The sequence below is a fragment of the Symphalangus syndactylus genome, chromosome 17, assembly GCF_028878055.3.
Source record: "Symphalangus syndactylus isolate Jambi chromosome 17, NHGRI_mSymSyn1-v2.1_pri, whole genome shotgun sequence".
Taxonomy (NCBI): domain Eukaryota; kingdom Metazoa; phylum Chordata; class Mammalia; order Primates; family Hylobatidae; genus Symphalangus; species Symphalangus syndactylus.
The window spans coordinates 14696910-14941072 of record NC_072439.2 but is presented as its reverse complement, the minus strand read 5'-3'; the positions used below and the strand labels follow the sequence as shown (position 1 = coordinate 14941072).

General features: G+C 55.0%; 1 protein-coding gene across 8 annotated transcripts; it reads right to left on the bottom strand.

Moving 5' to 3' along the window:
- Nucleotides 1–52665: 52665 nt before the first annotated feature.
- On the bottom strand, nucleotides 52666–237285 carry KDM4B (lysine demethylase 4B). 8 transcript variants are annotated; one of them, XM_055251365.2, is made up of 24 exons: nucleotides 237168–237284; nucleotides 189254–189336; nucleotides 171954–172119; nucleotides 165076–165251; nucleotides 163823–163937; nucleotides 158371–158564; nucleotides 135252–135301; nucleotides 129673–129776; nucleotides 124658–124795; nucleotides 96409–96605; nucleotides 87974–88075; nucleotides 87341–87540; nucleotides 75768–76237; nucleotides 75125–75245; nucleotides 72190–72368; nucleotides 70689–70911; nucleotides 68922–68998; nucleotides 68583–68638; nucleotides 68189–68297; nucleotides 61840–62025; nucleotides 61580–61744; nucleotides 61153–61272; nucleotides 55772–55864; nucleotides 52666–54919 (listed from the first exon to the last, which is right to left on the bottom strand). In XM_055251365.2, the coding sequence occupies exons 3-24, from the start codon at nucleotides 172092–172094 to the stop codon at nucleotides 54743–54745; spliced, it is 3393 nt and encodes a 1130-aa protein (XP_055107340.2). In that variant the 5' UTR covers nucleotides 172095–172119; nucleotides 189254–189336; nucleotides 237168–237284; the 3' UTR covers nucleotides 52666–54742. The 8 variants fall into 8 exon arrangements, with proteins under 8 accessions (XP_055107340.2, XP_055107341.2, XP_063476765.1 ...); XM_055251366.2 differs by lacking the exon at nucleotides 87974–88075 and having other exon boundaries at nucleotides 237168–237285; XM_063620695.1 differs by lacking the exons at nucleotides 52666–54919; nucleotides 55772–55864 and adding an exon at nucleotides 55878–57301.
- Nucleotides 237286–244163: the final 6878 nt, after the last annotated feature.

Sequence of the window (244163 nt, the reverse complement as noted above, 5' to 3'; positions counted from 1 at the left end):
CCACACCCAGCTAATTTTTTTTTTTTTTTTTTTGTATTTTTAGTAGAGACAGGGTTACAGGGTTTCACCATGTTGGCCAGGCTGGTCTCAGTCTCCTGACCTCAAGTGATTCGCCCACCTCGGCCTCCCACCAAAGTGTTGGGATTACAGGTGTTAGCCACCGTGCCCAGCCTTAAAATACATTTCTAAATAAGGTATGTGTTAAATCAATGTAATCCAGGTGCAGTGGCTCATGCCTATAATCCCAGCACTTTGGGGTGAAGATAGGGAGACACTGCCTCTTCAAAAAAAAAAAAAAAAAGAAGAAAGAAAAAAGAAATCAGTGTGAAAGTTACAAAGCTTTTCAAATTGAACAATTCAGATAGTACATCATGAGATGCATAACCTGTGGGATGCTGCCAATGGTGTGCTCAGAGAAAAATTCATAGCCTTGAACACATTTACACTTTTTTATTTTGAGGTAGGAGGGTCTCACTTTGTTGCTTAGGCTGGTGTTGAACTCCTGGCTTTAAACAGTCTTACTACCTCGGCCTCATTACTGGCACCAGCCACTGTGCCTGGCCTCTTTAACACACTTAAAAGAAATTTTGAAAATAAGTCAACTTTAAAAAGTTCATGAACCAAATTTTCAATCAAATCACTAGAAAATAAACTCAAATAGAAAAAAAAAAAAAAATCCCAAATAGAAAAAAAAACAAAGATAAAGATGGAAATAACTTTCTTTGTTTTTTTGTTTTTGTTCGTTTTTGAGACAAGAGTTTCACTCTTGTTGCCCAGGCTGGGGTGCAATGGTGGATCTCGGCTCACTGCAACCTCTACCTGCCAGGTAAGAGTGATTCTCCTGTCTCAGCCTCCCAAGTACTTTGGATTACAGGCGCCCATCACCATGCCCGGCTATTTTTTTTGTATTTAGTAGAGACGGGGTTTCACCACGTAAGTCAGACTGGTCGCGAACTCCTGACCTCAGGTGATCCACCCGCCTTGGCCTCCCAAAGTGCTGGGATTACAGGCGTGTGCCACCGCACCCAGCCTGGAAATAACTCTTAATTGGGCATTTTGATATAGCTCTTTTGCATTGACAAGATCAAAAACCTTTTCTTTGAAAACTCCAAAAACCTTAGGCAAAGATAATAAAAAAGAGAAAGTACAAATAATATCAGAAAAGTGGGGATAGAACACATTAGAGATGAAGCTTTTTTTCTCTTTTTGGTAAGATAAGTATTAGGAGAGCTAAGGAGGAAACAGACAGGGGCAGTGGGGGCTACCGGTAGCAGAGCTGGTATGCGAAAAATCCCCTTCTCTCCATCCATAGGATAGTTGTAAGGACAGACAGTGAAGAGAGAAAAAGATGGGGAAGCTGGGCGCAGTGGCTCACACCTATAATCCCAGCACTTTGGGAGGTTGGGGCAGGTGGATCACCTGAGGTCAGGAGTTCGAGACCAGCCTGGCCAACATTGTGAAACCCCATCTCTACTAAAAATACAAACATTAGCAGGGTGTGATGGTGCATGCCTGTAATCCCAGCTACTCAGGAGGCTGAGGCAGGAGAATTGCTTGAACCCGGGAGGTGGAGGTTGCAGTGAGCCGAGATCACACCACTGCACTCTAGCCTGGGTGACAGAGTGAGACTCCGTATCAAACAGAAAAAAAGATGGGAAGAACCATGTATTATAAGAACTACATTTCATAGCCTCTGAGTTCTGAATTTAAGTAGGAGAGGAGAAACCTCTTCTTAGTGACACACTGTGAGACAAAAGGGACAGAAAAGTCTTCTTTTTGAGACGGAGTTTTGCTCTTTTTGCCCAGGCTGGAGTGCAATGGCGCAATCTCGGCTCACTGAAACCTCCGCCTCCCGGGTTCAAGTGATTCTCCTGCCTCAGCCTCCCAAGTAGCTGGGACTACAGGCGCGTGCTACCACACCTGGCTACTTTTTGTATTTTTAGTAGAGATGGGGTTTCACCATGTTGGCCAGACTGGTCTTCAACTCCTCACCTCCAGTAATCCACCCACCTTGGCCTCCCAAAGTGCTGGGATTATAGGTGTGAGCCACCGAGGCCAGCCTGGAAAAGTAATTCTAACCCAAGCCTGGTCCTACGTGAGTCATCTACAAGTTTACCAGCAGGCTCTCCTGCCCAGAGAACTCCTACTCAATTCTCATGGTCCAGTACTAAAAGCCCCTCTAAGAAGTCATTTCTTACTTTACCTTTCTGGGCTGCCTGAGCCTCCCATCCATCCTTCTAGCCAAATGCCAAGGCCACTGAGGCTAAAGTGTCTCGATAGGATCTTGCCCTCCTTACTGGGAACTGAACAAAGAAAATCTTTAGGGAAAGTCAGTGTGCGTGTGACCTTCAGCCCTTGAAGTGCTCGTGGCTATGGCAGAGGTATGTGATAGCAGACTTCCTGGAATAACAGGCCCCTAAGGAATTTCCTCAACCCACAGACATGGCCACCAAGACTGAGCCTTTCCAGGTGCCTTGGACCTACCACACTTACCATAACATCCGCCCCCATATTTCTCATGCGGTTTCATTTAATTCTTGCAACAATGCACCATTGGACAGATAAGAAAATTGTGGCTCGGCCAAGTGTGGTGGCTCATGCCTGTAATCCCAGCACTTTAGGAGGCTGAGGCAGGCAGGTCACCTGAGGTCAGGAGTTCGAGACCAGCCCAGCCAATGTAGTAAAACCCCATCTCTACTAAAAATACAAAAATTAGCCAGGTGTGGTGGTATGTGCCTGTAATCCCAGCTACTCGGGAGGTTGAGGCAGGACAATCACTTGAACCCAGGAGGTGGAGGTTGCAGTGAGCTGAGATCATGCCACTGCACTCCAGCCTGGGTGACAGAGTGAGACTCTGTCTCAAAAAAAAAAACCCAAAAAAACAAAAAGAAGAAGAAGAAAATGAAGGCTCAAAAAGAGGTCAGGTGTCATCCAAGATCAAAAAGATGGTAAGTGGTGGAGCGTGTACTTGGGGCCCAGGTCTGCCTATCTCCTTTGGCCTCAGTGAGGGGGACGGTCAGGGTATCTCTGAGCACTGCCTGATTAAAGTCAACACTGGCCACACTCGAGCACAGTGGCTCACGCCTATTATCCCAAAGCTTTAGGAGGCTGAGGCAGACACATCACTTGAACGGTCAGGAATTCAAGACCAGCCTGGGCAACATGGGAAAACCCTGTCTCTGCTAAAAATATGAACATTGCCCAGGCGTAGTGGTGAGCACCTGTGATCCCAGCTACTCAGGAGGCTGAGGCGGGAGAATTGCTTAAACTCAGGAGGTGGAGGTTGCAGTGAGCCAAGATAGTGCCACTGCACTCCAGCCTGGACAACAAAGCAAAACTCTGTCTCAAAACAAACAAAAAAAACATTGGCCACATATGGCAGCCCCAGGCTAGGAGACAGAGAGCCTGGAACAAAGCCCCATTCCCACCTCAACAACACGTCAGAGGCCAAAACCTCCTCGTTCTCTGAAAAGTATAAATGCCAAATACAAAAAAAAATTAGCCAGGCATGGTGGCGGGCACCTGTAGTCCCAGCTACTCGGGAGGCTGAGGCAGGAGAATGGCATGAACCCAGGAGGCAGAGCCTGCAGTGAGCCGAGATCGCGCCAGTGCACTCCAGCCTGGGTGACAGAGCAAGACTCCGTCTCAAAAAAAAAAAGAAAAAAAAAAGTACAAATGCCGTCAATAAATACATACCCTGCCCCTAACAGTATGGTTTGAAATGTTTAAAGCAAAACATGCAAAGGAGAAACCGACATCATCACAGTTATGCTAGGGGATGTGAAAACTAAAAGATCAAGCAAAATTATAAAGATCTCAAGGAGACTAATAATCAACAGCAAACTTGATCACATACCCCTTCGCAGGACTTTGTACCCAACGAAGAACAGGCATTTTGTCCAAGCACTTGAAGTCATCACAAAAACAGACCATATATGAGTACACGAACAGAGGCCCAACACTCAGCCCTCGTTCAGCCATGATGCAATCAGATTATAAATCAATGATGACCTATGGCCTCTCAAATCCACAGAATTGGAAATAATAAAATAATGAGTTAAAGACATGTCAAAAGGTAAATCGCAAAATATGTAGAACTGAGACCTGGCACAGTGGCTCACGCCTGTAATCCCAGCACTTTGGGAGGCCGAGGCAGGCAGATCACCTGAGGTCAGGAGTTCAAGACCAGCCTGGCCAACATGGCGAAACCCCGTCTCTATTAAAAATACAAAATTAGCCAGGTGTGGTAGCACGTGCCTGTGGTCCCAGCTACTCCAGAGGCTAAGGCACAAGAATTGCTTCAACCTGGGAGGTGGAGGTTGCAGTGAGGTGAGATTATGCCACTGCACTCCAGCTGGGCAACAGAGCGAGACTCTGTCACAAAACAAACAAAATATGTAGAACTGAATGACAAGAGTACTCTGCAAATTGAAACCTGTGGGATACAATGAAAGATACACTCAGAGGGCCAGGTGCGGTGGCTCACACCTGTAATCCTAGCACTTTGAGAAGCCAAGGCGGGTGGATCACCTGAGGTCAGGAGTTCAAGACCAGCCTGGCCAACATGGTAAAACCCTGTCTCTACTTAAAAAAAATATATACAAAAATTAGCTGGACGTGGTGGCAGCCACCTGTAGTTCCAGCTACTCAGGAGGCTGAGGCAGCAGAATCGCTTGAACCCAGGAGGCGGAGGTCGCAGTGAGCCAAGATTGCACCACTGCACTCCAGCCTGGGGGACAGAGCAAGACTCCATCTAAAAAAAAAAAAAAAAAAGATACACTCAGAGTTAGAGTTAAATGTAGTCTTAAGGTCTTAAGTATGGCAGCACTTTTTTTTCCTTTTTTGCCATTTATGGAATGCTAAAAATAGACAAGCAGTCAAAGAGGTTCTCAGAGGGAAATTCATAGCCTCATATGAATTTATGAAGGAAATAACTGAAAATAAACTAGTTAAACTTTCAACTCAAGTATCTACCAAAAGAACAAGTAAACACAAGGAAAATCAAGAGAAAATATTATGAAAATCAGAAATTCATGAAATGAGAAGCTACAGCAGCACCACCACGAACAAAAAATAATATTAAAATCTGAAGCTGGGTGCAGTGGGCCATGCCTGCAATCCCTGCACTTTGGGAAGCCAAGGCAGGAGGATTACTTGAACCCAGTAGTTCAAGAACAGCCTGGGCAACAAAGGGAGACCTCCGTCTCTACAAAGTAAAGAAATTAGCCAGGTGTGGTGGCACATGCCATGGTCCCAACTACGTTGGGGGGCTGAGATGGAAGGATCACTTGAGCCCAGGAGGTTGAGGCTGCAGTGAGCTGTGATTGCACCACTGCATTCCGGCCAGGGTGACAGAGACCCCATCTCAAAGAACACCCATAAAAAAGCAGACCTCTGGCAGGAAGTCAGAGGCACAAAGGAAAAAACATTAGGGATGACAGGACCAATCACTCTTACCAAGGAGATATGTCATTTATTTATTGAGACAGGGTCTTGTTCTGTTGCCCCAGCTAGAATGCAATGATATGATCATGGCTCACTGCAACCTTCACATCCCAGGCTCAAGCCATCCTCCCACCTCAGCCTCCCAAGTAGCTGGGACTACAGACATGCACCACCACGCTTGGGTAATTTTTGTGTTTTTGGTAGAGACGGTGTTTTGCAATGTTGCCCAGGCTTGTCTCGAACTCCTTGACTCAAGCAATTTGCCCAGCTTGGCTTATCAAAGTACTGGGATTACAGGTGTGAGCCACTGCACCCAGCTAAGGAGATATTTTATTTTATTTATTTATTCTTGAGATGGAGTCTTACTCTGTTGCCCAGGCAGTGGAGCGATCTTGGCTCACTGCAACCTCCGTTTCCCGAGTTCAAGCAATTCTCTTGCCTCAGCCAGGTGCCTCAGCCACCTGAATAGCTGGGACTACAGGCATGCAATATATATATATATATATATATATATATATAATGTATATATATATTATATGCATATTATATATATATATGTATATATACATATATATACACATACACACAGAGATGGGGTTTCACTATGTTGGCCAAGCTGGTCTCAAACTCCTGACCTCAAGTGACCAACCTGCCTCAGCCTCCCAAAGTGCTGGGGTTAAATGTGTGAGCCACCACGTCCAGCCCCAAGGAGATATTTTAAAGGATGAGAGTATACTACATATATACAATTTTATACCACTAAATATGTAAAATGATACATTTTAAAACCTAGGCAATTAATATCAATATAAACTGAAATGTAAAAAAGTGAATAATCTTAGAAAGTAGTGAAATGAGGCCAGGAGTGGTGGCTCATGCCTGTAATCCCAGCACTTTGGGGGCTGAGGTGGGCAGATCACTTGAGCCCAGGAGTTCAAGATCAGCCTGGGCAACATGACAAAGCCCCATCTCTACCAAAAATACAAAAAATTAGCCAGGCATGGTAGCACACACCTGTAGTCCTGTAGTCCCAGCTACTCTGGAGGCTGAAGTGGAAAAATCACCTGAGCCCAGGAAATCAAGGCTGCAATGAACTGTGATCATGCCACTGTACTCTAGCCTGGGTGATGGAGAGAGACCTTCCCCTCCCCCCCCCAAAAAAAGAGAAAGAGATAGAGAAAATAGTGAAGTGATAGTAAAGATCTATGCCCCATACAAGGCACCTTCCCAGATAGTTTTCCAAGTGCGTTTTGCCAAATCTTCAAGGAAGAGATGATTTGCACCTTTTGTAAACTGTCAGCTTATGAGGTGAAAAAAGAGATGGTACCTAAACTGTACGAGGGCAAACTAAGGAGGAAAAAAGCACATTCCACTTATGTGCCTAGATGCAAAAAGGCCAACAATATTTCAGCAATGGAAATCTAACATCTCATTAAAAGAATACAATTATGACTCAGACAGATTTATGGAATGCAAGGATAGTTTGACTTTAGAAACAGTGAGAACAGATTGGTGCTTTTGGAGGACAAGTTGAGAGTATCTAGTAAATTAAGGATGCACTTAATTTTTTCAGTCAACAATTCCATTCCTAGATATGCATCTTACAGAGACTCTTGCAGATATGTCCAAGGGGACATGTACAGATATGTCAAGAGTGGCATTATTTGTCATTAAAATATTGGAACCAAACTAAATATCCATCAGGAAAATGTATAAAGAATTATGAAAGTCCAGGCACAGTGGCTCATGCCTGTAATCCCAGTGCTTTCGGAGGCTGAGGCTGGCGGATTACTTGAACCCAGTAGTTTGAGAGCAGCCTGGGCATATAGTTAGAACTCATCACTACAAAAAATGTTTTAAAATTAGTTGAATGTGGTGGTATGTGCCTGTAATCTCAGCTACTCAGGAGGCTAAGGTAGGAGGATTGCTTGAGCCTAGGAGGCAGATGTTGCAGTGAGCCAAGATTGTGCCACTGTACTCCAGCCTGGGCAACAGAGTGAGACCCTGTCTCAAGAAAAAAAAAAAAAAAAAAAGGCCAGGTATGGTGGCTCACGCCATAATCCCAGCACTTTGGGAGGCCCAGGTGGGCAGATCACCTGAGGTCAGGAGTTCAAGACCAGCCTGGCCAACACAGTGAAACCCCGTCTCTACCAAAAACAGAAAAAATTAGCTAGGCATGGTGGTGGATACCTGTAAAGCCAGCTACTCAGGAAGCTGAGGCAGGAGAATTGCTTGAATCCAGGAGGTGGAGGTTGCAGTGAGCTGGGATTGTGCCACTGCATTCCAGCCTGGGCAACAGAGTAAGACTTCGTCTCATAAAAAGAAAAAAATTATGATACAGGCACATGATGGAATACTATACAGCAATGAATATAAAGCCATTAAAACTATACACCATGACCTGAACAAATCTCAGAAATATTCTGAGCAAAACAAGCAGATTTCAGGAAGAAAAGTTACAATGCAATTTCATCACAGAACATTTTAAAACCTATAAAGTAAACACGTATTAATTGGGGGGAAACACTATAAGCAGCAAAGATATAAAAACTCATCTACATGGCAATACTACCTAAAGTAGTCTATGATTCAATGCAATCCCTGTCAAAAATCCCAATGACTTTTTTGCAAAAATGGAAAAGCCACTCCACAAATTCATAATGAATTACAAGATAATCCAAATACCACCAAATAGTCAAAATCATTTTGAAGGAAAAAAAATACCGTTAGAAAACCCAAATTTCTCCATTTCAGAACTGACTACAAAGCTACAATGATTAAAACACTGTGGTACTGGTGTAAGGACAGACACACAGATCAATGGAATAAAATTGAGAATCCAGAAATAAACCCACGCATCTAAGGCTAATGGACTTTTTTTTAAAAAAAAGGAGGGTCTCGCTCTGTTGCCCAGGCTGGAGTGTGATGGTGCAATCAGAGTTTACTGCAGCCGCCAAATCCTAGGCTCAAGTAATCCTCCAACATCAGCCTCCCTAGTAGCTCTATGTACCACCACCAATTAGCACCCAGCTATCTTTTTTATTATTTTATTTTATTTTATTTTTGAGACAGTCTCACTCTGTCACCCAGGCCGGAGTGCAGGGATGTGATCTGGGCTCACTGCAACCTCCGCCTCCTGGGTTCAAGCAGTTCTCCTGCCCCAGCCTCCTGAGTAGCTAGGATTACAGCTGTGCACCACCACACTCGGCCAATTTTTGTATTTTTAGTAGAGACGGGGTTTCACCAGGTTAGTCAGACTGGTCTTGAACTCCTGATCTCATGATCTGCCTGCCTCATCCTCCCAAAGTGCTGGGATTACAACTGTGAGCCACCGCGCCCAGCAGCACCCAGCTAATTTTTAATTTTTTTTTTGTAGAGACAGGATCTTGCTATGTTGCCAAGTCTGGTCTCGAACTCCTGGGCTCAAGTGATCCTCCTGCCTTGGCCTCCCAAAGTGCTCGGATTGCAGGTGTGATCCCAGCCTTGGCCGGTTGATTTTTGACAAGGGTGCCAAGACCATTTAATGAGGAAAGAATAACTTCTTCAACAAATGTTGCTGGACCAACTAGGTATCTATATGCGAAGTATGAAATTGTACTTCATACCATATACAAAAAGTAACTCAAAATAGGTCAAAGTAACTCAAAACAGTAACTCAAAATAAATGTAAAATCTAAAAGCTAAAACGTCTTAGGAGGCTGGGTGTGGTGGCTCACGCCTGTAATCCCAGCACTTTGGTGAGCCGAGGTGGGCAGATGTCCTGAGCTCAGGAGTTCAATACCAGCCTGAGCAACATGGTAAAAACCCATCTCTACTAAAAATACAAAAATTAGCTGGGTGTGCGGGTACATGCCTGTAATCCCAGCTACTTGGGAGACAGAAGAATCGATTGAACTGGGGAGGCAGAGGTTGCAGTGAGCTGAGATCACGCCACTGCACTCCAGCCTGGGAGACAATGCAAGATGCTGTGTCCAAAAAAAAAAAAAAGAGAAAAGCTCACCTTTAAACAAATTCAGGGCAATTGTTCCTTCTGTGCAGGAGGAAGGAGAATATATTCAGCAAACGGTACATAGGTAAATGCAATAAAATGCGTATTGTTGGCTGGGTGCGGTGGCTCACGCCTGTAATCCCAGCACTTTGGGAGGCCGAGGCAGGCGGATCACGAGTTCAGGAGATCAAGACCATCCTGGCTAACACAGTGAAACCCTGTCTCTACTAAAAATACAAAAAAATTAGCCGGACATGGTGGCGGGCGCCTGTAGTCCCAGCTACTAGGGAGGCTGAGGCAGGAGAATGGTGTGAACCCAGGAGGCGGAGCTTGCAGTGAGAGAGCCAAGATCTCACCACTGCACTCCAGCCTGGGTGACAGAGCGAGACTCCATCTCAAAAAAAAAAAAAAAAAAAGTGTAGTGTTTGATTTTTTTGGTTGGGTGTTAAGTATATGGTGTTCATTTTATCTTTTTTTTTCCCCAGATAGAGTCTCACTCTGTCGCCCAAGCTGGAGTGCAGAGGTGCAATCTCGGCTCACTGCAACCTCCACCTCCTGGGTTCAAGCAATTCTCCCGCTTCAGGCTCCCAAGTAGCTGGGACTACAGGCATGCACCACCACGCCCAGCTAATTTTTGTATTTTTAGGACAGACGGGGTTTCACCACATTGGCCATGCTGGTCTTGAACTCCTGACCTCAAGTGATCCCCCTGCCTCGGCCTCCCAGAGTGCTGGGATTACAGATGTGAGCCACCATGCCAGCCCATTATATCACTTATTAAGATAAATAAAAATGTAACAAATTATAACAAATATTTGCAAATCTTTTCCATAATAAAAATACCATAAATCAATTTTTAAAATGCTTGGAGGCAACATTTCTTTTTATTTATTGATTTATTTTGAGACAGAGTTTCACTCTGTCCCCCAGGCTGGAGTGCAGTGGCACGATCTCAGCTCACTGCAACCTCCACCTCCCAGATTCGAGCGATTCTCCTGCCTCAGCCTCCCAAGTAGCTAGGATTATAAGGTGCCTGCCAACATGCCTGGCTAACTTTTGTATTTTTAGTAGAGACGGGGTTTCACCGTGTTGGGCAAACTGGTCTCGAACTCCTGGCCTCAAGTGATCCTCCTGCCTCTGCCTCCAAAAGTGCTGGGATTACAGGCATGAACCACCGTGCCAGGCCAGCATTTGATTTTTTTTTAAAGCATGTTTAAAATAAACACTCAGCAAACTAGGAAATGAATTTTCTCAACTTGAGACATTAACTTGATAATGCTGAAGCTTTTGAACAGAAGTTGGCAAACTTTTTCTGTAAAGAACCAGATGGTAAATATTTCAAGCTCTGCAGGCCAAAAAGTCTCTGTTGCATCTGGTCACCTGTGCCAGTAAAGTACAAAAGCCATACACAAAGTGAATGGGCATGGCTGTTTCAATAAAACTTTATTTACAAAACCAGTGGTGGGCTGGATTGACTCAGACCATAGCCACTAAATTAAATACTGAGGCAAGGGGCAGGGCGCGGCGGCTCACGCCTGCAATCCTAGCACTTTGGGAGGCCGAGGTGGGAGGATCGCTTGAGCCCAGGAATTTCAGATCAGCCTGGGAAACATGGGGAGACCCCATCTCTACAAAAAATCTAAAAATTAGCCAGGTTTGGTGGTGCACACTTGTGGTCCCAGCTACTCGAGAGGCTGAGGTAAGAGGATCGCTTGAGCCCAGGAGTTCAAGGCCAGCCTGGGCAACATAGCAAAACCCTGTCTCTTAAAAAATGAATAAAATAAAATTAGCACAGAGGGCCACAGTGAGCATAGGATTAAAGAGGAGTGAACGAAACTTTAGTTTTTATGGCACTGTTTCTGTTTTTATTATGAAAAATGCTTTTATATCGTAATTGTGTCATTAAAAACAAATCTAAAAAATAAAGGAACAGGGCCGGGCGATGTGGCTCAAGCCTGTAATCCCAAGGCGGGCTGATCACGAGGTCAAGAGTTCGAGGCCAGCCTGGCCAATGCGGTGAAACCCTGCCTCTACTAAGAATACAAAAATCAGCCAGGCGTGGTGGCAGACGCCTGTAATCCCAGCTACTCGGGAGGCTGAGACAGGAGAATCGCTTGAACCCAGGAGGCGGAAGTTGCAGTGAGCTGAGATTACGCCTCTGCATTCCAGCCTGGGTGACAGAGTAAGACTCCATCTCGGAAAAAAAATAAATAAATAAAGGAACATAGCCAGGCACAGTGGCTCAAGCCTGTAATCCCAGCACTTTGGGAGGCCAAGATGGGCAGATCACTTCAGATCAGGAGTTCGAGACCAGCCTGGCCAACATGGCAAAACCTCGTCTCTAAAAATACAAAAACTAGCCAGGCGTGGCGGTGCACACCTGTAATCCCAGCTACTTGGGAGGCTGAGGCAGGAGAATCACTTGACCCAGGAGGCGGAGATTGCAATGAGCTGAGATAGTGCCACCGCACTCCAGCCTGGCAAAAGAACGAGATGCCATCTCAAAAAAATAAATAAATAAAAATAAAACCAAACATAAAGGAACATGCTTCCATCCATCTCTGCTGTTATAGAGTCAGCTTACCATAGGCAGAGAGAAGCAGCCACAAGAATGAGACGGAGGCCAGACATGGTGGCTCATGCCTGGAATCCCAGCACTTTGGGAGGCCAAGGTGGGAGGATCACTTGAGCCTAGGAGTTGGAGACCAGCCTGGGCAACATAGCAAGACCCTGTCTCTATAAAAAATTAGCCAGGTGTGGTGGCATGTGCCTGTGGTCCCAGCTACTCGGGGAAGTAAAAGAATCTCCTGAGCCCAGGAGGTCGAGGCTGCAGTGAGCTATGACTGCACCACTGCACTCCAGCCTGGGTCCCAAAAAACAAACAAAAGCCTGAGACAGAGCTATATCTTGCCAGCTATGCTGTTTCTCGGGGTCCTGCCACTATCTTATGAAAAACAGCTTCCATTTATTGAGTGACTACCCGTAGTACTTCACAGCCCTCTGATATAATAACATTTCCATTTTGCAGATTAGTAAACTGGCACAGAGAGGTTAAGTAACTTGCCCAAGGTCACACAGCCAGGAAATACCAGAGCCAGGATGTGAACCTGGACCTCCTGGCCCTAGAGTCTTCCCTACCCTGAACAAGCCACAAGGCCATGGAAATTCAATAGTGAACAAGAGGCCAGGCACAGTGGCTCAAGCCTATAATCCCGGCACTTTGGGAGGCCGAGGCAGGTGGATCACCTGAGGTCAGTAGTTTGAGGCCACCCTAGCCAACATGGTGAAACCCCGTCTCTACTAAAAAATACAAAACTTAGCCAAGCATGAGGCCAGGCGCCTGTAGTCCCAGCTACTCGGGAGGCTGAAGCAGGAGAATCACTTGAACCCAGGAGGCAGAAGCTGCAGTGAGCCAAGATTGTGCCACTGCACTCCAGACTGGGCAACAGAGTGAAACCTTGTCTTGGGGGAAAAAAAAAAATGAACAAGACATACTTCCTGCTTTCATGGGTTTTGTTGCTGAGTGAGACTCAGGGAAGACAATTTCAGCAATTTCAATTCTTGGTGCCAAGAGCTCTACCAGGTGGGGCATGAGTGGTTGTGGCTACATTGGTGGGAGGACATCAGGAATGGCTTTCTCAAGGTGCACAGTGAATAGGATTCCAAGATCTTCCTAGGGGAGGGGGGGTGCAGGGCAAGGCTGTGTCTAGAGGAAGCCACAGCTCACATGAGGACCAGTGACAAGAGTGTGCCATTTGAAGACAGTGTTGATGGCTACAAACTCACTGGTCCCACCATCTACCCCAGTTTTATTAATGTGGTGGGAAGCCCAGGCAGGTTGATAAGGCGCCGTCTCCTCTGAAGGTTAGTTTATATATATATATATATATATATATATATATTTTTTTTTTTTTTTTTTTTTTTTTTTTTTTTTTTTTAAAGAGACATGGTCTTGCTGTGTTGCCCAGGCTGGTCTCAAACTTCTGGGCTCAAGCAATATTCCTGCCTCGGCCCTTCCAAAGTGCTGAGATTACAGGCGTGAGCCACCATGCTCGGCCAACAGTTTATATTCTTAAACCTTATTTTAAAGCCCAGACGTGGTGGCTCATGCCTATAATCCCAGCACTTTGGGAGGCCGAGGCAGGCAAATCAACTGAGGTCAGGAGTTCAAGACCAGCCTGGCCAACATGGTGAAACCCTGTCTATACTAAAAATATAAAATTTAGCCAGGCATGATGGTGGGTGCCTGTAATCCCAGCTACTTGGGAGGCTGAAGCAGAAGAATCACTTGAACCTGGGAGGTGGAGGTTGCAGTGAGCTGAGATCATGCCATTGTACTCCAGCCGGGGTGACAAGAGCGAAACTCCATCTCAAAAAAAAAAACTTATTTTAGAGACAGAGTCTCACTCTGTTTTCCAGGCTGGAGTACAGTGGCACAAACATGCCTCACTGCAGCCTCCACTTCCTGGGCTCAAGCGATCCTCCAGCCTCAGCCTCCCAAAGGGCTGGTATGACAGGCATAAACCACTGTGATTAGGGCAACTGGCTTGAAGTTCAAGTCCTTGGGCAGGCAAACTTTTATTACCATAATTTTGTTTCTTTCATATTTATTTTTATGGTTATCTGACTCCTAGAGCAGATAAAGCTCTATAAAGTCTCTTCGTGGATTCAAAAGAAAAAGTCTGATTGGAACTCTGGCCGACCAGCCAGAAATCGGGAAGTGGCAGCCCAGACCACTTTAGGGGAACATTCTGCTGAATGAAGTTGAACGCGAACATCGTCCTGGAAATGAAAATAATTCAATAACACAAAAAATCTCCAAAGCCATTTTCTTCACTTGCGCAGCCTGTAAGGGCTGAATTCATTAAAATCCAGAAGAAAGAGGAGGAGAGAAGGCCAGGGAATTCTAATTTTCTCTTCGCATTTCAATCAGGGCAGACAAAAGGGTGGCTGCAGCCAGGAGGGTTTCAGGAGAGGCAGCCCCCACCCCCGCTGTCCCCACCCCCGCAGCCCCCCAGACAGAGCCAGCAGCTGGACTTTAACAAAGGAAGGCACCAAGCTACTCTGCCTTGAGGCTTTGCGCACAGAGTCTTGGCCTTTTCAAACAGGGCAATGGCTGAATGGCTCTCCTGAATAGCCAGCCTGGCTGTGTTTGGGGGCCCAGCTGAAGTTTCCCAGCTCTGGGATGTCTGGGCCGGCTTAACCCCCTCCTCCCTCCTGTCAGAGGCATGTGAACCAAAGCAACTCCGTCTTGAATAGGAGTTGGGTAAAATGAGGCTGAGACCCATTGGGTGGCATTCTCAGACAGTTAGACGTTCTTTTTTTTTTTTGGAGATAGAGTTTCACTCTTGTTGCCCAGGCTGGAGTGCAATGGCGCCATCTCGGCTCACTGCAACCTCCACCTCCCAGGTTCAAGGGATTCTCCTGCCTCAGCCTCCTGAGTAGCTGGGATTACAGGCGTGTGCCACCACACCCAGCTAATTTTTTGTATTTTCAGTAGAGACGAGGTTTTTCCGTGTTGGTCAGGCTGGTCTGGAGCTCCTGACCTCAGGTGATCCACCCACCTCGCCCCCCCAAAGTGCTGGGATTACAGGCATCAGCCACTGAGCCTGGCCAAAGGTTAGATGTTCTAACTTACAGATTGAGATAACAGGTTGGCATAAGATACAGGTCACTAAGACCGTGCTGATAAAACAGGTGGCAGTAAAGAAGCTGGTCAAATCCCAGCAAAACCAAGATGGCCACGAGAGTGACCTCTGGGTGTCCTCACGGCTACACTCCCACCAGCATCATGACAGTTTACAGATGCCATGGCAATGTCAGGAAGTTACCCTACATGGTCTAAAAAGGGGAGGCATGAATAATCCACCCCTTGTTTAGCATATCATCAAGAAAAAACATAAAAATGGGCAATCAGCAGGCCTCAGGGCTGCTCTGTCTATGGAGTAGCCATTCTTCATTCCTTTCCTGTCTTTTGAGACACAGTCTCAGTCTGTCACCCAGGCTGGAGTGCAGCGGCGCGATCTCGGCTCACTATCACCTCTGCCTCCTGGGTTCAAGCGATTCTCCCGCCTCAGCCTCCTGAGTAGCTGGGATAACAGGCAAGTGCCAACATGCCCGGCTAATTTTCGTATTTTTAGTAGAGAAGGGGTTTCTCCATGTTGGCCAGGCTGGCCTCGAACTCCTGACCTCAGGGGATCTGCCCATCTCGGCCTCCCAAAGTGCTGGAATTACAGGTGTGAGCCACTGCACCCAGCCTCCTGTAACTTAATAAACTTGCTTTCACTTTACGGAATCTCCCTGACTTCTTTCTTGTGTGAGATCCAAGTACCCTCTCTCAGGGTCTGGATCGGGACCCCATTCCTGAAACACTCCCGCTATGGGAACCCTTAAATAGGACCCTGGCAGGAGGGTGACAGAGCTACGGGGACTTGCAAATTGCATCCTGTCCCTGGGTCCTCCTGGCACCATCACTCCAGTTTGAGCAGCCTGTAAGCGCGATCCCTTTTGGTGAACAACCCACTGCACGACCCCACACTTCGCACCCACTGTGAGAGCTAGAATCCGAGTGAAAAGCAGATGCAAACAGAAAAACATGTACTCACAAGTGCTGGTGAGGGTGTGCAGATACAGGAGTCCTTGTCCACAGCCAGCGGGAGGTAAAATGATGGGGCTACACTGTGGTGGAATGTGGAATCTCGCTCTGTCACCCAGGCTGGAGTGCAGTGGCGCGATCTCAGCTGACTGCAACCTCTGCCTCCCGAGTTCAAACAATTCTCCTGCCTCAGCCTCTCAAGTAGATGGGATTACAGGCACCTGCCACCATGCCTGGCTAATTTTTTTGTATTTAGTAGAGATGAAGTTTCACCATGTTGGCCAGGCTGGTCTCGAACTCCTGACCTCAAGTGATCCACCCGCCTCGGCCTCCCAAAGTACTGGGATTACAGAAGTGAGTCACCGCACCCGGCCATGTTGGCACCAAAATTTCTACGTGAATGTTTATAGCAGCATGATTTGTAACAGCCACGATATGAAACCAATCAGAATGTCCAACACAAGAATAGGCAAAGAAAACAGGGTCTATCTGTAAAATGGAATCTCATTCAGCCACGAAAAGGAACGAGGCTCTGACACAGGCCACAGCACAGATGCACCTTGAGGACCTCACACTCAGACGCCAGACACAAAAGGCCACAGAGTGTATGATCTCACTTCCATGAAATGTCTGGGACAGGCCAATCCAGAGACAGGAAGGGGATTTGTGGCTGCCACAGGGTTGGGCCGGGGAGGGAGACTGGCTGTTGATACGGATGGGCTTTTTTTTTTTTTTTTTGAGACAGAGTCTCGCCCTGTCACCCAGACTGGAGTGCAGTGGTGTAATCTCGGCTCACTGCAACCTCCACCTCCCAAGTTCAAGCGATTCTCCTGCCTCCGCCACCCAAGTAGCTGGGATTACAGGCGCACGCCACCATGCCCAGCTAATTTTTTGTATCTTTTTTCTTTCTTTTTTTTTTTTTGAGACGGAGCCTGGCTCTGTCGCCCAGGCTAGAGTGCAGTGGTGTGGTCTCGGCTCACTGCAAGCTCCGCCTCCTGGGTTCACACCATTCTCCCACCTCAGCCTCCCAAGTAGCTGGGACTACAGGCACCAGCCACCACGCCCGGCTAATTTTTTCTATTTTTAGTGGAGACGGGGTTTCACCATGTTAGCCAGGAAGGTCTGGATCTCCTGACCCCGTGATCCGCCCGCCTCGGCCTCCCAAAGTGCTGGGATTACAGGCATGAGCCACCGCGCCTGGCCAATTTTTTGTATCTTTAGTAGAGATGGGGTTTTACCATGTTGGCCAGGCTGGTCTGGAACTCCTTACCTCAGGTGATCCACCCACCTCAGCCTCCCAAAGTGCTGGGATTACAGCACAGCGCTGCACCTGGCCTTTTTTTTTTTTTTTTTTTTTGAGATAGAGTCTTGCACTGTCACCCCGGCTAGAGTGCAGCGGCGTGTTCTCAGCTCACTGTAACCTCCGTCTCCAGGGTTCAAGCAATTCTCCCTGCCTCAGCCTCCCAAATAGCTGGGATTACAGGCACCCTCCACGACGCCCAGCTAATTTTTTGTATTTTTAGTAGAGATAGGGTTCCGCGATGTTGGCCAGGCTGGTCTTGAACTCCTGACGTCAGGTGATCCACCCGCCTTGACCTCCCGAAGTGCTGGGATTACAGGCATGAGCCACCACACCCAGCCAGGGCTTCTTTTTGGGGTGATGGAATGTTGTGGAATTACATAGTGTGATGTTTGCACACTCTGTATATGCTAAAAAAACATTGAATTGTCCACTTTAAAGTGGTGACTTTAATGCTATGTAAATGATCTCAATTTAAAACAGACTTTCAAATCTCCCGGGACCTCCCAAGGCAAACTCTTCACTCCCCAGCTTCCCACCATCCCATTCTTGCTGTCCCACCTCTGGGCCTTCGCCCAAAGCTCTCCTCTCTCCCTGTCCAGCTACCATAGCTCTCATTTTGGTGTGTAGTTACTTGGTGAACATCATCTTCCCTCCCTGAGACTGTGGAGTCCCTAAAGTCAGGCACCTGGTCCCTCTTGGGGAGGAGAGGGAGACAACAGGAAGCCAGACAGGGTCTTGCTCGATTGCCCAGGCTGGAGTGCAGTGGTGCGATCATAGCTCACTGCAACCTCGAACTTCCAGGCTCAAGCAGTTCTGCCAGCTCAGCCTCCCTAGTAGCTGGGACTACAGGCATGCACCATCACACTGGGCTTTTTTTTTTTTTTTTTTTTTTTTTGAGACAGAGTTTCACTCTCTCGCCCAGGCTGGAGTGCAGTGGCAAGATCTTGGCTCACTGCAAGCTCTGCCTCCTGGATTCATGCCATCCTGCTGCCTCAGCCTCTTGAGTAGCTGGGACTACAGGTGCCCGCCACCATGCCCGGCTAATTTTTGGTATTTTTTGTAGAGACGGGGTTTCACCATGTGAGCCAGGATGGTCTCGATCTCATGACCTTGTGATCCACCCGCCTAGGCCTCCCAAAGTGCTGGGATTACAGACGTGAGCCACCGCACCTGGCCTTTTTTTTGAAGATGGGGGTCTCGCTATGTTAACCAGGCTGGTCTCGAACCCCTGGCCTTAAGCAAATCTCCTGCTTTGGCCTCTCAAAGTGCTGGAATAACAGGCGTGAGCCACCATACCTGGCCTACACCCCAAATATTCTCGAAGCATGCAGCTGCGAGATCTACCATGATACAAAACCTGCCACAAACCAGCTATGAGGCTCAGGGAGACGCAGGGATCCGGGGAAGTTTTCCACAGTTAAAAATGTCCGCAGATCCCTAAAATGACCAAGGGCTATCCTAGCAGAAGCACCACCTGGGCAGAGTCCAAGAGGCTGGGTCAGGACGGAACTGGGCACTTCCCCCCAACTTTCCTTCATCTCCTCCTCTTGAATTCTCCCTCTTTCAACCTCCAGCATTTATTTTTTTCCTAATTGAAGTTATTATTCCAGCTAGATAAAAACAACCTCCAATTGTGGTCCAGGCTTTTTATACATATATATAATCTAAGTAATGTTTAGGATTTTTTGTTTAGAGGGGGAAAAAACTAATTACATCTTTGAGGGAGGAGAACCATAAATCATAGATTTACGATGGGAATATGAGCGACTCAAGCCAGGCCCACAAGCCGGCGACAACTTCTTATCTCATTACAGTTTAATTAAGAATGATGTTTCAGCATCTTCTGTTTCATTATCATCGGGCCCAGCTGACTCCTAATCTTTTTCTACCCGGCATAAAGGAGGGTCTGGTCTAAGATGTGTGCTAATGAATTTACAATTCTCTCTTTGGGGAACTTTAATAAAATTAGCCCGTGCAGAAGATGAACATAGATAGGAGGAAACTTGTGGAAGGAACACTTGCTTTCAATTCCTGGCGTCCTGAGTAGAGGGCCGGTGGGTCCCCCGGGGGACGTGGAAAACAGCAGGAAGTATGTAATGGGCTGAGCCATGTAATTTAGGCTGCGCTTCACTCACTCCCCTCCTTTCTCTGCTTGAGCACCTACTGTATACCAGGCTCCAGGCTGAGTGTCTCGGATACCACAAGGCTGGATTTTGTGCCCAGTGGGAAGAGATGGGTGGGGGGCGGGGGGGTCTTGCCATGTTACCCAGGCTGGTCTCGAACCCCTGGCCTTAAGCAAATCGAGGCAAATAAGAGAAGCCCTAAATTGCCTGCAAATCATGGTTATAAAGATGGCCATGAGAAGTTCTCCAAAGGCGAGCCCAGGGAGGTGTGAGGATCTGGAACAGGGGCTCAGACCGGAAGACAGCAATCGGGGAGGCTTCCTGGAGGAGGTGACATTTAAGCTGAGATCCAAAAGGATGAATAGGAAGGAGTTGGCCTGAAGGAAGGGTGAAAGTGGTTCCAGGAAGCAGCCCAGAGAAAGGCTGGCAGGATGGATGGGGGCTTGGTGCATTTGAGGAATTTGGGAGTGGGGAGTATTTTGCATGAAACAAGTTCGGAGAGGCAGAGGCAAGAGACGGAGGATTGTCTCAATCCATTTTCATGGCTCTAATAAAATACGTCAGGCTGGGTCATTTATAAAGAACAGAAATTGATTTCCTCACCGTTCTGTATGTCAGGCAGTCCAAGATCAAGGTGCCGGCAGGTCAGTCTCTGGTGACGGCTGCTGTCTGCTTCAGGACGGGACCTGGTTGCCGCGTCCTCTGGAGAGGAGGAACGCTCTGTCCTCACAGGGTAGAAGGGCAAAAAGAACCGAACGTTCTCGGTGCTTCTTTTATGAGGGCCTTAATCTCATTCACCTGGAAGGTGTCGTCAGGCCCCAATCACCTGCTACCTGCTCCACCTGTTAATACCCATCACTTTGACCATTAAGTCCCAACATGTGAATTTTGGAGGGGGCACATTCAAACCTCAGCATGAGCCGTGAGGGCCACATTGAGAGGCGTGTCCTGAGAACAGTGGGACGCCCTGGAAAATAAGTCAGTCACTGTTAAATTAGTGGATACGGCCGGGCGCCGTGGCTCACGCCTGTAATCTCAACACTTTGGAAGGCTGAAGTAGGCGGATCACCTGAGGTCAGGAGTCCGAGACTAGCCTGGCCGACATGGTGAAACCCCATCTCCACTAAAAATACAAAAATTAGCCGGACGTGGTGGAGGGCGCCTGTAATCCCAGCTACTCGGGAGGTTGAGGCAGGAGAATCGCTTGAACCCGGGAGGCGAAGGTTGCAGTGAGCTGAGATCGTGCCGTTGCACTCCAGCCTGGGCGACAAGACTGAGACTCCATCTCAAAAAAAAAAAGAAAAGATAAAATAAAAATAAATTAGTGGATACTGCAGAGGCCCTGATCACAACGCCTGTGCTCACCTAAACACAGTAATTAATGACTGCTGATTGCAAACACCAAAGTCAGCCTGGGGGACTTTCTCTGCCTGCAGAAGCAAGCTCAGCCCTGTGAGGGTGAACTAGGGGTGCTGGGGAGTTTCTGACCCCCCACCCAAAGCCCACCGTTCACTCACCCCTCACAATATGAATGTAAAACTTCATCAGGATGTGCATTGGAGGCTGGGTACAGTGGCTCACATCTGTAATCCCAGCACTGTGGGAGGATCGCTTGAACCCAGGAATTCAAAATCAGCCTGGACAACATAGTGAGACCCCTGTCTCTATAACAAACAAAATTAGCCAGGCATAGTGTTGCACGCTTGTAGTCCCAGCTACTTCAGAGACGGAGGTGGAAGATTGCTTGAGCCCAGGAGGTGGAGGTTGCAGTGAGCTATCACGCCACTGCATTCCAGCCTGGGCGACAAGAGTGAAACTCCATCTCAAAAAAAAAAATGATATCTGTGGTTGTGTGTGTATGTGCGTATGTGTGAGTGTGGTGTGTATGTGTGTGTATGTGTGTGTGAATGTGTGTGAGAGTATGTGTATGTGTGAGTGTGTGTGTGTGAGTGTGTAATGGAACAATCTACTGTTTCCTGTATGGAAAGCCTGAATGAATTTTTTGTTTTTAAAGAGAAAGATCGATACATGAAAAGATGTTGCACAGCATCAGCCATTAGGAAATGCAAGTTAAAACTAGAATGAGATACCACGTCACACCTGTTAGAACAGTAAAAAATAATGACACCACCAAATGCTGGTGAGCACGTGGAGAAACTGGCTCTCTCCCGCAGTGCTGGTGGGGCTGTAAGAGGGCGTGGCCGCTGTGGAAACAGTCTGGCAGTTTCTCCAAAGCTGGAACATGCAACTCGCATACCACCCGGCAATTGAATACAATTCAGGCACCCACCCTGGAGAAATGAGAACATGTGTTCATGCAAAAAATAGCACACACACATTCATAACAGCTTTATTCATGATAGCAAAATACTGGAAAACCAGAGGCCCTTCTGTGGTTGGATGCTTGAACATATGGCAGCACCTCCATTCCATGCCTGGAATATTACTCAGCAAAAAAAAAAAAAAAAAAAAAAGACAAAAGATTGAGACCTGGATGGACCTCAAGAGCATGACGAAGTGAAAACAGACCAGGCACAGTGGCTCACGCCTGCAATCCCAGCCCTGTGGGAGGCTGAGGCGGGAGGATCACTTGGGGCCAGGAGTTCAAGACCAGCCTGGGCAACATAGTGAGAGCCCCCATCTCTACAAAAAAAGTTTTTAAAAATCTGGCCGGGTGCGGTGGCTCATGCCTGTAATCCCAGCACTTTGTGAGGCCGAGGTGGGCGGGTCGCCTGAGGTCAGGAGTTCAAGACGAGCCTGGCCAACATGGTGAAACCCCATCTCTACTAAAAATATAAAAATTAGCTGGGCGTGGTGGTGGGCACCTGTAGTCCCAGCTACTCAGGAAGCTGAGGCAGGAGAATCGTCTGAACCCAGGAGGCAGAGGTAGCAGTGAGCCAAGATTGAGCCACTGCACTCCAGCCTGGGTGACAGAGCAGGACTCTGTCTAAATAAATAAATAAATAAAATTCCAGCACTTTGGGAGGCTGAGGCGGGTGGATCATAAGGTCAGGAGTCCCAGACCAGCCTGACCAACATGGTGAAACCCTGTCTCTACTAAAAATACAAAAATTAGCTGGGCATGGTGACGCGCACCTATAATCCCAGCTACTCAGGAGGCTGAGGCAGGAAAATCACTTGAACCTGGGAGGCCGAGGTTGTAGTGAGCTGAGATTGTGCCATTGCACTCCAGCCTGGGCGACAGAGGGAGACTCTATCTTTAAAAATAAATAAATAAATAAAATTAGCTGAGCGTGGTGGTGCATGCCTGTAGTCCCGGCTACTCAAGAGGCTGAGGTGGGAGGATTGCTTGAACCTGGGAGGTTGAGGCTACAGTGAGGATGAGGCTACAGTTAGCTCTGATCTCGCCACTGCACTCCAGCCTGGCTGACAGAGCAAGACTGTCTCATAAACAGTAAAAGCAGTCAACCTCAGAAGAGTACGTGCTCTCTGATTTTATTTATATGATGTTCTCAAAATGGCAAAACCAGAGAGAGAACAGATTAGTGGTTGTGATGGGACAGGGAAGCGGAGGTGGGATGTTGAATATAAAGAGGTAGCATGAGGGTGACCAGGTGCAGTGGCTCACGCCTGTGATCCCAGAGAGAGAGGCTGAGGCGGCCGGATTACTTGAGCTCGGGAGTGTTTGGAGACCAGCCTGGGCAACAAGGCAAAACCTGTTTCTACAAAAACTACAAAAATTAGCCAGGTGTGGTGGTGCGTGCCTGTAGTGCCAGCTACTCGGGAGGCTGAGACTGGAGAATCACTTGAGCCCAGGAAGCGGCAGTTGCAGTGAGCTGAGATTGCACCACTGCACTCCAGCCCGGGCAACAGAGCGAGACCCTATCTCAAAAAAAAAAAAAAAAAAAAAGTAGCATGAGGGAATTACTTTGTAAAGATGGAACAGTTCTGTATCTTGATGGTGGTGATCGTTACAATTTCCTGGATTTGATATGCCCCAAGGTCATATAAGACGTCACTATTAGAGGAGGCTGGATGAAGGGTATCTAAGGCTATGTACTATTTTTGAAACTTCTTTTTTTTTTTTTTTTCTGAGACGGAATCTCTCTCTGTCGCCTAGGCTGGAGTGCAGTGGCGCAATCTCAGCTCACTGCAAGCTCACCTCCTGGGTTCACACCATTCTCCTGCCTCAGCCTCCTGAGTAGCTGGGACTACAGGGGCCCGCCACCATGCCTGGCTAATTTTTTGTATTTTTAGTAGAGATGGGGTTTCACTGTGTTAGCCAGGATGGTCTTGATCTCCTGACCTCGTGATCCGCCCGCCTCGGCCTCCCAAAGTGCTGGGATTACAGGTGTGAGCCACCGCACCTGGCTGAAACTTCTCGTAAGTCTATAATTAGTCCAAAACAAAAAGTTAAAAAACAAAAACAGAGAGATTTGATTAGCAGTGGATTAAAAGAGACTCTTGGGGAAACTAATAGAGCCTCATTTTATTCTTTTCTCTTTTTTTCTTTTTTTTTTTGAGACAGGGTTTTGCTCGGTCTCCCAGAGTGCAATCAGAGCTCACTGCAGCCTCAACCTCCTGGGGTCAAGCAATTCTCCCACCTCAACCTCCTGAGTAGCTGGGACTACACACATGTGCCAACACGCCTGGCTTATTTTGTAATTTTTTGTAGAGATGAAGTCTTGCTATGTTGCTCAGGCTGGTCTCAAATTCCTGGGCTCAAGTGATCTCCAACCTCAGCCTCTCAAAGTGCTGGAATTAAAGACATGAGCCACTGCGCCTGGCCTTCTTTTTTATTATTACTATTTTTATTTTTTTATGCTTGTAAAAGTGTCCCCCCTGACTATTTGTGATGCAAAATCAAAGTGGCAGGGAAGGGTGTGGGATTGTTCTAGCATGCAGTTTGGGGGGAGAAAAATATGGCAATATTTCCCCCTAACACTTCATAACTTCTTTGTTCATTCTAAGCATTTGCACATAGTTGCAATGGTAAATGAAATGGAATTGACAGTAAGATAAAGTAAAGCAATTGTATTTTTTTTTTTTTGAGACAGGGTCTCACTCTGTTGCCCAGGCTGAAGTGAAGTGGAGCAATCTTGGTTCACTGCAACCTCCACCTCCTGGGTTCAAGCGATCCTCCTGCCTCAGCCTTCCAAGTAGCTGGGATTACAGGCACTCGCCACCACACCCGGCTCATTTTTCTGTATCTTTTTGTAGAGACCTGGATTTGCCATGTCACTCAGGCTGGTCTTGAACTCCCAAGCTCAAGCAATCTGCCTGCCTCGACCTCCCAAAGTGCTGGGATTCCAGGCGTGAGCCACTGTGCCCAGCCAATTGCCTATTTTGTTTTTTAAGATAAAGTCCTGATGGAGCCTGACTGTTGCTTCAAATTCTGGCGCCCGATCTGTGTGGATTCTCTGTCTGGCAGTCGTGAGGCATCTTGGATCCCATAAACTCTGAGCTCCACAGGCGAGATTTCCAACTCCAGAGCGAAGCCTGTGGCGATTGCCTAGAATAGAACCACAAGCTCACATTTTTCTCCCCTTCCCAGACCTCTCCCTGAAACCCAGGAGCCTCCACAAATGCTGGGATGTCTGGCTTCCAGGATGAGCCTGAACGGGGATAAAAGACGTTCTAAGTACAGAGAAACTGGATCCCTCATCCTTTGCTGGTGGGGATGTAACATGGTATATCCACTCTGGGAAAACTCTTAAAACCCAAAACACTTTCCACATTATCCAGTAATTGCACTCCTGGCATTCATCCTAGAAAAATGGGAACGTATGTCCATGCAAAAACCTGTCTACAAATGTTCATAGCAGCTTTATTCCCAACAGACAAAACCTGGACTCCACCCAGGTACCCTTCAATGGGTGGATCGTTGAACAAACTGTGGTCCATCCACACCACGGAATACTATGCAGGGCTAAAAAGGAAGGAACTGCTGATACCCCCACATACCCCCTGGCTGCTCCCAAGCCGAGCATGGTGGCTCATGCCTGTAATCTCAGTGCCTTGGGAGGCTGAGGCAAGAGGATTACTTGGAGCCAGTAGTCGGAGGCCAGCCTGGGCAACATAGCAAGACCCCATCTCTACAAACAAATTTAAAAATCAGCCTAGTGTGGTGGTGCACACCTGTAATCCTAGCACTTTGGGAAGCTGGGGCAGGAGGATCACTTGAGGCTAGGAATTTGGGATCAGACTGGGCAACAGAGCAACATCCTGAAGAAAAAGAAAGAAAGAAAGGAAGAAAGGAAGAAAGGAAGAAAGAAAGAAAGAAAGAAAGAAAGAAAGAAAGAAAGAGAGAGAGGAAGGAAGGAAGGAAGGGAGGAAGGGAGGAAGGGAGGGAGGGGAAGGAGGGAGGAAGGAAGGAAGGAAGGAAGGAAGGAAGGAAGGAAGGAAAGGAGGGAGGGAGGTAGGAAGGAAGGGAAGAAGAGAGGGAGAGAGGGAGGAAGGAAGGAAAGGAGGGAGGGAGGAAAGGAGGGAGGGAGAGAGGAAGGAAGGAAGGAAAGGAGGGAGGGAGAGAGGAAGGAAGGAAGGAAAGGAGGGAGGGAGGAAGGAAGGAAGGAAAGGAGGGAGGGAGGAAGGGAGGGAGGAAGGGAAGAAGGGAGGGAGGGAGGAAGGGAGGAAGGAAGGAAGGAAGGAAAGGAGGGAGGGAGGAAGGGAGGGAGGAAGGGAAGAAGGGAGAGAGGGAGGAAGGGAGGAAGGAAGGGAGGGAGGAAGGGAGGAAGGGAGGGAGGCAAAGAGGGAGGGAGGGAGGAAGGGAAGAAGGGAGGAAGGAAGGGAGGAAGGGAGGAAGGGAGGGAGGCAGGGAGGGAGGGAGGGAGGAAGGGAAGAAGGGAGGAAGGAAGGAAGGGAGGGAGGAAGGGAGGAAGGGAGGGAGGCAGGGAGGGAGGGAGGGAGGGAGGGAGGGAGGGAGGAAGGGAAGAAGGGAGGAAGGAAGGGAGGGAGGGAGAGAGGGGATGGACTGAGGTCTGTGGTCTTACACATGATAAACCCTCCCAGCAACAAACACCCAAGCCAAGCCCAGGTGGTTTCCTGGGAGACTCTGCAGAGACCCCAGCGCCGAGAGCAAACCAGCTCAGGGGACCCCCTCCCACAACTCCCAGGTCTATGTCAGTTTCCTGGAGACGAGGTTTGGGAAACACCGCCCGGTGCAGCAGTGAGCGACCCCGGCAGAAGCTTTACTTCAACAATTAGCCTTGCCAAAAGTAAGGTGGACCGAGGCGCCATCCGTCATGGGCTAATTGTTCTTGCTACACTCTGGGTCCTCTTGGCTGGCACATGGCCACGCTGCACAGATGCACAGAATGATGGAGGCAACGTGACCAGCAGAGCTGATGTTCACTGCGCCGAGGGCTCCAGGTGGGCCGGGCCCAGGCCAACACCGCTTCCTCCTCAAACCCACTCTGACAAGCTCGGCATCCTGACCTTCGCTTTGGCCGAGCCTTCTGCTGACAGCCCTTCCCCGCCCTGTCCTGTGACGCCCTTTATAGTTTGCTGCCAGTCCACACAGGCTATTTACGTCTCAGTCTGGGGGTATGTTTTCAGTTAAGTGCGGAAAGATGCCTGAAATCCTTCGAGGCTTCATGGAGAAAGATGCCTCTTTCTGAGACCGGGTCTCACTCTGTTGCTCAAATGCAGTGGCAAAATCGCAGCCGTCCTTAGCACCTAAGGCACCCAGAGAGATGGGCATCAGGAGGCATGGAAGGCTTCCTGGAGGAAGCAACATCCAAGCTGAATGCAGAAGGAGAAGGTGGGGTGCCTGTAGTCCCAGCTACTCAGGAGGCTGAGGTGGGAGGATTGCTTGAGCCTTGGAGGTCCAGGCCACAGTGAGCTATGATCATGCCACTGCACTCCACCCTGGGCAACACAGCAAGACCCCATCTCAAGGAAAATTGCATCAATAAAAGAATGAGCAAAAGCTTGAATATTATTAAAAATTGTTTTAACGTAGAAACATTTTTAGTCTATGGGCCCTACAAAATCAGGCAGTGGGCTGAGTGTGGCCCAGGGACCAGAGTTTGCTAACCCTTGTTCTATTTTGTTAAAGTGTTGGTAACTAAAGCGTTTATATGTACAAAACTATCGAGTTGTATGCTTGCAATTAGTGCACTGTTTTGTTTTGTTTTTTGAGGTGGAGTCTAGCTCTGTTGTCCAGGCCGGAGTGCAGTGGTGCCATCTCAGCTCACTGCAACCTCCGCCTCCCAGGTTCAAGAGATTCTTAAGCTTCAGCCTCCTGAGTAGCTGGGATTACAGGCACCTGCCACCATGCCTGCCTACGTTTTGTATTTTTAGTAGAGAGGGGGTTTTGCCATGTTGGCCAGGCTGGTCTGGAACTCTTGACCTCAGGGGATCCACCTGCCTCGGCCTCCCAAAGTGCTGGGATTACAGGCGGGAGCCACAGAGCCTACGCTGATTTTTTTTTAAATGATGATGATGATGATAGATCTGTGATAAAAGCTTGGCCTTTCTGTTCCCTGGAACAGCATCTGAGCGCTCTGACTCACAAATTGCATGGACACTTGGGCTACCACTGCGGGACAATCAGCAAGAAAGGAGAGGACAAGCAGCACCCCCATAGCTGCGCCTTGAAGCCTTACCACCACCACCCCCGCCCCGGCAAGAACAGTGGACACAGGAGACTTTTCCACAGAAACACCCAGACACACAGCAAACACTTTTTAATCCGACAGCCGCAATGGCAGAGGAGATATTAGTGTCCTGTAAGATTTGACTCAATTAATTAGTTCCCAAATATCAGCCTATCCAGGCAAGCAAAGGAAAACAGAGATAAATCCCAACCCAGCCTTGCTTCATCTTTTAAAGGCAATTAACTCTTAGTTATTAGCTTTTAATTAGGGAGTAATAATGGCCTCATTAATACGTTTTATTATACTTGTCACCAGGCAGCTGTTCCAAACAGATCCTATTATCAGATGGTGATGGCCCCGGTGTCAACCACGCTGATGCCGAGGCCGTGGCTCGGAGGCCGCCCTCTGCCCCTTCTCCAGAGGGGCCAGGGCTGGGCCATCAGCCCCACCTGATGCTATCACTGTGACCCTTTTCAAGTGACCCCCAGGCCCTCCAGGGTCTCTTGATTTCCACTCCTGTCCCCTGTGATAAGCCGAAGGTCCTGTCTGGATCATCCTGCTGCCCTACCACGGCTGTTTCAGACACACCAGCTGCCACTAATGACCCTAACTGCTTCCCTCACCTATGCTGGGTCTGGTCTCCCCTCTGTCCTATGATTAGGTACAAGGACAGCCACTGCCACTCTTTTCTTTTCATTCCTTTCCTTTCTTCCCTCCTTCCTTCTTTCTTTCTTCTTTTTTTTTTTTTTGAGACAGAGTCTCGCTCTGTCACCCAGGCTGTAGTGCAGTGGCGCGATCTCGGCTCACTGCAAGCTCCGCCTCCCAGGTTCATGCCATTCTCCCGCCTCAGCCTCCCGAGTAGCTGGGACTACAGGCACCTGCCACCACGTCCAGCTAATTTTTTATATTTTTAGTAGAGACGGTGTTTCACCGTGTTAGCCAGGATGGTCTCGATCTCCTGACCTCGTGATCTGCCCGCCTCGGCCTCCCAAAGTGCTGGGATTACAGGCGTGAGCCACTGCGCCCGGCCTCTTTCTTCTTTCTTTCTTTTCTCTCTCTCTCTCTCTCTTTTCTTTTTTGTTTTCAGGGTCTCATTTTGTCACCCAGGCTGGAGTGCCACGGTGCGATCTCAGCTCACTGCAGCCTCAACTTTCTGAGCTCAAGCGATCCTCCCGCCTCAGCCCCCCAAGAAGCTGAGACCACAGGTGCATGCCATATGCCCAGCTAATTTTTTTTTTCTTTTTTTGAGATGGAGTCTGGCTCCTGTCGCCCAGGCTGGAGTGCAGTGGCCTGATCTCAGCTCACTGCAACCTCCGCCTCCCAGGTTCAAGCAATTCTCCTGCCTCAGCCTCCTGAGTAGCTGGGATTACAGGCACGTGCTATTGTGCACTTTTAGTACAAACGGGGGTTTCCCCATGTTGGCCAGGCTGGTCTTGAAATCCTGACCTCGGGTGATCTGTCCAGCTTGGCCTCCCAAAGTGCTGGGATTACAGGCATGAGCCACCGCGCCCGGCTGTTTTTTTGTTTGTTTGTTTGTTTTGTATTTTTGGTAGAGATGGGGTTTCATTATGTTGCCCAGGCTGGTCTCAAACTCCTGGACTCAGGCGATCCACCCACCTCAGCCTCCCAAAGTGCTGGGATTACAAGCGTGAGCCACCACATCTGGCTGATTGCCACTTTCTTTCTTTCTTTTTTTGAGACAGAGTCTCGCTCTGTTGCCCAGGCTGGAGGGCAATTGTGCGATCTCAGCTCACTGCAATGTCTGCCTCCCAGGTTCAAGTGATTCTCCTGCCTCAGCCTCCTGAGTAGCTGGGATTACAGGCAAGCACCACCACGCCCAGCTAATTTTTTGTATTTTTAGTAGAGATGGGGTTTCATGGTGTTAGCCAGGATGGTCTTGATCTCCTAACCTCGTGATCTGCCCGCCTCGGCCTCCCAAAGTGTTGGGATTACAGGCGTGAGCCACCGCGCCCGGCCCAATTGCCACTTTCTTTAGAGAAGTTCCCATGCTGGAAATCACCTTAGCATAGGTGTCCCTGGTAGGAGAAATTTCCATGAGACTGAGTGAAATTGGAGGGTAAAATATCACAAAATCCCCCCAAGAGCTGTGTGCATGAATGAGTTCACAGTTGCTCCAACTGCAATTGCCAAATGTCCATCAACTGGTAAATGTATAAACACACTGTGGCCCATCAATACAATGGAATACTACACAGCCATGAAAAAGGACTGCACTTTAGAAACATGGCTGTTGTTGGCCGGGCGCGGTGGCTCACGCCTGTAATCCCAGCACTGTGGGAGGCTGAGGCAGGTGGATCATGAGGTCAGGAGATCGGGACCATCCTGGCTAACAAGGTGAAACCCTGTCTCTACCAAAAATACAAAAATTAGCCGGGCGTGGTGGCGGGTGCCTGTAGTCCCAGCTATGTGGGAGGCTGAGGCAGGAGAATGGCGTGAACCCAGGAGGCAGAGCTTGCAGTGAGCCGAGATTGCACCACTGCACTCCAGCCTGGGTGACAGAGCGAGACTCTGTCTCAAAAAAAAAAAAAAAAAAAAAAGAGAAACATGGCTGTCGTTGGGTGAATCTCCAACGCATTGCACCAAGGGAAAGAAGCCAGACACAAATGATGACATTCTGCACAATTCCATTTGTATGAAGTGCTAAACACGTAATGCTCACTGATAGTGAGAGAAAACAGATCTGTAATTGCCGCTGAGTATGGAGGGTTGACAAGGGACTATTCTGGAGGGAGTGAAATGCCCTATATCTTGTTTTGGTTATGCAAGGGTATGCATTTGTCAAATGTATCGAACCATACCACTGAAGATACGTTTATTGACTAATATGTAAATAAGGTCTCAATAAACATATAAAAAAATATTAGATGGGCCAGGCGTGGTGGCTCACGCCTGTAATCTCAGCACTTTGGGAGACCAAGGTTGGTGGATCGCCTGAGGTCAGGAGTTTGAGACCAGCCTGGCTAACATGGTGAAACCCCATCTCTACTAAAAATACAAAAATTAGCTGGGCGTGGTGGCAGACACCTGTAATCCCAGCTACTCTGGAGGCTGAGACAGGAGAATCTCTAGAACCCAGGAGGCAGAGGCTACAGTGAGCCAAGATAGAGCCACTGCACTCTAGCCTGGGCAAGACAGAGCGAGACTCTGTCTCAAAAAACAAAAACAAAAATTATGGGCTGGGCACAGTGGCTCATGCCTGTAATCCCAGCACTTGGGGAGGCTGAGGTGGGAGGATCACTTGAGGTCAGGAATTCAAGACCAGCCTGGCCAACATGGTGAAATCCCGTCTCTACTAAAAACACAAAAATTAGCCAGGTGTGGTAGCACACACCTGTAATCTCAGCTACTCAGGAGGTTGAGGCACAAGAATGACTTGAACCTGGGAGGCAGAGACTGCAGTGAGCCAAGATCGTGCCACTGTACTCCAGCCTGGGCGACAGAGGGAGACGAAAGAAAGGAAAGAAAGGAAAGAAAGGAAGAAAGAAAGAAAGGAAGAAAGGAAGGAAGGAAGGAAGGAAGGAAGGAAGGAAGGAAGGAAGGAAGGAAGAAAGAAAAGGAGGGAAGGAAGGAAGGAAGGAAAGAAAGAAAGAAAGGAAAGAAAGAAAGAAAGAAAGAGAGAGAAAGAAAGGGAAAGAAAGAAGAGAGGGAGGGAAGGAAGGAAGGAAGGACGGACGGACCTGTGGCTGCCACATGGTAACTCCTGAATTGTCAATTGCTAACTTAGCCTCTAATAATAGCTGCAGGCCAGGCAACAGGGTTGAACATCTAATGACCACCAGGTAAAGAAGGAAGAAGGGCCGGGCACAGCGGCTCATGCCTGTAATCCCAGCACTTTGGGAGGCCAAGGTAGGTGGATCGCCTGAGGTCAGGAGTTTGAGACCAGCCTGGCCAACATGGTAAAACTCCATCTGTACTAAAAATACAAACATTAACTTGGTGTGGTGGCGGGCGCCTGTAGTCGCAGCTACTTGGGAGGCTGAGGCAGGAGAATCACTTGAACCCGGGAGACGGAGGTTGCAGCGAGCCGAGATCAAGCCACTGTGCTCCAGCCTGGGCAACAAGAGCGAGATTCCGTCTCAAACAAAACAAACCAAAAACAAACAAACAAAAAACTTTGTTTTGGGGGCCACAGAGTAATTTGGGGAGGGTGGGTGGGGTCAGTCCGGAAAGGGGACCAGCTTGGGGAGCAACCAGAAAGGCCCTCGCTACCCAAACACAGTTTGCTCGGGAACCACAAATCCCACACTGCTTTATTCGGCAAAGACTGTCCACAATTTATCTTCTCATCTTCTCAGTGAAGAAAACTACAGACATTACAGCAGCTCCATCACCCTCATCAGCTGTGGGACAAGCTGGACCGCGGTGACAAGACTTTGCTCTTTTCCCACGGAAGGATGTTGGCATTCCTGGAAAAAGGTGCTCATAGGTGTTTGGTTTGCTTATTTGTTTGTTTTTTAGACGGAGTCTCGCTTTATCGCCCAGGCTGGAGTGCAGTGGCGCGATCTCGGCTCACTGCAAGCTCCGCCTCCAGGGTTCATGCCATTCTCCTGCCTCAGCCTCCCGAGTGGCTGGGACTACAGGCACCTGCCACCACGCCTGGCTAATTTTTTTGTATTTTTAGTAGAGACGGGGTTTTACCGTGTTAGCCAGGATGGTCTAGAGCTCCTGACCTCACTATCCGCCCACCTCAGCCTCCCAAAGTGCTCGGATTACAGGAGTGAGCCACCGCGCCCGACCTGTTTTTTGTTTTTTTTTTTCTTTTGAGATGGAGTCTCCCTCTGTTGCCCAGGCTGGAGTCCACTGGGGCAATCTCGGCTCACTGCAACCCCCGCCTCCCAGGTTCAAGCAATTCTCGTGCCTCAGCCTCCTGAGTAGGTGGGATTACAGGCACGCGCCATCACACCGGCTAATTTTTATATTTTTTGTAGAGATGGGGTTTCACCATGTTGGGTCTCAAACTCTTGACCTGGCCAGGCTGCTCTGAAACTCCTGACCTCAAGTGATCCACCTCCATCGGCCTCCCAGAGTGCTGGGATTACAAGCCTGAGCCACCATACCCAGCCCTCACATGCATTCTTGAAACATGAGTTTTGAGATGATATTTCTTTGTGACACCAATAACGCCACCCACACCCACAGCGGTTATTTCAGGCTTGTGTCGTGGGGAGGTTTTCAGTTACTAGCACAGCCTGGGGCCATCCCTTTGGAGCTGACAGTCTTAACTCTGAGGACAAACTGGGGTTTCCGGAAAAAAATGAAGCTTTTGCACAAATGGCTCAGTCACCAAGGGTGCGACCTTTCGCTGATTCATCATGATTTTCTTTTCCTGTTGGAGACAGACACAGATGAGTCATTGTGCAGTATATTTAAAAATTCTATCTAAATGCTTCAGATAGGGTTCTTTGCAGGATTTAGAAAATTTTTATTTTATTTCTTTTAAGACAGGATCTTGCTCTGTCACCCAGGCTGGAGTGTGGTGGTGTGATCATAGCTCACTGCAGCCTTGAACTCCTGGGCTCAAGAGATCCTCCCGCCTCAGCCTCCCAAGTAGCTGGGACTCAGGCATGCACCATCACACCTGGCTAATTAAACCATTTTTTTAGTAGAGGCAGTCTTGCTATGCTGCCCAGGCTGACCTCAACCTCCTGACTTCAAGTGGCCCTCCCTCCTCAGCCCTGTCATTTCGGGATTACAGGTGTGAGCCCCACCACTCCCACTCCCAACCATTTTTTTTTTTTTTTGAGACGGAGTCTTGCTCTGTCACCCAGTCTAGAGTGCAGTCGCGTGATCTCAGCTCACTGCAACCTCCACCTCCCGGGTTCAAGCGATTCTCCTGCCTCAGCCTCCTGAGTAGCTGGGACTACAGGCGCCCCACCACCACACCCGGCTAGTTTTTTGTACTTTTAGTAGAGACGGGGTTTCACCATGTTAGCCAGGATGGTCTCATCTCCTTACCTTGTGATCCGCCCTCTTCAGCCTCCCAAAGTGCTGGGATTACAGGCTTGAGCCACTGCACCTGGCTTTTTTTTTTTTTTTTGAGACAGAGTCTCACTCTCGTTGCCCAGGCTGGAGTGCAATGGCGCAATCTGGGCTCAGTGCAACCTCCACCTCCCAGGTTCAAGCAATTCTCCTGCCTCGGCCTCCCAAGTAGCTGGGATTACAGGCGTGTGCCACCACACCCAGCTAATTTTGTATTTTTAGTAGAGACAGGGTTTCACCATGTTGGTCAGGCTGGTCTTGAACCCCTGACCTCAGGTGATCTGCCCACTTTGGCCTTCCAAAGTGCTGGGATTACAGGCGTGCACCATGACATGAGGCCTTTTTTTTTTTTTTTTTTTTTTTTCAGACAGGGTCTCATTCTTTCACCTAGACTGGAGTGCAGTGGTGTGATCATAGCTCACTGCAGCCTCAAACTCCTGGGCTCGAGTGATCCTCTTATCTCAGCCTCCTGAGTAGCTGGGACTACAGGTGCCCACCACCACGCCCAGTCCACTTTTTGATTTTTTGGTAGAGACGATGTCTTACTCTGTTGCCCAGGCTGGTCTTAAACTCTTGGCCTCAAGTGATCCTCCCGCCTCAGCTTCCTCAACCGTTGAATTCCAGGCATGAGCCAACACACCTGACTTGGTTTTTCTCATTTATCAACATCAAATGTAAGAGAAGAAAAAGCTGGGTGTGACCCCTGACCCAGATATCGGCAACTGACGCTGAGCTAGATGGATGCAGGAACGCAAAAGATTAAACATCAAATCAACCTTCTCACTGACGGGAAATGGTCATCATGGAATTTAAAAAATAATATGTTTCAAGACAGTTCTGACAAAAGGCTTTTAATGGAATGAGAGGATACTCAACCTCGCTCGTTCTAAGAGGAATGAATGTTTAAGCCATAATCACATATCACTTTTGATTTATCAAACAGATCACAAAAACGTGGTAACAGCTTACATCTGGGTAGGTAGCACAAAGTGCACACCCTCCTTTACCGCACATCGGGGGTGCACAAGGCATTTGGGGTGACCTGGCTGCAGGATTAAAAGTAAAATTACAGGCCAGGCACTGTGGCTTGTGCTGTAATCCCAGCGCTTTGAGAGGCTGAGGTGAGAGGATTGCTTGAGCCCAGGAGTTCAAGACCAGCCTGGGCAACATAGTGAGAGCCCTATCTGTACACAAAATTTAAAAATTAGCTGGGTGTGGTGGCTCTGCCTGTAGTCTCAGTTACTTACTTGGGAGGGTGATGTGGGAGGATTGCTTGAGCCCAGAAGGTTGAGGCTGCAGGGACCCCTGATCACGCCACTGCTCTCCAGCCTGAGCAACAAAGTGAGACTCTGTCTCAAAAAATAAATAAATAAATAAAATAAAATAAAATAAAATTACAGATACTTCCATTTGGCAACCTCCCCTTTTGTTTCTTCAGGAATTTGTTCTAGAGAAACACGCAGATGCTAACATGCACAGAGAAGCCGGCTTTGCTGTGGCTCATCCATAACTGGGAGACACTGGGAACAAGTCAGTTCCCAGTTAGAGTTCTAACTCTGTCTCCCAGGCTGGAGTGCAGTGGTGCGATCTCAGCTCACTACAACCTCCACCTCCTGGATTCCAGCGATTCTCCAGCCTCAGCCTCCCAAGTAACTGAGATTACAGGCGCCCACCACCACGCCCAGCTAATTTTTGTATTTTTAGTAGAGATGGGGTTTCACCATGTTGGCCAGGCTGGTCTCGAACTCCTGACCTCAGGTGATCCACCCACCTCGGCCTCCCAAAGTGCTGGGATTACAGGTGTGAGCCACCGTGCCCAGCCTTCTCAGCTTCTTTTACGTCTCCTTTTGTTTGCTTTCTCTTCCTCTCCTCTGACTCCACCCTGCACCAGCCCAGTCCCCTCTGCACTGGTCCACCTGTTCCCGTCCTCACTGGTCCACCTGTTCCCATCGTCACTGCTCCACCTCCACCAATCCACAGTCTGTCCTCCCTGCAGCAGCCAGTAGAGGGCGCCTGTGAGCACCCGAGTCAGGTCCTGTCCCTCCTCTGCCCACAGCCCTCCATGGCTCCCAGTTTCCTCGGGGTCACAGCCTAAGGCCCACAAGGCCTTGCACGACATGTCCATCAGCTTGCTGTCCTCGCCTCCTTCCTCTCTTCCCCTAGCTCACTCTGCTGCAGCCACAGGGGCCTCCTCACTGTTCCTTCAGCACACCAGGCACGGTCCTGCCCCAGGACCTTTGCATGGGCTGTGTACTCTGCCTGGAGCTCTCATCCTCCAAATACACACTTGACTCACTCTCTCCCTTCAGGTCTCTGCTCAAATGTCACCTTCTCAGTGGCACCCTGAACAACCTATATATTTAGGTTAGTGCAAAAGTCATTGTGTGGTGCAATGCACTTTTGCACCAACCTAATACAGTTGTTCCCATCACCGTTAGTTTTCTTCTTTCTTCTTTTTCCTTCTTTTTCTTCTTCCTCCTCCTCCTTTCCCTCCTCCTCCTCCTTCTTCCTTCTTCTTTTTTTGCATAGCACGTACAACCTTCAAACCTGCTCCCCAATTTGGTTATTTATCTCATCTGTCTCCCCTGAGGGGCTGTGAGCTGCTGTAGGCAGAGATTTTTCTTTTTTTTCGCCATATTTGCCCAGTGTGGCCCAAGCTCCTGGGATAACACCAGGAAAGTGAAGGTGTTTGCTGAGTGACTGAATGTAAACTCCTTTCTCTTTGCTATGGTCTGAATGGGTCCCCGCCAAAGTCATGTGTTGGAAACTGATTCTCCAATGCAACAGTGTTGGGAGATGGGGCCTTTGGGGAGGCGTTCAGGATTTGTGCCATTATAAAAGGGCTTTCTGGAGATTTTGACCCCTTTCCCCTCCTGCCTTCTGACATGTGAGAAGGTGGCATTCAAGACATCATTCTGGAAGCTGAGAGCAGCCTTCCCCAGAGGCTGGAGCCTTGACCTTGGACTTTCCAGCCCCCAGAACCATGAGAAATAAATCGATGATCTCTGTAAATTACCCGGTCCATAATATTCTCTTGTAGTGGCACAAAGGGACTAAGCCATTCCTGCTCCCTCTTAGGTGTAATGTGACTCATTTGTAAGGAAGATCTGTCCCTTCTCTCTCCATTTAGGTATTCATTCAATTACTTATAGCAGTTTGGATATTTATTTTATTCTCTAGGTGATAATCTCACACTGTCACTAATTTTATTGTTCAAATTGTTTCAGCTTCAGCCACTGGGAGCTGCTTCAGTTGGGTCTGGTGTCCTTTCTACATATCTGTGCCCTTTTTTGAGCATTTCCTTATTTTCTGGCAACATAAGATGCTTCAGGTTTATCTTGTGTTTTCTATTTTTCTATTTTCCTTTTTTTTTTTTTTTTTTTTTTTTTTGAGACGGAGTCTTGCTCTGTCGCCCAGGCTGGAGTGCAGTGGTGCAATCTCGGCTCACTGCAAGCTCCACCTCCCGGGTTCACGCCATTCTCCTGCCTCAGCCTCCTGAGTAGCTGGGACTACAGGCGCCCGCAACCACACCCGGCTAATTTTTTGTATTTTTAGTAGAGACGGAGTTTCACCATGTTAGCCAAGATGGTCTCGATCTCCTGACCTTGTGATCCGCCTGCCTCAGCCTCCCAAAGTGCTGGGATTACAGGCGTGAGCCATCGTGCCCAGCCGTGTTTTCTATTTTTCTTTCTCTCTCTCTCTCTCTTTTTTTTTTTGTTGTTGAGATAGAATCTTGCTCTATTGTTCAGGCTAGAGTGTAGTGGCGCGATCTTGGCTCACCTCCTGGGTTCATGTGATTCTCCTGCCTCCTGAGTAGCTTGGATTACAGGTGCCCACCACCACGCCCAGCTAATTTTTGTATTTTTAGTAGAGATGGGTTTTTGCGATGTTGGCCAGGCTGGTTTCGAACTCCTGACCTCAGGTGATCTGCCCACCTCGGCCTCCCACAGTGCTGGGATTACAGGCATGAGTCACCGAGCCCAGCCCCCCATCGAATCATTCATGTAGGCTGGGTATGGCCAGTTTTAGGAGGCCAAGGTGGGAGGATCGCTTGAGCCCAGGACTTTAAGACCAGGCTGGGCAAAAAAGTGAGACCCCTATCTCTACAAAAAAATTAAAAATTAGCTGGGCACAGCAGTATGTGCCTGTACCTTGTCTTGTGTTTTCTCTGTCTCAGTCATAAAATCAGTAATTCCTCCCCTGGTTCCTTTTATTGGAGAATGGTATTTAGATCGGGGTGCTAGTATGCTCACTGCTATTGGGGTATCAGATTAGCCATGTATATACACATCTTTATTTATTTCTTCTTAACATTTTTCTTTTTGTAGGGATGGGGCTGTGCTATGTTGTCCAGGCTGGTCTTGAACTCCTAGACTCAAGCAATTCTTCCCAAGCCACCCTAGTCTCCCAAATAGCTGGGATGACAAGTTTGAGCCACTTCACCTGTATTCATAATATAAATATATATTTATATATTTATTTCTGCATCTATATGTACTATTTCTTTCTATAACATCTATCTATATATATATTAGAAAATCATGGATTGATACGGACACTTCTGATTCCAACCAGCACAATGTTCATTCTAGCTGCTTCCTTTACCCTTGACGTATTTGTAACTTTTTTCACTGACAGAGAGAAACCTAGCTCATCTACAGTTAATTCACTCATTTGCTCAATTGCAATATTCACATATAGTAATTACAGAATGGCTAACCCATGAGAACTAGATTTTTGAACTACAGTATAGTGTTGATATATAGGTATTTTCATTTTTAGCCTAACAGTATCCAGTGGAAACATCGTTTCCCAAATTTACTGAGATCAACTCCATTCTTCCCCTCGCTCTTCAGTGTGGTTGATTTTCATTTGTAGTGCAGTTGAGTTTATGTTTTACAATTTGTTTTCCATTTGGAGTACACACCACATCCTTGATTTTAATTAGTTATCTTTTAAGGTATGTACAACATGACTATGATTTTTGAGTCTGAACTATACCAAATGGTTCTCAGAGAGTGGGTCCCTCTTCATTTCTGCTACTCTCTCTTTTCCCATACCACTCCCAGCCTCCTCTTTTTTTTTTTTTTTTTTTTTTTTTTTTGGAGACGGAGTCTCGCACTGTTGCCCAGGCTGGAGTGCAGTGGCGCAATCTCGGCTTACTGCAAGCTCTGCCTCCCGGGTTCATGCCATTCTTCTGCCTCAGCCTCCCGAGTAGCTGGGACTACAGGCACCTGCCACCACACCCGGCTAATTTTTTGTATTTTTAGTAGAGACAGGGTTTCACCGTGTTAGCCAGGATGGTCTTGATCTCCCAAAGTGCTGAGGTTACAGGCGTGAGCCACGGCGCCCAGCCTTTTTTTTTTTTTTTTTTTTTTTTAAGAGATGGGATCTGTCTCTGTCACACAGGCTGGAGTGCAGTAGCACAATCATGGCTCACTGCATCTCTGACCTCCTAGGCTCAAATGATCCCCCTACCTCAGCTTCCTGAGTAGCTGGGACTCCAGCTGTGCACCACCACATCTGGCTAATTAAAAACAATTCTTTTTCAGAGATAGGGTCCTGCTATGTTGCCCAGACCGGTCTCGAAATCCTGGCCTCAAGCGATCCTCCAACCGTGGCCTCCTAAAGTGCTGAGATAACAGGCATGAGCCACCTTGCCTAGTGTCCTAATTCTTTTAAATCATTTCCCACCTGCCCCCTGTAGGTAACCAACATCCTTAGTTTCTTGTCTATCCTTCCCGTATTTCTTTTTCATTGAGGTGAGATTCACATAAAGTTAGCCATTTGAAAGTGAAAAATTCAGTGACATTTGACACACTCAGTGCTGTGCAGTCACAAATTCTCTTTAATTCCCAAACATTTTCATTACTCCCCAAAGAAGACCCTACGCCCACTAAATAGCCACTCCTCATTCCCCCGGCCTCAGCTGCTGGCAACCTACAATCCCCTTCCTGTCTCTGTAGATTGACCTGTCCTGGACATTTCATAGAAATGGGATCACAAACTGTGTGGCCTTTTGTGTCTGGCTTCTTTCACTGAGCATGATGCCAAGGTTCATCCACGTTGTAGCCTGTGTCAGACCCCCATTCCGTTTAACAGCTGAGGGATGTTCCATTGTACGGATGGACTACATTGTGTTTACACATCCATCAAACAATAGACACTTGGGTTGTTTCCACCTTTTGGCCACCGTGAATCATGTTGCTATGACCATGGTGTGCAAGTATCTGAGTCCTTGCTTCCAATTCTTTTGGTGTATCCTGGAAGTCAGATTCCTGTGTTATACAGTGACTCTGTGTTTAACTTTTTCTTTGAGATGGAGTTTCGCTCTTGTCACCCAGGCTGGAGTGCAATGGTGCGGTCTCAGCTCACTGCAACCTCCACCTCCTGGGTTCAAGTGATTCTCCAGCCTCAGCCTCCCAAGTAGCTAGGATCACAGGTGCCTGCCACCACCCCTGGCTAATTTTTGTATTTTTAGTAGAGACGGAGTTTTACCATGTTGGCCAGGGTGGTCATGAACTCCTGACCTCAGGTGATCCACCCACCTCGGCCTCCTAAAGTGCTGGGATTACAGACATGAGCCACCGTGCCTGGCCTGTGTTTAACTTTTTGAAGGACTCAAACTATTCCCAGGTACTTTCTTAACACCTGGTAATGTTGATGCTGGCATCTGTCTCCTCTAAAGGGCATGGGCTTTGTGGGGCAAGGACTTGCTGTATCCTCAGTGTCTGGCTCCCCAGTGTGTGTGTGTGGGGGCATGGGAAAAACTAGCACAGTGCAAGGGCTCAGTAGCAGCTGGCGGAATTGATAAGACTGAGAGGTGAAGCCAACTGGACTTCCTGGGTTGAGTGGGGACTTAGAGAACTTTTCTGTCTTACAAGAGGTTTGTAAAATGCACCAATCAGTGCTCTGTAAAATGGACCAATCAGCACTCTGTAAAATGGACCAATCAGCAGGACATGGGCAGGGACAAATAAGGGAATAAAAGCTGGCCACCCCAGCCAGCAGCAGCAACCTGCTTGGGTCCCCTTCCATGCTGCGGAAGCTTTGTTTGTCTTCATAATAAATCTTGCTGCTGCTCACTCTTTGGGTCTGTGCCACCTTTAAGAGCTGTAACACTCACCGCGAAGGTCCGTGGCTTCATTCTTGAAGTCAGCGAGACCACGAACCCACTGGAAGGAACCAACTCTGGACACATCTTGGGGGGCTTGTCTGGGATATCACCTCGCAGTGAGTACCATCGGACCTATTTTGCTTCTTATTCTGTTCTATTTTTCCTCAGAATTCAGGGGCTAAACACCGGGCACTTGGCCAGTTAAAAGTGACTAGCGTGGCTGCTGGACTAAAGACACTGGTGTCAGGCTTTCTGGGAAAGGGCTCTCTAACCACCCCCAACTCTTCGGAGTTGGGAGCGTTGGTTTGCCTGGGACCAGCTTCCGCTTTTCCTGTATTTCCAGGCTGAGCCAAGTGTCGACAGAGAGGAAAACCATTTAGCTCCAGGGCCCTGACAAAATTTGGTTGACCCTGCAGCCATGAGCAGAATTCTCAAAGTCATGTCACCCAAGAGAGACTTGCCCATTTATCCTATCTATCCTGACCCTTGCCTCCTGGGTTCTAATGCCTGTCAGACACACTTCCTCCCGCCTCTCCTCTCCGAGGCCAGTCCTGCTTCTAAAAACCACTCCCTGTCTCTGGTGCTTTTCTAGTTTCTCCTATAAGAACGATTTCTAGTATAAATTTCAGGACTCTGTTCCTTTCTTTAGGCACCCGGGCTCACCAATCAGAAAGACATAATCTTTGCCCAAAGCCCTGTCAGTAGGGAGACTATCTGGAATTATAGGATCCCTCCTCAGACTAGCAGGCCTAACAAAGCCTATTCCCAAAGCTAGGATATGGGGAGCCTCAGAAATGACATCCTTCCTATTCACATGATGAGAAGTGAGCACAAAAGGCATCACCCTAGAGATCCCTTCCCTCTCTCAGGGTATGGCCCTCCACTCCATTTTGAGGCATAACATCTTTATAGAACAAGGGTAAGGTCCTAATACTAACAGGAGAAAATGCTTATGACTCTAACAAGTTTTTGAGAATGTGTTGGTAAGGGCCACTAAATCTGATTTTTTCTCAGTCCTCTTTGTGGTCTAAGAGGAAAGGCAAGGGTGCATGTTTTCGAGAATGCACCGGTAAGGGCCACTAAATCTAACCTTCCTCGGTCCTCTTTGTGGTCTAGGAGGAAAACTAGTGTTTCTGCTGCTGCTTCGGTGAGCGCAACTATTCTGATCAGCAGGGTCCAGGGACTGTTGCAGTTCTTGGGTGGGGGAGGGGGGAAACAAACCAAAACTGCGGGTGGTTTTTCTTTCACATGGGAAACACTTAGGCATCAACAGGCTCACCCTTGAAATGCATCCTAAGCCACTGGGACCAATTTGACCTGCAAACCCTGAAAATGAGGTGGCTCATTTTTTTTTTTCTGCACTATGGACTTGCCCCAATATTCTCTCTCTGATGGGGAAAAGTGGCCACCTGAAGGAAGTATAAATTACAATACTATCCAGCAGCTTGACCTTTTCGGTAAGAGGGAAGGCAAATGGAGTTAAACACCTTATGTCCAAGCTTTCTTTTCATTGAGGGAGAATCCACAACTATGCAAAGCTTGCAGTTTACATCCCACAGGAGGAGCTCTCAGCTTACCCCCATATCCTAGCCTTCCTACAGCTCCCATTCCTATTAAGGATAAGCCTCCTCTAATCTCCCCCGCCCAGAAAGAAACAAGCAAAGAAATCTCCAAGGGACCACAAAAACCACTGGGCTATCAGTTATGTCCCCTTCAAGCTGTAAGGGGAGGGGATTTTGGCCCAATCTGGGTACATGTCCCCTTCTCCCTCTCTGACTTAAAGCAGATCAAGGTAGACCTGGGAAAGTTTTCAGATGAACCTGATAGGTATATAGATGTCCTACAGGGTCTAGGGCAAACCTTCGACCTCACTTGAAGAGATGTCATGCTATTGTTAGATCAAACCCTGGTCTTTAATGAAAAGAATGAAGCTTTAGCTGCATCCCAAGAGTTTGGAGATACCTGGTATCTTAATCAAGTAAATGATAGGATGACAGCCAAAGAAAAGGACAAATTCCCTACTGGTCAGGAAGCCGTCCCCAGTATGGATCCCCACTGGGACCTTGACCCAGATCATGGGGACTGCAGTCGCAAACATCTGTTGACCTGTGTTCTAGAAGGACTAAGGAGAATTAGGAAAAAGCCCATGAATTATTCAATGATGTCCACCATAACCCAGGGAAAGGAAGAAAATCCTACCGCCTTCTTCGAGTGGCTATAGGAGGCCTTAAGAAAATATACTCCCCTGTCACCCGACTGTCTCGAGGGTCAATTGATCCTCAAAGATAACTTTATCACCCAATCAGCCGCAGATATCAAGAGAAAGCTCCAAAAGTGAGCCCTGGGCCCTGAACAAAATCTAGACACATTATTAAACCAGGCAACCTTGGTGTTCTATAATAGGGACCAAGGGAAACAGGCTGAAAAGGAAAAGCGAGATCAGAGAAAGGCCGCAGCCTTAGTCATGGCCCTCAGACAAACAAACCTTGATGGCTCAGAGAGGACAGAAAATGGAGCAGACCAATCATCCAGTAGAGCTTGTTATCAGTGTGGTTTGCAAGGACACTTTAAAAAAGATTGTCCAATGAGAAACAAGCTGCCCCCTCATCCATGTCCACTATGCCGAGGCAATCACTGGAAGGCGCACTGCCCCAGAGGGCAAATGTTCTCTGGGCCAGAAGCCCCCAACCAGATGATCCAACAACAGGACTGAGGGTGCCTGGGGCAAGCGCCAGCTCATGTCATCACCCTCACTGAGCCCCGGGTATGTTTAACCAATGAGGGCCAGGAAATTGACTTCCTCCTGGATACTGGTGCAGCCTTCTCAGTGTTAATCTCCTGCCCCAGACAGCTGTCCTCAAGGTCCATTACCATCCGAGGAATCCTGGGACAGCCTGTAACCAGGTATTTCTCCCACCTCCTCAGTTGTAATTGGGAGACTTTGCTCTTTTCACATGCCTTTCTTGTTATGCCTGAAAGTCCCACACCCTTATTGGGGAGGGACATATTAGCCAAAGCTGGAGCTATTATCTACATGAATATGGGGAACAAGTTACATTTGTTGTCCCCTACTTGAGGAGGGAATTAACCCTGAAGTCTGGGCATTTGAAGGACAATTTGGAAGGGCAAAAAATGCCCTCCCCATCCAAATCAGGCTAAAAGATCCCATCAATTTTCCTTATCGAAGGCAATATCCCTTAGGGCCTGAAGCTCATAAAGGATTACAGGATATTGTTAGACATTTAAAAGCTCAAGGCCTAGTAAGAAAATGCAGTAGTCCCTGCAACACCCCAATTCTAGGAGTACAAAAACCGAATGGTCAGTGGAGACTAGTGCAAGATCTTAGACTCTTCAATGACGCAGTAATTCCTCTATATCCAGTTGTACCCAACCCCTATACCCTGCTCTCTCAAATACCAGAGGAAGCAGAATGGTTCACTGTTCTGGACCTCAAGGATGTCTTCTTCTGTATTCCCCTGAACTCTGACTCCCAGTTTCTCTTTGCTTTTGAGGATCCCACAGGCCACAGGTCCCAACTTACGTGGAAGGTCTTGCCCCAAAAGTTTAAGGATAGCCCTCATCTGTTTGGTCAGGTACCGGCCTGAGATCTAGGCCACTTCTCAAGTCCAGGCACTCTGGTCCTTCAATATGTGGATGATTTACTTTTGGCTACCAGTTCGGAAGACTCATGCCAGCAGGCTACTCTAGATCTCTTGAATTTTCTAGCTAATCAAGGGTACAAGGCATCTAAATCAAAGGCCAAGCTCTGCCTACAACAAGTCAAATATCTAGGCCTAATATTAGCCAGAGGAACCAGGGCCCTCAGCAAGGAATGAATACAGCCTATACTGGCTTATCCTCACCCTAAGACATTAAAACAGTTGTGGGGGTTCCTTGGAATCACCGGCTTTTGCCGACTATGGATCCCCAGATACAGCGAGATATACTCTAGAATGTAGACCCAGAGGGCAAATACTCATCTAGTAGAATGGGAACCAGAGGCAGAAACAGCCTTCAAAACCTTAAAGCAGGCCCTAGTACAAGCTCCAGCCTTAAGCCTTCCCACAGGAACAAACTTCTCTTTATACGTCACGCAGAGAGCAGGGGTAGCTCTTGGAGTCCTTACTCAGACTCGTGAGAGAACCCCACAACCAGTGGCGTATCTAAGGAAATTGATGTAGTAGCAAAAGGCTGGCCTCACTGTTTACAGATAGTTGCGGCGGTGGCCGTCTTAGTGTCAGAGGCTATCAAAATAATACAAGGAAAGGATGTCACTGTCCGGACTACTCATGATGTAAATGGCATACTAGGTGCCAAAGGAAGTTTATGGCTGTCAGACAACCGCCTGCTTAGATACCAGGCGCTACTTGAGGGAACGGTCCTTCAAATACACATGTGTGCAGCCCTCAATCCTGCCACTTTTCTCCCAGAGGATGGGAAACCAATCGAGCATGACTGCCAACAAATTATAGTCCAGACTTAAGCCTCCCGAGATGATCTCTTAGAAGTCCGCTTAGCTAATCCTGACCTTGACCTATACACCGATGGAAGTTCACTTGTGGAGAATGGGATACGAAGGGCAGGTTATGCCATAGTTAGTGATGTAACAGTACTTGAAAGTAAGCCTCTTCCCCCAAGGACCAGTGCTCAGTTAGCAGAACTAGTGGCACTTACCTGAGCCTTAGAACTGGGAAAGAGAAAAAGAATGTGTATACAGATAGCAAGTATGTTTATCTAATCCTACATGCCCATGCTGCAATATGGAAAGAAAAGGAGTTCCTAACCTCTGGGGGGAACCCCCATTAAATACCACAAGGAAATCATGGAACTATTGCATGCAGTGCAAAAACCCAAGGAGGTGGCAGTCTTACACTGCTGAAGCCATCAAAAGGGGGAAGGAGAGGCAGGGAAAGACCAGCAGAGAGGAAAGAGAGAGAGGCAGAAAGTCAAAGAGAGAAAGAAAGAGATAGAAGTAGTAAAGAAAAAAACAGTGTACCCTATTCCTTTAAAAGCCAGGGTAAATTTAAAACCTACAATTGTTAATTGAAGGTCTTCTCCATGACCCTATAACACTCCAATACCACCTTGTTGTCAGTGTAAACAGGGGCGTAGCCTGAAAGCACTGAGGCCACTGACAACCTGTAGCTTTCCTATCAAAAATCCTTAACCCAGCAGGTTTCCTAACAGGGGATCTAAATCCTAATTACCATACAAAGTTCTGACCAGACCTAGGAGGGACTCCCTTCAGGACAGGACGATAGATGGTTCCTCTCCAGTGATTAAGGGAAAAAGACACAATGGGTATTAAAATTGCCTAATAATTGGTATGCTCAAACATGAGAGCTGTTTGCACTCAGCCAAACCTTAAAGTATTTACAGAATCAGGAAGGAGCCATCTATACCAGTTCTAAGTTAATATGGACTGAGCGAGGTCTTATTAATAGCAAAGAATAATTGAAATCCCAAACTTACAAGGCTTTCAACAAAAGTGAAGTTTGCTTAAAGTTAACAACAGTGTAACATGTATTATCCTAACTTCTAATCTTGTGGAAATCAGATCCTATCAGTGCCCCTCAAAGCTCAACTCCGTCAGCACACAGCCATACAACTAATACCCCTACTTACAGGGTTAGGAATGGCCACTGCTACAGGAATTGGAATAGCAGATTTGTCCACTTCACTATCCTACTACCACACAGTCTCAAAGGATTTCTCAGACAGTTTGCAAGAAATAACAAAATCTATCCTTACTCTAGAATCCCAAATAGACTCTTTGGCAGCAGTGACTCCAAAACCGTCGAGGTCTAGACCTCCTCACTGCTGAGAAAGGAGGATTTTGCACCTTCTTAGGGGAAGAGCATTGTTTTTACACTAATCAGTCACGGGTAATACGAGACGCCACCCGGCGTTTACAGGAAAAGCCTTCTGAAATCAGACGATGCCTTTCAAACTCTTGTAACAACCTCTGGAATTGGGCGACATGGCTTCTCCCCTTTCTAGGTCCTGTGACAGCCATCTTGCTATTACTCGCCTTCGGACCCTGTATTTTTAACCTCCTTGCCAAATTTGTTTCCTCTAGGAGGGAAGCCATCAAGCTACAGATGATCTTACGAATGGAACCCCAAATGAGCTCAACAACTTCTACCAAGGACCCCTGGACCAACCCACTGGCCCTTTCACTGGCCTAAAGAGTTCCCCTCCGGAGGACACTACAACTGCAGGGCCCCTTCTTCGCCCCTATCCAGCAGGAAGTAGCTAGAGCGGTCATTGCCCAATTCCCAATAGCAGTTGGGGTGTCCTGTTTAGAGGGGGGATTGAGAGGTGAAGCCAGCTGGACTTCCTGGGTCGAGTGGGGACTTGGAGAACTTTTCTGTCTTACAAAAGGTTTGTAAAATGCACCAATCAGCACTTTGTAAAAATGCACCAATCAGCACTCTGTAGCTAGAGGTTTGTCAAATGCACCAATCAGCACTCTGTAAAATGGATCAATCAGCAGGACATGGGCAGGGACAAATAAGGGAATAAAAGCTGGCCACCCCAGCCAGCAGCAGCAACCCACTCAGGTCCTCTTCCATGCTGTGGAAGCTTTGTTCTTTTGTTCTTCACAATAAATCTTGCTGCTGCTCACTCTTTGGGTCTGTGACACCTTTAAGAGCTGTAACACTCACTGCGAAGGTCTGCAGCTTCATTCTTTTTTTTTTATTTTTTTATTTTTTTTGAGACGGAGTCTCGTTCTGTTGCCCAGGCTGGAGTGCAGTGGTGCGATCTCAGCTCACTGCAAGCTCCACCCGCCAGGTTCACACCATTCTCCTGCCTCAGCCTCCCGAGTAGCTGGGACTACAGGCGCCCGCCACCACACCTGGCTAATTTTTTTGTATTTTTTAGCAGAGACGGGGTTTCACTGTGTTAGCCAGAATGGTCTTGATCTCCTGACCTCGTGATCCGCCCACCTTGGCCTCCCAAAGTGCTGGGATTACAGGCGTGAGCCACTGCGCCTGGCCTGCGGCTTCATTCTTGAAGTCGGCGAGACCACACACCCACCAGAAGGAACCAACTCCGCACATAAGACCACGGTTGGTGAGGGTGGGAGACAGCCATGACAACCCTGGGCTAAGTCCTGGGCCATCTGTACTAGTTGCTACATCATCCTCCGTGGCTCTCAGACCTGCCCATGGGGGATCCACATGCCAAACTCATGCCTGTCCTTCTGTCAGGTCCTCCCTCCAGAGCCTTCGCCTCCAGGGTCCTTCCAGAGCCTGACTTCCACCAACACCAGGACTCACAGAACCCCCTGCCACTTCCTGGGACCAAGATCATATCCTTACCCTCTCAGGGGAGGTGGGAGGTGGCAGTCACAGGACCAGGCAATTAGGGTTGGGGCTACTGATCTGTGATGGGGAAACAGACATTGCGGTGGTGGCTTGACTAATGGCCCCCAAAAAGATCTGTCCACATCTTCTTCTCCAGAACCCTGGGCTGTGACCTTTTCCTTGAAGAGTGCCTGTGCAGATGTAATTAAGGATCTTGAGATTTAGAGAGCATCCTGGACTATCTGGGTGGACCCTAAGTCCTATTACAAGTGTCCTTATATTAGACACACAGAGCAGACATGGAGAAGAGGAGGAGACGGGTGTGTAACCCCAGAGGCAGAGACTGCAGTGATTCAGCCACAAGCCCAGGAACACCTGGGGCCACCAGAAGCTGGAAGAGGTGGGGAAGGATCCCCCTGGACTCTTGGGAGGGGGCAGGGCCCTGCTGACACGTTGATCTCAGACTTCTGGCCTCCAGGGCTGGGAGAGGATAATTCTCTGTTGTTGAAGCCGCCCAGTTTGCAGCACTCTGATGAGTACAGGGGGCGAGAGGGCAACAGGTGTTCTGGAACCAGCAGGGGCCCTGGGAAGAGGTGGGGGACACAGAGACTCTTTTCAAATTCCCGGTTTGGCACCCACACTTTGGGCTTTGTGTTTCTTTTTTTCTTTTTTTTTTTTTTTGAATCTTGCTCTTGTTGTCCAGGCTGGAGTGAAACGGCACACGCTTGGCTCACTGCAACCTCTGCCTCCCAGCTTCTAGTGATTCTCCTGCCTCAGCCTCCTGAGTAGCTGGGATTACAGGCACTCACCACCATGCCTGGCTAATTTTTTTGTATTTTTAGTAGAAATGGGGTTTCTCCACGTTGGCCAGGCTGGTCTCAAACTCCTGAACTCAGGTGATCCACCCACCTCAGCCTCCCAAAGTGCTGGGATTATAGGCGTGAGCCACCGCACGCGGCCGGCTTTGTGCTTCTAAAGCAGCTGCTGGGGCTGGTGGGGGTGGAGGCTGTCATGGCCACAAGGCCCCCTCCTCCTCTGTCTGGAAGCTGCCAGGAAGGGGAGTATTTGTCCCTGTCACCGAGTTAGCTGGGAGGCACGGATGCCCTGAGACACCCACTCTTCCGCCCACCTCCTGGCCGTTGTCACCTCTCACACTACCTGCAGCAGCAAATAATTCTTATTTTCTCCATTAACAGAGCAGCAACGCTGAGTAAATCTAATCCATAAATAACCCTCCCCAGGCTGCTGCCAAGGCCCCAGGCGTGTCCCCCAGCCTCCTTGTGTTCTGTGCCTGGTCTATGGGGCCCGGGGAGTCCTTGGGAGCTTCTCTCTCTGATGGTCATGACCAGGCTGTGACTCTGAGTTCCAGAGCTGCCTCATGGGGCCAGGGGACAACTTGAGGTTGTGGGAGGAGTCGGGGTGGTGGCCACAGGGAGAAAGGGAGACACGCCGGGATCTTAGCACCATCATGGAAGCCGTGAATCTTGACCGTGGCGGGTGGAAGCCAGAACTCTCCATTGCAGAGGGGGAGGGAGCCCGATCCGTGAATGGTGGGGTTGGTAGGGGGCAGCTGCAGGGGTCAGAGGCTGAGTGTGTCAGGCTCTCCCCGACCCCAGCAGTTGGGCAGCAGGTGGCCCAAGGGTAGAGGGCAGAGTGCCCCCAGTGGGTCGGAAGGATGGACAGATGACTCGAAATCCCCGGTCAAAGCCTCCTTTATCCACCTGCTTCTGCGGGTGGCAGTGGGGGGAGTTGGCTGCCCAATGTCCACCTAATGGGGAAACTTTCAGAGCCAAGGTGGACCTGGGCCTGAGGGGCTGTCCCTGTGGGGGAACATTTTGTCGCAGGCATAGAGAAAGGGTGGAGGCTGCCACCACCCACTTCTAAGTCAGGGCTGAGCACCTGTTTTTCTGTAAAGGGCCAGATTCTAACTGGCTTTGCAGGCCAGGTGGGCTCTGCAGTGACTCTTCAGGTCTGCTGTTGCCAGGTGCCAGCTGTCATATGTAAATGAATGGGCATGACCAATGTGCCAATAAAACTTTATTGACAAAAACAGGTGGCGGGCTGCATTTGGTTGGAGGACTATAGGTTGCCAGGCCTTGCCCTAGAAGGTGCCTGCTCTCAACGCAATGTACCCACAGCCTGAGTCTCTGATCTGCCATCCCATGGGGGGGTCATATCTGTTTAAGAGTCCCTCTTTAATAAAAAGGGTGTCCACTGACAACAGTCTGGTGGTGTGTGACCGACCACCACTTACCCTCCATCTCTGACCCCGTTCTTGTCTTTCAGAGCGTGCGTTAAAGATGTATTTTTGTTTTTTTTCCCCCTTTTCCTCAGCAGTCTTCCCAGAGCCTGGCACAGGGGTTGCATAAAAATACTGCAGCTGGGATAAATGAACCAAACTCGGGTGCTGATTACGGAGTCTCACACGCTGCCCTGAGATACCAGACCTCGGCATTGGGGTGCCCACCCTGGCCTGAGTGCAGACCTCATCGGCTCCGCACAGTGGCACTTTTGGGGACCTACCCACTCATCTTTAATCTGCTCAGCAGACGGCAACGGCCTGTCCCGAACTGCCTTCCCGTTTTAGAGCGTTTTGGAGAACACTGAAAAGGACGTTGCAGGCACCACCTGCTCCTGCCACGGCCCCTCTGCCAGCTCAGGGAGGCTCGGGGATGCTGACCCATCAGTCAATGCCACACAGGGCCCGGGACGGGGTGGGGGCCACCCCAGAGGCTTTGGTTTCAGGCTGTGTCTGTCACCGCACACAGGGAAGGCTCTCGAGACAGAGAAAAGAGGGGCACAGTCTTTGTCGGGAAATCGCAGCAGGTGGAGCATCCAAGCCTCCTGTGGCCATAAGCTTCACCCCACCCCGGATCCCTCCTCCCCACCTGCAGCAGACAGGGGAACTGAGTCCTGGCAGTGTTGAGAGGATGCTGGGGGCGGGAGGGCCCCAGAAAGGAGACTCGGTGCTGGGGGCGGTCGGTGGACAAAGCTTTTGTCAAGGGCACCCTCTGTTCAGGACACAAGCCCTCGCACAGCAGGCAAGTGGATACTCCTTCGGCAGAGGGAATGCCGGGACCCAGGGAGGGATGGCCTGGCCGCATCCCCCCGAGCCCTGGCTGCTGCACCTGGGTTCCTCCGGGTGTCCCAGGCCCCGTCCCACCACAGACACCCAGGGCCCAGTCCTGGGTCCCACCCCACCTCCACCCACTCCCTGCAGGTGACTTCGTCCTCTAGTTCCAACACCTGCCAGCTGACAGCCCCTGACCGCCTGCCTTGGGGCAGCCTCCCCAGACCCGGCATCTTCACCTGGACGTCTGGCGTTCAAATCCAATCCCCTCCCAGCTTAACACCTCCTTCCAGGGGCTCGGGTGATCTGCAAATCCTATTGGCTCTGCACTGAAAATGCATCCAGAGTCCACCCACTTCTCACTACACCTGACCCCTGCCCTGGTCCCTGGCTTCTACCCTTATCCCGTCTCCTCCCCACAGCAATCACCAGAGGGCGCCTGTGAGCACCTGAGTCAGGGCCCATCCCTCCCCTGCCCACAGCTCTCCATGGCTCCCACCTCCCTCAGGGTCATAGCCCAAGTCCTTCCCGAGGCCCACAAGGCCCTGCACAACCTGCCTCCCCTCCTCCCCCTCTCCCCCTCCTCCCTCTGCTCCAGCCACAAGGGCCTCTTCATGTTCTTACAGCACACCAGGCACAGGAGGGTCACCTCCCTGAGGGAGGCTCAGGTCTCCCGTGTCCCCTCTGCCGACTCCAGGCCTGGTGGGGCTGGGCACTGAGTGAGTGACCCAGGCCAGGACTGCTGGGTCCCAGTGGCCATCCAGGGCCGTGAGCCCCAGCGCCTAGCAGGTCCGCCAGCCACCACCACCACAAGCGACGCTTTTGGGGCTCAGGTGTAACCAGAATCGGGCTGGGGACAGGGACAGGACAGCTGCTGGCTGGGACAAGTGAGGCCAGGCCCAGGCCTTCAGGGAACTGAGGGGGAATCATGGGGTCCGCTGCCCCAGCCACCCAGCCTGGCCACAGTGTGAGGGGCATGACAGCCGCTGCGTGTTGGGGACCCTGGAGAGTGGGAGGGGAGGGACATCCAGCTCTGGAAGCAAACCTTCTCCCGGGAGAACGGGGCGCGGGCAGCCCCACCCCAGGGAGGCCCCAACATTGGTCTCCCCTAGCACAGGCTCAGAAATGAAGACACTTGCCAGGGCATGGAACGGGGTTTCGCAGCGTTCATGAACCTTTAATTCATTATGAACCTAGAGGCAGGGACATTAGGCAAAAAATACAGCGTATCCTTCATCTCGGGTGGGGAAAAACCAGGGCACTGGGTTTTGCCGCGTCTTTGCACAGAGTAAGACACAGAGATACCTTTGTGGGGAGAGCGTGCAGCTCCGGCCTGCCCTTCTGTGGCCCATCTGCGCAGGCCGCCCCGGAGCCCACCAGGGGATGAGTGTGACCCCCAAGGGACAAGGGCAGCAGGGGCACCCGTCCGCTTCTTTACAATATAAATAGCATTTTCAAACAACGTAAGAATACAGTGTCAGCGCCACGCCGGGCGAGGGCTGCGTGCAGAGGGACACCTCCAGGTTTTGGCTGACACCCCCCGACCTCCCCGACCCTGGCCCTCTCCAGGGCAACCGCCCCCCTCCCACACCAAGGAAATGAAAGGCTTGCTCCTGCCTAACACTCTCTCCGTCTTCCTCAGTCCTCTCTAGCCCGGGGACCGTTAGGACACTTTTATAATATAAACATTGCTTTTTTTTTTTTTTTGGAGACAGGGTCTCGCTCTGTTGCCCAGGCTGGAGTGCAGTGGTGCAATCTGAGCTGACAGCAGCCTCAACCTCCTGGACTCAAGCAATCCTCCCACCACAGCCTCCCAAGTAGCTGGGACCACAGGTGTGCACCACCACACCCAGCTAATTTGTAAAAAATTTGTAGTGATGGGGTCTCACTACATGGCCCAGGCTGGACCCAACTCCTGCCTCAGCTGTTTTTTGTTTTTAATACAAGCAAATTATCCCCTCCATCCCTCCCTGGGGCAGGAGACAGCTAAGATGGGGAAGGCTCCCCAGAGGGGTGCACAGCTAGCGAGGGAGAGGCACCCGGAGAAGGTGCTTCCCAGCCTGGGCTGAAGGCCATTTTTTCTCTATCAGCTCAACCCACTCCTAAGAAGCAGATTCCCCTCAGGTGACAGCAGCGTGGGCGGGTGGAGCGAGGACACCAGGCCTTGTCCCTGCTCGGAAGCAGGCGAACAGGACCCTGAAGGCCTGCCTTGGCCCTGTGAACCCCGACCTGCTCAGGGTTGCACCCCGAGCTGGGAAGCTGTCCACACTCACTACCAACCAGAAGGGCCTGGGGGCCTCCCTCGCCCTGAGCCATGGGAGGTGCAGGGGTGCTTTGTCTGCAAGGAAGCCTCTGGAACACCTGCGTTTCTCTCGGGTGAGAGAAACAAAGATAGACAAACCCCAGGAGAGTTTATTCTGCAAAGGTGGGCGCAGATGGAGGGAGGCCCCAGACCCCGGGGCTTCCCCGCGTCAGGTGCACAGGGGCGGCCGCCAGAGAGCCTGGGCCTCCCCCCAGCAGGCGCAGAGTGGGGACAGGCACTGGCACCAGACCATCAAAGCCCAGGAGCCGGGGCGAGGCGAGAGCGAGGCCGTGAGTGAGCGGGCTGTGCCGAAACCAGGGCGTCCTGCCCCCTCCCCAGGCTCCCCCTCCAATTACCAGGTCTCTTTCCCTGCCTGCTCTGTAGCCAAATCATAATATTTTAAAACAACAACAAAAAAACAGTGAGATGCTCTGACCTCTCAGAGAATCCTGGTTCTGGGAAAAACAATGTGTTTGTTTTGTTTTTTCTTAAAGCCACAAATCTAGAAAACAACTTTGGGGATATTTTCCTTTGTTTTCCTTTTTTCTTGCTTTTTTTTTTAAACAATATGTATTTATAGAAAGAGCCTCACAAAGGTGGTTTATGTACAGAAGTGACAATCTCAAAGGTTGCTCAGTAGGGCATTGCAGTAGCACCTTTTCGAGAAGAAGAGAGCTTACATGGTTTAAAATTCTGAGTAGTTGAGTGGGGTGCTCCCCCGGCTGGCCCCCGAGCCCGCCTGGCCCTGCTCCCTGAGTCTGGGGCCGCGTGCGGCGTCCCGCTGGCTCCTGTCGCCCTAGGGGGCACCCGCGGCTTGGAGGTGGCCTCTCGGGGGTCGGGGACACGAGGACAGGAATTCACAGCAAGCGAACGCCCGGGGCATGCCATGGCCTCCCCGCCGGGCTGAGGGTCGCCTGAGCGGCCAGCTGTCCTAGAAGGGGGCTCCGGGCCGGCCCTGCGCCTGCAGGAGGCTCTCCACGAAGGCCACGTAGTCCTGGCTCCGCCCCGAGTCCTCCGTGGCAAGCGGGGTGCCCACACGCGGGCGCTTGGCGGCCTTGGCCTCCTCCCCCAAGAAGGTGGGCTCCTGCGGTGCCCCCGTGCTCAGTGACTGTGGGAGGGCGGAAGCACAGCGGTTAGCATGGTGGAGACACTCTGCGGGGGCCCAGCCACTGTCTACGGCCTCTGAGAGGAGCCGGCTGGACAGAGCCCTGATGGCTGTGGGGGCTGCTCAGCAGGCTCCCGTTTTCGTGTGAACCCCTGATCCTGCCAGCGGAGGGGCCCTGCATTCGGCCCCAGCCTCTGGCCCCCTAGTGGGGTGGGCGCCCTGGCTGGGGCTGGGACCGTCCATCTGGCAGCTCCCATCTGTCTTCCGAGGGACCCCTCTGAGGCTGAGCAGCTGTGGCCAGGACCAGGAACCTCCCCCACGGGCTCCGCCCCTCAACACCTCGCCTCTCCATTAGAAAGAGAATAAAGGAAGCCCATGAGGGTTGCGGGAGCGAAAGCTGGCGCTGCCTCCAGGACTCAGGCTCCCGTTTAATAAGGAAAAAGCTCAGGAAAAGCTTTTTTAAGCCGACAACTTGGGTGCCCGTACTTCGCCTGTGCCCCAAAACCTGTGATGGTTCAGAGGCCGCCCTGTGCAGGGTCGGGCAGCATGGGTCCTGCAGGGCTGGGTGGGTCTGCTCTGCATTCGTGACAAGGGGAGGGGCCGGGGCTTCTCCAACCCTCCCTCCCCACATGAACGGCATCGCCCAGGAGCTGCGCGCCCGGAGTCAAGACAAACGAAGGGTCGCCTGCCAGGAGCCCGTGGACCAGCTGTGCTGGGGCGGCCGGGACCCCCTTCCAGCAGAGGTGTAGGAGGAGGGGGTGGTCCCCGCCATTGGAAGACACAGTCTGTGCCTTGCCTCGTCCAGACGGGCTCCCTGAGTCACCCGGAGCCACCAGGCCGGCCTCGCGCACTCACCAGCCGAGAGCGGACCCTCTTGGGCAGCTCCTCCTCCAGGGTGAAGATGTCCCCACGCTTCACCGTCAGCTGGGACCCGTCCTCAAACTCCACCTGCAGGGGGATGTGGCTCTCAGGGGCCTGGCACTGCCAGGATGGCAGGTGCTCCAGGCAGGCCACGGCCTCAAGAGCTGGGAGGCCGGCCCCCTTGGGTGTACAGGGCCTGCTAGAGGCCACATGCAGCCGAGCTGATGCTCATGTCCACCTCTGACACCGCCTGCAGCAAACAAGGATCAGGCGGAGGGTCCCGTACCATGGGGCAAGGATGACGGAGGACGGGACAGCCTGGGGCAGAGGCAGGGGCTCTGCAGCTTCCACATGGAGACAGAGCACTCACCCCTCACCTCCTCCCAGCTCAACAGACATCTGTCTCCATGAAGACACAGCCCCAGGACAAGGCAACAGAGTCACTGGTGGACACAGAGCCAGGCAGGAGGCGCAGCGCCCTAACAGGGCCTGGGAGGCAGGGGAGGCCGGGCAGGGGGAGGCAGGGGCCTGAGCTCAGGAGCCCCCAACCAGAAGGTGAAGGACAGGGTCCCCAGCTTATGTGTGGCCCCCTGAAAAGAGCTCGGTCACCTCTTCCCTTCAACTCAGACACAAATCGCCCCCTTCCAGCCTCCCCAGCTGGTGCCTTGTTCTAGGCAGCAGATGCCCGACTGGCAACGGGCACTGGGAGCACCCCGCTTCTTCCTCATTAAGCTTGGCACCAGCTCAGGCTCGTGGAGATTCTCTCAGGGGCCCTCTGGCAACTCAACACCGTCCCATGAAGGGCGTGCCACAGAGGGGTGTGTCTCCAGGCCCACCTCATAACTGCGATAGGTGCCGTGTTCCCAAGCCAGGAAAGGTGCTGGGGTCACTCCCCGGCCCTGACCGCCGTTTTGCTCCAGGGGGAGAAGGTTCCCATAGCAGAGGGCTCACTTTTCACATTTAAAAACTCAAAACAAGCCGGGCATGGTGGCGTGTGCCTGTGGTCCCAGCTACCCAGGAGGCTGAGGTCGAGGCTGTAGTGAGCTCTAATTATGTCACTGCACTCCAGCCTGGGTGACAGATCAAGACCCCGTCACAAAACGAACAAAATGCACACATTAAGACCATCACAGAAGTGTACAAAAGTCACACACTAAGACCGTCACGGAAGTGTACAAAAGTCACACACTAAGACCATCACAGAAGTGTGTCTGGGGCCAGATGCCCCAGGTAGTGTGTAGGGCGGGGGCCCGGGATCGCAGCACCTCCCTAAGGGGGCACGGACCCTGCCTCGAGGCAGCCAAGCCTGCCGGTCCCTGTGACTCCTCCAGGGATGGGTAGGGATGGACACAGATGTAGGCCCTGGAGAGAGTGTCTGCTGTGGGTTCCACAGGCCTCTTGGCCGGCACAGGTGGAAGGAGAAGCAGGGCTGGGAGTGCCCAGTGTGGACTCTCGGATGGCCGGTTGCCTCTGGGCCGTGTCCTGGGATGACAGCACAGATCTCTCGGGGATGTGTGGAGGAGCCTGCCGGGAACCAAGGACATGGGTGCCACCTTCTGCCCCGTCCCGCCCATCTCATCTGTAGAGGAAAGCCACTGGGAGAAGGCCCCTTCCCAGCGTCCGTCCAGTGAGGAGAGTCTGGGTGGAGGAGTCCTGGTGTCGGAGCTCCAGCACCCTGGAAAGCGATTTCCACTCCCGGCGTGGCCAGGCTCTGCTTTGCCATGAGCAGCGGCAGGTTTTGGAGGCTCCGCTTTGCCACGGGCAGCAGCAGGTTTTAGAGCTCCCACCCCAGGAGTCTCAGGGTCCACCTGCTGCCTTTCCCCAGCTCCCTGGCCCCGACTCGGCCTCTCGGCTTCTGGCAGGCGCGGCACACAGTGATTCAGGCAGGCACAGAAGCAGCCTTGCCAGGAGGGGAAGGCGCGTTCTAGAAACTCAGCGGAAACTGGCTCAGGTTTCTGGGTCAGGAAGACTGGGGAGATCCGCCCTAGATACTCAGGAGCGCAGCACCGCCAAGGAGGATGGCGCTCACACTGCCGGGTCCAAGTGGGCTCCCGGGGAAACTTCTATGCCCGGGTCATTTGGGAACTGGGGGCTGATGGGAGACTCAGACTGGTTTCCTCCCAGTGGCCTCCCTGGAACCTGCTTTCACTATGAGTCTCCACAGGGCGCGCTCTGAAGGCGGCGTTTGCTTTTTAACATTTTGAGAAAACTGGATATACTTGCAGCTACAGGAAATCAGAGAAGCGTGTGCCTTGGCCCAGGCTCCCTGTGGCAACGTCTTGCCCGGCACTTCTCAGAAGCATCTCGAGGGGTCACGTGCAAGGGAAACGTGTTCCGAGTGTTCCGGACAGGCGGGGAGGCTCTTGGGGCCTCGGCATGTGGGGGTCTCATCCACTCAGCCCTGCTGTCACCTGGGCCTGCCCCAGCCCTCCACCCCCCTGCTGACCAGGCCTTGGCCTCGGGGCAGGCAGCTCCAGCCCCACCTCCTTGGCCACCACACAGCAGGCGTTTGCAGAATCGTGGGATCGAGGTCCTGCCATCACCTGCAGCAGGCATGCACTCCACGGTGGCTTGCTGGCTTCCAATACCACCCATTCCTGATTCCACAGCCTCTGCCCCCAACCCCTGAGCACTCTGGAGATGTGACATCTTTTTTTTTTTTTGAGACAGGGCTTTGCTTTGTTGCCTGGGTTGGAGAGCAGTGGCGTGATCTTAAATCACTGAAGCCTCAACCTCAGGCTCAAGCGATCCTCCCACCTCAGCCTCCCAAGTAGCTGGGACTAAAGGTGCGTGCCACTATGCCCAGCTAATTTTGTTTTTTTGTAGAGACAGGGTTTTGCTGTGTTGCCCAGGCTGGTCTCGAACCCCTGTGCTCAAGCGCTCTGCCCACCTCAGCCTCCCACAGTGCGGCGATCACAGCATGAGCCCCCGCGCCTGGCTGGCGTCATCTCATTTCTAACTGTCTCATTAGCTTGGCTTCCTTGGGGTGAGCTCCCCTGACGCTGGCCCTGCCTGGGCTCTGGTGACATGACAATGATCCTGGGGGCACTTCCTTCGCCACCAGGGCGGGGGCTGCGTCCGGCGCCTCCTCTGTGGGATGTTGTCAAGACCCACCCTGAGTCTCCCTTGTCATTTTCCAGCATGGCTGTGCTGTGTACGTTATAAATGGCTATTTATCTATTCGTGTGTTTTCTATCATCTTCATAGGTTTCTTGAGGGAGGGAGAAAGACTGGCACATGCTCAGCCTGATCTCTGGAGCAAACTTCCATGGGGTTCTAGAGGTCCTGGCTCAACCTCCCCTCCTCCGAGTCCAGTCCGACCTGCCTGGGCCGGACTCTGAGGCTCCTGGGGCAGGTGGAGGGTCTTGTCACTGTCACACACACCCCACCCATCCTGCCGTGTACTACATGCACCAGACTGCTTCCTGGCAGAGATTTTTTTTTTTTTTTTTGGAGACAGGGTCTCAGTGTCACCCAAGCTGGAGTACAATGGCTCAGTTACAGCTCACTGCATCCTCGACCGCCTAGGTTCAAGCGATCCTCCCACCTCAGCATCCCGAGTAGCTGAGACTACACGCGCACACTACCATGCCCAGTTAACTTTTAAAATTTTTTGTAGAGATTGAGGGGGCGGGGGGGGGGGTCTCACTTTGTTGCCCAGGCTGGTCTTGAACTCTTAGCCTCAAGTGATCCTCCTGCCTCGGCCTCCCAAAGTGCTGGGATTACAGGTGTGAACCACTGAGCCCAGCCCGGCCTGAAACTCATAACCTGAGAGAAAAGCTGCCAGGTGATCTGAGCGGGGATTATTCTCTTTTGCTGCTGCCTGGGATGGGCCAAGGGGTGCAAATCAACCTTGCCCTTGGACTAAGCCTAACACAATCAGGAAGTCCAAGGAGCTGCATGAGCCTCCCCAGGGAAGGCTGGAGCTGAGCAGAAGTGACAGTGTCTGGAGATTGGTGGTAGCTCCCACAGGGCTGGCCATGGGGATGGCTTGTCCCTGAAACCACTCCGTTCTCAAGGAGCAGGGAAGACCCTGCAAGGTCCGAGAGCGGTGACCGGGTGGGGCTGGCCTGCACGGCGGGGGGTGGGGGGTGGGGGGGGTCCTGGATGCTCAGTGACAGGTCCGAGAGCGGTGACCGGGCGAGGCCAGCCTGCACGGCCGGGGCAGGAGGTTTCTGGATGCTCAGTGACAGGTCTGAGAGCGGTGACCGGGCGGGGCTGGCCTGCACGGCGGGGCCGGGGTGGGGAGGTCCTGGATGCTCAGTGACACTCAATCAGTTCAGATCATTCAGGTCTGGCGGGTGATGCGGGACCTTTTCTTAACGCAGCCTCGGAACCATCACAGGGGTCGGGGTTTTCACCTTAACCGACACCGTAAAGAGCTGAACTCCGATGTCTAGAAAGAACTTGGGGCTCAGGGTGCGAGCTGAGGCCGGGACATCACCGGCTGACCCGCCGCGTGACCCCAGGTGACTCTGAGTGAGGAGTGAGCCTTCGTTCCCACTCCTCGAATGGGGCAGATGTGACTGGAAGAGACCAGGTATGGCCTCCTCCCGGGAGCCTCGAGCCAGGGGAGCTCAAGGGAAGTGTGGCACCAGGCTTGGGAGCAACGCTTCTAGCTGCCGGGATATGGGCAGCTCTCCTCCTGAAATTCCACACTTTTATTTCATTTAATTGTTTATTTTTGAGGCTGAGTGCTCGCTCTGTCACCCAGGCTGGAGTGTGGAGTACAGTGGTATGATCTCGGCTCACTGCAACCTCTGCCTCCCGGGTTCAAGCGATTCTCCTGCCTCAGCCTCCCGAGCAGCTGGGACTACAGGTGCCTGTCACCAAGCCTGGCTAATTTTTGTATTTTTAGTAGAGACAGGGTTTCACCATGTTGGCCAGGCTGGTCTTGAACTCCTGACCTCAAGTGATCCGCCTGCCTCGGCCTCCCAAAATGTTGGGATTACAGGGGTGAGCCACTGTGCCCAGTCTAAGATTCCACACTTTTAAATAATTTCTCTTCCACAGCCATGAGAAGAAACTCACTACCAATTTGATTAAAAAAAACAAAAAAACCCAGGGGTACTGAGCTGTACACTCCAAAACAGTGAAAGGGAGAACTTATGTTAAGAAAAACTGAGAAGTTGTCTCAAAGGGGAATGTCACCCAAGTGGAGGCCCCTTTAGCTTTGAAAACAAACCAGCCCTGTGCTTCTAACTCAGGCAGGTGAGCCAAGGCTCAGCCGGGCCCTGTGGCCCTCACTAACCATGGCCCACACCCGCCAGTGCCCCAGGCAAAGGCACCTGGGCCAGGGGTGTGATCCTCCTGTCCCCGCACCTACAAGAAGAGCTTGGCAAAGGCATGGCGGGGCTGCCAGGCCCCCCGCTTACCTGGTAGATGTGGCTGGTGACGGAGGAGATGAACTTGGCCTTGTAGAGGTTGCCGTCAGTCCACCGGAGCTCCACCAGCTCCCCCTCGGAAGGGGGTCCCAGCCGGACACAGTCCCTACTCTGCAGGGAGAACAGGCGGGAGGTGAGGTCCTGGCCACACTACGCTGGGGGCTGTCGCTGGGTTTTAGACCCTCTCCGCGCTGGCAAGTGAGGTTCTCTGCCTGAAACCCCAGAGCCGGCTGCGGGGGCCTGGTGTAGCAGGGCGGTGCAGGGCCCTGGCTGAGGGTCGCTTTCTGCTTTGTTTCTGCAGAACACAGTGAGCGGTGCTTTTCCTGAAGGGGCCTGGGGCCTGAGGACAAGGGGACCCCATGAAGGTATCTGGAGTCAGGCCACTCCCAGCTTCCCCCGGCCCCGCCCCACAGCTCACCGTGATGCTCTCGGGGTACAGGTTGTCACTGTAGGAGCCATCGTCGAAGTTCACTTCGTAGCAGGTCTGCGTGGCGGCACCGATGACGCGACAGCGGTAGTACAGCCCGTTGCGGTTCTTGGTGATGACCACCTGGCCTAGAGACACGGCCCTCAGGAGCTGGACCTGGGAGGATGCGGAGGGTGTGGGGGGTGGTCAGCGCGGGCGTCAGTGGGGGCGGGAGCCAGGGGCCGGGGACAAAGAGGCGAGCAGGCACTCACAGCGTGACCCCCCGACTTGTGCTTGAGGCAGGTGATGGAGACCACGTAGGGCCAGTCGTCCGGCTCCATGAGCACGCCGGCGGCGTGGGCGCAGGTCACGTGGAAGGACGTGGAGCAGTGCTCGTAGGAGCACTGGATGCAGGCACCCGACACCTTCTTCATCCGCTTCCGGCAGTACACGCATTTCTGGGGACGGGGACACAGGCAGGGGCATGGGGCTCGAGCTTCCCTAGGGACCCTGGGATGGAGGTCCCGGCCCCTCCTGGCACAGCCTTCAAGCGAGGCATCGCGGGAGTGGCCCTGTGCTCTGCCCAGCGAGGGTCCCCCTCTGCAGCCCAGAGCCCACAGCCTCCCTGGCCAAGCCCTCCAGACCCACTGACCCAGCCTCCTGCTGCTCAGCCCCCGGGGAGTCCTCTCCCGTTCCCCCTGCATGTCACTGACTGCTAGGACAGACACCGAAGAGCCCCATGTGGTGTCGCTCAGCCAGAGAGGAACCACGTGGTGCCCTGGGGACACGGAGGTGAGCACAGACCGTGTGACCCCGTGATCTGCAACCCCCCCGGGCAGGCAACCCCCAGACACAGGAAGTGGGCTTGTGGGCATACGGTGGGGGATGGGAGCGACTGGTAATGGGGCCCATTCTTCATGGGGTGATGAACTGTTCTGGAATTAGATGGTGTGATAGTTGGCACAACTCAGAATGTACTAAAAAACATGGAGTGGCACACTTTAGAATGGTTAGAGTGAAGGATTTTTTTCTTTTTTCTTTTTTTTTTTGAGACAGGGTCTTGCTCTGTCACCCAGGCTGGAGCGCACGGTGCGATCATAGCTCGCTGCGGTCTCCAACTCCTGGGCTCAAGCGATCCTCCCACCTCAGCCTCCTGTGTAGCTGGGACCACAGGCGCGACCATCACGCCTGGCTAATTTTTAACTTTTGTAGAGGTGGAGTCTTGCTATGTTGTCCAGGCTGGTCTCAAACTCCTGAGCTCAAGGGATCCTCCCGCCTTGACTTCCTAAAGTGCTGGGATTCCAGGCGTGAGCCACCGCACAGGTCATTTATGTCGGATTTTAACAAGAAGCCCCCAGAGAAGCCTACGTGGTGAGGAGGGAGCACCGGAGCCACTTGTCATCCCGAGAGGCTCCCACTGCAACACCTGCCCCAGCCAGCACTGGGGCCCTGGCGGCCGCCACACCCACACCGGGCCCAGCTAAGCATTTAATAAGTGGCACCGTCACTGCTCTATAAACCATGTTCAAAAGCCAGATAAGCCAAGGGCCTGGAGCAGCGCCGATCGACAGCATCGAGATCTCGTTATTAAACTGTCAATACCCAGTTCTCCCATCACACAACACGCACCAGGCAGTGCTCCAGCACGGCCTCCCCCTCCGGCAGAGTGGCCGGTGTGTAGGAGTGGAGGCTGCGCTCGCTGGGGGGCCTGGGGGTGGGGGAGAGGCCCCACCTGGACACTGTCAGGTGGGGTTGCTGAGCCATCTTGAACATGTCACCCACAGGCCTCCACCCCTCGGCCCAGGCCCAGGAGAAACCCAGCCCCGGGGCAGCCTGGTGCACAGCACCATCCCCTTCCGCCCCGTAGTGGCAGGCAGCCCGTGACCCTGCATCTCCACGTTGTGAAGAGCGTTGCCCCAGGACCCATGGGACCATTTGTCAGGAGCTGCGCCTGGGGCCGAGGTTGCCCAGAGCCACCCCTCCTAAGGCGAGGTCGGGTCACGCCAAGCGCTGTGGCCACAGGAGGTCGAGCAGGCGTTCTTGACCGTCACTTCCCTTCCTGGCAGCCGCAGTTTGAAGACCCACATCCAGTGCTGGCCTGGCCCAGGCCAGTGTGGGCCGGGAAGTCAGGGTCTACGGCCCTTGGGGGGCCTGGAAGGGCCCAGGCACTGGTGTTTGGTTCGAAGTTCCCGGCTCGGTGTCCTTCCTCGGAGGCCACAGGGCTGTGAGGACAACGCAGGGTGGGCTTCGGAGGTGTGCAGGGCACCACAGCCTGGAGGAAGCAGGTGGTCACCGCTAGGTACTACCCATGATGCTGTGTCCTCAGCCTGTCACACACTGAGGCGCGGTGGCTGTCCAACAACCTGCTTTCACAAACAACCACAACCCCAACCCCTGAGGAGCAGAGAGCCCCTCCCTCCTGACGAAGCCCTGCCCTTCCAGGCAGGACTGTGGGCAGCGGAGAGAGCTGGTGCAACTGCCCACCCCTCCTGCTGCCCTGGAGTTGCCTCCTCCCATCCCAAGTCCCTCCCAGACCCCCCAGATCCTCCAGGGAGCTCCCAGTGCTTCTGCTCGCTGCCAGGAACCTGCCAGCGGTAGGTGAGAGGCTTCTCAGCAGCACACGCCTTGAGAACCTGGTGGTAACTTGGCCCAGGCGGGCGGCCAGCCGGAGCCCCCGACTCACCAGGACTGCCTGGAGCCCTGAGCCGGTGGCTGGGGAAGTCCTGGAGACAAACTGATGGATGGGTAACCAGGAGTGAGTGCCCCATGCCTGCAGCCTGCCCGTGGCCCACGAAGGTGGCTGGGCGAGCAGGAGTTAACCGCCACCTCCTTGCAAAGCTCCATTAAGCAGTACAAGCGGGCCTTGTGTAAAAGGATTTTTAATTCATCGTTACAAGCACCGGTAATGAAGAGGCTGCGTTCTGGAAATGTCAGATGATCCATAAGGCGTTGGGGCGGGAGGATTTATCACTGCACTGTGCACCGCACCATCACTCCACCTGAATCATGAGGACTTTTACGCCCACGTTTGTGGACTGAGTCACTGGTGCCTCAGAAGCATCACCCGCGGGCTGCCGGCTTCCTAATCACCCGGCCGTGCCCGGCCAGGCTGGTGTGACCCATTGCATGCTCCACTCCACGAACGAGGAAAGAGGGCTCCCCTTCCAGATGAGCCTCTGTGACTGCCCGCACGGCCCCACCCAGGTGGCCCAGCACCTGTGGGCTCCAAGCACGGCATCCAAGCCCACCAGGCTCGTGGGCACCTCGCACCAGTGCACGGGAGCCCGGGCTTTGTGGCTGGCATCAGTCCCACCCTCGTGGGTCTCCCCAGCAGACCCACCCTGCTGGACTGATGTGTCTGCTTCCAGCCCCACCTCCACATGAGCCTGAATGTCAACACCAGGCACTGTGTCCGTGGCTGGGAAGATAAACCAGGCAGGAAAAGCAGGCAGGACGCTGCTGGGTGCTGCTGGCTGCAGGCCCAGCCTCCAGGGGCCCACGAGACACATGTGCAGAGGCCGGAGTGCACGGGGACAAACGTGTCCTCCCCATCAGCGCTGCCACATGCATAGCCCTTAGTGGGGACGTGGCTCCAACAACGTCTGCATTTCGCTCTCCTCATCTTTTTTTTTTTTTTTTTTTTTTTGAGACAGAGTCTTTCTTACTCTGTCGCCCAGGCTGGAGTGCAGTGGCGCGATCTCAGCTCACTGCAACCTCCGCTGCCCGGATTCAAGCAATTCTCCCGCCTCAGTCTCCCGAGTAGCTGGGATCACAGGCATGTCCCACCATGCAGAGCTAAGTTTTGCATTTTCAGTAGAGACGGGGTTCTTTTCTTTTTTTTTTTTTTTTTTTTTTGAGACAGAGTCTCACTCTTTCACCCAGGCTGGAGTGCAGTGGCGTGATCTCGGCTCACTGCAGGCTCTGCCCCCCGGGGTTCACGCCATTCTCCTGCCTCAGCCTCCTGCGTAGCTGGGACTACAGGCGCCCGCCACCTCGCCCAGCTAATTTTTTTTTCTGTATTTTTAGTAGAGACGGGCTTTCACCGTGTTAGCCAGGATGGTCTCGATCTCCTGACCTCGTGATCCGCCCGCCTCGGCCTCCCAAAGTGCTGGGATTACAGGCGTGAGCCACCGCGCCGAGACGGGGGTTTCATATGTTGGCCAGGCTGGTCTCGAACTCCTGATCTCAGGTGATCCACCCGCCTCGGCCTCCCAAAGTGCTGGGATTACAGGCATGAGCCACCGGGCCTGGCCTCCTCATCTTTCTGGGCCAGATCCCAAGGCTCTGCGGGAAGCTGACTTAAAGGGCCAGCTGAGTGTCATTTTCCAGCAGGCGTGGACAGCCCCAAGGGCCTTGTGCACAGGTGGGCTACAGGGTGTGCAGCAGACAGCCCTGCAGGGCTGCAGCCCGGGCCATCATCGGCCAAGCCCCTCCAGGCCCCAGGCTCCTCACCTGCAGAACAGACAGTGCAGGATGACCCCACAGGCTCTCACTGTGTGGATCAAATGCAGTGGGTGACCCTGGGGGCCTGGGGGGACGAGGCTGCAGATTTGACAAGCCCTGAGAAGCTGCTAGTGCTCAGACGGGGTGGTCCATGCTTTAGGGAGTGGGCCCAGCTCACACCACTGCAACCCTGCATGGCGGGGACTGTGGCAACCCCACAGCACAGAAGGTACGGCTGAGGCACAGAGAGGTCGCGGAATCTGTCCCAAGTGCACAGCCAGCTGGTGGCCAGCACTGACCACTCCCTGACTGCCCTGTGGCTCCAAGGGGTTCCCCAAAGGGGGGCCATCATTGCTGAGAGCAGGAGGAAGCTTCAGAAGACCCCACGACGAGGCCCCGCCACGCCCAAGGAGGCTGCGCACATCTACAGGGGGGCCTCAGTGTGCGCCACGAGTGGAGCGGCAGAGATCCTCGAACTCAACCACAAACGGCCAAGCAACCCAGGCACAGAATGGGCAAAGGAGCAGAACACACGTTTCTCCAGAGATGGCCAACAGGACTGTGCAAAGATGCCCAGCATCACTGACCACCAGGAGAACACAAATCAAACCACAGCGAGACCACCTCGCATCTGCTAGGGCGGCTGCTACAAAAAAGTCAAAGGTAGGTGTGGGTGAGGACGAGGGGAAGAGGAGAGCCCTGCACCCTGGGGGTGCGAATGGGAGTCTGTCCAGCCGCAAGGGAGAGCAGTCTCCTCCAGTGCTAAAAACAGAGCTGCCCGACAGTCCAGCAAGCCCACTGCTGGGTCTGCATCCACAAGAAATGACATCAGAATCTCCAAACCACAACCACACTCCCACATCAGCTGCGACGCAACCCACAACAGCCTGAAGGTAGAGACATCGGCGGGTGCCCCGATCAACACAACGCGGTCCATCCACACAGCAGAACATTACTCAGCCATGAAAAGAAGGAACTCTGGCCATATTTGGTTGAATGAATGTGGATGAACCTCGAGGACATTATGCCAAATGAAAGACACCACTCGCGCCTGTAATCCCAACTACCCAGGAGGCCAAGGCAGGAAGATCTCAAGGCTAGGAGTTCCAAACCAGCTGGGCAACATAGTAAGACCCCATCTTTTAAAAAAAAAAATTGGGAGTTAACCTAATTTTTTGGCACGTGCTTGTGGTCCCAGCTACTCAGGAGGCTGAGGCGGGAGGATCGCTTGAGCCCAGGAGTTTGAGGCTGTGGAGAGCTGTGATCACACCACTGCACTCCAGCCTGGATGACAGAGTGAGAGACCGTGTCTCTTAAGAAAGAAGCCAGTTGCAGAAGAATAAAGACTGTACAATCCCACTCACATGGGGTCTATAACACAGGCAAACACACAGAAGCAGAGTGCTGGGTGCTGGGGTGGGCGGAGGGAGCTGCTGCTTAGCACGTGTGAAGTGTCAGTTATACAGGACGGGTGAGCAGGTCGCAGAGCCCTGCTGCCCACCACTGGGCCTGTGGTGAATGCTGTACTGGACCTCCAGTGCTTCTTAAGAGGGCAGATCTCATGCTAAGCATTGTTATAATTTTTTTTTTTTTTGAGACAGGGCCTGGCTCTGTCGCCCAGGCTGCAGTGTAATGGCGCGATCACAGCTCACTGCAGCCTGGGTATCCTGGGCTCAGGCGATCCTCCCACCTCAGCCTCCCCAGTAGCTGGAACCACAGGTGTGTGCCACCACGCCCAGCTATTGCTTTTTATTTTTTTATAGAGACGGGGTCTCACCATGTTGCCCAGGCTTGTTATAATTATTAGAAAAACAACAAAGATCAGACGGCCTGGTTGTGTCGGGGCATGTGCGGCGCCTCTGCTTTTGTGGAAAAGTGGAAGCCGCATGGGGTGCTCGATTCTGCAGAGGATGCCCCCAAGGCCGCACCTGACGGGGCCTGCTTATCTCTGGCACCCTTGGTGCCTTTTGACTTTTGTACCTTGCACCTCGGGGAACGATTCAAAAAATAACACCCCTGCTGAAGTTGGGGTCACTGGCTTCCTGAAAGCTGCCCACCACCCCCATGGAGACACAGAGCTTGGAGGAAAGACCGCTCCACATCGCCCAGGTGGGGAGCCGAGCCTGGCCGGCAGCCCTAGAGGCACGGGCAGGGTGGGCCTCGACCGCAAGGACCTACCAGCTTCCACCGCTGCTCGGGGATGGCGCTTATGTCCACAGGGTGGCGCTCAATCACGTTCAGGAAGCGCGCCTCGGGGACTGCGATGGCGCAGATCACGTGGATCCACCTGGGAGGGCAGGTGGGGCGGGGTCAGGTGCGCCTCTGAGGACCTGGGCTGGTCACAGAGGGGCTTGGCGTGATGTGGCTGTCGGCTGGGTCATGGCCTGGGCACCTTCAGGGAGGTCACGGCAGGCATATGCTCCTCCTCAGCCCCGGCCACCCCATCCATGACACGGGGCGGTTATGTGGAGGTGATGGCCGACCCCTGGGCACTGGGGTCACACCCTGCAGAGCCTCAGCCCAGGGTAGGCTCCCCTCTGGCCCTCCAGCCCCCACGCACGGTGCCACCCACCTCCTATCGGTGGTCATCTGCAGCGCACCTCCTCGCAGGTTGCACAGGCAGCACTCCTGTGGAGACCAGACAGCCCTGGGTGAGCAGGGCTCGGAGCAGGCTCCCCACACACTGCTTGGGGCCTGATCTGCCAACCGTCCCCAGCCCATGGTCCTTATATTTCAACCTAGCAGCCACCAAAGTGACAGGTGGGAATCCCTTGGGTTCCACCCCCTCAGGGCAGAGATGAAGGAACCCAGGCCCATGGAGGGGGAGACTGCACCCCAAAGTCACCCCGCTGGAGTGGGGCCGGGGCCCAGGCCTCTCAGAGCACCACCCCCACTTCGGGCAGCGAGTTACCGCAGTCCAGGCGTGGGCCGCGCACCGGGAACACGTCCAGCCTTCATTGACCAGCTCGGGACGGATGCCATAGCAACCTGGAAGACAGCGGGCGCTGGCTGAGATCTGGGGGGCAGGTGAGACTTGGGGGGCCGAGACTCAGGGGGAGGGGCCAGGTAACTCGGGGGCCAGCGTCCGTATGTGGAGTGGCGAGGCCTCCGCACGCAGCTGCAGCATTCAGAAGGCGTGCTGTTGCCACCCTCTGAGCTTCAGTTCCGGCCACCGCATGTGGGGCGAGAGAAAGGTCTGGAAGCTACTTGTGTGGAAGGAGGACGCAGGAGTGGGAGCAGGGCCCCCTGAGCTCCAGCTGGGTCTGCCGCGCTCAGCCTGGTGGTGTCTTGAGGGCCCCTCCTTGTTGAGGGTCTGCACGCCCAACAGCGGCTCCTCCTGTTGTGTCCAGAAAGGCCAAAGCCACAAGGGCAACTCACTGTGGGATGTGGCCCTGGGTCTGGAAACGGGGAAAGGGCACGAAAGGCCGAGTCATGCCCCCAGAGCGAGGGCGGGGGTGCCGCCTGCCCCCCAGGGCTCTGCCTCTGCTGGGGGTCACTGCCCCGCAGTGTGGAAGGGGCTCTCTGCCAGTGCTGGTGGCCCACTGAAGAGGCTGGGGGCGGGGACCTCACTGCCTCCAGAGCAGCGGGGTGGTAGGCACGGCTGGGGGTGGGGGCACCTGCTGGGGTAGCCCTGGCTGGGGTGGCCCGGCTGTGGCAGGCCTGGGACCCTCAGCAACCCTTCCTCCAGGAAGTCCATCTGCCCAGGGGCACGTCTCAAACCCAGGCCCAGCAAAGCAGAGTGAAGAGCCTCCCGGCCAGGAGACGGAGCGAGCCCCCAGGCAGGCCCCCGCCAGGAGGAAACTGCCAGAGATCTACGGCCACCCGCCTTGGCCAGGGCCACAGAAAATTAAACGTCTCCAGAAAGCCCTCCTCCTGCCCTGGAAGTCCAATTCCTGCCACTGCCCCCCGCGCCCGGGAAAGAGACAGACATCCATTTTCTTGTCTGTGGCCATGGTCGAGCCTCAGAACTGGGGAGGGGTCCCCAAGAGCAGAGATAAATCAGACGCCCTGACCACGCTGCAATCTCACTGTGACCATCGGTTTCAACCACGGCCGCAAATCACAGGTGTAGCGGGTGCCTGAGCCCCTCCTGTCGCCGCCCAGGCCTTGGGGAAGACTCGGCAGAACTGTCCAGAAGGCCAGTGAGGAGGAACCCTGCCTGGGCCAAGGTCAAGGGCAGGGATGTTTGCCCCCAAAAGCTGCTTGGCAGAGACAGCCATTCTCACGGAACACAGCCTGCAGAGAGATGGGGTGCCTGGCCCATTTCTTGCTCTGGCCCTAGGGTGAGCTTCTGGGTGTCACAGATAGGGCGGGATGAGCCCAGTGCCCCCTCGGAGCAGTGGCTTCCTTCCACCAGCACCTGGGCCTGCACTGGCGTCTTCTGGACGCTGGGGGCAGTGGAGGCCCTGTCCTGCCCCCGGGTGGCATGCAGTCACCCAGCCCTTCCATGGCCACAGCCTTTCCCCCTGCTCTAGATGGTGGGACCACGACGGGAAGGACGAAAAAGTCAGAAATTGCAGGAAGTCACCAGGGGAGGCCCCTGCCCTGGCCCTGAAAGTGCAGCCTGGGGATAGGGGCCGGCGTGGCCCTCTGCAGGGGAGGATGGAGCCCCCATCGGCACCCCCACCAACACCCTGAGGGAGGGTGCAGCTCCTCTGGGCCCCACAGCGGCACTCACTGGCATGGACCTGCAGGCAGCACTTGCCGCAGGCGATCAGGGGGCTGGTCCCGTCGTCGCCGATGTAGGAGTTGGCAGGCAGCGGCTCCGTGTTCTCGCCGCCAGAGGTGAAGCACATCTCGGGGATCAGCGGTCGGGTCTTCTGACCGCTTTTGGAGGGCAATGTGGCCGAGGAGCCCTCTCCGAGGGAGGCTGTGTGTGCCTCCTTCTCAGTCTGTAGGGCCTGTGGGGGAGAGGGGGCCTTCAGGGGACAGAGCCATGTGTAGGGTAGGCGGGAGGGCGGCGCAGACCTCTCTCAGGGCACCTGCCCCAGGCTTCGACACCCCCTGGCTCTGGAGGGGGAGGTTGGGGAGATGCCCAGAGCCACCTCGGCCCCTCTTCTCACTCCTCCAGACAGTCAGGATCCTCTAGAAAGTCAGGATCCCCAAACACTGTCTGACCCTGTCCCCAACCCGCCAAAGACCTTCCCATGAGGGTCACATCCAGACACAGAGCTCAGGCTGGCCTGCATGGCCCCTGGCACTGGGGTATGCTGGGGGTGGTATGACGAACGAGTCTCCACACTCTGCCTGGCAAGGGGAGTTAGAAAGACACATGTCTGAAGTCGCGTTCCCAGCCCTGTGGCTCCCAGCAGCCTCTCTGGCCTCACAAAGGACAGCAAGCACCTGGAGACGGTGTCGGCTGTCAGGTCTTGTTCGTCTCAGGAACCAGAGCACTAAATCCAGCTCCCAGCAGCAAGGCCCCAAGACAGGCTCGCCACCCTCGGCACAGCACCCTCGCTGGCTCTGTCCACCCAGACCTGGCCAGCACACAGGCCTGGGGGGGTGAGGTCCCCAACCCAGGGCAGCTCTGCTGATGCCTGGATGTGCTGGGCATGGGGCTAGCAGCTGGGAGTGTGAAGCACGTGGGCCAGGTCCTGTCCTGGGGAGGCTGCACGCCCAGGGGAGAAGAGGAGGGTGGATCCAAGAGATCTGAGGACAATGGCTGGGCTGGGTGCTGATGCCTGGGATAGCCGTGGGCAGAGGCCAGCTCCCCATCTGGGTGCAGAGGACAGGCGAGGCCAGCATGGAAAGAGCACCAGAAACAGGACCTCAGCCAGGTGCCCAGCTCAGCTAGACAGGGCAGGCTTTGCGGGAGCCCCGCCCGGCCACCCAGGTGTTGTACCCGGGCCTTCACTGCACCCCCACACCACCCGCCCCCTCTCAGTGCCCCCCAGGCATGGGCGCTCCCTGAGGGCAGTGACCCCAAGCCTCTGCAGCCTCCCTCTGCCCCATCCACCATGGCTCATGTTGCAGATGTGCATGTTTGTAAGCTTCATTCCAACAAAACCCAGAGACCAGGCTCTGCCTACGGCTGTCAGGAACAAGCCCTCACAACTCGGGGTGCTGGCCAACACCCTGCCCTGCGTGAGAGAGGGAGGCGTGTGGGGTGCCTGGTCCCTTGCCCTCTCCCACTGACCCTGCCTGGGGTTCTCTGGGACCCGTGAGGCCCGCCTGCCCACCTGGCAGTAGGGGTAGAAGAGCGTGCAGATGGCGCAGTAGGGCTCCGTACGCGCAGCCGCCGCGTTGAACTTCCTCTCGGCCTGGAAGCTGGCCGCCCTGTTCTTCCACTGCAGAGACAGCAGCGGCCTCAAGGCTTCCGGGTCACTCACGTCTTCCTCCCCGGAGAAAGGGGATGCCTCTAGAAGAACAGAGAGGAGAGGGAGAGAGACATTTGAGCCCCCTAAAAACTCATCCAAGGAATCACCCCAAGTGCCCAGGAGATGGCCCTGGGTCTACAGCCCTGGCTGCCCACAGGGTCCCTGGCCCATAGCTCCCCCTCCACCTGCCTCCTGGCTGCGCCATTCTCCATGATGCCCATCAAGCTGACACTGCAGCGTCCCATCCCATCAACAGGAGGGGGCACATCTGTCTCAGCCAACTGCCACCTGAGGCTAGACCCCCCAAAGGTGGTTCCTTGAGCCCCTCCCCCAACACCTGGTTCTCCCTGGACATCCGGAGCTGTCCACTCACCCGGGGCCTTCCGGGCCAAGGACCAGCCAAACTCAGTGCCCAGCCCTGCCCCGGCTGCCCTACACCCGTCCTGGGGTCTGAGTCTGCGTGGGGGCGTCGGCAGTGACCAGCCGAGACTCAGGGACACTGTCCTTCCTGTCTTGGGCGGGCACAGACTCCCTGAACTCAAGGGAGGTGTGGGAGGAGTGTGGCAGGGACTCAGGAGGGGCTGTGACCAGGGCTAGGAAGCCAAGGCAGCCCGTCCTGGGAAGAGCTGCATTGACGGGGACATTCTCTGGGGAGGCAAGTCTGCTGCTGAGAAGTCGCAGCGGTCTCTCTCCTGCCTGTCGCCTGTTCCCATTGGACTCTAATGGCCTCCCCATTGCCAGCTGCCGCACCCCAATCTCTCCAAGTCCCCTCCCTGCATCTCCTGTGGACACAGAGGTGCTGTCCCCAGGAAGTGGGGTGCCCATTCCTGTGGCCCAACCCTCAGCCCAACCTAAAGGGGAGCCTGGGGTCCTGCGATCAGCCCGGCTGTGGCACTGCCCCTGGTTCACCTAGAGGAGGGCAGGGCAGGGCAGGCTCCCCGAGGTGGAGGCCGAGGACTCCCACAGTGGACTCAGGAAGCCCTTAGGCCAAGACTCCTCTGAAAACCCAAACCAGACAGTCCCGCCAGCTGAGCCCAGGGAAGGCCCTAAGTGGCCCCAAGGCCCTGGGGATGAGAACGGAGCCACTGGCTGCGTCTGTCACTCACAACCCCAGGATGCCTGGGGTTCTGGGGCCGTGATGGTCCCACAGGCAAATGCTCCAGTCTCACCAAAGGGCCACAGTGGGGTGTGGGGTGTGGGGGAGTCCACGGAGGCCCTGGAGGTGCCTTCTGGAAGGATACCTGGGTAGAAGGCAAGGCCCCTTCCCAAGGCAGCCCGTGGGGCCCTTGGTCATTCCTCTGTCCCCTTGCCGATTCCACCACTCCTGGGGGCTCCCGCCCTGTGATCCCAGGCGCTTCTAGAACCCTCCTCTCCCCACCCCTCTAATTGCATGCAGGATGAAAGACGCCATCCAGACCATTTTCAGATTCTACATGCATCCCCAACGAAAGGCCAAAGCGGAAGATGAAAAATGGGCTTCGCAGGACTTCTGCACACAAGACAGCGGCTTCCAGCTGAGGGTTAAATCAAAGATTCCATCTCCTCCACTCAAAGCCTCGTGGGAGCCTTTTGTTCCAACCTCTCCGAGCCCCGGATGGCCTGTGCTCAGCCCTGGGAGGAATCTTCCATGGGGAGGCACGAGCTCCCCAGCCCTGAACCGCCCATCGTGGGCAGCCCAGCCAGCAGAGCGGAGCCGGGCATCTCTAACAGCAGCTGCCTCCCCACATGACCACCTGCCCCGGTGACAGCCTGTCCTGGCTAACTGCTTACCCAGGGTGACCACTTATTGGGGCGACAGCCTGCCCTGGGTGACTACCTACCCTGGAATGACCGCCTGTCCTGGAGTGACCACCTGCCCTGGGTGACCACCTATTGGGGTGACCGCCTGCCCTAGGTGACCACCTATCAGTGGTAACAACCTGCTCTGGGTGACCACCTATCAGGGTGACCACCTGCCCTGGGTGACCACCTATCAGGGGTGACAGCCTGCCCTGGGTGACCACCTATCAGGGGTGACAGCCTGCCCTGGGTGACCACCTACCCTGGGGTGACCGCCTGTCCCGGGGTGACCACCTGCCCTGGAGTGACCACCTGTCCCGGAGTTACCACCTGCCTGGGTGACCAGGCTGGGTGAGAGGTTTTCCTCTGGTCATGCAACTTGAACACAGTGGACTTCCCCCTGCCCCCGAGGCAGCCGCAGTACTTTTGAGAACAGACTTCTACTGCTGGCCATTTCTAGCAGTGGACGTGACTGTGAGGACGCTGGCACTGGAAACAAGCTGGAAACTGGGAGAGGATGTATGTTGACCCCGCCTGGGCTCTCAGGCCCCACCTGGCTATCCCGGAACTCTGACCCCATTTCCATCCCCTCCACCTGGTAGAGGTGGCCAGCACTTCTGCCCCACCCCCGTGGTTCCCGCCATGCACACAGTCATGCTCTGTCAGCACTCTGGAGAACATGAGCAGCCATGGGCAACGAGCAGGTCCGAGGCTGTGAGAGGGAGGAAGTGTGGCCTCGTGCACCTGGCAGCCGGCGGGGGCACCCAGCCCATGCCTGGGGGAGGGGGTGCTGGCAGGAGCCGGGTCTGCATGGAGCATGCAGTGCCAGGCCTGGTGATTCCAAGTGCCAGCAGCCCCCATTTTACAGATAAGGCGGCAGAGCCACAGAAAGGCCTGGGTTCAGGGGAGGAGACCGGGGGAGTGGGGGAAGGAGGCCGCAGGGGAGCCGGGGCCCCCCCCAGCAGCAGCAGAGCATGGAGCAGGGCCAATGAGAGCCAACTTGGGGACCCCCACTCACCCTCGTCACTTGAGGCCTCCTGCTTGACTACCGACAGCGGGGACCGGGTGGGCGGCCGGCCCAGGGGATGGCGCCGGCTCTTCTTGATCTCCATCTTCAATTTGGAAAACGTGGACGGTGCCTGAAACACACAACAGGCTGCAGTGAGGGCCCTGCTACAGACTCCTGGGTGGGGCTCGGCGTGCCTGAGGCCTGAGTCTCCTCCTGTGGGGTGATGGTCCCAGCAAATGGCCACGGAGCTCCTCTGTTCTCTAAGTACAGATACCCCACCTACTCTGTGAGAAGAGCCACAGTTCCCTGTGAAACCAGCAGGTAGCCTTCCTGCCCCCTCCTCCCTGCTCCCCTCCCCCGCCACCAGCTCCCCTCTACTCCACCTGCCCCCCTCCTCCCCACCTCCCCCCTCTCCTGCCATCAGCTCCCCTCTGGCCCACCTGACCCCCTCCTCCCCCCCATCCACCCCACCTGCCCTCCTCCTCCCTGCCTCCCCCACTCCACCCCACCTGCCACCCTCCTCCCTGCCGCCCCCGCCCCACCCCACCTGTCCCCCTCCTCCCCCCATCCACCCTACCTGACTCCTCCTCCCTGCCTCCCCCACCCCACCCCACCTGCCCCCCTCCTCCCTGCCTCCCCCGCTCCACCCCACCTGCCCCTCTCCGGCCCGGGCTTTGGTCTCCATGCGACTGGCCCCACTGCTGGCTGCACCATCCTCTGGCCCCGTCAGCTCCATGGGGGAGACTGGTTCCTTCCAGGTCGGACCCTTCTGGGCAAAGTGCTCAAAGGCCTGCTGGCAGGACACGTGCTCCTGGTTGAAGGCTGCCTTGCCTGGCCGTGGCACCACGTACAGCATAGGGATGATGGGCCGAGGCTTGGCCTCTAGCTCCTCGCTGGGCACCTCAGGGGGCACGACATTGAGGGGCGCCGGCAGGGGGTTCTCCTCCGTGGCCGCAGGGCCCGGGCCCAGCACCGGGGGCTCCAGTGGGGATGGCAGCCACAGCGCCTCCTCTGAGGGGAAGTGAGCAGGCGGGGGTGGCAGCTGCGAGGGCAGCAGGCCGAAGCTCTTCTTCTTCCGCTCGCTCTTGGCCTTGGTTGGCCGTAGCCTGCCCCTCCCATCCTCTGTGGGGAGAGGAGAGGGCGGTCAGGGAGGAGAACTCGGGCTCAGGTGCTGGTCCCACGCTCCCCAGAAATCCCCCAACCTTGGCTGGGATGGTCGAGGGCTCCTTCTAGCCCAGAGAGGCCACATGAACATGGGTGGGCAAAGAACACAGGCTTCGGGACACCTCAGATCACCGCAGGGGCACCTGGCCAGGCACCCCCAGGCCTTGGTCTCCCCAGCACGCACGCGCAGCAGCAGTACTTGCCTGCCAAGGCCTGTGAGGACCCACCAGGTGTTGCTCTAGGTCCCTTCTGGGGTCATGGCAGGTGGGGAGACGCGTCACCAAACCCAGCCGGGGGAGGCTGCTCTGTCTTCCAGGCTCCCACCTGGGTGGGCCGTGCCAAATGGCACTTCCCCGGGTGAGGGTGGGGGAGAAGCACTTTTTGTGTTCTCGTGTATCCGAATTATGTACATTTCTACTGTTGATGTGGAAACGTTAAGGTTTTGCTTCTGACGAAAGTAAAACCTTGAACAACGCACAAAATCTTAATCAATGAAACCCAAGCCGGCAGTCACATGAGCGAACCAGGAGCGTCAGACGGGCCTGCAGGGTCCGACGCCCTTCTGCGTGGAACTCCCCGGGGCCAGCACTGAGGCAATTTCCTGACAGGTGACTCATGTGTTTGATGGCATTTTACTTTGGGGCCAGGACGGATGTGCAGTAAATCAAATAAAACTGGGATGGGCAGCCTGGCTGGCTGAATCACAGCCCCCAGAGGCATGTGGGTCCCAACTCTCCTGGATATGTGGATGTGGGACATGACAGAGGGACATGGGGGACTCTGGCAGCGGGGACTCTGTGGATGGGACTGAGTGAAATGGGAGGTGATCCTAGATGATCCGAGAGGCCTGATGTCCTCACAGGGCCCTCACAAGATGAGGTGGGAGGGTGAGAGTCAGAGAGACTGAAAGAGGCTGTGCTGTGCTTGTGAAGGGAGAGGAAGGAACCCAAGCTGAGGGATGCAGGGGCCTCTAGATGCTGGGAAAGGTTTCTGCCCTGGAGTCCCCGGGAGGGCCTGGCCCTGCACACAGCTCCATGTGAGCCCAGCGGGGATCTGTGTCGGGCTGTGGGAAGCTCGTGCCAGGACAATCCCTCTGAGGGCCCAGGCACTCAGGGTAAGTTGTGGCACGGCACCTTGGAGCCCTGTCCTCGAGAAAGACCAGCCTGGCCGCACAGCACACGGTGGACCCCAAGACACCGTGAGCCCTGGAGCCCCGGGGCCCTGCCTGCTCCATCTGGAGAAGGGGGACAGGGGCTCAGGCCCCCACCTGTGTGTCTCCAGGCCTTAGGGCTCTCGGGACATTCTGGAAGGAGGAACAGTGGTTGATATCCAAGGGATTCTTGGGCTGTGGGGCTTTCAGTGCTAAAACTGGAAGGTCCTAAACAGATCAGGACGAACTGGTCACTGCTAACATTTCACCACCTCCACCTCCCCCAACAGGCTGGAAAAATAAGGAAAAATCAAGAGAAGAAAATTCATCTCTGCACACTAAACTGTTGACCATGTAGCACTTAACGGGGTCTGGTTTGGAGCACAGCGCCCACATCTCACCACTTGCTATAAAACCCACCACGCGCTGCCCCCAGCTCCACAGTCCGTGATGCCAGGACCAGTGGTAAGTGCTGAGAGCCTCAGCGATGAGGCTCCCAAGGGCTGGGGGTGACACTTAACCCTTGACCCACGCTGACCCCAGGAAGGGTCAAGTGAGAACCCTCCCACAACAGACCCTGCAGCCAGGAGGAAGCCACACTGCCCCACACACTCCCACAAGGGGTCCCCAGCCCCCAGCCTCCCCCAGGGGTGGAGGTGGCCCTGCCCTCCCTGCTCCAGCTCTCCTCCCCACACCCACCCCAGCTCCATCTGCAGGCTTCGGGGACCGCCCACGGTGTCCTTGGCAGGCACATGCCCACCTGTTTTTCAAGAAGGACAGGCGAGCAGCCATAAGGCAAAGGCAGCCCCTGTCACCGCCCTGGCCCCCACCCCTGCTAGTCCTGAGCATTCTGGGGCACTGGGGGCACTGGCCAGGCTCCTCCCTGACCTCTACCCCGGCAGGGGAGCCTGGAACACCCCCAGGTCCTGTCTGGCCTTGCAGGGAGTGCAGTCTTCCCCTCCGCTGGTATACGGGCCCCCCACTGTTATATGACCCCCCCCCTCCACTGTTATCTGGACCCTCGGCTGTTATCTGGACAGGGGAGGTAAACACTGGACACAGCAGACTGGCTGGTGTGGGAAGAAATACTTTTTCCCCTGCGGATGCCAGAGGGGAGGCACCCCCTCCCTGGAAGGCTGGGGGCGGAGGCATGGAGATGCGGAGGGGAGGGGCTGGAAGCTTCACCACAGGAAGCTGGAGCAGCCCGGGCAGGCTGCGGAGGCCGCACGCCTCACCCTGAGCGCCTGTCAGGAAAGCCACTGTCCGGCGTGTGTAGAAGGCACTTGCGGACTAACAGCTTTGTCTCCCTAAGGAAATCCAATATTCCTTCGTCCATGATAGTGCTGCCCAGCCTCACTCAGGGCAGCAGACCTGATCTGTGAGCCCATCCAGGCTCACCGGGGACTGGGCTCAGGCACCCCCCACCGCTGGGCCGGCTTCCCAAGCCTGGGCCACCCAAGTTGGGTTCAACTTCAGGGGCGGGGGCTGGCGTGGGATCTGGCCCAGGAGGGCCCCACCTGGGGCATCGACTGTCTCAGGAGACGGGGGAAGATTCCAGGATACAGCCTCATGTCCTCCAGCTGCAGGGCCGCTCAGGGCACACATGAGGAAGTGGGGAAGGAGGCAAGGAGGAAACGCTCATTAGAGTCCCCAGCTGGCACCCCCACCCACCCCTCACACACAACAGGCAGCTCCGCTTACAGGGGACTCCAGCCGGGGCTGTGGGGGCCAGGGACAAAGAGCCGGGCTGTCCTCACACACAACAGGCAGCTCTGTGCACAGGGGACTCCAGCCGGGGCTGTGGGGCCAGGGACACAGAGCCGGGCTGTCCTCACATGAGACCACAGGTGTCTGCTCGGGTGGTCCCTGGGGAGTCCCTGCCTAAGGGGCTGGCGTCCTCCCCCTACCCACGGGGCCTCCTGGGAGCTGAGGGGCAGCTGGTGCGACCGCCCCAGGCCCTGGTTCTGCTCGGGAGGCAAGGCTGGGTGGGAGCTGAGGCCACCATCAGCCCCTAGGCCTCCCGGGGGCTGCCCTCTCACCAAGGGCCACACCAAGGGCTCTCTCCCTCCTCCTCCAAGGACAGGGACGGCCCCAAGTCCCACTTCCCCACAGCCCTCCCTGGTCGGCTGCCTGGTTCTGTCTCCTGGAGGGACCGGGCATGGGAGACAAAGCGGGACATCATTTGAGCCTCGGGTGCCCGGCTGATGGGTGCCGCCCCATCCCGTCTGGAGACAGTGGTGAATGACAATGGCGGCAGCCTCAACACACTCCACACACAGCCCGCGCCTGCTGGCGCCTTGGATTCTCAAACTCGCAAGAACAAGTTTCCAGCCCTCTCCCCGTCGGCTCCCAGGCCCTGGGAAGCAGACACACAGGGGACCCTGTTAGAGGGAGATGCCCAAGGCCAGGAAGGACACCCCGAAAGACGGCGGCACACTCCGCAGCCATTCCTCGGGGCTCTGTCCTTGCCGTGGGCCATTCCGTGGGGCTCTGTCCGTGCCATGGGGACCACATTCCACAGGGACCTTGGCACGCCGCTCACCTGCCTGGCCTGAGGGAGGGGAGAGGGGTGAGAGGCTTCAGAACAGAGCAGGGACCATGGTACAGATGGGGCCCAGGATGCGCCCAGGCCCCCGAGGGCAGCCAGCTGAGGCCCTGCTAGCACTCTTTTTGGGGGAGAGGGAAGGTGTCACAGCGGAACCCCCACCATCAGGGCTCACTAGCCTGCCTGGTAGCAAGGCCACTCCTCCCCAGCGCCGGGGTTTCCACCAGAGCCTCCAGCAAACCCCAAGACAGGCCCGAGGCCCAGGCTGCCCTGTGGAGGGGGCAAGAAACCCCCCATTTCCAAGGACACCACTCTGTTCCTGCTCCGAGGCTGCCGAGATCAACCCACCAGCTGCAGCCTGGCTTATGGGGCCCCTCCCTCAAGTTTCGTGCTTGGCTGCCATGCCTGGGCCAACCAGCCCAGGTCTCAGGGGCTCTCTGGCCACCCCCTTCAACACTGCCACCCTCCCGTGCTGAACCCACAGCTGGGTGCACCTGACGGTCCCAGAGACCTGGCTGGAATGTGCTGGGGGGTCCCCAGGCTGAGCTCGCAGCCCCTCACTATGGGCTGGGGCCACCCTCCAGACATGGCAGCCTTTGCTTTCTGTGTCCTAAAACCAGTCACCAGCCATGAGGCCTCTCGAGAGCAGCACTCCAGGGCGAGGGGAGGGGAAGGGCTGGGGGCTGGCTGCCGCACTCACCGAAGCCTTTCCACCCTCTGGGAGGCAGGACGGCACTGTGCCAGCCCTCCTGGGTCCCCATCCTGGCTCTGCCCCCCAACCCTGTGTGTCCTGCACTTCAGGCCTTCTTTCAGGAGGCGAGGCCTCCCCGCAGGCTCAGGAGAGGTGGACGAGGCCGCCTTCCTGCTTTCTGCTTGGTTCTGGGGTTAGGGCTGGCTGGTGGGGCTGCTAGTCCCTCCTAGCGCTGGGCAATAGAGCGGCCGCTCTTCCCAGACCTTGAAGCAGCCAGTAAGAATAGGGTAGGGGACACCAGTGGCCACTGGGAAGCAGCCTCTCAATCGCCCCCCCAGGCACCTCTCCTCCCGAGGGGCTTCCTCCCCCACACTGATGCCTCCTGGGCCCTGTGAGCAACAGGTTCCAGCCCCTTCCCAGCTTGTTCCATACGAAAACACAAAACCCCACACCCCACTGCCAGGCCCTGAAAGGTGCCTCAGCGTCATAGCTTTTAGGGGGTGAAACTGGCATTCAAGGAGGACCAGAAACCGCTTTAGGAAATCTTTCACGCAGCCCTGTGGCATTCATTTCCTGTCGTGCCCCTGACTGTGAACATGCATTTATGAGACAGTCGAGATAAATCCCTTGTCCAGAGCCTCCCGGTAATGCGGGCTCCCGGGAAAAGGGCTGTGTCCAAGAAAATGCCCACCCCTTCCAGATTGGTCCTTCTCAGAAGGAGTCTCTGTTGTGGAACAGAGATAAGGGTGTCCAGGTCGGGGGGCGGGGGGGTGGACAGCGCCAGTCCTGAGCCCTCCCTGGGCAGAGACCCTGACGTGGCACCAAGGTGGCCCCTAACCCTCCTCGCTGGTCCTTGGCCTTTCTGTGGGGGCTGACCCCTTCAGAGACCTGTGGAAGCCACAGGCCTCAGAGATGCACCAGGCCCAGCCTCCTGGCACTGTGACCATTGCACAGGGTGTGTGGACCCCCGGGGATCTCGGGAGGGGGTGAGTTGCCCTGTACATCTTTAAACAGGACGGTGAGTGACCAGGCCAGGGCCTCGCCTAGGCCAGGCAGCTGGATGAGCCATTGGTTTCCACTCCCACCCACGCAGTGTAGGCTTCTCTCCAGCGGGCAAGTTCCACTGTCAGGGGAGGAAAGCCGCCCATCCAGCCAGGACCACGCATGGGGAGGGGAGACCAGAGGAGAACCAGGACCCCCTGGTTCAGGACCTCCCTGAACCTGAGTCTCTCGGAGGCCAAGGCCATGGTGAGGCCCAAGTGAGAGCAGGTAACGCCGGGCTGGGGAGGGTGTGGCTGTCTCGTCAGTGGGCTTGGGAAGATTATTAAATAAGTTAGTCACATTAATGAAAAGACAGCTGGGCACAGTGGCTCATACCTGCAATCCCAGCACTCTGGGAGGCTGAGGCAGAGCCCAGGAGTTCGGGAGCAGCTTGGGCAATATAGCGAGACTCCGTGTCTACTAAAAATTTTGAAAAATGAGCAGAGTTGCGGTGCACATCCACAGTCCCAGCTACTCAGGAAGCTGAGGTGGGAGAACTGCTTGAGCCCAGGAAAGCAAGGCTGCAGTGAGCTGTGACTGCACCACCGTCCTCCAACCTGGGGGACACAGTGAGACTCGGTTTCAAAAAAAAAAAAAAAAAAGAAAAGAAGGCTGGGCATAGTGGCTCAGGCCTGTAATCCCAGCACTTTGGGAGGCTGAGGCGGGTGGATCACCCGAGGTCAGGAGTTAGAGACCATTCTGACCAACATGGTGAAACCCTGTCGGTACTAAAAATACAAAAATTAGCAGGGCATGGTGGCGGGCACCTGTAATCCCAGCTACTTGGGAGGCTGATACAGGAGAATCGTTTGAACCTGGGAGGTGGAGGTTGCATGAGCCGAGATCGTGTCACTGCACTCCAGCCTGGGGACAGAGCAAGACTCCATCAGGAAAGGAAAGGAAAGGGAAAAGAAGCCACAGTTCTTTGCTAGCCAGTTGGGTAAACCAAGTCACAGGAGCTGGTGGCCACCCTTCCTCCAGCCAGAGGCTGGCCAGCCCCTGGAGTCTGCTCAAGAGGGAGGAAGACACCCGTGGTACTGGGGATCCTTGTGACCCTTCCCAGCACACCCCACTGAGAACCCAGGCCAGACTCTGACCAGCCAGCTCCACTCTGTAAAAGCTTTCCCAGGACTGGGCCACTTTCCTCGCTGCCCAAACCCACAGGTGGCAGCGGCGGTGGCAGCCTGCCCCATTTCCCCCACCGCGCTGGCCTGGGGAGGATGCGTGTCCTCTTGTCTCTGCCCTCCTGAAGGGCCCATCAAGGCAGTGTCCCAGCTCAGGGTCACAGGGGCAGTTAACCGGTGGGCTTGGGTGGGCCCGGGTCCCCAAACCCAAGCCCGGATCTTTGCCTGCTTGCCTTCCCGTAACTCACCCCTCTTCTGTGAGACCACACACAGCCCCCAGCACCTTCTGACTCGTGAGAAGGGCAGTTTCACAAGGCCCAAGCTCAAGGTGGCCCACGCAGCCCCCCACCCCCAGGGACCGCAGCCCAAGCCCAGCCCACTCCCGCCCGCCCGTCCTGTGGGGAGAACGGTCACGGCTCAGCCATCTCCCTGTCCCATGCCAGTCCTTCCAGGGACATCCCACAGTCTGCCTTGGAATAGGCCCTGAACTGCGCCCATGCGCCCCTCGCCTGGGGCTCACAGTCTCCAGCATCAAACAGACTCCTGCTCAGAAGACACGAGGCCTGGCTACTGGAGCCAGCCCAGGAACTCATCCTCTACCAGGGCGACCCACGGTCAGGCACCCGGCTTGCCTGCTGCAGTCTGCATTATTTCTGAGGGTTTCCCAGACCCCAGAGGCCCTGCAGTGTAGACACAGGCTCTGCAGTATAGACACAGGCCCTGCAGGATGACAACACAAATGGGCACCTGTGTCTGCCCCTGCCCCGCAGGAAGCCCCTCGCCTGCTGCAGAGCTAAGTCCCTGTGCTGTTGAATGGTGCTGCAGTCCCAGCCCCCAGACCTGGGGTGCCGCCTTTTTTGGGAAGGGCGTCACTGCAGACGGAATGAATTATGATGAGACCCTTGGGGCGTGCCGGGCCCAGTGTGGCCGGTGTCCTTAAGAAGCGGGGAATCTGGGCAGACACACTCTGGGAGAACACGGGAACGCAAAGGTGCCGCCTCCAAGCCCAGGACAGGGGCCTGGGACAGGTCCTTCTGGGTCTTCGGAATGGGCCAGCCCGGCTGACACCTGGACCGTGACCTTCCCGCTTCCACAGGTGTGAGATTGTACATTTCAGCCATTTCAGCCGCCCCATCTGTGGGCTTTAAACAAACGGAGCACAGCATATGAGAAGCCCTGTGCCACGCGAGGTCGTGTTCAGGAGCCACAGGGTGCGGAGCAGTGACCTCCAGCGCTCATGCCTTCAGGGCAGACGAGGGTGTCAGGAGGCGCTGATTCCCTGTCCCTCTCCACCGACGGAGGTTGGTTAGTTTGCCTGTCCCTTCATCTGCACAGTCCTAGTGCCCCCCCCAGCAAGGGTCTCTCCAGGAAACGTGCCCTGAGGGCAGCTCTGGGTGTGCAGTTTGCAAACGCTCCACTTCTCTGGATGCGGCCAGGTCCGTCTCCAATGCAGCTGGACTCACGCAGGTCCCAGGCAGCAGGGGACTGGGCTGCCCACTGCACCGGCTTCCAGGGCTGGGCACGGTGGGTGTTTCCACGTCTGGTGGTCTGAGGAGCACACAGCAGTGTCTCCTCAGCGCTTCCCAGAGCAGGCTGGGCTCATCGGCCTCAGGGGTCTCCTCCTCTGTGCTCTCTTCCTTGGGGGGCTGAGCCCCTCCTGGTCCTCACGCATTCTTATCTGCTCTTGGTCGGTGACGGGTGGCGAGTATCTTCCCTATCAGCTTGTCTTCTCACTTTCTTAAAGGTTCATCCTTCAATAAACAGCAGTGTATTTGAGGGGTCACTGAATCTGTCCATCTTTATCTTTCTGGTTTGTGCTCTTCAATAAAGAGTCACTTAGCCTTGGGTTATGAAGATACTTTCCTGCTTTGTGTTTCCAGTCTGCCAGTTCTCTTTTGACAGAAATGCCTACACATGTGGCAGGCGGAGGAATGACCCCAAAGGCGTCTGCATCCTTATCCCTGGAGCCTGGGAATCTGTCCCCTCCCGTGGCAGAAGGAACATTCGGGTGGGACTGAGTGAAGGACCCTGACACGGGAGAGCATCTGGGAGACCCGGGGACCCAGGGTCCTCACCAGGTAGGAGGTAGGAGGGTAAGAGTCAGAGAGAGACTGGAAGAGGCTGCACTGTGGCTGTGAAGGGGGAGGAAGGGGCCCTGAACCAAGGGATGTGGGCGCCTCTAGACACTGAGAAAGGCAGGAAACAGGTTCTCCCCTGGAGCCCCCAGGAGGAAGCAGCCCTGCCCACGGCTTGATTTTAGCCCAGTGAGGCCTGTGTCAGACTGGTGACCTCCAGAGCTGTGAGAGAAGGAGCGTGTGTTGTTTTACACCACCAAGGTCATGGTCGTTCATTTCAGCGGCCACAGGGCACTCACAGAGGCCGCAGTGTGGACAGGGGGAGGGAGGGGACTGAGGTCTCACACCACATCCACTGCTCCGGGATTCCTATTCCTAGACCCTTTGCCATCTTTGCTTGGGTCCTGAAAGCTCTGTGGCAAGCCCTGCCTTCTGGAAGGGCGGCCCCGGCCTCTTGACAGGCCTTGGGCTTTCATCCGCCTGCATTTACATCAGCAAACCCTGCTGGGATCCCCAGTGGGGCTGCACTGAACCTGCAGAGAATGTGGGGGAAGCCGTTAGTTGTCTGCTCAAGAGCTCTCCTAACACCTGGTACATCCTTCTGTTTATTTAGGAATTCCTTCTTATTTCCAAAAAAAGCCTCTAATTTTCTCCATAAAGATCATTTTTTGGTTAGGTTTATTATTTCTGGTTGCTAGCACCGTAAGGGGCATCTTTGGGAGCCATGTTTGCTGTGAGCGGCTCGCAGATGAGGGGCGAGATTGGGTTTCTGTGCCCGTCGCTCATCTCTGGCAGCTCCGCTCGATCCCCAAGTCACCAGGCGGCTCCGCCCGTAGACTCGCTTGCTGCTTCTCAGTAGAGAATCGTCGCTACATGCGAACGGTGCCACGACAGCTGTGCTTTTCCCTTCTACCCACGATGCCTCTTCTGTCCTCGTCTTGCCTCCCTAGGCCGGAAGACCCTCCTGAGGCGTGTGCGGAACAGACACAGGGCCCACATACCCCACCGGGTAAGCGGCGCGTCAGTGGCAAACTCACCCCCGGCCTCTGCTCTTTCCCCCAGGGACGCTCACTTTTCTTGCCTCAGGCCCACAGGCACTGGCCAACTGTGACCCTCAATACCTGCCCCGTGTAAATGGGGAGGGCAGGGCCGTGCCTGCCTCCTGGAGTACCGCGAGTGCCACGACCCCATTATCACAGATCAGGCGCCCCACGGCTGCCCCTGGCAGGTGGGAGGGACCTCACATCTGCTGAATGGCACCACAGCTGGGCCTCTTGCCACGTTCCAAGGACAATATTCACCTTGGGCACCAGCACGTCCTGGAGACCTGACGCCTCGGAGGCAGACCAGGTCATGCTGGGCTCACACAGAGGGAAACTGAGGACTAGGACCCTCTGGAGAATGTGGCCCCCATGACCTGGGCCTCAGGCACTATGGCCAGGGGCAGCCCTTGGTGGGAGGCAGGCTGGCCGGCACACCCCACACACCTGCTCCCTGCAGGGCGCCCGGGTGGGTGGGAAAGGGAAGGGCTCCCAGTGGGGGGCCCTAGCTGGGAACAGCCACTTTGCGCGGACTCCCAAGCAGCTAAAGCTCTAAATTGAGAAGATAAAACCCAGTCACCAGAAACAAAATGCCGTCAACCCTGGAACAGGAACCTTTACACACTCACAGGTGGGAGTTCCACAGCCAAAAGCTCCCCCTGGAGAAGGGAATGTTTCTGAGGCTGCCTCCCGGCCCCCCGCACCCCGTTCACAACTGCTGGTTCACACTCCTGTGGGAAGGTGGCTACCCCCTGTCTTGCCAGCCCTGGGAGAGTGGGGGGGCCCGAGGGCAGGTGGGAGACCTGCTCACGGGAGCCCCAGCTCACAGTCAGGACCGGCCCTCTGCTCACAAGCGACCACGGCCGCTGCAGGCGCATTCCAGCATCTGGGCCATATACAGCATCCCATCTTTTATTATTATTATTATCTTTGTGATACTGGGTCTTGCTCTGTTGCCCAGGTTGGAGTGCAGTGGTGCAAACACGGCTCACTGCAGCCTCAACCTCCCACCTCAGCTTCCCAAGTAGCTGGGACTATAGGTGCAAGCCACCAAGCCTAATTAAATTTTATCATAAATAGAGACACGGTCTCAAACTCCCGGACTTAAGTGATCCTCCCACCTTGGCCTCCCAAAGTGCTAGGATTACAGGTGGGAGCCACTGTGCCTGGCGTCTTGTTAACTGCTCTTCTCAATTCTGGGGAAGGAGGCACTTTTCTTACGGCATCCACCTCACAATGTCTATTTTCACGAAATGCCCCATCCTGGCAAGAAAGCCGCTGAATTGGATTCTTACAAAGCGGGGACTCTGGCTGCAGCAGGCACTGGTCCCTTCTAGGAGATGCCCACGGGGGTAGGAAAGCAGCGGTGCCAGGCCTGGCCCGGCAGGGACTGACCTTCTGCGCCCTCAGCCTCCCGGCCGTGTGGCAGTGGCTGCGGCTCCTCCTCCTCCTCCTCGGGGTCAGCCTCTGGCCCAGCCTCCTCCTTCACGCTGCCCCCAGCCTCCTCCAGGAGCGCCGCCCCAGCCGTACCCTCCCCGGGGAATTTGGGGTCTTCGGGCTTCGGCTTCTTGGGCTGGCTCCGTTTCCGGTGAGACCTGGAGAGGGAGGTTTATCAGGCAGGAGGGGAGACCAGGCAGGGAAGAGCCGCAGGTCTGTGCACTCTGTCCGGCAGCACGCAGCCCCCGCCCACCCCCAGAAGAGTGCTCCATGAGCAGGGTCCTCCTGGCTGGAGGCCGGGGGTAAAGGGAACCCTGGGTGGGGTTCTGCTCTTGCAGGGCAGGAGCTGTGTTGGGAGGAGAGACCAAAGGGAGACGGGGCAATGGACACGGTGGGAACGGTGTCAAGCGGGGGACGCTGATGACAGCTGGAGATGGGAAGCCGACTGACACCAGGTGGGGATGACGGGTGGGACAGGGCGGCAGAAGCCGCGTGTGCCACGGGACAGAGACACAGGGAGTGTGAGCTTCGAGGGAAACAGCAGCTCATGGAAAATGCCTAGATGACAAACGGAATGAAAAAGACACTTACGACAGCCCCGGCCTTTTGGTCTGCTCTTTCTTCCTCTCTAGACTTGGTTTCCTCTCCTCCTCAGTCTTTTTCCAGTGTCTGTTTTCTTTCAGACTAATTTGTCTAGAATGTAAATTTCACGGGTTTTTTCTCTAGGACTTCTGCTCAATTCCCCAGGACGCCTGGTCCTGGGCACCTGGCTCTGTCCCCGACTCCCTGGGTTCTCTCTCTGCAGCCCGTGAGGCGCATGGGAGCCCCAGCTCACACTCCGCTGCTCTGACCTGTGCCCACACCCCAGGGCCTGCCAGGGCCTCCTCTGCGCCCTGAGCCCAGGATCTGTTCACAGGGCAGGCGTGGGCCAAGAGGAGGTGCATCCTGTATGCCCAGCCTGGACACTCACAATCCCGGGGTACATCGGGGAGGTCCCGGTCCCTGCACACCAGCCCCAAGTAAGGGATTCAGCCTGAGGTTTACAGGCTTGGCTGAGCTAGGACTTCTTAGAAATGGGGGGGGGAGGGGGGCGCTGAAAAAGGGAGGAAAAGTGACAGCCAGGTGAATGTGCAGCTGAGTGGCCAGGGCCTCACACCAGGTTCCCCCGGGGACCTCCAGAGTCTTTCCAGGAAGGAAGCAAAAGCTTTTTGGAGACGCAGAGGGGGTGGCTCCCCGGGGGCTCAGGCAGAGGCCGGAAGCGCAGACAAGCCTAGGCCTGGCTGGTCACTAGTGCCTCCCCCGGGCGTGTGATATCTGCACCTCCTTCAGGCCCACCCCCTGCAGCTGCCCTAAGCCTCGGCCTGGCCAGGGGCCTCACTAGGCCATGAGCTCGAGGCCGCACAGCCAGGCTCCCCAGTGGCCTCTCTCCTTCCCCAGTTGAGATCCAGCCACGTCAAGCCCGCCAGCAGCCAGGCAGAGCTGGGAGTGCCAGTCTTTCCGGGACAATCGCCAATGCTGGCTGCGGCTTCTGGGTGCTTCCCGTGTCCCCTGTCCCTGTGGGCTCAGACTCGGACACCTCAATCTCACGGGGGTCCCTGTGGCAGCTGCCCCTCCAAGGACCAAGTGGTCACCACGGTGGGGCAGGCTCATCTGACGGGGGTGGGGTGGGCCCGCTGGCGGGGCTTCTGTCACCAGGACCTCCTCACCTCTGCCTGAGCCAGGCTGTCACATGGGCCAGCAGCAGCCCATGCTCCCTGAGGACACTTGGACCTGACCCCTGCCCACCACTGCTCCCAGCCACTCTGCCCGCCCTGTGCTCCATGCTGGCTTCTGGGGCACCTTCTCCAGGAAGCCTTCCTAGAACACTAGTCACGCAGGCCCTCCTTGCTCCTCAGCTGCCTAACTCGCTAGAATCAGTGCTCCCCGATGTCTGCAGCATGGCCCACCACAATGACTCAAGGCAGAAAGCGGGTGGACCAGAGGCATGGCATCACACAGCATGGTGCACACAAGGTCGCTGCGGGGCAGCCTGGCGGCGGTGGGAGGCAGGCAGGGGCGGGCGTGGGGCCAGAGTCACTAACACAGGGAGCAGGAGGTGGGTGGGGGACACGGGAGCGGCCTCTGCCCTCCAGAGAACGTTCTCCACAACAGCAGCCCAAGGACGGCTCCGGGCAGGCAGCCTCAGGCTCCACTCGGGGGCTGGGGAAATGCAGGTGCCTGCCCCACGTGGAGACAGCAGGCTCAGGAGGAGGAAGCTTCAGACCGGCGCTGGGGTGCAACTGGCTCTTGTCACCACTGTCACCCCAAGGTGGGCTGCCCTTCTGGTCTGGGAATGCCCCAGGGCTGTAGAGCCGGGATCCCACAGTGGACCCACCCTAGTCCCAGACAACACCAGCAGAAGGGCGCCCTCCCATGCCACTCACCTGGCATCGGCTGCCCCCAGCTCCACAGCTCCTTCTCCCACCCACTGCAGTCCCTCCCTCCACCCCCACCCTGAAAACCCACCCTAGAGGTTGCTTCTGACCATGGCCCTCCCCAGCTACAGCCTTCCAGGGGCACCCCCACAGCCTTCAAGCCTTACTGTGTCTGCCACAGAGGGCCCTAGGACCATCCTGGTACCCAACCAGAGCTCTGGGGCCTCATCCTTGCAGCCCAGCCCTTTCCTACCTGCAGCAGTGCCAGGCTGAGACCCCTGGCTCCCACATTACATGGAACTGGGTAGGGCTCGATGCACAGACACAGCAGGAGGGGGCACAGACACAGCAAGGGGAGCACAGACACAGCAAGGGGGGCACAGACACAGCAAGGGGGGCACAGCCCATGAGAGAGGGGCAACCATCACTTGGGACATCTGTGGGGTCCTAAGAGCATGCCTCTTCCTGACCCTGATGCCTTCATCCCCCTTGTTCCTGGGTCTGGCTCCCGGCACAGGTGCTGAAGGTGTGGCCATCCTTGCTCACCTCCATGACCGTCCCCTTCTCTCCCTGCACCTGCCACCGTCTTCCACTGCAGCCAAATTCCACATTTACGCTTTTATGCCCCATAAACAATGTGCATCCATGAGCCACAGAGCAACTCGGGCCGCATTCCCTGCCCCCACCCTGGGGTCTGGGACTGGCCTCCTGCTTTGGACGCCTAGCTTCCTTGGTATCTCTGAGCTCCCTGCCACTGCTCTTAAACTCCTGTTGGGGTCCCCTATGCAGGGTGTCCCCTTCTCTCCATGACACCCCTGGGGGTCTTGGTTCCTTCTCCCATGATCTTGAGACTCCCCTTGACTCTCCTGGGTTAGATCTTGTTTCCGCAATCCCATGGCTTTCTCGGTTTACATTCTTTTTAAGCTGGAGCACATCCTGCAGCAGCTTCCTGAGAAAGGAGGTGGAATACGAGACTCTGTGCGTCTAAAAAGATCCTTATTCCCCTCACACATTTCTTGACAATTTGGCTAGGTAAAAGATTTGGGGAGAATTATTCCTCTTCTGACTTTTGAAGGCCTTTTTCCTTTGTCTTTTAGCTGTGGCATTAAGACTGTAAATCCAATGCTAATACGATCTCCTGTTCTTTTTTTTTTTTTTTTTTTGTAGAGACATCATCTTGCCATGTTGCCCAGGCTGACCTCGAACTCTTGGCCTCAAGTGATCCTCCTGCCTTGGCCTCCCAGTGCTGGGATCACAGGCATGAGCTACCATGCCCAGCCCCAGTCTGGTGAGCTGTTTATGTGATCTGTTCACTCTGGAAGCTTTCAGGGCCTTTGTTTAATCCAGGAGTTGTGAAATTTCACAGCCGATGCATTGTGGTTTGGGTAATTTCTATTCTTGGGTGGACTTTTTAACCTGGAAATGCAAAGTCTTTGGATCCGGGGACACTTTTCTTTTCTCTTTTTCTGAAACTCCTATCAGGGGCTAGATTTCCTGGACTATACCTCTGACTTCCTGATCCTTCCTATCTTCCAGCTCTGTCAGTCAGTGCTGTGGGAGGGGCTTCTTCAAGGGCCTCCCTGTCAGTCAGTGCTGTGGGAGGGGCTTCTTCAAGGGCCTCCCAATCCACTGTGGGCTTGTCTCTTCTCTAGATGGTAACATCCGAGAGCCACTCGTTCCTGGAATGTTTCTTCTTCACAGCAATGGCTCTTCTTCCATGATGCAAAGTCCCGGCCCGCTCCAGGGCCCTGCACTCACTGCATCCTCTTTCCTCGGAGCTCTGCCCTTCTTTGCTGTGCAGGCCCTGCCTTTGCCATGGGAGCACGGCCTCCAATGTGTCGGGCCCCCTGGCCATTGATCCCTCTGTGCACGGTGCCAAGCCGTGTGTGAGATGGGCCTGGTGAAGGCAGTGGCAGGGGCTGCTGAGGGCAGGAGCCTGTGACTTTAGGAGAGCCCCAGTATCAGCATATGTGGCTTTGCTCCACTGGGCCCCTTTGTTCTCTGGCAGAGGACCCCCACCCCCTCTATTGTCTCTCCTGGCCTTGGGGGTGGGGGGGATGTGAGGCTGGCAGCTGGGCCCCACTGCCCACTCCAGGAAGGCACCTCCCTTCTGCCCGGAGCCACCCACTGTCTTCTGCTGGTTGCCCCCACATCCCCCCAGCACCCCCAGGGGCTGCCCATGTCTGCCCGCTGTGTCTTTCTGCGGCCCCGTGGTAAGTTCCCCTTGCAGCCCCCCAGGAGCTGCCCAGGTCTACCCACTGTGTCTTTCTGCCACCCCGTGGTGCAGCCCAGCTGCTCCCTGCTGGCTGTCCTCCCGGTCGCCGGCCCATGGGGTCTCCTGCCCACCCTTCCCTGCTTTTCAAAGCCTGGAGACGTGCTCAGCTGCCACTGCCCCCTCTCCCGTTCTCTGCACTTCACTCTCTTGCGTTCCAGTTGCGTTTCAGGAGAGAGTGGAGATAAATAAGCACTTAGCCTGCCAGGCTTAACTGGACGCCCCGGGCTCATTCCTATGAGCCAAATATCGGGACGCAGTCCAGACAACTGCACTATATTTCCAAGGTGGAAGCAGGTGTCCTTTGCAGCTTGTATGGCAGCAGGCGGGGTGGACGGCCTCCGGCCCTGTCACCCAGTAACGTGAGGCACCTGCAGCACCCAGAGTGGGACGGTCAGCTCTCAGTGCCACGCTGGCTCAGGGCTTCTCACAGGGCGGGGAGGACTGGGAGGCTGGCCCCAGGCTGAGCCCTCAGAGCCGCCCACCCCCCATCCAAAGTGGCCCAGTGCTCCCTGCCCCCAAGACTAGACCCTGTGCTGAGGAATTTCACCTTTGAGGAAATGAAGGGCAGCTCTAGGAAAGAGACAGGAGACAGCGAGTGAGTCCCTGAGGCTGCACACTCCCTGCAGGGGCTGGCAGGTCCCTGTGCTCGTGAGGTTCTGTCCCTGAGGGCTGAGGTCCCTGTTGGTGGGGAGGGCTCAGGAATGCAGCTGGGGTGCGGCAGCCCTGACAGGAGTCGGGGCCAGAGGCGTGGTGATGTCCTGCACTGGCGCAGGGGCGACAGGCCAAGGCAGAGCCGGAGGGGACAGGCAGCACGGAGCTTGGAGGGGTAGGGGAGACGAGGCCTGGGCCCAGCCAGGCTCACAGAGCAGCAGTGGGCCAGGGAGGCTGTGGTGAGGCAGGTGCACAGATGTCCTGCAGGGAGTGCGTACCTGCTGGAGCACATGCACATGGCGCTTCTCGCGTGGAAAGAGTTTGCGTGGAGGAGCGCCGTGTGGGTGCCGGAGAGCACTGTGAGGGCTCCGGCTCAGGCGGGGCACCAGAACGCACAGCGCCACCGGGAGTGGGGAGGCTGAGGGCACCCGCCAGGAGCCAGGCTGCAGTTTTAGGCGACCCATCCATCAGGGGGAAGAATACAAACAGCCCCCAACGCTTGCCCAACGAGATTTAGTTCCGGAAGAGACCCATGTAAGGTGTCAAGCGGGGAGTAGACCGTGTCCTCTGAGCTCAGGCAGCTGTGCCGAACCATCCACACCCCACGGGGCACCTGGTAAACACATGGGGGCCGTCCCACAGCCACGACGAGGGCAGGGAAGGCTGGACTGCACTGGTGCGAGGGCACGGCGCCCACCCTGACGCCATTCCTTGGTCTAGGGCAGGGGTTCCCACCCGGGGGACTGGGCGATGTCTGGGGACATCTGTGGTTGTCACGACTTGGGGAGCTCCTGGCATGGAGTGGGTGGAGGCCAGGGATACTGCTCATTACCCTGCAGGGCCCAGGATGCTCCCCCAACCAGAGAAGGATCCAGCCTGTGTCCACAAGCCCCTTGTCTGGGAGATAGACCCAGTCCACTGTGTCTCCCGATCCAGCCTGAGCCACAGATGCTCAGACAGGGCTGCCCTGGCCCCAAGATATGCCCTCAGGGAGGGAGCCTGGCTCAGGGGAAAAGGCAGGCCACGTGGAGAGGGCACTGCTCAGGGGGAACCGACCACCACCCCGGTGGAGGGAGGGGCAGCTTGGGCTTTGAAACGTGAGTCACCCATCTGCCTCTCCAGAGAAAAGCACCCCCCATGACTTAAAAAAAAAAAAAAAAAAAAAAAGTGAATCAGCCTTGTTTTACATACTGAAGGCTTTAAAGAAAATTATATCCTTGGGAAGTTGACTTCATTTGTTATTCGGGCTCGCTGCTGAGTGAAGGCAGCCCCCAGGATGGCGGCATGGGAGACGGCGGGAGGGGGGCTCCTGGGAGGAGCAGGTCGTGACTAGAAGCGAGGGGGCAGCCGGGGCAGGGAGGCCAGGCCACGCAAGGGCTGGTTCTGGGGGGTCCACTTCCTGCGTGCAAAGAAGGTTCCGAGCAGCGGTGAGTGCAGCGGCTTCCACATCTCCTCCTGGCAGGCACTTTAGACGGCCTCTAGTCCCATTCCACTCCTGGAACGTGGCGCCAGTTTATTGGCAATCCGCTCTGTTGACCAATTAGCCTGAGCCACAATCAATTAACCATTATGCAAATAGCACGTCTGGCTGGGCCTGGGCGCTGGGGTGCACGAGCTCTGTGCTGCGGGGGCCGCCTGGAGTAGCCTCACCAGGAGGCAGCTCTTCATGAGGAGCACGCAGGAGGCAGGAAATCAAAAGGACAGATAACAAGAGCAGAAGAGACAGATTCACCTTGGCAGGGCTGTCAGGAGGGGCTGTGAAAACACTCGGGCGGAGGGAACATTCTCCGAGAGAGGCTGTGAGGTGGGGAAGACAGAGGAGGCCGGGACAGACGCCCAGACCGCCCAGGAGTCCCAGACTCACAGACAGATGGATGTGTTGAAAAAGAAGGCGCCCAGTTAGAGGAGAAGGTTCTGGACCAGAAGTGACTTTTCAGAAACCAGTTCCAAGGCCTGTTTCTGCAGAGCGTGGTGGGGGGCCAAGGCTGAGCCACCCCCAACCTTGGTGCTCAGTAGCTGGGTCTCATGTGGGCACCATCAATCGCCAGCTGGGACAAGATCAAGGCAGCAGTGACTGGATGGCTGCAGAGGGAAGGCCACTGCTCAAAGGGAAGGGGGAGGCTGCCCCCACACCAGGGCCACCACTATTGGCTCAAAGACCAGACCTGCCAGCAGCCTGTCTGGGTACGACCCACAAGCTAGGAACAGTGTTTACATGTTTTTTTGTTTGTTTTTTTCCTGGAGAGACAAGGTCTTGCTCTGTCATTCAGGCTGGAGTGCAGTGGTACGATCTGGGCTCACTGCAGCCTTGACCTCCCGGGCTTAAGTGATCTTCCCGCTTCAGCCTCCTGAGTAGCTGGGACCACAGGAGCACACCACCACACCCAGCTAATTTTAAAATTTTTTGTAGAGATGGTGTCTCAATATGTTGCCCAGGCTGGTCTCAAACCCCTGGACTCAAGCAATCCTCCTTCCTTGGCCTCCAAAGTGCAGAGATTACAGGTGTGAGCGACTGTGCCTGGCCAATGTTCACATTTTTAAGTGGCTCAAAACAGAAAAAGTATCATATTTGGTAGCATGTGAAAATCATGAGATCCGGATTTGAGGATCTGTAAACAAAGCTTCACGGACACAGCCACGCGCATTTCTTCACTGTCTATCATCTGCAGGGGTCTTGAGTTGCCATGTGGAGTCGAGTCGTCAAGACACAGAAGGTCTGGCCTGCAAAGTCGCCAAGTCACAAATGTTTGCTCTCTGGCCCTTACCAGGAGAAATCGGCTGAGCCCACTCTGTGCTGTCCCTCCCGGCTCCAGCTCGTGCTCAGGGGCTCCCTGAATGTTCCTTGGGCACCAAACAGGAGTGAGATCTGTCGACAACTGTGCCGAGGGCAGCTCAGAGCCCTGGAAGCCTGGACACTTCCCAGAGGAGGGGCTGGGGAGGCTGGCACTCGCCTTCACTCTGGGCATGAAGTGGATCTCCTCCTTGGCCGGGACCTGCCTCCGTGTCCCCACGGCCTCTTGCGGTCGGAAGTCAAGAGGCTGCAGATGCTTTGCCCTCTCCTCCAGGTGGATGCCAGATACCTGACTGGGAGGGTCTGTGTGGCAGTGGGGACCCCAATGCACAGGGAGGGGTTCTGAGTGGGAGGAGGGCATCCAGGGTCATGCCAGGGGCCGGCCTTCTGCAATCCTCTCCACGATCTCAAATCCAAGCAGCGCCACCTGATGCCCTGTGAGTCCTTGCAGGGGACCCGCCTGCTCTCAGCGCCTGGGAGGGGTCCGAGTAGCCGGACAGCAGAAATGCGATGAGTGAGAGGGACACGGAGCCATGTGGCTGGTGACTCTGCCAAGGCAATGGCACGGGGCCTGGGGCCGCCCAGGGTCAGCCTCCTGGCGGGGACATGACAGGGAGTACGGGGAGCCCACGGGTGTGAACGGCACAGATACTGCCCGCCAGAGCAGGGCCCACCCACCCCAGCAAGGCGAGGCCTTGAGAGAACACTGCCTCAGACTCGAGGAGAAACAGAACAGGAGGAGGAGGATGAAAGCGGAGGCGGGGTGGGAACAGGAAGAAAGGGAGGAGTGGGACACAGCCCGGAGCCTCTGCCAGTGGGAAGGGGCCTGGGCCACCCGGCAGGGCCACCCTCCATCACGCTGGGCCAGTCACACGGCAGTCCCTTGGCAACTCACCTGCGGAGGAGCTTGGCCTTCAGCGAGGCCCGGGACGCACTCCAGGAGCTCAGCTCAGGGCTGGTGAGCGCCGTGGGCCGCGTGTGGTCCAGCACCGTGAGGTCCTTGCCCTGCTTCCACAGCTCGTAGCGCTCGGGCTGCAGGATGCGCACGAACACGTCCATGGAGATCTTGACCATGTCCTTCCGGCACGTGCACTGTGGCAGGAGACAGGCGCCTGAGCCCTCGCACCGCACCTGGACGGCTGGCTCCACACACCCCACCCCAGAGCAGGTAGGGCCCACAGCCCGGGCCTCCCACACCCCATCCCACCGCTGAGCTTTCCACTTGCTTCTAGGACATTTTTCTTTTTGAGACAGGGTCTCACTCTGTCACCCAGGCTGGAGTGCAGTGGTGCAATCATGGCTCACTGCAGCCTCAACCTCTTAGGCTCAAGCGATTCTCCCGCCTCAGCCTCCCAAGTAGCTGGGACTACAGGCACCAACCACCACATCTGGCTAATTCTTAAGAGAATTTTTAGAGATAGGGTCTCGCTATGTTGCTCAGGCTAGTCTTGAACTTCTGGGTTCAAGTGATCCTCTTGCCTCAGCCTCCCAAAGCCCTGGGATTACAGGTGTGCACCACCACTCCTGTTCTGTTTCTAGAACTTCTATCACAAGTCAGGAAATGGCATCCCCCAGTTGTGAGTCCCTGGTTTGCCTCCGTGGAGTTAGAACAGCCACTGAGCAAACACCCAAGAGAAATGGGGGCTGGGCGTGGCTCGATGAGGGGCCTGAGGTTCAGGACTGGGCACTGTCCCACGCACAGCTGTCCGGAGACCAGCGAGGCTGAGGTTCAGATGCCTCCTGTTGGTTCAGGCAAAAATCTCCCTCCCGTCAGACGCGGGTGCCCCCAGATAGGTAAAAATGGATACGGAGTATTTTATAACAGCAATCGTTCCAAGAGGGCTGGGAAGAAGGGAGACAACGGCAGTCCCCCAAGAGCTGAGAGAACCAACAGGAATCCCGGAATGTGACAACGGCCCCTCCTCAGGAGGCCTCACGAGGTGGCCCACAGGCTCCTGCGCACCTCACTTGACTGCCTCCAGCTTGCAGGGCTGGAGGGACACCAATGTTAACGAAGAAGACACTGAGGGTCTGGGAGGCTCAGGGACTCAGCAGCTAAGAAAGGACATTAACGTGCCACGTGCTGCGGCCGGCTTGCCTGGGGTCTTGGGGGAATTGAGCAAACACCCAATAGGATGGCCCCTTGTGTTTGGGAACCTCAAGCGGGTGGCAAGGATGAGGTGAAGTCCCCTCCAGCTGCCTCCCAGGCAGACCTGCCACCCTCACGCCCTCAGTCCTTCCCAGGTCACTGTTCTTGGTGGCTCTGCCGCTGCATCACTTTGGTCACACTGGGCACTGTGAAGGATGTTCTGCAGGTGACCTGGTGACGCTCAACATTTCAGGGACTTGGGGCCAGAGAAGCCAGGCCCCAGGGGGCATGAACCCAGATGCCCAAGCAGCGATGACCACCATGGCAATCAGATCCCAGGAGGTGGCCAGGAAGCTCTGGTCTGTCACTTACCTACTGGGACGAGGCTGAGATGGGGCTGGAAAAACCCCAACCTCAAGAGGAAGGGGGAAAGGGCAGGGCTGGCCAACTGTCACACAGGCCCAAATGCTAAGTGTTTTCAGCTTCGAGAAACTCTGCACCGTGCCTCAAAAGCATCACGGACGATGGGCAAATGCACATGCGTGGCTGTGTGTCAATAAAACTTTACTGATAAACAGAGGCCAGGGCCAGAGTTGACCCGCGGGCAGCAGTTTGGAAATTCCTGGTCTAGACTCTAGGGGACAAAGTAGCCCCTGGGAGTCTCCACAGGCATGAGGGAGGGCCATGCGGAAGCTCGGGGTGTGGGGGGCAGAGGCACAGGCCCCCCCTCTGAAGGGGGCACAGACCTCATCCCCTGCTGGGGAGAGGCAGGCCCAGGGACCACGTGCCAGACACAGGCTGCCCCTACCTCTGCCAACCCTCATCTCAGCCTCAGAAGCCCACAGGGAACTTTCTGCCTCTCCATCAAACAGGCACAGGAGAAGCCCATTTCCAAAAATCGTGAGACACTCTTCTGTTTCAAGTACCTGTCTTGCTGTCACCACCCGTGCTCAATGGGATGAAGGAAACGGGAAGGGAAAGACTTAATTCAACGCGACTATTCCCCTTGCCCTGACAAACCTTTCCAGGCGGCCCGCACTTTGCTTGGAGACACTGACATATTTACGACCCCAAATCTGACGCGGTTGGGGACAGCGGAAACCTTCCTGTGGAATTTCCTGCAGCTCGTGCCTCCCCCCACCTTACCCCGTCCCAGGGGGACCATGGAAACTTCTGCTGGATCCAGGAGCAGGGGCTTGGGAACAGTTAGAGCCCTGCCATGCTGAGCAGGAGGGAATATTTATGGCCCAGCAATTCCCAGCAAACTCAATTCATTTAATGAAAGATAGCGTGGGAGAGAAAGGCTGGTGGTGTCATTTGGCCGTGGAGTGGCAGGAGCACAGATGGTGCCCGCGTTTCAGACTCCTGGCCAGGCCGACTGCCCCGGCATCCCCATCCACAGCAGCTTAGGGGATTTGTATTGAGCAGCTTTGCAATTGCTTTTCCTTAAGTAATTAAAAAAAGCACCTGTGTGCACCCGTGAATGGGGAGAAGCAGACACGCTCCATGGAGCGCATTGCCGCGGCCTGGAGCCTGGCCTGAGCCCCCTTGCCCGGCTGGGGCTGGCCCAGCTCCAGATGCATCCCCTGCTCCGGGGGCTGATGCCACTGCCAGGACAAAGCTACTGGTGCCAGCCTGCCCACGGCTGGACTGGAAGGAGGTGGCGGCTGGGAGCATTCCTGCAAGTCTCCACGTGGCTCTGCAGGGAGCTGGGGAGCCAGGACACCCAAGGAGCAAACAGCAGGAAGGAGGCCAAGCCAGTGGGTCACAGGGAGGGAAGCACAGCCTCATGGATCAAGGACACAGAGCAGTCACTTCTGAGTGCTGGGCAGCTCAGCAGGGCTGCAGTGTGGGAGAGAAACCCGCTAGGGCTGGTGAGGAGACCCAGCTCCCCTTAGCAGCAGCCTCCTGCCGAACATGCCCAGCCCCCACTGCGAGCCACCAACTCTGGCCTCTTGTGATGGGCTGTGCGCCTGTGGGAGCCACGTGCCCATGAAAAAGGTGATTCAGGCACGTGAGGACTTCTGTGGGCTGTTCTACTGTGGCTGGGAAAGGTTCAGAGCAGGCCGGAGGGAGCCTCACCACAGAGTCCTGGGGCAGGGCAGACCTCGCTGTCTATTTTCATTAGCGAGGCCCCTGACTGCTCTCACCACAGCCCTGTCTAGCTCCCCACTCTCTGGGACACACGTGTCTGTGAGGCTGTGCAGGAGTGACTGGAGGGGACGGGCCCTGCCCGCTCCAATTCCTGCTCCCCGACTTGGTGGTCCTCTGTCAGCACTCGCGACAGATCAGGCAGGCGCCATCCGGGGGAATCTGGCTGTGTCATTAGTTTCTGATGGAGAAATCAGGCACAAACAGGGCAAGAGGAGGTCTGTGTGGCCCCCGAAGGCCTAAGCACACCCCAGGGCCCTGTGTCCCATTGTGTGGCGTGATACACGCAGCCACTAGAACCGTGTGTATGGGTGAGGCCGCCCTGAGAGCTGCTGGGGAAGCTGGGAGCGTCTGGCCAAGGCAGGGTGGCAGTGCCCCCTCAGTGCTGAGCAGCCTCTGGGTACAGGTGGAGGTCCGAGACCAGGAGGTGGGGACTCAGGTGAGGAATGCGGAGCATGAAGCCAGGGTCCCACCCTCAGTCTCCACTGAGGGTCTTTTTTCCCAAATACGACGCATTCTCTGCAGTCACGGCCCTGGGTTGCCCTGCCTTGGGGTCAGCCTCTCATCTACAGGTTGGGCCCACCAACTGCAGGCTCTCTGCCCCCACCACTCTCCCCAACCCTAAGATCCTGGTCTCACCGCTCTGCGCTGGGCTGGAACCCATAAGCTTCTTCTGGGTCTCAGCTAAGGCCAGCAGAACAGAGTCTCAAAGCAAGGCCACCCCTCTTGGCGCCCCAGACGCCAAGCAGAACTGGGTTCTTAGACAGCGCTCATGTCAGGGGGCGGCCTGACCACCCTGCCAAGTGCACCGCTGGGGGCCTGGACAGTGCCGCTTGCCAGCGAATCAGCAGAGGCTTCACAGTGCTCCTGCACGCAGGAGACACGCATTGCCCAAAGCTAGCGACAGCAGAGGCAGGGGTGGCTGCTGGGTCCTGCGGAATCCCCCAGAGGAGGAGGGTGGGTCAGCACCACGGCCCCTACTTGGCCCCCAGTGAGCATGGAGCAGACCCTGGCAGCCTCAGGAGGATGCAAGGAGGAGCTGAGCAGCTCTTCCAAGCTGCAGACGATGGGCGGAACGTGGATCTTTGCACACTCCAGGCAAGCTTGTCCCTAATCTCCCCCTGCTAGCAATCTTGCCTAAGGAAGGAAGGAATTCAAAGATGTCCTTTGCTTTTATACTGAAAGACAAGTACGCTTGCGCACATACACACATCACAATGACTCTAACCAAACCATTCAACCATCGTGGACAGACTAAATAAACAACACGGAACAGGGAGGCGTGCGCTGGGGAGATGCAGTCTACAGGACCCTTTCAATGACAGAAACGTCCTCAGGATGTGTCTGTTATCTGAAGAAACACAAAATGCACGGTCATGAATATAGCAAGAGCCCAATTATGGGCAGAGGTCTCTAAAGACAGGGAAATGCATCAAAACAATAACTGTGGTTCTTTCAATTGTGGGATTAAACACTTCTGCGCTACTTATTTCTCTAAATCTCTTTATTGAAAAGGCATATCATCTAAGGCGGGCCCATGGGCCACATCTGGCCTGCCACTTGTTTTGGTGAATAAAATTTTATTGGCACATAGCCATGCCCATTCGTTTATGTATCACCCACAGCTGTGTTCACGCTACAAGGGCAGGGCTGAACATTCACGATGGGGAATGCACCGCCTGCAACGCTGCAAACAGTCACTATCAGGTCCTTTACAATAAGTTTGGGCTGACTCAAATGGTGGCTCACACCTGTAATCCCAGCACTTTGGGAGGCTGAGGCAGGAGGATCGCTTGTGGCCAGGAGTTCAAAACCAGCCTGGGCAACATAACATAGCAAGATGCTGTCTCTACAAAAATTTATTTTTAAAATTAGGTGAGTGTGGTGGTGCACGCCTATTGTCCTAGCTACTTGGGAGGCTGAGGTGGGAGGATCACCTGAGCCCAGGCGGTCAAGGCTGCAGTGAGCTGTGATCATGCCACAGCACTCCAGCCTGGGCAACGGACTGAGACCCTGTCTCAAAAGAAAAAGCTTGCTGAAGCCTGACTTAAGTCATGAAGTAACTTTTCTAGTGTAACTTGCAGTGTAACAGCCTCGGGGTGAACACCACGTCCCACAGACCAGCTTCAGCACACTATGGGAGCCATCGCAGGTGTGTCTGTATAGACATGGGCAGGAGTCCCAGTTCGTACGGAGCGTGGCAGCGGTGCACGCCCCACCACAGGCTTCCGGGCCTCTGACTGCCCCTGCCAGGAAGCAGCCCAGCTCCAGGCATGGAGAGTCCCAGCCTCCCGCTCTGCCCCACTCTTGGTCCTGTGCCCTCTGCACCATCAGCCCATGGTGGCCATGTACTGTGGGCACGCTGCCCCCAGAACTCAGGGGCAGCTCAGGGAGCCGGGCCCACTGCACCTCAACCTCATGGGGACCTGGATCCTGCTGCCCGGACAGAGCCCAGGGGGTGCAATTCTCCCAGCCTCACCACCTGACCCAGCTCTAAACTCCCGGAGCCCACGGACTTTGCACATTCCGGCTGGGATGGCCCCAGTTGTCTTAATGAGCCCAGACACTCATACATGGGAGAAAACAGCAATTCAGGTTCCTGAAATGACAACTTCAGGACCTGGAGTCAGGCTCTGGTTCTCCCAGGTTTGCTGAGACCTGCCCAGGGTCTGGGGAAGAGAAGAGGCACGGCCTGAGAGTGAGGTCTTTTGTTTCTAATTTTTGGGAGGTGTGAGGGTGTCCATTTTCTCACTGACATCAGTTCCAATACATTCCACCTAAAAGCAGTCCAATTCTGGAAGCTCCCGAGGGACATACATGAGGTCTGAATCCTGGAAGTGGCATTCCCAGACAAAACCCCCTTCCAAGACAGAGCATTCCTGTACCTGCTCTTCGCCAGGTTCAGAACTGTCTGGCTCACAATTGAAAGCACATTTTAAGGACCTTTAATTTCCCAAGATTTTAGTTGCTAGGAAAAAAAAAAAAAGGTACTGATCTTAGATTAGGTTCTGCAATTGTGGCCATAAAAACCCAGAGCAAAACGGTTTCCAACTTTTAGCTCAAAAAGAGTCACGTCTCCCATGTCTGAACTATTATAGGCTCTGAATTAATAAGTCTGAATTAACATAGTTTTACCGTGCAACGTCGGGCCCCCGCCCTGAAGCAGCTCACAGTGTAACTGGGAGACAAAATAAGCACATATGAGAAGCCAGGGGACCCAGGAGCAGAAAGGGGCAGGTGTCCAGGAGCTGCACCGGCATGCCTGCTCGTCCTGCTGCTGTCGGGGTGGAGGTGCACCAGCCAGAGCGAGCTCCTCTGCTTCTTGGGGTCCTGTCAGTGGGACTCATTGGCCAGGGATTCGGCCAGCCTCCCTGCCACCTGCCCAGCAGCCACAGGACACTTTTTCCCAGATAAAAAGGGGAGGGCCAGACTGCAGGCAGCCGTGGGGAGGGCCCCTCCTTCTGCCCCCACCCACCCCATGATGTGCGGGTGGCCAAGCCTCAGGAGCTTGGAAGCCACTCAGAAGGTGGCTGGCCTGCCCTGGTTCTACGGGAGGTGGCCGTGCACCCCCGTGCCCCATGTCACCTCCTTCAGGACCAGGGCAGGGTGGGGAAGAGGATCGGGAAGGGAACAGGGTGTAGAGCGAGCCTCACAGAGCAGAAGCTGGGCCCCCCAGGCTCGGGGCCGTTCCCTCCATCCTTCTCCAACAAAGACCCTCCTGACATGGCTAACATGAGTATCCACTGACAGATGCCATCACAGACCCTTAAGAAAAACCTGGGGTGGAGAGAGGGCCTAGCAGGAGGCTCGACCAGCTGTTGCAGCTGCTTGCAAATGACAGGCCTGGGATTGATGGCCGTTGAGTTCAGGGGACCTGGACTAACCTCAGCACTGCTGCTGCTGGCTGGCCCCTGTCACCTGGTGCCCAAACACCAAGCCAAAGAGCTGGAAGCAATGCGGCCATCACCTGCCCCTGAAGACTGACGCATCCGACAGCCCGATATTCCCGACGCAGGCCTCAGAGGACCCGCTGCTACCTTCCCAGGAAAATGAGAAAGCGGGCGGGGCTGCTGGTTTGCCTCTGGTTATGCAGAGCGAGACCCGATGCAGAGATAAATAGATTTCTTTTTTCCAAAGCATGAAAAAAATAGAAATAAGAATGTCGATGGGCTCGGAGCCGGCAGCCGCACAGCCCAGGGCCTGCTGCAGGACGTCGTGCCAACCGAAATTGGCTTGTGTGGTGCCTGCTGCAGAGAGCAGGGGAAGGGGTCAGAGAGCTGAGGAGTGGCCAGGCCTTCCCGGTGCCTGCAGGAAGCACACACTGGCCCTGGGCTCTGCACACTCACCGGCCCCACTGGCAGCAGTGCCTTCCAAAAGGGGGTGCCACCAACTGCCCCACACATCCTGCCCTGTCCTGCAGGCCATCACTAGGACTGGCCTGTGCGGGAGGGGTGGGTACGTGGTGGGCAGGGCCGTAGTTGGGGGGGGTGACTTTGGCTCCATCTTGCACTCCCCAGGGCTTTAAAGTGAAATAAATTTAACCTTTTCATAGGAATAAATATTAATGTCCAATAAAACTTGGAGATCTTATTACTTAGCATCGCCACAGCACCAGACGTGGAGAGCTCTTCACCACTCAGAGACTGCTCCCAGGGAGGCCAGGGGAAGGGAGCGGGGAGAGAGACGCTGGCGTCAGGGGCGGCATCCACAGGCCGCAGCACCCTCTCCAATGGGCGGGGCGGGTGCTGCACCCATCACCTGTCACCCGTCGCCTGCCACCCATTGCTGGTGAAGGGAGAGCCTGAGGGGAGCCAGGGCCTCCATTCCCTGCTGTGGTGCGAGATCCCTCCCAACACCAACAGTAAGAGACCGGGAGGGGCCCCAGAGGCCACACCGACCCCGGCCCCATTCCTTCCCTGCTCCCCTGGCCTGTGGAGGCTCAGCCCCTCTCCCAGACTTCCCAGGGGTGTCCAGCTCCACCCTCCCCCAGGCTCCGGCCTTCATCCTTGGTGACTTCCACATCGGTCTGCTGACCCTTCAAGGGAGGACCCCTAGAAGGCCCCACTGCCTCCACTCCCTGCCAGGCAACACCACGCCCCTCCTGGGCAGCCAGAGGCAACTGCAGGAAGGAGGCCACGCTCACGGCTCCTGGCTCTAAGTGACGCCCTGGTAGGCTGGCAAGACCACACCACCCATCTCTCTCCTGAAGCCACAAGAAAGTGCCTTTAGGGAGGACACACCTGCAAGGACAGGGAGGATGGAAAAGGAGATGACGGCAGGCTGGGGGTGGGACATGGCGAGCAGATCGACAGCCACCAGGGAGCCATTCCCAGCAGAGACACAGACGGTGGTGGCAGGCGCACACGCCACGCCTCACGGCCCAGGATCCGCTGGAAACGAGGGTGGAGTTGCTCAAAACAGAGGTCTGAGCAAGGACTGCTGGAGCACCCGACCCCTCCTGGCACCCTGGCGGCCGCCTGCCCCTCCTCGCTGGACTCCCTAGGCTCATTTACTGGGGAGGCTGGAGAAGGTGGGTGTCTGGGCTGGGGACACTGGGCACAGTGGAGGATGTGGGTGCCACCCTTAGGAGCCCAGGCTGGTGGCTGGAGGGCTACTCCCTGTTTAATCTGGCCAGCCCAAGGGGAGAGACCCAAAGGGCCTGATGTGGGCCCCCTCCATAACAGCCCACCCGGATCTCCCCAGGGAAGGCACTGAGTGAGGCCCTCCCCGCCCTTCCCCTGCATCCACAGCCCACCTGGATCTACCTGGGGAAGGCACCGAGTGGGGCCCTCCCTGCCATCCCCCTGCATCCACAGCCCACCAGGATATCCCCGGCGAAAGCACCAAGTGAGGCCCTCCCCGCTATCCCCTTGCATCCCGAGCCATCGCCAGCATCCATTGCCCACTTGGGTTTTTTGGGTTTTGGGTTTTTGTTTTTTTTTTTTTTTTTTTTTTTTAGACAGTCTTACTCTATTGCCCATGCTGGAGCTGGAGTGCAGTGCGGTGGCGTGATCACAGCAGTGCACTGCAGACTCCAAGTCCTGGGCTCAAGCAATTCTCCTGCCTCAGCCTCCCAAAGTGCTGCATTACAGGTGTGACCCACTGCACCTAGCTCCTCACTAGTAATCATTACACTAGATCATTACCCCCAAGCATCAGAGAGATGGGCCTGCACCATGATCCCCAGAGATTAAAATAAACAATCAAAACAAAAAAAACTGGTAAGAAACAGAAACAGAGGACAGAGAAGATCTTTTCTTTTTTTTTTTTTTTTTTTTTTTTTGAGATGGAGTCTCGCTCTTGTTGCCCAGGCTGGAGTGCTATGGTGCAACCTTGGTTCACTGCAATTTCCGCCTCCTGGGTTCAAGTGTTTCTCCTACCTCAGCCTCCCGAGTAGCTAAGATTACAGGCACCCACTGCCACACCCAGCTAATTTTTTGTATTTTTAGTAGTGACAGGGTTTCACCATGTTGGCCAGGCTGGTCTTGAACTCCTGACCTCAGGTGATCCTCCCGCCTCGGCCTCCCAAAGTGCTGGAATCACAGGTGTGAGCCACCGTGTCTGGCCAGAGAAGATATTTTCAAAAAGAATTTAAACCTATCGTCAATCAATATGCTCAGAAATAAAAGATACTACATCATGAAAGAAGAACACGGCTTATAACAAAAGGAATATCCAGAGGACAAAAAAGGGCAGAAATGAAAAACACCAATAAAAACACATCAATAGACAGGTTAAGTGAGGAAGTTGAGGAACTCTTCCAGAAAACAAATTAATAAAACAGACAAAGAGGCCAAGTGTGGTGGCTCACACCTTAATCCCAGCACTTTGAGAGGCCAGGGTGAGAGGATCACTTGAGGTCAGTTCAAGACTAGCCTGGGCAACATGGCGAGACTCTATCTCTACAAAAAATTAGCCAGTGTGGTGGCACACACCTGTGGTCCAAACTACACAGAAGGCTGAGGCAGGAGGATCACTTGAGCCTAGGGGTTCGAGGCTGCAGTGAGCTATGACTGCACCACTGCACTCTAGCCTGAGACTGTCTCATTCCAGAGTGAGATCCTGTCTTGAAGACAACAACAACAACAACAAAAAAGACAAAGTAGAAAATGGAGGTGGGGAAGATAAAGAAAGTAGAACACTTGTTCTGAAAGCCCAACAGCGAGTGACAGGAGTTTGAAATAGAAACAAGAAAGACAGGAGAGCAAATAATCAATGAAACCACTCAAGAAAGTTTACCAGAATCATAGGAAAGGTTGGAAAAGATGAATGGAAGGGCCCAAGGAGAGGCAAGTGACAAAAATCAGACACATATCAGGTACCCAATGAGGGGACTTCAGGACACTTGGGACACAAAGAGGGTTCGATAAGCTTCCAGAAGGGAGAAAAACAGGTCCCATACCAAGGATGAGGAATCAGAGGAGCATCTTTGTGCCAGCAGCACTGAATGAGAACCATGGATGGGTGTGGGCTTCAAAGGGACTTCAATACCCAGCCAAACTATCTACCACCCAGACAGCAGCTTTTCCTGCACAAGTTCTTCTACTTTGTTGCCTAACCATCCTGTGGAGTTTTGGTTTCATTTTCAATTTCTGCCCTTTCCTTATTTCTCATGGTTCTGGAGGCTGGAAAGTCCAAGATTAAAGCACTGGCAGATTTGGTGTCTGGTGAGGGTCACTTCCTGGTTCTTAGATGGTGCCTTCTCGCCATGTCCTCCTCTGGTGGAAGGGGTGAAGGAGCTCTCTGGGGGCTCTTTTATAAGGGCTCTGATCTCCTCCATGAGGGTGCCACCCTCAGGCCCTGTTTTCAAATGAGAAAAGTCTCAAAACTTTACTGCCTGTGTTCCTTTCTCAAGAAGCCCCTGGAGGGTATGTCTCTCAGAAATGAGGTCACAGCAGGTGTGGAGGCCAAAGCAACTCCATCTTGGATGCTAACCTGCCATGTTGGCTTCTGATTAACCCCCATTCTGGGAAGGCCTCTGAGACTTCCAGTTCATCTACCACTCCTTGTATAAGAGCAGGTACTTACTGTAAATCTTGCCCTTTGGTCAAACGGCCCTGAGGTTTCCATATTTCAATTGTCTTGCACATCCCCAAACAACCCTTCCCTATGGTATATAAGCCCTAGGTCTGGGGGTGATGGTGCAGGGATCCACCATCTTGTCTCACTGCTGCCACCCAAGACACAGACATGGCTTCTCTTTGTAAATCCTTATTAAATGTTTCTCTCTGAGAAACTGAATGCCAGCCTCTTTGGCCTCTCAGCATCCTTGGACTTTGGAGTAGATTTGCACAGACCTGCTCATCATGTTTAAAGAGAAAGGAAACAAATGGGCCTTCTGGCACCCCACAATCCTCTCCACTGCCCACTGCTACCCAGTGTGTGCCCACCACTACCGGAACCGGAGGTTGTTCTATGTGACCTGGTTCCCCTCAAAGTATCTCTGCCAAAAGGAAAGAAAGCAGCAACTAAAGGCTCAGAAATCCACCCTGCACATTCCTCGGAGGCAGGGATGAGGGAAATGGCATGTGAGGAAGTGACTGTGATGAACCTTTTGTCTTAGTCCATTATTGAAACAAAATACCATAAGCTGGGGGCTTATAAGCAAATTGCTTATTTCTTATGGTTCTGGAGGCTGGGAAGTCCAAGATCAGGCACCAGCAAGATCTGGTGTCTGGTGAGGGTCACTTACTGATTCTTGGCATCTTCTCACTGAGTCCTCCCATGGTGGAGGGGGCAAAGGGAGCTCTCTGGGGGCTCTTTCATAATAAGGGCACTGATCCCATCAATGAGGTCATCACCCTCATGCCCTCATTGCCTCCTAGAGGCCCCATCTCTTAATACCATCACCCTAGGGAGGGGTATGAGGACTCAACAGATGACTCTGAGGGGACACAGACCTTCAGTCCATGGCACCTTTCTAGGGAACTAGATGGACCAACCTCATGCTGCCAAGGGTTTTAAATGAGATAACACAAGCAAACCCCATAGGCTGGGCAAGTCAGGGCCACCAAGGGAGCACTTCCTGTTATAAAGCAAGATCTGCCAGTCGCCTACAAGGGAACAGGCAGGGCAGCCGTTCTCCGGTCTGAATTCCCAAGCCTGTCACTCTAATCTAATGCCTGAGATTATGCCTTCTGAGCCATAATGATCCCATGCAAAATGCCTGAAATCCAATGAAACTGGTGTGCTTTTGTAAACTGTAATAAAAAATAAAATAAAAAACATACTGAATGCCAGACCTTCCTTTAACATCATATTGCAAAACAAATCCGCTCCCCAGAGGCCGAGTCCCCCTGCTGTTAATGGGGCTTCTACTGACCATGTACTACACACGGAGGCTGCCACTGCTCATGCAGGAAGCCCCGTGGCCACCAGCCCTGGCCCAGCTGGGGGCTGTGTCTGCCTCTGCGTCCTGCCTTGCTCTGCAGGGCTCATGGGCTGCACTTGGACAAGCACTTCTGAAGCCCCTCCTGGCGGGGCTCGGGCAAACACGCAGAAACCTTCCACAGAGCTTGACAACTCCCGACTGACATTTGAGCCCCCCATGCCTGAGATCCAAAGAAGCTTGGGGCCCCAGGTCCACGATGGCTCTGCTGAGCTCAGAGGAGGAGGAGGGTTCACATCTCATTGGTGGCAGAGGGGAATCATCCTCGCTGGGCACCTCCCACAGGAGAACTCCGAGCCAAAACGAAGACAGAACTCATAGACTTTCTGGAACAGCCAACGCTGCACCCAGTACCCAGCTCCAGAGGAACAAAAGGGAAGGTGGCCAACGTGCTCTCTGCCCTGAGGCCCCAGCCTCCTGACACACAGGGCAGCAGTCCTCTGCTTTTCGTGTCAGTGACATCCTACGCTCCCTGCTCTGCACCTTGCCTTTTCCATGGGGCACGTCTGGGAAATGCTCCCCATCAAGACAGAAGGAGCAGCTCCACCAAGGCCCGCACAGGCCAGGCACGGTGGCTCACACCTGTCATCTCAGTGCTTTGGGAGGCCAAGGCAGGAAGATCCCTTGAGCTCAGGAGTTCAAGGCCAGCCTGGACAACATAGTGAGACCCCAACTCTACAAAAACTACAAAAAATTAGCTGGGCATGGTGGTGCAATACCTGTAGTCCCAGGTACCTGGGAGGCTGAGGTAGGAGGATTGCTTGATCTCAGGAGGTCAAGGCTGCAGTGAGCTATGACCGCACCACTGCACTCCAACCTGGAGTTTTTGGAGACTCTGTCTCAAAAAACAAAACAAAAAACAAAACCACGAAGCCTGGATGGCTGGCTGATGCGCCATGTGCGGCTTTACAGCCTTTTACTACATATTCACGAATCCTGTGTATGGTGAGATCAACATCTTTTTTTTTTTTTGAGACAGAGTCTTGCTCTGTCACCCAGGCTGGAGTGCAGTGGCGCGATCTCAGCTCACTGCAAGCTCCGCCTCCCGGGTTCACGCCATTCTCCTGCCTCAGCCTCCTGCATAGCTGGGACTACAGGTGCCCGCCACCGTGCCCAGCTAATTTTTTGTATTTTTAGTAGAGACGGGGTTTCACCGTGTTTGCCAGGATGGTCTCGATCTCCTGACCTCGTGATCTGCCCGCCTCGGCCTCCCAAAGTGCTGGGATTACAGGCGTGAGCCACCGCGCCCGGCCGAGAGCAACATCTTGGTGGCTTTGGTTCCTGCTCACCTCCTTCCCTTGGCGACTCTTCTTCGTGAACAGGCGCCACCCCCATTACCCGATGGCCATGGGGCACGTGCCTCGTCCTTTTCTCCCCGCCCTGCTGACTCCACACCACACATGCCGCCAGCCCATGCTCTTTAAAGTGTAGATTCTGATGGAAGCCATCCTGTGTGGCCTTACAAGCCCTTCCCTAGCATGGGATGTTTAAAATCATTCGCAGGTTTCCCTCAGCCTTCTCTGAGCTATTAAGGCAAACCCAGAAACGGAGGGACACTTCCTCCACCAGGCAGGCGCCATGGCAACACGCGCTACCACCACCACCACCAGGGAGGCACCACAGCAACAGGCACCACCAATGTCACCAGCGACTCAAGTATAGAAATGCCGCATCGCACAGAAGTGAGAAACTGGGGTTTGGGCAGGGGCACTGAGATCAGCAGGAACCCCAGGGGTTCCCCAAGCCTGTGGAGACCTGGGACCGTGCTCCCCATCCAAGGTGACACCACTGTATGCTGCCAGGAGTCCGGATGGGGTAGGGTTGTGAAGATTCCCCACACCATAGCCAGGCGCGATGGCTCACGCTTGTAATCCCAGCACGTTGGGAGGCCCAGGCAGGTGGATCACTTGAGGTCAGGAGTTTGAGACCAGCTTGGCCAACATGGAGAAACCACGCCTCTACTAAAAATACAAAAATTAGCCAGGTGTGGTGGCGCACCTGTAGTCCCAGCTGCTCAGGGAGGCTGAGGCAGGAAACTCACTTGAGCCCAGGAGGCAGAGGTTGCAGTGAGCCGAGATCACACCACTGCACTCCAGCCTGGGTGATAGCGCGCAACTCAACCTCAAAAAAAAAAAGACTCCCCACACTGTACACCGGCCCTGTGTGCGCCTGTCTGTGGCCTACATTTCCATAACACAAGGACCTCCTCCTAAAACAAGCTCCCTGTGAAGCTGACTTTTCGGCAGCCTGCCCCTTGGTGGGGTGTACACTCTGCCTGCCAGCGGCTGGGGTCTATAGCACCCACTCTATAGACTGGGGGCCCCTGCCAGGGTCTGATTCCCAGGGAAACACACACACAAACGACATGCTCGCACACAAGCGCTGCACACACTCAAGCCTGCAGCTGTTAGGGGAGGGTCCCCAGGTTGAGGAGTCTGACCTGGCTGCTCCGGGCCCTCTCCCTCCTCCTAGCAGGCTCTGCCCCGCCCTGGCCAGCCCCTTGCGATCTGATCCAGGTTGAGGGGTCCACCCTGGCTGCTCCCAGCCCCCTCCCTCCTAACAGGCGCTGCCCCGCCCTGGCCAGCCCCTTGCGATCTGATCCACACTGTGGGGGCGTCCGGCACTGAGGCTCGTGGGCCCCCAGCTCTCAGCATGCAGCAGCCTGGCTGGCAGCATCATCGCGGGACCCTGGCCACCTGCAGACGCGGTGGGCTATCGCTGCTGCCCTGGAGCCCAGGGGACTCATCTGCCACCTTTCCCCTGATTTAAACAGTACTGAGCTTTCACCAGAGGCCATCTCTTTTTTAAAAGCCTGAACAGATATTAGAGTCTGCTCATGTAAAACAGTAGAGTGGCAGAGAGAAGACACAGCCACCAGCCTAAAGAGAAAATGATTATATGTGGTCCAATAAAAACCCAAATAGCATCTGACCACGGGGATCATGAATGCTCTTGTCAGCTGCGGTGCCAACTCCCAGCCCCCTGATCCAGGAACCAGGGCGGAACACTGAGGACGATACCAGCCACCAGCGGGCGGTTCCACAGCCGACGGCGACAGACATTGCATGGCTGGTGCTTGCCCTGCTGTGGACAGGGATGGGGACGGGTGGGGGCCTTAGAAGCAGCGATCCTGGTGTGGGGAGGGCACAGCATCTCATAGCTGCCGACGCGACATCTATGGCTCAGCACGTCCCATCCCTCACGCGGCCCCTGCCCCGCCCCTGGTGCCGACCCTGAGCTGCAGACACCTGCACGGGACGCCTCGGCGCCGACCCCGAGCTGGAGACCCCTCCACGGGACGCCTCGGTGCTGACCCCGAGCTGGAGACCCCTCCACGGGACACCTCGGCGCCGATCCCAAGCTGGAGACCCCTCCACGGGACGCATCAGCTGCACTGCGACAGGACTGTCTGTGGTGACGGCGATGACCTGCACCTGCGCTGCCCAGGACACGGCTGCCAGCCCACCTGGCTATTAGCAAGGGCTTGACCTGCGGCTGGTCCAACTGAGGAGTGGAGGGTTCATTCTATTTCATTTTGGTTAATGGATACGGTGCTATGTGTGGCCCGTGGCTCCCACACTGGAAGGCAGGCTCTGATGCATCTGAACACCACACCCAGTCCTGGCTCCTCCACGTCCCTCTGTGCGCTCCCAGCACCACCGCACACCTACACGCCCAAGTCCCCACCCCTCCCCTGTGCCCCCACCTCTGTCCTATCACCAGGTCCTACAGGCACCACCCCTAAAACACAGGCCCGCGTTGTCCCCTTCTTCCCATGCCCACAGACCTCATGCCCGCCCGCCTAGATGGCGGCCATCCACGCCGGGCTCCCTGCCCCATGTCTCCCATAGTCCCTTCTCCAGCCGGTGGCCCCTCACCCTTGCTGAACTGCCCAGTGCCTCTCCCCGCACACGGTAATGAAATCTAACTTCAAGGGCCCTTATTGCAGCCCCCGACCTCTGACATTTGGCCTCTGCCAGGTCCCCCACTCAGGGACCTCGCAATTTCCGTTCTCCCCTGCAGTGCTGTTCCCTGCGCTCCTCAGCATCCTGCACCCAAGGCCTCACAGAGGAGCTTTTCTGAAGCAGGGTCGTACCAGCCGTCATCAGTGCGTGATTTACACATAGGATCAGGGCCTGCTGGGGGCCAGCGTCTGGTGTCCTTAGAAGCAGACAAGAGGACACAAAGACAGGGAGGAGGGGCCGCGTGACCATGGGGCAGAGGAGACGGTGACACCCCTGCAAGCCAAGCAGCCCTGAGATCTCGGCCAGCCCCAAAGCCAGGAGAGGCAGGGGGGTCTCCCTGGCGCCCTGAGGGGGCTCGGCCTGCCACACACCCATCTCAGCCTCTGCCTCCAAAACTGCCAGAGGATACATGTCTGGCGCTTTCAGCTGCCTGGGCTGTGGACCGGGCTACCCAGGTGGCAGACACACCAGGCCGCAGCTGCAGCGTCCCTGCGCCCTCTCTAGGAGCAGAAATTCCTCCTCCCACCCTTGTTTGTGTCCTGTCTCCTCCCTGGACCTTGATGGCCTCACCCACTGCCTCCCCAGCAGCTGAACAGTGACCTGCGCGGTGACCACTGCCCAGCAGACACCAACCGGGGCGAGTGGCGGTCACACGCCTCTCACAGCCATCTCGACCATCTGTCTCGGGTGGGCGTGGGTGGCAGGTGCCTTGGCACACAAAGCGTTAAACACCGAGGAAGGGGCAGAGGCGCCCACATCTGCGCTGACAGCTCACAGAAGGCGTGGGAAGGACGAGCGGGCCCCCTGTTTCTGATGTAATTATCAGCGCTGCAGCGAGGCCGATAACAAACCAGTTCATTAGGAAACCTACTGGAAGTGCTCGGCAGCCGCGTCAACAAAACAATTAGGCGCCCGCTCCCAGGGCTCCCTGGGCTTCAGCCTCGGGCCATTCTTGGCACCACAGAGAGCGGCTCCCTGCCCCTCCCGGCCAGCCAGGCCAGGCAAGGTCAGGGGCGCAGCCTTCCATGCTGCCCACATATCCACCAGGTGCCAGGGGAGGCTCCGATGTCCCCTTTGGCCCTCCCTAAATGAAAGTAGCCTTGAGTCTGTCTATCAGTGTTGTGAGCCCCTGCAGGGATGTGACAAGCAGGCAGCTGCACGCTGACCCCGGGCCACCAGGACCTGCCCTTCTCCTCCACATGCTGCCCTGAAGGGGCCTCAACAGCCACAGCAGTCCTGCTTCAGTGCCAGGTGCTACCCAAGTGCTGTTCCATGTCACTTCCAACAGCCCTAGGAGGGAAACTGAGGCAGAGCACTAGGAGGGGAGGGTCTGAACCACAGGCCCCATGAAGGGTCACACCTTGGGTGGGGAGAGGACACGTGGTCAGGGGTGCAGGGGCCTGGCCTCCCCTGATCCCTCCTTGCCAGCAGTTGCCCCTGGAGGTTCTCTCTCACTCTCCGGGTTACGACTCATCCACGATGGCCGAGGAACGGCCATGAGCTGGGATGCCCTGAGATGGGAGAGGAGAGAGCTCCACCATTTCTGACTCAGGGCCAGGCCCCGCGAACCCCCTCCTCCGACTCTCCTGCTTCTCCGACGGCTGACCCCTGGGCTCCCTCGCCGGTGCCCCTCGAGGCGGTCCTGCCTCTGCCTGACCCCATAAGCAGACTCGCTCCTCTGATGCCAGGCAGCATCCAGCTGCAGCCCCCGAACCAGCTCTGTCCATGAAGGATGGTAGAGAAGACTGGGGGCTGCCAAGCTGGCAAAGGCCCTCGAGCCACACATGAGCCTCGGTCTAGAAAAGCCCCCGACCCTCCTCTGGGGGGATGTGCCCCCCGGAGCTCCTGGGCAGCAGAACCGGGGGCATTAGAGGCAGTGATCCCGAAAGCCGAGTGCAGCGGGAGAAAGGAAGGAAGGGCCTGGCAGGGAGCCTGGAGACCCAGATGCCTTCAACGGGTGGCCCCGCCCCCATGGGAGTGGATGTGTCTGCGGATGTTGTGGTTGAAACAGCTGGCTTGGGGTGTGCCTGGCATGGAGTGGGTGGAGGCCAGGGGCACTGCTCAGCACCCTGCAGTACCCAGGACAGCCCCAGCCCAGAGAAGGATCCGGCCCCAATGTCCACAGTGCTGGGGGAGAGACTAAACGAGGCCTTCCTTCCAGACCACCGCTCTCCTAGATCACCCTCCGCACCTGCAGCATAAACACGAGGCCAAGAGCCGGCACGGGACCCACTCATTCTGACCTGGCCCGGGACCCGCTCCGCCTGGTCTTAGCTGCAGATTCTCCCCACGCTTCTGCGTGACCGCGACACCCCCTAAACCCACACATGGGAAGGGGCCCCAAAGGCCTCACCAGGGTCAGAGTGACAGGGAAGATCTGGGAGAAGGAGCAAGGGAGACATATTTCACACAACAGTTTGCGGCACACACGATGCGTCCAGTCCCGCAACGCCATAAATCAATCAGAGGCTCACTGAGGCAGGAAGCCAAAGGCAGGGCACAGGCCGGCTGTGGGCTCCGGCGGGTCAGAGGAGTGGCTGGAGTTTCCCGCACCTCCGTGGGCCCTCCTGCCTCCCACCTGCCTCCCACCCTTCCCCAGCCCCCGCCTTCTGCCGCCTCCCCCTGGGCTCCCTCCCGCTGGGCTCCGGGTTAATCACCCGGAGCAGGCGGCCTCATTACCAAACAGAAGGAACACACAGTTCTCTCAGGCAGCAGAAACAATTTGGTTTGAATTTTACAGTAATTAAGTTCAGTACACCCCAGGGCTGGGGTTTTAGGAGAGGCCTGGTTCCTGCCGGAGCCCCCATCCCAGCCTGGATGTGGGGAGGTGGGAGGAGATGGGTGGCACCGAGTGGGCCGTTTCCAGGAACAGCGCCTCTGGGGAATCCAAGTCATCGTCCCCTTCCCAAGCTCAGCAGAAGCTCTCTCTCCCTGCCAGACACCTCCAGAGAGCCCGAGATGTCCCCGGGGAGGCTGGCACACAGCAGGCCTCACCCACAGACAGCTGGCAGGGAACCAGTTAAGAGCGCGTGCGTGGCTCCCCAGCCTTCCAGCCAGGCTTCACATCTCTCACGCTCTGTTTAATCCTCAGTCAACTCTCCCCGTGGCAGGGGGGTTTCGGGACGCCACTGAGTCCCGGGCTCTGGAGGACAGACCCTTGTCTATCGGCACCAGGCGCCACCCACCACAGGGCCAGCCCGGCCGCGTGCTGAGCTAATCTAACATGGCGTGCAGGCTTGTAGGACTAACTTGAGTTCAGCGTGAGAAAGGCAGCTGCGTGCACATTTTATTTCCTTGAGTGAAACGGGAACATCCTTTTGATCTGCTCCATTAGTAATCCCACTACAAAGCCTGCCTGCTGGAGCACATGCCGGGGGATCCTGCTCTGAGACACGGAGCCGCCGCCTTGGAGGCCCCTCCAGCCGCCCCCACCGGGCTGTGCACAGGACATGTGCCCAGGACATGAAGCCACTGGCCCAGGAGACACCTGGTGGGCAGGGAGGGTGTGGGCTCCCAGATGCCCCATCGGCCTGTGCCTCCAAGTGGGGCAAGGGAAGCAGAGGAAGGTCTAGGGTGTGCTGGGCCCGGCCTCCTGCTGTGTGACCTTGGCAAAATCACTGAACTACTCTGGTCCTCCCAAGGTGACAAGGCCCAGAGTCGGCACTTGACGGAGGGTGGTACTGTTGGCGGGGGGCACCCACAAACGCAGTGGGGAGAGGGAGAGAGAGAAAGAGAGACAGAGAGGGAGTGGGGGAGAGAGAGAGGAGAGAGGGGAGGGGAAGGGGGAGGGGAGGGAGAGAGAGAGAGAGAGAGAGAGAGAGAGAGAGAGAGAGAGAGAATGTTACCACTGAGGCAACTCTAGTTGAGAAAAGAGACCTCTCAAAATGAACCAGGTACTGCACCCTAAGCCTCAGCCTGGCAAGGCCAGGGCATGCAGCGAGGCGTGTGGCTAGGGAGGCAGGCAAGCCTGTGTCCTCCGCACTCTCACCTCTCCGTGGCAGACCCAGGGGCTGGAACCCCTCCACCACACACGGCAGGTGCTCAGCAATGCTGGGCTGGGCTTCCAGGACCTTCCACTCTGTCCTCTCTCCAGCACTGCCTCGCCTGCTCGGTAGGGAGGAAGGGGTCCAGGCTTTGGGGGTCTTCACAGTTTTTGTGTTTTTGTCTTGTTTCCCCCTTTTTGTGGAGAACGGGGTCTCACTATGTTGCCCAGGCCGGTCTTGAACCTCTGGAGTCATGCAATCCTACCTTGGCCTCCCTAAATGCTGGGATTAGAGGCATGAGTCCTGCGCTTGGCCTTTTGTTTGGTTTTTAACTCTCATTGGGAAAACAAACCAATGAAGCAACAATAACAAAAGCCTTTTCCACTTGGGAACTGTGGGGTGCCTGCTCAAGAAGCACCTAGGAATGGCTGACCCCACTCTTCCCTCCCCAGAGCTACACTCCTCTGACTATGAAAAGAGGAGTATATAGGGTTTTTTTTTTTTTTTTTGTACAAAAAAAGACAGAACCATATTAAGAAGTTAGTGCGTATTTTTAAGGTATCCCAAATTCCATGACATCAAACTAATATTAACCAATACTTGGGCAAATCTCCCTTTCCCAGTTTGAGAATCACAACCCTACAAAAAACGGGAATCACAATAGTCACAGTCCACAGCCTATTTTTTCCCTTAAAGTTGTCACACTCATCTCTCCATGCCCAAAGATACAGAGCAAACCCCATGGAGCAAACCCATTTTCACGGCTGCATAACATTCCACTGGTTCAACCCATCCCCTGGTCATAGAACTTTCCATTACAACAAACGGGGCTACAGATATCCCTGGACATGGAACCGGTATGCACGTGTTCCAGAGACAGAACCGCCAGGCCACAGGAGACACACGTGTAACCCATGGCAGACGGCCTTCCAGAAAGGCTGCCTAGTTTTTATTCTGGATTACTGTTCCTGATTTGCTGAGAACTGATCTGGGGGAAGGCTGTTTCTGGACAGTTTCAGTGAAATTCATGTGCCCTACAATTCACCAGGTGTGCAACGCAGGAGCTTGTGTATTCACAGAGTGGGGAGACCATCTTCACCATCAAAGGCAGAGCATTTTCATCCTCCAAAGAAAACCCGTCCCCATCCGCTGTCACCCTCCAGCCCCCACACTCACGCACCCCTTCCTGCCTCTGAGCCCTGGCCTGTCCTGGACATTTCATAGAAATGGGGTCTCGCACGGTGTGGCCTCTGGGTCTGGCTTCTCTCACTGAGCGGGGTGTCCTCAGGGTTCACCCACGCTGGGCCTTGCTCCTTCTCATGGCTGAGCAGATGGCAGAGATGGTAAGGTCAGCTCCCACTTCTCTTTGTTTACCGTATTCCCCAGTTTCCAACAATGCACATTCTTCCTTCTGTATCTGCCCCAAGGGATGTGTGGATGAAGCTGGCAGGGGCGTCCTGCTCCTCTGCCTCTTGAGGATGTCAAAATCTCCCACTGTCATCCTGCCCCTGTAACCACAACCCACTCTTTTGTGGCGGGGGGTCCTGGCCTGTCCCCTGCAGCCTCAGGGCCCCCCTCAGGGACTTCGGTGGTCTCTGCTCAGCCCTGGCCCACAGATGAACGGCCTAGGTTTTGATTAATTATGGAAAAGCCTGCCTACTTATCACGGGTAGAGCTGAGGGCAGGGGCAACCTCCCCCCATTGACCTCTGCTCTAGATGGAAGTCCAGCCCAGCGCTCTGCTCAGATCTAGGGGCCAGGGGAGTGAGGGTGTGTCCAAGTGATACGGGCTGCGTGGTCCAGGTATCATGGGGGGAGTTGGAGACAAAGCCCCGGCCGAATTTTTACACTCACTTCCCTTTGATCAGAGTGGGTTTTTGCAGGAGCTGCTAAGAGCTGGATGTGAGCTCATCTGGCTGATGGAACCGTGCTCCAGAGGAAGCTAAGCCGCCGGCTCCCTGCTCCTGCAGGTATGGACGGTCACCCTGACAATGATGGGCCCTTGGGAGCCCTCAGATGCCCAGGGCCTACCCGAGTTGGCAGGCACATCCCACCCACGAGGAAACAGGCTCCCTCCCGCTCTCTGGCAGGCAATAAACACAAGGAATGGGCTTCTTTCCTCACAGGTGGGCGTGGAGCAGGTTGGTAAAGAACTTCTAGTTCCTGAGGGGAAAGCAACCTCCTAAAAGATGTGAGGTTTCCACAGAGGAGACTTAAACCTGTGCTGCCCGGTGCCCTCACTCCCCAGACCCTCTGAACAGCCCAGTGCCCTCACTCCCCAGACCCTCCGAACAGCCTGGTGCCCTCATTCCTCAGACCCTCCGAACAGCCCGGTCCCCCTCCGGAGACTCGAGCGAAACGAATGAAATCCCAGCCCCGAAGCCAGGGTCCGTCCTCAAGGTGGGAGTTTGTCAGGCAAGGCAGTGGCCAAAGTTTCATGGCTCTGAGATACTTAACACCTGTGCGCTTAAGGGACGTCGCACACCGAGGCTGCAGACCACTGCAGAGCTCAGCCGCCTTAAGTTGGGAAAAAGTGGCACAGAGATGAACAGCTCAAATGGAATACTCAGAGATGGGGGCCCTCGGCAGGAGAGGGGAGATGCCGGGAAACCTGGGCCTAGGAGGCTACACCAGCAGGGGAGTCAAAAATGACAGTGGCACTACCTACCCCACTCCCCAGAAAGAGACGACTGACCTCGAAAGTGGCCCTGGGCAGCAGCTCTCACTGGGGCCAATCCTACCTTCAAGGGACGCTGAAGGTGATGTCTGGGGACCTCTGCGGTTGTCACCACTGGGATCCAAAGGTCACCAGCCCCGAGGGGAGCAGGTCCATGACACCAGGCGTCATAGGGGATGAGCGGGAGTGGAGAGCCGGGGGTGGGGACACAGCCATACCTCCCCCACACAGACACACAGGGCCACCAGGCCTCCTCCTGCCCCGAGAGGCACTGACTGTGTCACTGGCTGCACAGATGGGTGGCAAGGGTGAATGCCCGCAGACCAGCTAGAAAGGAAAGACACCCATGGGAATAAATCCCACCCCCCTCGACAATGGCCTCCGTGTGCCCACGGCATTCTGCTGATGGGGAGTGAATGAGGCCGTGTTTAGGCCACAAGTGCCGGCCTGGGCTGCTCCACCCCACCTGTGAGCTCAGGCAGGCGCCAGCCCTGCTGCAGAATACGGGAGGGGAGAGCCCCAGGTTGCCTCGTGTGTGTGTGCACAGGGCCCTGAAAGCTCCACCAGGAGGCTCTGGTCCACGGCTGTGTATCTAGGTAAGCCACCCGCTGCAGGGAGATCGTATTTCTCTGGGATTTTACAGCCAGGGGGAGCCTTGGAGAGCCTCTGCCCTGTGGGGGCAGACCTGGGCCGAGGGCTGGGCCTCCTGCCTGCCATGGGGCAGCCAGGGATGCTCCGCAGGCAGGTGGCAGCACATCCATGGCACTGATCTGGCCTGCTCACGCCTATAGCTGCTGGCAGGCCCATCCGGAACTCCAGAGGCAGCTGCACTGGCTCAGGGTGTGGTGAGGCGGTGGGGGCCGACCTGCTTTCGGAGCAGCCCCTCTGCCCACAGAGGCCCTGGGGGCTGGGCAGGGGAGGAGGTGGCTGTCCTGCGAGCCGTGCACCCCTGCTGGGTTCTGCAGATGTGGAGACAGGCTTCCCCTGCAAGGGCCAGGCAGCACACGCCTCTTGCCTTTTCGGAACTACTCAACTCCGCACAGCAAAGCGGACGCAGACGCCACCTCCATGCCAGGGTGTGGCTTTGTGCACAGGATGCTCATTTACGGAGTGAGATTTCAGTTTCGTCTGGCTGTCACAGGTCACACATCCTTTTAATTGCCCTCCTACCACAACCGTTTGAAGACGTAAACCTGCTGCTCAGTTTGCAGACGGCATAGCGTCGGCCTGCCAGATCCGAGCCTTAGCTTGCCAACCTGTGAACACAGACACCCAAAATTCATAGGGCCCGGCCAGGGCAGGAGGGTGGCTTTTTACCTATCAGCTCCTGAGCACAAAAATGACAGAAAGGGGACAACGAGGTGGGGGGGCAGGGGTCCCTAGGGGTCAAGGAAGGTGAACAGCCAACAAGCAAAAACGTCTCTAAGCAAATTGAGGGGTGGAAAGCCTCCTCTCTGGCTCTCTTCTGAACAATGTGCTCAAAACAAAGTGGCCCCAAATGCAAATGGGACGGGGGAGCTGAGCCGGCCAGAGGGACACCAGAAAAGGGGGGTTCTGGGCTGCCCCTTCCCTCCAGTCTGGCTGCACACAAGATCTGGACAAGGCCCGAGCCACACCTGACCTGGACCGTTTCCCAGCCTTTTAACGCTCCTCTGTTATCTGTGTGGCGAGATGCTCTAACAGCCTCTCCAGCTTGGGCTGCTTATGGGAGAGAAAACCCTGCCGGAGTCAGGGGCCAGCTGCCCCACCAAGAAGTCTGAGAGCCACCGACCCCCCTGATGGCCACAGAGGCCTTGTGGCTAATGACACTCCCGGCGTAAGGCCCTCGCTGCCCAGGCCAGGCCTGACTATATCAGGGGTGCCTGAGCAGGGGCTGGGACAGCGGGGCTGGGGGATCCAGGAGGAAGCCCAAGCCCTGGGCGCCTGCCTGGAACCCCTGGTGTGTTTTGCGTGCTGCACGCGCTTGTTCAGCAATTTCACGCTACATCGCCTGACAATGGAAGCGTGGAGCCCAATCTAAGTCTGCACTTCCCAAATGCCACTTGTTTGTGAACACATGGCTGAACCCCAAATTGCTTTTAATATCTGGGCAGTCCCCACCACCTCGCTGCAGTTTCAGCTCCGACAGCACCTCCAGGACAAGCCCAAGGCCTGGGACTTACAGCTCAATCTGCTGCTGGGCTGGTCACAACACCCGCAGTGTCCCCACGGTGGCACAAACACACAGACACATGCCCTTTCAACATAGCAACAGCCCCAAGATACTTAACTACTCCTTTAGACCAAAAAGCCGAAATCCCAACTTCTGGATCTCTCTTCCTTTAGCAAAACCCACAGTCTTCACTAGAGACATTCGAGATTTTCTGAACTGAGTCCCGGGGGCATCTCTCAAGCCTTCCCTGCTGTAGACCCCTGTTCTTTTTCTAAACTGGATTGAAGGCAGAGAAACAGCCAGAAAAATAAAGGTTAGCTCATTCGTCCAGACCGGCGCAGCCAGGAGAGATGTCACACAGGCCACCTATGCTGTCTCCATTTTCCCAGCAGCCAGGAGAAAAAAGCAAAAAGAGGTGGTGTGCTGTGGTGGCTCACGCCTGTAATCCCAGCACTTTGGGAGGCCGAGGTGGGTGGATCACTTGAGCCCAGGAGTTCCAGACCAGCCTGGCCAACATATTAAGACCCTTTCTCTGTAAAAGGGTCGGCGGGGGTGGGGAGTAAAATGAAACAGGTGAAATTCATTTTTTTTCTTTGAGACAGGGCCTCACTCTGTTGCCCAGGCTGGAGTGCAGTGGTGCAATCATAGCTCAGGGATGCCTTGACCTCCTGGGCTCAAGAGATGCTCCTGCCTCAGCCTCCCAAAGTGCTGAGATTATAGGCATGAAGCCACCATGTCCGGCCAAAATCCATCTTAATTATATATGCATATATAATTTATATATACAAATTATGTTATATATATAGTTTATATAATATATAAATTATGTAACATATATAATTTATATAATTTAATTTATGTATTTTATATAAATATATAATACATATAATCATATAATATATAATACATAAATTATATATTATATATATAAATTATATATTATATATACAAATTATATATAATATATACATACATATATTTTTTAGACAGTTTCACTCTTGGTTGCCTAGGCTGGAGTACCAGGGCACAATCTCAGCTCACTGCAACTTCCACCTCCTGGGTTCAAGTGATTCTCCTGCCTCAGTCTCCCAAGTAGCTGGGATTACAGGCGCCTACCACCATGCCTGGATAATTTTTGTGTTTTTAGTAGAGACAGCGTTTCACCATGTTGGCCAGGCTGGTCTCAAACTCCTGACCTCAAATGATCTGCCCGCCTCTGCCTCCCAAAGTGCTAGGATTACAGGCATAAGCCACCGCACCAGGCCAAGGGCTGACATCTAGAAAATGCCGCGAGAGTCAAAGAATCCGGATCTGGCCCTGTGGTCTCTCCTATCACACCTCCCCCATGTCTGGATCTGAGAAGAATCTGCTGTTTGTGCTGACCCCGGCCCTGGAGGAACTGGAAGGCTCCGCATTGCGAGGGACGCTGGGAGGAAGTACCTGCTCTCACTCTGGCCAGCCCGCTGCCCCTGCCCTGTTGCATCAGGAGCAGCCACGTGACCCCGAACCAGAGGGAGATGCCGGGAGGGGCTGAGGCTGTCTCTGCGGGGAAGACAGAGGGGCTGTGAGGAGCTGGGCTGTTCGATGCTGCCCAGAAACAGCAGCCCTGAGCCAGGGCCATGTGGCCGAGCCTGGCCTGCTGGGACAGCTCAGTCCTACTTGGGGGCGGCTGGGAAAAGCACGCAGGTGACTTCAGGGACAGCCCTGGGAGGACGCTCCCCAGCCCCCAGCCCCCAGCCCCAGACAGGCAGCCAGGAAAGGGCTAGACCTGTGGTGCCCAGATGGCCTCCTAGCTGCTTCCCTTCCTGGGTCCCACACTCCCCTTTCTGAGGCTTAGGGTTCATAAGCCCCGTCCACGTCCCCGTCACTGGGACCCCAAGGCAGAGACCATGGGGGAGGGGGTGGCCAGTCAAGGCAACCCCGTCCCACCTGTGCCCAGCAGCAGCTCTTGTGGGCTTCCCATCCATCCAGTAGCCTCCCACGCCCTTCATGTGGTCAAGAACAGCCACACAGATGGCTGTACATGGCGTTAGGAGAGTGGGGAACAAGCGCTCAGTTCAGACGCCAATTGCTGGCCAATAATCGGCCTTCTGAGACCAGGAACAAGAATCACCAGAAAAAAATCAAGCAAGGCCCACTCGCTACAAGTCCTCCCACGGGCACGCTAAGCTCACCGTGACCTCCAGGGACCCCGCCAGCAGGAAGCACCCAGGCACTGGGAGCTGGGGGGCTGCCACCGACAGGGGAGCAGGGAGGGATGGGGGCAGATGCCTGAGTGGGCTCCTGAGTGGGCTCCTGCCCGGCCAAGTGGCCCCCAGGAGAGAGATGTCAGCAAACAACCCATCCCCGGGACCATGATGGCCAGGAAATGCCCAGGAGCCAGCCAGCAGGGGGGACAATGGTGCCGGTGGAGGAAACACCCCAACCCCTAGACCCAAGCAGCCAGCCATGCCCAGGAGGCCCACGCACGCCGCGGGGTAGCTGGTGTATGCAACTTGCCGGAGATGGGCCCGGGGCCACCATCGTCCACCCAACCTGCCCACCTCCTCTCCAGTCTTTGAGGTAATGAGTGCTCTGGACAAAAGCTCTCTGAGGAGCCCGGAATCAGACCCTGGTTGAGAGCCCAGGCCCTGGGCTCAGCGAAACGGCTGCTGGACCAGCTATGGGCGTGTGGCTGCAAAGGCAAAAAAGAGCCTCCTCCAGCCCTGCTGGGACCTGTTCCCAGTGGGCAAGTTCTTACCTGAGTGGCCACTTTGCCGTAGTCAATCCACCGCAGGGTGGCGAAGTTGGTAGATTCTGCGCAGTTGAACCCGTGATTGAAGCCGGCGTGGTAGCCGTAGGGAAATGTGATCATGAATTCCCCAGCCTCCTGTGTGATCTGCAGAGGGAAAGGGGACAGGTGAGGGCAGGGCCACCAGAGATGCACCAGGGGACGGGGCACAGGGACTTCCCAGCAAGTGCCAGGGAGCCTGGCTTATGAGCCAAGGAGGTTTCATGAAGTCAAAGGTGATCCAGGGACTCCAGGGCTCCAGCCCATTTCCCACACGGCTCATGAAGGACATGATGAGCAGCTGCAGCCACAGCCACAGCTCTGCAACCTCCACTCTGCTCAGCCGGGCCCCTCCAGCCCCAGTAGCCCCTGCCCTGCCCCAAGGCGGCCGTCAGCATCACCCCAGTGGGAGAACCGCAGATGGAGCCATGGCTGGATGCAATGCCCGTGGGGGTGTCTCCAGCCGGACCTTCATGGGGAACGATGGGGGCCTCCTGCTTTGGAGGTGGCTGAGTCACATTCACAGTCACTGTGACACGTCCTGAAGCAGCTGGGGCTGGTTTCGGGGCAGGTGGTGCTGACAGCAGCTTTAGAATGCTCTGAAGACAAGACACTGCATGAGCTCAGGACACCTTCTGCCCTCGCATGAGAAAGGAACCACCACTGCACATGCAAAACACGCCAGGAAGGGGCCTGCGACCCGCCGCCATCCCAAGCCGTTTTTCCATCGTATACCAACAAGGGGGTGTCCACGAGGTCATGGAGATCCAGAAACACTTGCACACCGGGGACAGGACCTGACACCACAGATCAGCACCCTGGAGAGCGGGCCGATGCTTCCAGACCCAGGTCCAATTCGGATGGTCGGCCCATTCGACTTTGCAGGTCTCTGAAGCAGGACCCCCTAAGCTGAGGAGCCAAGCCGTGCGTGGCTGGGGTGGGGCCCATAATGACCCCAGATCCAAGGTTTCCCAATAGCCACCCCAAGGCCTGGAAGAAAAGACAGGGCTGCCTACCAGTGCTGGGGGGCTACAGCCTCGTGCCCTAGGAACCCTTCCCACTCTGGGGACACTCGAGATGGCCACACTGACCCCCCACTCTCTGCTCACTGCTAAGCCCGTTGATAAAGCCTTTGAAAGAGGCCCATCCAGAAAGATCGACAACAAATTTGGAGTGATGGCTCCCACCTGCTATACCTTGGGGCTCGGGCCAAGGGCTTCTGGGAGGTGGGGCTGTGGGCCCAATCCACAGATGTGGAAACTGAGGCTCACAGACTAGAATCCTTGAAGTCAAGTGGGCTCCTCGTCTTTATTTAACATCCAGTAAAACGCAGGGATCACAGGCTGCTCGGAGTGCTGAGCATAACCACTGATCCAGACAGGAACAAAACATGCCGGGCCCCCGGGCACGCCTCCCAGCAGCCCTCTACCAGGCCATCCCCACCCAACCACGCACGCACTCTCGGTCACCACAGACCTCGTTCCCTCCTAGCGGTTCACATGAACTGCGTTGTACAGCAGGGACACGTGCCTGTTGTCTTCCGCCCGGTGCGCATTTCTGAGATTTGTTCCCACTGTCGTGTGCACCAGGCGACCGCTCCTTTTCATTACTAAACAGTACTCGGTCATGCGTGGATCTATGGTTATTTATCCTCCTGTTGACGGATGTGTGCGCTGTTTCCAGTTTGGGGCTCTTGTGAAGAAAGCTGCTAAGAACACTTATGTACCAATCTTTCTGGAGACATGTTTTCATTTCTCCTGAGTAAATATGCACAGAGTGGCATCACTGGGGCACAGGGTACATGCTTCCGTTTCCAAGAAACTGTTGAACAGTTTTCCACGGCCATGGCACCGCCCTGCATCCACCCCGGCTGTGAGTAGCGTGTGGCTGCGCCCTCCTCGCTGGCATCTGGTGGTGGTGTTCTGACGTGGCCGTCCTGGGGCTGACGGCGTCTCCCAGCCGGCTGCCTCCTGACTTCTACCGACGCTGGGCACGGAACCATGGCTTTCGTTCCTGCAGCTCCTTCGTAACGCGTCTGCTCAAGCCCCTCACCCCGCATTCATCGGGCCGTTTGTTTTATTATCTCTGATTTGTAGGAGTTCTCAGGCCTGCTGATCATTACGTATTCCCCCAGAAAGATGGGCAGACATCACTGGATACACTGAAGTCACCAACAAGCCGTCAGAACTGGCGAGGCTTTCAGAAGCCAGCCACGGCGTCAGACATCAATCAAAACCGACACAGCTTGGAAAAACGCCAGTCCTTAAGAACACTATGATTTTTTTTCAAATAATTAATTGCACCAATCAAGGGAAGTCAGTGTGCATTAAGTTATATTTTTAAATTCCCATTCAAGTGACAGCCACGTGCAGCAGAACGAGCACGCGGCAGAAAATAGGGGTGGTGGGGAGCACACGTGGCCCCAGAGCCTGGCCCCCACCGTGCAGGACGTGGAGTTCTCTGGACTGGCTTCTCCCCACTACGCTGGGAGCTCCGTGAAATGAAGGGCAAATAAAATTAAGGTTTGGGGCTTTTTTTTTTAAAAAAATGTAATTACCAGGCCAGGCATGGTTGCTCACACCCTTAATCCCAGCATTTTGGGAGGCCAAGACAAGGGAAACGCTTATGCCCAGGAGCTTTAGACCAGCCTGGACAACAGAGTGAGACCCCATCTCTAGAAAAAAAAAAAAAAGTTAAAAAGGTAAAGTAAATGTCATTACTGATTCCTTTATCCTACTTGAGCTGGCTTCGGAAAGCCTTTTCCCTGACTACCTGCTCTAAGGCCAAGTGACGGCTCCTGTCTCTCCCCTGGAGAACTAGGCCTGCAGGCATGCGTCAGGCAGACGTCAGACTCAGAGCCTTCAGGGATCCAGTTGGGCCCCCAGAATGCCAAGATCGAATGGGGGTGATGGCAGCAGAGAGCCAAGCTCTCATGGTGTAAGGACCTCACTCCCCCAGCCCTCCTGTGAACCAAGGCCTAGAACAGAAAATGCACTCGGTTAGGACAAGAAGATTACATTCCTGCGAGGAAACCTGCATCCTGGCGGCTTCATTCCGCGCTCACGGTGTCTGTCCCCTGTGTCACTGCTGTCAACATTATCCAACAATCAATTAGAAGGCGTTGGGATGATGAATAGGCTTTGCGGCAAAGTCATCAGTGGTGACAGGACGCAGCCCCAGACGCCAGGCACGGAGAAAGCCCGGAACTCGGTTTCCTCTGCAAGCTCTTGCAGAATAAATGAGGGAGTCAATGGCAGACTACAGAAATACACACTTTTAATTATTAAAAAGCTCTGCTATTGATCGGCTTTTTCTCCTAGAAGTAAATACCATTACAAAGATTTATAAGGGGAGTGTGGGGAGTCACTCGTTTGAAGGCTGCCAGGAATTCAGATGAGGGGACCCACGCTGCTCTCTGGAAGGGACGTTCATCTCGAGCCCGCGGTGTCTGAGGGGCTGAAGGACGGTCCCCAGGCTGGGCGGCACAGGGTGCTGCTCGCTGCAGTGGGACAGGGGCCTTCACTGTGGCAGCCTCTGGAGAAACCGGCGCCTGGCCCCGGCAACCAGCTGGGGGTGTGGGGGAGCACAGCTGTCCTGCCTGGAGCCCGCCTGCTACCATGCGTGGTGCCAGAAGCCGCTCTGGGGCTGGTGGTGAGCCACCTTTGGCTCAGGTTCAGGAACTTTACAGACAAACTGCAGTGCGATAGACGCTGACCTGGGAGTCCAGGCCACTCGCCACCTGCCCGCCCCTTCAATGGGCACCCCCCTACAGGAAGCACCACTTTGGAGAAGGTTTTAGACAAACCAGCCAGAAAATCAGTATTTCTCACTTCCCTGAGCAATGCCATGATCTGTCTGGTTTTGCTGGTAATGAATGATGTTCCAACCAGAAGACGGGGGAGAAAAGGAAAGGCCAGAAACCCGCACTTCTCCGAGCGAGATCTGAGCTGTCTGATGAACGCCCGCGGCGGCTGGGAGGCAGCCTCTGGGTTGCGGCCCCGCCAGGAAGAGCGGATCCCTGATGTGTGAGCTGATGCTTTGGCGGTTTGATTGAAATGTCACAAGCAATTTCCGGCTGGCTGACACTCAGGGCCTCACCACAGAGCATGCTCCCGAGCCTGCACATCACTCTTCCCATGGAACCTCATGAGCTGGGCTCCCCAGCTGCTCCCCACTCCTGCCCAGCACTCGGGGCTGCGGCCCAGACTTGCCTTGCAGGTTCCTGGCATGTGCCTCTCACCTGGACAGAGCTGGGGACATAGGCCTAGACTCTCCCATGTACAAAGGCTTCACGGGGAAGGAACTGCCTCGAGTGGGTGTAGTTGCTGAGCTGGACCCTAAGCACAGCCTGCTCTGCTCCTGGGACACCAAACCCCAGCTGTCCATCAAACCAGGTATAGGGAGGCCCCACCCGTCGGCCTCAGGTCTCCTCCATCACAGCCTCCACCAGCAGCCCCTGAAGCAGTGAACTGAATGAGTTCACAGTCTTCACAGTGCAGGACAGCCTGGTATGTCATTTCTAAACAGACAGTTCTCTCCACGGCCGGGTGACGTGGGCCATGGGGTGCCTGAGACTTAGGGTGTGGCCTGGGGTGGTAGGAACCAGGTTCCCACCTTGCACGGGGCGAGGGGCCCTGCCCTCTGTTTCTTTGGTGGCTTCCCGCCAGGTCAGCAGGGGCCACCCCTGCCCTTCCACCCCTACAGCCCCTGCAGAGGGGCCTCTGATGGCCACACCCAGGAAGAAGTTTTGGTTTGGTTTGGGAGGGGAGGTTAACACCCCGCCAGACTCAAGCTCTGCCGTCTTCTCTCCCCCGTGGAAGAGCTGTAACTGCTGAGCCATGCGGCCCTCCTCTGCCTTGCTGATCACTGTTCTAGAAACTTCTTCAGGGTTAAGCAGCTTATCTCCTGGGGGTATGTGTGGCCACCTGGGCTTGGGCCCGGTACCCACTCCACCCACAGGCGTGCAGGCCCCGCCCCGTACGCACCCGGCTGAAGGGGATCCCGTACTTCTTCAGGATGATGGGTGAGATGAGGGTCATCTTATGCCGCAGGAAGGCGTCGCAGCCCTGCGAGCTCCCGGGGAAGAAGCCTAGGGCGGAAAAGGCAGACATCAGTCTCCCGGGCCACAGCAGGCCTGGGTTGGTGAGGATGCTGCACTCTGGGCAGGCTGGCTCTTTCCTCCCATGGAGAGCAGGAGTGTGGGAGCACAGAGCATGGCCAGACCTGCCCTTGGTTCTCAGGGCCCCAGTGCCTGCAGGTCGGGGGGAAGGAGTGCACAGGAGCCGCCCCACAGTGCCTTGCTGTGAGCTCTGCCAGTGGCAGACAGTGGTAACACCCTCTGGCCTCTGCGCAGTGACCACGCGAGCAGATGCCTGGACTCGTCTCTGCCCAGCGGCGGGGGCAGCCAAGAGCCTCCTCACCAGGCGAAGGACCAGGGTTACTTGTGTGACAAAGTGCCCACCCATGGCATACACTTGGGTCCCTCACAGGGCGCAACTATACAGAGACTTCCCTCCGACCTCCCCCGAGACAAAATCCACCATATCACAGCCCACACGGTTGCTCAGTCAATGAGAGAGCACGACCCTGGGGAAAGGACGCAGTGTGGCAGCTCTCCTCTCGGAGCTGACGTTCTAGAACCAGACCAGCCAGGGACGGTGGGGAGTGAGCAGTGCTGCCTCCCCCTTGGGCACCTGCTTTTAAGGCCATGAATGAGACTGTGCACCTGCCCCACACACAGTACCACAGGTGTCTTCACTCACTGCACAGGTGAGGAAATTGAGGCCCGGGCCACCAACCGACTCACCCTCGGCCACAGCACTGCCAGGAAGTGGCAGAGTGGGCCTGACCCCGGGCTGTGGTCGGAGCTCATGACCTCTTCCTGTTGGGCCGCGCTCAGCATGGCGGGCTGCATGCACGTGTGTGGGGCTGTCTGTCTAGGAGTGCGCTCTGCAGCTAACTTAAATCAGCGCCTGGAAAGCAGGCACTCACACCAGCGGCTCGGCGCCTTCCCAAACCTCACAGCCAGGCTGGGCGCGGCGGCTCACACCAGGAATCTCAGCACTTTGGGAGGCCGAGGCAGGTGGATGCATCTCTTGAGGCCAAGAGTTGGAGACCAGCCTGGCCAACATCACAAGACCCCATCTCTACAAAAATAAAAATAAAAAATAAACCAAGCTTCCTAACTAGCACAGTTCAGGAACGTTTCCAAATCACAAGGTGAAGACCCGTGCATTTGGGGGGTAAGGTAAGGATGCCCTGGCTTCCCGGCAGCAGCTGCTGAGGCCCAAGCCCCTCGGTGTGCAGCACAATCCCTGTGCCAAAGGGACTTCCCTGAAGCAGCCGGGCCCCTGGAACCAGCACCGGGGGAGCCAGACGGGCCCAAGCCAGGAAGGGCAGTTCAGGGAGGGGACTCACCGCCTCATCTCAGGCACTTCCTGCTCCACCACCCACTCTGCAAGTGGCAACAGGCAGGAGGCCGGTCCAGGAGGCAGGAGGATGGCGGTCAGGTGTGGAACAGGACGGGCGCACCCGGGTGAAGCCCGGCTCCAGCACAGACTGCGGAGCCTAGCACCTGCTCCCCACCAGGGCTGCTGGCTCTCCCCGGGCTGTGCCTGCGTCCCCTGCCCTGTGACGGTAGAGAGGTACTGCCACGTGAACGACAGAGGTGTGGGGTGTCATGCCTGCAGCAGACATGGAACCCACAGGCGTCCACCTCCTGCCAGGACTGACCAACAGCCTCGGCCAGCCCGAAGGCCCTTCTAGAAGCCTGCACAGACCTCAAGCGCCTCCAGGACGGGACACACACCCAGTGGGTCATTGGCGGAAGGCAGCACAGGTGTGTGCGAGAGCACCAGCACACGGAGGCCCAGGCACACGGGGAGGCGGGAGGGCGGGGCCACGGTGCTTCTGCCGACACCCAGCCGCTTAGACACCACGGTGAGGTTTTGCAAAGTATAGGGGTTTGCCGAATCCAGCAACTTTTCTCTGCACTAAAAGCATTTCAATTAGAATTATGACTGCCTGCCACCCGGCCCGCCGGCCTCTCCGCAGTTCCTCTTTTTAATGCACAGTTTAAGTGGCTCTCATTAAAGCTCTAACAAAGGCGCACATTTTAAGTGATTAGCACCAATAAGGCGCCAGCACATTAATGCTCTCTCCATGGGCTCCACAACTCTCCCGGCGAGCCCATTTGGAGCACAGCTATTCATTTTCCATATTAATCGCACACCCCTTCCACCGTCCCAATGATGGAGCACATCGCCTCCCCCAAAAACAGTCTGGGAGGGGCACCTAGGAACACAAGGGGGGTCGGGTCGGCTTTCCCCAGCACTGCCCCATCCTGCCCCCAGCTGCCATCCAGAAGGGGAGGGCAGGGCCCTGAGCCAGAGGCCACAGGGAACTCAAGGCGTTTCCACGCAGCCGTAGGCATCTGACACATCCCCCCACCTTCCTGATCCTCCTCGGGGTTCAGAGCCAGGCTGGCTCCCAGAATACTGGAAGCTGCTCTGCCCTGCTAAGGAGTGACTAGGGTCTCACTCTGTCACCCAGGCTGGAGCGCAGTGGCTCCATCACAGCTCACTGTAGCCTCGACTTCCCAGGCTCACGCTATTCTCCCGCCTCAGCCTCCTGAGTAGCTGAGACTACAGATGCGCGCCACCACGCCCAGCTAATTTTTACAGAGACAGAGTCTCATTATGTTCCTGAGGCTGGTCTTGAACTCCTGGGCTCAAGCGATCCTCTGACGTCAGCCTCTCAAAGCACTGGGATTCCAGGTGTGAGCCACTGCACCTGGCCAGAGTCCATATTTTCTAAGAACCCCTGTGAAAGCACCACCAAGAACTAATTCTTCCCTGGCTCCCCCTCACCCAGCTCAGGCACTGAGCCCTCTGCACACCTGGAAACCAAACCAGCCCTCCAGGTGCCTGGCCTGGCCTCAGGGTAGAACTGGTCACATTCCAGGGAGAGAGGATGTGGCAGTGCTTGGGGACAGGGGTGGCCCCGCCAGATCCTGCCTGTGGCCTCTTCAGCAGGCTCTTGTCAACCTCTGCTTTTCTAATGCAGAAGTTGCACTGGGTGAGAAGGGAGGGGACAGTGGCTAACTGTAGTCTCCGTTAAATATGGAGGGGGAGAAGTGGCTGGCAAGGATGGGGTGGCCCTCTCGGTCTGGGCACCAGAGAGCACCAGGAGGGGCCGCCTGGGTGAAGCCCGGCTCCAGTATAGACTGCGGAGCCTAGAGCCTGCTCCCCACCAGGGCTGCTGGCTCTCCCCAGGCTGCGCCTGCACCCCCTGCCCCGTGGCAGTAGAGAGGTACTGCCGTGTGGATGACAGAGGTGTGGGATGTCATGCCTGCAGCAGACAAGGAGCCCAAAGCTGCTCCCTGACCGCTCAGTGAGGTTTTCTTCTGTGGCTTTCTAAGTGTGGCTGGCTGAATAATGGAACTCCAAGGCACCCACATGCTAACCCCTGGGACCTGTGAGTGTGGCACCTTCCATGCTGAAAGGGACTTTGCAGATGGGATTGAGTTAAGGATCTTGAAGTGGGGGAGCACCCTGGCTATCTGGGTGGTCCGATGTCTTTCCGCGGCTCCTCAGAACGGTGAGGCAGAGGGACTTTTGGTTACAGCAGAGGAAAGTGAGGAGACCAGAGACAGAGGCTGGAGTGATGCGGCCCAAGCCAAGGGATGCGGGCGGCCTCTAGACGCTGGAGAAGGCAGAAACGGGTTCTCCCCTGGGACCGAGTCAAGGGATGCGGGCGGCCTCTAGACGCTGGAAAAGGCGAGAAATGGATTCTCCCCTGGTGCCTCCAGACGGAACTGGCCCTGCCTGCACCTGGGTTTTAGCCCCTTAATGTGCATTTTAGACTCCTCACCTCCAGAACTGTGAGAGAATAAATGTGTGTTGTTTTCAGCCATTAATTCTGTGGTCATTTGTCACAGGAGCCTCAGGACGCTAATACAACGCGGGGAATGTTTCTTTAGCTTATGTCTTCAAAGTTGTTTTGGAAATTGGTATTAAAAAAATACAATGGGAGAAATGCTTTAATCTGGCTTTTCTTTCACTGCTTTAGTATGTAAGTGAGCTGGACCTTTGCTACAGCCTGTCTGTGACTGCAGAATTTCTACTATCAGAAGCGTGCTCCTAAGACCAGGGTTCACCTGTGCATAAGAACGGGGTCCAGGTTTCCAATAGAAACGCTAAAAAATACAAAGAGCAAAGCCCTGGGTCCAGAAGCCAGGACAGCACATGCCAGGAGAGGGCCCAGCCCGCTCCCCAAGGACTCGCTTCCCCTCTGTCCCCGCCACCGAATCTACCGCGCTTGGGCAACATTTCCTGCACAGCCACGCGACTCCTGGCGCGGTCTCTGGGACAGGAGACCCTTATTTCCCTAGAAAGACTGACAGTTCCCATCTCCAAAGCCAAAAGCCCACGGGAAGGGGAAGAGAGCGTGTGGCAGGCATCCTTTGGCTCGAAGGTTTGGAAGGGACAGAGGACGGCAACCAGGCAGTCCCGGGAGCCTGTACTGAGGCTAGGCGAGAGCTCCTAGAAAAGCCGTGGCTGTCGTGTGCTGAGCTGCCCGACGCTGTCCCTGAAGGGCGAGGTGCTCAGACAGGGCCCTCTCAGCGCTGTCAGAGGAACAACGGGCCCTCACTGACCCTCACCCCTCACGCACCCCAACCTGTCCACCTGCCAACCCAGAGGAGCCAGCTCTTGAGCGGCTGGGAATGGACCAGCGGGAGGGAGGAACTGCTTTAGCCAGCCGTGTCTTTTCATGACTTTCCAGGCACTTAGGAGCAGTGAGGTGTCATGAAACTTGCACCCCTGTTGGGCTGTGACATCGGCGCCGACATGGGGACGCTGCCCAAGTGCCTCAGGGCTCGGTGGTCAGGGGAGCTCAGGGTGGCCCCACCCCGGGTGTCTCCAGCTGTCTGACTTGTTTCCAAGTATCCCACAACCTGAGGATCTGGCACTCCCTCAGGCACATGTTGGGACCCTCTATGACAAACCCCTTCTTTCCCAAGAGTCCCCAGCGAGCACATGAATGTGAGCTGGTGGCATCGCCCGTGAGGACATTTGCCAAAGGTGTCCAGGTTGGGTCCCAGCAGAACAAGGGCAAACACCATGCGGCCACCATGTCAGCTCCCCGGCAGGTGAGTGGACTGCTGGCTGAACTGTCTCCTTTCCTAGGCTTTCTCGGAATTAGCAAGGGCACAGGGTGCGGTCAGGTGATGGGAGGAAAACGAACACAGGCTGCCCTCCCTGGGCCCTGGCAGCCTTTGACCAGACCCAAGAAGTCTGCGCTAAGAAAACTGGAAAACAGGAATGTCTGGGCATTCTGTGCGAATTTCACAAGAGACAAACTGCACAGCAGAAGGGCGTGAATCTGACCACGAGGGTGGGAGGAAATGGAAAAATCACACAGTAATGGCTCAAAGAATGTCACCACTCCCCAAAACCCAAACCCAGACCACAGCAGAGCCCGGGGGACGCCAGCTGCTCTTCCCCGCCCACAGTTACCTCCCACCCGGTCCCAGGTCCCCGGGGCCCTCAGGGCAGTCACCTACCGATGGCCAGCCGCTCCAGGCGCTTGCCGTGCTCTGGCGGGATGGCGTACCTGCGAGAGAAGGGAGGCACGTCAGAGGCAAGATCGGTGGCAGCCACGCATGGGGGTGTCCCTGGCGGGACCAGCCTTGGGGAGATGCAGACAGTGCCCAGAGCAGAAGCAAAGTGCAGTCGTGGTCAGGGCTGTGTGGAGGGGATGGCCAGGGCCAGGGGTGGGGGCTTTCAGGACGGAATCCGTAAGGAAGCGAGGGGGGCGGGTGGAGGAGCGGGGAGTGAGGACCATGGCTCAGTGGCTTGTGACACACTCAGAAAGCCAGGAGTGGGGATGCTCCCAGTTAATCGGCACTCCACCTCAAGGAGGCTGAAAAGGCAAAAAATAAAAGTACTGGACTGGAACTGCGGGTGGCGAGGGGACCCTGGGGGGGCCAAGTCTGGAACAGGAAGCATCTGGGGCCCCTGGAGCTGCCAGCCCGCTCTCCAGGCCCACGTCACGGTCTCCAGGCCTACGTCACCTGTTTCCCGGCACTGGGAGCCAACAGGGAAAAAGCAGCTTTGGAAATGAGAAAAGCTGCATTTGTCACCGACTTTGTAAGTTTTATTTTTACACATTTTACATTTGAAAGATCACCAAGGCTCCATCATGAATAAGAAAGACGTTAAGATGAAAGTGTGCAAACAGAGGAAGCGAAGTGGGGGTGGCATCCCGCTCATGCCGTACCGGAAGCTGGAGACCTGCGACGCTGGGGCTCTCTTCCCATCAGGGAAGGTGGGCACCAGGAACTGCAGCCTTGAGGGGGAGCGAGAAGCCCCAATGCCAACGGGGACACCACCCAGCCCACTCCCGAGGCCTCCGGCAAAATAAAAACCTCAATTTCCAAGCGAAGGGGACAAGGACAGGGCCTCGGGGACTTGAGGGCGCACTGCTGAGTGCCAGCTGAGGGTGGTCAAGTCCCATCCTCGACCCCCGCTCTAGAGTAACAAGGCCAACAGCTCCCGTTCTAGAACAGTCACACAGATGAGAGGACACATGACGTGGTCTCTCCCCCAGACCCTCCCAGGGCAGAAGCAAGACAAGGAAAAACTCAGAGGGTGGGAGATGGCCCCTGCTCCCCTACAGCCCCTTCCAACCGAAAGGCCACTTTGTTTTTTAATGAAATAAAGAAGCCAGGCGCGGTGGCTCACACCTGTCATCCCAGCACTTTGGGAGGCCGAGGCAGGCGGATCACCTGAGGTCAGGAGTTCAAGACCAGCCTAGCCAACATGGTGAAACCCCTCCTCTACCAAAAATACAAAATACCAGCTACTCAGCAGGCTGTAATCCCAGCTACTAGGGAGGCTGAGGCAAGAGAATCGTTTGAACCTGGGAGGCAAAGGCTGCAGCGAGCCAAGATGGTACCACTGCACTCCAGCCTGGGCGAGAGAGTGAGACTCTGTCTCAAAACAAACAAACAAACAAACAAAAAGGCCGGGTGCAGTGGCTCATGTCTGTAATCTCAGCACTTTGGAAGGCCGAGGTGGGTGGATCACAAGGTCAGGAGTTTGAGACCAGCCTGACCAATATGGTGAAACCCCGCCTCTGTGAAAAATACAAAAATTAGCCGGGTGTGGTGGCAGGCACCTGTAATCCCAGCTACTCAGGAGGCTGAGGCAGGAGAACTGCTCGAATCCAGGAGGGGGAGGTTGCAACGAGCCGAGATTGCGCCACGGCACTCCAGCCTGGGCAACAAGCAAGACTCTGTCTCAAACAAATTAAAAATAAATAAATAAATAAATAAAAATAAATAAATAAGGAGGCGGCAGGAGCCAGAGAAGAGGCGAACATCACGGAGCCTCTAATCTAACAGGACACAAATAATTAATATCTGGGCATGCTCCCAGGGTCCCCAGCCGAGGCGAGCCCAGCATCTTCAACTCTGTCATCCTCAGAGAGTCTTCCATTGTCTGGACAGAGGTGCGTTCCCCTTTTTTAAATGGGCTTTTATCGTTTTCATAAAGATGAGAAAAGTTAATCCCAATCCAAAGCACCTTTGTGGGATTAAAGACCCCTCCACACAGGGAATGAAACACTCCGCTCCTTCTGGGAAGATGCCGGGGACGGGAAGGAACTAATTTATGGCTCCAAGGCTGCGATGATTAATGCCGTATCCCCAGCCTACAATGCTGCTCCACTTAATTACTGCCTGTAATTGGGAGTTGTAAAGATAAGATTAATTGAATCTGGCGAATGTTAAAAGTTTAATACATTGGAACGTGGCTCCGGTGTTATCAGAAAGCACAGACTGCGGGACGCTGGCCCAGCCTTCAGAGGAACGGCCCCCCGAGAAACCACAAAGGACTCTTGGACAGGAGGCCGGACAGCCACGGAGACTTCTGGGCTCTGCCACCAGCAGCACCCAACAGCGAGCTGCACCTCCCGCCACCCGGAACAACCCAGTGACGGCCTCGGGGAACAGAAGACCTGATGCTGGCAGACCTGCCTCCCAGCCACCCCCAAGGACACAGGCAGAAGAAAAACCTCAGTTTCCAAGAGAAAGTGCCAGGACAGGGCTTTAAGGACACACAGAACTGAGTGAGGCTGGAAGCGCCACACTCCATCCACACAGGGCTGAAAGCACGCTCACGTTCGCTTAGGGGAACAACCCCAGGACGGGGGACTAGAAGGTAGCCTCGGGGCCTGCTTCTCACACCAAAGCTCTCTGGGTGTCCAGAAAAGCCCAGTCCAAACGACGGGGTTGCGACGGCACTGGTGGGCGAGCCATGGAGCTGGCGGATTGAAGCAGATGCATGGCAGAGACCCACAGTCACCACAGGAGAAGAGACTCAAGGAGCCTTCGGGCCTCCCACAGGGGTGTCTCAGCAGGGTCCTCTGCCCAGGCCCCCAAAGAGCAAAGAACGCACAGCCTCCTCCTCATAATCCCTGCTCGGGGACATGCTGGGGCATCCCCGACATTTGGCCTTGGCTCTGGAGGAAAAAAAAAAAAACAGGCAAAAGCAGCTATTTGGGTTGGAAATGTTTGCTCACTAAAGCTCGAGGCAGGGGGAGCATCTGTCTGGCTATTAGCGAGCAATTTCTCGGGGCTGTAAAACCAAGTCAGGTTTATTGGCCACCGACACGGGGAGGCAGTTTGTCTCGCTCCCTGGAAGCTCGGTCCCCATCACAAGGTCAAAATTCACGGCCAAAATCAATCAGCTTTGCCTGCCTGCGACCCCAGGAGGTCTCTTTCTGGACATGACAGCCCTGTGTGCCTGGGTGGCACGGGGCTCTTGCATGTTTTCTGGACAGACAGCTGCCCAGGCCCTCTGGCTCCTGTGCAGGGGCCACTGGTCCCCAGCCTGGCCTGCTCCCAGCCTTCCTCCACCATCCAGCTCTGAGATGCTACCGGCTCCATGTCCTGCACGGGCCCTGCCCACAAGCCCCCAGCATTCCCTCCCTCCCCTCCCTCCCCCATGCCAGCACCACCTCCTGCTGATACAAAGGCCCCCACACCAGCCTCTCTGTCCTCTGACTCTGTCAACCTCCCCGGGACCCCGCAAGGGCTGACCACCTCTCACCCTCTAGAGCCCTGGAGGCCAGGTCATTGCACGTGTCCCTCCCTTCTAGCATCTTCAGAGCACGTCCCCAGGACTGGGCTGTGTGTGGCTGGCCATCTGCAGCTATCAGCTCTCCCTAAGCCAGGGGCAGGGTGCAGAGAGTCTGAGGCCCAGCGCACAGGAATTGCTGGAAGGAGCTGCAGAGGTCAAGACAAAGGAAGCAGGAAGAGCGACTCCTGGAACCTGGTGGGTCTGTGCAAGGCAGAACAGGCCGCGGGGCTTCAGAAGGCAGAGTCAGAAATGTTAAGGGGGTGGGGAGACTTAGCTCAGTGCAACAAGGACTCTTCCAGCAAGCTAAGCTCTCCGAGCACGGATCAGGTGCCCTGGGGTGTGTCTGGGCAGGGGCTGAAGACAGCGCCGTTGAGGAGGCTGCCAGGTGAGCCTTCGGGAGGGAGGGGTGGCCTGCACAGGTCCCTCAGGTGCCCCCACTGCAGGCCCCTGGCCTTGCCTGGAGAAATCTGGTTCTAAATCAGGGCGAATGCAATTAGGATGTGCCCCTCTGAGGACTCGCATCGGCCAGGACGCGGGACGCGGGACCCAGGACCAGGACCCAGGCATCGCCACTCCTCTGCACCACTGTCCATAGCAACCCCCGCGGGGTCTCCATCTCCGTGTTCTCAAAGCCCTGCCTGTCTGCCCCCCTGTACCTACTCCCTCTGTTCTGGAATGCTGTACACCAGTCCTTCTGGAAGACAGTAAACCACAAAGTCATAGAAACTCAGCTCCGCATCTCCAGCCCAGGCTCTGGAGCCATCTACCTGGTAGCCACCTGGCGCTGGCCGCAGATGGCTCCACAAGCTCCGTGACAGCCACACGTGGTGGTGACCAGAAGGTCAGGAAACAAACCCAGGCATCGGACATCCTTTCGGAAAGTCAGTCATGTGCAAGCCAAAGCGGCGTGGGTGAGAAAATAAAATGGGAGAGACAAGCACCATGACGTGGCCCCTCTGGAGCTGGGGACACGAGATACATGAGGTCACAAGATGGTTAACAAACAAAATGATGGTCCAGCAGTGTACCAGCTCCTAGGCCCGTGGGGAGACACATGTGAGCTGGCACGGTGACCTGCCAACGAGGACATGAGATCTGGAAGGAAGGACACCCCGGTGCGGGGGCAGTGGGTGGGCGGGCACGGGCAGGTGGGCAGCCCCTGGACCCTCTACCTTCCCAGGCTTCTCTTTAGGTGTTTTGAGTAGTGAATGTCACCAACCTTACACTTACTGCCACCCAAGAAAGGCAAAGCTAAACGCCTCAAAGCCACCCACAGGGCAAGAGTGGGGGCCGGGCCACCTCTCGAGGGGCTGGGACCCAGAAGCAGAGAGCAACTGAGGCTGAGCCCTGAGGCCTGACACACGTGAGTCTGACCGGTGTCCAGAGACACTGGTCACACGGGAGGTCAGGATTGCAGCAAGGACTGGGCCCGACGTGGCAGCAACGAGCCGCATGTCCCTGTTTCAGTGCCGGAGCCAGAGGGTGGGGACGCCCACCAGGCTCCACCAGCATGCTGAGACCAGGCCTGAGTCCAGGCTGGCGGCAGAGCTGTCCAGGGGATGCTGCGAGGCCCCGACAGCCTTGCTTCTTCTGCTTGGGCAATTCCCCAGGGGCTCCTGGCGACGGGTGGGCGAAGCTTCGCCATGGGCCCCAGAAGCCCCCGGCCGTGCAGAGGAGGGGATGGATGGCGGGCAGCTCACGAGCCAGAGCCGGAGCCGGAGCCAGAGAATCAAAGCAAAGGCGTTCTCTGCAGGCAGGCTCTCCCCTCCAGCCAGGGAATGGGCCACTGTCATCTTGCCGCCACGCCGGCCTGGGAAAGAGTCTTCTGTCCGCTGCAGAGGATGCTATTAATAGTGTAATTTCTTGGTGTTTTGTTTATTCCCCCGGAATGGCTTGATGGATGTGAATAATTATCAGACTATAAAAGCCAGCAAATGTGCTATTTTCTATCGCTCTAAATCATCAAACAAATAAAGTGTGAAACAGCACTTTTGAATATAATTTTCCCCTCTAATGGCTTAGAATTATTATCAAGAACAATGAAAATAAATAAGCAAATGCCTTTCAGTTAAAAATTAAATGAGTGTGTCAGGAAAGGGAACACAGGCCATCCTGGGCAGCCGGGACCTGCCAGGGAGCCCCTAGCTACGATGATGACGAGCAGACGGGCTTGGGGCCGCACAGGCCAGGCCACCCCTGGGCGCCATCCTACAGGGCCCTAGCCTGAGGCGGGCCCACGTCTGGCTCCATAAAAGCGTGGCCCCCACTGGTCTCTGCAAAGCGGGCGCTGTGGCCCCTCCTGGGCTGGGTGACGCTGCGCAGTGGGGCTGCCAGCTTCGCCTGTAGGCACTGCCTGCCTAGCTGACGCCCCAGCACCCCCAGGGACCCTGCCTGCCATGGCCGAAGCACACTGCACCTGACCTCAGAACCCGAGGTGGAGGAGGTAGGTGTCCAATATCCCGCCCCCTCACAGCCTCTGCCTCTCCCAGCCATGGGCAGGCAATGCCAGCAGGGCCGCTGCCTCTCAGACGAGCAGAAAACCCGAGATCGGGGCAAAGTCTCTGGATGAGGGATGTGATGCTGGCGATGGCCACACATGTCCCCACCACACCTGCCGGCTGCCCCAGGCTCCCTACCTGGGCCTGGGCGGCACTTCCACAGCGACCAGGTGACTCCCGGCACCCTCTCCCTCCTACTGCAAGCGGAATGGGCTCCTTGGAGGCTCTCAAGCCAGGACTCTGTGGCCCTCACCTCTGGCAGTGGCCCCTGCCTGGCACCATCTTGCTTGGTCCCTGTGGATGGCTCCGAACCGGGAGATGGGACATCATAGTGTAAGTTTTTTTAAGATTCGTGTAGCTTTCTCCCAGGTGACAGTGGCACTTGGAATCCATTCCATGGCCCAGCCTGACAGCTCCTGCCAGAGGAAGCTCTTGGCAATTAGGTGCCGGGGATGAAAACGCTCTCCTCCCTGCCCCCCGCCCAGGAATGTGTGCCAAGAGCAGGGGTCCGACCAAGAGCCCTTCAGAGACGTCGGCGCAGCCCAACGCGTGCTGGAGGGTGAGGAAGTTAATTTCACAGTATCTGCACGGGCCTGGGCAGACGGGCCTTCACCATTTAATGCGCTATCATCGCAGACACAGAACCAGGGAGGCAGAGCCTGTGCACGTCACGCTGGAAGTACCCGAGACCAGGTGTCAGGTTGGACAGAGGCCACCTGGCAGAGTGAGCCGCCCACACAAGCCCAGGAGGGCCACGGCAGATCCAAATGCCAGCGGCGTCCCCAGGACCCCAAGTTGCAAGCAGAACAGAAAAGCCATGGTGACCACCACCCTCGCAACAAAGCCCTATGGTGGCCCTGGCTTGCGACCCAGCAAGACGGCTCTGGCACGCTGCCCTGTGGCTGGCACAGGCCGGGAAGGAGAGCAAGGCAGCTACAGGGTGGGCTTCCTGCGAGACCCAACAGACAGCTGCTGTCTCAGCCCCACACCCACGCGAGCCCCTCCACCGACATGCAGTCCCAGAGCCAGCTAAAGACGAGCCAGGCCAGGGTGCTCTGCTCCTCAGAGCCGCACGGTGACCGGGCCAGGGACGCACAGGTCTGTGTGGTGACCACTGTGCTGCACCGTGTCAGCTCCGTCCACAGAAATTGCCAAGTTCTCTGAGCGCCTTCTATGTATGCTATGGATAAATTACGCTGCAAACAAAGCTGTTCACAGGAACCTGAGGACCTATTCACCGCACTGACGACACAAGGACCAGCGAGCCACAGTCCCTGCCTGAGTTGCTGGGCTCAGTGCCACAGAGGCACTTGGTTCTTCAGAGTGTCTTCGGTGCTGTGGAGTCCAGGGTGTCCACCAAGTTAGCACAGGCCCCACCAGAAACCCTGAAGAGACCAGGTCACAGATGTCCTCTCTGGAAAAGGCACCAGCCCAGGTGGTTTTAATGAATCCTACCCGATGACCTTCATCTAAAGGGACAGTGCTCATGTACACACATGGCTGGCAAGCAGTAGGGAAGATCTGATGTTACTAAGCTCGTTTGCTGAATCTGGCATATTTTCCAAATGGATGAATAAATGAACGAATGGGAAACCCTATCACCAACAAAGAACACACAAGCAAATGATAAGCCAGTCCCACATGGATGTAAAAATCCTAAATACAGTATTAGTGAGTCAAGCACAGTAGGCTATTGCAAGACCAAGAAGAGTTTATCCCCAAGGTTGCAAAGACATTCCAAAAATTAATATCTATCAAAAATTCCAAAGCATTTGGTACAAAAATTCTCAGGCAACCAGGACGAGCAGGGACTCTCCCACTATCACCTTCACGGCGAGGCAGGAGAGGACACAATCTGCCCGTCATCACAGCACACACCACACTGCACTAGAGACACTAGCCAATGCGATATATCAAGAAAAAGACAAAGGGTTTACCAAGCAGAAGGGATAAGATAAACTTCTTAAAATCGTAATAGAAACGTCTAAGCAAGGCGTAATGGTGCGTGCCTGTGTTCCCAGCTCCTCAGGATGCTGAGGCAGGAGGATCACTTGAGTCTGGGAGGTTGAGGCTGCAGTGAGCCATGACTGCACCACTGCACTCCAACTCCAGCCTGGGCAACAGAGGGAAACACTGTCTCTTAAAAAAAAAAAAAAAAAAAAAAAAGTTTAATTATAAGTTTCTACTTAGGAAATCTAAGCAAACAAACAAACTGGTAAAACTATAGAATTAAACACAGCCCAGCAAGGTGGCAGAATTTTTAATTAAAAAAAAAAAATCAACAAAAAGAGGGTTTCCTCTACAGCAGAAAGAACATGAACAGAACACTCTAAACCCACCAGGGTAAACCTGTCCCTCGTCTAGGATGGAGCAGGAATTCTCGCCACAAACAAGGCCACACACAGACCTGGTGGTGCACCTGCCTGCTGTACTCACAGGCTCTGACCTGGGAAGCCGGCGCCCACCTGGGTAAAACCCCTCCACACCCCTGCAACAGCGCATGGGGACGGGCGGGAGGAAGGGCAGGCGCCAGAGCTTACCACGTAGTCACCAGCAGCAGGAAAGGCATGCTACCGACGGCCACCCCAGGAGGATGGGTCGCCCAGGACAGGCGGCCGCCCCACAGGTCAGTCTGGTGAGATAAAGATGTTAGAAAAAACACCTGTACAGGCAAGGGAGTGGATCCACAGGCCAGGACACACAGACAGCCCGGGAACTGCCAAGAACACTGAGGTCCCGTATCCCGGCTGAGAGAGAGGGAGAGGAGCTGTCACCAACCGCAGGCTGCTAGGAGGGAGAGATCGCAGGGGACCGGACAGAGGGCGGGAAGAGGAGGAGTGAGACCCTTTCTCAAAGACTCACAGGAGAAACGGGAGTCCCAGAGCAGGTGCAGGCCCCATGGGGAAGGCTCCAGCCCTAGCATTCTGCGGGGCCGGCCCTGCTCCCCCAGACGCCAGTGCTGCAGAAATGCAGCCAGGCCTGGGCTGCACGGCTCCTCCCAAGGCAACGACAGAACTCCTCCCAATGTCTGATGGAAAGCTACCATATTTCTTCCTTCTTTTTTTTTTTAACAGACAGGGTCTTTGCTGCAGCCTCAAATTCCCAGGCTCAAGCAATACTCCCTCCTCAGCCTCCCATGTAGCTAAAAGATGACAGGTGTGCACCACTACACCCAGCTAATTTTTTCTTCTTTTTTTGTAGAGATGGGGTCTCGCGATGTTGCCCAGGCTAGTCTCGAGCTCCAATGGCTGGCTCAAGCAATCCTCCGGCCTCAGCTGCCCAAGGCTCTGGAATTACAGGCATGAGCCAACCTGCCTATTTCTACTGGAAAAATCTTCTTTCATGGAGCCTCGTCCTGGGGAGAGGCCACCTCCCTCATTTGTCCCCAGCACAGGGGCCCTTTATGTGGCAGATACTAACACTTGCTCGGGAGACAGGATCTGCCAGGGAGCAGGGTGGCTTTCTCCCAGGAAGTAGCCTCATTGAGCTGCAGTGGCTTTATCTTTAACGGATCGTTTTACGGGACAACAGATGATGGAATTTGGTATCTTAAACCAGCGATGTCAATGATTTCAAATAATGACATTTTTATTGAGACACACAGGAGACCAACGGAGTCCTGGGCGCCTCGGCTCAGGGAAGATGGGGAGCCTGGGATGGGGAGAGCCACCCACAGGAATGCCAGACAAAGCGGAGCCGCAGGCGGAGGAGACAGAGCTCTCGGCTCTCGCAGGGCCAGCCAGAAGACCCCATTCCTGGCACGGTGGCCGTGGGTGGCCCGCCCTGCTCTCCCGGGCCACGAGGTGTCATCACACTGGCCCTCAGGAACCTGGGCTGGGTCAGCACCCCAGGAGCCGTGCGAACTTTACACACCGCCTGCTCCTTTAATTAGGAGCAGACTCGCCGAGGCAAGCCATGTCGTGTCCGCAATTAAAGGCCAGATTGGAGGCATCTGATCCCCAGCCCTGATTTATTTTAGGCCCACAAATTACTTTTATTATATGGCAAGGCCAAAAACGCAAAGTCATGTGCGAGTTGTTTGCGATGTTTCTCCTGCAGCCTCGCCAGGAAAGCTGTGGGAGTGCCCGTCACAGGGGAGGGTGTGCAGGGCAGGTGCCCAGCAACAGAGCGGCGGCTGTCAGGTTCGGACACAGTGCCAGGGACACAGGGCCACTGACACACAGCAACCTCCCTCACGTGCCTGCTGTCAAACCGGCCTGAATTTCTGCTCATCAACAACCAGGAGGCAGCCCCCACCATACCCAGACCCACGGCCCTCCTCCAGCGTTATCTGACCTGAGTGGGGACCCTTTGCCGTTTATTCTGTTAAAAGGCACAGGATGGTTTAAACAGGAAAGAACAAGGACAGTCTCCTAAGAGCACATTGGGTCTGAAGAGACAGGGACTGCAGCTGGAGAACAATCACGGCTTTTTTTTTTTTTTTTGAGACAGAGTCTCCCTCCGTCGCCCAGGCTGGATGGCACAATCTTGGCTCACTGCAACCCCCACCTCCCGGGTTCACACCATTCTCCTGTCTCAGCCTCCCGAGTAGCTGGGACTACAGGCGCCTGCCACTACACCTGGCTAATTTTTGTATTTTTAATAGAGACGGTTTCACCACATTAGCCAGGCTGGTCTCGAACTCCGACCTCAGGTGATCCGCCCACCTTGGCCTCCCAAAGTGCTGGGATTACAGGCGTGAGCCACCATGCCCGGCCCATGGCTCCCTTTTGTCCAGACAGTGAGGGATCACCTGGCCAAGATCAGCTCCCACATGAGCCGAGCCCAGCCCCGTGGGGCCTCAACACAGGCCGAAGGAGGTGCTGGCCTAGAAGAAGCTCTGAGGCCCTGGAAGGCTGTGGGGAGGAGACAACAGAGAATTCGAGAAGCTGCTCCAGCACCAAGCTCTGCAGAAGGCCAGCTGGGCACCGGGGCCAATGCGCCCGTGGCGGGAGTGAGCCACACGCAGGCGTCCCAGAGAGGCAGTGGGGCGTGAGGCCCTGGTGGGAGTCTGGGTCTCTGTGTGCAGAACACGGTCTGGATACCTGCAGGCTGTGGAGGCTCCCATCTATTAAAACGCTCTGATGCCTCTATGCTTACATTTATTTCATCACCGGCGCCCACAGACACACAGCACCCACTGAACCTCATGAGGAAACATGGTGACAGCCAGGCGCCTGGTGACCGAGATGGCCCGGGGCGTCCTAAATGGCATGCGTAATGATGGGACTAGCTTTGAAGAGCACGGGAGTTAAACTGTCTCACACACAGGCCGATGGCCATGGGGGTACATGCTCCTGTTCCTATGACCTAAGTCTCAGTCTGTGCCCACCACGGGCAGAGGCCACAGGATGCTGGGGCCCTCCCTGGGCCTCGGGGACCCGGGCTGGGCTCTGGAGCTCCTGGAGGGTTTGGCTCACACACAGGTTAAGTCTGCTCGGCTCGCAATCAGGTCAGGGAGAACAGGCGGCCCGAGCCCTCGGCGGGAGGCTGCTGAATGAGGGCCCTTAGCATCGCTGTCATCAGCCCCGTCCTGCGCCCGCCCCGTTTCATCAGAAGGCAGCCAGCGCTCCTGTCCCCTGCTGCTGGCGAGTGTGGAGGGGAGGAAGCCGTGCGCTGCCCAATTTTTAAGCAAAGATAACGAAGACTCTCTCCTCCCGCAGATTTGCTGCCATCTCCCTTCTGGGGAGCTGAACCCCGCCAGCAGCAGCCTCACCGAAGGGAAAGAAATTTGCCATGGAAACCAGGCCCTGTGCTCAGAACCCAAACCTCTGATGCCTACGTAGACCGGGTGGGTGGGCGACTCCGGGTTAGGGCCAGCCTTGCCGGCTGCAGTAGGAGGGACCTGCGGGTGCGCACAGACCCCCACAGCCTGAATAAACTCCTCATCCGAACACTGCCTGGAGGGATTATCTGAAGATGGGAATTCATGCCCAGTGATGACATTTCAAACAGAACTAACAGTTTCTTAAAGTGGTGGGCAGGGACAGGATGCCCGTGACTCGCCTGGCACGCCACAGCCTGGAAGCAGGCGCCAGGTTTGTTTCGCTCCTACCTCCCTAAAACAAAAATCCTGTGGCCTCACAAGCGACATGAGCCAGCGTGTGCACTGCCACTCCAACCTGAAGCGCCCGCTTTGAACAAAAGACTCCAAAATGAAGGCCATCTGCTCCTGCCAGACCAAGCCAGCGGGTGAGCGAGGCGCCGCAGACAGGACTCAGCACACGACGTGGGGCAGGGGCTGGTCAGACAGCATGAGGCTAAGGCAACCCCTGGCAGGGTCCAGAGCCAGCCCCGGCTCCCACCACACCCAGGCCCTGGCCCGAGAGCTCCTACAGCCACTCCATCCTCCTGGAACATGGCCAAGAGCAGTAGCTCCCCTGCTTAGGAACCTTCTATGCCCCCTCCTGCCCCTGCTCCTGAGCTGGCCACCCATCCCCCCCTCACCGGGCTCTCCTCCTCCCTCAGTCCTCAGAGCCCCCCAGTCTCCCTGCCTCCATCCCAAGGGCTCCCAGGCCTGGCACCGCTCTGGGGGTTGGGCGTGGGGTGTCTGGCTGCCCGGCCATACCAGAAGTCCTTCCTGATGTCTTCTGCTCCTGATGCAGCTCATGCTGGGCCCCGAGCAGGCATGAGCACTCCGTCAGGGCTTGAGTAGACCCGTCTCTTCAACCTCAAGACTCTGTTGGCTGAGCCCCTGCAGGGCACCCAGCACCCACATGGCAGGAAAGAGAAGTCTCACCTGCCCCTTCCCAGCTGGACATGTTCAGACTACATTTCCCAGCCTCCCTTGATGCAAGGTGTGGCCACGTGACTGGGTGCTGGCCAATGAGGTGTGGGCAGAAGTGGTGGGCCCTGCCCTCAGACATGGCCCCCTAAGCAGCCCATCAGTCCCTCTTCCCTCACCTACACAGCAGCACCCAGGGCGACCTTGGACATCACACATGCTGGCCTCGGTCCCCGCATCCCTGCATCATCTCCATCTCCCACAACAAACGTTCACCTTCAAGTTTGGCTAAGCAAGGCTTAATATGGTGACTCCATCAGAAACGGGTCTTTCCTCATCCACACCTTCGGGTTCAGGCCACCCTCGCCAACTGCGACACACCCTGTCCTCAAGGCTGCACATCACCCTGGCACCTGCTCCCAGGACCCGCTGCCCTCCTGATCCCACAGGGCAGAGCTTCAAGGGCAGATCGGATGTCTCCTCAATCTGTGCCTCATCCGTGAACAAGGACGTGGAGCCAGGGCACAAGTCAAAGGGTTACTCCAGGCAAAGCTGCTGCATGAGAAACGGAACATCATAAACGCAGCCCCAGTCACAGTTATTGATAGCAAGGCTTACGATCAAAATGAATTTCTTACATGAGCAGCAGGTGAAGAGATGATAGGTCTTTCGCAGAAGCCTCATGCTGGAAACAGCCCAAATGTCCGACCACGGCAGAATGGAAAAAGTCGACTAAAGTCCAGCCATACAGTGCAGAATTTCACAGCCGTGACAATGAGTGCGCTGCCACCACACACAACCGGATGAATCTTACACACACACCATTGAGCAGAAACACGAGGAAATCAGCCCATTTGTAAGACCTTCCAATGCAGCCAACACACAGCCTCACTGCCCAGGCCACAGGCACACACAGCCTGGCAAAGGGGAGAGGCAAGGGCGCCGCCAGCAGAGCCGGGAGGAAGCCGCCACCACAGCGTGCAGAGGGGGCTGGGAAAAGGAGGCACAGGTGGGGGCCATGTCCTGACATCGGGGTACACAGGGGACAGCCGGGGAGTCATTTGCTAACACATGCATGCGCGTGCACACACACATACATATATATCTGGTACTTACATGCTTTATGTCCGTTTCTGTACCAAATCATGTTTCCTAGCAAGAAATGCCTACAAAAGGGAAGCCCCGGGACAGGCAGGGCTCTAGACACCCCAGGACTCCCCGCCCCAGGGCTCCCACACTCCTTGCGCGACACATGCCCTGCGCTGCTGCCATGAGGGCCTCGAAGATGTGACAAAGGTCCCAAATCAGTTAACCTTAAGAAAGGGAGGTGGCTGGGCACGGTGACACACGTCTGTAATCCCAGCACTTTGGGAGGCCGAAGAGGGCAGATCACCTGAGGTCAGGAATTTGAGACCAGCCTGGCCAACATGGTGAAAACCCATCTCTCCTAAAAATACAAAAATCAGCCAAACGTGGCAGCGTGCACCTGTAATCTCAGCTACTCGCCAGGCTGAGGCAGGAGAATCACTTGAACCTGGGAGATGGAGGTTGCAGTGAGCCGACATTACACCACTGCACTCCAGCCTAGGCAACAGAGCAAGACTCCATCTCAAAAAAAAAAAAAAAAAAAAAAAGAAAGGGAGATGATCCTGGTGGGCCTGATATTCAAAGACAACAGCATGGAAAGGGGGGGAAGTGCCATTCTGCAGTGGAGACACTGGACATCCACACCCAAGCCGGGTGACCAGGACCAACATCAGCAGTGACGTCACGCTGATGGCTGCGCCTTTGACCCTTGGTAGGATGTGATGGGAGGGCCCTTCACCCCTGTGGTCTTCCTCTCTAAAACCCATCACCCCAGTCTAACCACAAGAAAAACATCAGACATGCTGATTAGGGGACATACAGATTAGGGGACGTTCTATAAACCCCCTGGCCAGCCCCCCTCAACACTGTCCAGGGCATCAAACACATCGTAATAGCCCAGGGCCCTACGGAGATGGGACAACACCACGTGGGACCCGGATGGGTTCAGGGGACAGAAAAGACAATGGGGGAAGACAGAGGAAATCTGGAGTATGGATCTTAGTTGATAACGCATCAGTGTGGGCCCATCAATGATCACAAGTGTACCACATTGATATAAAATGTTCATAACAGGGAACCCAATGGGGAACTCTCTGTGCTTACTACCTTCCCACTTTTTCAGTGAATCTAAAACAGGTTGAACAAAGATCTATTTAAAGAGAGAGAAAGGGGGAGAAGACTCACCAAAAAGGGGATGAAAAACACAAGCACAAGCCTGGGACGAATGAGAAGAGGGACCCACCCGACACTCGCCTGCTGCGGGGCGTCCTCCCGGCCCCATCACGGCCACCACCTCTGCTCGCCAAGAAACCAATTTCCCAAACCCATGGGCAACGGTGCCTGCTGTCCACACACGCAGCAGGGCAATCAACCATCCAAACACCAGAAGTCCCCAACTCAGCGGCACGGCTCTGGAGGAGAGCTTGGAGTGCGATTTTCACACAGCAAAAGGCGATATGAAAATCGCTCTGCAGTCCCCGAACAAACACCAAGTGTGTCTGTGTCTGTCCCTGCCAGCTCCCAGCAAGAGCCATGAGCCAGCCTGCTGGGACAGATCCCACCGACAGGTACAGTGGGAGCCCCGGTGAGTGCCCCGATGTGCCCTGAGTTTCCCGGTCACCCTGGCCTAGAGATGTTCTCCCAGTCCTTGGGGACGCCATCATGAGACACAGCTGAGAGCCCTGCCTGTCTTGGGGGCACAATCAGGCTGTGATTGCTTAACGTGAGTGAGGTTGGCAGGAGGCTGATCAGGCCAGCGGGAGAGGCTGTGATTCCAACACCTGTGCCCCACACGCCAGGCGCAGAGATGCAATCCCAGCCTTGCTGTGGACGCCCCAATGTGAGGCTCAAAGGTCTCTGCAGCATCACAAGTTAATTTTTTGAACGCCAAAGCCAGCTTCTGGTGCTCAATTCACTCCCCAGTCTTGATAAGCAGGCCTGGGCTGATGGCGTCAGGCCGACAGAGTGGTGGTGACAAGAATGAGGCAGAGGGCTCGATGATGAGGGCCGGGGAGGGGACCAGGCCAGGGAAAACACAGCTGCCATCCATAGCTCCCATGTGCCGGCCCTCCTGGCCGCGGCCTGGACCACTTATCCAAGCACAGCACCAGCACCACACGCCATGCTCTAGGCCGCACGGCTGCAATGCCCTGCTGGCAGCTCAGCTCCTGGCCCGAGTTCTCGCAGTTAAGTGAATAAAGTCCAGTTCTCAGGTGCCCAGCAGAATCCCAGGTCTCCTCTTCTGGGCATAGTCCCAGGGGGCCAAACTCCCTCCCAGACAGCCTATGTGACTAGAGACCCTTGTTTCTCTAACAAACACATGTACATGTGTACACACACACACACACACACACACACACACACACACACACACTCTCTCTCTCTCTCTCTCTCTCTCTCTCTCTCTCAGGGAACTGAGCATCACAGTTCACTGGATCTGAGCAGGTTCCAGGATATGGGACTTCCAGTTTTAAAACTGGGAAAGGGTTGGGCTCATACCTGCAATCCCAATACTTTGGGAGGCTGAGGCAGGAGCATCATTTGATCCCAGGGGTTCAAGACCAGCCCAGGCAACATGGGGAGACCCCGTCTCTACAAAAAATTTAAAAATTTGCCAGTTGTGGTGGCATGTGCCTGTGGTCCCAGCTACTTAGGAGGCTGAGGCAAGAGGATCACCTGAGCCCAAGAGGTTAAGGTTGCAGTGAGCTGTGATCACACCACTGCACTCCAGCCTGGATGACAGAGCAAGACTCCACCTAAAATAAAATAAATAAAGCTAGGAGAGCTGAGCTGGTCACTCAGACCCACTCACACACAGAAATAAAGAACCGCTGCACTGATTTTGTGGCCACAGTCACCATCAGAAGCAGAGGATTGGGACAGGTGACCACAGAAGAGCTTCCTGCCTGCCCACGGCCACGCTCCTCAAACAGGAAAGCTGGGCAGCAGGTGTGCCTGGCCACACAGCAACCCACATGGACCCAGGGCCAGTCAGCCGGGACGCTGGGCCCCTGGGCTGGTGCTGAGTGCTGCTGGGGGGTAGCGGCTGGCCTGGGCTGGTGCTGAGCACTGCTGGTGGGTATTGGCTGGTCTGGGCTGGTGGTAACTACTACTCAGGCGTAGCAGCTGGCCTGGGCACTGGGCCTGGGGGCCTCACTTGCTTGTGACAACAACTGTCTTCTCTCAAAAAGAGGTTCCTTCTGCAGAGAGGGGACACCCCCTCATCAAGAGCCTCCCCAGATAACCTCATGCAGGCTAGACGGCTGTCTCCACAAGGATACGGCTCCCAGGGACCATGGGCTGGGGTCACTGTAGCGGGTCTCAGTGAGCCAGGGAGGAAATGCTGAGGCCTTGGAGGGCAGGAACCCAGGCCCTGAGCAAGCTGCCTCGGCTCCTGACACCTTATCATTTTCTAATGACCAGGGTCCCTCTGCCTCCCTACTGGATCTGATCTGCTCTCCGTGGGAGCTCTCTGTTCTAAGCCACTTCTTCCTTTTCTATTTCTGTCATCCTGGCTCAGTGTGTGTGGCTCGGAAGAGACCTGGCTGCGGTCCCCTGCCTGGGAGCGGGGCACACATCGGGCTGCTGCCATCAGCCTGGTGGGTCTTCTCAGTCTGACCTCCCTGGGCACCGCAGCGGTTCTGAGCTGCCAATGCAGCTCTCTCCCTAGGCACCCTAGCCAGGGTTGGGCCTCGGGTGGCAAGGAGAGGAGGGAGCAACTATCTCGCTCCTGCATCTTGTTCTGGTGACAGGGTGCAGTGTGGGGAAGCTGAGTTATTAAAACCAATCTGTGAAGCTGTCAGACTCCAGGCAATCTCCATTTCAACCCAGTGCTCAGCTCAGGCAACGCCGCCCCTGTGGGGACACCAATCTCCACCAGAGCTGTCTCTGCGGCCACCCAACCTCTGGAGGCCCAGCCAGAGCAAGGCGGCTGGGAGGAATGCTCCAGGTCACTGAGAGGGGCTGTGCCTTAGGGTCAGTAGACTGGGACCCTGGGTCCCCACTGCTGGTGGGACCCCCCGGGTCCCGGGCTCAGAAGCTGGAAGTCCCAGTGGTTAGCTCGCCAGCAGCAGCAGTACAAACCCACACCAGGGTCCCCGGGCACCAGCGCACTACCCCATGGGCCTTCAGGCTGCTGCCTGGGACGGGCTCGCCGGCTCCATCACTCACCCACCAGACTCCTGGGTCCCACTCCGAGGGACAGGGCAGAGGCCATCGTGGGGCCCGACAGTGCCACCTGCAGCCAGGCTGAGGGAGCCCAGGAGGGAGGGAGGTGTCTGCCCCCAGGCAGGAGCTGTCAGCAGGAGACGGAACTGGGAGGCAAGTGGGCCAGGGAAGTCCTGAGGGGCAGTTAGGTAGGCAGCAGAGAGGTGAGGGAGCAGCCCTGCAGCCTCCACTCCAAGAACAGCCTGGCTTGGCCTGGGTGGGCGACAGACTCATCGGCCCCAGGCTCTACCTTCCACCCACCTGCGGCCACAGGGCAGGAAGCCCAGGCTGGTCCACTGCAGCCCTGGTACCCACCCTCCCCACCCCCACCCCCAGCATCCGAAGCACGGTTCCTCGGTGCACACATGCGCCCATGCACACGCGCACATGCACGCACACCTCCAGGGACACCCATGAAGCAAAAGACGGCTATGCCTGCTAGGACTCAAGTTTCCCTGGCAGCAAGAAGAAAAGATGCTGTGAAATTCCCATGAGAGAAAACGCCAGAGAGAAAACTCAAGGTGTAGCTGAATCAAAAGGGAAAATTCTCGGCTTGCAGCTCCTTAAAGGTCAAGGGAGGCTGGTGGAGTTTTCTGATAATCCCCTCTCCCCTGGCCTCCCCAGCAGCCCTCCTCGCAGCGCTCAGGAGGGTCTGGCTCATAGCAGCCCAGGATGGCCAAGAGCAACTGGGGGCTCTGCGCCCTTCACGGGAGCACAAGCTCTGAGACCGCCACCTCCCACACCTGCACCGGAGACTAAGAGTGTGTCCAAGGTAAACAGAGGCAGGAGAGGGTGGGCAGAGAGATCCCGAGGAAACAGCCAGAGATGAGACCGTGGGGGACCCGCATCCTGCCTAGTGTAATGGAGGATTTCCAGACTGCCGCGGGTCACGGGCAGGTCAACGTCGCAGTCAGGACAAGTGCTCCTTCGCCCCGCTGCTCTTGGGGGCTTCACCCGGGTGCAGGATGACCCCCCTTCTGACAAGCGGAGCTGCAGAGACCCTGGGGGACACCCCCTTCCCTAAGCCTGAGCAGAGGCCTCTGTGGCTGCCATGCACCTGCGCTGGCCCCGCAGCACTCCTCAGGAGGGCCTTCCTCTCGCCACCTTAGAGCCGGTGCAAGCAGCTGACCACGTCCCATCAGCTCATGATGTCCTTGGGAGTCCCTGAAGCCCCGGGAACATGCTGATCCCCCATCTGGCTTCCCTGCTGCAGTGAGAGCCAAAGCTTCTGCTCTTGGTGGTGGCCTACAGCCCGCTGCAGACCCCCAACACTGCCCTGCAGGGTGTCTGACGGGTTGGGGGCAAAAGGGCACCCAAAGCCTCAGCCAGGCCCCAGCCCGGCACATGGGTGCGCAGGACTGAACAGTGGGCACTTTCCCGGGCGGCGTGGGCCAGGGCCCTCGAGGGGGGATGGCCACTCCACTCTCTTCTTTGGGGTGCACAGCACAACCCGAATGACCCAGAAGTGCCCTGGGACCAGCAACTCTCCCAGGGCTGGCCGAGACCCAGCATCCTCCCACCCCGGCCTGGAACTCTCTTCTAGGGGCCATGTGGCATGTGATGCCACTGGCGGCACTGTGCTCAGCCTCGTGGGGACGCCTGTGTTTAGTGCCTGGCCCGGGCGGCTCAGGAGGGTGGGCCCTGCAGGGGCTGCCACAGGTGCAGGTTGGGGAGGGGATGCCTGGAGGGGAACAGCCGCAGGACCGGCCTTGGAGGGTCAGCTCAGCTAAACCACCCCAACCCCAGGTTCCAGGAGAGTCTGTCTATTTATTTTTTATTTATTTTGAGACGGAGTCTCACTCTGTCGCCCAGGCTGGAATGCAGTGGTGTGATCTCCGCTCACTGCAAGCTCCGCCTCCTGGGTTCACACCATTCTCCTGCCTCAGCCTCCCGAGTAGCTGGGATTATAGGCACCTGCCACCACACCTGGCTAATTTTTTGTATTTTTAGTAGAGACGGGGTTTCACTGTGTTAGCCAGGATGGTCTCGATCTCCTGACCTCATGATCCGCCTACCTCGGCCTCCCAAAGTGCTGGGATTACAGGCGCAAACCACCGCACCCAGCCCCAGGAGAGTCTTGATCTATGGCAAGGAGTGTGGCCTAGGACAGTGGCTTCTATGGGGCACAGCCTTCAGGACACCAACCCCAGGCCACCACCCCACCCAGGAAGACCCTGGAATACAGGGTCGAGTGGAAAGTTCGGACCCTCCCCACACCCACCTGCACTCCGGCCCCCCCCGGCCTGGGTGACAGAAGGGGCTGCGGAAAGTCCGGGGGGCGGGGGAAGTTGCAGGTGCTGGCTCTGGTTTCAATCCCCACTGCCAAAGAGATTTTGAGGCGCTCAGTCTCTTCAGATATTCTTAGCCCCGCTGCCTGAGAGCACCACAGAAGCCAGCCTTTTGAAGCACGTTTCTGTCTGTTATTGACACCAGGCTGTTCACGTCACTTTGACACACAAATCAAGCTACCAAAGTAGCAACAGACCCAGAAAGCTTTAATAAAACGCTGTAAACCTGAGTACATTGACACTTTCTTTAAAATGCCACCAGAATACTCTGAAACGGTTGCATTTAAGCGGCTGCAGATGCAAGTGGAGCGGTGTAATTAGGGAGACAGACGCGGCACAGCCTTGGTGATCTCTTGGCTGGGAGCCCTACCTACCCCAAGGGCCCGAGGAGGGGAGACGGGGGAAGCACCTCCCAGGGGCCTGAGCAGCTTCCTGAACCCCAGCCCAGGAACCAGAGGCCAGGCACTCTTTCCAGTTACCTTGTCCCCACCCCCCTGCAAGTTGAGAGGGCAGCCTGGAGGAGGAGTCAGCTCCCACAGCACACAGTGAGGATCCGAGAGGCTCCGGCAAGTCACTGAGCCTCTCTGTGCCAGGCCCCTGCTGGGAGCTGGGACACGGGGTGACCAGAGCCCCTACCATCTGCTGGGGAGGACTGATGGCCCGTAGTAGACCTTGGCTAATGCTGGGGTCACCTGGTCTATGCCTGTCACAGGCATGGGGTGCCATGGGAACATCTGGGGCCCCGCCTCAGCCCTGGTGAGAGAGCAGGGAAGGGGCCCTGCGTGCTAAGCAGGCTGAGCTGACTGTGGGGGCAAGTGGGGAGCTCTAGGGGGTTGGAGGGCACGCCCTGCAGCTCGAGCCTACCCTGTGGCTCCTCTCAGGCCCCTTATGCCAGGCCACACTCGGGCAGCATGAGGCCCCACCCCTGCCATCCCCACCCCTTCCTGGGCAGAAACCAAGACCCAAGGTCAGGGCGCTTCCGGAATTCCCTTCCCAGAGGAACTGCTGCCTACTCAACGCTGCCCCGCCCCGGCTGTCTCCCCTGAGCCATCTCCCACGACGGGTTGTGGGGAAGGGTAGACATAGGGGTGGCGGCTGGATGCCTGCGGCACCAGGCAAAGCAGAGGAGGGGTGTAGTGAGGGGCAGTCGGGGAGAGGTGCGGGATGCCCTCAGAGGCTGCGTCCTGGATGAACCAGCTCAGGAAAGGCCCTCGGCTCCCGGCGCATCCCTGTCAGTCCCTCTGACGGCCTGTGGCCGGGCCCCACCGCCGCCTCCAGGGAGCCACTGTCCCCTCCCCCTGCAGAGGCCCCTCTGACCTAGCAGCAGGCACCCCCGGCCCTGGCATCTGACCCATAGCAGCCCCAGCCCCAGGGCCACCCCCAGCCCAGGCTCCCGAGACAGCCAGCAACTCCCGGGGCCCCTCACAGGAGACCGAGCTGCTGGCGCTGTGGTCCTTGGCACTGAAGTCCTCACGTCTGACTCACTGGCTGGTCCCCCACCTCCCACGTCCCCGACCCCCTGCTTCTGTCTGTCTGGGCCTCCTCGCCAGCTGCTCGCCACCTCCCGCCCCGCAGGGGCTCTCTGCACAGGGCAGACGGTCCCTATAGAGGCACAAACCTGGTCACACCATGGGTGTCCCACCGCCCACGCACCCCTGGGAGGCCACGCTTTGCCCCAAGTCACACAGGGTCCTCTACAGGGCCTTCCCCTTGGGCTCCACCTGCACAAGGGACGCAGGTGAGGATGCGCACAGCTCGCCCCTTCCTACTCATTGTGCTTTTTTTTTTTAACGAAGAGGTAGAGCATTCTCCCCCACTTACAACTCCAACCCAGGGAAGGGCCAGGCAAGGCGGAGCTCCCACGCCCTCCAGGCAGAGGCTCTGTCGTCCTCCAGCGCCACGACGGCCTGGGAAGATTCCAGGCGTGAGCGCGGCCCCGGGAAGGGCAGGAGCGCCACCTAGTGGCCCTCGGAGGACAGCGCAGGGCGGCCCCACCGAGCACCCAGCAGGGTCCGCAGTCACAAGCAGAGCCCAGTGACACAGGGGCACACACACACATGCACACACACATGCATACTCACACACTCACGTGCGCACCCACGCGCGCGCACACGTGCACATTCACACACACCCCCACACGGCCTCGCTGCGGACGTGCACAGGGAGCCAGAAGAAGGTCCTGGAACTCAGCCCGCCACAGCAGCACCCACGCTGCACCCGGCACCTCCAGGGAAGGGGCGGGTCCACTGCACTCCACACGTGGCTGCAGCACCACGCTCTGCCCTCCTAACTGCAGGGCCTGGCCCAGACGTGCCAGAGTGGAGACTGCGAGGGAGCGGCTGCAGGGTCATCCTGGTTAGGCCCCTCCGGGCAGCATGGACAGTGTCCCTTCACCAGGAATCGTCTCCACTTGGCTGTGAGGCAGCACAGCCTGGGCAGCTCAGGAGGCTCAAGACCACGCTCCTGGCCATGGGGACACCTGGGGCCGCTCACAGCTCAACGGAGGGCACTCTGGGGTGTAAAGCACAAGCTCTAGGGGCCTGGGAGCTTCGGCTCTGGGGGTGCACATCCCCCTCCCCAAAGCTGGTGGGTGACCCCAGGCGGTCCGGAAGATCTCCAGCCGTCATAGCCTCACCTGATGGGGCCCCTGCCACGGCGCCCAGCCACATACCTGGGATCCACCCCCTCCCGAGGGGCTCTCGGTCCGGCCGGCAGCAGGGTCAGTGCTGACACTTACCAGGACTTGGGCTCCCCGAAGTGCAGGTAGTTGATGCTGTACAGGTCCATGTCCTCGGTGTGCCAGGCAAAGGTGGTCTTCCACATGCCGAAGTACAGGTAGGGCGTGTTCACGCCCTCGATGATGGTGCCACACTCGCGCTCCACCATGTCCAGGATGGTCCGGAGGCTCCCGATGTTCCACTGGACCACGTCCTGTGGGGCGGCAGAGCAGTGTCGGCAACCGCACGGCCACCCCCAGAACCTGCGAGCCTCGGGGTGCAGGCTAATTCTCCCCAGAGGCCCAGGGGTCGCTGCCCAACCTCCCCCGCCCCAGTATCTGAGGCCCCCCCAGGGGCTGGTCACACCCTGCAGACCAGGGGCTGGTCTTACCCTGTGTGAGATTCTTGCCCAGGCTGGAGTGCAGTGGCAGGATCATAGCTCACTGCAGCCTCAACCTCCCAGGCTCAGGTGATCCTCCAGCCTCAGTCTCCTGAGTATGTGGGACTATAGGCGTGAGAAACCACACCTGGCTAATTTTTACATTTTTTTTGTAGAGATGAGGTCTCACTCTGTTGCCTAGGCTGGTCTCAAACTCCTAGGCTCAAGTGTCCCTCCCACTTTGGCCCCTCCAAGTGCTGGGGCTGCAGGCATGAGCCACTCATACCCGGCCCAGACACCTTTTCTGAAGGGCTCACCACCAGCCTGGCCCTTCCAGGAAGGGCCCCATCGCACACGCCAGAGTGCACCAGGCAGGCAGGGCCTGCCAGATTCCACTGAGCTGCATGCTTCCTGCTGGGTGGAGGCCTGGCTGTGAAGTCTGCAGTCTGGGAGTGCATAATTAACACGCCTCTAAGTCAATGACACGGAAGGAGAAAAACAGTCACCACGTGGGACTAACCCAGCGAAGGTACCGGAGCCAAGTCCCAGTGACAGCCCTTCCACAGCTTCTGACCGAGGAGACGAAGACAGTTTTCAGAACCAGGCAAACAAGGACGGAATCCCCACCCGCCAGGCATATCTATTCTTAATGCCACAAGCAAACAAACCCCGTCCTGTCCCAAGAGCTCATAAAATACACATTAGTCACTGCAGTCCCCGGAGAGGCTCATGGCCTGCTGAGAGGCCAAGAGGAGCCCAGACACACTCATGAACTTGAGCTCCTCTCACAGCCCAAATCCGCCCCCCACCAGCTGTTCCTGCGCCAGCACGACCGGCCCTCAGACTTGGCAAGACCAGCGGTTCCTTTGCAAGGTGAGCCCTGGCAGGAGCCCAGGTGAGGAGAGGAGGTGAGGAGGGAGGCAGTGATAAGATCCCGATGGGGAGGAGGGAGGCCCCAGGGAGAGGCTGAGCTGGGCGCAAATTCATGCTGGGACCAGAGCAAGTCGCTTCTCTGCTCTGGGCTCAGTTTCCCCCACGGTAAAAGTAGGCTGGTGCACAGGATAGGCGTAGCAAATACATGGCAAGGAAGCCCTGAAGCTTGCTCTGACACCTGTGGCAGGTCGGCCTGCACTGGCACGGCCTGTGTGCGGCTGCAGAGTCCCTCCAGGGTCATCACTACAGGCCAAGTGCAGGCAGTACAGGCCAGCCAACCCAGAGGCTCTCATGCACTGGACTCTGAGGCTGAACTTTCACTTAAAAACTATCAGGTAGGATCCGTAAGAGAAAACAAGCCCCAGACAGAAAGAAAATACTTGCAAGTCACAACTGATAACCAAAATACACAGCAAACTCTCAAATTCAACCAGAAGAAAACAAACAGCATGGTTAAAAAACAGAAAAAGATGGCCAGGCACGGTAGCTCATGCCTGTAATCCCAGCACTTTGGGAGGCCGAGGTGGGCGGATCACCCGAGGTCAGGAGCTTGAGACCAGCCTGGCCAACATGGCAAAACCTCGTCTCTACTAAAAATACAAAAATTAGGCCGGGCATCGTGGTTCATGCCTGTAAATCCCAGCATTTTGGGAGGCCAAGGCAGGCAGATCACGAGGTCAAGAGATTGAGACCATTCTGGCTAACATGGTGAAACTCCATCTCTACTAAAAATTCAAAAATTAGCTGGGCGTGGTGGCGGGCACTGTGGCTCCAGCCTGGTGACAGAGCAAGCCTCCATCTCAAAACAACAACAACAACAACAAACTGGGCAAAAGACATGAAGAGCGCTCACCAAGGAAACACGCAGATGGCAAACAGGCACGCCAAGGGGCCCCGCCGCAAAGGCAGCCATCGGGGGAATGCAGATTGAAATGGCAATGAGACAGTGTGACACGCCTCCCAGAGTGGCCAGGACGCACAACACCGACAACTCCAGATGAGGGCGGGGAAGTGGGGCCCTGGGGAACGTTCATTCGCTGCTGCTGGGAGCACACAGTGGGACAGGCGGGCGGGAGGACAGTTTGGTGGCGTCTTACAAAACTAAACGTCCTCTCACCACGTGGTCCAGCAACTGTACTGTACTCCTTGGTATTTACCCAAAGGAGATGAAAACTTCTGCCCACACTGCCCAAACTTGGAAGGGTCCTTCAATAGGTGAATGAGCAGGCACACTATGGTGCACCCAGACAATGGAGTATTATTCAGCGCTGAAAAGAAATGAGCTCTCAAGCCATGAAAAACGGAGCAAACTTGAATGCCTATTGCTTGGTCAAAGAAGCCAATGGGCAAAGACTACCGACTGTAGGATTCCAGCTCACGGCATTCTGGAAAAGGCTGAGCTACGGAGACAGTGAGACATCAGTGGTTGCCTGGGGAGCGGGAGAGGGATGGGGGAGAGGGAGGGATGATGAGGTGGAGCTCAGGGGATCATTAGGGTGGTGAGATGACTCCATGTGACACTGTAATCCCAGCTACTCGGGAGGCTGAGGCAGGAGAATCACTTGAACCCAGGAGGCAGAGGTTGCAATGAGCTGAGACTGCGCCACTGCACTGCAGCCTGGGCGACAGAGCAAGACTCTGTCTCAAAGACAAAGAAAGAAACACACAAGAAACGTTCACAGCAGCATTATTCACAACAGCCAGAAAGAGAACACAGCCCAAATGTCCGTCAGCGGATGAATGAATCAACACCACGCGGGATAAGGTGGACACCCCACTCCGATAAACACAGCGCGGGATAAGGCGGACACCCCACTCCGATAAACACAGCATGGGATAAGGCAGACACCCCACTCCGATAAACACCACGCGGGATAAGGCAGACACCCCACTCCGATAAACACCACGCGGGATAAGGTGGACACCCCACTCCGATAAACACAGCGTGGGATAAGGTGAACACCCCACTCCGATAAACACCACGCGGGATAAGGCAGACACCCCACTCCGATAAACACAGTGCGGGATAAGGCGGACACCCCACTCCGATAAACACCACGCGGGATAAGGCGGACACCCCACTCCGATAAACACAGCGCGGGATAAGGCGGACACCCCACTCCGATAAACACAGCGCGGGATAAGGCGGACACCCTACTCCGATAAACGCAGCGCGGGATAAGGCGGACACCCCACTCCGATAAACACCACGCGGGATAAGGCGGACACTCCACTCCGATAAACACCACGCGGGATAGGGCGGACACCCCACTCCGATAAACACCACGCGGGATAAGGCGGACACCCCACTCCAAAAATCCAAAACCCAAAAAGCTCCAAGGTCCAAAATGTTCTGGGTACCGATACGACGCCACAAGTGAAAACTTTCACAGCTGACCTCATGTGACCGGTCACAGTTAAGACACAGTCAAAACTTCGCTTTGTGCACGAAATTATTAAAAACTTTGTATAAAGTTATCTTCAAGCTATGTGTGTAAAGTATACGTGAAATACAGATGAATTTTGTGTTTAGACTTGAATCTGTGAAACTGCAGGTCCCGGTGTTGGCGGTGGGGCCGGGTGGGAGCTGGCTGCACTGTGGGTGGAGTGCTCATGCCTCCTGAATGGTTTAGCACCATCCCCGTGGTGCTGTTCTCACGGCAGTGACTTCTCGCTAAACCTGGCTGTGGAAAAGCCTATGGCACCTCCACCTCACTCTCTCCTGCTCCTGCCATGTAAGATGGATCAGCTCCTCCTTCACCTTTGCCATGACTCTAAGTTTCCTGAGGCCTCCCCAGCCATGTTTCTTGTAGAGCCTGCAAAAACGTGAACCAATTAAACCTTTTCTTTATTCACTACCCAGTCTCAGGTGTTTTGTTTCTTTCCTTTTTTTTTTTTTTCTTGTAACGTAGTCTCATTCTTGCCCAGGATGCAGGGCAGTGGCGTGATCTCAGCTCACTGCAACCTCCACCTCCCGGGTTCAAGCGATTCTCCTGCCTCAGCCTCCTGAGTAGCTGGGATTACAGGCACGTGCCACCATGCCCAGCTAAGTTTTGTATTTTCAGTAGAGACAGGTTTTGCCATGTTGGCCAAGCTGTTCTTGAACTCCTGACCTCAAGTGATCCACCCACCTCAGTCTCCCAAAGTGCTGGGATTCAGGCGTGAGTCACCACGCCCAGCCTCAGGTATTTCTTTATAGCAGTGCAAGAACAGACTAATCCAGACTTAGGACCCATCTCCAAGATACCTCAGTATGTATATGCAAATATTAAAAAAAAAACCCAAATTCGAAATACTCTGGTCTCATGTTTGCTTCTGGCAGGGCCGGAAGCAAAGCTGGCTTATGCCTGGCTCCATGTCGGGGGCGTCTCCGTCAGGTTCTCCAGGGTGGGCTCACTTCCAGCCTGAACAGAATCCTCCGTGTGATAAACCGGAGCCCTCGGCTCAGAGAGCAAACCCAGTCCCCTGCGGGCCACAGCGCAGACAAGGTCCACTAAGCAGGGCAGAGCCAAGGCTGGCCACGGCCTCAGGGCAGTCACAGCTTCCTGCTGCTGTTCCACACACACCCACCACGCAGGCCCACTTGCAGGCCCACTTCCGGCGTCCAGCAGGGCCTGGGGGACCTTATGCCTGAGGCCGGGACTCGGGATGCCCGCCAGCTGCCCTCATGGACAGCCCGGGCTGTGTGGACAAGGGGACGCACCAGCAGACCAGGCTCCGGATGGGAGATGGGATCCCCTCACCCCAGTGTCTCCAGGCCCTGAGCCCAAGTCAGGACCGGGTTGGAGCCGAATCCAGCAGGTGGCCTGGCGGGCTGAGGACTCGAGGCTCCACAGTGCCGGGAAGACGAGCGGCAGGGACTGGAAAAGCACACGTGTTTGTAACACGCTGTGGGCGGGCTGCTGAGGCCAGAGGTGGGGCCAGGGTGAGCTCAGGGTGGGGGCTGCGGGGTGTGGCAGGAGGGACCCTGCAAAAATCAGAGAAAGCCTGGCTTCCTCTTTCATCACCACAGGACGAGGCCTGCAGCCAGAGCCTGGGGGAGGGGGTTAACCTTGCCTGCCTGGAAGCTTCATCTGCCAAGGCAGAGTCCCATTCAGGGCCCTCCCACCACCACCCACCAGGAAGCTGGTCCCTGTTCTTCCCCGGAGCCTCGTACTTACATCATCGTACAAAGAGCCGCTGATGTCAGCCCCGTAGATCGGGGAGACAAAGGTGAGGTTCTTCCAGTATTTGCGTTCAAGGTCGTCAAAGTCCTGGTGCCGCGGGGTACAGTACCTGGTGAACAAACACCCCAAAACCAGCTCAGGGTGAGGCCTGGGTGCTACGCAGCCCACCCTCAGCCACCTGGAACCCAGGGCACCCACGGAAGAGGCGGGAAGGGCTCTGCTCCGACTGCCCGCTGCCCCGCCTAGGGTACCACGCTACCTGCTTCCAGGTGGGACAGAGCACTTCCACGGGCAAGCAGTGGCCCAAATCCACGTACCCCTCCTCAGTTATCCTGGCCCGGGGCACCCACATCAGAACACACGCCAGGGGGAGTGGGCAGGGGACAGAGGCCCTGGGAGGCTCTTGTCATCCCTGTGTGGCAAAGACTGAGCTCAGACGACAGACTAGGGGGCTGGGAAGGCCGGGTGAGCAGGACAGACCAGGCTCTGCTCTGGTGCCAGAGCCACAAGGCACGTGAACCTCAGAGAGCAACAGGGTGGAGGCCACAGACAGAGAGGAGGGCACAGCGACGGGATGGGCCTGCACAGCATGGAGGCTGCGTGGCTGTGCCTATTGAACCAGAGAGCTGTACTTGGAATGCTGCCAGTACACGCAGGTGCCATGTGTACCTGGGTATGTGCCCATAGGTGTGCCCACATGGGTGTGCCTGTGTACCTGTGTATGAGCCTGTGTGTGCCCGTGTCCAGTGCACGTGCCCATGTATACCCACGCGTGCCTGTGTAGAAACGTGCGTGTGCCGTGTGTGCCTGTGTATGGACGTGCATGTGCCCTGTGTACCCATGTGTGTCTACATGTGCCCTAGTGTGTACCTGTGTCTGTGCCCTCCTGTGTGCCTGTGCATGTGCCCGTGTGGAGCCAGGAAGCCCTCTCTGAGGAAGGGCCACAAGCCCAGGTGTCACAGGAGGGTGTGGAGGATGTGCTCCCAGGCAGGGGACCAGGGCACCGCCTGACATGCACTGGGAAGCCCTGGGAAGCTGAGATGAGGGCGGTGTGGGTCAGCCCGGGCCGGGAGAGAGCCCAGATCCACCCTGGGGGCAGGGATTGCCACAGCCCATGCGGGGCACACAGAGCAGGCCGGCCATGCTGTGGGGGCTGTGTGTACTGCACCTTCTCTGCCCCCAGGGCCCCCATGAGCAGGTGTGCCCCCGGGAGCGGGGGTCAGGTCCGCCCTGCCCGCCCCGCGTACTTCTCGCTGTTGGCCAGGCGGCGGTACTCGCCCACTGTCATAGCCTTCTTCTGGATGTTGTACTGCGTGAAGAGGCCCGACTGGCCTGTCACCACCTGCTGGATGGGTGCCGGGATCACCACGTCGTCGATGTCGTCATACGTCTGCCGCGGCTTCCACTCCTTCGGGGGGATGATCTGCAAGACCAAGATGGGAGTCAGGGGCGCCCTCGGAGCCTCAGGGCAGGGCCAGAGAGCAGACTGTGCCGCCGGATCTGCACCTCGGGACACCCCCCAGGGGCACCAGGAGCCCCCCTGTTTGCCTTATCAAGCTCCCCAGCAGACTCTGCAGCCAATAAGGGCCTCACTTGCTAGGGCAGAGCCATCCTCCAGGCCTGGGAAGCTGGGTACAGTACCCCCCCAGCACCAGGGCCAACCCTGACACGTGAGTGCAGGATTAGACTCAGCAAACATCGGTGGGACTGGGCGTGTGTGTGTTCCGGCATCTCGAGGCTCAGAGACTCGTATTTTGAGGCATTTATTGTTGTTGCTGTTGTTGAGACAGGGTCTTGCTCTGTCACTCAGGCTGGAGTGCAGCGGCACAATCATAGCTTACTGCAGCCTCCAACTCCTGGACTCAAGCGATCCTCCCACCTCAGCCTCCCGAGTAGCAGGGACCACAGACTTGCACCACCATGCCCAGCTAATTTTTTTTTTTAATTTTAATTTTCTCTAGGGATGGAGTCTCATTTTGTTGCACAGGCTGGTCTCCAACTCCTGGCCTCAAGTGATCCTCCCGTCTCAGCCTCCCAAAGTGCCAGGATTGTAGATGTGAGCCACTGCACCTTGGCAAGGCATTTTTTAAAAACGGGAATCTTCACTCTTGGTCATAAGCGCTGCAGCTCACCATGCCCTCTGGCAGCAGGAAATGAGAACTGCACCCACTGGCCACCAAGAGCCCACCAGGGGCCACATGAACCTGGAGAACAGGGGTTGGAGCCCAGACACTCGCTCCAGTGGCTCCACTTGGCTGAGACCCACTATGGGGCAACCCAAGTTCTAGGAGCTAGGAAACACTGGGAAACAGATCCGGCCCCCATGGGCCTCCACCCCGCCTGGAGTGGGCCAACAGGAAGCACAGGTGCAGGGAGGGTGACAGCACCACATGGGACAGGGGCCGTGGGGCAGGACAGGAGCTGTGCGGAGCTGGGCACTGTGCGGAGCGTGCTGGGGCCCAGCGCACCCATCCCCTGGGTGGGAGGAACAGGAGAGCTCCCATCTGACTGCTGAAGAAACTGAGGCACACGGCAATCCACAACACAGCCCAGGGCACCCTGGGGCGAGCAGGCAGACTATGGCCCAGGACCTCTAGCCTGGCGGCCGCGTGGACTTCCACCCCAGAGAGGTCTCGGGCCACCTCAGACACTGGAACATGTGGAGAAGACAGCAGAGGAAAACAAGGACCAGCACCTGTCAGAGGCAGCACTGCAGCCGGAACCCGGTGCCTTCACCCCGTCCAGGAGCTGAGGGACCATGGCTATCCGGAGTACACACCTCACCCTGAGTTCCTGGCCTTGTCCCAGCCTCATGTTCCCTCCACTGGTGGGGGTGAGCCTATAGGCCGAGAAGACCAGATTCCAGACTGCCGGCGGGCACTATGGGCCTTCTGGGCGCCAGGCACCCTTCTGTGCAGGCCCTCCCAGCCACTCTGGGGCTGCCACACCCAGTCCTGGGGTGGGCACTGCAGGCCCCACACCTCCTTCCAGGAGTCGACCAGGCCACCCACTGCACAGGGAGAAGGAACTAACCCACCCGCTTCAGCTCATCTGCCAGGAATCTGGGAAGCCGCCCCTCCGTGCTCCGGGCCACCAAGGGAAGAGCTGTGTGTTGATGCCCGTGTCGCTGGCAGCTTCCAGAACGGCTGAAATCCATTTACTGTCCCCAAGGACCCAGCGATCACATCAGTGAAGAAACTGTTTTGCTTGGCAATGAAAACACTTATCCTCCAGGTGCCTGTTAACGACAGGAAGGTGCTGCCACCGTGGCCGGCATGCGCAGGTTTCTTCAGCAAAAGCAGTAACAGCAGCAGCAGCAGCCGCAGTGAGCAGGTGGCTCTCAACTGAGGGGGGGTCTTGTCCCCCGGGGGACACCTGGCCACGTCTGGGGACATCTGTGGCTTTCACGACTGGGGGTGCTCCTGGCATGAGGTAGATGGAGGCCAAGGAAGCTGCTCAGCACCCTGCAATGCCCAGGATGGCGCCACCCCGGAGAACGATGCGGCCCCAAGTCCACAGTACCAAGAGAAGAGAAACATGAATTTAGAGTTAAACCGAGACAAGGCCAGTCCCAAGGAAAGGACAATCCATGTTAGCACCGGCTCTTTTAGAGACTCTCCAGGTCCACTGTGGCCACAGTGCAACAGGCGCCTGGGGCACCTGTCCCTGGCACAGGCTGTGTGATGGCAGGGTGCTGGGGCAGCTGCGGGGCTGCCATTCTCTTAGATTTCAGGCGAGCAGCTGAAGAGTCAGTGAGACACTAAGACATTCAGGAGTGGAAAGGCGAGAAACAGAAACAAAAGGGCCTGTGTCCCAGACACGAGCTGTTCCTGCCGAGAACTGAGTGGCATGGTCAGAGACTCCACAGGCCAGCGCTGCTCTGAATCACACAGGCACTGTCCCCCCTCTCCAGGAAGCCCCAGTCTGCTTCTGCAGGAGGGTTCCATGAACCCGGCCCGGCTCCAAATCCACGCCAAAGCCACCGGCCGAGGGGAAGCCGTGACTTGGCCTCTTCAGTGCTATTAGAGGAAACTCGCCCATGCCCCTAGTCTGCTAAATGAACAACACCACTTCGCTCCCGACTCCTCTGCTCTCGGAAGAGCCTCGGGCTACTCTGCTCATCTGTCCCCGCCACGGCGGGCACCGTGTAGTAAAGACATCTGGGAGCCACACAGGAGGCTCCCAACACCCCCGCGGCGTCTGCGCCGCACACGCGGAGCCACACTCTAGGTGACACAGCCCAGGCAGGTGCTGACAGGCAGCGTGAACGAGGGCCACTTCCAGCTGGGCTCAAACCCGAAGGCTCTGGGAAAATCCCGCAGGGCGGAAGAGGACAGAAGTGACATCCCACATTCTGCCGAGATGCGAATCCAGAAGGAGGGCTCCAGGCGGGGAGGGTTGAAAAGGAGGCACTGAAAGCTGCTCGGGACATTCCTACTGCCACACTCGGGTCTTCTAGGCCTCGGGCGGGCCCTGAAAGTGCCTCACATGGGGCTCCTGGGGGGCCAGATTCAGCTGAGGCCAGGAAGGCGACCGGCCACATGCCAACAGTGAGAGGCAGATGCCAGCGGGCGGTACAGCTGAGGGCAGCCAGGGCGTCCCCTGCTGGCACCCGCCTGGGAGGCAGCTGGTGGGGGTAGAGGGGCACCAGAAGCTCCCACCCCTCCCAACAGGACCCCCGACGGGGCCTTCCAGGGCTCCTGTCACCTCAGTGCTTCCCAAGTGGCCGGGGACACCCCGTGTGGAGGCCCCAGCAACTCCGGTGGAGGGCTCCCTGTACCCAGGGCACCGCCAGCTCCAGGGCCCTCTCAGGGCTGTGCCCGAAGCTCCCACCCCCACCCAGCTCCGTGGGGCCTGCGGATCTCTGCTGGGGGCAGGAGGGTGTATAACCAAACACAGTTTTGATGGAACCAGGAAACCCCCAGCCCGCCCCCCACACACACATACATGCACGCACATACACAGTGGTCAAGGCAGGCAGACCAGGGTGAGAGAGGGACCCCCGACACCCCCACAGCTCGCTCAGAACCAGCAGGGCACTGTGCTCCTTCTCCAAAGAGGCTGGCTGCCCCGAGCCAAGGCCCCCCATTTGGAAGACGCAGGGCTGCCCAGGGCCAGAGCAGATGCTTCCCCGAGCCCATCTGTCCCCACAGAGCTGCAGAAGGGGGTGTGGGTGTGCCACATGCGGGTGCCAACGTGACTCTGCAGCTGCCAAGCTCTCTGGGCTGTGTGAGAGCTGCCTCCCCCCCAGTCTCCTGTGCGCGCACACACACACACAGTCACACAGACACGCGCACACACGGCCCCTCCATAGCATGGGACTCGGACAGCCCCCTACTGCTCAGCCCCCTCCACGGGTTTGAGAAAGGATTCTCCGCACTGGTGCAAGGAAAAGCAGCGTGGGAGCTGCCGCTGGAGAGGCGTGGGAAGGAACATGCAGAACGCAAGGCAGGGAAACCACACACCCCACACTGGCCTAAGACGTTGGTGCTGAGAATCTCAGGGGGCTGCAGAAGCCTGAAGCAGCGACATGAGGGCTCAAAGAGACGGCAGCCAAGGAGGCAGAGAGGGAGGGACGAAGCGGAGGTGCCGGCACGGGAGAGGACAGGCCAGCCGGGAACCCAGGCTGCACCCAAGGCTGCCACGTGGAGGGCAGAGAGAGCCGGAAACACCGGGGCATGGAGCCCGGTGGGAGGTGAGGGATGAGGAAGAAGTGACAGGGCGGGCATTTAAAGGTGCCACGGAAGAGCGCAGGGTGGTCTGAGATGCTGATTCCCCTCAACTTCCTGACATCAGGATGCCTTGGATCCCAAGCCAGAAAGGGCTGCTGCATCCTGGGAAATGTAGAAGTAGGTCAAGGGCAGGAGACAGAGGCAGATGCGATGCCAGGATAAAGGGAGGCCCCGCCTGTCCCACCTGCCCTACGGGCACCAGGGAGAGGAGGAAGAGGAGGACCTGGGCCTTTCCTGGGATAGCAGCCTGTGGCCTAGAGGGCCAGAGAAGACGGTCTGCGATCAGACAGGAGGACCAAAGCCTTTTAAAGACAGAACTGAAGCCAGGACGGCAGCAGCCCCCACCGTTCTGACCCGGACACAGGTGTGCTGTCATTCCCACTTTGTCATGGTGTGTTACAGGCAAAAATCCAGCTTGGTGGCGCACACCTGTGGTCCCAGCTACTCGGGAAGCTGAGGCTGAAGGATTGCTTGAGCCCAGGAGGTCAAGGCTGCAGTGAGCCATGATCGCACCACTGCACCCCAGCACCCCAGCCTGAGACCCCATCTCAAAACAGAAAAAAACATCCATCTTGGGGGGGAAGAAAAGACGGTGTGAGACTGCTTCCCTCACTCTACAGCTCGGAGACAAAGAGATCACAATGCGAGTCTGACACCGAAGGATCACTAGCAGAGAGATGAAGGCTAATGACAAAATCCACCAAAACCAGGGAGTGGAGGGAGGCGCAGGGCAGAGGAGGCCAGGAGAGGCAGGAGGCCTCAGTGCTCAGCAAACTGCGGCCCTCTGGCCAAATCAGCCCCTTCCTGCTTCTGTATAGCCTTTGAGTTAAGAAGTCTTTTGTTTGTTTGTTTTCATTTTTAAGTGGTTGGGGGAAAATAAAACAGAAGATGATTTCAGGACATGTGAAAACAATATGCGTTTGCCCTCCAGCATCCAGGAATAATGTTGCATTGGCACAGGGCTGTGCACTTTCATTCACAAGGGGTCTGGTTGCTCTTTCTGGCTCACAGAGCCTAGGCATTCACTCTCTGGCCGTGTGTAGAGAGTGCTCGCCGACCCCTGGCCTAACTGAGGAAGAACAGCGATAGTCAAACAGCAGGCAACTGGAAGAACCCAAGATGCAAAGATGATTCATCTTCCAAACTGAGGGATGAGCACTGCTCAAACAGGCTCACATCCGAACACAGAGACTCACGGACCACGGCAGCCACCTTCAGAGCTGTGAAACGTGCAGCACGAACTTTTAAGTTTGTTTTGTTTTGTGAGACAGAATCTTCCTCTGTCGTCCAGGCTGGAGTGCAGTGTCGCAATTTCAGCTCACTGCAGCCTCAACCTCCCTGGCTCAAGTGATCCTCCTGCCTCAGCCTCCCAAGTAGCTGGGACCACAGACATGTACCAACACCACACCTGGCTCATTTTTGTATTTTTAGTAGAGATGGGGTCTCACTGTGTTGGCCAGGTTGGTCTTGAACTCCTGGCCTCAAGCAATCCTCCCGCCTCAGCCTCCCAAAATGCTGGGATTATAGGCTTGCGCCACCATGCCCAGCCGAGCAGCATGGTACTGAACATACTCAGCACGCGGGGTTCAGGGGTCTGCTGTGTGTATTCATGTACACACACACACAATCACACGTGCACGATATGCCAGGAGAGAGAGAGAGAACCAATAACAGTGCTGCTTCCAGGGAGAGGGTGGGGGGCTGGGTCGGGACAGGGAGGAGGCTCCTGGTCACTATCTACCTGCGCTGTCGCACTGTTTGAGTTTTCTTGACCCAGCCACTCTGCCATCTCAAAAAGATTGTTTTTGGTTTGGTCTGATTTGGTTTTTGAGACAGGGTCTTGCTCTGCTGCCTGGGCAGGAGCACAGTAGCACAGTCATAGCTCACTGCAGCCTCTAATTCCTAAGCTCAAGCAATCCTCCTGCCTCACCCTCCCAAACAGCTGGGAGCACAGGCATGAACCACCATACCCAGCTTCAAAACAAATTGTTTTACTAGGAAAGTAAGGCCTTCCTGGGCACTGAACACCCCTGGAAGGCTTCCTGGACTCCTGATATCCCTCAGTGAGACGCCAGCTCACGGCCAGAACAACCTGGTGCCCCACTGCCCCTGGACTTCACTGCAGTGTGGCTGTGTGTCCTCACCACCCCCTGCCAGCTCCCTGGAGCCAGGGCCTGCACAGGCCACTTCTCAACTCCAGTGCCTAGAATGGTGCCTGGCACACTGTTGGAACTCCACAAACAGGAGCTGGTAAACGAGCTGGGAGTGGCCCCGAAACACATTCCACATGCACAGGCCTCGCCTGTGGGGCCGGCTGAGCTGGGACCCAGGATGTCCGCAGGCCCACGGCGCAGGCTGATGGAGGGCCGCGCTGGGGCCAGGATGTCACCCACCTTGGCCAGGCCCGCCCGGTGGGCTCCCTGCGACTCTATGTAGGCCACGTATTTGTTGAAGTCTTTAAATTCTTCCATGGTTGGGCGAAACGTCATGATTTTACAGCTGGGGTTCTGGGCGCCGTGGTCCTCAGACCCCATGGCTGCAGCTGTGCGGGAAGCACACCTGTGGAGGAAGACGAGAGAGGGTGAACCAGCGGTGCCGCCACGCCCGGCCCTTGGAGCCCGTCCTCCCTCAGAACGGAGCGTGCTAAAAATACCGCGGCCACCAGGAGGACAAAGGTGGCTGGGCCCTCGCACCTGAGCGAGGGCAGGAGAGAAAACCACGAGCAGCCTCGTCACTCTGCTGAGCATAAAAGGCACGAGGGCTGCAGCTAACGAGAAGCAGAGGCGTCCTAGTTTCTAAGGCCGAGGTGACACCGGGAGCCAGTGCGCTAATTTTAAGTGGGGCCTCGGAGAGAGGCTTACGTATCAGGGATGCCACAGGTGTGTCAGCATCCGCTGCACATCAGTCTCTCTGCTCTGAGCCAGATCCGCATGAGAGACCGCGGTACCTGCGGGTTTTCGAAGGTAAGGGGGGCCATGGGCGAGGGTCACACGCTCAAGGGCAGGGGCACCCACCCCTCAGAGCAGGCCCGTGGGTCACAGGGGGCTGGCTGGCTGGCTGCTTCCAGCAGAACTCAGGCCCCAGCAAGAACCTTGACCCAGGAGAGCAGCAGGCCTGCCCAGGACGGCTCATTTCCTGCCATCATAGCTGCCCAGAGCCACGTGGGTCATAAACCAGCCCACCAGCCCCGTACAGAACAGGGAATCGCAGCTGAGTCTCCAGGCCAAGTGATTCACTGACGGCACCCACCTGGAAACGTCGGAGTCAGACTGTCCTCTCCACGGAGGCTGCGGGCGGCAGCGGCTCCCTCCTGCCCCAGGTGTTGCAGGGTGGAAACTGATAGCCCACCCCAACCAGGAAGGGATTTCGATAACAGACTCTGGGGAAGGGTCCTCCTTGGCAGGTTCAAGTCTCCAAAGGCAGAAAGACGACAGAATCCCTCTAGGATTCGGAAATAAGGACCCAAGTCCACACAAACCCAAAAACTTAGAAAAAACTTAACAAAATCCACCTCCCCACCCTGTGACCCCCAAAGTGATCTAGAGCGTGAAGGAAGCAAGGCAGGGAGCCGCCCAGGCAGTCCCAGGAGCGGGGTTCCCAGCCACCAAGGCGCAGCCACCTGCTCCTGAAGGCGCTCCCCACTGAGGGCACTAGAGGGCAGCACGCACCCAGGAATCCGAGCAGGACAGCAGGGAGGCCCCAGCTAGACTTGCACCGGCGTCCAGAACCCTCCATTCTGACAAAAGCAAAGCCGAGGTCGCCCCCCGGCCTCCCCCTACTGCCTTGGGTCCACCCCATACCCCGCCTGCAGCACACAGGGCTGATACCCAGCGCTGAGCCCCAGCCCTGATGTCACATCCCCGGCTGGGCTGCTGCTGAGACCCTCACTGTGTTTGACAAAACCCCACAGCTCCAAGCCCACGTGGGCTGAGGCCCTGCCCGCCACCCTTGCTCTGTGCAGAGTCCTCGAGGCTTCTCCCATGGGGCAGCCGCAAAGCCAGTGTCTGCACAGGAGGCCCCGAGTGCACTGTGGACGGCATGTGACCACGTGCAGCCTAGGAATGTAGACTAGACGGTCACAGTGTGTGTAAAGGCAGGGTGCCTGTCACAGTCACCAGAGCTGCCTGTGCCTAGAGACCAGCCTCTGACTGCGCGGGGCCTCCCAGGCCACCACACTGTCCCAGCAGGCCGCTCGCCCACAGCCAGGGCCCAGTAACTAATCCTCACCTGCGACCCCGCCAGCCCCACAGGCCCCAGGATCCCCCCAACGCTGCACGTGCCCTCCCGCTCTCACCCGGACATGGCCATGTAGTGTTTACCCAGGGCCTGCGCACTGTCCCCAGGGAGCCACCAGCTCAGAGGGAGCAGAGGCCACAGCTGGACCACTGTGGGACCCTCAGTGCCGGCCTGAGCTGGGCCAGTGGCCACGATGGGAGCTGCCAAGGCACCTGTCAGGGCAGTCCTCTGGGAGGACTGGGTGGCAGAACGTGGTCACCTCAGGCCTCCCACTGGTCCCCAGCCCTCAGAGGCCAGGCAAAAGGCCTGAGGCCGTCCCTGGATCTGCCACAAACAGTGCCCAGATGCGGTGGTGGCCGCAGTGGTCCCCACATCAGCACTTACTGGGTCCCTGGCCCTGCTCTGTGCATCACAGGTGGTGACATGGTCGACTGAGCTTACTGAGGAGGCACAGAGGCCCACGAGGGGCAGTCGTGGGCCTAGGCCACACGGCACACAGCTGGGCCACATGCTATGCCAGGGTGCTGCCATGACCGCATGAGTCTCCCCCTGAGCTTTGGCAGCTGGTGGAGGCGCTGGGACCCACGTGCACCCAGCAGCCCCCGTCCCTGGCTGCCTCTCTGCAGGCCGGCGCACACATGGCCACTTCCTGCCTCCCTGTAACCCACTGCAAGGGCCATCAGCTCCCAAGAAACCCTCAAGTAAGTCTTGTGAGGGGCTGGCCCACCCCCTCTGCAGGCTCTGACCTCCAGGTCATCAAAGCCCACCTGCCCCACAGGACTGGCCACAGGGTGACCTATGCAGTATGGGGCCTGCCACACTCTCATGTCCCCCAGACCAGCTGGGCCCAGGAAGGACAGGGCCTGGGGCAGGGCTGGATGGCCCAAGGGATGCCTCAAACTCGTGCTCTGTACGACAGGAAACGCTAGGCATGGTGATGCACACCTGTGGTCCCAGTTACATGGGACGCAGAGGCAGGAGGATCACTCTAGCCTGGGAGGTCGAGGCTTCAGTGAGCTGTGATTGTGCCACTGCACTCCAGCCTGGGTGACAGAGATCCTGTCTCAAAAAATAGATAAATAAATAATAAAAAGGGGGGCTCCCCACAAGGTGGCTCATCTGAAAAGCACGTGGCCACAGCTGCCAGCAGCACACCCTGCAGTGTCAGGTGACAAAAGCCCATGGCAGGTTACGCATCAAAACTCATGTTGGGGAGACCCAGACAGCCCTTCCATCTGGACGGTGGAGCTGTGACACCGGGAGCCACTCTCAGCACAGGTGCTCAGGCACTTCACCCACCACCGCCGCCTAGGGGCAACTTGGTGCACTTTTTTAAAAACTATTGTTTTCTGAGACAGCGTCTGGCTCTGTCGCCCAGGCTGGAATGCAGTGGCACGGTCACGGTTCACTGCAGCCTCAACCTCCTGGGCTCAAGCCATCCTCCCGCCTCAGCCTCCCAACTAGCTGGGACCACAGGTGTGCGCCACCACAGCTGGCTAATTTCTGTACTTTTTGTAGAGACGGGGTCTTGTCATGTTGCCCCAGCTGCTAATAAACGCCTGGCCTGAAATGATCCTCCCGCCTTGGCCTCCCAAAGTGTTGACACTACAGGGATGAGCCATCACACCCAGCCATTTGTGCCTTTTGAAATGACATTGCTTAGGAGGTAAATCATAAAGAGGAAAACTAAAATCGTCCACAGTCCCCACACGCCATAACCTTGATGCATGTGCAACACAGCTAAACAGGGAAGAGGGAATTTACTGAAATGCAGCCCTGTGACTGACCTTCCAGGTCACCAGGAATGTGGCACAAAAGACACAGGATGACTCGGGGGTGTCAGACACCCTGGAGGAGCCAAAGGAGCTGCCTGGCAACAGCGACATGCTCACAACGGTGCCACGCCAAGGAATGGGGCTCTCAACTCACAGGCAAAGACAAACAGCCCAATAAAAATGGGCCAAGGCTGGTGGGTGAGGTGGCTCATGCCTGTAATCCCAGCACTCTGGGAGGCCAAGGCAGGAAGATCACTTGAGGCCAAGAGTTTAACACCAGTATAAGCAACATAGTGAGACTCCGTCTCCATAAAAAATACAACAATTAGCCAGGTGTGGTGGTCTGCACCTGTACTCCCAGCTACTTGGGAGGGTGAGGCAGGAGAATCGCTTGAGCTGGGGAGGCAGAGGTTGCAGTGAGCCAAGATCGCACCACTGCACTCCAGCCTTCCAGCCTGGGCAACAGGAGCAAAACCCTGTCTAAAAAACAAGCAAAAAACAGGCCAGGGACTCGGGTAGACGGCTCTCCACAGTTGACAAATGGCCAATAAGCACATGAAAAGGTGCCCAGCAGCACTCAGCACCAGGGAAATGCAAATCAGAACCACCTCACACCCACCAGGATGCCAGAATCAGAACGACAGATGGTGACACTGTGGACGGGGTTGTGGAGAAATTGGGGCCCTCGAACACAGGCTGGCAGGACGGTGATGTGGGGCAGCTGCTCTGCAAGACAGCTTGGTGGTTCCTCGAAATGTCACATATAAATCACACTTGACCCAGCAATTCCACTCCTGGGTATCTGCCCAAGAGAAATGAAAACATCCGTCCACACAGAAACGTGTACACCATGTCCCCAGCAGCACAATTCCCAACAGCCAAAGGTGGAAACAACTCAGGTGTCCACCAATGGAAGAATGAATGAACACAACACAACACAGCCCACCCATGCGGTGGAATACGACACAGCCATGAAAAGGAACGAGGCTCTGACACAGGCGCCACATGGATGAACCTTGAGGACATCACAGTGAGAGAAGCCAGAAACAAAAGGCCGTGTGTTACACCCCAGGCTACAGGGCTTCTCTGTGGGGGGTGCAAATGTTCTCCACTGACTGTGGCCAGTGCGGTGGCTCGCACCTGTAATCCCAGAACTCTGGGGGGCTGAGGCGGGAGGGGTGCTGTAGCCCAGGAGTTCAACACCAGCCTAGGCAACATAGGGAAACCCCATCTCTACTAAAAGTTAAAATAAAAAATTAGCCAGGCATGGTGGTGCGTGCCTGCGTGCCTGCCAACTACTCAAAAAGCTGAGGCAGGAGGATCGCTTGAGGCCAGGATTTCGAGGCTGCAGGGAGCTATGACTGCACCCCTGCACTCCAGCCTCTGGGCAACAGAGCAAGACTCTGTCTCTAAAAAGTAAATGAATAAAAATAAAATCAAATTGTGATGATAGTTGCACAAGTTTTTGAATGTACTGAAAACTGTGGAACTGGACACTTTAAATGGGTGAACAAATGAGTGTGCAAATTATATCTAATAAAGCTCTTAGCAAAAAAATTAAAAAGAAGGCCGGGTACGGTGGCTCACGCCTGTAATCCCAGCACTTTGGGAAGCCAAGGTGGGCAGATTGCTTGAGGTCAGGAGTTCGTGACCAGCCTGGCCAGCATCATGAACCCCATCTCTACTTAAAAATATGAAAATTAGCCGGGTGTGGTGGTGGGCGCCTGTAGAAGAGAATTTCTTGAATCCGGGAGGCAGAGGTTGCAGTGAGCCAAGATTGTGCCATTGCACTCCAGTCTGGGTGACGAGAAACTCCATCTCAAAAAAAAAAAAAAAATTGAAAAGAGAGAGAAAGCGAGAGAGGAAGGATGATGGAAAGAAGAAAGAATAATGCTCTCCTGAACTCGCAAAAGAAGAGAGGAACCTGGCACTCTTCTCAGCTGAGAGAGGCCAAGGAGACAGCCCCAGCCACGCAAACGGCAGCTTCATCCCAGACCTTTTGTCTTGGGGACAGGCGGGGAGGCGTGGGAAACTGCCGGGTGTGAGCCGACACTATGGAGTGGTGGTGGGTTTCACGGTCACAGGGAGACACAACCTTCTTGTGATTTGGGGTGAGCGCCACAGTGCCTGCTGTCCATGTTTAGCAGCCCTGGCACAAACACACACGTGGAAACAGACGCAGGGCAACCATGCCGGCCTCCGCCTCTGCCGGCCTCTGCCTGGTGGCACCCCTGCACCTGCCGCTGCTCATAGGCTGCTGCCAGGCCCACTCTTCCTTGGAGACCCCTTTCTCTGTCTCCTGCTCACGGGACTCTGGGCCTCGGGGTGCCGTGAAGGCCTCAGCTGGGCCAAAGGAGGCCTCGGCTGCCCCGTGGTGTGACCTGGCTGGAGCCAGGCCAACATAGTTACCAACAACTGGGACCCTCGGGCCCTGCTCCCACTGCTCTGCCCCATCCTTGTAGAAGATTCTAGACAATAGCTAATGCTGCAGAAAGGGGGCGGCAGTCAGCTCCTATGGGGACACCAGGGCAGGGGTAGGGAGGGATTTTATTCTCAACTATTGTTTGAATTTCTCTCAGTACCATGCCAGCAAGTTTTTACAAAAGCAGTAAAGCTCGTGATATAAACTCAATTTCAAAACCACAAAACTGCCTTGTGCCCACTCTGTGCTGCCCCCAGCCTACCCCACCCTGACCCAGCCCATGGGCAGCTCTGAGCCAACTTGCCAGCCTCGGGAACCCAGGGCCCCAGAATCCTCCACCGCTGAGCAAATGTGCAGGCCCCACCACGTGCCAGGCAGAGTTTCGGTTCTGGAACGAAACGGGGCCCAATCTGGAGACTACTAATTAGCGACGTCACAGAGGGGCGAGCAAGAGCTTCAAAGACAAATGAAGGCCAGACATGGCAGCACACACCTGTGGTCCCAGTGCTCTGGGAGGCTGAAGTGGGACGATCGATTGAACTCAGGAGTTTGAGGCCGCAGTGAGCTGTGATCACATCACTATACTCCAGCCTAGGCAACGGAGCCAGACCATCTCAAAAAAATTTTAAGGCCGGGCATGGTGGCTCACGCCTGTAATCCCAGCACTTTGGGAAGCCGCATACATAGGGTCCGCAGATTCTACAGCTGCTCCTGGCTGGGGCACCGGAGAGGAAGCTGGCAGACCAGGGCAAACTCCTGGGCTTAGTGATCCTCTCACCTCGGCCTCCCAAAGTGCTGGGATTATAGGCGTGAGCCACCATGCCCTGTCCCTGGGTTTCTTCTTTATTCGGGGCTCAAGACATGGCCAACATGGTGAAACTCCATCTCTACTAAAAATACAAACATTAGCTGGGTGTGGCGGCAGGCGCCTGTAATCCCAGCTACTTGCGAGACTGAGGCAGGACAACTGCTTGAACCCAGGAGGCGGAGGTTGCACTGAGCCGAGATAGTGCCATTGCACTCCAGCCTGGGCGACGAGTGAAACTCTGTCTCAAAAAAATAAATAAATAAATAAGTAAAATAAAATGAATAAATAAATTTAAAAAAAAAAAGAAAAAGACAAATGAAGTTGGTTTGGGACCAAAGAGGTCTGGGCAGCAGCGGGGCCGCGTCTGGAAGTGACTGTCAAACACACAGGGGTGCAAGTTCTGGGAGGTCCAGGGCAGGAGGAAAGTCCAGGCAGAGGGAAGGACCCAGCGATGCCAGGGAAGAGCTAAGGCCCCAGAGGCCAGATGGCAGGGAGCGCAGAGAAGGCGGCAGGATCAAGGCTAGACCAGGGTGGGCCCTGGGGGCTGGGCTGGAAGGAGCCTGCCCTCCTGTGGGGTTGGACGGGAAGCCGACGGGTGGTTCAGAGCAAGGAGACACGATCCAACTGAAATTTCTAGAAAGCTCTCTCTGGCTCATCATGAAATTTCTAGAAAGTTCATCTCTGTGGGAAGTGGATGGCAGGCAGGGCTGGCTTCCAGGGCATGCAACCCCCATGGGTACCCCAGGTCCCACTCAGTTAAATACACAGTTTAAGGCCTGGCTGGCCCCATCTGAAGATTCTTCACGGTTTTAGCACAGGAACCCTGTGGGTTCATTTTACACAGGGTCTGCAGATTCTATAGCTGCTCCTGGCTGGGGCACCGGAGAGGAAGCTGAGAGACCAGGACAAACTCCTGGGCTTAGTGATCCTCTCATCTCGGCCTCCCAAAGTGCTGGGATTATAGGCGTGAGCCACCATGCCCTGTCCCTGGTTTCTTCTTTATTCGGGGCTCAAGACAGGCTTGGGTACCCTGGCCCCCAGCTTACCGTGAAAGCCGCTTAATCCAACCCAGCTCTCAAAATCTCTAACAACAAAAAAAGGCTCCCTTTCTCCCCTCTACTCATTTTGAGGCCCAAGCACAGCCTTTTGAGTAAACTATACACCACTGAATGACATGCTTCAAATGGGTGACTTGTATGGTTCGCAAACTATCAATAAAGCCTTTTTGTTTTTGTTTTTTGAGATGGAGTCTCGCTCTTGTCACCCAGGCTGGAGCGCGGTGGCACGATCTCGGCTCACTGCAACCTCCGTTTCCTAGGTTCAAGCAATTCTCCTGCTTGAGCCTCCTGAGTAGCTGGGATTGCAGGCACTCACCACCACGTCCAGCTAATTTTTGTATTTTTAGTAGAGACGAGGTTCACCATGTTGGTCAGGCTGGTCTCCAACTCCTGACCTCATGATCCGCCCACCTCGGCCTCCCAAAGTGCTGGAATTACAGGCATGAGCCACTGCGCCTGGCCTTAAAGCCTTTTTTTTAGGGCAGCTGTTTGTTCCAGGGACCTGCACACCATGGGCCAGGCCTGGCTCCTCAGCCCTCCTGCTGTGACCATGACATGGGACCAGCAGCTGCATCTTATGGGCGGCCCCACCCTAGCTGTCCTCGACAGCTCCTCTGCAACCTGGGAGAGGAACAAGTGAGAGGGGACGCTTCCGGCCGGGCTGAGCAGGGCCGCACGCTCCAGCCTGGGCTGCTCTCCTGATCGCTGACACACCGGGCCCAAGGACACCCTCCCGGGCTGCCACCCTCACCCTTCAGTCTTCAGATGCAGGGGCTTGGCAGGGGGCTTCAGGTGGGGACAGCCTGGCTGACCCCATCAGGCCTTCACCCCACCTGCACTGGCACTGCTGGGGCCAGGCTGGCATCCTGTCCACATGCCCCCAGGCCCCACAACGGCCCATGTCCCCAGGATCTGAGGACTCTCCTTGACCCAGAGTCCACTCTGGGATGGAAGAACTTGAAGGTGGGGCAGGATGCAGGGGTGTGGGCTCAAGGGCCACCCAAGAAACAGCCAGGTGATGGCTCTCAGTGGCCACACGCAGAAACTGATGACAAAGAATCGGTTTAAAAATAAGAAGACCAGGGGCAGGGGCTCACGCCTGTGACCCCAGCACTGTGGGAGGCCAAGGTGGGTGATCACTTGCTGCTAGGAGTTCAGGACGAGCCTGAACATAGCGTGACCCCATCTCTACAAAAAAATTTAAAAATCGGCCCGGCGTGGTGGCGCACGCCCAGCTACTCGGAGGCTGAGGCAGGAGGATTCCTTGAGCACAGGAGCTCGAGGATGCAGTAAGCCCAGATCGCACCACTGTACTCCAGCCAGGGACAGAGTGAGTCCCTATCTCAAAAAAAAAAAAAAAAAAATTCAAAAAGACAGTGCACAGTTTTTGAAAAGTATCAGGCCCTCCTCTGTGGGTAGGAAGTGTAGGGGCTCCCTCGGGCCCTCGTCCTCTTGTCCCACCCTCCTGCTCCCACTGTTCCCTGTCCCAGGAGGGGTGGGCATCAGGCAAAGCCCTACACTGCCCCAGTGAGTCCCAGCTGGTCCCTGTCCTGGGAGGGCTGGCCATCAGGTGAAGCCCCATGCCGCCCCAGTGAACCCCAGCCGGCCTCCAGCCCCTGTGCTGCCATCTCGCTGGGTTCCTGCTGCCAAAGCACGGTTCCCAGCAGGGACCGAGGACAGAGGAGCCCCGAGCCAGAAGGCCCAGGAGGAACCCGCGATGCAGCCAGGCTCCCAAGTGAAACCTGGCCACAGAGGCGGCACAAGAGCGCCCCTCGGCCCCAGCCCCGGGCATGTGGCCTGGCACCGCATCACCATGTCCCACGAGCAGCTCCAAATGCCTCCCCTGGCAAGACCGGGATTCACTTGTCTCTGGTCTGATCTACATAAAGGGCCCTCAGGCAGGAAAGAGAAAACCTTGGCACCAGAACGTTCTCTACTTCGTCCTACTCCAGAGAGCACCAGTGTGTGCCAGGTTCCCTCAGCTCAAGGCCCTTCCTCCACCTCCGCAGCCACAGCACAGCCTCTTCCAGCCTCTCTCTGACTCTCATCCTCCTGCCTCCTCTCATGAGGACCCGGTGAGGACATCGGGCTCCCCAGATCATCCCGGATCATCTCCCAGCTCAGGGTCCTTCACTCAGTCCCACCTGCGAAAAGTCCCTTTTGTCATTTAAGGTAATATATTAATGGGTTCCAGGGATTAAAATGTGGACATCTATGGGGACCATCATTCAGTCCACCATGACTGCCATGTGGAAACTGTACCATGCAAAGAAATAAGCATGCCTTGTACCCATAAAAACTACAAATTAAAACTTAAAAAAAAAGCACCAACCCCCATGTCCCTCCAAGCCCTCCCACCTGGAGACCACTCCTGCCCGGCACACCTCGGGTAAACTGAGCACCTCTGCCTGCGCTCACTCAGACAGGAGCACAGTTTCCAGAAAATCAGACAAGGGAGAGAGCTCTCCCAACCCAGTTCCCCCCCAACACCAACAGAGGCGGCGCTCCAAGAGGTGGGGCAGGAACAGCCGCGCATGGTCACAGAGCTAACTCCCAGGACCATCCGTGGGTTGGCCAGTGGCCTGACTGAGGCAGGTGGAATTGGGCTCCAGTTGCTGGCACCCCCAACGTCCTCAGTTGCCTCCTCCTGAGGCCTGGGCTCTGACAAGTGGGATTTCCAGGTCATGAGGTTTGCAGCTCGTTATTTCTTTAGACACTCAGGCCTAAGTGTGGTGAGCCAAGCAGACAGACCGGCCTCAAGACGAAGCCATGAGATGTGAGCCACACCTGAGCATGGTGGCCCTCGGGCGGAGGTCTTGTGCCCTGTGCCCTGCGTACCCAAGAGGGGTGGTATGAGGAAGGACAGGCACAAGACCCAGAGCACCTGGGGCCAGGCCTGGCCCTACCACTGATCCCCAGGAGACGAGGGACCAGGGCCGCACTCTCAGAGGGAACACAGGACTATCAGCACCCGGCCACGGGGCCCGCCTGTGCTGAATGAATGAGCCACAAACAAAACCCTCACAAGGAACGTGGCCCAAGTCACCACCTCCGGGCCACTCGACTCTGTCCATAATACCAGCAGTTTGATCCAAGCTCAACGCTCAGTCCTTCTACCCAAGGACCCCCAAACTGCAGAGGAGAAAACAAATGGACGATCACACATCGTCCCTGCTTGGGGGTCTATGGAAAGCAGACAGAGGCAAACGAAACATGCGTGCCAAGTCTCTTAAATTAAAAATCTGGCTGGGTGCGGTGGCTCACGCCTGTAATCCCAGCACTTTGGGAGGATGAGGCAGGCAGATCACGAGGTCAAGAGATCAAGACCATCCTGGCCAACACCGTGAAACCCCGTCTCTACTAAAAAAATACAAAAATTAGCTGGGCATGGTGGCGCGCTCCTGTAATCCCAGCTACTCAGGAGGCTGAGGCAGGAGAATCACTTGAACCCGGGAGGCGGAGGTTGCAGTGAGCCAAGATCACGCCACTGCACTCCAGTCTGGCAACAGAGCGAGACTCTCTCTCAAAAAAAAAAAAACAAAAACAAAAACTTGTGCCAGGCCTGCACTCTATCTACTCTTTCCCTTCAGTGTTTGTTTTTGATTTTATTTTTTGAAACAGGGTCTTGCTGTATCGCCCAGGCTGGAGTGCAGTGGCACAATCACAGCTCACTGCAGCCTGGAACTCCTGGGCTCAAGCCATCCTCCCGCCCCACAGGTGCATGCCACCACACCCAAGTACTTTTTGTATTTGTTTTGTAGAGACCAGGTCTCACCATGTTGCCCAGGCTGGTCTTGAACTACGGGCTCAAGCAATCAAGGCCACCCACCTTGGCCTCCCAAAGTGCTGGGGTTACAGGCAAGAGCTGCCATGCCCAGCCTAGCATTTGTTTTAATTAAAAGAAAAAACAAAAGATGCCCTCCTGGTCATGACACTCCCCAAAACGGCACATGATGTCAGAGTGGCCCCACCCCAGGAGCTGGAGGACACAGGGCTGCCCGCAGCTGAGGTGTTTTCTTTCTTTTTTTTTTTTTTTGAGACAGTTTCACTATTTCACCCAGGTGGAGTGCAGTGGTGCGATCTCGGCTTACTGCAACCTCTGCCCCCAGGTTCAAGCAATTCTCCTGCCTCAGCCCCCTGAGTAGCTGGGATTATAGACGCATGCCACCACGTCTGGCTAATTTTTGTATTTTTAGTCGAGACGGGGTTTCACTATGTTAACCAGGCTGGTCTTGAACTCCTGACCTCAGGTGATCCGCCTGCCTCGGCCTCCCAAAGTGCTGGGATGACAGGCGTGAGCCACCGCACCTGGCCAGTCAGGGGTGTTTTCTATCAGCCCCCAGCCAACACCTATCCGTGCACACAGACAGAAAGCGAGGTGTTCAAGGTGTGCTTTTTTACAGAGTAGGAAAAGTTACGAGGCCTGAACAACGAAACGTAGCAAACTAAGAGGAAGAAACCATCACGATTCAATACTCAAGCCAACAGCCGAGGCATGGGAAGCAGGCAGGAGGAGAGGCCGACTCGCAGCTGCCGTGGGACCCCCTTCCCCCGGCGCCCGCAGCCCGGCTTCCTCTGGGCACCAAGCGACAGCTCCAGCGTCGAAATGGAGAAAGTGAGCAACTATTCTGAGAGACTTTTCCAAGACCAGAGGCAGCCCTCATGCACGGCTGGTGGGAATGTTGAAGGGTGCAGCCGCCGTGGAGACGGGCAGGCGATTCCTGAGAAGGTTAAACAGAATGTACCCTTGGACCCGCGATTCCACACCCAGGTGTCCATCCAAGGGAAATGAAAATGCATGTTCACAGCAACACCTGCACACCAACGTCCACACCAACACCTGCACACCAACACCCCCACACCAACACCTGCACACCAACACCCACACACCAACATCCAAACACCTGCACACCACCCACACCAACACCCACACCCACACACCAACATCTGCACACCAACACCCACACACCAACACCTGCACACCAACACCCACACCAACACCTGCACACCAACACCCACACCAACACCCACACCCACACACCAACACCTGCACACCAACACCCACACCAACACCTGCACACCAACACCCACACACCAACACCTGCACACCAACACCCACACCAACACCTGCACACCAACACCCCCACACCAACACCTGCACACCAACACTCGCACACCAACATCCAAACACCTGCACACCACCCACACCAACACCCACACCCACACAACACCTGCACACCAACACCCACACACCAACACCTGCACACCAACACCCACACCAACACCTGCACACCAACACCCACACCAACACCCACACCCACACACCAACACCTGCACACCAACACCCACACACCAACACCTGCACACCAACACCCACACCAACACCTGCACACCAACACTCGCACACCAACACTCGCACACCAACATCCAAACACCTGCACACCAACACCCACACCAACACCCACACCCACACCAACACCTGCACACCAACACCCACACACCAACACCTGCACACCAACACCCACACCAACACCTGCACACCAACACCCACACCAACACCCACACCCACACACCAACACCTGCACACCCACACCCACACACCAACACCTGCACACCAACACCCACACCAACACCTGCACACCAACACCCACACACCAACACCTGCACACCAACACCCACACCAACACCTGCACACCAACACCCACACCAACACCCACACCCACACCAACACCTGCACACCAACACCCACACACCAACACCCGCACACCAACACCCACACCAACACCTGCACACCAACACCCACACCAACACCTGCACACCAACACCCACACCAACACCTGCACACCAACACCCACACACCAACACCTGCACACCAACACCTGCACACCAACACCTGCACACCAACACCCACACCAACATCCAAACACCTGCACACCACCCACACCAACACCCACACCCACACACCTGCACACCAACACCCACACCAACACCTGCACACCAACACCTGCACACCAACACCTGCACACCCACACACCAACACCTGCACACCAACACCCACACCAACACCTGCACACCAACACCCACACACCAACACCTGCACACCAACACCCACACCAACACCTGCACACCAACACCCACACACCAACACCTGCACACCAACACACCAACACCTGCACACCAACACCTGCACACCAACACCTGCACACCAACACCCACACCAACATCCAAACACCTGCACACCACCCACACCAACACCCACACCCACACACCTGCACACCAACACCCACACCAACACCTGCACACCAACACCTGCACACCAACACCCACAGCAGCACCTGCACACCAACACCTGCACACCAACACCTGCACACCAACACCTGCACACCAACGTCCACAGCACCTGCACACCAACGTCCACAGCACCTGCACACCAACGTCCACAGCACCTGCACACCAACACCCGCACACCAACACCTGCACACCAACGTCCACAGCACCTGCACACCAACACCAACACCCGCACACCAACACCTGCACACCAACGTCCACAGCACCTGCACACCAACACCCGCACACCAACACCTGCACACCAACGTCCACAGCACCTGCACACCAACACCTGCACACCAACACCTGCACACCAACACCTGCACACCAACGTCCACAGCACCTGCACACCAACGTCCACAGCACCTGCACACCAACGTCCACAGCACCTGCACACCAACACCCGCACACCAACGTCCACAGCAGCACCTGCACACCAACGTCCACGGCAGCACGACTCCCAACAGCCAGAGAGGAGGCCACACGAACGCCCATCGGCAGGCGCCACACAGAGCAGAACGCGACTCAGCCATGAAATGGAGCGAGGCTCTGACGCAGGCCACAGAGTGGATGAACTCTGAGGATGTGGCACTCAGTGAGAGACTGCAGGCACAAAAGGCCACACAGTGCATGATCCCATTTCTACGAGATGTCCAGGACAGGCCCGTCCACAGAGGCAGGAAGGGGATGCCTGGTTTCGGGGTGTGGGGGCAGGATGGGGAGCGACTGCTGAGGGGGACAGAGCTTCCTCTGGGACAATGAGATACTCCGGAATTGGTGATGCTGCCCAGCCCTGCGAGCGCACCAACGACCTCCAAACTGTATCCTTTAAAGAGTGAATATGATGTATGTGAATTTCATCTCAGTAAAAGTTAACTTTTACAAAGTGAAGGCAGCCTATCTGGGGACCTGCCAAACCACAGCAAGCCCACATGGTTTGCCCTGAGCTCCTCCTCTCCTTCAGCTCCAGGCCTTCGGAAGCAGGAGCCTCGCTCCCTTACTCCTGTCTCGTGTGCTCTCCCCGAGGATTTTCTAGCACTGGTTGCTGCACTCAGCACCTTCAGATATAAAGTGGGTTTATCAAGGGCTATGTGGTGAACTACGGCAGTATGAGCTGACTCACGCCTGTGACCCCAGCACACTGGGAGGCTGAGGTGGGAGGATCACTTGAGGCCAGGAATTTGAGACCAGCCTGGGCAACACAGTCTCTACAAAAAATAAAAAAATTAGCCACGTAGTCCCGGCTATTCAGGAGGCTGAGGCGGGAGGATCCCTTGAGCCCAGGAGGTGGAGGCTGCAGTGAGCTATGATCACACCACTGCACTCCAGCCTGGGTGACAGAGCGAGACCCTGCCTCAAAAAAATAAAGCTAACTGGCCGGGCGTGGTGGCTCACGCCTGTAATCCCAGCACTTTGGGAGGCCGAGGTGGGTGGATCACGAGTCAGGAGATGGAGACCATCCTGGTTAACACTGTGAAACCCCATCTCTACTGAAAATACAAAAAATTAGCTGGGCGTGGTGCTACTCGGGAGGCTGAGGCAGGAGAATGGCGTGAACCCGGGAGGTGGAGCTTGCAGTGAGCTGAGATCGCGCCACTGCACTCCAGCCTGGGTGACAGAGCGAGACTCTGTCTCCAAAAAAATAAAAATAAATAAATAAATAATAAAGCTAACTGATAGAGCAAGTTGCTTACTTGGTTTGTGCTATGTTAATTTTGGTACAAAGAAAACAGCTGAGTTTTAGAAAATTGACCGTCTTGTAACGAAGCAGAAACTTGAAGGGTAAAAGCAAGATTTCAGGAGGCACAGACAGACCTGCCAATTTCCAAACCAAGTCACCAAGAGACTCGTCCATCCAGCCCCGGCCAGCAGTAAGTTAACCTGGACAAGAGGGGGCGCATGGTTTTCTGCACAGGACCAGACAGGAAATATCTCCAGGTGCGCAGGCCACGCCCTCTGTTCCAGTTATTCACTTCTCCCACTGTGCGGAGAAGGCAACCAGGGACAATGCACAGGCAAATGGACACAGCCACGTGCCAATAAAACTTTATTTACAAAAACAGGGGGCCAGATTGGGTCCAGGGGCCATAGTTTGCCAACCACGTGCCCAGAGCCTCTTCCTTTACACTTTATGCCTTTCCAAGGGAGGCTGGGCTCTACCATCCTCCTCAAGGTCCTAATCGTGGCAGAACAGAAAAGGCACCCACAAATGACTCAAGGGCCCCAGCTCAAGTCCACACTTGCCCTCGTTAGCTACAAGGGGCCCTGGATGGGCGCCTTCCTCCCTCTGCACAGGGAAGTGGCACAGAATCCAAGGGTGACGCCGCACGAGGCAGCCTTTCCCCGGTGCTCTGCTGGCCACCGCTGCCACTGCCACTGCCACCTCCGCCTTGACGGGAGGACATTGCACTGCTCATCCCACATTTGACACCCTCTGCTGGGACACCCGGGCCCTGTGGGTGTGGCCAGAAGGGATGAGGTCATTCTCTCTCTTCTCCTGAGTGGTCCCCCTGGGCTGCCACCAGAGGCACCTCTTTAAGCCCGCCGTCCTTGGCTTATAAGAAAGGCACAAGAAAAGGAACTAAACCTGGGGCGGCCGGGTGGTGGAACTATCTCAAAGGCATTTAAAAAGGAGTCTCCCACTTTTAGAGACCCCTGCTCTAACTGCCCCCCACTTCTGATAGTGCGTGGGGGAACGCCCCATGAGCTCAGATGTCCCCAGGGCCGATGCAGACAGGGTAGTGGGTCCTGGGAAACCCCAGTGTCACCCGAAATGCAGGAGGAGCCGCAGCTTTTGCGGTTTCTAGAAGTGAGGGTCAGGAGGTTCGATGCCGAAGGGCGAGATGCAAGCCTAAAGCAGACAGGCTTCATGAAGAAACTTGCAGAAGAACCTCCCTACCACGGCCCGCACGCTCCTGTCTAAGCACAGCTCGCGCCTGGACGTCCCGGGAATTCACAGCCGGGCAGGCCACCACCTTCTCCCTGGCGGGCCACCCAGGGAAGAGGCCACAGCCTTCCAGTCCCTGGTCCTGTGGGGCCACCTGGGGGCCGGGCCTGTGTTACTTACTTCTGGATGGCGAGGTTCCTGGGCGGAGATGCTCCAAAAATTCGCTAGGATTTGTCAGGTGCCTCCAGCAACGGTGATGCTTCCTAAAACATGCAAATAAAAGCATGATTAACTAAATTGATTGCACGCTCAAGTTTTAATTCTAAATTCGACTCCCACCAGCTGCACGCAGCCCGAGGACGCTTGCCTTTATTCAGATTTTCCACATTCTTGTCAATTTTTAACAACACAAAAATTCATAACTATAAGCACTTTACCCAGTCAAGTTTTCCAATGAGGGCCCATTTTAAGCTTAGCTCCTAAAAACCAGGGGCCAAGGCAGCGAGAGTAACCGTGAACAGTCAAATGAAACCAAAGAAGCTTCTGGAGGCCTTAACACGCAGACAGCTACTGAGAGATTTTCAAGAAGTTTTGCTTCCTCTAAGGGGAAAAGTGCAGAAAATGCACCCAGTTTTTCCCCCACCCCCCAACACCAAGAGACAGAGCACAGGGAGAGAGGGAGGCAGGGGCTGTGACTGCACAGGGGCCAAGGCACAGCCCAGGTGTTGAACTTAGTCCTGGACACAGAGACAGTCAGACACTTGTAGGATGGATGCGGAACGGAACTCCAAACTTTGGATGTGACACCAAGACTTTTTTTTTTTTAAGAGACAAGGTCTCACTATAGTGTCCAGGCTGGTCTCAAGCTCCTGGCCTCAAGTGATCCTCCTGCCTTGGGTTCCCAAAGTACTGGGATTACAGGCATAAGCCACCACCCCGGCCAATATCAAGACTTTCATGGCAGAGTGCGGTGGCTGACATCTGGAATCCCAGCACTTTGGGAGGCCAAGGCAGGCAGATCAGCTGAGGTCAGGGGTTCCAGACCAGCCTGGTCAACATGGTGAAACATGGTGAAACCCTGTCTCTACTACAAATACAAAAATTAGCCGGGCGTGGTGATGTGCACCTGTAATCCCAGCTACTCAGGAGGCTGAGGCTTGAGAATCGCTTGAACCTGGAAGGTAGAGGTGCAGTGAGCCGAGATCACGCCATTGCGCTCCAACCTCAGTGACAGAGCAAGACTACGTCTAAGGAAAAAAAAGGACTTTCACAACCTGACCTGCAGCTCCCACTGGACTTGGCACCCCACCCACCTGGGGCTCGGTGGGTGCCCAGGCCTGCGAGCCTCGTCTCAGAGCTCCACTGGTGCTGGCTCTCAGCTCAGGCTGCCCTCTGCTTCCTTCTGCTCAGCTAATGCCAACTCTCACTTCAGAAGCAACTCTAAGGTCCCCTCGGTGGGCCCAACCTCCAGGGCAGAGCAGCTCGCCCCCTGTGGCCCTGGTTTTGTTGTACTTTTATTTTTTGAGACGGAGTCTTGCTCTGTCACCCAGGCTGGAGTGCAATGGCGCGATCTCGGCTCACTGCAACCTCCGCCTGCTGGGTTCAAGCAATTCTCCTGCCTCAGCCTCCCGAGTAGCTGGGACTACAGGTGTGTGCCACCATGCCCGGCTAATTTTTTGTATTTTTAGTAGAGACGGGGCTTCACCATGATGGCCAGGCTGGTCTCGAACTCCTAACCTTGTGATCCACCCACCTCGGCCTCCCAAAGTTGTACACTTTTTACAATTCACTAGGACTTTTAAATAACACCAAGTGGTACGGTGGCTCACACCTGTAATGCCAGCACTTTGGGAGGACGATGAGGAAGGATCACTTGAGGCCAGGAGTCTCAACAGCCTGGCCAACATAGTGAGACTCTGTCTCTACAAAAAATTTAAAACTTAGGCCGGGCGCAGTGGCTTACGCCTGTAATCCCAATACTTTGGGAGGCCAAGGTGGGCGAATCATGAGGTCAGGAGATCAGACCATCCTGGCTAACACGGTGAAACCCCGTCTCTACTAAAAATACAAAAAATTAGCCAGGCGTGGTGGCAGGCACCTGTAGTCCCAGCTACTCGGGAGGCTGAGGCAGGAGAATGGCATGAACACAGGAGGTGGAGCTTGCAGTGAGCCGAGATCGTGCCACTGCACTCCAGCCTGGGCAACAGAGCCAGACTCCGTCTCAAAAACAAAACAACACAACACTTCGCAGGTGTGGTAGCACGTGCCTGTGGTCCCAGCTCCTCAGGAGGATCGCTTGAACCCAGAAATTCAAGGCTGCAGCCTGGACGACAGAGCGAGACCCTGTCTCAAAAAAATAAATAATGCAAGTTTCACAAATGCCCTAGAGCACGCAGTGAGCTCTGACATTTTCTATGTTATTTTAATGTGCTTTTTAAAATCACTGGGCACGGCTCATTCACCCGACTTCCGTATCTTCCCACAGGCCCCGCCCCAGGTAGGAAGGGAACAGCAGGTCCCAGAGTGCCGGGCCGCAGGCTGTGCCTCTTCCCCTGCGCCAGATGAGCAGCCAAGTGCCCTGCAAAGGGCTTCACGACCTCTCCCGCCTGCCCAGGCCTACACCTGACACTGTCACCAGCTGAACCCGAGGACCGGAATCCCTCCATGCAGCTGTGGGCAGCAGAACAATGGTTCCCAAAGATGCCCCCGTCCTAACCCCCAGACCCTGGGACTATTTCACCATCCATGGCAACAGGGGCTTTGTGGATGGAACTGAATTAGGCATCTTGAGATAGGGGATGATCCGGAAGGCTGAATGTCCTCACAGCCTCCTTGTGGGAGGAGGCCAGAGGATGAGAGTCAAGGCCTGGAAAAGGCTGCGCTGTGGCTGTGAAGGCAGAGGAAGGGCCCCAAGCCGAGGGATGCGGATACCTCTAGACGCTGGGAAAGGAAAGGAATGGACTGTCTCCGGGAGCCTCCAGAAGGAACAGCCCTGCCCACACCATGATTTTAGCCCAGGGAGGCCCATGTCAGACTTCTCTCCTCCAGGCATGGGAGAGAATGAACGGGTGCTGTTTTCAGCCACTGTGTCTGAGGCCATTTGTCACAGCAGCAAAGGGCACCTCCCTGACTTCAGCAGAGGCAAGCACCTGTCCACTCCCAGGGGCCACCCAGGCCTCTCCCCTGTGACCTGCTGCTTCTGGCTGCCACCAGGTCCCCACGGGATCCTGGGTCTCCCCTGCCACAAGTAACTGTCTCTTTGTACAGCTCTCTCCCCAGCTGCACGACGGGCCACCCCAACTCTCAGCACTTGGTCAAGAAGACCCTGAGGCTCTCAGGTGGACAGACCTCAGCCCGGTGCTACCAAGACCACGGGTCCTTCTGCCCTCCCTCTCTGGGGCGCCAAAAGCGCCCACTCCAAGCTGGGAGGCTGGAGGCTCTAGGGCTGAGGCCAGGCCCCAGTTCTCAAGGCACAGCCCGAGCCTAGGCCTCTGTCCACCCTGGCCCCCATCCGCAACGGATGAGAGGCCGGGCTAGCCTGCCTCCACTGCCCCTCCAGGAGGGAAGACGAGGGGTTGGGGCCCAGGCAGCTCCCCATTCCTTATGCATGGGCTATGCGGTGACTTCCTTCCATCAGTGCACAAATGGAAAGTCGGGGGACAGCGTCCTGGGGAGAGGATGATGAACTCCTGCAGCTAGGCCGTCAGGGCAGCAGCAACAGCCACACGGCTCCAACCCCATGCCAGCCACACAGCGTCCAACCCACGTCCTGACGCTCGCCGGGATGTGATGAGAAGAGCCCTTACCTCTGAAGTCCTCCGAACAGCCTCCACCCCGTGTTATCCTGAGCAAAACGCCAGACATACCCCAATCGAGGGGCGCCCTACCATCTGCCTAGCCAGCCCCCTCAACACTGTCCAGGCACAAAACACAGGGAACATGTGGGGAGCGGTCCCAGCCCAGAGGAGCCTGAGGAGATGGCCACGGGCCACGAGGGATCCCGGGACGGCCACGGGCCACGAGGGATCCCGAGACGGCTACGGGCCACGAGGAATCCCGGTGTGGGGGGCCCTGGGACAGAAAAAATTCCATTAGGGAAAAGCAGAGGCAATCCGAATGAAGTGTGAAGTGTCATTAACAACGTGTTAATCAAGAGACAAATGCGCCACAATAGGCAGGATGTTCCCACAAGGAAAACGGGTGGGGGGTGGCAGGGAGAGATGGGAACTCTCACTACCACTTGTCCAAATTCTCTGTAAATCTAAAACTGCTCCAAAATATAAGTTCTATTAACTGCCAGGAGGGGAAGACCCAGGTGGTTTAGGTTTGACTGCGTCCTGCCATGGGCCCAGTCTATCGACCCTGCTGCGGCTTCTGGGCACTAGGAATAGAACTGGCAAGGGGAGCCCACCGCAGCATGACAAAAGCCTGCAGTGACAGCCCAAGGCATCGGACAACAACGCCCCCAAACAGCATGAGCTGCCGATTACATAACAGCCACTGCCCCGCACGTGCGCTGACCCTGAGGGCAGCCTCAGATGCAGTGCCGGCTCTGCCAGCCCCTCCGCCAAGACCCACAGGTGGGGCGGAAGAAAAGACCACCGGCGGGAATCAGGAAGGAGACAGCGGCACCACAGCACAGAGGCCTGCGGACCACAGAACTTGGCCCCCAAGAACCCACCAAAAGGAGGTGCTCTTGGCCATGGGGCTGCCAGTCACCGGAGCCCCCAGGACTGACCCTCGGGTGGGTTCAGAAAGTTGGGCCTGCACCAGACCACACTGCCCACCTCTTTCCTGGGGCTGGGCACAGGTCCAAAAACAGGAGTCTCTGAACCAGAAGGAAGGGATCCTCTCACCTGCACGCCTGGCGAGGTTACCTGACCTGGGATGGCCCAGTGCCCGGCCCTGCCTGCCTCTCCCACGGCCACAAGCCCCAAGTGGCCTTCAAAAGGGACATGTCATTTCCTGCCTCCCACCCAAGTCTTCACCCCACAGGAAGGTCCTCCTTTTTCCAGGGGCTCTGTGTACCCCTTACAGGTTGGGGGTGGACACCCAAAGCCTCAGAAGGGCCCACGGCATGAACACTCTAGCACCCTGAGTATGAACCCAGGAGCTTTGGAAAAGAGACAGTGAGATAGATACAGATGTGCATACACACATGGGTTAGCGTTCCTACTTCCAAGCTCTGTCAGCAGAGAAAACCTAGAAGCAATGATGCCCCAACAGCACCGAGCAGGGCCAGCACCCAGGCCACGGTTTGTAAATCTCATTCTCCACTATGATGAAACAGGGCGCCTTGCAGGACACGTGGTCAATTCCAGGGCTGGGGCAGAATATACAAGCTGAGCCCAGATCGCCCTGCAGGACCAGAGAGGAAGGGAAGGCTTGACAGGACAGGAGCGGGCAGAAAGGACACGTGAGGGACTCCCGATGGCCAAAACGAGGACCATCTACCCCAGCACCAGGATGAATGATAGCATCACGTTACAACCCACGGGATAAAACAAACACATGGCTTTCCTGAGAGAACATGTGAAATGCAATCGAGGGCCAGTCGCAGTGGCTCATGCCTGTAATCCCAGTACTTTGGGAGGCCGAGGCAGGTGGGTCACTTGCGGTCAGGAGTTCGAGACCAGCCTGTGCAACATGGTGAAACCTCGTCTCTACTAAAAATACAAAAATTAGCCAGGTGTGATGGTGGGCGCCTGTAATCCCAGCTACTCGGGAGGCTGAAGCAGAATTGCTTGAACCTGGGAGGCGGAGGTTGCAGTGAGCAAAGATTGCGCCACTGCATTCTAGCCTGGGCAAAAGAGTGAGACTCTGTCTCAAAAATATATAAATATATAAATAAATAATATAAATATATAAATAAATAAAATGCAACTGATAAACGGGGAAGAGGGACAGCTCTCCTCCACAAAAGAATTCTCCTTCGTAAGTGTCAAAGGAATAAGCATAACATAAAATCACCATTCCAACACCACAGGAATAATTCCTGCAGGAAAGAGCCATGCGGAGATGCAAAAATTGGTGGGCAAAAGTTGAAGGAACAGGACATGTTCACAGGCTCAAAGTCCCAAAGGGAAAAGGAGTAACTTTGCAGTGGAGAAACTTGACCGACGCCTCAGCCAGGTGGCCATGGTCACCACCACCATGCTGAGCCGCATCAGCCACATCAGCCACACGCACCTCCTGATACGCTGCACAGGGAAGGAGCAACATGAGCCCTATGGCATGCTTCTAAAAAGTTCAGAGCCCCAGGCTAACCATGAGAAAACGTCTGAAAGCCAAGGGGAGTTCCTTCTACAAAACATCTGCCTGGTGCTCTTTGGAAGTGCCAAGGTCATGAAAGTCAAGGCAAGATGGAGGCCTTGGCACACCTGGAGGAGCCTATGACACTAAATGGTGAGTGGGGTCCTGGATGAGGTCCTAGACCAGGAAAGGGACGTTGGTGGGACAACCAGTGAGGTTCTAATAGAATCTATAGTTGAGGCCAGGTGCAGTGGCTCACACCTGTAATCCCAGCACTTTGGGAGGCCAAGGCAGGCAGAGCACCTGAGGTCAGGAGTCTGAGACCAGCCTGGCCAACATGGTGAAACCCTGTGTCTACTAAAAATACAAAAGTTAGCCGGGCGTGGTGGAGGGCACCTGTAATCCCAGCTACTCAGGAGGCTGAGACAAGAGAATCACTTGAACCTGGGAGGCAGTGGCTGCAGTGAGCCAAGATGGCACCACTGCACTCTAGCCTGGGTGACACAGCAAGGCTCTGACTCAAAAAAAAGAATCTATAGTTGAGTAAATTGCATGGTAGTATGGAATTGGCTAATTTCTGAGCATTCTGTGGTTACATAAGATGCTCACATTAGGGGCTGAGTGAAAGGTACACAGGAACGCTCTGTGCTATCTTTGCAACAGTTCAGTGAGTCTAAATTATTTCAAAATAAAAAGTTAAAAAGACCAAACCAAACAACCACCTGGACCTCTGTCCTCTGAAGCTCAGGGCATAGCAGGTTTTCACTGGAAGAGGAGAGTCAGGCCGTAAAAAGCCAAGGTGATCAGAAAACCAAGTGGGCACCACCACATCCCATCCACTTTCAAGCCCACTGAAGACCAAACCTGCACAATTCAAGTTGCAGATCCTTCTTGAGTGAAAGAATTGAAAAGCTGACATTTGTTACCAACCTCTGCATCCTAGGGAAATAGCCTCTTATTTAGAAATATGTCACCAAAACCTTCATATCCTTACTGATACCAAAATCCAACTGAGGAAGGTGGCATGGCTCAATAAAGGAAGCAGGGAATAGGCCGGGAGTGTTGGCTCACACCTGGAATCCCCGCACTTTGGGAGGCCAAGGTGAGCAGATCATTCGAGGTCAGGAGTTTGAGACCAGCCTTGCCAACATGGTGAAACCCCATCTCTACCAAAAATACAAAAATTAGCTGAGCATGGTGGCATCCACCTGTAGTCCCAGCTACTCAGGAAGCTGAGGCAGGAGAATTGCTTGAACCTGGGAGGCAGAGGCTGCAGTGAGCCGAGATCATGCCACTGCAGTCCAGCCTGGGCAACACAGCGAAACTCTGTCTTTGTGGAAAAAAAAAAAAAAAAAAAAAGAGGCAGGGGCCAGGCACGGTGGCTCACGCCTGTAATCCTAGCACTTTGGGAGGCCAAGGCGGGCAGATCACAAGGTCAGGAGTTCAATACCAGCCTGGCCAATATGGTGAAAACCCGTCTCTACTAAAAATATTTAAAAAAAAAAAAATTAGCCAGGTGTGGTGGTACAGGCCTGTAGTACCAGCTACTCAGGGGGCTGAAGCAGGACAATGGCTTGAACCCAGAGGGCAGAGGTTACAGTGAGTTGAGATTGTACCACTGCACTCCAGTCTGGGTGACAGAGTGAGACTCTGTCTCAAAAAAAAAAAAAAAAAAAAAGAAAAAGAAGAAACAAGGAGGCAGGGAACAGCCAGGGTTTTCTGGATCCCAATTAAGAAGGCTGTAGTCTCATCAGCTAATCTGGGTCCCTATATGTTAATGTAAGAACCATATTATTTTTCCTTAACGTCTACACTCAAGACTAGACAAAAAATAAGTTCACAGTGATGAACCTACAGTAATCAAGACAGCATGGTACTGGCATAAGTACAGACATTAGATAAATGGGAGAAAGCTGAGAGTCCAGAAATAAACCCACACACTAGAAGTCAGGTGATTTTCAACAACAGTGCTAAGACCACTCAACGCATAAAGAACAGTTTTTTCAACAAATAGTGCTGGGACAGCTGGATATTCACACACAAAAAATGAAGGTGGACCCTTACCTCACACCATATATTTATACTAATTCCAAATAGGTCATAGATCTAAATGTAAGTGCCCAAACTACAAAACTCTTTTTAAAAACTTTTTGTACCAACAGTATCTTGCTATGTTGCCCACACTGGTCTCAAACTCCTGGCTTCAAACAATCCTCCCAACCCACCCTTCCAAAGCACTGGGCATATAGATGTGAGCTAGTATACCCAGCCCAGAACTATCCAACTCTTAGGAAAACCATAGAATTAAACCTTTGTGGCTTTGGATCAGGCAACGTTTCTGGCTAAAACACCAAAAGTGGATGTGGAAAAAGAAAAATTGTTTGCAAAAGTCTCAAGAAAGTGAAAAGACTTGGCTGGTCATGGCAGCTCATGTCTATAATCCCAGCACTTTGGCAGGCTGAGGTGAGAGGATCACTTGAGCACAGGAGTTCAAGACCAGACTAGGCAACACAGCGAGATGCCATCTCTACAAAAAATAAAGAAGAAAAAAATTAACCAGGCATTGTGGTGCACACACGTAGTCCCAGCTACTCGGGAGGCTGAGGTGGGAGGATCACTTCAGCCTAGGACTCTGGAGGTTGCAGTGAGCTATGTTTGTGCCACTGTACTCCAGCCTAGGAGATGGAACAATACTCTGTCTCAAAAAAAAAAAAAAAAAAAAAGAGAGAGAGAGAAAGTGAAAAGACAATGTACAAAACAGGAGAAAATATATTTGCAAAACATTATCTGATAAGGAACTTGCATCCAGAATATGTCAACAACTCTTGCAACTCAACAAAAGACAAACAACCTAACAGAAAACACAGGCAAAAGATGGAGCAGACATTTCTCCAAAGATACAGAAAGAGTCAACAGTCACAGGAAGAGATGCTTGACATCACAGCAATGAAGCAAGGGAGAAGAGGAGAGGCCAAAACCATGCCCAAAATGACAGAGGAGCCAGTGGGCTTCCAGGACCTTCTAGAACCCTCTCCAATATGGCAGAGCCTGGCCAAGAGCTGCCATTCATATTCCAGTCCTGAGATAACTTTGCTACGTTTCCCAACTCTCAAATGGGAGATGGAGGTTGGCAGGGGGTGCTCACAGGGGGTGGTGGGGGCAGGGCCCTCCCCCAAGGCCCTTCTAGAAGATTCCGCCTCCCCTGTTCCGCCCAGGTCCCTGCCCAGGTCTGCGCCTGGTCCCCGCCATCCCCACCCTGCCTCATGAGCCCCATGCTTCTGCCAGGAGGTGGCTGGGGCCCGCTCTGATGTCCCCTTGCTGGTGCTCCTCGTTGAGTCACTTCCCAGCAGCCCCATGAGAAAGGCACTGCTGTCACTCCCACTTCACAGAGCGGAACATGGAGGCCGTCCCAAGTCCCAGAGGTGCTAACCCAGGCTGTCAGCTCCAGAGCTGGTTACCCTCTTAACTCACCATATCTTTTTTTTTTTTTTTTGAGATGGAGTTTCATTCTGTTGCCTAGGCTGGAGTGCAACGGCATGATCTCAGGTCACTGCAGCCTCCGCTTCCCAGGTTCAAGCAATTCTCCTGCCTCAGCCTCCAAAGTAGCTGGGATGACTGGCGTGCGCCACCATGCCCAGCTAATTTTTGTAATTTCAGTAGAAACGGGGTTTCACCATGTTTGCCAGGCTGGTCTTGAACTCCTGACCTCAGGTGATCCACCTGCCTCGGCCTCCCAGAGTGCGGGGATTACAGCCATGAGCCACTGCACCTGGCCTAACTCACCATATCTTAACCAACACATTTCCAGTTGCCAGGGAGCTAAAACCCCAGCCGGGGCAGATGATGTGGCAACATGAGTCAGAAAGATGCAGTAGAGGGGCCTGGACTGCCGGGCAGGACAGCGAGGAGGGGTGGGAGGAGCAGAATGGCCACGGGCTGCGGGGAGACAGCAGGAAGTGAAGCCCCCACAAGCCCAGGAGATGGGGGTTCTGCTCTGAGGATGGGGTGCACACTACCCAGAGGCAGGGTGGGGTTCCAGTAGTAGTGGAACAGACGGGGACAGGGAGAGGCTGCAGGGAGTCAGACATGAAGAAGGCAGGCCTGCAGCAGGGACGGAAGGAAGGGAGGCGGGACCAGCACCATCCGGGTTCCCTGCCCCCACCACCAGCCCCCATCCTTCTTCTCTGTCCTTCCCTAAGAGAACATCAAAAATTGTCCCCTACCCATGAGCCCTCTCCCAGGACCCCCACAGCCCCCAGATCAGGTGATGGAGGCCCTGGAGTGCAGCGCGAGACCACTGGGATGAGAAGCCACCTCTTGTGACCCGGCATCACCACTCACCTCCGCCAGAGGAGGACGTGGTGACTGCAGGGGCAACGCCTGCTCCCCATACCACTTAGACCCCCAGGGCCAGTGCCAAGCAGGGGGCTCTCTACCCCACATCCCTCCCAGCTGTGTGGCGAGGTGGCCGCTGGAGAATGGTGGGGACCTTCTCCCCCGTGGCCCTGTAGCCTCTAAGATCGCTCTTAGAGGGAGGTCCTGGGTGGGGACATGGTACAGAGCACAGTCCCCCAAGGCCTGGTGCCAAGACCACTGAATGCAGAAAGAAAAGGTGTTTCAACAAACAGTGCTGGGACAATTGCATATCCACATGCAAATAAAGGAAGGTGGACCCCCCACCACCCACCATGAGGCCCGGACAAGGGTGAGGCCCCCACCTCTGGGCCTCAGTTTCCTCATCTGTAAAGGGGGCTCCCCATGTTAACACCCTCCTCGTGGGGTCTTCAGGAAGCTCAACGAGGTCCCCTAAGTGGCAGCTGTCACCATCCTGTCACTCAGGAGGCTCACTCAGCCACAGACCAGCAAGTCCAATGACCCGGCAGGTCACAGAGGCCATGGAGGAACAGGTGCCCACACTGATCTATGCCCCAGTGGCCTGGCAGCACCGCTGGGAAGGACGGTTTGGTAACATCTCTTCTTTCAAAAGCACCTGCCCCTTCTTGCCAGCTGCCCCAGGCATCTGTGTTCTCCATGCTTGTCCCACCTGGCCACCAACACCTCTACAGGCCACTCCTGTAGCCTCAGATGTCATGGGGCGACAGAAGTCCACCATCAACTCCACACACTGCCACGGAGTGGGCTGCACAGACACATCTCCAAGCTTTGTGCTGGATCCCTGGGACAGCAGCTATCTGCCAGGTGACGGCCGCAAGACAGGCCAGCACACACAGAGCACGCAGAAAAGGAAGACGCTACACGGGTACCTCTAGAAGGGTTACCAGTTCCAGGGGATGGGAGACTAAAGCCTGGGGAAGTGGGAGACTGTGCAGGAGGTGACCAGCTCGTCTCACTTTGCCTGGGATGCTCCTGGTTCCGGCACCAAAGCCTTGCGTCTGTCCCACATTTGCATGTCTCTGGGGTCAGGCTGGGGGCTGTAATCTGAGGGCTGCCTGGACAGAAGGGAGTGTATTCCAGAGGGGAGCAGGGGTGGCCTCTGCCCAACACCCAGGGGTACTGCCCACCTGTGACCACTAAAATATAACTGCCTTCCCGCCCCTCTGTGGGTGACTTCTCACGCTCACCGCAGAGGGGTATGGGGACTCCCAGGGAGCACAGAGCCGTGATGCATCTCACAGCCAAGCGTTCTCAACTACATGAAACTGGGGAGCTGACATGTGCACGGCAGCACATGTGCACACCGAGTCACAGGGACTGGCTGTCTCTAGACACTGCCGAGCGTCCCCAGACAACATGCCTGGCTGAGGGCATTGCTCTAGGAAGCTGCCGGGCTGGGGTGGGCCTGGACCCCTGGGCCTGACAATCCATCTTCGGATCGTGGGTAGAGGTGCATGAGCCCAGGGGGCAGCAAGGGCTGAGAGGGGCCAAGGAGCTGGCGGGATGCACGGTGAGAACAGGCCCACTGTGGGCCATGCACTCCAGGCCAAATGAGGAGGGAGCGAGGGCCTGTGGCAGGGCAAGGGCTGGGCGCCGGGCACGCGAATGGTGGAAATTGCCAGGGGCCGGCGTGTGGAAATGGCAAGGCCGCTGCACTGGAGGGATTCCCACGAGTCTCTTTCCCCCAGAAGAATCCTTAACCTCATCCCCAAGTCTCTGCCAGCACACCCGCCCTCCAGGACACAGGCCATCCACCGCCCTAGCCGTCCCCAGTGCCAGCATTACTGCCACGTATTAACTTCAAAGAAGCATTTGTGTACCAAAGTACACAGAGAAATGCACAAACCCTAAAAAATAATACCAAACAGGATGCAGAGGGGAGCCAGACGTGCCCAGGCAGGAGACAGTATTCTCCAGCGGCTCAGCATCTGACCGTGGCCAACAACCCAGGGGGCAGACCTGCTGTGGAGAGGTGAGGAAGACCAAACACAGACTCAGGCATATACGGAGCCTGTGTGGGGAACAGAGGGGGTTTCCCAAGGCAGTGGGGTAAGCAGGGACCTTTTTTTTAGACGGAGTCTCGCTCTTGTCACCCAGGCTGGAGGGCAGTGGCACAATCTCAGCTCACTGCAACCTCCACCTCCCGGGTTCAAGCAATTCTCCTAACAGCCTCCCAAGTAGCTGGGATTACAGGCGCCCACCACCACACCCAGCTAATTTTTGTATTTTTAGTAGAGACGGGGTTTCACCATATTGGCCAGGCTGGTCTCAAACTCCTGACCTCTAGGGATCCACCCACCTCAGCCTCCCAAAGTGCTGGGATTACGGGTGTGAGCCACTGCACCTGGCCAAGCAGGGATTTATTTATTTATTTATTTATTTATTTATTCATTCATTTATTTAGAGACAGAGTCTTGCTCTTGTTGCCCAGGCTGGAGTGCAATGGCACGATCTTGGCTCACCACAACCTCCGCCTCCCAGGTTCAAGCAATCCTCCTTCCTCCGCCTCCCGAGAAGCTGGGATTACAGGCATGCGCCACCACACCCAGCCAATTTTTAATAGAGATGGGGTTTCTCCATGTTGGTCAGGCTGGTCTCGAGCTCCCGATCTCAGGTGATCTGCCCGTCTGGGCCCAAAGTGCTAGGATCACAGGCGTGAGCCACCACGCCCGGCCCAAGCAGGGATTTTTTAAATCAATGGAGCTGGGACAACAGGGTAGCCATTTAGAAAACAATAAAGCGAGGTCCCCACCTCGCACCATCTGCGAGAATGAACGGCAGTGGAATCAGAATATGAGTATAAAGGCGGAATCATACGAGAGCCAGAAAAAAACGAGGTGAACGCCTCTCCAGCCCCAGAGATGGAAAGGGCTTTCCAACCACAGCTCTAATCGAGAGGCAAAGAAAGTAAAGACTCAGAAATGTGACTTTTGTTGAGACAGGGTCTCGCTCTGTCACTCAGGCTGGAGTACAATGGTGTGATCGTAGCTCACGGCAGCCCTGAACTCCTGGGCTCAAGCAATCCTCCCACCTCAGCCTCCTGAGTAGGTGGGACCACAGGCATATACCACTATGCCTGGCTAACTTTTTTTCTTTTTTGTAGAGATGGGGGTCTCACCATGTTGCCCAGGCTGGTCTCAAACTCCTGGGCTCAAGTGATCCTCCCACAGTCCTGGGACTACAGGTGTGAGCCACCGTGCCCAGCTAACTTTTTTTTAATTAGCCAGGTGTGGCTAATTAATTACAGGCTCACACCTGTAATTTCAGCTGCTTGGGAGGCCAAGGCAGGAAGACTGCTTGAGCCCAGGAGTTTGAGACCAGCGTGGGCAACACAGTAAGACCTCATCTCGAAAGAAAAAGAATAAAGAAAAAGAAAGAAAATGAAAAGAAAGAAAGAAGAAAGGAAAGAAAGGAAAGGAAAGGAAAGGGAGAGAGAAAGGAAAGGACAGAGAAAGGAGAGAGAAAGGAAAGTAAAGGAGAAAGTAAAAAAACATTCTGCAGGGCAAAAGAAAACCAAACACCAATAACAAACTCAAAAGGCAATCCAGAGACTGAGAGAAAATATTTACACTGAGCGAGGTGACTCACGCCTATAATCCCAGCATTTTGGGCGGCCAAGGCCGGTGAATCACCTGAGGTCAGGATTTCGAGACCAGCCTGACCAACATGGTGAAACCCTATCTCTACTAAAAATATAAAAATTAGCTGGACATGGTGGCACACGCCTGTAGTCCCAGCTACTCAGGAGGCTGAGGCAGGAGAATTGCTTGAACCTGGGAGGCAGAGGTTGCAATGAGCTGAGATTGTGCCATTGCACTCCAGCCTGGGCAACAGAGCAAGACTCAGTCTCAAAAAAAAAAAAAAAAGAAAAGAAACAAAGAAAATATTTGCAACACATACCACAAAGGTTCACATATTGGAATTTCAAGTTAGGAGGAAAAGGTCAAATATCCAACAGAAAAAAGTAAGTGAAAAGCATGAAGATACAGTTCATAGAAAAGATACAAAAACAACTTTAATCACAACAAGATGTTCATCACCACTCATAACTATAGGAACAATCATCAAAACTCCACTGAGCTCCCATTTCTCAGCACTGGGATTGGCAAGTATTTAGACGTGGAACAGCACACCCTGCTGGCGAGGCAGGGGAACCAGGCCCTCCCAGACGCCACAGCCAGTGGAACAGGACTTACATGGGTGTTTAGCATAAAAGCTAACGAAACATGTCTGCACTTCTGACCCAGCAATCCCACTCGCGGAAATCTACCATGAAGATACCTTTCTACCAATGTGAAAATCCATATACACCAGGTTACTCACCGCAGCACAGTTTGCCACCCTAAGAGCCTGGAAACAAACTAAATGCCTGCATGCAGGAGATGACACTGGGTGGACTTCGCTGCGTCCCTGCAGGGAACACTATGCAGCTGTGCAGGGGAGCCGGGAAGAGCTCCCTGGCCAATGAAGTGGTTTCCAGGACACACAGCTAAGTGAACAGAGTACAGTGCCACTTTCATGTGGAAAAGAAAAGGTGAAAGACCAGGCGCGGTGGCTCACACCTGTAACCCCAGCACTTTGGGAGCCCACTTGAGCCTGGGAGTTTGAGACCAGCCTGGGCAACATAACAAGACCCTGTATTTCTCTATAAAAACATAAAAAAATTAACTGGGCATGGTGGCACACATCTGTGGTCTCAGCTAACTCAGGAGGCCGAGGTGGGAGGATCACTTGAACCCAGGAGGTGAAGGCTGCAATGAGCTGTGATTACACCACTGCAGTCCAGCCTGGGCAACAGAGAAAGACTCTGTCTCAAAAAAAAAAGAAGGGACATTAAAAAAATACACATCTGCTTCTTTGAGCTGCCCTGAAAGGCTGAGCCAGAGACTAATGAGATTCCTTTCCTGCAGGGGGTGGGCAGGAATGGGGAGGAGGAAGGGGGTTGATGACACTTCTCTGCCCATGCCTTTTTGTGCAGTCCTGACTCTGGAACCATGCTAATGTTCTATACACTGCATCACGTATGTTGAATCAAGAAATCAATCAACAGGCAACTAAAATCAGCAAGAGTTGAGGAGGAAAATCCTTGTCCAAAACACAAACAAAAACAAGTAAACCAAACCTTATTTCAAGCAAACAATATAACTACAGTAAAGAAGGGGGAAAAAAATGGAAGAACTAATCCATATAAACTTTTAAATACAGTTTGGGACTGTACGTCTTTGAGATAAACATAAAAGAAATACTGGCTCCTACCCTGGAGATGCTTTTATGGTAGGCAGTGGGTGGATTCTGTCAGCCAAGGGAGTTACAAATAACGATGGGGAAAGATGGCAAGGGACCCTGGGTGTGGGGCTGGAACTAGAGGTTTCAGTGTGAACTCATGGGCATTAACAGGAATGGATGGATGGATGGATGGATGGATGGATGGATGGATGGATGGATAGATGGATGGATAGGTGAATGAATAGATGGACGGTTGGATGGATGTATAGGTGGATGGATGGATAGGTGAATGGCTGGGTGGGTAGGTGGATGGATGGATGGATGGACAGATGGACAGATGGATGGATAGGTGAATGAATAGATGGATGGATGGATAGGTGAAGGGGTGGATGGATAGGTGGGTGGATAGATGGATGGATAGGTGGGTGGGTGGATGGACAGGTGGATAGATGGATAGGTGAGTAAATGGGTGGATGGGTGGGTGGATGGATGGATGGATGGATAGGTGGGGGGTGGGTGGGTGGGTGGACAGGTGGATAGATGGATAGGTGAGTAAATGGGTGGATGGGTGGGTGGGTGGATGGACAGATGGATAGGTGGGTGGGTGGACAGGTAGACAGATGGATAGGTGAGTGAATGGGTGGATGGGTGGGTGGATGGATAGATGGATAGGTGGGTTGGGTGGACAGGTGGATAGATAGGTGAGTAAATGGGTGGATGGGTGGGTGGATGGATGGATGCAGAGATGGATACAAATGTCAGGTGTCTGTACGTATATATGTGTATTCATATATACACACACAATGTACATGTGTGTAAGATGTGCACACATCTACTTCCCAGCTCTGTCTGATTAGAGGACCTAGAAGCAAAGACACCCCAGTAGCACTGAGCACACGGAGCACCTGGATCTTGGTTTCTAGGTGGCAATCTCCACAAACAGAACCAGGGCTCCTTGGAGATTGGTCAATCCCAGGGATCGACTACGAGGGAGACTACAGGATGAGCTGGGAGCATCCCAGTGCCAAAAAGTTGGGAAGTGCTCAGAGCAGGGTGGAGACGTGTCAAATGGCCCAGGAGCCAGCTCGACCGGGCTCTTTCTGGAAAAATGTGGGGCCATCTGAGCAACCAGATCAATCGTGATGGCAGTGGATTATAACCCAGTGAACAAAGTAAGAATCCACAAGCCCACCCTGATAGAAATAAGAAAGGAACAAGGGACAGCTGTCCTGCATAGGAGACGTCAACTAATAAATGCAGAAGAAATGACAGGACTGGACAACCACCATGTGGCAAGAATCAGTGTCTGCTGAGACACGCAGTGAATGGGGAGTAATGGCGTGTTTACACTGGCCTCCCCATGAGATGCAAACGGCACAATAGTAATGTTAGGGTGGGGAAACCTGGGGGACCAACCTTAACCAAAGGATCAAGGTTAACATCACCAGAAATGGGACAAATTAGCATCATGGGCCTCCTGATAGGGCACACTAAGAAGTACCCAATGTCGGCTCTAGGGCTTTCCTGCCAAAAGTGTGTGGCCTGAATCTGGTCCTGAGGAACCATCAGACAAACCCACCTGGGGGATATTTATCAGAATGACAGCCTGTACGCCCCCAAAACATTAGAGTCAGAGAACCCAGAGACAGGCTCAGGAGCAGCCCCAGGTTAAAAGGAACCGACAGGCAAGACAAGTGAGTGCTGTGTTGATCCTGGATTCCCTTCTGATTCTTAAGGACATTACTGCAAAGTCAGAATAGGGTCTGTAGATCTGATTTTATCAGTGTGAATTTTTGATTTTGATAACTTGATACAAAAATTCCTTGTCTGGGGGAAATACACACTGAAGGAGAGGTAAAGGGATGTCACGTCTGCCACACACTGACAGTTTAGGAAGAACAGCAGGGAGAGAGAATGAGAGGAAAGGATTAAAGGCAAAGCAGTGAATGTCGCCACAAGGGGGTCCTGGGTGAAAGCTGTCTGGGAATTCTTCCTATTATTCTTGCAATTTTCGGGTCAGTCTGAAATTATGTCTAAAAAAATTTTATTAAAACAACAAAAAAAAGGGAAGTGTTTGGGTGAAGAGCCAAGAAAACCCAGGACAGACACAGGCTTGGTCACCTGGCACTTCCTTCTGGAACCTTCCACAGAAAGGGAGATGCAGCCCACCTACATCTTTGCCAGGCACTCAACAGGGTCTGGGGAGCACCACGGGCAAAGGCCACCTGTCCGCCCACTGCCCCCAGGCGAGGGGATGGAGCCACACAGAGCGGGGATGCCAGCGGACTTGGGCCCCCGAGCAGGCTACCACCCAGTCAGGAGGCAACCCCTGGCAGACACACGAGGACCAGTCCATGTTTCACACTTATTTATAGGTATTTGACGTTCCATAATTAACCATTTAAAATCATAATCACTAACAAAATAATCTACGCATCTACAAATCTGCCTTGTAATTTCATGGTTGTCTGGGAGCCCCAAGGCCTGGGTGGAGAGGGACAGCAGTGCAGAGTGGCACGTCTGCCCCTCACTCCTGGCCCTGGGGCTCGCCAGGTCCAGCGACCTCCTGGAGCGTCACCATCTTTCTGGGGCGTGCGGCCTTTGGAACAGACCTGACAGTAAGGATGAAGAGGCTGATGATGAAGTCCTGGAGCCCCCACGCAGGCATGACTCTGAGTGCCTGGCATGGCTGACCAGCCCACCAATCCGAGGAGGCAGGCATGACTCTGAGTGCCTGGCATGGCTGACCAGCCCACCAACCCAAGGAGGCAGGGACAACTATTCCAGCCCGTTGCCCAGGAGAGGAAACCGAGGCACAGGCAGGAAGTGGCCTGCCCTAGATCACACAGCTAACAACCGGGGAGCCAAGGAGGCAGCTCCAGACCTGAGCGCTGCCCACTGGGTTCGCAGGCCCAGCCGGCTGGGGTGGACATGATGGAAACACAAAGCCTAGCCCACCTCGCCGCCCCCAGATGGCAGGTCCTCATGAACCACAGAAGGACACGGTGGAAGCCAGGGGCTGACGCTCCCAGACTCCTAGGGCGGGGGAAACCTCTCTAAGTGGGACACAAACTCGGAAGCCCTAAAGGGAAGGACACATCTGGCAACTTGAAAACATCCTATGTAACAACGTACCAAAAATAAAACTAAAGATAAGTGAGGAACTGAGAAAAAAGGTAGCACAATAGGGTGCTAATAGCCCGGGTACAGAGAGGGTTATTCCAAAACGGGAGTTCTCCACCAAGGCTGATCATGCCCCCAGAGGACACTTTCCAATGTCTAGGGACATTTATGGCTGTCACAACTGAGGGTGGTGCTGGCGTGGAGTGCGTGGAGGCCGGGGATGCAAAGAACCCACTCACCCAGACCCACACTGCCCAACCACGCAGTTGTGCCCACAGGGAACACTGGGAGGTCTGGGGATGTCTGTGGTTGTCACGACTAGGGGGTGCTCCTGGCATGCAGTGGGTGGAGGCCAGGGATGCTGCTCAGCACTCTGCAGGGCACAGGACAGCTCCAGCCCAGAGAAGGACCCAGCTCAAGATAGCAAGAGTGCCGAATTTGAGAAGCTTTGGGTTTGTTTTTTTGTTTTTAAGTCAAGAAAAAAAAGCACACCAAATCAACAAGCAGGCAAAGGCTATGAACTGGCAACTCAAACAAGAACCAGCACAAGGAGACAGGTGATAAGGAGGGGCAGAGACCAGAGCTGTCCCCAACACAATGACTGTCCCACACCACTGCAGGGGCACAAATTCAGACCACCTCAGGGGACAGCTGAGCAACACGCTTCAAAATAAACTCCAGCCTGGACAACATAGCGAGACCTCGTCACTATGAAAAAAAGAAAAATTAGCCAGATGTGGTAGTGCACACATGTGGTCCCAGCAACTTGGGAGGCTGAGGCAAGAGATCGCTTGAGCCAAGGGGGCTGAGGCTGCAATGAGCTGTAATCATGCCACTGCACTCCAGTCTGGACGACAGAGCAAGACCCTCTCCCAAAAACATAAAAATAAAACAGGCACACACTCTGAGCAACCCCACCTAGAAGGGCTGGCAGCAAGGATGTGGCCAGCAGCATTGTTTAAAAGAGAAAAAGTAGGTTGGCTCAGTAGCTCATGCCTATAATCCCAACGCTTTGGGAGGCCGAGGCAGGCTGATCACCTGAGGTCAAGAGTTTGAGACCAGCCTGGCCAACATGGAGAAACCCTGTCTCTACCAAAAATACAAAAATTAGCCAGGCGTGGTAGCACATGCCTGTAATCACAGCTACTCAGGAGGCTGAGGCAGGAGAATCACTTGAACTGGGAGGCGGAGGCTGCGGTGAGCTGAGATCACGCCACTGCACTCCAGCCTGGGCGACAGAGTGAGACACTGTCTAAAAAAGAGAGAGAGAGAAAAGAAAGTGCTCGTTAGTAGGAGAATGGGTAAGTAAATTACACATATCTGTACCAACATAAAGGACTGCACAGCCACTGAGAAGCAAAGATCTACATGTGACACCACGGCGACCAGGAGTACCGACACCAAGACAGGCCATTTCAGGGGCGCAGGATGCAGGGACATTTGTAGTTCACACGCCAACCATACTTACGTATGCCTTTTATAAAAACAACGAGTATTTAAAAGAGGCCAGCCTGGGATGCTGTGCTGGGACCCAAGGTCCGAGATCATGTCACTGCACTCCAGCCTGGGCGACAGAACAAGACTCCATCTCAAAAAAAGAAAAAAAATTGCTTGAGGCCAGGAGTTCAAGACTGACCTAACTAACATAGTGGGACCCCATCTCTACGAAAAGTGTTTTTTTAATGAGCCAGGCATGGTGGCATGCACCTATAGTCCCAGCAAGTCAGGAGGCTGAGCTGGGAGAATCACTTGAGCCCAGCCAGGAGTTGGAGGCTGCAGTGAGCTATGATCATGCCTCTGCGCTCCAGGCTGGGCAGGAGAATGAGACCCCGACTCTGGCGGGGGCAAGAGAAACTAGAACTCTCCTACATTGCTAGTGGGATTGTGAAATGTTGTAGCCCTTTTGGAAAACAGTTTAGCAGCTTCTTCATGTGTTAAACTTGGAGTTACCGTAGGACGCAGCAATTCCACTCCCAGGTCTCCACCCAAGAAAGATGCACACACCCATCCACACAAAAACTCGGACAGGAATGCCCGTAGCAGTATTATTCACAACAGCCAAAAAGTAAAAACACAAACAGAAGCACCCAGCAATGGAAGAATGGATAAACAACGTGTGGTCCTTTCAGACACTGGAACAGCACCCCAGCCATGAAAACGAGCGAGGCTCTGACACAGGCCACAGCGCGGACGCACCTTGAGGACGTCACACCCAGTGAGAGAGGCCAGACACAAAAGGCCACAGAGTGCGTGATCCCATTTCTATGAAATGTCCAGGACAGGCCCATCCACAGAGGCAGGAAGGGGATTTGTGGCTGCCAGGGGCTGGGGGAGGGGATAGGGAGTGATCACTAATTGAGATGGGGTTTCTTTTTGAGGTGATGGGATGTTCTGGAAGTAGGCAGTATAATGGCTGCTGTACAAGTTTGAGTATACTAATAACCACTGATTTGCATACTTTAAAAGGACAAATTGTATGCCATGTGAATTATACTTGATAAAGCTGTTATTTAAAAAGAAAAAACAAGCCATAAAATAAATGTCTACAAGCTCTGCAAAGCTCTGATCAATACTTCAATGATGTCTGGAAGCTTCAACTACACGGACCCAGAACACTGCGGCCACTCACTCTGCCGATGCCCAGAGGCGCCTGCTCTGTCAGCTGCCTGGCACTCTGGCCCCGTGCCACTGTGACCGCCACCACGCATGCCACATCCCAGGCTCTCAAACGAATGATCACAGCCAACAAGCAAGTTTACGATGCCACCCCCAGAGCCCCATCACCCTCTCGGCTGATTTGGGGCCTTCTTGTACTACACGCTTCTCAAAACCAAAGAGTAGCCTCCAGCCAGGTGCGGTGACTCATGCCTGTAATCCAAGCACTTCGGGAAACCAAGGTGAGCGGATCACTTGAGGTCAGGAGTTTTGAGACCAGCCTGGCCAACATGGCAAAACCCCATCTCTACTAAAAATACAAAAAAATTAGCTGGGTGTGGTGGCGGGTGCCTGTAATCCCAGCTATTCAGGAGGCTGAGGCAGGAGAATCGCTTGAACCCAGGATTCTTGCTCTGTTGCCCAGAGCAAGAATCCATCTCAAAAAAAAAAAAGACCTGCCTCCAAGTGGGTGAGACCCACTGACACAGATTTGGAGTCTTGTGTCAGGAACAGGGCTACAAACTCGTCAGTTTCAGTGGTGCAAGGGAGATGAAAAGAAGCCAAAAACACAAGGAGAGGGATGACAGGGGAGCTGGTGTCCTTCCCAAGCCCTGCTCCCGGGACAGTGGGGTCTCCAAATGGTTTTGATGATCACAGGTCCTAAGAGGGCTTTGATGTGTTCATTTCACTGAGTGTGAGGAGGAAAGAGCAAAAGAAGAGGCACCACTCAGGCAAACAAACACATCGGCATCCTTGAAAACCCAAGCCATTTAACTGATTAAGTGAAATCCTGATTGCTAAGCAGAGTTCAAAGGGAATAAGCACAGCCTTGCTTCAAATGGTATTGGGGATCTGAAGTCGATTCTGAGAAGTTCAGATGCCTATAAGACCAACAGCAACTACTAAGAAAATACTTCCAAAAATATAGTGCTAACAATCATGAAAAGAATGAAAATATTACACTAGAAAAGATTCACTTAATGCAAAAGAAAACATCAAAGAAGAAATAAAGGAACAAAAAAGAAAACAAAAAGGGAAATGGCAGATACAAATCCAACTATATCAATAATGGCATTAAATATGAATGGATTAAAAATCCAATCAAAAGACAGAGATTGTCAGACTGGATTTAAAAAACAAGATCCAACTATATACTATACTACCTACTGTCTTCGGGGGACACTTTTTTTTTTTTTTTTTTTGAGAGACAGAGTTTCACTCTTGTTGCCCAGGCTGGAGTACAATGGCATGATCTTGGCTCACTGCAATCTTCACCTCCCGGGTTCAAGCGATTCTCCTGCCTCAGCCTCCCAAGTAGCTGGGACTACAGGCATGCGCCACCATGCATGTGTATTTTTAGTAGAGACGAGGTTTCTCCATGTTGGTCAAGCAGGTCTCAAACTCCCAACCTCAGGTGATCCACCTGCCTCGGCCTCCCAAAGTGCTGAGATTACAGGCGTGAGCCACTGCGCCCAGCCAGGAGACTCTAGATTCAAAGACACAAACAGGCTGAAAATAGGCTGGGCACAGTGGCTCACACCTGTAATCCCAACACTTTGGGAGGCCTAGGCAGGCAAACTGCTTGAGCCCAGGAGTTCAAGATCAGCTTAGGCAATGTGGCAAAACCCGTCTCTACAGAAAAAAAACAAAAATTAGCCAGGTACGGTGGTGCATGCCTGTCATTCTAGCTACTTGGGAGGCTGAGATAAGAGAATCGTTTGAGCTCGGGAGGTTCAAACCCTGGCTCAAAAAAGACAAAACAACAATAACAAAAAAAAGCACCAGGCTGAAAATATAAAATTAAACGTGTAACATGCAAACAGGAACCATAAGAAAGCTGGAGTGGCTACACTAACATCAGACAAAATAGACTTTAAAAAAAAATGTGCCAGGTGTGGTATAATGACTCATGCCTGTAATCCAAGCACTCTGGGAGGCCAAGGTGGGAGGATCACTTGAGTTCAGGAGTTTGAGACCAGCCTGGGCAACATAGTAAGACCTCATCTCTGTTAAAATTCAAAAAAATTAGCCAGGCATGGCAACACACGCCTGTAGTCCCAGCTACTTAGGATGCTGAGGCAGGAGGATTACTTGAACCCAGGAGGTTGAGGCTGCAATGAGCCATGATCGCACCACTGCACTCCAGACTGGGCAAAAGAGCAAGACCCCATCTCAAAAAAAAAAAAAAAAAGTTACTAGAGATAAAGAGGGACATTTCATAATGACAAAAAAGGTGAATCCATTAGCAAGATACAGCAATTATAAACATATATGCATCTAATAATAGAGCCCCAAAATACATGAAGCAAAAAATGACAGAAATAAAAGGAGAAGTAATTCAACAATAGCTGGAGATGTCAACACCTTCACTTTCTTTTTTTTTTTTCCTTGAGATGGAGTCTCACTCTGTCACCCAGGATGGAGTGCAGTGGGGTGATCTCAGCTCACTGCAACCTCCGCCTCCCACGTTCAAGCGATTCTGGTGCCTCAGTCTCCCGAGTAGCTGGAATACAGGCAAGCGCCACCACACCCGGCTAATTTTTGTGTTTTTAGTAGAGACGGGTTTTGCCTTGTTGGCCAGGCTGGTCTCAAACTCCTGACCTCAGGTGATCCACCCACCTCAGCCTCCCAAAGTGCTGAGATTACAGGCATGAGCCCCCATGCCCAGCTCATACCCTCACTTTCAATAAAGATAACACAACTAGCAGAAGAGCAACAAAGAGAGAGACTCGAGCACTGTAAGCCAAAAGAATCTACAGAACATACTCTCTTCTCAGTACATATGGAACATTCTCCAGGATAAACCATATGTTAGTCCATAAAACAAGCCTCATTAAATTGAAAAGAATTCAGATCATCCAAAGTAAGTTATCCAACCACAATGGAAATTAGAAATCAACAACAGAAAGTACTTTGGGGATTCACAAGTACATGGAAATTAACCAACACACTCCTAAATAATCACAGGGTCGAACAGGAAGAAAATATTAGAAAATATTTTGAGGTGAATGAAAATGAACTCACAACAAGGTAAAGACAGACACAGTGGCTCACGCCTGTAATCCCAGCACTTTGGGAGGCCAAGGTGAGAGGAATGCTTGAACCCAGGAGTACGAGACCAGCCTGGGCAAATATAGTGAGACCTCAACTCCACAAAATTATTTTTTAAATTAGCCAGGCATAGTAGCACATGCCTGTGGTCCCAGCCACTTGGTGGGCTGAGGTGGGAGGATTGCTTGAGCTCGGGAGGTCGAGGCTGCAGTGATTTGTGATTGCACCACTGCACTCCAGTCTGGGCAACACAGCAAGATCCTATTGCAAGAAAAAATATATATACAGATTGCAGCTAAAGCAGTACTTAGAGGGAAATTTGTAATTGCCTATATAGTTTTTAAAAAGAGCAAGATCTCAAATATTAATTTAAGCATCTCCCTTAAGACACTGGAAAAAGAAGAGCACACAGAAACTAAGGCAGACAGAGCACAGTACGTAACAAAGATAACGAGCAAAAATAAACAAAATAGAGACAGCCAATGAAACCAAAAGTCGGTCCCTTGAAAAGACTAGCAAAACTGTCAAAGGTAAAAAACGTCTTCGTGACATTTGGTTATCTGCACAGATTCCTGGAACCACCACTGCAATCAGATACAGAGCTGTTCTGTCAACACAAAAGAACTCACTCTGCTTCCACTCTGTCGCCCCCAGGCCCTGACAACCTTGGATCTTGTCCTCCATCTCTGGAGAACTCAAATTGCTAAAATCGGGAATGAAAGATGGGACCTTACCACTGCCACCCGTCTCACAGAAATAAGCAGAGTAAGAAAACAACATTCGTATGGAGAACTACTGAGTAATAAAAGAAAGTAACTATTGATACACACAACAACTTCGACGGATTGCAAGCGAAAAAAGCCAATCCCAAGAGGTTAAACGTGCTGTGATTCCATCTACATAACATTCTCAAAAGGGCAAGGTTACAGAGATGCAGAGATCCTCAGCCGTTGCCAGGGCCTGGGGGTGACAGAAGGGAAAAGCAGAGCGTTCCTTTGTGTTGACAGAACAGTTTTGTATCTTGATTGCAATGGCGGTTCCTGGAATCTGTGCAGGTAAGAGAATGTCGCAAAGACTCTACCAAAAGAATGAGAGAGTGCTAACACTGATGACGCCTGAGGAAGGTCTGAAGCCACAGTGTCCTATGTCAATTTCCTAGTTTTAACGGGATACTAAAGTTATGTAAAATGTTACCATTGGAGAAAGCAGGGTGAAGGCTAGGGAAACCTCTTTATTATTTTTGCAACACCTTGGCAGTCTGTAATTCATTCTTATTTTTGCTTTTGTAGAGACAGGGTCTCACTGTGTTGCCCAGGCTGGTCTCGAACTCCTGGACTCAAGTGATCCTCCCACCTCTGCCTCCCAAAGTGCCTGGATGACAGGTGTGAGCCACCACACCCAGCCTCTGTAATTCTTTAAAAATTAAAAATTAACAAAAATAATACGAGGGCTATTTCACCATAGATGGGGGTAGGGCAGGGGGGGTTGCCATGGGCTGATGGTTTTGGGGCCAGGTGAGGGGCCTGGGGGGCTCGTTATTCCATGTTGTCTACCTTTATGTGTATTCAAATTCTCCATAACAGTGTTTTTATTTTTAGTTTTTGCTTTACTGTTTTTTGAGACGGAGTCTCACTCTGTTTCCCAGGCAGGAGTGCAGCGGCACAATCTCAGCTCACTGCATCCTCCGCCTCCTGGGTTCAAGCAATTCTCCTGTCTCCTCCCGAGTAGCCGGGACTACAGGCGCCCGCCATCATGCCCAGCTAATTTTTGTATTTTTAGTAAAGACGAGGTTTCACCATATTGGTCAGGCTGGTCTCCAACTCCTGACCTCAGGTGGTCCGCCCACCTCAGCCTCCCAAAGTGCTGGGATTATAGGCGTGAGCCATCATACCCAGCCCATAATAAAGTTTTTTTTTTTAAATAATAAAGGGAACCAACACAAGAATAGCACTAACAAGGGACTTATCCATCCAGGTTTATAAATATCCTTCAAAATGCACAGTGTTAGAATTACGGGCCATCTCATCTAATATTCTCCCCAAAACAAAGGCCAGAGAGGTGACCAGAACTAGTTCAGTGTTTGTACAACACAGATCTAAAAGAGACACTGGATTATCCCCCAGGCCAACTTTAATAATGACAGTATTAAAAACACGGCATGTGAGCTTTGCCTAATACTCATGACCTCTAAATGAGCTCTCCGCAGCCCCAGGATCCCAGACACAGCCCTCCCACCTCCTTGCCACGCTGCCTTCAGACTCAGGTAACAGATGTGTCCTGCCAGAGGCGACCCATCCCAGGCCCTCATCCCAGTACAGAAACCTGCACTGCTAAGTCAGGGCATTTCTGCCTCGGGTTCCACACAAGTGTCTCCCTTTCTAAGTCCCTGTTTCTGGGTGGAAATGAACTACTCTAATACCAAGTTTCTGACCCTCTTTTTGTGGGGTGGGGACAGGGTCTCACTCTTTTGCCCAGGCTGGAGTGCAGTGGTGCAATCATGGCTCACTGCAGCCTCAACCTCCTGGGTTCAAGCAATCCTTCTGCCTCAGCCTCCCAAGTAGCTGGGCTAACAGGTGCCACCTCAATGCTCAGCTAACCTTTTAATTTTTTTGTAGAGACTGAGTCTCATTATGTTGCCCAGGCTGGTCTTGAACTCCTGGCCTCAAGTGATCCTCCCACCTCAGCCTCCCAAAGCGCTTGAATTACAGGCATAAGCCACCCACTGCACCTGGCCCAAACTCTTTCTAAAGGAAATTAACAAGGGATAACATTAAAAGGAAGACTGAGTCAGACACCGTGGCTCACGCCTATAATCCCAGCACTTGAGAGGCTGAGGCGGGTGGATCATCTGAAGTCAGGAGTTCAAGACCAGCCTGGTGAACAAGGTGAAACCCTATCTCTACTAAAAATGCAAAAATTAGCCGGGCACAGTGGCGCATGCCTGTAATCACAGCTACTTCAGAGGCTGAGGCAGGAGAATTGCTTGAACCCAGAAGGCAGAGGTTTCAGTGAGCCAAAATCGTGCCCCTGCACTCCAGCCTGGACAACAGAGTGAAACTCCATCTCACAAAAAAAAGAAGAAGAAGAAGGCTGGGCATGGTGGCTCATGCCTGTAATCCGAGCACTTTGGGAGGCTGAGGCAGGCGGATCGCCTGAGCTCAGGAGTTCAAGACTAGCCTGGCCAACATGGTGAAACCCTGTCTCTACTAATAATACAAAAAAATTAGCTGGGCATGGTGGTGCATGCCTGTAATCCCAGCTACTGGGGGAGGCTGAGGCAGAAGAATCGCTTGAACCTGGGAGATAGAGGTTGCAGTGAGCCAAGATCGCGCCACTGCACTCCAGCCTGGGCGACGGAGCAAGACTCTGTCTCAAAACAAACAAACAAACAAACAAACAAAAAGAAAAGAAAAAGAAACAAACAGAAAAAAGAAAGGAACACTGGCAGACAGAGCCAACAGCACGTGTGAACATGGCCCCCCCGCCCCACCATCCTTAAAGAGGCAAAGAACCAGAACTATGCAAGCGGCTTCCACCTCAGGCCACAGGGACCTTCACAGAGCACCCTGCCAAGCCCTCCACGCCAGCGACTCACTTCTACCACTTCAGTGCTGTCCAGACAGCCACCCTCCCATCCTCTCATCACAGACAAGGAAGCGGAGGCAAGGGACCGGCCCAGTGAGACTGTGAAATACATTTTGTCCCTGTTTCCTGGCCTATGACTCCCCCAGATCCTCGGAATTCTCCTGTGTGCTAATGAGGTGACTAAGGGCTGGCAGCCCCTAGGGAGCTGCGGAAATAGGGCTGCTCACTGACAAGACCCAGGCAGGACGGGAGAGGAGGGGCATGGGGCTGAAGGCTGACTTGATCACCCAAGCCAATGCAATGAAGTCACCCAAGCCTCTGCGAGGAAGCTGAGGTAAAACCTAGAGGACTGGGTTGGAAGCTTCCCCAAAGATGAATGCATGGAGGTTCCTGGAGACGGCACAGCCCGGGGAGAGCATGGAAGCTCCGTGCCCCTTCCCACATCCCTCGTCCTACACATGTCTTCATCTGCCTCCTTTGTAAAATCCTTTCTAATAAGCTGGTAAATGTAAGCAACAGCTTCCCTGAGTTTTGAGAGGTGCCATTAGCAAATTAAGCTCAAAGAAGGGTTCATTAGGCCGGGCACGGTGGCTCATGCCTGTAATCCCAGCACTTAGGGAGGCCGAGGTGGGTGGATCATGAGATCAGGAGATCGAGACCATCCTGGCTAACACGGTGAAACCCCGTCTCTACTAAAAATACAAAAAATCAGCCGGGTGTGGTGGCAGGCGCCTGTAGTTCCAGCTACTCGGGAGGCTGAGGCAGGAGAATCGCGTGAACCCGGGAAGTGGAGCTTGCAGTGAGCCGAGATGGCGCCACTGCACTCCAGCCTGAGCGACAGAGCGAGACTCCGTCTCAAAAAAGAAAAAAAAAAGAAGGGTTCATGATAAGGCTGGTTTCCAGCCGGTCCGGCAGAAGCTCAGGGCACAGCCTGGGGCTTGTGACTGGCATGGGCCATTGGGGGTAGGTGTGTGGGGAGGAGCCCGCAGCCTGTCCTACCCGATGCAGCCCCAAGGTAGGAGTGAACTGAACGGAGGACTCCAGCTCCTGCCCCTGCACCGCTTTGCTCGTGTGTGCTGGAAGGGATCTGTGACTGCTCTGACAGCCTGGGAGAAAGTGAGTTTGTTATTCCCACGTTCTCAGGCCCAAGACCACATCGCTGTGGAGGACGTGTCCAAGCCAGGGGCGTGAAACCAGCTGCTGCGCCCTGGGAGTGCAGTGATCTCCTTGCTCCACATTCAACCCACTAGCCAGGCCTATCCCGTCTACCTCCAAAAGCCACCCCCAGTCCAGGCCGCGGCCCCAGCCCAGACCCCCTTCTCCTGAACCACTGTCATGAATCACCCGGGCGACGCCTGGAGTTTCCCAACAGGTCCCTTGCTTTCACTCCTGACAGCCACCAGAGAGGTCTTTAAAACACATACACTGGCTAGGCGCGGTGGCTCACACCCATCATCCCAGCACTTTGGGAGGCCTGACAGCAGAAGCATCGCCATCCTGGACAAGCCCCTCATTCTACAAGTTCACCTTAATAAAAGACCGCTAAATCCAAAGGGTATCAGCCTAACAGCTAAGATCAGCATGACCATAAACCACAAATAACATCTCCAGCCAGAAACATCGTAAACTCCTCCCCAACCAGAGACAGGCCAGCCCCGAGACAGCCCCCCTCCGGCCAGGATAACCTCCCCTCCTCCCAGACAGATTCCAGCCCTGCCATAAACTTCTCCACACACAGAAACATTCCAAGCTTGTGATAAGCCCCTTCACCCTAAAACCAATATATACTCTTAGTCTATAAGAGAAAGCACTCCTGACTGCAATCGGCCAGGAGTGCCTCTCAGGTTTTAACTAAAGAAAACTTGTCTTTAACTGCCAGCCACATTTTGTGTTTCTTTCCTCTTTCTTTAACTCTTACAAGGCTGAGGAGAGCACATCACCTGAGGTCACGAGTTTGAGACCAGACTGGGCAACATGGCGAAACCCCATCTCTACTAAAAATATAAAAATTAGCCAGGCGTGGTGGCGGGCACCTGTAATCCCAGCTACTCAGGAGGCTGAGGCAGGAAAATCGCTTGAACCCAGTAGGCAGAGGTTGCAGTGAGCCGAGAGATCGTGCCACTGTGCTCCAGTCTAGGCGACAGAGCAAGACTCCGTCTCACAAAAAAAAAAAAAAAAAAAAAAAAAAAAAGGCATAAATCTCTGCCACCAGTGCCTCCAGCCTTTGCCCCTCACGGCTGACTAGGCAGCAGGCACTGCTGCTCAGGCTCTGTGGCCCTGGGGCCCTCTCTGCTCCTGCCAGCTCAATGAGCTGCGCCTCGTTCCGCCTCGGGGCCTCCGCATGTGCTGCCTGCACTTCCTTTGGAGCACTTTTGTCCCAAATCCTGCAAAGGTGGGCAGGTATGAGTCGCTCAGAGGCCTCTGTCTGAACGTTGCCTGCTGGCAGAGGCCCTCCCTGTTCCCCCGGCTAAGGCAGTGCCGCCCCTCGAGGGCCCTAATCGAGGCTCTCCCCAGTCCTCATGTCTTCCTCGCTGGCTCCTCAGCACCTGGCCTGGCACAGTAAACATGGAGACGTTGGAGGACACAGCCTCCCAAGCCCTTCTCTGTGCCCGCCGACCTGCCGAGGCAGGGGGCAGGTGCCTTCGCTGTCCTCTGCTATCAGGGACGGCAGAGTCAGCTGACCATGAAAAGCACCCCTGAAGCTTCTACTTGGCAGCCAGAACCAAGAGCCCCCATGGCCAGCGCTCAGTGACCATCACCCGTTTACTCTCACCATCGCCCCACAGGGAGGCACACGGAGACACCGCCCCAAGTCAGTGGCACTGACAGAGTTCATGATCTCGGGTCCCACGCCAGGCTCTGGCTCTAGACTCCAAACCAAGCACTGCCCCGAATGTGGCCCGTGAAGCCTCTGGGAGGCCTCAGACATGCTGGCCCCTGGCAAGCGCCATGGCACACAGGGGACATCAGGACCCCATCACAGCCCCCACTGCAGGTCAGACCAGGACCAAGTCCTGAATCCATCACTACTCCCCCGCGGCACCAGAGAGGGGACCAATCCAAGCCGGGCTAGGGAGCTCCTTCCCAAGATGATCTCTTTCAGCTCAGGCTAAAAGAGAAGCTCAGGCTGAAAAGAGATCCGATTTCTCTTCTGGGCTGTTTCAGGCCCAGACAGCGAGGGAAAAACCCGGAGACGGCCGGTGCAGAACACACAGAGGTGGGGGGCTGGGTGCTGGGGAGGCTTCCTAAGACGCACACAGCCTTGGCCAGAGACAGACAGTCCCAATCCGCGCTCCCAGGCTGTGCTCCCGGAGCCGGTGCTGAGGCTCAGAGCAAAACCATCCGCCCACAGGATGAGCGGTCCTGGCCCAACGCTGGGGGCAGTGAAGGCGGGTCTGGGTTCCAGCACCAGCTCATCCGCTCACCATCCAGGCTTCCACTGCACATTCGGCCCCCAAAGCCTCCTGCCATGCTCACACCCGCCTCTCACCTGGCACAGCGCACGGGGCCAGGTCCCTTAATTCCATCCTCACCACCCTCGGCTCCAAGCCTCCCATGGCAGGCCCAGCCTGCACAGCAGGATCCTCTGCCTGTCTGTCACCCGGCAGCATCACAGGTCTCCACCTGGGAGTCCCAGCCTCACAGAGCTAGAACATTCTACCACCTCTAAATCAGCCCCCTGGAGCCCACAGAGGGCCCCTCCCAAATATCCACATGGATGGAGCAGAGACCTCGGAAGCTCACTGGAGATGACCGGCAGCTTGTATTGTTTTGTTTCCACTTCACTGTCATTGCTGATTTTTTTTTTTTTTTAAGAGACGGAGTCTCACTCTGTTGCCCAGGCTGGAGTGCGGTGGCACGATCTCGGCTCACTGCAACCTCCACTTCACAGGCTCACGAGATTCTCCTACCTCAGCCTCCCGAGTAGCTAGGACTACAGGCGCGCACCACCACGCCGGGCTAATTTTTGGATTTTTAGTAGAGAAGGGGTTTCACCATGTTGGCCAGGCTGGTCTCGAACTCCTGACCTCAGGTGATCTGCCCGCCTTGGCCTCCCAAAGTGCCAGGATTACAGGAGGGAGCCACCGCACCCAGCCTGTCATTGCTGATTTTTATACCATAAAATAAATTATTTTTCTAATGAATATCCCTTTAGGAAACTTGTTCAGGTAACAGCCACTGTGACCCGGCAGATCCCGAAGGCTGCAGCCCTCCCTTTGGCTAAAGGCCAAATTAATTAGTACAGGGAGACCTCAGGTTTCACGGAGCAGGTGCCAGACCCCCAGGTACATTAGTAACTCCTGGGCAGTGGCATCTGGTACCCTGCGAAGTGGGGGTTACAGCAGGGACACCTCTGTCCGAGCCAGGGGACAGCCCAAGGGCACAAAATGTAACCAGATCCTTCTCACCAAGAGGAGCATGTTTGCAAGACCCACCGTCACACCCCAAGCCCTCCCGAGGGCCCCAGCGGCACCATGCAGCAGAGGGACATGTTCTCTGGATCTGTCACTCCCCAACAGACTCCAAGTTCACTGGAGCAGAAAACCTGACGAGGCGTACGGAACAGGCCGGAACAGGAGAGACGCGGAGCCCTGGTCTTGGGGTCAACACTGCCTCGGGTCCAGCTTCCCCCAGAAACCCCCACGCCTACTTCCTGGCCCATAAAACCCCGGCCAATCCACCTGGCTGCCCCACTATAATAAAGACGCCGCAAAAACTATTATTTTCACGTTGCTTTATGATAGCTTCCACGGCTCCTTAACTTCCTTTCCAGCACAAACACGAAGAGCAGCATAAACCCTAAGCTATCTTGGAATGGAAAAAGATTTTAGAAACTTCTAGTGCAGCACCTCTATTCACAGTCAAGAACAGAAACAAGCCCAGAGAAGAATCATTACTGTGACTTCCCGGGGCCCAACCCAGCCAGCACCACTCTGGATTGGGGCCTCAGCCTCCGCTCAGTGGACGCTGGCCTGGAGCCTTCCCTGAGATGAGGCCGCCCGGGGCACTGCAGGGTGCTGAGCAGTGTCCTTGCCCTCCACCCACCCCACGCCAGGAGCACTCCTAAATCCTGACCATCACAAATGTCCCCAGCTGTGGCCAGGTGTCCTTTAAGAGACAGAATTGCCCCTGGGGTGAGAACTACTTCACCAAGGGCTTTTCGCGTGGTAACTCAGTTAACCTCACCCAGCCTTGAAGCGGGACCTGTAGAGCCACCCCCACTTTGGAAATAAAGACACAGACCCGAGAGAGGTGGATGTGAGCCCAGCAGGCCAGGTGCGTGGGTAGCAGGTCTCCGGGTGTCCATCCTCCCTGCTGCAAATCCTCCTGCAATCCTGCCCTGATAGCTCAAGCCCTTTGAAGCTGCCTGTGGCTATAGGATGTTATTCCTGGGCTGTGTTGATCCACAAGTCTCTCTTCTGGGCTTTCCTACAGCCAAAGAAGCATTCCAACTTCCTGCCGTTCTCTTCCCGGAAACATCTCCTCAGCACCAAGCACCTCCTAAGCCCCGCCAGCCCTGCACCTCCCCACCAGCTGCGATGCCAGAGGCGCTGCCAGGGCTGGGCCGCCAGGACCCCTTGGCCCCCAGGATCAGTCCACAGTTCAGTGCTCCCTGGCAAAGGCGAGAGGCTGTGGGCGAGGGCCCACAGGGAAGATAGGCCAGGACCCCCGCCAGACAGCCTAGCTCTCCTTCAGCCGCACCTGTCACAGCATCTCCTGCCATTGCTGGTGAATGTCAGGTGTGTCTCATCTCTCCAGCCAGAAACCATCAGAGCCATAAGTCCTGCCTGGGATAGGCAGGGGCAGGATTGGGAGGGTGGGAGGAAGGAGCGTGGGCCCTGGTCCACTAAGCACCAGGCCCCCATCTATAGCACCAGGCTGGCATCACGCTCAGTGCATCCGGGGCCAGGGCCCTCCCCAAATGATCAACCATGTAGGGCCAGCTCTCAGGGAAAATACACAATGAATGTCAAAGACAGCACCAAAAAAAAAAAAAAAGCAGTGTGAAACATCTCACCAACAGTTTTGAAGATGATTACATGTTGAAATGATAAAACTGAGGGTATACTGGGTTCAATACACTATTATAATTAATTTCCCCCATTTCTCTTCACCTTTTAACTCAGCTACCAGAAAATTCAGACACACGGGCTTGCTCTGCATCCTCACTGGACAGCGCTGCCTTAAAAAATACATCACTTTTAGGCCAGGTGCAGTGGCTCACACCTGTCATCCCAGCACTTTTGGAGGCCAAGGCAGGCAGATCACGAGGTCAGGAGTTTGAGACCAGCCTGGCCAACACGGTGAAACTCTTGTCTCCACTAAAAATACAAAAATTAGCTGGGTATGGTGGCACGTGCCTGTAGTCCCAGCTACTCAGGAGGCTGAGACAGGAGAATCGCTTGAACCTGGGAGGTGGAGGTTGCAGTGAGCTGAGATCTCGTCACTGCCCTCCAGCCTGGTTGGCACAGTGAGACTCCGCCACAAAAAAAGAAAGAAAGAAAGAGAGAGAGAGAGAGAACATCACTTTTGGTTATACAGACAAGCCATTAAAAAACATAAAAATAAAAATAACTTTAAATTTTTTTAAAAAAAAGAAATACAACATTTTACATTTACATCCACGTTTTCTTCCAAAGGCTTTTTTTTTTTTTTTTTTTGAGACGAAGTCTTACTCTTGTCACCCAGGCTGGAGCACAGTGGTGCAATCTTGGCTCACTGCAAACTCTGCCTCTCAGGTTCAAGAGATTCTTATACCTCAGCCTCCTGGGTAGCTGGGATTACAGGCATGTGCCACTGCGTCTGGCTTTTTTTTTTTTTTTTTTTTTTTTTGAGACAGAATCTCACTGTGCTGCCCAGGCTGGAGTACAGTGGTGCAATCTTGGTTCAGTGCAGCCTCCATCTCCCAGGTTCAAGCGATTCTTCTGCCTCAGCCTCCAAGCAGCTGGGATTACAGGCCTGCACCAACACACCAGGCTATTTTTTGTATTTTTTAGTAGAGACGGGGTTTTGCCATGTTGGCCAGGCTGGTCTCAAACTCCTGACCTCAGGTGATCTGCCCACCTCAGCCTCCCAAAGTGCTGGGATGACAGGCATGAGCCACCGCACCCGGCTCTTCTAGAGGTTTTGTAATCGTTTTAGTAACATGTTCTCGTCTCTGCTACATGTGGGGTTGGCTTCTGGCCACGGTGTGAGGCAGGGGTCCACCTTCACCACATGACACTTGGTAGTGTTTAGTTACATGACCGCCCCCTGCCATGGGGTCTTCCCATCTTCATCGGCAGCCCCTGGGGTACTGATGGGGCACCCCAGGTCACCCACATCCTCTGTCAGGGGAGGGCAGGTGACAGTCCCCAGGCACGCCACTGTCCCCACAGGGAGAGCACTGCAGAGCAGCTGGGAAGAGGTGGGGCTTGGCACTGGGCTGACTGTTCGGCGCTGCCGGTGCCTGGCAGTGTCACCTGCTCCCCTGGAGAACCCACCTGCACTCCCAAGGGGCCCAGCACGGTAGGGGGGCTCCCACTCACCCCTTTAACCTCCTGGGGGGATGTCCAGGTGGAGGCTGCTGGGCCCCAGGGGCACACTTAGAACCTGGTGGCCACCTCCTAAGGCTCACAACCCTGTCAGGGCTGGGACCAGGCCCCGGACCAGGAAAGGGAAGTGACCCAGGGAGCAGCGCGCTCTCCAACCTGAGGCTGGATTCGAGGGAGCAGCTCTGGGGAAGAAAGGCCCTGGCATCTTCTCACAAGCCCCTCAGGGAGGCCGGCACAGCCAACCAGACAGCAGGGCGACACCAACAACAGGACGGGGAAGGATAGGACAGCCATCGGGCCCTGGTGTGGTGGACTCAGGGGTCCTGCTCACCAGGGGTGACCTTACAGGACAGAGCAAAGGGCAAGTCAGAGCTGTGGTCAGCTGGGGCCACGCTGCCCCATGGGGCGGAGACACAGGGGCCCTGTGGCTGCACAGAGAGGTCCCCGCCAGGGCCCCACTGGCTGAGACGCGCCAGCTCAGGCTGAGAGAAGAGGCCCGTGGCCCGGACTCGCCACTAATGACCTGGAGCCCAGACCCTGTGGCCTCACAGGGCACCTGTGCACCCCTGCAGGCCCGCCGGGCCACTGCGCCTCGAAGCCTAGCCTCAGCCCAGCCTCCGCCAAGCAGACCCCGCCCCACCCCAGCCCCTAAGACAGCCCCACAAATGGTTTCCATGCTGTCTCTGCCCCGGGGCCAGCTCGGCCTGTATTCTGCATGGTGCAGCACAGGAATCCCTGAGCTCTGCCACGGACTGAGGAGAGGATGGGGCTGAAAAAATGAGAACAACTTAAATGCCCACTGAGATGAATGGAAAACAAAACAGGACCCGCCCGCACAGGGGAATAGGATGCAGCCATGTAAACGGACAAAGCGGGCCAGGTGCGGTGGCTCATGCCTGTCATCCCAGCACTTTGGGAGGCCGAGGCAGGCAGATTACTTGAGGCCAGGAGTTCGAGACCAGCCTGGTCAACATGGTGAAACCCCATCTCTACTAAAAATACAAAAATTAGCCAGGTGTGGTGGCAGATGCCTGTAATCCCAGCTACTCAGGAGGCTGAGGCAGGAGAATCACTTGAACCCAGGAGGCGGAGGTTGAGGTGAGCTGAGATCATGCCACTGCACTCCAGCCTGGGTGGCAGAGTGAGACTCCATCTCAAAAAAAAAAGAAAGAAAAGGGACAAGGCTCTGACACACGCCATGCGTGGCTACACCTTGAGAATATCACGCCCACTGAGAGAAGCCAGACACAACAGGCCACACAGTATGTGACTCCATTTCTATGAAATGTTCAGGACAGGCCGATCCAGAGACAGGAAAGAGATGTGTGGGTACCAGCAGATGGGGGAGGGGATGGACAGTGACCGCGGGTGGAGGCAGAGTGCCTTTGTGTAATAATAGAAATGTTCTAACATTTGATAGTGGTGATGGTTGCACAACTGTGTGAATGTACTAAAAACCACTAAATAGTATCTTTTTTTTTCTTTTTTTTTTTGAGACAAGGTCTTGCTCTGTCACCCAGGCTGGGGCATGAGAATCGCTTGAACCCAGGAGGCGGAGGCTGCAGTGACCTGAGATCATGCCACTGCCTCCCAAGTAGCTGGGACTACAGGCATGCACCACTACGCCTGGGTAATTCTTTTGTATTTTTAGTAGAGACGGGGTTTCACCATTTTACCCAGGCTGGTCTCAAACTCCTGACCTCAAGTGATCTGCCCACCTCAGCCTCCCAAAGTGCTAGGATTGCAGGCGTGAGCCGCTGTGCCCAGCCTGAATTGTATACTTTAAGAAGATGAATTTTATAGTATGTGAATGATAGCTCCATAAAAATATATATTTTTTAAAATGGCAGGATCATTTCTAAGGGAGGCTGTCCTAGAAAATTCAGAACCTGGCCAGCACACTGATGCCAATGGTTGGGCAACTGTGAGGTGGCCCTCCCTGGTGACAGGAATGGCTTCTAGACTTGCCAACTAGACTCTGAGCTCCTCGAGGATGGGGCTGCCTGCTGCCTCATGTCCCCATGATCACACTGGTTCGGGTGACGCCTCCAGAGACACCCCAGAGCCTGGGTGCCCAGCTGCCTCCAGCGTGCCAGGTGGGCTTCACCCTGACCCCACCCCCTCTCAGGTCTCCCAGGCCACATCCCTAAGTCCCTCTCGCTACTTCCTCTGCTCCCAAGCTCACAGTCATCTGTGACAGTTCCCACAATGGACAAGGCTCTGCGCAAACAGCAGTTCCTATGGGAAGCCTCCCGGCGCATTGCACTGCCCTGTGCTTCCCCGGGCTTGGTTTTTTGGGTTTTTTTTGAGACACAGTCTTGCTCTGTTGCCCAGGCTGGAGTGCAGTGGTGTAATCATGGCTCACTGTAGGCTCAAACTCCTGGGCTCAAGCAATCCTCCCACCCAGGCCTTCTGAGTAGCTGGGACTACAGACACAGCCACCACATCTGGCAGATTTTTTCTAATTTTTGTTGAGATGGGGTCTTGCCACATTGCCCTTGCTGGTCTTGAACTCCTGGCCTCCACCGATCCTCCCACCTCAGCCTCCCACAGTGCTGGGTTACAGCCATCCGGCCTCCAGGCGTGGTTTCTATCCCTCTTGGCAGTTCTTCTCCATCTCCTTCCACCAAGAGGCCCTGCGGGCAGGAGACACTGGTCATCTGGCCACCCTGCGCCCCTGACCAGGCACGCATGAACTTGACAACTCACACGGAGCTGGACAATGCAAACCCACTCAGAGGGACCCAGGGTGTGGCTGTAGTGACAGCCATGCCGCCCGAGCTCCCAGTGACCACGCACCAGCCTGGGCCTGACCACACCCGCTCGCTGCAGCCCAACCCTCCTCCCACCCCTGGGCCAGCGACAGGCACAGAAGTGCACAGGAGCTGTTTTGGTGAATGCAGCTGCCCTTTGGGCTCTGGCTGAGAAGTAGGCTCTGCTCTGCCTTTGGGGTACGCAGGACACCTGTGGCTGGAGGGGCCAAGAAAATTCTGTGGCTTCCACCGATTCCAGCCCAGACAGACAGTAACATGAGATACCTTATGTTCTTTTTTTTTTTTTTTTGAGACAGAGTCTCACTCCATTGTGCAGGCTGGAGTGCAGTGGAACGATCTTGGCTCACTGCAACCTCCACCTCCCAGGTTCAAGTGATTCTCCTCCCTCAGCCTCCCGAGTAGCTGGGATTACAGGCACGTACCACCACGCCCGGCTAAGTTGTGTATTTTTAGTAGAGACGGGGTTTCACCACGTTGGCCAGGCTGGTCTTGAACTCCTGACCCCAGGTGATCCAGCCTCCTCAGCCTCCCAAAGTGCTGGGGTGACAGGCGTGAGCCACCATGCCCGGCCAAGATGCCTTATGTTCTAGGGGTATCAGGAGAGCGACTTCCTCTGCCTGGTCCCCCCCGTTCCTGGGGGAAGCAGTTGGAATAGAGCAGGGAATAGGAGTTGAAATTCCAGGGGATGACTCAAGTGCATGCTAGGGACAGCAATCCTCTCTCTCTCCTGAGCAAGATAATCAGATCCACGCGGCCCGACTGCAGGACAGGAGGCCCGCTCTGCCTACAGCCAACATTGTCTGACAGATGGGATTTTAGGAGAGTATGGAGATGCTGCAGGAAGGGGACGACAGCAACATGATGCGGCTGTCCTGGTCCAACAGCCTGGCTTGGGTCCTGCTCGCATCCCAGGGAGCCCAGGGTGGCGCCCCCTCACTCAGGGCATGAGCCAGAGTGTCAAGGGCTGTCCCCAGGGGCGCCTGGGCTGGCCAGCTTCCAGGCTGCTGCCCAGACATGCTGCAGTCCTGAGTCCCGGCTGAGGGCCCAGCCCATTTCCATCCCGCCGTGACCAAGGGGCCCCCAGCACCGTGGGTAGTTTCAGGCTGGCTCTGTGATCAAAAGGGACCCCTGGGACCCATCACACAAAGAGCGATTCTGAATCCACGGCCGGCTAATCTCACACAAATCATCTGTCTCCACGTTCTCTCCCTGGAGACTAGGGCAGCCGCAAAAACGAAAACAGGCCCACCGCCACCGCCGGCGGCCTGGAAGGTGCCAGCACTTGGGTCCAGCTATGAATGCTGAAGGGAGGTCTGTGCAGGGGGAAATCCTGCCACCGTGCCCTCAGCTGACGTTTTCACAGCGAGTCACCCAGGCTTGCCTGAAAAACGCAACGGTGGTCGCATCTACCAGCAAACGGGGCCAGGTCTGCGTGAGTGACTGTCGCTGTGCACCTGAGAGCCCTCGGGATCTCGGGGTGCAGCAGCCATTGGCAGTCGGCCTCGGGATTCTCAGCCTTTGTCCACTGAACAAACACGATCCCAGTCCAGAGCCACAGAGCAACTTTGCGCTCGGCCACCGCCAAAGAGGCACAGCCCGCCAACGGGGTGGAGATGGCTGGACGCAAACTTGTCATCCATCCCCTCATGTTCGCTGAGATCACTGAGGTGGATAAAGAAAGAAAAGAAAGAGAGAAGGGAGGGAGAGCCACAGAAGCAGGGAGAGAGAGAGGGCAAGCAAAAAACAAAAAAAAAACAAAAAAAAAAGAAAAAGAAAAAAAGACAGGCAACTTTTGAAAGCCAAGAAATTCTGAGCAAGCCTCTCCAGATTGTTTATTTCAATCAAGGAAAGAAAGCATGACCGTAAATTAACGGTACGATTTCTTGACAAGTCAGAACGTTCCTGGGACAGGCCCAAATCTAAGATGCCAAAGACCTACTTGGCTCAGAAAATGCCTGTCAGCCAGGAGAAGAGTGAGACAAAGGAAGTGTGGCCGGGCACAGTCCCCCATTCGGCCACTGACCGCATGATGGCCACCGACGGGCACTTGTCCACTCACTCTACAAAGCTGAGCTCTGCACCGGATAAGCTACCTTGCTCATGAGTCTTTCTGTGCTCAGGGACAGCAGAAACCACCATCTGCGACTCCCCTGCCCCTCCCATCGGGGGCGCTAGCATTGGTAACGAGGAGAGTTCGGATGCTTACAAAACAAAAGCCTTGTGGAATTGTGCAATGCTGTCTTCCTTTTAAACAAACCCTCAGTTCCTGCCAGGTCACACTGAACTCCTTGGGCCGAGTACACGGCTCGACGTGCTTCTGACGCTTGGTGAGCTGTAACAGAAAGGCGGCCGCGTGAACCCCAGAGCAAGAGAGTCTGGCGTCTCAAACAGTGAAGCGTTCCCCCCACCTACACTGTTTGTAGCTGTTTTTTCCCTCCTTTATAGTGAGGCTGTCTGGGTGGATGTCAGCATCACATTTTCTTACATTCCTGCAGTTTTAAGGATCCTTGAAATGACCCATGACCCTTTTTTTTTTTTTTTGAGACTGAGTTTCCCTCTTGTTGCCCAGGCTGGAGTGCAGTGACGCGATCTCAGCTCACTGCAACCCCTGCGTCCCGGGTTCAAGCGATTCTCCTGCCTCAGCCTCCCAAGTTGGGATTACAGGCATGCACCACCACGCCCGACTAATTCTGTATTTTTAGTAGAGACAGGGTTTCTCCATATTGGTCAGGACGGTCTCGAATTCCTGACCTCAGGTGATCCACCCGCCTCGGCCTCTCAAAGTGCTGGGATTACAGGCGTGAGCCACCGCACCCGGCCATGACCCACTTTTTTTTTTTTTTTTAAGGCTAGAATATGACTCTAAATGCTTTGGAGTTGGGAAGATACAAATTCACACTCAGGCTGGGAACGGTGGGTCACGCCTGTAATCCCAGCACTTTGGGAGGCCGAGACGGGCGGATGCCCTGAGGTCAGGAGTTGGAGACCAGCCTGGCCAACATGGCGCAATCCCATCTCTACTAAAAATACAAAAATTAGTCGGGCGTGGTGGCATGCACCTGTAATCCCAGCTACTCGAGAGGCTGAGGCAGGAGAATCGCTTGAACCCGGGAGGTGGAGGTTGCAGTGAGCCAAGATCAGCCCACTGCGCTCCGCCTGGGCCACAGAGCAAAACTCTGTCTCAAAAAAAAAAAAAACAAAATTCATTCACTCAACAAGGAATGTCCACTCAACACCCACCATGTCTAAGGAGCTGCCCTACATCCTAGGGGGTCCCGAGGCTGACGTGGTTTCCATAGCTTTCCGTAGTGTGGCCCTCACACCCTAGCGAGGTATTTGCAAACTACAACTCACAGGTTCAATCCTGCCCGCCACCTGTTTTTGTACAGCCTGCAGTCTAAGAACGGTTTTGACATCTTTTAGTTGTTGGAGAAAAAAAAAAAAGCAAAAGAAGAAAAATGTCTTATAATGTAAAAATTGCACGGAATTCACGTTTGTGTCCATAAATAAAGTTTTACTGAAACACAGGCACACTCGCCCACGGGAGCTTTCTTGCTACAACGGCAAAGCAGAGTGGTCTGGACAGAGATGACCTCTGGCTTACAAAGCCGAAAATATTTACTCTCCGGCCCTTCCAGAAAAAGCCCCTGCCCTAGTAGATGAGACAAACAGATACACAAACAGACTAATACCCAGCTCCGATCGTGTGACATGCAAAGGAGGAGAAGCAGGGAAGGGAAGTGACTGGAGTGACAAGGAGCCCGCTGGGTGGAAAGAGACCCAGGCAGCGGGCACAGCAAGTGCACAGGTCCTGCGGCAGGGAAGGGTGGGCCAGGGAAGGCGGCTGTGCCAGGAAAAGAGCAGGCACAGGAGGGAGAAAGGGAGGAAAGGAAGGAAGGACAAGGCCACAGATGACAGAGCAAACGGGCCACGCGAAAGGGCCCGGAATTTTTCCCAAGGGCAATAGGAAGTCACCGGAAGGTTCTGAGCAGGGGAAAATCTTTGTTTGTTTTGGTTTTTACTCCTTTGACTACCTTTTTTTTTTTTTGGAGACAGAGTCTCGCTGTGTCTCCCAGACTGGAGTGCAGTGGTGTGATCTCGGCTCACTGCAGCCTCTGCCTCCCAGGTTCCAGAGATTCTCGTGCCCCCACATCCCAAGTAGCTGGGACTACAGGCGCCCACCACCATGCCCAGCTGATTTTTATATTTTTGTAGAGATGGGATTTCACCACGTTGGCCAGGCTGGTCTCAAACTCCTGACCTCAGGTGATCCTCCCGCCTCGGCCTCTCAAAGTGCTGGGATTACAGGCGTGAGCCACCGCAACTGGCCAGTTTTTTTTTTGTTTTTTTTTTTTTTTATTATTTATTTTGAGATGGAGTCTCGCTCTGTCGCCCAGGCTGGAGTGCAGTGGCGCAATCTCGGCTCACTGCAAGCTCCGCCTCTCGGGTTCACGCCATTCTTCTGCCTCAGCCTCCCGAGTAGCTGGGACTACAGGCGCTGGCCGCCACCATGCCTGGATAATTATTTTTTGCCTTTTTAGTAGAGACGGGGTTTCACCGTGTTAGCCAGGATGGTCTCGATCTCCTGACCTCATGATCCGCCCGCCTCGGCTCCCAAAGTGCTGGCATTATAGGTGTGAGCCACCGCGCCCGGCCACTTATTTATATTTTTGAGACGGAGTCTTGCCCTGTCACCCAGGCTGGAGTACAGTGGCAGGATCTCGGCGAAATTCTCCTGTCTCAGCCTCCCAAGTAGCTGGGACTACAGGTGTGCACCGCCACGCCCAGCTAATTTTTTTATTTTTAGTAAAGACGAGGTTTCACCATGTTGGCCAGGCTGGTCTCGAACTCCTGACCTCAGGTGATCCGCCCTCCTCAGCCTCCCAAAGTGCTGGGATTACAGGCGTGAGCCACCGCACCCAGCCAGTTATTTATTTATTTTTTTAATATACTTTGTTTCAGAGAGCAGTTTTAGGTTCACAGCAAAACTAAGCAGGAGGTAGAGACTTCCCATGTTCCCCGCCCCCACAGGGAAGGCCATTTTCCGAGCTCCTCCAGGGAGCAGGAAGGAATGACAGACCCAGATCTAACCAAGCCCAGCATCCTAGAACAGGCCAAGTCATGCAGGGAGTGAGCTTGAAAATTAATTTGTCCAAAAACCAAAAAACATCAATTCGTCAATCCACTCCCGCCTCAGTATTTGGGAAGACACAAATTTTCTTTTTTTTTTAATATAGTGGTTAAGCTCATTTGAACGCGAATTAGTAAAAGTATGTGCAACTTGGCCGAGCATAGTGGCTCACGCCTGTAATCCCGGCACTTTGGGAGGCCGAGGCAGGCGGATCACTTGAGGTCAGGAGTTTGAGACCAGCCTGGCCAACATGGTGAAACCCCGTGTCTACTAAAAATACAAAAGTTAGCAGGACATGGTGGCGGGCACCTGTAATCCCAGCTACTCGGGAGGCTGAGGCCGGAGAATCACTTGAACCCGGGAGGCAGAGGTTGCAGTGGGCTGAGATCTAGCCACTGTACTCCAGCCTGGGTGACAGAGTGAGATTCTGTCTCAAAATAAATAAATAAAAGTATGTGCAACTAGCACATTAACGTCCCACAACTCTGGGACATTACTGTTCAGGAAGAGGCCAAGATCAAAGAGGTGAGTCATTTTAAAATGGACTTAAAGAAAACTGTCTGGCAAATCGACAGGTCAGGGCTATGGTGACTGGGAGGGTGTGGAAGTGCCACCCCTGGGGGCAGCCAGGCAAGCCTGGGCAAGGACCTGCCAGAGCTCAGAGGCCAGAGAGCAGCCCAGGAAGACCCCACAGGTGCAGGGCTGCCCCTCAGTGCAGGGCGTGCGGGGGCCCCGTGGGGGCTCCTCTCCTCTCAGGTGCAAGCTGCCACCCTGGAAGGGCAGAAGGACATTCACGGAGAACCTGAACAACCAGGTGAGGAGTGTGGCCGGGACACAGTTTGCAAATAGGAGTCACTCACTGCTAAAGGGTGAGTGGGGAGGAGAGAAAGGGAGCTGAGGCCCATCACAGTCACGGCACACCGTGAGCTACTGCAGGGCTGAAGGCCAAGTCCAAGGTTCTCACTGGGGGGGCGACAGTGCTTCCCAGGGGACATTTTTGGTTGCTACCGCTTAGGGGACAGGGTGCTACTAGCATCTGGTGGGTGGTGGTCAGGGATGTTGTTCACACCCACCCTAGCCCCGCCACAGAATGTCCCAGCCCAGAACGTGGACAGGGCAGAAGTGGGGAGACCCTGACGGGGCAGCAAGGCCCTGCCGTGCAATAAACCAGCTCCAAACTCAGAGCTCCTGGCACCCTGCAAGCTTCAGTGCCTTTTACCCGCTTTGATCCTCACAGCCACCTGGGAGGGAAGTGTTCGCATTACATCCATTTTACAGATGAAGAAAGCAAGGCCCAGAGAGGGGAAGTGACCGCCCCAGAGGAGGGATCTGAATCCAGGTCTCTCCAACTCTGAAGCCTGTGTGGGGCATGGGACGGAGGGCAGAGACCCAGAGATGTCGCCAAGACCACCAGATGAGAACGGAGCCCAGGCTGGGCCCCTGCTCTTCTGTCCGGCATCCTAAGCCAGGAGCAGAGGCCCCTGGGGCAGGAAGGGGGAGGGCTGTGGCATCTGAAGGCCCCACCGAGCTGCCTCACGGCAGGTCCCTGGAGCTGAGCCAGGAGCCCAGGGTGAGGCTGTGGATGAGGACGGCCGATGTGTCATGGCAGTGACCAGTGCAGGCTTGCGGAGCTCCCCCCGCCCCGAGCCCCCATCCCGTTCATCTGCTCTCCGTCCCCTCCTGCCCAGTGGGCTCGGAAAGATTTAGTGCCCCCTGATCTGCTTTGTTACTGAGCAAGTGACTGGCTCAAGGTCACCCAGCTCTGAACCCCCAATTCCACTCCCCCATCCAGGGAACAAAGCCACCTACAAATGCACCTCAGGCCCTCAACAGCCTTGCCTCCTCCTGCCTGCTCCCTGAGCTGGGCCCGAGGGCAGCGGACTGCACACCACCATTCCAGCTGTGACCAGGCCCTGGGCAGCCAGCTCCCCCTTTCCCCCACTACACTCTAAACTCACAGGAGCCAGGGACTCCTCCCAACCTGTCCCAGCATGGCACTGGGCACTCGAAACCTAGCAGCCCAGACCAGGTGAACGCATGACCCCAAAGCACGTCCCCACAGGTGTCAGATGGAACCGAGGACAGATGGTTTCCCGGAGCTGAGGCTCCTCCCCGGCTCATCAGGGAGTGGGTGGGGCATAGGACAAACACGGGCAGGAAACCAGCAGAGGAGACAGAGAAATTAGGAATTAAAGTATAGGCAGAGTGGTCAGATGGGAGAGAAGGACACAAAGGACGGCCCCTGGCCACCCCAGAGGGCTCCTGCAGGACGGGACAGGGACTGAAGACAGGGCAGGAGGCTGAGGAAGGGTCTCTTCCACGAGACAGGAAAGTACAACAAAGGTCAGGCGGGGTGCTGTGCGGTGGCTGATCAGCTACAGCTTTAAGCACCAGTAGTTAACATCTTGTTAGCAGCCCCCTCCCCAAAGAGGAAAGGCTTAGAAAATGCGAGCAAACCGATTGTTACTAAGACATATATATTTCAAGTCTCAGCAACTAAACACACACGTGCACACGCAGGCACCCGCAGCTCCTGACACAGTACACAGCTTCCACCAAAACAGCCTGTACACAAACACCCATCTGTGCGGCAGAATCTCTGTCACCCCCTTTTCCTCCCCAGCGGTGACCTCCTCTAGGCCAGGACAGTCTGACCCGTCCTGGTGTCGCCGGCTCAAGGCGGGGGAGCGCCCGGACCTGCCAGGTGTCCAATCAGACACACGGAGACGAAGCTGGCAAGTCCCAGAAATCCTCGGCTCAGACAGAAGTTGACTCTACCACGGCTTTACATTCCGACCTTCAGGGTTTCAAAACATAAACTGCAAAGCGGAGAGAGGATGCCCACTGCTTCAGCAGGGGCTGCAGGAGAAGGCTGACCCCGTGTGTTGACAAACCCTCCTGGTGGCTCATAAGGAAGCTATTATTGGAGAATTAGGGGAGTCATTAGCTCCCATAACGGCAGAGATAAAAAGCCCATAGGAGTAGTCTAACGAGCCTGCTTTAGGACTGGTGCTGTTTTTAGGAGCATTCTCCAGCCCGGGGACATCCTGATAAATGGCCACTGAGGCAGAGGGGTGGGGCAGGGCACCGATCCCTTGAATTCAGTCCAGTATCCAGAGATCCCAAGACAGTCCAGGCACCCGGTGGGACCCAAAGGAACTTGCTGAATACACGCCCCAGCCAGAAACACATGGAAAAAGACGCTCTTCACATATGACAGGATCACTAGGCTCCACGGAGCTGAACCACCTTCTCACTAGTTTCACAACTCGGGAAACACTTCCTCACAAGGTGCTGCTAAATTATTAAAACAAAAGCATCCTCCCCCAAGCAAACAGATGGGATGCACCCCAAAGCAGTACACGCCTCCACTGCCCCCAGGGGCAGAAAACATGCCCCTTAAAACCTTCCACCGTGCCCAGGTGGACAGAGACCCCCGTCCTGCCTGATTGTCATGGCCACCACTGAGCGCAGACCTGGGCCCTGGCAGACCCCAGGTCAAGCAGATTTCAGAGCGAGTCCGTCCTCAGCTCCCACGGGGATGTCCACGGGGGACACAGAAAAGGGGTATCGGCGGAAGCAACTCCTCAATTCATTTCTCTAGAGCAGGGGCTTCGTTCGAGATGGCGATCAGGCTGGAAGGGGGAGGGACGGGGAGACTCGTGGAGGCTGCCGTTGCACAGCAAGATTATTTTTTTCTAAAATCCAGATTGCATATGCTTATGGCGGGGTGGGGGTTTCGGGTACGTACAGGGGGGGCAAGTTTGGAAGCTATCAAGGCACAGCAGGTTGACCGGGGTGGGGGCAGTGCAGGAGCAATGACAGGCATTTAGGGGGCATCCCTGGGTGTCCAGCTGGGGGGCTTTCCCTTAGCCCCTCCGGCGCCCAAAAGGCCAGAAACGCAGGCGGGGGTTACCCAGGGGCTGGGGTCTTTTTCCTTTTTCTTGCTTTCTTTAAAAAATAATAATAATAATAGGCTGAGGGTTGTCCTGGGTGATAAAAGGGCCCGGCCGGGGCCACCCACGCTGTCATCTTTTGTGAGGGGCGCCGGGGCCGTCTGCGCCCAGCCCCCGCGCGCCCCCGGCCCGGGAAGGGGCCCCCGCTCCCGCCCCTGGGCGCGCCCCGCCATTGTCCGGCCCCGCCGCCCCCGCCCGAAAACCAGCGGGCGCCCCCGGCCCGGGCGGTTAACACGCCCCCAACCGTCCCGCCGGCCCGGACAAAGCGCGAGGCCCGGCCCGAGCAGGCCGCGCCCGAGGCCTGGGCCTCGAGTCCCGGGCGCGCCCGCAGCCCCGAGCCGCGACGCGGGGGCGGCCATGGCGCCGGGGTCCGCGCTCGGACACGGCCGGGCGGCCTCCCCGTGGGCTCACCTGAGGCGGCGTGCGCGGCCCGGTCCGGGAGCAGCGGCGCGCGCTCCCCCGCCCTCGGCGTCGCACCCCCAGGCCCCGCTCGGGCCGGGCCCCGCTCGGTTGCTGGCGACCGAGCCCTCCGCGAGCGCTCGCGGGGGGGGCTTATAAGGCCGCGCGCCAGCTCCGCCCCGACTGCCATTGGCTGCCGGACCCACGCCCGAGCGCCCATTGGCCGGAGCTGACAGCTCCGCCCCTCCCCTCCGCCGGGCCCATCAACACGGCACGGCCCGCCCACCGCGCACCGCGATTGGGCGGGGACAAACGCCGGCCTCGCTTCTTCATTGGCAGACCGGCGGGGACACGCCGGCGCCCACCCACGTGCCCGCTGACCGGCTCCGTTCTCATTGGAGGGGGCGCACGCCAGCCAAGGCTGCCGCGACCAACCCGACGGCAGCTGGGCCTCGGATTGACAAGGGAGCCTCAGGGCCCGCCCGACGACCGCACAGAGAGGAGCCAGTATTGGCTTGAGGGGCCAGCCCGAGGCGCGGACAGGCTGGGGTGGGTGCCAATCACTGCCCTCACGCTCCGGGCCCCGCCCTGGTTATCAGGCGGCGGCTGAGTACGTGAGACCCAGCACAGCATCAGCACCGGCCGGGAACGTGCAGGCTGGAGGTTCGAAACCCGTGGCCGGAATGTGGGCGTAGAGTTCCCCAATTTGCAAAGTGCCAAGCAAGGAGACGTAGCGATCCGTTTTGCAAAGGAGGAGAACCGAGAACATAGGGTAAAGCAGCAAGAGCCTCCACCCTGCCCCCGCAGGTCTATTCCCATCACAATCAACAAACCTTTGCCAAGGGGCAAGGCCTTCCGAATAGTTAGGGTCCCTCTCCCCGAGTTCCCTAAAATGTATGGGAGAGAATGAGCTTTGGTGCTTTCTGACCTGGGTTCAAAGCTAAGCCGGGCCCCATGCCTCACTGTGGTTGGCCTCCAGCAAAGTAACCTCGCTGAGTCTGTTTCCAACTGTGCAATGGATATGACGGTAGTGGCCACACCCCTTCTACCCGCCTCTTGAGAATGTTGCAAGGATTAAGTGGGATGAGGCACGGAGAAAAGATTTGACCCTGTGACTTCACGAAATGAGCATTATGTACTGGACCACGCAGGGTTGTGGGCATGCCCCCATTTGGACTGGCAGGAGTGTAAATTGGGCAATTTGACATTTTCTAATGTCACATTCCAAGTGCATCCACCCTATAACCCAGCCGGCAGTTCTTCCTGGAGGTGACGTACCCAGAGAAAAGGTCTGGAGCTTACACAATTCAAGAATGCAGGCGGCAGGGCTGTCTGCAACTGTTTCCAATGTTTTGCACTAAATATCCATCAATGGGGGATTAGAGAAGTAACTTAATAGCAATCAGTACTCTGGAATACTTACTATGTAGCAATTGAAAAGGAGGCCAGGCCTCCTGCTGTGGCTCGGTCGCGGTGGCTCACACCTGTAATCCCAGCACTTTGGGAGGCCGAGTCGGGTGGAACACCTTAGGTCCAGAGTTCGAGACCAGCCTGGCCAACATGGCAAAAACCTGTCCCTATTAACAAATACAAAATTAGCCAGGCATGGTGGTGCATGCCTGTAATCCCAGCTACTGCGGAGGCTGAGGCAGAGGTTGCAGTGAGCCGAGATCACTGCACTTCAGCCTGGGCAACAGAGTGAGTCTCTGTCTCAAAAAAGGAAAGGAAAGAAAAAAGGAAAAAAAAAAAAGAGAAGGCCGATCTGTATGCAATCATGAAGTATCTCCCAACCGCTGAGCTAGGGGTCCAGAATCCTGTACTCAATAAAATAAATATGGAAACACACACGGAAACCGGTATCATGAGGTTTTTAAGAGCACACAAGCTTGTCAATGCACAGAAAAAGGTACTCCTAAACTGAAGAAACTAATTTAATCCTTGGGGAGAGAAGGAAAGTTGCACGCTGGTAGGAAGAGAAGTCAAAGGAGAATTTAAGCAGCTCTAGGTGTTTTAAATTCTTACGGGACCATATTCATATATTCCACATGGAGTTAAGATTTAATTTTAGGTCATGCCTGGAATCGCAGCACTTTGGGAGGCTGAGGCGGGCAGATCACTTGAGCCCAGGAGTTTGAGAACAGGCTGGGCAATATAGCAAGACTCCGTTTCTACCAAAAAAATTACAAAAGCTGGGCATGGTGACACACGCCTATAATCCCAGCTATTCGGGGGCTGAGGCGAAAGGATCACCCAAGCCCAGGGAAGTGGACGCTGCAGTGAGCCGTTGATTACACCACTGCACTCCAGCCTGGGTGACAGAATCAAATCCCGTCTCAAAATAAAAAGTAAAAATAAAATTTAAAAACAGGCTGGGTGTAGTGGCTCATACCTGTAATCCCAGCCCTTTGGAGGCCAAGGTGGGATCACTTGATCCCGGGAGTTTCAGGCCAGTTTGGGCAACACAGCGAGACCTCTTCTCTACTAAAAATAAAAACCGAATTGATTGTGGGGGCACATGCCTGTGGTCCCAGCTACTTTGGGGGCTGAGGATCACTTGAGCCCAGGAGGTCGAGGCTGCAGCGAGCCATGATCACACCACTGCACTCCTGGGCAACAGAATGAGACCCTGTCTCAAAAAAAAAAAAAAAAAAAGTGCAATCATGAAGGGAAGGAGTCCCCACCCCACATACCACATACATAGGGCTTTTTGTTCTACTTCCAAGTATATTCTCTAAGACAGTGGGGGTGTTTAGATTTCACAGACAATATAAATGTTTTTAACCAAGGAACCCAAATGGGTTCTCCACTTTATTTTGCTTAGACAAAGTTTTAATGCCACCTACTATGAGAAAAACTTAACATGAACAATCACAGAATCTAGACGGTAGGTCTCTTTGAGGGTTCACCATCCGATTCTTTCCAAATCCGATTTTTTCCAAGTTTTGGAAACTCTTCATATTAAAATGTTAAAAACACACTAGAATTGCTGTCAGATAAGTAGAAGTCCTCATCCTCCAAAAAGGAAGGAAATGCTCTTTAGAATATTTTAATAGGCAGATTAATTTAGGGAACACTCACCTAATTGCCCTGGTTTTCTTCCATCCTTTGCAGTCAGATGCAAATCTCACAAAGGACTGGGGCAGGGAATGCTTGGGGACCTCCCCCTAAACAAGACCAGGAGGCTTGGCTTGACTTTCAGACGTCAAGGAATCCCCAATTAGCAGGCCAAATGCTCAATTTCTGACTGGTCTCCATCAATCTTTCTAGACAGGCAAGGTGTGGAGTGCAAAAATGTTCAATGCTTCAATAGGTGCCCCTCCCTCTTATGGGTTGGTCTGCTGCATTAACAAATTGAAATGGGAGGCCAGGCACAGTGGCTGTAATCCCAGCACTTTGGGAGGCTGAGGCAGGAGGATCACTTGAGCCCAGGAGTTCGAGACCAGCCTGGCCAACATGGCAAAACCCCGTCTCTACAAAAATCAGCCAGGTGTGGTGGTGCATGCCTTTAGTCCCATCTACTCAAGAGGGGGAAGCCCGAGAATCGCTTGAATCCAGGAGGAGGAAGCTGCAGTGAGCTGAGATTACACCACTGCATTCCAGCCTGGGCCATGGAGACTCTCAAAAAAAAAAAAAAAAAAGCAGATGGGGACTGGGCTTTGTGGCTCATGACTGTAATCTCAGCACTTTGGGAGGCAGAGGCAGGAGGATCCCTTGAGCCCAAAAGGTCGAGGCTGCAGTGACCTATGATCATGCCACTGTACTCCAGCCTGGGTGACAAAGTGAGACTTTGTCTCTTAAAAATAAAAAACAATATAGGCCAGGCGCAGTGGCTCACACCTGTAATCTCAGCACTTTGGGAGACCGAGGAGGGCAGATCACTTGAGGTCAGGAGTTCAAGAACAGCCTGGCCAACATGGCGAAATCCTGTCTACCAGAAATACAAAAAAAATTAGCCAGGCATGGTGGTGCACACTTGTAATCCCAACTACCCGGGAGGCTGAGGCAGGAGAATCACTTGAACCCAGGAGGTGGAGATTGCAGTGAGCCGAGATTATGCCACCACACTCCAGCCTGGGCAACAGAGCAAGACTACGTCTTAAAACAAGTCAAACGGGGATTATAGAAAGGTGGCCCATCTGTACAGTGGAATATTACTCAGCCATGAAAAGGAATAAAGCTCTGACACAGGCTACAATGCAGATGAACCTTGAAAATTCCATCCTTAGTGACAGAAGCCAGACACAAAAGAATACTGTATAATTCCATTTATATGAAATGTCCAGGACAGGCAAATCCATAAGGACAGAAACAGGATTCGTGGCTTGCAGGGGCTGGGGGAGGGACATGGGGCAAGACTGTGGAAGGGTGTGAGGTTTCTTTTTGCGTGGACGGAAAAGTTCTGTAATTAGATGGTGGTGATGGCTGCATAACTGTATTGACTACACTAAAACCACTAAGCTGGCCGGGCACGGTGGCTCACACCAGTAATCCCAACACTTTAGGAGGCCGAGGCAAGTGGATCACCTGAGGTCGGGAGTTCGAGACCAGCCTGACCAACATGGTGAAACTCTGTCTCTACTAAAAATATGAAAATTAGGCAGGCATGGTGGTGCGTGCCTGTAATCCCAGCTACTTGGGAGGCCAAGGCAGAAGAATCGCTTGAACCCGGGAAGGGGAGGTTGCAGTAAGCAGAGATCTTGCCACTGCACTCCAGCCTGGGCAACAGAGCGAGACTGTCTCAAAAACAACACAGTAAAATAAAACCACTGAACTGTATGATTTAAAAGGGTGACCTTTATATTATCTGAACCATTATCTCAATAGAGCTGTTAAAGATTTTTAGGGTAGGCATGGTAGTTCGCACTTGTAATTCCAGCACTTTGGGAGACCCAGACAGGAAGATGGCTTGAGGCCAGGAGTTCCAGACCAGCCTGGGCAACAAAGTGAGACTTCTTTCTACTAAAATATATATATCTTTAAAAAAGTAGCCAGGCATGGTGGTTTGCACCTGTAGTAGGCCCAGCTACTCAGGAGGCTGAGGCAGGAGGATTGCTTGCACATGGGAGTTTGAGGCTGCAGTGAGCTATGACGACACCACCACTACTCCAGCCTGGGTGACAAAGTGAGATCTTGAATCAAAGACTTTTTTTTTTTTTTTTTTTTTTTGAGACAGAGTCTCGCTCTGTTGCCCAGGCTGGAATGCAGTGGCTTGATCTCGGCTCGCTGCAAACTCCACCTCCTGGGTTCAAGCGATTCTCCTGTCTCAGCCTCCCAAGTAGCTGGGATTACAGGTGCGTACCACCATGCCCAGATAATTTTTGTATTTTTAGTAGAGATGGGGTTTCACCATGTTGGACAGGCTGGTCTCAAACTTCTGATCTCAGGTGATCCGCCCACCTCGGCCTCCTAAAGTGCTGTGATTACAGATGTGAGCCATCGCACCCGGCCAAAGAAATTTTTTAAAGTGAACCAGGAAAGAAATATGCCCAATATTAGAGTCGGTGGCAAAACAGTTCCACAAATACTTTTCTGGGTTTTGCTTATTTTTTAAACATGACATTGTTCTTTAAAGTGAGAGAAGAATCAAGAAGAAGGCAGCAATTTCAACAATGAACCCACTTTAGTGTTTTCTAGGAAGGGCCCACTGAGGACATTTATGGAGTTTCCTTCAAGAACTGGGAATCTTTCCTATTTTCACGTTCACACTTGACATATTTCTGGTATAATCCACATACCATACAGTTCACCCATTTAAAGTGCACAATTCTGGCCGGGCACGGTGGCTCACGCCTGTAATCCCAGCACTTTGGGAGGCCAAGGCGGGTGGCGGATCACGAGGTCAGGAGATCGAGACCATCCTGGCTAACATGGTGAAACCCCGTATCTACTAAAAATACAAAACAATTAGCTGGGTGTGGTGGGGGGCCCCTGTAGTCCCAGCTACTTGGGAGGCTGAGGCAGAAGAATGGCGTGAACCCGGGAGGCGGAGCTTGCAATGAGCCGAGATCACGCCACTGCACTCCAGCCTGGGCAACAGAGCAAGACTCTGTCTCAAAAAAAAAAAAAGGAAAAAATAAAAATAAAAAATAAAGTGCACAATTCTGTGGGTTTTAGTATATCCACGGACATGTGCAACCATCAATTTTAGAACATTTTTACCACCTCAAAAAGAAACTCCAGGCTGCATGTGGTGGCTCCCATCTGTAATCCCAGCACTTTGGGAGGCTGAGATGGGAGGATTGCCTAATCACAGGAGTTGGAGACCAGCCTGGGCAACATAATGAGATCCCGTCTCTCCAAAAAAAAAAAAAAAAAAAAAAATTAAATTTGCCAATCATGGTGCTGCATGCCTGTTGTACCAGCTAACTCGGGAGGCTGAGATGGGGGATCACTTGAGCCCAGGAGTTGGAGGCTGCAATGAGCTGTGATCACACCATTGCACTCCAGCCTGGACAACAGAGCAAGATTGTCTCAAAAACAAAACAAATCTGCCCATATGGTTACTTAACCATCAATAAAAGGCACCAGTAATAGGTTGATGTGAATTAATTAATCTGCAAGACGCAGCCCCTTTACTGTCCCGATTTTTTTTTTTTAACGTTTTTAAAGACAACATCTCATTCTGTTGCCCAGGCTGGAGTACAGTGGTGCAGTCAAAGTTCACTGCAGCCTCTAGCTCTGGGGCTCAAGCAATCAGCCTCCTGCCTCAACCTCCTGAGTAGCTGGGACTACAGAAACACACCACCACACCTGGCTAATATTTTTATTTATTTGTAGAGTTGGGGTCTACAGGCTGGTCTCAAACTCTTACACTAAAGTCATCCTCCCAAGAGAAGGGACCAGCAAGCTTTGCTGGCCAGGCAGTGAGTATTTTTCAGCTTTGTGATCCAGATGGTTTCTGCTGTACCTACTCAGTTCTGCTGATGGTAGCGCAAACGCCACTATATACATAAAGAAATGGGTGTGGGGGTGTCAATAAAACTTTATTTACACAAGACAGGCAGTGTC

What these genes read in the sequence shown, in the direction of transcription:
- KDM4B (XM_055251365.2), bottom strand. Translation starts at nt 172,094, where the DNA reads ATGGGGTCTGAGGACCACGGCGCCCAGAACCCCAGCTGTAAAATCATG. An exon ending in ACCAAAAGGCCGGGGCTGTC is followed by an intron (nt 87,541 to 87,973) that starts GTAAGTGTCTTT and finishes CTCCCTCTCCAG; the next exon opens with GTCTCACCGGAAACGGAGCC. An exon ending in TCACCAGCCACATCTACCAG is followed by an intron (nt 55,865 to 61,152) that starts GTAAGCGGGGGG and finishes ATCCCCCTGCAG; the next exon opens with GTGGAGTTTGAGGACGGGTC.